Raw genomic sequence first — 288358 nt, forward strand, 5'->3', positions numbered from 1 at the left:
AGGACTGCATGAAGCTGCCATGTTCTCCCTGTAATTATGTGTTCCCAGGGTGCTCTGGCTTTCTCCCACAATCTAGGCATCTGTTTGACAATTTGTTAGACAAAAGTGGCCATTTGTGTGATTGTGAGCGTTATGATGGACTATTGACTATTAAAATTGGTTATATTTTACTGGAGGTCACATAAAGACCTCAACATTACATTGAACCCATTGATACATTTGAATGTTTCTAACTTGAGATCACTTTGTGACATTTCCAGCATCCCTCTTACATTTCAATAACATTTATTCAAAAAGCATGCATTGATTTCTGTGGGTTTGGAAGGAGTGTTAAGAGCTTTGGAAAGGTCCTTTGAATTGTAGATTGATGGATGGATTGCTAGAGAAGAAATCCGGGTGTGAAGTAGTAAAATACAAATACACACTGATTGTACATCTGTGTACTGCTCAAATAAAGTAGTTTTACTCAAACCGAAATTTTTTTTACACTTAGCTATAAACGTCACTACTATCAAAATCATACAAACTGAATAAACTCACATTTTTAATCTTAAATATTTTGGTCTGGATTCTTGAAGCAGGTTTATTCTTTTGATTATTATTACATTGTTTAAAGTATTGATAGTGTTTTTACTCACTTAAGTGAGTACTTGAGTACAAACTAGGATCAGCATTCTCTCCCAACTCTGAAATGAAATGCTTATCAGAATGAAGAAGCTGCTTTGAAAATATGATGTCAAATGTCAGGACCGTGAAGTGCACACATCTGGAAGCTGCAGATACACAAACAAGGCTTCCCTCGTTTGTAGGTTATAGTAAAACAGTGATACTTCCTCCTGTCCAGAACCCACCAGAGCTGTATATCCTGCTGAGTCTCTCAGGTTTGGGTCTGTCCCCTTCTGGACGAAAGACTTGACCCTGTCCAAGTCTCCATCCACTGCAGCAGACCAGATACCTGCACAGAAAGATAAACCGTCATACAACCTTGTGCATGCATCTGGATGACATGGTCAATCCTGTCTGCATACCTCGCTCAAAGTCCATCTCGTCCAGGGTCTGGTGAACACTGGGAGCGGGGGCAGGGTGAGAGCAGCATGCACACTGATGTTTATCTGACATGATGCTTCACCGGCAGGTCGATCAAAAACTAAAATATATTAAAACAAACAAAAATTAATGTCTGAAGTATTAGAGACCATAAGGTTCACATGTCAGACAACTTCTTCTTCTTTGTGGTGCATTCACACCACCATCGGGACGATTTTCAACACATGAGCTCAGAAAGAGAAGCTAAGTTATGTTATATTATAACGATAAAAACGTAAAGAAAACGTGTTTATGTGAGGAAAACGACACAAGTTCCTCGCTGTCGGAAAAAATACGTCAGTCTGCCTGACGCGTCCAACGTGCCTACGTAACACCTTTTCTGGCCAATGAGAGAGGAGAGAGGGGAAAGATGCCTTCATGTACATTGGTATTTTTTTACTGTCATAGTTGCAGATTTGTTTCGACGATTATCTCTATTTAAAACACAACATTTACATGTTTTAAATGTTAAAAAGATGCTAGATTAATTATGTGTGACAAATAATTAAACCAATGGCGCAAGAAAATGATGAGGATGCAAATAAACCTCCTCAGGACAACCATAACAATTAAAGAGAAGCTCACTAGATATTCATAAATCCCACCTTTCTAGGGTGGCAGCGAAGGCATCTTTTGTCTCATGTTGTGATCAGATGCAGCTTTAGCTAACCAGCTTCATTTGTTTCTACGAGCGAGTAGTGAGCTGGGAGGGGGACAAAACTACTTTATTGTTCAAATCACTCTTAAACCAAAGCGCGTAAAGAATGAGAAGAGTTACATTATTTGTTAACGGGACATCTAAAAATGGCAAGGTAGGTGATGAATCGGGGTGATCAGTGTGGAGGTCGGGCCGCAGAATGACTGGATTTTTCCACTCAGCATGACTAAAACACTGCTCAACCTTCAAATACACTATTAAACCTCACAAGCTCTAACACGGCACTGCATCTAAAACGAACCACGATATCACACCACATCAAGCTGATAACCCCGCATCCCCATCACTGTTTCTGCCTGCACATGCAGGTCATTAATCCGGCGTGAAACCCCATTTTCATGTTGGGATTAAATCCTCACTAATCCCATCGTTTTCCTCCCAGGTTGTAGCAGTGTACGGCACCTTGTCCGACTTACTATCAGTAGCCAGCAATAAGTTAGGAATCAAAGCCTCCTGTTTTTACAATGGGAGAGGTGGACTCATAGACGACATCGCCCTCATTAGGTGAGCTCCTTTACAACCACAAGACTCAGTCCCATGTCAACGTTTCACTCATCACATGTTTGATTTGTGTTTGTGACAGAGATGATGATGTGCTGTATGTGTCAGAGGGAGACCCTTTTATTGGTGAGTGGCCCTCAGATATGCCCTTCCAGTGGAAGGTTTGCACACTGCTTTAGGGGTTGTTTGTTTTTTCACAGACCCTCAGGATGAAGCCAAGGTTACATCAGACCTGCAGGGAGCCCACACTGACTGGCTGACCCTGAATATCGGTGGCCGTCTCTTCACCACCACCAGGTATCGACGATCCAAACAGCACATCCAGTGGGAGTTGTGTAAACGCGTGTTTTGACTGCTAATAAAGATGAAGGATAACCTGTTGGATGCCCTCAAGGAGACACTCCCTGGCCTAATGAAGGAAGGGCATATTCAGATTCCTTCAATTAGTCTGGCCGCACACTGTATTTTTATTTTTTATAAGCACATGTCACGTTGAGGTCTGAGCTTCTTGTGTTTGGGTCCCTAAAATTAGTTTACGTCTGACACGTGTCTGGAAGCTAAGTGGATTGTGAACAGTTCCCTCTTATGTGTTTCAAGTTTTCTTTTCAAAGACTGCTGATTGTGACAGATTTACCCTTGGGCATAAACACTGTGGCTGAATCTTGAATAGGTCCTCTCACAAATGCACAAGGAAGTGAAACAATATGACTTTGTTGTTGCGTGACAAACCTGCTTTCAGGTGCCAAACTGATCTCATACAATAAACAAATACATACAATAAGCCTCGCAGTCACTCTTTTCATGAAAATAAGAAAGGCTTGAGCGTGCAGTAATTTCGCCACGCTTTCTTTACAGAAGAACAAAATTCAATTGCGTCATTTGTATGCAGGTAAGCATCAACATTGATTTATAAATTCAAACAAAGGAGCCGTAAAAGTAAGTCGGCTTGCAGTTTTCATGCAAGGTCTCTCATGATGTGATCTGTTTGAAGTGCTTTCATTTAGTGGTGTGCCGCATGGTATCATTCATAAAAGTATCTGTACAGGTGTTCACAGGCTTAATAATTTATTAGATTATGATCTTTTCTGACTTGTCTGTGCAACGATGTCCATGATATTCACCCAGAAGGCAGTCCAAAGTCTGAATTTCAATTTCAATAGATGCGATTTGTGCTTTCATACATTATAAAGTGCCTGTTACCCACTGGAGCAGTGAAATCCATTACGCATAAAGAGTAAGATCAATGGTATATCTTCTGTTGAGCCACCTTCAAAAAGTAAAAGTTCAAATCTTGGAATTTAACCTTATTCAACATGGACTACACCTCTGTTCACAGCGGTCGTTACTCATGCTCTTTCTTCTCTGTTTTCTCTCTGCTCGGTGCGTTCAGGAGCACGTTGGTGAGCAAAGAGCCAGAGAGCATGCTCGCTCATATGTTTCGAGAGAAAGGTACTTTGGCGATTCAATCAATGATAATGTATCATCCGTGCGAGGCTCCTCGCTGACGTGGGCTCGTCGATGTGTTTGCTTCAGACGTCTGGGGGAACAAGCAGGACGAGCACGGGGCTTACCTCATCGACCGCAGCCCTGAATACTTTGAGCCGATCCTTAACTACCTGAGGCACGGCCAGCTCATCATCAATGAAGGCATAAACGTACGAGGTGAGGGGCTGAAAGAGGAGGTCCGCCCAGAGTCGGGTCAGCGGAGAAAAGACCCCCAGTAAGAGCAGCTGTCATTGTCCCCGAATGTCTTCCAGGCGTCCTTGAGGAGGCGCGCTTCTTTGGGATCGAACAGCTGGCTGAGCAGCTGGAGGCCTCAATCAAGGTGTGAAACCTAGAAGGTGAACTCCAAACATAATTTGATCATGTCCTATCCAATCCGCTGTGACTTTTCAATCTGCTCATATTCACAACAGAGCTCGCAGCCTCCGGAGGATCACTCTCCAATTTCGCGCAAGGAGTTTGTGCGTTTTCTTCTGGCGACGCCCACCAAGTCAGAGCTCCGCTGTCAGGTACCTTATCAGGAATAGATGACAGAATCCTCCTCGGAGAGTCTTTGCTCTGGAGCCCAGGGGAAACGACGGTAAAGGCAAGGTTGCGCTGCAGAATTACTCACAGGGAGTCGCAATCAAACATTAATGGCATCGACTACGACGTGAGGAGCTCTCAAGCTTCATCGGCAATTTGGATTTCAGTGCCTTGCTCAAGGACAGTTGGACAGGGCAATTTAACCTTAAACTGCTCCTCCAACTGCGATACTGCTGCCCTGTAATCAGTGTAATTACATAATTCAAAGTATCATAGCTTGTTATCGTGTCAACAAACTTCCTTTTTTATTTTTTTTAAACACAAATTCACTTATTCCAGGTTTCTGTTACTAATTCTCGAGCAGACATGAGGGATTGGAAGGCTACATGTGGCCACAACTGAATTCCCCCAAAAATGAGCAAATGATTGATTTCACAGATCATGGAAGGATCATGAGGATCTTAAACTGATTTGAAGCGGATATCAATTGAAACTACCGTACTTCAAAAATAAATATAAGCATTCATGTTAATTAAAATTGCATTTTGCCTCTATAATTGTCAGAAATGTTCACAGTAGATTTGTTACATCTTTGGCCTCTGGCAGCAAGTTGTCGATCAGGAGTGTCTAAACCGAACCCAGCTGGATCTGTGAGACAACCTCAGTCTGGACAAATTACAATGTACAGTAAAGACACACATTCTGGTGAAATGATCTTATAAGACATTTGCAGGCATGGAAATAACAACGAATGTGACACGAGTGCTCGTACTGCAACGGTGAAAGCTGCATGTGGAAGGATTAATAAGTTGTGCCATGAAGGAAGCAACGGGGTTAATAGAGGCAGAACCGAGCTCAAATGTACAACGTATATAGAGGGAAATTAAGAACGGTGTGTGTTTTCCTCTCGAGCATATTACTTCATCAGATCTAATTAGAGTTATCTTGTCTTACAGTTGAAGCAGGTTTCTGCTAATGTCCGTCTCACCTCGGGAATTTAATCACTACTTGTTATTAGAATGTTTAACAGCAAGGCCAACGTCGATTATATATTATCTTGGCGTGGTCGCCTCACATTGGAAACGTTTTGTTGCCCGTCTTCCTGTATAAATCAACAGGAATCGAGGCTAATATCTGACTCCCATTGGGTCATTCTTTTGTTTTTTTCAGGGGCTTAATTTCAGCGGCGCCGATCTGTCCCGACTGGATCTGCGATATATCAATTTCAAGATGGCCAACCTGAGCCGCTGCAACCTGACGCACGCCAACTTGTGCTGTTCCAATCTGGAGCGGGCGGATCTTTCCGGAGCCAACCTGGATGTAAGTGTGTGTGTGACCTCTTGGTTCTTGTCGCCACTGAATGTTTTATGTTACACATGCTGAACCAGAGGACCTGTGGTGAACGCGCCGAAAATAACCTCACTGCAGGAAAAGTCCAGCTTTTCTTCTTCCCTCCGTGATGCATGTGTAGTTTTTTGTTGTTGTTGTTCTTATCGGTGAATACTGGACTTTCTGGTTGTAATCTCTTCTTTTTACCCTGATTGGATTTTTAATGGAAACAGGCTCATTCACACACACACACACACACACACACACACACACACACACACACACACACACACACACACACACACACACACACACACACACACACACACACACACACACACACACACACACACACACACACACGCAATTGAATTCAAAACAATATACTGTAATTGAAACATTATTTCACATTTTAAATGAATATTTTTAAACCTTTTACTTTTCAATGAATCAATCTGTTAGTATCAGTTGTATCAGTTAGAGAGCTCATGAACTATTTTATTATTTTGAGATGCTCTATTTTTAACCCATAACTTATAAGCTAAAATAAAAGAAATAAAAATCATCAGATTTCAATTTGTGTAATGAATCTAAATTATATAGACGTTTTACCGTTATATAAAAAAAACCCAACCTTTTCCATTGTATTGTAATATTCTGAGATGTGTCTGTACTTCCACATGTAGCTCATTAAACTAAAACGAGAAGCAGACAGTGTTTGTAATCCTCACCAGGAGTTTATCTGACTGTGAGCGAAGTACTGATATAGCTGCCGTCCATCTCTGTGTTTTGAAGGGTGCTAACTTACAAGGGGTAAAGATGCTGTGCTCCAACGCCGAGGGGGCGTCTCTCAAAGGGTGCAACTTTGAGGATCCATCGGGGCTGAAGGCCAACCTGGAAGGTGAGCTGCCACGGCGGCTCCTCGTCAAAGGAGAGGCGGCCCCGCAAGCCGCCCGCTCCTTTTCAAGCGCCTGTGTTTCCCCGTCAGGTGCGAATCTGAAAGGAGTTGACATGGAAGGAAGCCAAATGACCGGCATCAACCTCCGCGTGGCCACTCTGAAAAACGCCAAGCTGAAGAACTGTAACCTGCGGGGAGCCACTTTGGCAGGGACGGATCTCGAGGTACGCGAAAGCTGTCCGACGGGATTATCACCAGAGCGGCTTTACAGGGTCAAGTGTAGTGACTCACCACAATTAAAGCACCGAATACGAGTCTTCTTCTTTTTTTTTTGAAAGCACATTACATGTTTTTCTACGGGCCTCATTGGATTGACTGTGTTTGTCACTGCATGTTATCGTACAGTAGGAGTTTTCAAAACATTATTTTTGGAAAAGGCTCCTCCCTGAACACTTAAGATTTATTCAGCAAAAATTCTCACATCAAGTTTATTCTTTAATTTTAAAGTGCAAACTTTTGTGCAACACTCACTGCCATGTAATAACGCAAATATATTCACCATTCTTAGCATCATCAGACTAATTGTTACAAATAAAAGCCTCCAATTAGAGATTTCAGTTTAATTTTGCTGGGGTTTGAAAGATTAACATGCTTTTGAATCAACTTCTTAAAACTCACCCATGTGACAAAAATTAGTATGTCTGATTTAATAGGTTATTTTTTAATTAAGACAGGATTTCCCCACATCTGCTGAGGTTTTATAAAAAAGCATTGCGAAACGTAATGAGGCTGACCCGCAGCTCTGGAAAACAAACAATGTATTGTTATTCAAATAATTGCCTCCTGCTTTTAAATTGTGCTTATTTGCTGTTTTCCGAGTCTTTTCTGAGCGTTAATGACAGCGTGTTGTCTGGAAGGCTGCAGTAAACAGCCGTCGCTATTTATGTGAACAGAAAGAAAAACTTTGAAAGTCACAGACACGCTCAAGTGATCAAATTAACTGATTAAAAGAATCGACGTCATCTCAAACTGCGCATTTGCCGTTTGCGACGGTCTCTTCTTTCCTTCCATTTACTCTCTCGCCCTCCCTCTTTGTTTCTCGCTCTCTCTTCATGCCTCCCCTCCCTTCTGCCAGAACTGTGACCTGTCCGGCTGCGATCTGCAAGAGGCCAACCTGAGAGGGTCCAACGTTAAAGGAGCCATCTTCGAGGAGATGCTGACCCCTCTGCACATGTCGCAGAGCGTCAGATAACTCCACACACACACACACTCCTGCAGTTCCACCCGGAACCTCCACCCGCGTCTTTTATTGCTCATTTCTCTCCGGCCCGTCATGCAGTGTATTCCTCTTTGTCCGGTCTGTCTGCAGGGCAGATATTTGTCTGCACATCCCTGGCATTCCACCAACGTTTTGTTAGCTTTAAATATCTTGCACTAGACTTTATCCAGGGTTTGTTTGTTTGTTTGTTTGTTTGTTTGTAGGTAGGCTGTTTTCTTCCATGTCCAGCTGTATCCACTATAGCACCAAAACAAAGACGTGTTCCTTGTGTAACTGTATCTGGATGCAGTCCAGTTCCTATACTCCTTCAATGTTTTGCGTAATGCGTGTTTACTTGACGTGTCAATAGGAGTGGGACTCAGATGACGTGTGAGCGGTGAAGTTCAGAGCAGCGAGCTTCACTGGACGCTGCTGTAGCAGAACTAGACGAGTTTATCTACCAACAACTGTGTCACTATATATATATATATATTCCTCTTTAAGTTTGTAACTTAAATTTGCTGGATTTTACCATATTCTAAAGAAAGCAATGCAAGCCAAAGCCATATAATAGCACAGTCTGTGAGGCTGGAAGTGCACCATTAAAGAAACTATGCTAAAGGCGAGTTTTAAACACAGCTTCGGTATGCAATACATGATATAGAGCTGTGAGGTTTCTCCTTTCTTACTTTACACCCCCTAAAAAAAAAAAAAGAAGCTTTCCCTTTTTTGTGCTCTGTGAATCTACCTCTTCTATTAATCTGATGTGTGAGTGATCCACAATTGCATGCATTTGAATGTGGCATGGCTTGTCATAATGTTTTCTGTATGTCAGTCGCGGCTTCCCCACATTCCCGCTCTGAGAGATAATCCAGCAGGAAAAGCCGTTTGTTTGTTTGTTTGTTTGTTTGTTTGATGCTGTCAAAGTGGGTTTGCCTGGAAATGTGTCACGTACCACGTAATCATGCTTTGAACCTATTTGCACAAGTGTATGTTAACTTGTAACATGGTATATTTACTCTTTCGCCAAAAAAGAAAACGACATATTTGGTGCTTGTACTCCTTTGTAAATGAAATCCAGAGCTTCCAAAAACGTCCTGAGTGTAGTCCTTTGCTAGCGTATAGGCGGAGGTCATCAGCTGTTTGGTGAACGAGCTCCCTTCAGTTTTTGTTTTCCGGATTGCGTCTGTCTGCATGTGTGAATTTTGCTCGTCTTTGAGCGGTTGCAGTTTCTCGGACTGAAGCTCAAAGCTGCTCCGATGCAATACTTTTCCCTCAGATAAATGAAAAGGTACCCGGCCTGTGAGAATGAACGATGAAGGCAATCATGTTGTGTATTTCACCTTGAGGGTGGGAGAAAAAAGAAAAAAAAATCAATGGAGGAGTTACGGTTATTTATTTTAATGCGTCTCGCTGAATGCAACCGGGAGCAGAGGTGGACTTTTCTGTTTGAGGTGGGGAGCGCCGCGGTTCTCCCCGTCTATGAATATTGCACTCGACCATGGGAATACGCTTCCATAAAAGACTGTTATGAATAAACTGCTATGAAGAAGAAATTCTGTTTCATCGTTTTTATGTTTTTTTGTTTTTTGTTTGTCTATTGTTTCTCAGTTCTGAATGAATTTCCATTTGAGCTGCTGCAGAAAAATACTGTTTGTGAAGGAACATGTGGCTTATTACTTATTGAGGGAAAAACCCCAAAACAATCGCATCCAGTTTAATCTTTTAAACGACTCTGTGGGTTGCCAGTGTTGCAAAGTGTGGCTTAAATCCCACTTTCTGACCTCCTGTGGTGAAGTAGTGCAGGAGTCGGAGGAGAACAGGCTTATATAAGCCTTTGAAAATGTCGCTGCAGCGGGGCTCACCGGAGACGGCGGAGAAATCAGGCAAGTTCACTGTTTTATTTACAAAAGGTAAGGCGTCGCCTCTTTAAAAATGGAACCCTGACATTCTCAGAATGAATACTGGAACCGTGTTTTTAAAGACGGATGTTCAAGCTTGTGTGTATACGTGCAATATGAGTGTTCTCTTGTCCCAGGATGACTGCGGGGAGCTTGGCATTGTGGCTGCTGCTGCTGGGGGTCGTGTGGCCACAGAGCGGCTGTCAGCACTGGTCGTATGGACTGAGCCCAGGAGGGAGGAGGGAGCTGGACAACTTGGCAGACACTTTAGGGAATGTGAGCTTCCGTCTTAACGTCCCCCCGCTCACCTTTAAAGAGTGTCGGCAGGACAACTTCTCCTTTAATCTCCTCTCCTTTTGACAGACGGTTGAGGGTTTTCCACATGCGGACCCACCGTGCAGTGTTTTGGGCTGTGCAGAGGAGTCGCCCCTCGCCAAGATCTACAGGATGAAGGGACTCCTTGTAAGTTTACAGTATCTATAATGAGAAGTTTTGTTTAACCGATGCCTCCGTTGTTATTGTCAGTGTATCTCAAACTGTTGATAAAATGTGGGGTTTATTCTGAAACATTGAATCTCCTGTTTTCTCTCAGGGGAGTGTGGCCCACAGTGAAAACGAACACAGGTCGTACGGAAAATGATGAACGTCTGATTCCACAATAAACTTTTTTTCTTTCAGCATGTCATAACTGTGGTGGTTATTGTACGACAACGCTTGATAAATGAGAACTGCGGGTTCTTTTACTTCGGTAAATGTCTTTTACAACACGGCTTTTTTGATAACACGGACTACAGCAAAGTGGTGCAAATATTATTGCCAATGAGGTGGAAAAGATCCACATTACCTCTGTGTTTGCTGTGTGATGGGAAACGTGATTATGTAACTGGGTCTGGCGGAAGAACACATCTGTTTCCACACCGTTGTTGGAGACATATTGTTGGCTGACCATGTACGGGATGGAAAATATAAGCATTTACTTCAAATATGTCATTGTCTCATGTAAGAGCAGTGGAGAGGCCTGCTGCAGTGTGGAGACCATCGCATTGTCTAAAAGAGAGAAAGTTGAGCCGGAACTGGCAGAGATAGAGATACTGAAGCTTTCATTGGCCGTGGACTGGATTATAGGTGAACAGATCAGAAAGGGCAGGTTGAGACAAAGAGAAGATATATAGGTGGAAATGGTTAAGTCATGTGCTAAAGATTTAATAGACAAAGGATGTTGGAGATGAAGCGACCGGGCAGGAGGAGAAGGTTCATGGAGATGGTTTGGTGTAACAGTACAGGATTGAGTGCAGCCGAATAATTAAGGTTTTATGTTATTTTAGAAAGCAGGGCCAGCAGTCTTCACTGGGGAGGAGGGAAAATGACTGGACATAAACTACAAGTTACCAATAAAAGTGACCTTTGTATCCAGACGGCGGGGTCACGACGTTGGAGTAAGTTTGAAGGTCATAAACAATACTGAGAAATAGTCTTCAACAGCAGATGGTAACAACGCTCCTATCGGAGAGATCAGGGAAACGGCAGTAAAAGCATTAAACAAAGCAATAGCCTGCCATTATGGGGAGTGAAAACATGCAAGCTCAGAGTAGATTGTACTCATCTTTAAGACATTTCAACTTGTATGTCATAGATTTGTGTATCACAACTACATTTCTGGAGATGTTATCTGGTATCTGTTATACTGTATATATTTTCCTGCTTTTGATTTTTGCCTGAGTGAGGCCAGTTTACCACAATAAGCTACGGCACTACACGTTTAAAGGTATTTGGTTGTTTAATTCCAAAATGATACAGTCAAACACGAGTATTTTAGGAAAAACAGGTCATGGATTTGCTTAAAATCCCACAAACAACATTTGGGGAAAGCCTAATCACCCCGATATTATCTTGTTTTCACTGCTCTTCCGTCAACCTGAGGTCATATCGGTCCAAAGAGACATTAAATACACCAGATGTCGTACTGTATTCAAGCTAAATATTTATGGGATGTCAGGTTTGTGTTCAGCCTTGTCTTCGGCAGCACCCAACGTCTCGGGGTTTTCTGAAGCGTCTGTTTTTATTGAAGTAACAAGGCTTCACTACATATGACAGTGACTTCTGAGATCACATAGCTTCATTCATCTTCTGCCTAAAATTAAAAAAAAGAAATGAAATGTAATGTAAATGAGAGGGTCTAAATACAGAGTGTGAGCAAGGGAAGGTTGTAGACTGTTATAATGAGCTCCCTTGGTGTCTCTGCATTGTACATCCGAGAACTGGCTGCTCCACATTCTGAGATACATGCAGCCTCCTCTCACATCACTCACTGAAACGCAGACGTCGGAGCAGGAAGCGCGTGTCTTCAATGGACATTTGCGACCAACGAACACAGAGGCGATCCACCTTTTCCTCGGTTCTGCTTCGTCCAGGTGACGCTGAACTGAAAGAATGAGATCGTCACAGATACAAGTGGAGGAAATGGGTTTTGTTCTCACTCTTTGTGGGAGGTCGAGGAGCTCAGCCACCAGGGAGGGACTCAGAAGTGAAACCTGCTACCCCTCCACGCTAACAGAAGCAAGTTAAGGTGGTGTGGGAATCTGATTAGGATGCCTGGAGCAGGCATGTCCCTGGGGTCTGCCCAGGATCCACAAGAGAGATTATATATAAGTTCCTTCCGGAAGTCTGGATGCTTCTCTGTGCTCCATATATTTTTATATAAAACATTACGACCCAGCAAGAAATAATATAGACTGGGTCCATTAGCGCTGTCACAGAATAAGAAATATCATTCGATTTTCATATTCTTCCCTAAATTATTTTTATTTCATCATATATTGTTTCCAGTGTGAGTGGATAGAATATATTATATATTTGTCTGGAACAGGCCTGCAGGCCACATGCCTTGTGAATTGTATTAAAAGTGGTGTAAATGATTCATACAATTAAATTGTTTTCCTTCTATATTGAAGGACAACTTTTATTTATTTAGATTAATGGTAATTAAAACCTATAAAAAAAAGCAGCACATCCTCATGTTGTAAAATCGTGACACAAGTATAATGTTAGCAGTATGTAATAGGTATATGTAATAAGTGTGATGACACAGAAAGAGACTAGGTTGGATTGCTGCGAAGAAACAGGCTCACCACAACATGTCTAATGGACATTTGCCAATGTTTGGTTTGAGTTGACGATACAAATGTGGAAATAACAAATTGTTGACTGGAGGGGTTTTAATTTTCCCACAAAAAAAATGTGCCACCATGGGCACACAGGTCAGCCGACTGATATGCATTGACCTGCACACACAGTTTATTATACTGGAGCAACAGCTGGTTAGTGTGAGACAAAGACAAGCCTGAAGGGGAGGGACACACACACACACACACACACACACACACACACACACACACACACACACACACACACACACACACACACACACACACACACACACACACACACACACACACACACACACAGACCTCAGATTGTAGCAAAAATGGCTTTATTCTGAATCCACGCCTCAGATCACTACGGTAACAGGACAGAAGCACACAGATACAGGAATGACTACCGAGAGCTTTACAAATACACTCATGTTGCAGCTAAACACTTTTCTTCTACTTTGGGTTTTTGAAAATCAATCTTGAGTTTTCAATTAACATTTATGTTCCTTACATCTCTAGTTATTTGGTACATCTCTATCTTGTACCAGCAGTGGGGAACCTGACTCACATCCTTCTTGCTTTGTGTCACCATTTATTCTCTCAGAGAGCAGCTGTCCAGGTCTGTGATGGCTTCACTCAGTTTCATTATTTTTAATGCTCTGTGATGTTTGTACTGATTAGCGCCAATTATCCCATGGAGGTTGCAGACAATTCAATCCTGTGAGCAGACATTCCTTCATAATAAATACGTGCATCCATCATGTGGCTTCACATCAGCATAAAGGGAAAATAACACTGCCGGCTAACAGCTGTTTGCCACAGGAAACTAAGCAGGAGCCAAACAGAAAACAGGAATTGGTGAAAATATAATCAACACAAAGAGAAATGTGGAGTATTCTTTTTTTAAATCTCTTTATTCCTTCCCTTATATCCACCTCTCCCTCTCCTTCTCCTTTCAGACCAATCAAACTGTCCTCACTTCATCTCAATGCCTCTCCAAACTGGCTCACTTCATCTACTCCAGCCTTTCAATTTCAGCTTTTCCTCTTCAGACTCTCCGTACTTCCTTCATGCCCGCTGGTTTCTCACATCCATCTTCATTCTTTCTGCACCACTTCACACTTCCTGACTTCTCCTCCATCCTTTTCATGGTTTACTTTTTGTGATTGTCCTCTTCCTCGCCTTCATGCTATCCCTCTCCTGTGTCTCTTCTGAGATTGTAAAAGTAAGGGCTCCTCCATTTTTTCTCTCTCTAAACTTCTGCCCTCATTACTTTGAGATCAATTCCTTTTCTCTCTTCACGTTTCCTGACTCTTGCTCTTTACATCTTAAGCTTTTCTCCCTTTCGCCTCATTTTTTCTTTCCTTCTCATGTTCTCTAAATTTCCATTCATTACTTCTTCTGCCTACCTCACATGTAGCCTTCCCTGACTGAGTCTTTTTCTCATTATTTTCTTTGATCTACCATCTTTTATTCTTGTCCTTTAGTTGTATGATTTCCATAATTTTCATCATTGACTCCCCTTTTATTTTGAAATAATGAATCATCCACTTCTTTCCTAAACTCCAAATGAGAAAGGCCACATTGTTTCTTTTATCCTTTCATTCTATTCTCTGTATTTTTTTATTGATTTCTCTAAAATGTCTCCCCTTTGCTGTGCACCAGCTCCCCTGTCATGCATCTCCAACCACGAGCCTCCATTTTTATTTAATCATGGCCAAGGGCTCGTGGGTAAATACAGTTTTGATACAATTCTTTAACTGGGGGGGGGGGCTATTTTAGGTTTTTTTTGTGTTCTTTTTTATTTTTATGGCACAATGTGACATGTTCAGCCACCAGAGGGAACTAAAAATCAACAGGAAGCACCAGAGTATTTATCCCTCCAGTGTGTTGTTCCTCCAAATCCCTGCTTCTCAGAAGAAGTTGCAAAAATAAGATCCCAGCGTCTGCATCATCTGTATCTGACTGCTAGTATGGCTGAATTATAGTCTGCAAAGCTCTATTAAATCCCAGTTTTAAAATTATTTATTAACATTCATTACGCTTTATTATATTTGCTCACTGAGGACATGTGCCTGGAGCTAATTTATTTTAATAACAGATTGCTTGCCTGGCTTGTTTCACTTACGGCCCCCGCATTTCCCAGGATTATAAAAGGGTTAAGGTTAGCAGCAAGACAATTATTTGACCAGGACACTTGTGTTTGCCAATAAAGTCTGGACTTCAAACGAACTAAATAAGAAATCAAAGTTTATTCATCATGGTGATTTGACGGTGAAACCGCAGTGATATCTGTAATAATGTGGTAACTGTGACAGTACAGGGTGACCATGCTCTTATCTTCAACAGAAAAGGTGTTTTGCACAGTAGGGTTTTTTTTTTGTCACCATGGTGTTACTCAGCAAATACATGATAGAAAATGATTTTTCCAAAGGTCCCATGTGATTGCAGTCATGAATGCTATTCTCTCTGGACATATGGCTGATGGCTTGTTTTCAAATATTGTCTTTTGTTAAGAGTGATCAGTAGGAAAATATACAAAACTCACCACAGCATTTGGAATATTTACTCAGAATCAAGCATCATGGGCATGAACCCTCAGTGATATTCCAGTCACTGGTTTTGAACCAAAGTCTGTCTGTGCAGGACGAACAGGGCAACCTATTAACCTAATCTGGATTTCTGTTGGTTGTGCAAAGAAGGCGGAGTCCCTGGTTAAGGCCAAGCATGTTGAGAGAGAACATGCAAATCCCACAGCCTCCATCACCAAAACCAGTTGGAGGAGCAACAGCCAGATGTTTTACCTCGAGCACCCATGTTGCAGTAGGAAAGGCTGTGATCTCCTTCTTCAGTCTGATTTCCCAGAACAATTCAGTGAACTGAATATACAATATAACTGACCTTTAAAGCTTGACATGAACTTTAAATGGTTTTCACTTATGTAGCGCCCCCAAAGCACTTTGCACTGTTAATCACATTCAACCATTTACACACACATTCACACACCAATGGAGGCACTTTGTCCAAATATGACATACAATTTTCAGAACAAATTTTAAACTAAACTCGCAAAACAACAAATCATGAATTCTTTGAATTAGACCACAAATTCTGGAAGAAGGTATCTATAACTTTTTAAACTGATATGGTATATTGTACTCTTTACTTTAAATAAACCAGAATTGTTTGAACAAGGCCCATTTAAAAAGTAGAAACAGGATGTGTGTAACAAAACATTTGCTTGGCACAAGCTCCAGTGGGTAAAAACACAGTTTTCTTTTCCTTCCAAACTTGTTAAGATGAATGAACAATAGACTTTTGTCACTGCAGACATTTTTATTTGCGATGACATGAAGACAGCAGCTGAAGCAGCGTGCATGACAGTCATTGTTTTGCATTTTGAGAAGCACTTCTTTTATTTGCTTTCTAGTCTTCCTCTGTCTGTTTTAACAAAAAACGGAAAACTTGCTCTGTGCTAATGGAGCATTAAATCTTGAGTCACTCTCAAGGGCAATGCTACGAAGAAGGTAATTGACGATTTCTGTGCTCGCCCTGCCATGAAAAAGTATCAGGATGTATACAATCTTTCTGCCATAGTTATGCAAGTTTCATTAGTCAGTGCAAGTCAAAGGAGAAGACGGTCTGCTGTGCGTCATGGAGTGCCTTCCCACTGACGAAATGTAACATCTCCGGCTGCGTCCTTCTTTTCAAGCGCGATCAGAAACCATCTGGCCGAGGTGGCTCCATGCTTCAGCGTGGCGTGACTCCACTGTCCACGTTTAATAGTGACTTTAATAGTTGGATGCTCTCGGTCAGCTTGAAGGAGACCCACTGAAACCTCGAGGAAGCCGTAACCAGGCAACTGAAGTGAGCTGTCATCTTTTCCTTCATCGAAGAAAATGGAAGGTCAAACGCAGGGACAGGCTCCTAAGAGTCTGTCTATCTATCTATCTATCTGTCCGTCCGTCCGTCCGTCCGTCCATCTATCTATCTATCTATCTATCTATCTATCTGTCTGTCTGTCTGTCTGTCTGTCTGTCTATCTATCTATCTATGGTATATGGTATATCACGCAGAAATGCTTTTGAACAATGACATTTGTGTGGTCGAGGTCCAGCTCATGTTACAACAAAATGTTCCAAATCACAACTCGATGAAACCAGTGGAGCGAGATTGCCTGAAATAAACCCTACCTTTGCGAATCTGATGAGTGAGGAAGTACCTGACACCATGCGGAAACATTAAGGCAATTTGATTGTACGATACGGGAACGGGAAAATATTGACAGAGCTGATCTACCATATTTGACCTGTAAATGAGATACCTGGCCGTTTCAGTGTATCCTAGACGCTCGTATTTAACACAACATGATTATCTCTCCGGAGGAAGTCGGCCCGACTCAATCTGACCTCTTCATCTGCCAAAATAAAAAGATAAGTGTCTCTTCACGGTGGATCAGAGGCGCGCACAGACGCCGATGTTGTTTGGCATCATCGCAGACAAGAGTTTCATTTGAAAAATCATTTTGTAGCAAACCGACATTTATGTTTCTCCAAAGGTCTTTCACCTCGTGAAATCCTTTGATTCATGCTGCACTATAGACTGTGCTGCTAATACTGTAATACTGGAACAGGTGAAAACAGGATGAATTATGCTGTTTCATAAAACAGGCAAATTATGACTGAAGAAGAATTAAAAGTGCTGAAAACAACAGCTTGGGCAAATCTCTGGCCAAGGAGTGCACGTTGTTCCTGTGATCTGGAGAGGTTGCTTTTATGCGAATCGCTCTAAATTAAAATGCAGAGAGCCAAGATGCTAATCTTTCTGGAACTGCTCCACTGAAAAGGAAAGTCTGGCCCTGTGGATTCATTAAGTGTTTGTCTCCAGCTGAGCTTCATTTCATACTGCACTAATTCGCCTCAAGCCTGGCTGCAACGGGTAACAATGCAAAATGGCATGATTCAGGTTGGCACTCATTGTCGAGTCGCTCTGGAGCACGTCGGCACCTCCGGCGGCTCGGGTCCCATGTTCCAGACCAAATGAAAACTGCCACTTAACTCTGTGGCTCCGAAAACAGGCCAGACAGGTGAGAGGAGGGGAAATAATGAATTAAAGTGGGAATTTGTAAAGCGTAAAGGTTGGCCCAGGCCAAAGAAGTGGAAGTGCACAGTCAATTACGCTGACAAAGACCTGAGAGAGCTCTCCTCAGGGCTAAACTGCTTTTTGGAAACAGCTTGGCCGGAGAGCAGGATTTTCTTTCTGTCAGGTGTGATAACATCTTGCGCCTGACCTCCTGACATACCACCGAAGCCACAAGAGAGCTAAGACTTTCACCTTTCCCTTCTCTCCCTGGATTCATCCGTGTTCCTCTTTAATACAAACGAAGACATACATTTCCCTGCCACAGATTCCCATTCATCTCTCCTTTGTGTTCCTCCCTCCTCCCTTTTGACATGTATTGCTCCACACACAACACTAATTTATTTAACACTACATGCATATCTAAAATTTGTTGTAATCTCAGACCACCAGCCCACACCCGCCACAACCCCGTTAAATAATGCACACAAAGGCTGCGCACTGAAGTTGACCTCGGAAAGATTTTGAAATATTTAATATTTTGAAGTAGGGTTTAACTTTGTACACTATACATACATATAAACATATTCATATATGTTGTACAACAACGTAATGTTGAACAAGTGGTCTCTGATACACACCAGCTTCATAATGGAATTGTGCCGTCAATGAGAGACTTATCGATAATCAATAATCTATCTACTGCATATCGGCGTGTCTCTGCCTCGCACCTTTGAGATGTTTCCCTGCTCCCACACATCTGATTCAAATCAATGGATCATCATAAAACTCCACGTCACGCAGGCTATTCATTTGAATCAAGTACATTGGAGGAGGGAAAAGTCTAAAACACGCAGGGCAGCGGTCTTCCAGGACCAAGGTTAGTGACTGCTGATATAGATGATCAAACCTGCAAGAGAACAAGAAATAGAAAAAATATATTCTGTGCTGTAACAAAAAAAGCAAACAAAAAAAACAACAATGTGCAGTATAAATGTATAAGAAGAAAAAAAAAATTCTAATACAGGCATTTTCACAGCAGAGGAAGTAAACATTTCGATGCAATTAAACTCCACAGATGCGATGTTACAAGGTGCCTTTTTTGCAGACCACACCATAAGCTATAACTGTGTCATATGATATATATTTAAATATATATATATATACAGCGGTGGAATCCTGCTGTGACAGTGTGTTACTGACACTTATGTTTTATTGCAGTTGATATATGGTTGTTGTATGGCACATTTTATCAGAATCACCATCCCATACACTGTGTGTGCGTGTGTGTGTGTGTGTGTGTGTGTGTGTGTGTGTGTGTGTGTGTGTGTGTGTGTGTGTGTGTGTGTGTGTGTGTGTGTGTGTGTGTGTGTGTGTGTGACTGTGACTTTGGCGGACAGCATGGGATGATGAGATGTACACAGCTCTTGTCAAGGTACTCTGTAAAACATCATTAAACCAATGGTAGTGATTTTAGGTAATAAGAAAAGCATTAGGACGATGCTAGTAAATCGGCTAAATGAATGCCTAGAGCCACATTTGAAGCACTAATGTTCCCTCCTCCAGTTGGGTAATAAGCCACTCTGTCGATAATCATTAACACATGGCGGTTCACAATCCCTTAATATGTTCATCAATACTACTAACGTGAACGGCAAAATTGAAAACCTCTCTGTCCCTCCAATAGTCTCTGGCTGTTCACCACATTTGCAGACAGTAAAAGTATGAAAGCAAAAACCTAAACAGTTGTTAGTCTTGTAAGATTGACCTCCGAATAGCTCCAACTGCTATAAAGAGAACACATGATACGTGTGCACCGCATTAAATGATCTCTCCTCATTTGTGTGTCTACAGTACAGAGGAAATAAGCTTTCTGGACATTTGCTGCAAATGTACTCATATCATGCAAAGTGTCTTCCGGTGTTTTCAGACACTTAAACATGTCCAACCTTTGCACTATCATATTGTTATCTACTTCCTCTTGCATGTGGACTGACATGGAATCGAGGGCACTGCCGGTTAAGTGTCTCCAGCCTGCTCCCTCTGGACTGCTATTGTGAGGTTTATAACATTGTAAATGTCAGCCTCACTTCAGCATGCAGCAAAGCAAGACGAGCTCTGAAGGATGACGCAATGAAGACTTGAAGAACTGATGCCATTGGATTCTCTGCCTCTTACTCAAAAGAAAAAGGGAAAAAAAACAAAACCAAACAGACAACCTTGACTTTAAGTGTTGTTGCTGATAGATCCGTTGCTCAAGAATGACCCCTTGGTGACCTCCGTGCTCACGGTGGAGAGCGGGACGTTCTCGTACCTCTCCGCCACCCTCCAGCAGCGGCAGCGCAGCAGGGTGGACTTCAGCTGCTTCTGGAAGTTGCTGTTGAGGAAACCGTAGATGATGGGGTTGATGCAGGTGGACATCATGGCGGCGAGGTGGCAGAAGGAGAAGATGACGTCGTGGCCGCAGAACGGGATGGCCTCGTGGTTCCAGTCGAACACGGTGTTGAAGACGTTGAGGGGCAGCCAGGCGAGGGCGAAGGCCACCACTATGGACACCAGCATGACGTTGATCCTCGTGGCGCCCTTGTTCTTCTGCGTGGTGTTCCTGCCGCGCTCCACCATGTCCTTCCTCCTGCGGAGGCGAAGGTAGACGTGCAGGTAGCAGACCATGATGAGGACGAGCGGCAGGAAGTACTGGAAGATGAGCAGGGAGGTGGTGTAAGCCCGCCGGGCGTGAACCGAGGGCCACGCCTCCATACAGACCAGATGGTTGTTGACTGGGAAAGGCATGCTCACGTTGTGGAAAGGCTTGGTGAGCACACTGTACAAGACGAAAGGCACAGAGATCAGGCAGGCCACGATCCAGGTGACGGCCACCGCGAGGTAGGACTGGCCCACCATAGGCTTCCATCCGGTGGGGTGGACGATGAGCTGGTAGCGCTCCATGGCGATGAGGACGAGGGAGAAGATGGAGACGGTGACTGACACGCACTGGACGAAGGGGGTCAGCTTGCACAGGGTGTCTCCCAGGATCCAGCGGTCCATCAGCGTGTAGATAATAGTGACTGGCAGGCATATAATACACATGAGGACGTCCGAGCAAGACAAATTGACGATGAAGATGTTGGTCACGTTCTGCATCTCCTTGTGCCGCGTGATCACGAACACCAGACAAGAGTTCCCGATGAGACCCACCGCCATGACCGTACTGTAGGCAATGATGAGGAAAGTGGTGCCGCTGACAGACAGCGGGCAATCCTCAGTGGCATTCAGCAGCATGTCTCTCCTCAGGGCTTGGTTGTGATTGGTGTTGAGCTGGAGCTCCATGGTGGCTTCTTCTTCTTTTTTTTTTCTGGGCTCACTTCAAAGGCAGATGACTAATTGGACTAATTTGTCTTGTCACACCTACAGTAATTACTTCATGAATAATATTTGCATGTTTTAAAAAGTAGTTTCCTCCTCAATCCTTAATCTCTGGTGGCCTTTACAGCAGTCTTCATTTGTAGTCTGAAAAAGAAAAAAGAAAAATACAAAAATAAAAAAAAATAAATAAATAAAAAACTCCAGAAATGAAATAAATGTGAAGCGTGTTTTGAAAATGATAAAAAAAAAAAAATGTTCCACTTATTAGGGGTTGGGTTATCATTGAAATTGAAATATAGCTTCTATGAAAAGCAAAGGTGGGTAATAGTCAAACATGAAAGTGGAGTTTTACTCAAGAAAAAAAAACAAAAACCCGCATGAAAGCACAGGAGTATAATAGTAGCTCTGGAAAGATCACTTTCATCGGCTGTTTCTGTTCTTTGAGCTCATATTTGTCAGACATTTCTCATAAATAATTAAAACGATAATGGACAGGAGAGTCTTGCTGCTCTGAATCTGCTCCGTCCTCACGGTTAGGTTACTCACTCTCAGCTACTTGGCAACAAGTGCTCCCTCTTACAGACATTAATTACATTCAATAGACATCACCTCTTATTATTCTAGTCCATCACTCTTCTTCTATTAACTTCTTTTTTGAAGTTTGCATCATTTTATGTCTTTTGTCCAACAAATGCACATCATTCACCATCCAAAGTGAACATCTTCTGTGTGTTACTGTCCCTTAGGTTTAGTCTTGAGCTGGAAAATGGCACATTGTGATTTAAAAAAAGGAAATACAATGAAAGGATAATCTACAAATCCTTCAGTGCAGTTGTGAATTCAAACTGAAGCCCAAAAAAATAAGATTTAAAATTGAGTAAGAGCATGAAATTAGAAAAACATACAGAATTGCATTTAAAATAAAGAAACTAAGGAACTTGAACTTCAGTTGCCTTCCTGTGTGAAGTTTGCATGTTCGTTCAGTGGATCTGTGTTTTCATTTAGATACTCCCACGCTTTTCTCCCACAATCACAAAAACATGCATTGGATGTTAATTAGTTACCTTAAGTCCCCTCTCCATGTAAATGTGTGTGTTTGGCCTGTGGTGGACCGGCGACCTGCCCAGGGTGTAACCTGCCTTCGCCCATTGTTAACCACAAGTGGCTCCAGTTCCCAGACACAATACGGTGGTATAGAAGATAGATGGACGACTAAAGAAAGCCAAAGTAAACAAGTGGAGGGGAAACGAATCACCCAGTGCAGGTATCTACCATCACTGATGAATTACAAACAACACTTGACCTTTACTTGTTGACAAAACTGACTTAATCCTCACATAGCAACTTCATAATAAGCGGCTTTTCTCCCTGCGAGAGAAGACTTCAAATTTGCAGCAGTTGCACTTTGCCATTCCACAAGTGTCTTTTTGGTGCTGCGGCTCTCAAATAGTCCAATTTCACCTTTTGCACACGCTGGCAGTGTCTCCTTTGTGACGGAAAAACTGAAACTTATGAAGGGAATAATTACTCGCTCCATGCAGACATCACGAGGCTTGCAGCAGAATGCAGATTTTCAAAGTCTTGGAGAGCGGGCTTCATAAATGATATGCTGATGGCATATCATCAAAAAAGCCGCACAGATACCGACTTTTTTGTGGCGTCGCTATAATGGAGTCCTGATTAAAATTTCCATGACAATAACACTGATAATGGATCCTCCTTCAAAGACAATCACTGCTTCTTTTCCTTTCTTCCCCCCTTGACAGTGACAATTTATTCTGCGTGTCCGTGAAGGAACTGACACCTTTCATTGTCAGTGAACATTCACAGTCTCTTCCTGGCATCTGATGCACATGTGGTGCTTACAGTATCCAACCAATTAAAAAACATCGGACATCCAATCGTATTACACCAAGAGCAGGGCCATCTGACACGTGTGTGCATGTGTGTGTGTGTGTGTGTCTGAATCTGTAAAAGCGTGCACCTAACAGTGAGAACTGTACTGATGAACTGAAATGTTTAGCCTATCGGCTCCATTTGTCAGAAATTACTTTTGGGACACCTCTATGCAAACTCAAATAACACTGCAGGATTTAAAAAGCTTTGTAATTTTCGGTCCAGAGCTCCATAATAATGACGAATGTGAATAGGGAACACCCGAGTGCTCATGGCAATCCCTGGTATGAGCCCCACTGTTGCTGTCAGAATGTGCTGTTTCATCTTTGGTGATAAAGAAAGCCAGGGTATGAATTTGTAACAAAGATTAAAACTTCTCACTTGAGAAATGCGCAGCACTTCCATGTATACCTTTGCTGTTTTGGATAAATAACCCTGTCTTGGATGTCAACATGACTGAATCTGGGTGGGTTTTTAGATATGTGGCCTGCCGCCTGGCAGCCTTGACGCAGATTATTTATGGCAGAATTTTGGACACTTCAAGTGATGCACCGTCTTGTGTTGAGTCTGCTGGCAGAGCAGTCAAAGCAATGTATGAAGGGAAGAAGGGGATCATTTAAGGGCTGACATGAGATTTCCTCTTTAATGTGCAAATTATACTGATTCTCCCCAGATAACACACAGGAATAGCCTGCAGAAAACATTTAGAATGGGAAAACTGTGCAGAAGAAATTGTAGCTGATGGGCGTGTGACTCAAACTGATTTTTTTTTTTTTTTTTTTTTTTTTACCAGTGGATCTGTTCTGTCACCTCGTTAGAGAATAATATTAATGACACAAAACAACACATGCAGCAGTGGATGAAACACACAACGCGATCCAAAAAAGTGTGATTGCATGCGTGTATCTTACGCTCGGTTCGTGCAGCCGTCCTGGACTCGGTGTGCGCCTGCAGCCGTGCGTCCTCTCCCGGCACCGAGGTAGGACTTTCCTCCGCTCCGACGTCCGGACAGGTGAACACTTGGAGGAGGCTTCTCCGTGCGGACGTGCCCGCTGCGCTCCTGTCCGGGGAGACAGCCGTCATTCATTCGCACTTCATTGTGCGATAATGACACTTTTTTTTTTTTTTTGCTTTTTGCATCTAATAGAGAGTGTCATCTGCCAAGCCGCAAATAAATGTCACTGACGTGCGAATATTAACCAGGCAGAATGCAACATTTCTGTGCGTTTAAGCCACTTTTGCGCACAACGAAAGCCTGGGGGAGGAAAAATTATTATTATAAAAAAAAAAAGAAAAAAAAAAGACAGTCATTAAAGGTTTGCCGTTGCATGCCATGAGAAACAAATAGACAAACCTTTAAAAAATACAATCAGCCACTTTCACCCACAGGACACTTTCACGCAAGCACAGAGAGTCGCATTTTAATTAGCCGTCAAATTGTTTCTTACCGAATATTATTTCCTTCTGGCACTTCTGGCGCAGGTTTGCATCAGGTGAGTTGATGTATTTTTGTTTTCTTTTTTTGGTTTTTTTTTTTAATGTTTCCCCCCGTGGTGGTCGAGCCGGTGGTAGGAGTTGTCCTGCCTGGAGCGCTGATAGCAGGAGAGATATCTCTTAAAGCGACCTTATGCCTCAGACTCCGACAGAGACTGACTGGGAACATCTTACATAATAACTTCTTCGCGCCTTGTACGCACGCACGCACGCACAGGACGCACGCGCGCTCAACGCGTTCAGCCTTGCATTGCGCGCGCCCACTCGGGGCCCAAAGGGGAGATGGGAGTTATTTGATATTTGTGACTTTACACACTTAATCTAGTTTGGGTTTTTTTTTTTACGCACCTGAATAAACAGAAATGTATCAGTGCGCGACATGAGATGATTGTTTTGGATGAGTCTCTTGTAAAATGACACGCTGAGCCACTGAGCTTTCACATCACGAGGCAACTTTCGCATATCTCAGATGAGGAATCGCCGTAATAACCCGTAATGTTCCAATCTGAACTGTGCAGTGTTTGGAGATCCTATAGGGCGGCTTGCATTACAGTCACGTAGAGTTATCAATTCTGAGTATTATGACATCACGTTTCTCATTCCACAAATAGCTATGTATGAAAATCACACATTTAGTCATTTGTGTCTTAGGAAACTTATAAGACTGCAGTAGATGGTTTTTTCTGCTTCGTCTTGATCAAACAATAAATATTACACCCAAAAGAAAACATATTTTTAAATGCAGTTGAGGATAAGTATAGGTCAAATTATGTATAGTAAAATAGAACAAGACCTCTCATTGGCTCCTCTTGGACAACATTGTGTGTGTCTTTAACCTAATGGTTAAAATACTTAGAAATTAAAGATGAAATCAAATCATAGAAGTCATACGTACTATAACTCATTGTCGAACACCCACATGTTCACAACCTGTACATTCTGGAACTCACATGTTCACCCACTTTAGAATTCTCACACAGTCTGATGCACTTGTGTATTATAAAATCATCAGCCATTGAAGCTCTATACGTCCTAGATCTCTCAGAAATCCCACAAAAACTCACATTCTTGCACGTTAATATTCACAAAATGATAATCTCACACACTTTAGGACTTTCACACATCCTGAAACGAATTCCACAATCCCATCAAATTACAGAACTCGCCTATTCTAGAACTCTCACTGATCCTAGAACACTCCCTCATTTTGCAACTAACTGATTCTGAACCATTCACAAATTCTAGAACCCTCACATGTTATAGAATTCTTACACAATTGACGTGAGGTGTCGTTGGTGAAGGTATGTAAGACTAAATGATGATGTTCTTTTGGTTCCCATTCTTTTGTGCTACTTGAATGAACGATTAGAGTGAGTTGGCATGTGATTGGCTGAGAGAGGAGAAGGGGGCTGCCGAGATTGTTCTTGCAGACAGCAGAAGGCAGCTGCAGCCCTCCAGTACATCTCCATGGCAACAGACACTGATCTCCTTTGATCGCCTCCATGAGGTGACTCTCGTGGGACTTTGCAAGGGACATTTGTTGTTATTTAATCGGAACTGGTTAACCATTAACCTCCCAAAATCTAATCGATCCGTCCTTGGATGATGATGAATCATGGCTGAAGATTTCATGCAATTGGACTTAATAGTTCTTAAAAGTTGGTCAAATACTGTACATACATACATACATACATACATACATACATCTTCCCCCCCTACCAAATGTGGTCACTTGACAAAGGGTAAAAATAAGTTGTATGTGCACAGTTCTTATGTAAAATGTATAATGTACATTTTTTTCCCCATATTCTTAAGATATATTTGCATCCATGAGAGGCACAGATGCAGAAGCAGACGTTTTATGCAATGCCAACAATTTTGCAAATTTTTAGAAACGCTGCACAAGCAACACTGATCTCGATATGCAGCACAACTGCTCAATCTGTTCTGTGATTGTCATAATATTTCTAGGCTGGAGGAAATGTATAGAAATATGTAATAAACCAAGTAGAGTCACTTTTGGAATGTCGAAGAACAGACATAAAGGGATTCATAAGTGGGACAAAGTCTTTATTCATTTCACTGCTGCAGAACCAGTCTGGAACTGATATAGATTTAATCATTGAAAGTGTATGAAACTTCACCACTTTGGTTGACGCACTCATTTTTCTGCTCTCGAGTTACAGGAGATCTTAATGTTGATCTCTTGATATGCTCATACATTCTGGCAAAGCCATAAACTGACATCCCTATCAGTTATGAAAACCATTAACCCGTGCATGAGATCGCTTTAAAACTGCAGTTGAATATGTACCGGAGCCGTCAGACATAACCCCCGCCCATGTGCGATGTTCCCTTTACATAATTCTCCCCATGCAAACTGGCTGAAATATCATCACGCTCAAAATCCCAATTGAAATCTCTCCGCAGCTAACACCTCGAACTATTTTAAAACCCATTTTTTTTGCACCTCCCTTGCTTGTGCAACAGATTGTTAACGGCTTCATCGCACAGTCCCCACACACTCCTGTTTGAAGTGGAGGCTGTTTGAGAGATCAGTAATAGCTGTTTGTGTGAGAGGCAGAGCGGTGAAATGACTTGCCACCACCAACAACAGCTCCGTGGGTGTTTACTTGACACAGAGACACAAGTGTCAAGTCGTTCAAGACGACAAAAATCTATGCACATATTTTATTGAAGGAGAAGCAGGGAGAAGGCCTGAAAAATGTGCCGGCTGAGAATCATCGCAGGTCTGATTCTTTTATTTGTACGAATGAGAAACTATTCAACAAATTCAGACACAGGATGAATGTAACTCTTCTTCCCAATGCAATCAACACTACTGTCACTCACGATTAGATTTTCTTCTTTCTTTGGTCTGCGGTTGTTTTGAAAGAGAGAGAGGGGCAAAACAAGCAAGTCTTGCACGTCCAGACAGCTGAACTCTATTATGATGTGACGCCGAGCGTCTGACAGTGTGTCCACCCATTTCACATGAGTGATGGGTGACAACTTGAGACAGTGTGAGAATATTTGTGAAAGTTTGGGATATCTGGAATGAAGACGGGCATGTAGGAAAGGACACTTTGTTTGCATGGGTAAAGATTTCAGCCACAAAAGCTCATAAACAGACAAAGAACAGATGAGTTTTGTTTTTATATTACGTGATAAGATCGAAGAAGAACAGATAACAATTTCAAACATTTTCTAAAGTCCAACAGCTGACTGCTCTTTGATCGTATGTTTTGTTTGCTACATGCTATCTAATGTTTAAACCCCCATCCGGTGTCCATTTACGAAACATGACGTGACTTCAGTTCAAATGTGGTTCTGTTCAGATTCAAAGACAAAGGTATGTATTGCATACGATATTTCGGCAAGTGGGTCCTATGGGAAAACTGTTAATGTTTCTAAATGTGAGACTGAAGTTCTGTTTTATTAACAACTGGTCCCCTGCTGGAGCTCCAATATTCGCCTTTAATAGCATCCAGGAAGCCATATGTTTCTGTGCAAAACCTGTTTTGTATGATTTATTTGTGTTGACAGCATCTCTCAGTCTAGTAGACTTTCAATATCCTCTGTTGTGCAGCAGGGCTTCAAAATTCAACAGGGTGTAACAGTAGTGGGCCAAAACAAAGAAATAAAGGCTTTGTTTGCCTCACACTCTGTTCAGTTGAGTTTTGGAGAAGGCAAGGATGGAAGGAAATTTGGTTTCAATGAGCGAGAGGGGGAAACAAAGCAGAAAACCACAGCATGTTGTTAAAGTGCCACTTTGTGAAGATTGAGTCTCTATCCATCATTCACATGGTTCTTTCCAACTTGATATCAGGGTGGGTGCTGGAGCCAGGAGACCATGACACTGTTCACCGGTCCTTCACAGGGCAAACACATTGAGACAAACAACTACACACACTCACATTCACACCTGCACTCAATTTAGGGCCACCATTAAGAGTGAATGCATGACGTGTGTGTGTGTGTGTGTGTGCGTGCGTGCGTTATACAGCAAAACAACACTGATTAATAATGATAAATGATGATAAATAATGTAGGTTAGAGACCTGATATTCATTTAATATGCTTCGTGTGTGAGCAGGGGAAGCTCGGGACCCGGACTGAATGGGAGCACGCACACCGTTTGTTCTGCACAGACAACGACATGTATAGACACTGACAGTGATGTGGAATTTTCACATGAGCTTTTGCCAATTTGGTCAAGGACTGTCTGCTCAGCAATCACTACATTGTTATGTTTACAGCTCAGCTTTGATGTGTGCACACAGAGATGAGAACAAAAAGATTTACACTCACTCACCTGCGCCATGGGAACATCGCTCAGCGACTGCTTTGTTTACTGCTGCATATATTCATTAGCATATCTATAGCCATATGTCAGACGGTAATAAGCCCACTTATGTCTTCGTATGCACGTGTGACATCATTGAATGAAACAATTTGCATGGGCCTCTCAGGCATTTTGATGCATTTTGAGAACGGGAAGGTTTGATGAGCCTTGTTTTTGTTTTATTTGAGAGTTTTGCTTTAAGTGAATTTGCCTATCTAGCTGAAAAATCCCCTCATATTTAAACATGATGCTGAAATGTGTCGGGAGGCTTGTGGTTGTGGGTTTTGGTGTCGTTCCTGCTGCAAGTAACGGAGGTGCAACTGTGGCGCTGGGATGAAGTGGCAACAATAGAGCTCATTGGCATTTTAAGTAATCACAGTTTATGACATTAGTATGCTGCGAGTGCAACTCCCAGCTAATTATGTCTGTGTAGAGGTGTGTGTGTGTGTGTGTGTGTGTGTGTGTGTGTGTGTGTGTGTGTGTGTGTGTGTGTGTGTGTGTGTGTGTGTGTGTGTGTGTGTGTGTGTGTGTGTGTGTGCGTGTGTGTGTGTGCGTGCGTGCGTGCGTGCGTGCGAGAGAGAGATAGAAGACAAACTGTTCCAACATTCATCTGATTGCAAGTTATCCATTTTCAGGGAATCCACAACAGTATCTTTGCTCCCAGCAGCAAACTGTGGTCGTCTGGCAGGTTTAATTTTGTACCGCTGCAGGAGATAGTGACAGTGAGAGTGGTTCTGGGACCACAGCGGGAGGAGAACAAGGCCAGGTTTTTTTTGTTTTTCGTTTCAGCTGACATGTCGTTTTCAGGATATATACAGTACCCAATATGGAGGACAGAGAAGGCAAAGTGTAACTGAAAAAAGGCTGTGAGAGGAAGTGGCCTGTGGGACTGAGCTGCTTTTCATAGCATCATAAGGCAGTCAAAGCATATGACTGCTCTTCAAGTGAACTTTACAGATGGGTGTTGTTGTCGTGTAGCAATAGCCCCCTTTTTAGGGCATGTATATGCGTGTGTGTCACATTTGGGGCCTCATCGAGTTCAGGAAACCAATATCCATGGTTTGCCTTCTTTAAAATATCTTGTCAGTATGAAGGGCTAATGAAAGAAACAGTTTGGTTCTTCAAATGTGTGTGTGTTTGTGTTTGTGTGTGTATGTGTGTGTGTGTGTGTGTGTGTGTATGTGTGTGTGTGTGTGTGTGTGTGTGTGTGTGTGTGTGTGTGTGTGTGTGTGTGTGTGTGTGTGTGTGTGTGTGTGTGCACTCTGATCGATTAGCAAGGCTGAAAGATCCATTTGTGGCTCAGCTTGACTGTTCACACAATCGACCAAACATCTTTGATATGATGCAGAATTCAGAACAGTAAATTGCCCAAGTCCCCGAGGCATGGAGGAAACCCCAAACCATGGCATTTCAGCATGCTTCAAAGCTGGTATGTGGGATTTTTTTTTTCTTCTTCCAATAAATTGGATTTTATCTGCAGACATACTGTCCCTGTTCCAGCGTTTGAGTCTTTTCTTCAGCCCACATTATTCCAAATGGTTTGTTCATTGCCTTGTATTTTCATTCATAAACTCCAGTCTGTCGTAAATTCTCAGAATGAACAATAACATTACACACGCTTGTCTGATTTCTACCATGCAGGTCATATTTGTGAAAACATATGTATAGTCCCAGTAGAATTGCAGAGGATCACAGTGATAATGATGTTTTGGAGACTTCTTTTTCATCAAACACTGATTAGGCTGGATTTTCTGATGTGATTTGGCAAGTATAAAGGGGCATTCATTAAAAATCATGCACACAGCCATTTGCCGTGGATATATTCACCTTTTATCTTTTGAGTGCTTTTAAAAACCCGCAAGGCTCGTGAAAATACTTTTACTTTTGAACATAATAACTTGAAACATCGATAAACAATCATGTCCAATCCAGGTTGTATCAGCCATTATCCTGCATGTGTTAATGTTTCCCTCTTTTAATGAGCATCTCATTGTCAGACCTTCTGAAGAGCTTAATAACGCACTTATCAGCACCGGGCATCACATATACCACTGTGTAATTCATCATCTAAGGTCTCATACAGGTGAACTTTCTGCAGCGGACTCAAAATCAAGGACTGAAGCAGTCAGGTCTTGTGACTCATATATCAACCTTAGGATCCTTGTGCTTTATCTTGGAAAAGAAGCAAACGCAAGGTCATGGTGTTGTTCTCCGTTTTTCCACTTGCTTTGTTCCCTCGCTCTGTTGTAATTCCCCTCCGTAAAACCCCCTGACCTATCACAGCCGACCACCCCGCCTGCCTCCACTCGGTGGTGTACACCTGCAGCAGCTTTGTGTACAGAGCCTCACTTTTCCTATCGTCTTCTTTGCACTTCCTTATGAAACAAGGGACCTCCAGTTAAAAACCACCGGCGGATGTCATCTGCATGTTTCTGTGTTTTGCTTACGAAACCCAGTTTGACCCCTGACGACATCTCCCCTGCCGTATTACGTCGCTTCTCTCACATGCACCAAGTTGAAGTGATCCTTGACACCGTCACTGCAACGCAGTTCTATAAATCCCCGCAGGCTTTAAACAACCCCAGCCAAGAACAAATGCCACAATGCCTCAGGTACCCGGAGATGACAAACAGCCCCCATCAGTCGTAGGTCACGTGTGACACGGAGCTCACCCCGATGCTCTTCTCTTAAAATATGACTTTTGGAACAGCAGACACTGGCGTCCGCTATAAAATGCCAGCGCTCGACGAGTCGGTCATTCATATTCTCACACTGTAATAAATTCAATTCAAATATGTTTGCGTATGAAAAGAGTCAAATATTAGTCAACTAATTACAGTGTCATTCACCTCTATAGTTTTTTTTTCTTTTAAACAACATTCAGCCCATTATTTAGTTTTTCTTTCAGGGCTGCACTGTGATGTAGAGGTTAGCAGTCTTGCTTATTAGCGAGAGGTTCCAGTGTGACGTTCTCGTGTTCTCTCTGGCCTTGCATGGACTTTCTGTGTATAATCTGGTTTCCTAGTCAAATATGTGGTCCACAAAAAAGAGATGAAGTTGATTTAGACCATTTAGGACCTATTAATGTACTTGGTTTTCATCATATCATGTGTTAATTATTCACAAATAATTTGAATTTGCAAGACACACAATCGCTTGACAGGAGGAAATGAAGCCACGCACAAGCAGCAGCAGCTATTTCACTCAATAATTAACCCATAAGATTGTAGAGAGAAATAAAGAGGGAGTCTCCTGGATTCATGGAATGGCCTGGCATAGCAACGACCACCCTGGAATATCATTGGCCGGCCATTTAGCTCCCGGTGGTCATTGTATACCAGTTGTTACAGGCATGATAAGACTGGAGCTGGTAATTTGTGTCTCATAAGTTGTTGATTAATAAAAAACAAAAAACATTTTTAATCACTTCAGTGCTTATTTGAATGTAATAAATCAAATTATATATATAGAGTCCATGTAACCGCAGGTGAAGATTCCTTTTCTATAAGGTTTAATTCCAAAGCTGACATGCTACTTGAAACATTGCCAAACATGCCGTCTGGATTGAGAAACATGCTATGTAGAGTCTGTGCTTTTCAATGTTAAAAGTAGATCCACTTAGATAGTACAGTCGCACATGTCTGGCATTTTTTTTCTTCTACCGCTTATCTCGCTTTTAAGCAGGCAAGGATTTAGCTCCTCTATAGGAGAATGGCTCATACAAAATATGTAGCCTGACATGATCATGAAAAAAAATGTCTGCGTGCCTTTTTGGAACTGTAAGTGGTGGAAGTGAAAAAGTAACACAAGACTGGATGTTGCATAATAGTCCAACTGTTCCATGTTGCATTATCATATTCAGTCTATTGTTGGCGGTCAGCAGGACATTGTTAGGTTAAAATAATATTAATTTAATGTAAAATCAGGACTGTGCTGAATAGAGCTATTAGATTATGGATTCTTACCAGCCTCTATCTTTTATACCTGACATGTTGGCAAGTGGGCCACAAACAGCACCGATTAAAAATATAATTAAACAAATAGTTGTTTTTTTTCCAGATAATGTAAGGATGACAGTCAATTAAAACACATTTGATAAAGGCATCATCAACCAAAGTGAATCTAAATCACTGTGACTGTGGGTTTATTTCAAGGTAAGAATATCAAATGCATGCATGTTGATTCAAAATTTGAGCTCTAAGATTGATCCTTGTTATTAAATTAGCAGATGAAATCATCACAGACCCCTCAGTCATAATTTAGCCTGTTGGTATCAAGAATGAAATCTTAGCATCCAGAACATGATGCATCCTTGTTCTATACTCTCCTCATCGAGTTAAAGGTTATGGGGACTGGAACCATTGGGCAAATCGTATTGAACAGCTGAATCACACCCATTATTAATAGTCTGGCGTTCGGTAAGCCCTTGCAATGCCGTGGCCACTGCCCGCCTGTTCTCTGCAAGATACCCCAATCAAATGAAACTTTTAATTGCCAATGTTTCCTTGAAAACAAAAGGGTATTGATCTTGAAAAGCATCAGAAAGGTCTGTCTTGGTTTGTGCCAGAGAAAAGCCAGCTGTACAGTTTAAATCATGTGAGACTGGGATAACCTTGCCAGGCTAATCGTGTTTATCACACCGTTCCTTTAGACTTTGTCATAACACCGCATTTTGTTTTTCTTCCATATTGCAACTGAAATTGAGGCAATGATGAAAATGGATTCCACTTTCAGTACACTCTACTTACACTTGATACTGTTGAGTGATCTGAAAGGAGAAAGGTCAAATAGAAGCAAAGGTAAAAATGGGAATGGACTGCGAGCCTCAGATTGGAGTTTATTAAAATACAATTGTATTAGGAGGCTGAAATGTACAATCAATTCAGTGTGCATTAGTCCCCCTGACCCTCTTCTTTTGATTGGTATAAATGCTCTGTCTGTCCTTCCTGCTTTCTGAATCCACATAAGTATTCTTCTCAGCTCCAGTCACGCCTGCTCGTGAGCAATACGGACGTTTCATTTTAGTGCTTCAGTTTACGTCTCAAGTGTTCTTCGGTATCGGCAAATGATTCAGAAGTTACACGAGCGTTGTCACTGCAAATGAGACGGTGCATGTCACACCCTAAAATAGCCCTCATGCCACGAGCAAAGGGTGAAAATGGAATTCAGCAACAGCGCTAAATCATAAAGGGACGGCCCTGCCAGTTGTTATTGATCCCCCAAAGCTCTGTTCAATATGAGTCGAGATATCCTGACACATGGACGATGTGACTGTTGTCCCTGCTCCACTGTTCTTGGCCACAATTTAACTTCATCCCAATTAAAATCGGAGCCACCATCAGTCCCATTTCTTCTTGGCCTCGTTACAAGTGTTGGAGTGGATGGCAGTAACCATGGGTTACTGTATGTAGTTGGACGAAAGGCTTGCAAAATATCACAGGAAGTGCACATTGACGAGTGCAAATTAATCATTTCAAGTCTGTTCAAAAGGACAAGCTTATAATCTCGGATGTTTCATTAGCAGTGTGGGCAAACTGTCCAAGACAAAGACCTAGCATGTCTTGCAAGGGGCATCTGCCAAGATGACAGCCCACTCCGTCTATCGGGGGGGGGGCATCAAGTCTCTTCTTGTCGTCTTCTATAACACTGTCCTCTGAGAAATGCAGTTTCCTGTGAAGTGTGTGAAGAAGTGATGAACCTGTCTGTCTGTCTGTCTGTCTCTCTCTCTCTCTCTCTCGCTCTCTCTCTCTCGCTCTCTCTCTCTCTCTCTCTCTCTCTCTCTCTCTCTCTCTCTCTCTCTCTCTCTCTCTCTCTCTCTCTCTCTCTCTCTCTCACCACCTATCTTGCAGAGCCATACATACCATAGGGAGGCTTAAATACTTCACCGACCTTGGTTTGTTTTCCTCAAACTACCCAAGGGAGCAGGGGAATCTCTCAGCCCGAGAGACAGAGCAAAAAGAAGAAGAAGAAAAAACAAACCCCCCAACTGTTTCAGCTGACATTTTGGACAAACAATACATGTCAATATTTCCTCATGTAATTTTAATGATTGTGGGCGCTCACTGACTACAGACTAAAATTAGCATGTTTCCCCTCACCAATAATCACACCATGATGTCCAAATGCAATTTCTCAACTAATGAATCATAATAACGACAAATAGTGCAGTAGATGCCTCCAAATCTCGTGGCAGTGTAATGACCCAACACTGTTCATCATCCTGGGCGAGCTGTGTATCATCAAGTGGCTGCTGCTTTAAAACAGTTGGCAGGCTTCATCAAACAGCAGCACTGGAAGTTGTTTTTGTGTTACAGGATTTTAGTGGAGAGGGAAATTGATTGCTCACTTCACAATCACCAGCCAGCCCCGAGAAAATTGCACCTGCCAGGGTGGCACCTCAGTCACTTTACAACTATCGTTTCAACATATGAATCAGTGGAGAGTGTGTGTGATACACTGGAGTCACTTCATTACACAATTCCCCGAGTTCTTTATGGGCTTCCCAATTTTGAGATTTGACATGGACTCTTTACACTTTGTCAGCAGAGTGTGCCTTCTCCTAACTACATTATAGTCGACACATATTGCACATTAAGAAGCAATCAGCTTTGATGTGTCAGGTGTGTTGATTCAGGTTCATTACATATACAACATTGATGTTTTTGATGCATATTTTGACAGTCGAAACATTCCTGCAACACTGTGGTTGGCATGAAAATGATTTTGGATGGGCTCTAAATGGAATGAATATCCCTACCGGAGCTCTCCTGTTCCAAACTAACCTTTTTTGAAACAGTTGTTACACATTATGCCAATGCAAATGAGAAAGGATGGATTGAAGATGAAGTGCACTGAAGCCACAGGACATATAGAGTATTTCTCATACGGCACATTGATTGAATGGTGGCTGATTGCTCCATGATATGTTCTCCTGCTGAATAAAGGTAAAAGGCTTCAACTGCTGGAGGCGCTCTGTGCAGTATAGGACTCAAGGTCAGGTACAAGACTATTCTGTGTTTTGGTCTGAGTCCAAGCCAGTAACCACATTTCATATCTGCTTGCAGTAATTGACACGTGTTCAGTTATTTGTCTGTTTTGTAGTGTGCCTCCTGCACAGCCTTTCATGATGAAAAGAGGTGCTCTTATGTTGATGCACTGGACTCCAGTACTCTCCGTAATGGCCAAACTAGCCGTGCTACGCCCAACAGACACCATCTGTTTCGACTGCCTGATGTCACATCAGCAGCACAAACTGATGTATACTTCATAGCTTCTGTGATTATGTAAACCGTGCCAGTGAGTGATGTATGGACATTTTACAATTGGTTTTCTGCAAATAATTTCCTTCATTAATTCAATGACAGCAGTGTAAAAACAAGTCTGAAATGTCAAGTTACATAAAAGATGGTGCATGCAAATTACTAATTGCTCATTGCTTTGTTCCTCCAAACCTGAAGACATTACGTCACCAGCTAATAAGACAAATGAGATCTGAGGGTGGCTAATCAAATAATTGCATATTTCAGGTACAAGGCTGAGTCTGGTCAGGATGCCAAATGTATGTAGTGCGACTTGTAAGCATGTTTATCACTTGGGGCGTCTGGATGTGTGTCGGGGTGGTAAAACATTTCTTCACCCAGATGAAATATTTTGGCAAGCAGAAAAAAGGTCTTCATTTGCTATTTATGAGGTCGATCTTTGCACCCAAGACAAAAAGCAAGTCCCACACCTCCATTTTTTCAATTTCCCCTGTGCACTCTGGTGCAATGTATTGGACTGGATAATAGATCATGTGATGGATTATACCAGCAGTGTTTTTGCAAGTGGAAAAAAAATGCCTTGTCTACATGACAGGAAATGATATATGCAAATTGAAATCTCAACCAAAGATGAAGTGAAGTGAGAGACGCAACATAGAAGCCACCATAAATTGATATATTAAAAAAGAAAATAGAAAAACAGCATGACTTGCACCTTGAGGAAATCTATTGGGCTGCTCATACATTTAACGAGCTGTAGAAAATCACTTCCAAGTAGGAGGGAAACACAATAAACAGTTGTCATAAACGATCAAAATAATCATTTACACCTGACAGATCAAACTTTTTGCTTTTATTATTTTTTGATCATATTGTGTTTTACTGCCAGCCCGACCATAACTATTGCTACTGCTGTTTGGTTTTTTTTCCTAGTCGGTGCAATAAGAGGATTTTCAGTCAGCGCAATAACTGGAGCCACCAAAAATGCAATCAAATAAAACATACATCACGAACTGCAGTAGAGGTGGAGGTAAATATAGCTCCAGTTATATGGCCTCTTTCAAAATACAGTTTACAAAGTGCTTTGATAGACAAGGGAAAATACCAAAAGAGCAATCTCAAATTAGAAAGAAATAACACCCTCAAGCCATCAGAGCTCCACACTCCCTACAGATCCTGCCTCCACACAGAGGGACCCATCAATATGCACACAATGCACCAGGGTCTCACACACATTATGTATTTTTACACCAACTCCCTCAACAGATCAATGATTAGTATTCTCTTATGGCATCAATCATCGACGTGTTGAGAGCTTTGTTTTGCTTTGATATACACTGAGGGGTGCTTCAAAAGTTCATAAAGATAAATTCTAATTCTACCAAATGTGGGCTGTCCGTAGGGTAGTCTGAGTTTTGGGCCTTTCTATGTTGCGTGTGTGTGTGTGTGTGTGTGTGTGTGTGTGTGTGTGTGTGTGTGTGTGTGTGTGTGTGTGTGTGTGTGTGTGTGTGTGTGTGTGTGTGTGTGTGTGTGTGTGTGTGTGTGTGTGTGTGTGTGTGTGTGTGTGTGTGTGTGTGTGTGTTACATCTGTAATGGACTGGTGACCTGTCCAGTAGTAACCCAGCCTCCCCTCATCATCATTCCTTGTAATTCAGGGAGTCACAAGGGGGTGGTGTGGAAGATGGATGGATTGGACTGCAAAATACAAGCAGACACTACAATTTAAAATACAAGTAAAGGGTGGATGTGGTATAGAAGTGTACAAAATACAGTGCTTGGAGAAATGAGCTTGTGTTCAAAGGTGTGCAGATTCGAATCTCACTGCTGATCATTTACCACTGAGAGTCCCAGACCAAGGCCCTTGACCCCGGGCTGCTTCTCAGGCATCACTTTGTGGCAGCCCAGTGCTCATAGTATGTGAAGCTCAGGTTACCTATGACCAGAATGGGTTAAATGGGGAAAAAAAATTTACATTTCAAATAGAGGATCAATAATAAATCACACAACCATATGTATCCCAGGGGCCCCATGGTGGCACAGCAGTTAGCCTCACTTTGAAAAGGTCTGGGTTCAAATGCTGGCTGAGCCTTTCTGTGTGGAGTTTAACTGTGTGTGTGTGTGTGTGTGTGTGTGTGTGTGTGTGTGTGTGTGTGTGTGTGTGTGTGTGTGTGTGTGTGTGTGTGTGTGTGTGTGTGTGTGTGTGTGTGTGTGTGTGTGTGTGTGTGTGTGTGTGTGTGTCTAAAAACATGCATGTGAGGTTATTTAGGTTCACTGGGTGTGAATGTGCATGTGTGTGGTTGACTGTGTCGGTGTTTGCCCTGTGACAGCCTGGCCACATATCTCCGTGTACCTTGCTCATTCTCATTGGCTCCAGTGCCCCATGACCCTGCACAGGATGAAGTGGTATAGAAGGTGGATGGATGGATATTTATCCCACAAACAACTACAAGTTACTGTAGATAGAATGTTATCAGTTTAAATATTGAAATAGTATAATCTAAAACTGGAAATGTTACAATAAAAAGAAAACAAATACAACATTGTAAGGAAATAAATAGGCAATGTTTTGAAATTAATTCATATTAATAGTTTAAAATAGTTTTTTTCTGGGTCAACATACCTGATAGTAAAAATAAACGGTAACAAACTAATAAAAAAATTATAAAATCTAAAAGCTGCACTATTTCTTTCTTTAAACAAACCAAAGTGTCGTGTATTTAGAAGATCTGCAGATGAGTATTTCTAGTCTGATGCTTTTCTAGGTGCAGCACAGGAGCGGAGAACAGCCTCCTCTTGTGTCTGGCAAACAGAATCACAATTTCAGATAAAAAATGTTTTTTTTTTTTTTTTACATCTGAAGACTATTTTATCAAACAAGCAAGCGAACTAAACCAATAACAAAATAAAACATAATCAAAATGCATACATATTATAAATTCTAAAAAATACATTCATAATATAAAATGTAAATATTCCAGGAAGTTGAAATCTCCGGTTGGTTAACAAGAACATCTGATTGGCTGAAGTTCTGAAAGTAGGCGGGACAACACGACGATCTAGACCAATCGCGTGTGAGCTCTCCGTCAGACACCGAAAAGTAAACAGACTTGTTTTGATCTGTCACTAAATCAAATGTCGCTCTGCGAGTCATTTCTTGGCGGATTTAATGTCACAGCGACTGACACGACACCGTAAAACGGTTTGTTTATTTTATCCCCGCAGTGAAGTCATTTTTTTTACAGCGCTTTGTTTGTTTGGGTTGTTTTTAGTGTGCAATTCTCTGTATTTATAGTCCGCTAATCAGCTAACAGGCTAACCAGCTGATAGCTCGCTCAGCTCGTGTTTAAAGTCAGTTCGGGGTCGCGGCGGGGTGGCAGCCTGCAGATGATAAATCACACGCAGCGTGTTTTTTTAATACACTATCACACGGCTCTGCATTCGCTCATGGGATCGAGTGAATCCGCTCGGACTGTAAATCTGGCAGCGACGTTTCCAACAGGCGTCACCACCCTCTTTTAGCCGCTAGCTGCTCCCTCCCTTCAGACGCGACTCAAACTTTGTGCTGTTAAAGTATGTGAGCTGCACCGCGAAGCATGTCGGAGCTGGACAGATACAAATAAATACATAAATAAAATCAACAATGAAGCCTGAGTGTGTCGCCATGGCTGACAACGGGGCGCTGAGCCCAATGGGAGGACGCGCCGGCTCTTCAGGCCGCCCGGGCCGACAGACCTACCGGAGCTCAGCCCACTTCCGCAGCCTGCTGGACGGCCTGCTGGCTCTCCGGCAGAGCGGCATCCTCTTCGACGTGGTGCTGGTGGTGGAGGGTCGATCCATCCAAGCACACCGCATACTGCTGGCAGCATCGTGTGATTACTTCAGGTATGGCTCACTGAGGCTGGCCTCGTCGCTATTCTGTCACCACTTCCCTCCTGTTTGTGTGTGTGTGAGAAGATTCAGTATCAACAAGTACATTAACAAGAACATTTACTCTTAAGTAGACATAAATGCACAGAAAATGAAGAATAAAAACAAGAGAGTGAAATAGATGCTTTTTATTTGGGTTGTTTTGTGTCTCAGTATTAACTGCATGTTATCTCTGTTTATTTCTGAGCCCTTTATTTGAAGAAACACAAGTTACCGGTCCAAAACCCTAATGTAATCAAAGCAGTCTGTTTACAGCCAGTAAATGCATAGCATGGAGAAATTCCTATAGGCGCCTCCAGGCTACTATCTCTGTGAGAGGTTTGCATTTTACACACTAAAGCAGACATTTAATGGTATTTACATGGTTGTTCAGGTCCTTCTGAGAAGAAGACGTCGCACAGGCTTGAAGTTTAGTTTTGAACAAAGTTCATTCTGTTGTATCGACAGCTTGTCGTTATTGTCATATGATTATGAAGGATATCATATTTTTTGGTTTCTGTCATGTGAAAACTGAGCTCCAGATGTAGGTTATGAAGTTTACAAAAGGCATTTTTACAAATCCTTGATCTCAAACATGGGGAACCTTGGTTTAAATAGCATCCAGCATGAAAGAAATGGACAGTTGCAATAGCTTGTAAAAAAAAAAAAAAGTAGCAGCCCTTTATAAACTATCACCATCATTTGGGGGCCAAATTAAGCTGTTTAACTGAGGTTAATAATCAATCAGACGTTGGCACGCAGTTAATCTGGCAATCCACAAATGAGGTCCAATAAAGCAGACAAAGGTCAAACTGGGATCGAGAAATAAGTTGAGACTCAATTCTACAAAATCTGAACACACTAACAAAGAAGAAGATGGTGCAAGACATGTAATATAGTGAGATAAAGTAGCACGCCTGAGGATGGCATGATACCACGCATGGGAAGTGGAACCATAACAAACCACACCTAAACACAATCAAGGGCCGGGTTGGATGCATACCGAAAATAGGGGAGAGAAAAAATGACCACACCATCGATGTCCTGGACTAAATCTACATGAATAATTTTAACTGGAGCAGTGTGATTATGTCAAGTTTTTAGAACCATTTCAATTAAAATGAAAAACTTCAACTTCCTCACTGCCACACACAAGATTACGCAATTATGAATAAACAAAAACAAGTGAACGCGCTGCCAAAGAGGCAAAGTCAACAACCGAAGCTTCACACATTGTCAGACCGGTTCAACTCCAATATGCGTTTCCTTTTAAATGATGCGATTGAAATATTTGCAGCAAATTCACCCATTAACTGTGTTGCTCTGTCAACTGTGATTATCAAGCATATCCACCACGTGACTTCTGATGACTTTCTCGCACGTTGCTCGCTCCTTGCAAACAGTGCCACCATTCACTCGAGGTGTTGGGCGCTTATGTAATAACTTTGCAGCGTGAATAACTGTTCTTGGTTGCAGTAACAGTGCGACAACGCTGGTAACACCTCATCCCCATCGCACGCTGTGTAACTATCAGACGCGTTCAATCCCAGTGCCGTGATGTGAGGAGGCGTTCACTGACGCACCTGTGCTCGGCGGCACACACCGGCGCTGTTCCACCTGCAGGAGCTGTGATCAGTGTAGCTTGTCAAGCCGCTTCTATTCATCATTCCATTCTGCTTTGAAAGCCCACAGCCTGCCAAACAAGTCGCATTCTGACGACTCGACAGCGTCACTTTGGCGCAACGTTTTTGGCTCGACGCTGACGTTCTGACTCAAGTAAACCTTTTGCAACCATTAAGTAGGTCACGGATAGATATTCACACTCGGATATCAGTGAGCGTGACCAACTGTGGGGTCAATGCGCGACTTTGCGGTGCGCGTTGGTGGTACGGTCGCCCAACGGCACAGAGGTGGGAAACGATTTTCTGCTCGTCGTCTTTGTGTCTGTAAATGCTTGAGCGCTGCTGTTGCTAAGTTGCCCCATAATCCCCCCTGTAAAACTCAACAAAGTCAACAAACTGCTCTTGAAGCTTATCAGAACTGCAGACGTGCAGAATCATTAAAAAAACAAACAGTGCAGTTGTATTTGGTAAAGAAGAGCACCGTTATTTGGAATCCTGAATCTCATAGCATAAGTGTTTCTCTCTTTATCAAAGGTCAAACCGTGATATATTACAATAAATGATCTTATATCACACATGTTGAACTCATCCTACGAGAGCCGCGGGGTTTGGAGATGCTCTCACCTCGTGGTCACCTGTCACAGTCTGGCTCTTATCAAACACATTCAAATCCTGACACTTGCCTTATTTCCTGCTTTTAACAAATCAAGTTCAAGGACAAAAGTCGTACCAAATGTATCCCACTGAAAGGTGCCATGTTTGTGTTATTCTCTTAATGTCATTGCGTGTTATGGAGTCATGTAGTTGTCTAAATGTTGATCCCCAAACTTCGGTTACCATATAACGGAATGATTAGACATGATTCCAGTATTTGCTATCAATCAAACAGCTGTAATGAAGTATTATCCAGGTTTCCCTTGTTGCTTTTTTGTGCAGGGTTTGCATGGTGCATTAGTATCTTGTTAATGTGTCAAGCCAACAATGACGTGCTCACCGCATCTCATCAGGGGCATGTTTGCTGGAGGCCTTCGGGAGACTCAGCAGAAGGAGATTCCGATTCATGGAGTAACTTACAATGCCATGAAGAAAATCCTGGACTACATCTACACATCGGAGATTGAGCTGGACCTGGACTGTGTGCAGGAAGTCCTGATCGCTGCCACACTGGTACAGGTGAGCCGTCGGTCACTCTTCAGCTCGGAAGTGTAATTTATTGGGCAGTTTGTCTTCAGTCTGGGGTTTTTTTTTTCTCCTTCTTCTTCTTTTTTGCTGTCCAGCTGGAGAAAGTCATCAGCTTTTGCTGCGACTTCCTCTTCTCCTGGCTGGACGAATGCAACATTTTAGAGGTGCACAAGTTGGCCGACCTGTACGGCCTGCAGCAGCTCGACGCCAGGGTGCACTCCTACATGCTCAGGAACATTCAGACTCTGTCTCGGACTGACGTTTACCGGCAGCTCCCCGAAGACGAGGTCTTCAAGGTGCTGAGCAGCAATGAGCTGCAGGTGAGCTGCGAGAACGAGGTGTACGAGGCGGCGCTTCACTATCACTACAGCCCCGAGCAGGTGGAGACTGACCAGGTCTACTTGCAGGTCAGTGCGAAGGTGCGTCTGCGTTTTGTTCTTGTTCTATTAAGCTTCACTATTGGGGTTTTTTTTTCTGCTCAGATCACAGTTAGCTGTCTTTTTTTTTGACCCGAAGGACAATCTCAAGATGCTCGGCGCCGTGCGTTTTTGCCTCATTGAGCGGACGGTGCTGCAGAGACTGTACGGCAGACTGAACCAGTGTCCGCTGAAGGACGCCGTCTCGGCTGCTCTTCGCTACCACGAGCAGGAGGTGTGGCAGCCCGTCCTGCAGAACGCCCTCACCCAGCCGCGCTCCACCTTCAGCTGCATACTGGGCTTCGGGGGGATGTTCTCCACCTCCTTCGCGGACAGCGAGCACCTGTTTCAGGTTTTCCACCCGAGCTGGGGTGAGTGGAGGACACTCAGTGCGGCCAGCACTCCCCGCATGTCCAACCAGGGCGTCGCCGTGCTCAACAACTTTATTTATCTTATCGGCGGGGACAAAAACACCAGCGGATTTCGAGCAGAGACTCGCTGCTGGAGGTAAGATCCCGACGAATAGTTTGCTGTACGTTGCGCGTCGCCTTCCGTCACGTCCCATCGCACTTAATTTGACGTCACCAGTGAGCATCAAACACATTTTTGGAGTTGCATGTTTTCCCCTGTGCGCGTATGGCCTTTCTCCAAATACGCCAATTTCATCACACAGTGCAAAAACATGTGTTTAAATTTAATAGGAGACTTGAGTGCCTGTAAATATGTGTTTTGGCAGTGGAAAGCTTCTACCCTTCTGACATTCATGATGTAATCAGCTTTTCTCTTGGAAAAGACAAAGGTGGCTTGTTTGAATGACTGACTATGTAAACAAGGAGTCCAGAAAGCAGCCTTGCAGCAGTGTCTGGGCAGTCGCTATTCTTGGGCTTTGGACCACATGATCTATATCAGCAGATGGAGTTTGCCTTGTTGTCATGGAAACACTTTTGGAGCAATTAAACAGCTTTGCTTGTGTTGGTTTTATAGCTGAGATGTAGTTATTGTTTTGGTTGGTTTTTGTTTTTTTTTGGGGGGGGGGGGCAGTTTGGGACAGTTTAAGTCAAAAATGCATTTTATCATACCATGGCACCTTAAAGTCTTATTTAAAGGTGAATTAATTATGAATCAGATGGTTTGTGTGCTGTATATTTACCTTCAATCAAACGTCCACAGCTAAAAATTAAAAAGCGCTTATGCACTCAAACAAAATATATATATTTTTAATTATTGCAGTCTATATTCATGCATGAGATCATATTGGAGTTTGGCCTAAAAGTTAGCCAGCCAGCTCCTGAAGGTTTTCTCTGAATAAGATGTGTTAAATGCAGAGAAGGAATTTCCCCCCAAGGGGATTATTAAACTATGCTTTCTTTCTTTTCTGACTGTGGCTCAGGTTCCAGAGCGGGTCGCCTTCCCATCCCAGAGTTGGCGGTCTGATCCCCGCCTTGTCCCAAATACTGAATAAATAATTGTGTCCATTTCTACCCAGTAAATTTCAACATGACCAAAAAAAAAATGGACACACAACCGCACGACACTCATACGCGCGCCGACACACACCTACAGTCAACTGGGAGTCACCATTTTGCACACGTTTTCTTTGGACCGTGAGAGTAACTTATTATTAAGTAAGTAAGTTATTATTGGGGGTAACCTATAGACGTAAACCATTGATACGATACGTGAGAGGTAATAATTACACCATCAGGTCACGAAGGGCTGAACAAAGGCAGTTTGCAGATGTGAATTTCTATACATGTAAAAAGAAGTATAATACCGTGAGAAAGTGTGAGCAGGGGGAGTGGTTGTATGTTGTCGATGGGGTCTTAATGCATTTGCTGAGGTATTGTACATACAGCAGCAGTGTGTGTGTGTGAGTGTGTGTGTGCGTGCGTGCGTGCGCGTGTATGTGTGTATACCAGCAACAGTGGCTGCTTTGTGGCTCAATAGGATTGCAGTTGTACTCCATGTTTAACTGTAAATGGTCCAGGAGCAAAACCTATCAGTGATTCTGGAGGTGTACGCTTTCAGTGATGCTGTCTTAATAGGTAATGTGTTATTTTCTTCCATTTCCCTTCACCGAGCCCCCCCCCCGCGGAGAAGCCCGTCTCCCACCGTTCCAACTGATTGCATTAGTTTCCTTTCAGCTGAGCTGATATTAAATCTGCCCTGTGAGGTTTGATGTTCCTCGTCTTTGCCTGCTCTCTGCAGGTACGATCCCCGCTGCAACAGTTGGTGTTTGATCCAGCCCCTGCAGCAGCAGCACGCTGACCACTGTGTCTGTGTTGTGGGCAACCATATTTACGCCATCGGCGGGCGGGACTACAGCAGTGAGCTGGACACTGTGGAGCGCTACGACCCTCACACCAACACTTGGGAGTTTGTGTCGCCTCTGAAGAGAGAGGTACGAGATAGAAATGAAGGAACCAGCGCATGCGATACAGGCTCTGCCCACACGGTGGTGCTACTGACCCGTGTGTCATTGATGAGTCTTTCTGCCTGGTTTTTGGGGGGTTTTTTCCCCACACTTCTGACCTTTCCTCCAGGTGTATGCCCACGCCGGAGCAGTGGTTGATGGGAAAATGTACATCACGTGCGGGCGCCGAGGAATGGCGTACCTGAAAGAGACCTACTGCTTCGACCCCGCAGCCAATCAGTGGACGGAGTGTGCAGAGGGACCAGTGGGGCGGGCGTGGCATGGCATGGCGGCGGTGAACGGACGCATCTACGTCATAGGGGGGAGTAACGACGAGCGTGGATACCGCCGGGATGTCCTGAAGGTGCGGCGCCACCAGTGAACACTACTGTCCGTCGTTGGACGACGGAGGCCGTGTGGCGGGAGGCAGATAAACCGTTTAAAATGTTTCCTGTTGTTTATCAAAGCTTTCATCACGAGTGGAACTTCTGATGTTTAAAAAAAGCTTGAAGTTGTGGGTTAATTTATCTTCCCACAAAAATGCTTTTTCTCAGTTTCTCTTTTTACCTCCAGTCCAGCAGCTCACTTTAACACTTTAAACTTTAACAAAGTTTTAACTTTGAGTGTGAGGCCTCAGGGTGTTGGTCCCAGCTGCTACAAGAAGGGCTTCTCATATAAAAACTCGCCATGTCACCAGTTCAAGATGCACTGACTTGCTAGTGACATTATTATAACACATTAATTATCACTGGAAAGTTCAGGATGTCTTCTTTAGAGTACAACAGGAATACAAAAACAGAAATGTCTGTAAACAAACTGTCCTCGTATGTCAAAGGACTGAGGCAAAGGAGGAAATACGAAAGCAAAACTTTTAACATTCATTCGATTACCAATCATTCTATGTTGTTTTTTTATTGTTTTATTTGTTATACCTTTTGTAAATGAAATCTTTGGGATGTATTCACCCAGCACATAAGATAAATATATATAGTATTCAGGAAAAAGAGTATGTATGTAAATGTAACAATGTATCATGATGATATTTGAAAATTCTCCCTCCCACGGCTTCTTTGTGTTTTTTTCATGCCGTTTATTTATGTCACCGTACTTTTTTCTATGGTTAAAATCGATTAATATTCCACTGCTTACCGAGTCCAGCCCTGTTTAACTTTTCAGTGAATGCTCGTGTGAGCTGAAAGGGCCTGAGGCCTTGACTGTCTGAGCTAATTAAATCGATTTCTGGGTGCAGCAGACCGTCACCCGCTGACAGAACTTATTACTATTTCGACAGATCTTCCAAAGTGTGGAACGTAATTAATTGACTTCACTTTCATTTATCTTTCCAAACAGGTGGGATGCTTTGACCCTGCAGCCAACTCGTGGTCTTTAGTGACTCCTCTCCCCGCCGGGCACGGCGAGCCCGGCGTGGCCGTGCTCGGCAGTCGTATCTACATCTTAGGAGGACGCTCGCACGACAAAGGCAACAGGATGAAGTACGTCCACGTGTACAACGCCAACGCGGACGAGTGGGAGAACGGGACAGAGTTTAAGGATCGGGTTTCGGGGCTGGCGGCCTGCGTGGTGCTGGTGTCTCCTGCGGTCGTCGCTCAGGCCAGGAGCTGGGAGCAGCGCACCAAGGCTTCCTGGGAAGAAGTGGACATGGACGACTCCGAGGAGTCCAGTGAGGACTGAAGTGGCCGCGATCAAACTGAAGACTGTCATGCACCTTTCCCATTCAGCACGCTGAGTTTTCTGCACTTTCATTTGTGGCATTGTGTCTCATATTTGTTTTGGGTTTGTTTTTTTTTGCATGTCGACCACTTTGAGTGCCTCTGAACCAAACGGTCATTCAAGTTACACTTCCTGCTACTTCTCAGAACTGATCTTTTCGGGTGTGTTCACACTCGTCTGGCTTGATTCTGATCAAACCAACTCTGCGTTGATGTGGTTCAGCCAGGGGACGCGAAACAGGTCAACCGAACCGCCGAAGAAAGTTTGACTTGTCTGGAAAATATGCGCTACTGCACCACGAGCGTGAACAGTTCGTTAAAGTGTTTCTCTAAACAGAAGCTCCCGCCTGTTGAAAAAGCTAACATCACTATCTGAGCTCATCCGTTATCATCTCCTGACACTAGCTGCTTCTGCAGTTTAACAGAACTTTTCTATACGCGAATCTACTGACATAAAGCATTAAAGACGAGCGGCTATGCAATACCCCTGTAGTTTGAAGTGTATTTAGCTGCCTGTGTTTGTTCCTCCGAGACTTTCTCACCACACCAACTTCTACTTTTGACTTATTCTCATGTAGTTGAGCCTCACAGCCTGTCGCTGCTGTTAATTTCCGTCCCCTTGTCAAACTGAGCAGCTTTTGATTTTTACCAGGAGTTACACTGGATTTGATATTGCACTCAAAACTGCTGGAAAAAAACAACAAAAAAACCCATCAAATCAGATTTGAAAAATTGAATCATTGTGCCTTTATTGTGATTACGTTCTGAGCCTGTAGGTTTATGTATTTATGTATGTTTAGACGGAGATGAGTCTCCAGTGCTGTGCCTCTGTTATCATAACTTTGTGAAAAAGACAGAACTGATTCATGTTGGTTCCTGAATAACGAGCTCCGGGTTGTAAACCCGACTCGCCCCCATGTTGCATTGAAGTCCTGATATCTGTGTCCTGAAGTCCAAACCATTACTGTGTCTTTAAGCCCCGTCACTGGTTATGGTTAAACTTATTTAATATCCAAAGCGTTGCTCCATGGCTCTGTTTGGTAACTGTTTTCGCCATGATTTAGATAGGAAATATGTTAAATGACCCCATCGCCACTCTGCTTCTTTAATTGATGTTATTTAATCAAATGATTTTACAGGTACAAGGTCCTTTGGAAGAAAGCAATTTATTGGAAATGTTGTGAAAACCACATATGCAAAATTTATTTATAACTTTCATTAAAAACAAACGCACACGCAGTGTTTGTTGCGTGCATGCTGGGATGTGATTTTGGGTTTTAACAGTATTTATGGCCGTTCACAAGCTCTGAGTTTACCGCTTGTCGGCCAATGCAATAAAGGACTTGGTATTTTTCCACCAGAATTTGGAGCTCGATCTTCCAGTCAGCCTTTATGTTGGATCAAGACATGGCAGCAGTTTGAACATTTCTTGGAAAGATGGCGGCAACACCGCCGGCTTACATGGACAAAGTTTGAAGAGTTCCCGGTTTCCGAGCCAATGCAGTGTTTGCTCTGCAAAGTTAGTTTAATATAAATCTTTGGTTTAATGTCACCAAAAATGTATCTGAACTCATCTTCTTGCAGGTTAATGTTTTTGTTTTTTGTTTTTTTTAAATGGATTGCTCCTTTTTTTTTTTGCCCAAACTGAGCTTTTGTTGTGGTTGCCCTTTTGTTTAATTCAGCTCAGTTTCATAAATATAAAGTCCTCACAGCTGGTTGTCTCCCTGTTTGAACTCCTGAGGCTGGTGGTTTCGCTGCCTCGTGCCTTTTTTTTATTCCACCCAGTCTCCACTAGTTCCTCTCCATTTGGCCGTAGACTCCATCAGCTTTATGAAGGCTGACTGCTGCTTTCCTCTGTGGCTGTTTCATCTGCATCTGTTACCCCCCACCAGCTCTTGAGTGAGTGCACCCCCACCGCCACCCCCCCACCCCCGCCCCTCTGCTTTCACACTATTGTGCCAGCCCCCAGCATCTTGTCTGCTCGGATCTGCTGACACCAGCTCTGGACAGCCAGGATCAACAATGTGTTGTGTTCGTGTTGCAGTCCTTCGATTGTCAGGCTGTAATGCCACCCCGAGGAATACTTAAGACACATGTCATGCACTTAACAAAGACGGCAAGCGTTCACAAAACATCTGAGTGCAGGTCGATCTCGTGCTCTTTGCCAGACCATTATCGGTGCAGTTAAAAGGCCCGTCGTTGCCGTCGTCGTACTGCTAGTGCTGATTAAACCCCGAGGAGTTGGGGACGTGTGAGTAGAGGGGATTCTGCTGAAGGCCAATTCATACTTTACGCATCAAACCACCGTGATTTACTGACCGCATTCTCAATGGTCCCCTGTGCCCGGCAGTGACTATACTTTTACATCTGTTGTTTGATGGTTAGGTCAGGGCCTGTGAAAATAGAAGGAACAGATTTATAAATACTATATATGATAGTGAAAATGACGGTGAACAAAAACAACAATCTATGTGCATACAGGTACAGTAATACATTACCCAGGTCCAAGATGAGCTTTTGTCATTAAAATGCTTATATAATATTAGCAGCCAAAAACAATACATTGCTTTAATGACTGAAATATGTTTCTATTATTTAAGTGTGTCATGTTGGTTTCAAATATAGGGTGCAAAAATGATTTTTGTCCAACATCCAAATAGGTGGTTAATGTTCGCATGTTACCAAGAATAATTACCTCGGTATGAACGCTTTGGATTTTGATGCAGTGGAAACGTAGCGTCTCCCACGAAGACATGAGGGTTCATGACATCCGTGCCTGGGAGGCAAGGTTGTCTGGCACAGATTACTTAAATGTGTCAGAAATGAATTAAAATTGGAAATACAATAAATGTTTCATCAATTCATTAAAATACCAATTTCTTCATAGGGAGTTGGTAATGGTGACAATAATAATAATAATAATAATGCATTTTATTTGTAACACACTTTACAAATAATTCTCAAAGGGCTAAAACTGAAGAAAAAAGAACAAAAAATAAAAACAGGAAAAGAGGCATAGGCCTTTGTAAATATTTATTTATTTTTTAAACTGTCGTAGATGTCTTAAAAAAAAGTCAAAATATTTCACTGCTGCGTTGTTTAGCCAGCAAGCCCGAGTCTTCCCCTTGGTTTTTGTCTGTCGCAAATAAAGTTTAATTAGATAAAGTATATACACCTGTTGGGTGGATCACAAGGCAAGTCTGGAGTTTTACTGTAACGAGCGGACTTTAACATAGAGCGCCACCTATTGACCTATTGTAGTGTGACTGGTTACCCAATCAATCAGGTGAATTAATGACACGTTGAATGACATTTACTTATTTCATTAAAATGTGATTTCATGGTGTGTTTATTTATTGAAGGTTCGCACTTTCAGCCGTCCGTACACGTCCCCGTGCAAAGGGTGGTCTGCGCACGCGCACTGAGGAAAGCTTCTGGAAAACCCTTAAGTGGTCGCTTTGTATTCTCCCTCCTCCAGCTGCGCAGCAGAGGTGGAGGCCAGTTGTGATCGATAAGGGACAAAGAAAGTCACCCGTGGATGGAGAGCTGGACTCCTTCCCTTTGTGTCGTGTGGATATTCTCCTTCTCGCTGGAAACGGTTGGCAGCGGAGCGGTTTCCTCCCCCCACCGGGTGACCGAGACATTAAAGCGGCTCTGCGTTTGAATCACAAGGCCTCGCGTGCATTTCCAGAGCTCCGCACGCAGACAGGCAGTGCAGCGCTTAGCATCACTGTGTTTCTACACAAAACAATGTTTATTCTGCTCGGAATAATTCACCTCAGTCTTTTTTGCAACTCCGGCTCTTTGTTTGACAGAGACACGTTTAAAAGCATTTAAAATGTAAAGACGAGCTTCCGCTTTGGCACAGTTGCAGAATGTTGCTGTTACCTGTGCTCAGTTTTATTGTGTCCAGACAACAAAAACAAACAAAACAACAATAGCTAATAATATTACTGACAACTGCAAGAAACTGCCCTCAATAAAGACAAATTCGACTTAATGTTTTGCAACAATTTCAGAATTTTAGAGGAAGTATATCCTGTACAGTGTTCTTTTATGCCTTTTTTTCTCATTTATATTTTCTATATATTTCATATATCTAGTATATGTCCATATATATTTAGTATAGAATCATTTGGCTTTTGTTTCTCTTGAGAATTGTTAAAATTTAGCTTATCACACTAAAACTAACCTGCCTCTAAGGGAACTGTGTCAGATATACTTTTAAATCCTTCAAATCAATAATGCTGAAAGAATGAGTCATGGACGACAAGTCCAGGGTTTCAGTTTTGTAGATGAGCTGTCCGTGGACCTTTGAAATGGAAACCTCACTTTGGACATTTTTGCAAGTTTTAAAACAAAAAAAAAACAAAAAAACATTTGACTATGTTATTTTAAATCCTATAATAATCTGAAAACAACAAATATTTTACCTAACAAAAAGAGAAAAAGTTTAGTAAGACGTTATATGAAAAAGTACATTTATACTGTTTGTAAATATATGAAGTCATTTGAGAAATATGTTGAAATTCAGTGTAAGTCATTAATTCATTTTTTTCTGAGTCATTTGCTTGTGTGATGAGGGTTTCAGCCCTCATGTTAACACTCTTGATGATTTGGACCATTTCTTCCTTCAAATTCTTCCACTGTTGAGCTGATATTGAAAACCACCAAACTTCCCATTTTACATAGCCATTCCTTATTATTCCTACGTATCATTCATCTATATTTTTACTGGAGGTTGTCGGCGAAGATTGTGTGAATGAACTGATACCCACAGAGAAAATGCACAAAGAGATACAGATATTATGAGATGGGCTCCATTGCCCTTCAGCCCTGCAGTTGTAAAAGATGGACAGATGGCATAAAAAGAAAATCCTCTGAACTGAACTAATAATGACCAATATCCTACAGACTACACACACAAGACCACATGTTTTCATCTTAAAATGAAAGGTCTTACTGGACATAGCATTAATATAAAGGAGGCATTTTAATTCAAATAGTCAATTACTTTATTTTGAGTTCACCGAAATCTTGAAAAATTGTGCTTCAGCAAATATTTTCAACACTTAATTTCTTCTCATGAGAATTAGGTCCATCGGGAGCTTGAAAGCCCAAAGAAAAATCACTCCTCTCACGTCAGGCAGAATGATTTCCTGAGTTTATTCAACTCGTCAGCTCCGGGGAGAGCTATAATTTGAGCCTCGTCTGTATGACCTTCTTACCCAGCAGAGTAGACCCCTTTAAAGAGCTATCATTTCTCATCCTGTTTAAAATGAATTGAAGTCTGGAGTTGAGTAAAGACAGCAAGATAATGAATGGCAATAATATAGTATACCTATCTCACTACATTCAATCTGTTCCTGGGTGATGACTTCCTCTCTTTCCCCCACTTCCACATCCTCCTCCTCCTCCTCCTCCTCCTCCCTGCTGGATTTACAACAGTCATTAGCAGCTCATATCCACTCATGGTGGAGGCGATGAGCCCGGTCTGTGTTTTTCAGCCATGAAAAGGAGCCAACAGCCCCCCATTTTCATGCTTTTTAAGGGTCATTGACGTGAGGAACGAGGGGCTGTGTGATGCTTTATGTGCCGGTGGGTAAACCTCAGCAGGTGAGCCCCGAGTCACAGTAATGCTCGGTCTTTAATGCATGCTGGGCCCGTCGAAACGACGGCGTAGTTCTCATTAGATCAACAAAGAGGAAATACAAACAAACACCTCCAAAGGGGTGTTCTGCTTATCAGGGCCGGCCAGGTGCAAAGCAATGCAGATGTGCTCCCGCTGGCCCAGACAGTTTTACAATACACTTATTCATTCAGTAAACTTGTGGAATGCAGATGAAATTCTCAAACAGAAAACATAAATCTTAAATATATAAAATATCCGTTCATGAGCTGGGCTCAATCAGCAATTCTGCTGCTTTTTATTCGTATGGCAGAAGAGAAAAAAACCCCAATTCAGTTTGACCTTCAGATATATATATATATATATTATATATATATATATATATATATATATATATATATATATATATATATATATATATATATATATATATATATATATATATATATATATATATATATATATATATATATATATAAATATTAAAGTAAATAATTGTTGTGAAAGTTTTCTGGAAAACCAAAATTGCAAATAAGTGAACACTGTGTTACAATCTTAAGTTGGCTAATTTAAATCTGACTGTGAAATTACTGAGAAAGAAAGAAATGGAACAAAATGGGTACCACGATATCAAACCATTCTCCTTTATGGATTTATTCACAGTTCACATCACAGCATGAAAACAGAAATACGGTGCACACTTTACTTGTCTTTTTTTTCTTTTCTTTTCTTTTCTTTTTTACAAAAATAATATATACAACTGGGTGCATGGTGCAGAAAATACAAAATAAATAAACAAGAATAATGACAATCAGTCAGCCTGGAGTTCCACACATCAGCTGCACTCAGCACAATAAATCCCCCTGGTCTGAACAGAAGACAGCAACAGGCAACCCCTTTTACTTTTACTTTTATTCTTCCACTTTCCAATTTTCATTCCTGCTTTTAGCATCTGGCCTTCAGCCTCGTTGGGGCATGCAATCTCACAGCTGTGCGCGCCGGACCAGATGTGTGACCACATGTTTCAGCGGCGGCAGCAGCAGTGACCCTTCCTCTCAGTTCACGCTGCAGATCACCAGCACGAGTAAGAAAACAGTGGATACTGGCTCCACTCGGCCATGTTGCCATGGTGATACCCATGGTGGACGGCCTGCGTGGTGTAGTCGGCGGTGAGGTGGGGAGGAGGGGGGTACTGGGCCGGGCCGGGGCCGCTCCACTGGCCCAGGTGCTGCTCTGAGCCGTAGGGGCCATAGATGTGGTGGCCGATGACCCCGGGCTTCCCACTCTGGCTCATGGACATGTTGAGCACTCCGCTGTATTCCTGCGGCCCGGGGAGGGCCTGGGGGCCACAGTGGGACGGACCGATCTCCTGCGTGCGGAGCTTGGACGACTCATGGTCGGGGACGGTGGCGACGTCCGGAGCCCTCGACTCGAAGCTGCTGCGTCCCGACCCGCTGGCGCTACTGCCGATGCTGGAGGAAGGAGACGGCGACTTCCCGTACTCGTGGAACCTGGCCAGTAAAAAGAGAAGACGGTCATCATTGCCGTCACAGAAACACAGCGGCCGAATCACTGCAGGCAGGATTGTACCAGTACTCACTTGTACGGGTGGTAGGAAGCTGGCGTGGGAACCAGCTGCTCCGTGTTGTAGATTTCTCTGGCGTCCGCAGGAGAGCTGGTCGCCACATTGCTCTCCCGCTCGGCACCCCACGGGGAGTAACGCTCCTCTTTAATGGCACCCGCAGCTTTCTTTTTGGGGAGCTCCACTTCCTCCCTCTCGAAACCATCGTACGACGAGGCGCAGAACTCTGACAGGACGCAAAATCGTCAGATGAGGTTGGGAGCACAAGACCAGCAGGAATGGCTGCAGAGTGACGGGTCTGACAGGAGTACCTGATGGTCTGTCCTCCTCGGAGTCTTTGCCCAGAACGTCTGAAGACTTGCTTCCTTTTTCCAGGCATGCTGGGCTCTTGTTTGCACGCCTACAAAAAGAACACGGAGGTCATTACCACAATTCTACCATCAGTACCTTGATTGCTAAAGACACAGTTCCACAAAAACCAATAAGATTTAGAAAGTAAATCAGTCTCTTCTTTCAGCCTTTACCTTAAATTCCCTCTTCCTCCTGCATTACGAACCTCCTCTTCTCCTTTTGCATGAATTTGACCTTTTACTGTCTGAGTAAATAAAAACTATTCACCTACCTTTTCTTATTAGTTCCCTCGTCCCGGAACCCTTTGGCGAATGGGTTGTGGTCGATCTTCAGCTTGGTAATCTACAGGAGAAGGGAGCTTGATCGTCACTCGTGCGCTGGTTCTTGTGTTAGTTTGAAGTGACAGAAGCAGACCTTGGTGTTCTGGTATGCAGTGACTGCAGTGAAGGACGTCTCAGGAAATGTAAAGGTCTGGAAAACACTCCAGCGGACGCTGAAGAGGTCGTCTGCCTGGACGATGTGGAAGCGCGGGTGGTAGCGATGCATTGAGTGCAAAATGATCTGCAGATTGGAGGGGGGGGGGACAAAACATTGAAGTCTGTACTCAGGTGTCGCCAGGAACATTCAGTGTGTAAATGCAAACTTTCTTTATATCTCCCTTTTTTTAAAAATTGTTCCTACTTACGTGTCCATGCTGGTCGAGCGTATTGTTGGTGAGCTTGAGCTTGAGGAAGGAGACGGATTGCTTCATCCAGTGGCTCCCCGGGGCTGGAGAGTCTGGGTGGAGGTAAGTCCTGCAAGGCGGCTGAGGCTCCGCTTTTCCTGCCACCTCCCACTTCTCTTTATTCCACTGGAGGAAGGAGACACACGGTCAGTCTGTCGCAGAGCAGAGCGATTTACAGACGAATCTTCATGTTCTTCCCTTCCACCTACAGGGGAGAGTGTGATGGCCGGCCACTACCACCCACCGAGACGGGGGGTAGTACAGTGGGTTCCCAGCAGGGGATAGAAAAACAGGAAGAGATAGCGCCCTTTGATGTACACTGTTAGGAGAGGGGGGTGATAAAGAGGGGGTGTTTTGTCTGGGGTACTTGGGAATACCTACATCCATTTTGCTAACTAAGTGACTGAACTAAAAGTAAATGGAAGCTTCTTGATATTCGAGAACAAAAGCAAATATTGTTTCTGTTTGATATCAAGGCTGGGGCTTTACCTTATATCTGAATCCGTCCTCAGGAACCATGTCGACCAATAAGATATATTTGGCACATGGAATAAGGCCGGAAATATTCACTTTACAGTGTGGGAACATTCTCCTGTTGAAATGAGAAAGAAATGACAAAATGCAGCAAAAGTTACCCCAAAACATTGCATACAAGAATACACAAAACCGTTTTAGTCCTTTACCTGCCCGATTTAGTGATAATCATCTCTGTTCCTATTTCATGGAAGGTCTTCCAGAGTTCAGGGTCTTCCAGGTTCATCCTGATGTTGCTCTGCAGATACGCATCAGGGCCGGCAGCCGTGGAGGACGGAGGAGGGCCACTGAAGTTGGACTTCAAGTCTAAAAGAAAAGAAAATGTTACTTTGCTGGAAGTAATAAAGTCCTCAGGATAAAGTGGAATGCAGGGAGAAAAAAAAAACAAAACATGCAAAATTGATTCAAAACATTGAGGGGGAAACTGAATCATAAGTTGTTTGAAATGCGAGTTTAAATCTGGAGAGAGCCCATTTGTGCCCACCTCTGATGGACTGCATTCTTCAGGTCCAGTAGCAGCACAAGTAGAGCTCAAAAGGTCTTTGCATGAAGGGTCGAAATTACAATCCAAGTGTCAGCGAAATCCAAAGTGTGTCTTCAGCTCTGCTTTGCCTCCTCGGCGTCCTGCCTCATGTGTTTTGGGGTAAAATCCCGGGGCTTAGGAAGTCAGATGGTCAGTCGGCCGCGTCGCTGCAGATTGTTGTGGGATGCTTCAGTCCTGCAGCACGAGGTGACCATGACTTTTAAGGAGAGCCCTGCGGTAGGTGGGGCCAAGAGAGCCATTGCCTGGCTTTTGAAGTGGCACAATGATGAGTCGGTGTCCCGCTGTGATTGGAGGGTGCTGGAAATCAAAGAGACTTAACAGAGCCTTGATACCGTCCCCACAGGAAGGGGGATGGAGGAAATGCATCTTTATGAACTGCAAGGAGACTTTAAAACAAACATGGATGAATATGACTGCAGATCAGGTTTTGTGGCGACACCGGTCTGTATAAATGTCCACGAATCTACTCTGTCTCTCACAAACACACACACACACACAAACACACACATGCACACACACACACTTGAGATTGCCATTTAGTGTGTTTGTGCAATGTAGTAAATGCCTGGTAAGATTCATTTAACACTTCTGAGAGAAATGCAGTGGAGGGCCCATTTAGACAGGCTGACGTTCTGTCGTGTGTGCAACCAGCAAATCATCGTTTTCTGTAACCTTTTATCCTCTTCAGAGGAAAGTGAAGACTATAGGTCAACATTTATTTATTTATTCATTTGAATGTGTGTCAAATAAAACTTTATAAACTTTTGGTGTTCTTGACATATAAAGGAAAGTGGGAGGGGAAACTCAGTAAACCTATAATGGTGTGATGATAACATAAATTCCCTTCTGCAGGTAACTTTTACCTGAGGGCATCCCCCCCCCCCCCCCCCCCCAAAGTCTGCATGCTCCACAGGGAGTGGTGTGTGTGTGTGTGTGTTTGTAGGTGGGGGGTTGTGTATTGAGGTGTCTAGACAAGCCCATGCTCCGATAGATAATCTCATTAGGCTGGTTTCCCTTGAAGGAGCTGGTTTCTCCATGTGGAGAAGGACCTGTGTGTAGGCAGACAATTAACAGCCAGTTAGCACCACATGACCAAGTCGGCCCTGAATGGGACAGGAGGAGTCGGAGAATAAAGATCCAGGCAAAATCCATGGGTGTCACCATTCATGAGTCCGTCTCTAACCCTACATTGTACCACGTCACCACGGGGAAAACACATGCTAAATGCTACAGGTATTAGCATGGGGGGGGGGGGGCACGCATCGGAAACAGCGGCCACCTTCCCTCGCTTCCACTGACATGAAAATCTGAATTCCACATCTGTTTTCTAGCACAGACACACCACTTCCACTCTGGTTCCGTATTCTCCCGCCTGCATACAATGGGCTCTGTAGGCGCAGCGCTCTCAGCCTCACACACACAGGAAACTGCAACTGCAACTGTATGGGCAACAAGTTAGAGAGGGACAACGGCGTGCAAATGTTGGACTGGCTTTTAAAAGCAACGTGTGACACAGAGAGAGGGTTTTAGGGTTTATGAGACGACAGGGTGCTCCGTAGAATCAGCTCCTAAGTGAAGACGAGGCGCTGGAAGGCCTTCCCGACAAAATATTGACCGGCTCGTTTCAGGCCCTTGGAGCGGGGGTCGATGTGGAATAAAAAGGAGTCCATTCAGCATGTAATGATGCACTTAAAGATGCAAATATGGCCGTTGGGTCGGCCTCCTCTCCTCCCCTGTGGACCCCAGGAGCACAACGCTGGCCTTGACGCACTGTGCCGTGGGTTTTTACATCCTCTTCATGTGAAGTCACTTGTTGTGGAGGAGTTATTAATCACGGCTTCAGTGTCAGTCTCTCCACTTTGCAACCGGCCGGCTCCTCTGGGCCTGCGTGGGAATCTCCTTAAACTAGTTCACATGGCTGAGAGGTCACACTGCTCTGTCTCTCTCTCTCTCTCTCTCTCAGGGGGGTTGTTTTGGAAGAAGGAGTCACTCCAGTTCAGCAGATCAATTCTCCCTGGATCACTTGTGCTCCAGCAGTGGGGGCGAGCGTGTCGGCGTTGGAGGGAGAGGTGTACGTTTCAGCAGCGGCAGCGTCAATCCCATTACACAGTGAGTGTGGAGGTGACAGGTGTGACTAGTAAAGGCCTCGGTACTCTTCGGCTTTCCACACATATGACACATCAGGGAGAGAAGTCATCTGGCGTCCATTTATGACATAAACGCTCACGTTCGGAGTAACTCATCGATATGTTTCGTGCTCGGCTGCTGACCCTCCACTCCAGCGTCACCGCATTACAGTGACTACTGTCCGATTCCACCGGGCCCCCGCTTCCTCCGTCCACTTTGTACATCACCTCCGGCCGGGACGCTCCACCTCCCAGGTGTAAGTCTTTGGCCATTTGCTTTAACTGCGCAGATCGCTCTTGTGCTCAACAGTTAACAGCTGCCAATATACAGCCAGGGCCAGGGGGATCAGACGGCTCTCTAGCAGCCCAATAAAGAGCCCCCGGAGTGGACTGACGAGAAATCTCACACCTTTCGCTCACATTAGCCATGCAGCATGCCCTTTTGATGCTCAATTGGCCACTTTGAGGGGTTTGTAGAGATAGCAGGCCCACGAGCAGAAACAACACGATGTCACAGGGGAGAGAAACGTCTCCACCCGACAGCAAGTTGATTTATCCTCTCAGCATCTTGGGTTGTGATAAGAGAGAGAAAAATAATCATTTCATCACTTCAGTGAATTCAAACATAAACTGTATTTTCTCCACACGAAGCCGTTTTTCTTCATGGCTGATACCAGTTATTCAAGTGATGGTGAAGAAGCCTTATTACAGTGAAAGCCCACACAAATCCTCCAACGCTCCAGTGCTGAATTCAGAAACGCCTCCATCTAATACGAGTTTGTGTGTCTAGGGGCCGGGCAGGCTCACATTTGGTCCACCACATAAGAAAACAAACCTCAGATCTAGCTTGCCTGGCAAAGGGGGCAAATGACAACTTCACAGCACTTCATAAGAAACTCCTGGAAGTTGCTAATGAAGACTAATGACTTCCCTCGTGTCGGAGACTTCACACCAGCGTGCACAAGCCCTTTGACCAGCTCCAGCCAGTGTGGTCAGCAGGGTGGTCTGCCAGCTGCTGCAGGTCCGGAGCTCCACGGAGGAAGGACGGTTACTTGAGGAAGAGGCCGTTACACATCCTCCAGTCTACACTTTCAATTTTTAAATTGTTGGTTAAGAGGCTCCTTATGAAAGTTAAGAAACTTTCCACATTGTGTTAAAATGTGTGGCTTTAACAGTCGTCTTCTCTTGACCTTTAACACTGAATGAACCTCCTCTCCTTTATGAAACCTGACTGGATCTGCTTGTGGTGTCAAGATTATTAAAATATCTACATTATTGACACCATCAAAAAGACTTGCTGCCATGAACATTTAACTTTCCATGGATTAAATGGCTGACACAACATCAGATGTTAAAATATGAAAAGGTCAATATTCAATATATGGAAATTTAATGGGCTGAATATTTACAATTAGCACAGTTTTTGTTTAAAAAGTACTTTAACTGTTACTGTGATCATGCCATCTTTAATGCAAAATACAGGAATGTTTTAAACTTTCATTTAATGATATTCTATCATAGAATAAGCTCCTACTTTTCCTATACATTCTTCTTGTCATTTATATTATGTAGTAGAAACCATATATTATAGTGTTTCTAATCAATGAAGTTCTGTGTCTTTTATTAAACAATGCACATATATAAGACAAGTCACAAGTTTGGCTGTACATAGTGTATGAATATTATGAATTCACTGGGGAAGAAACTAAAGAGTATTGGCAGCAAAGTGTTTTTACCAGTGAACATTATCTCTGTGATGTTTCTGCACAAAACACGTATACCCATAATCAAAATAGCGAGCACGGTCACGTTTTCTATGCCTCAATTTTCTAAACCACTTTACCGACTTCAGGGTTGCAACATTGATGCCACCATAAGTGTTGTTTCCCATCTTCTACACCCACGTCATCCAAACTGCGGCTGCGCGGAGACGGCGCTCATCAGAAGCTGGTCGTGAACAGGGACACACATTCACACCCAACTGCCAATCCAGGGTCGCCGGTGAAAAGACAAGGTTATCCAGACGGCGACAGGAAGACGGCGTACCTGGAGAAAAACTACGTCCAAACGGGCTCCGGGAGAGATGACGGTGACTCTCAGGCCCAATGGACACAGAATGTCAGAAACAGGGCGGCTCAACGCAGAATGTGACAGGAACCTTAGGCCTTGTCCACACGACAACGCGGTTTCATGCAACGATCATCCACACGGCGTTTTTGGAGCCCGTAATTAAAAAAGGGAAAGAAAGAAAAAAAAAAAAAAAGGGTTCCAGAGTGGAGAAAATTGAAAACGCTGCCTCAGCTTCGTCGTGTGGATGGACAGGACGCACATTTGCTGGAAACGAATGTTTGTGTATTTGATTATTATTTATTCTAAAGGTTTCATTTCGAAAAAAGATTTTTTTGATTTCAAGTTTAGCCTCCACACTGAAATCGTCTTCACAGGCTGTAAATAAAACAAGTTTACCTTGATGGAGGTTGTCTGCTGCCGTCTGCATGTTTAGCAGTGAAACACAGAACTTTTCATAAACGACTGATTCAACTTTAGCTGAAGTTTAGCGAGTGAATCAAACTGACCCAAACCGATTGATCTTATATTTTAAACTACAATAGCATTCATTTGCATCGTGTAGAATATCAGAGGAAAACAGAGGAAAACCAGGTGGCGCTACGACACCAGCCTTCAGGCCTTCCTCTAGGTCATTTCCAATTTTCTAAATTCATATTAAACATATGAACACTACTCAGTGAAAAGCATTGGCTGTTTAACATTAAGCATTCTACATCTGAATTATTGTGTCGATACTAAAATAAATGAATAAAAGAGTTCCTGGCTGCTATTAAGAAACAAACTATAGATATGAATAGGCTAGAGGCAGTTTTTGAAAATGTAATGTGACCAAACCAAGTCTTATGAGATACACAATGAAAAGAGAAGCAGAAACTTGTTTCTCAAATATATTTTTGGTTTGACATCTATAATGCGTTCAGTCCAGACAGAGACGCCGGCCGCGCTAAAGCCTGGAACCAAGTCACCTCGTCAGCTGCGGTACATTCCACAAGCTCAGCAGAACAATAGAAAAGTATCTTACACTGGAACAAAAAGCAAAAAAAAAAAAAAAAGAAAGAAAAGAAAATACAAAACAATTTCTTTTATCAAGGGTGATAGTTTACAATTATTGTGTTGCTTTAAAAAAAAAAAAATAATAATAATTTTTAGACAGGCTTTCAAGAAACAATCTTTCTATTTATAGAAAACAATCTGTAAAAAACATTCGGATGTCTTCCTCTGAGTTCAGCTAAATTTGTCACAATTTCCCCATAATGACTTAAAAGAGAAGGCATCAGTATAAGAGTCTTCATCAGCACACATTTAAAGTGACCATCAACTTAATACTTAAACTGTCGCGCATGCACACAACCTCGCCAGCTCAATTCTCAAACCATCACAAAGATATTTGGATTGTGATATGTACAAAAACTAATTCCCAATAAGTGAAAACCTCCACATCACTCGGATCAGTGCTGGTGACAGAACGTCTCCTGGTAAGAACTGTTCTTCTTTAGCTACAAATGCACATGAAATCTTTTTTTTTTTTTTTTTTTTTTTTTTACAAGAAACACCACGTGTACAAAAATAGCACAAAGCTAAGTGCAAACTGGGAGAAAAAAAAAGAAGAAAAAAAACCCAAAAAACATCCCGAACGTTTAAGTGTAAACATTTCCAATCTGCTACAGGTTTAGAGGCTGAGGCCCATGAAACCCACAAACCTGGGCTGCAGCTGATTGTCCTTGTGAGTCTCCTTTGTGCGCGCTGGAATAGAGAGGAACGTCTCATGCCAAAGTAAACTATTGAAGAGGAGGACAGCATGCTGCTGCGCCGTGGAGACAGACGGTGAGCCACATAGAAAAGATGCATAAACGTGGGCCTGGCCGGCTCCAGCTGGACGCAGGAGGGCACCGCGGGCCGATGGGTGATATGCACGGACGGCACATAGCGGACATGCTGCGAGACTGAAGCCAGGACGGCGCGTCTCACCGGAGCACACCTGGGGAACGACAGCCAATGAAAACACTGCATCTTATCAGCCGGGCAGCGCTCGGTTCTTTTTTTTTTAATGCACGTGAGGAAGCGATCGCATCGACAGAGACGGCTGTGGTGGTGTGAACCATTCCTGTTTAGTTGTTGTTGTTGTTATTGTTAAGACACGGGGGGAGGAGGGGGGGGGGGGGGGGGACACGGGGTTTGGTCTCAGACGCTCAGATGTCCATGTAGTCGTCCTCCTCGTCCGACTCCTCGCTCTCCAGCGACGACTCCTGACTGGACGTCTCCTGCACCTCCAGCGCCGGTTGGCTCAGAGTGTCCTTCTTGACCGTGGCTGCAGACTGGGAGGACAGGATGACGTTCTGTACGGGAGCAGACAGCAGGGGGCACTGTTGAACGTTAGACTGGGACAGGGCTGGAGCGCAGACGTTCAGTTGCAGGGAGCATACCTTAAGTCTTTGCTTGGTTTCCTCTGAGATGCTGCCTTTGGGAGAGAGGAGAGTGGGCGTCGGAGGCGTCACCGTGATTTCTGGCGGGAACTTGGTGACTGTGGACGGGATGAAAAGCTTTGGCATGTTGGGCGGGACGCGGGAGCGGATCCGGCTGGGGTCTTGAAACTTGGACTGCTCGTCGCTGGCATGCTGCTGGTCTGAATAAACGGAAGAAAAACGCAGATTATTAAAGACCAGCGACTGTTCGAGGCGGACGAACGCAATTAAAGACGCAGTGGGACGCATCCGTCCCTAAATTCAGTTCCAGTCGTTTCAGTTTTGACCTTTTTTATCGGCAGCTCTGACCTGGACAAGGCTGAGTGCTGCTACATGTGGCCGTTTCTTCCTGGAACCAGGACGCTGCAGATTCTTGCCCCTGGGAAACGGTGGCCAGTTTCATCTGTTGACAAAGGTGTGACTCTTGCTGTCGGTACAAAAGCCCCTCGGACGGCTCCTCCCGCTCCTCTGTGGACCCGGAAGGAACAGTTTGCTTGATTAGCCAAATGTTCATGATGCTTGTCTTCACAAATCACAGAATTAAATCAGATGTGCTGCCCGAGAAAAAAAAAAAAAAAACCCTGCACAAGTAGAATCTTCTGAATCTGAAATTTGACGCTTGTTCTCTTTGGACATAATTTAGTAGAAAACTTAATATATCTAAGAACTGTTGAACAGAGACGGAGGGACGGACTTCCATCAATGATGGGTTTTTTTTTCTCCTTTCTACAATCAATATGTCCTTATATAATTTTTTTCACATTAACGGGCACAAGTAAAGAAATAAAATAATAAAACAAATAAAAACGTCTTGGAAATGTGACTTCATTGGAGCGTTGTTCATGAGGCAGGTATTTGCAGGGACTGTATGAGTGCAGAGAAAATCCCCCCAGCAGCTTAACACTGGCACAAAATATAAAATCAAAATGATCCAATATGCTTTCAGACTTCTCTCATAGCGTTGCCTAGGAAACCGTTACATAATAGATGTGCAGGGCTGCTTGTGTGTGTGTGTGTGTGTGTGTGTGTGTGTGAGAACATAGTTTTGCATGTTTCCGCACTAAAAGGTGGTCCGACTCCAGGAATCTGTTCAGGGATCAGTACAACCTGAAAAGGAGCAGCAGCTGATGGAAACACCTGCAGAACGACTGGATGCCAGTCGGTGTCTCTTGTTGACGATATAAAGTTGGTCGTAGTTCAAATGAAATTGTTCCAGGTGTTGAAATACAGTAGACTCCTAAACTGGAATACAGCTTGGTGAATATGGATGATTCTGGCTGAAAGAGCCTTTTTCTTTTCCTTTTTAAACGTTTGGGTTCTTGATAAATTCTTTGACAATGTTATTTCACTTATTCTTCCATTAATAATATTGGTATTTATTTAAATCACAGACGCTTGAAACTCGACTCACGGTGGGTTTGATTGGGTTGGAATCCTTACGGAAGCATGAAGAGCATCTAAAGTTTACAAGGTTGCAGCTCAACAGACACTTCTTGCATTCATGAGCCTGTTAACAGCTGATAATACTTCATGTTACTGCTTTTAAGTGAATGAATGTCACTGCTCCCTGGAGAAACGCTGACTTTCACTTGTTTACAAAGTTGCAGTTAAGATTGTTTTCTTTTTTTCCTTTAACACTTTAAAAGTTACAACCGTTTCCAGCAAAGACATAACAAGAGATTAAAACAGCTAAACTAAGGTGAAGTTCTGGAGAAACACTCAAGCCACGTGAATTAAATAGCCCCTCTTAACGAGTCATTATTAGACTGAAGAGAAAGTGACTTCACACACAACAAGAGATGTTTTACTCAAAGACGTTGGCTGCTTAATGAAAATGAGTACAACTAATGAGAAGCAGTTACTATAATTTGAGGAATATGCAACAAGACATGTATGTAAATTGGACATTCACGGCCACTGCCTGAGCCGCCATTTCTTTTTCCTACTTCATTAGATTGAGATCACCAGAACCATCATAGATGGAAACACTCAGCTGCATATTTAGGTAGTAAACATGACATAAACTGAATATTCATGGCGACGTCAGCAATGGTTATGTCAAAAAAACAAACAAAACTGAAGCCCATGGAAGCAGACAAGCAGCCACAATCTGGAGAACACCGTTTTCTAAAACTCTTGTTCAGGGACTGACAAAACCCAAAAGGCAAAACATAACCAGGCCAGCGTGGGCTGTTATGTAACAGACCAGTGGAAGTCCACAGGCGCCCCCTGCTGGGCACATGCATGAGGAGCATCATGAACTCCAACTGGCGACTGTAAAAACTGCCATCGAAGCTGCGAGGGCTTTGTACCGCTGCTCTGGACACACGTGGCGCCCCGGGACCCGTGTGACGAGACGTGTGTGTACCTGTGTGTGGCAGGAAGGCCATGGCCGCGGCCGAGTGGCCGGCCGCTCTCCGCTGCGGCGGCTGATCCTGGAAGCCTGAGGTCGGAGGTCGGGGCAGCTTGCTCAGCGGCTCGTACAGTGCTTTGGCTTGGCCGTCCTGAGCGGGCGGCGGGTGGCAGGTGGAGTGGCTGAGCGGCGCCGGCAGGGCGGCGGGGAAGAAGAGGTCTCGGTGATCCTTGGCGTACTTCGGGGTGGTCGGGGCATCGCCTGCGGACTGTTGTGGGGGAGGGGGGGGAGGGGGCAGAAGAAGAAGAGCGGGCGTCACGAGGAGGAGCGACAGTCGACAGCACTGCACTCTAACAGCCCACATCAAGATTACCAGCCAGTCACGTAAGCAGTAATGATATCCTTCAGAGAGCCGCGATGGCGTCCCCCCCCCCCCCCCCCGGGGGGTCCGGAGGCTCACAATACCCGCCTGCTGGACCGAGTGCTGGGCGCCGGCGAGGCAGCCTGGCTCTCCAGCACACTACATCCCTCTGAGCCCCTCTTCCTGGGTGTCCTTTGGAGGACCACTTAGAAACACAAGAGCTGCACAAACAACCTGTGACAACAGCCGCCCCGCTCCCACAGCCGCTGCCATGGCAACACGGAGGAGCCCAGTTCAAGAAATGAATGCACCGTCTCCAGGTTTCACTTTCATTAGGATGAAAAGTAGGTTGAAAACTACTCTTTGTAAAAAAAAAACATAGATGGTGCTCCAGTCTTTTCTATGAAATGAAACACAAGATAAAGGATAAGTTGTTTTTTTCCCTCTCAAATCACATAAAAAGTTCAATATTTATTTTTAGTCATGTATTCACATTTTACCCTTAAAACAAATCAGATTACCTTTACTGCTCCTTTCATCTTTAATTATATTGAATCTTATTCTTTTTTAATAAACATGTCATTACATTAATGTCAATATTAATTAAATAAAAGATGTTTTTATTGCATTTTTTGACTATTAGTGGCCACATCAACTTGCACCACAGACAAGTTTTCTTTCTTTTTTACAGCGGACACTCCATCTGCAACAACCCAGGTCAGCTTACACTAGAGGTCAAGATGAAACTGTCGTCTTTCCTTTATTTTGCTCATCGCCGTTGTGAATTTCCTTCATTAAAAGTAAAAGTGCTCCACAAACTTCAATTGATTTATTGCATATGAGGCTAAACTGTGGTAGACTGACATCATTATGCAGACCTTGTAGAAGAAAAGGGATTTCTGCTCCTGGTACGTCGACATAATGCGACACACTTTTCAAATCTAAGATTTGAATAAGCCCAAGACAACATAAACGGTCCACAATAGGCTCCGTCATCGCCAGCGCTCTCTAACAGACGCAGTGTGTTAAGTACAAGATAATTTGGCAATAGCGGAGCTCTCGTAGCGTTTTTCTCAGGCTGTCTGCCGGCAGTCAAAGTCAAATTGTGCTCGGAATCACAGCTGCGTGTGACGAGGCCCCCCACGGGATTCGTGCAGCAGAGCACGGGCGAATCAAACAAACCGAGTCGCCTTCCAAAAAAACCTCAGACGGCGACGGATCCCCGAGCCCAACGCAGAGACCAGCTTTGATGAGTCACATCCCATGAATTAAACATCGCCAGCAAAGACGCCAACAAGTCAGCTGGACTGTATGCACTAGATTAAAAAAAAAAAGAAAAAAAAAGCAGTGTACCTGAGGAGATTACAGCACACAGTATTGTGCTGGTGTGTGTGTGTGTGTGTGTGTGTGTGTGTGTGTGTGTGTGTGTGTGTGTGTGTGTGTGTGTGTGTGTGTGTGTGTGTGTGTGTGTGTTTGTGTGTGTGTGTGGTGCATTTTAGGTGTCGACTGAAGAGAAGTCCAACAATACCAAGCAAATGATTGTCTGCCATTCTCCAGATTGATCTTGGAAGCAGATTAGAGGCGCCCTTAATGTTGCCTCGAGGCGTGCAGAGGTGGGTGTAGAGGTTTGGTCATCTTTCAAACGCGGCGGAAAAACAGGATGACTAAACTTAATTAAAACGCCCGCACAAAAGGCGCCGATACTGGAACTGCTGGGGCTCAAATTGCTTGATAATTAAAGCTTAAAGAATCCTCACAGTCCACTGAAAAACCAGCGGTTAAAGCGGAGATTTGGAATTGTAAAGTAGAAACATTGATGATATTCTCAGTGACGGTAAACGTTTCTCATCATGTGGCAACAGACAAAACAAAGGAGCACGACAGGGCGGATTTCCCAGCTCAGCACTACACGGGCACGGCTCTCGTACGGCTTGAAGAGAAACGTGTGGCCAAGTATCATAAGAACAAAGAAATCAATAATGATATATATAGCTGACAAATAAAAACGAAACAATTCTCACTTGTCAAAAAGGGTCCAAGGGGTTGAGTTAAGACTTTATACTAAAATAAATAAATAACAGGAAATATTCAAATTGAAATCAATCGTAATGTAATCAGCCAAACCTTTATGGTCCTTGAGAAATAAAATGAATATTACTAACAGATCTATTTATCCTGGCACCCATTTCTATGTCGGGAAATATTAGTCAGCAAGTAAACATTTGGATCTCAAAGCTGATTGGAAGCGAGACGTAAAGATAAGGGAGTTCGACAATCTCATAACAACTGTAGCTTTTAAGTTGTGTTCCCAGTCTGCAGGGTCTCCATACCAGACTTATACATGCACAATAGCTGTGCTTACATGAAACATAAGCGATCCAATTAAATTGGGATCAGATTAAAATTGTATCATAAGTGACTGGATAGGAGAAAACACAACGATGGGATCAGGTGCTGGAACTCTCTTTAAGATCCAATCAGTCATATAAGCTGTACGTTAGATTGCGTCCCTCCGTTCTTTGGCCTCATAATCATCTCTTCCTGATCAGACTCGACACAAGGAGCCAGTCTCTTTTCCTGCTCTTGCATTTATAAAAGAAAAGCAAACGGAAACTACAAGAGCGATAAGTCGACCTTTACAAATCCACCTTCAATACCGGTGGGGCTCAAGGGTGCATGCAACAAGGCCAGCGTCACAGTGCAAAGCATTGTGGGATTGTCCACCGACCGAATCAGAGGATTGATTGATGCGCATCAAACTACACAGCGATCTCCTCACTGTAATCAAGAAAATGTGATCACTTAATGGGAGAATTCAATCAGAATGAGAAAAAAAAGGTGACTGTAAACACAGCTACTGTTTCAGCTCAATGTTACTCAATGAGATCATAAAGACCTTTTTTTTTTTTTTTTTTTAAACAAATGTGAGAAATGTGGTTTGCAGCCATGTTTCGTCACTGTATTAATGTTTTTTAGTTTACAAACACACGACGATCACAATACGTCCAGTTTGCTTCACAACTTCTCATCCCGAGGTACAGAGAACGTCACCGTGACAACGAGATGTGGGAAGAAAAACCCTTGATGACTGTGTGGGCAGGAGGAGGAGAGAGGGAGAGAGAGAGAGAGAGAGAGAGAGAGACAGAGAGAGACAGAGAGTGTGTGTGTGTGTGTGTGTGTGTTGGAGGATTACAAGTTGTGACAATAAACTCAATTCATGAGTTCCCGTCACTTCATTGTGTGCCGATCGTTTGTGTAAATGAACAAATTGCGACTCTCACTATGACGAGAAGTTTGGCAGCTGCAGATTTGAGGCTGGACGGACGACGGGGAACATCCACACCACGCTATGTTTAGAGCTGGCAGACTGGAGCAGGTTCCACTTCAGGTCGAGGAATTACCAAGTTAGTCACCGTCCGACAAACAACACTTTACTACGGATGCTGAATGTTTATCATGATTTACAACAGAGCTTACGTGATGTGTTTTGGTTATTATGAGCGGAGCAGAATCGGGACTAGTCAGGATGATTTTAGCGGTTAAAGCCCTGTAATTAATCCCAAGCGTGTTGTTTTTTTTGTGTGTGTGTCAAAATGCTTGCGGTTTATCAGAAATGACATGCTTGATTAAATGTGTTCGTACCATAATCAAAAGCATAATGTTAATTTCATGGCAGCATTTTTCCTTTAGAGTCTTGAAAACGGTCTAATTTAAGTCACTAAAATCCCGCCCACATCCTGTTGTCATAAACTGGAGAATAAAGCCTCTAATGATCGGTATTTCACTTTGCAAGCCCAGTCTGATTATACAAGAAAAGGGTGTTTGGAGTCGAGTTGGACTCGGATGGAATGGACAAGCAGTGCAGTGGAGATTTAAATATATTTAAATAAAAATACAGATGTGACTGTGAGCTGCTGTGACAGAAGGGAGATGCTGTCAAAGAGATTGAGGCGAACACGCCCAGTCCCACATCTTTACCTGTCTTTGGGCGGACGTGGCCAACTGGATCTGGCAGAACTTCACAGCTTGGTCCAGAGCAACGTCCTCGTCAACCTGAGGCGGGAGAAAAGGCAGAGCGAGGCGGCGTCAGGGCAGAAACACATGGTGTACTTACTACACATGCTGACGTTGCAGCTTTACCGGCAGAGGAATCCCGTGGCGGACCGTCACAGCAGCCACTTCTATTACTGAGAAGTTCATCCTGCATGTGATGTGACTGGCTTTAATGTTAAAATAAAAAAATCTAGATCAGAAATGTTGTAACTTTAACTATCACGGCTAATTGTATTGCCACAATATAGTCAAATGGATTTTTCTTTAATGAAAAATCACCAGAAAGAGAAAAAGAAGCACTTGTTGCACAATATCCAACAGAAATGAATGTTATTATCTGCACACCTTGTGTATTGTCTACAATAAAAAACAAAAACCCAGATCAATATTTTCTGTTTGAGCCTTCAATATAAGCAGCTGTGATTTATTCCGGCTGCTTAATCTTTCAGTTGCCACAGCCGATCGCGTGATCCGCAAGCTGAATTGGGGCAAAGGCCTCCACACCCGATGCCCTCCCCGACCCTCAGTGGCGACCCGTCGGGATTTCAACCAGCAAACTTGCAAACAGTTTTCTTCATTATAAAAGCGCTGTCTCCATGCACAGGTAAGACGGGAGCAGGTGTGTATGACTGACAAAACGGTAAGATTCCATCGTGCAACCGGTGCAAGAAAAATACAGATGGATTGATCTGCACGTGGACAGACTTCAGTTTGAGCCTGGTGTAATTGGGACATTTCACCACAGGCACGGGGCCTCCATTCACGCCACGTTTCATCTGGATCTGCAGACAGGTAACCCGCTACAATGCCTCGGCACTCATTAAAAAAATAAAAATATGGCCACACGTCAGACTTTGTCCACACAAAGCAATCCTCCGAAAGCTCTGCCTTCTGCTCTCTATTCAACGGCCCAAAACAAGGCCATGTCGCACACTGTGCCTCCATCTGGGAAACTGTTGGTCTCTGGTCGACGCCGAGCAGCACTCATTGGGAGTTATTTTACGACGCGGGGCTCAAACGGTTTTTATATTTAAATGTCGATTTGAGCTACAGCTCATCATTAAATGGGAAGCGATTCACAGCGTTAATTAACTTTTTTTTTTAATTGTGAAATACATTAAGAAATGTGATTCTCTCGCCGAGCGTATGGGATTTCATCTGAGCTTTGGCCTCTGATGCACGGGCTCGGTTCAAATTAAGGCCCGGTTCCACCGCTGCATGTGTGGGAATTGGCGAGCTTTGTGCCGGCACAACACTGCACTCTGAACAGCTGTATGAGCAGGATTAGCGCTCTGTTCCCTCCAGCAGCGTCTTAACGGCGGTTCAGGGACCCCTAAAGGGAGGGATTTTACAGCATCCTCGGCAGAGTTTTTAAATTGGGCCAATTGTTATAGAGACGGAGTCGAGCTTCAGTGCATTATAGAGGACCGCCCTGTGCTTCCCTGTCTTAACTCCCTGCAAGCCTCATTCAACACATACATACCTGCCGGTGCAGACTTCTGACAACTCGTGCCAGGTACACGATCAGAGCAGAGGCAACAATAAAAACAAGAACGTTCTGGACTTCGGTGGTCATTATTCTGTCTCAGATCGGTGCGCTACGAAGGTCGGGAGATAAAACGTGGCTTTCCAGTGACACGGAGGAACTGCGACACTGACATTAACAGAGGGCTTGATAACATCGGAGGAATGTCATTTGAAGACATTCAGAAGCAATAATCTGGGCAGCCAGGTGTGGAAAAACAGCGACGCATGATGTGGAGTTGCGTCTCCTAACTGGGGGGGGGGGGGGGGGGGGGGGGGGGGATTAAACTGCTTTAATGTTTGACTTGTCGCGTCGATGGCGGGTACTGCTCTGTCTGTCAACGGCACATCATTTAGTGGGTTTTTGTTGCGACACCTTTGGAGTGACGCAAAAGAAAAGATTGCATCTGACTGTGATCTGTGAGCAAATATCAAGTCGAACAGGAATGGAAAGGAGGCAAAGTACACATCTAAAGTACGGCTGTGCAAGTGCAGCCGACTATAAAACCACAAAATATCTAGCAGTAAATCATGTGGTGCTTTTGAGAAACCGCCGCATATATTAACTGCATAATGTGTTTGGTGACAGGAAACGTGTTGTGGCTTGTTCGGGCAACTGTGGCATGAGTGGTGCTGACAAAACGTTTTCTCAAATAACACCGGAAAAGACTGTAGCAGCTCAAGAATCCCCAAAAAATAAAAAAACAAATTGTGTTGAGGGGAGCCTCGTGCTTCTAAACTCTTATTTTGTCTTCTCAAACTCTGTAGAGATCCAATAGAGAAGCTAACGCTCCTATACAAGTCTTACTTATTTTGATCTGTCTCTAATGGCACTATTCTACTATATCTTCTTCTTATTGGCCTATTGTGGAGCACAAACTGTAAATTAGACACTAGAAAACTATCCAGTTTATATGTGGCACTTATATGCAGAATTAGAAAACATTTGGTAAATCTAATCAAAATTTATAGCATCGCATTAAAGAAAATATTCAAAACTACCCAGTAAGTCTTCGTTTACAGTAATCACAGAGTTTCTGAAGTAAGAACCGAAAGACCAAAGTCAGAGGTTGAATTTAGGTCAGCAAGAGTGAAACACTGGTGTATTTTGTCTCACCAGATGTGTCATAGTGCTGAAAAACGAAAGGAGGGAAAGTCCCTTTTCTGTGAATGTGTGTGTTACTAATTCAAGACGACAAGGAGTTTTCTCAGGCTCAAATCATGTTCAGAAAACTCTGTGTATGACTGAGCAAAATTGAGAAAATTGCATGTGTGTGTGTGTGTGTGTGTGTGTGTGTGTGTGTGTGTGTGCAAAGGTTTCGGGCAGAGCACATCTGGAACGATGGTTACCTGCTTTATAAGCATGTAAGTCTCAGACATGATCTTCTCAATGCGTCCCAGGTCATAAGTCATGACCTTCTGGCCTTGCTGCCACACTCTGTAGGCATCAAGTAGCAGGGTTTTTCCAGACTCCACGTCCTCCAGAAGTTTCCGTTTCCTGTTTGGTTTTCGTAGCAACGCCTGATCCACCCCGCCGGCCGCCACGGTGACCTTGGGCGCCGAGGCTTGAAGCTGCTGTTGTCTGGAACTGATACTTAGTTCCTCCAGAGACAGCTCTGGTGTCCGGCTGCTCTCGGCCCCTTTGTGCGGGGGCTCGGTGACGCTCAGGGGGGTCTCGGCCTCGGCTTGAGACTCCGTCGCAGTCGAGGGCTTCCTCCAGTTGCCGGTGTCCGTCTCCATGGGCTCCTCTGGCCCTGCTCTGTGGCCCTCGCTCCCAGCGGCCTCCTGAACTTTACTCCCTTTGTCCACCGACAGTGGCGGTGAGGCGAGTTGTGCTTGAGAGGCTTCTCTCGGCCCGGCGTCGGCGGCGCAGGCTCCCTCCGTGAGCCCCGGCTTCTTGGGAAGAGCATGTTTGCCGTCCTCTGGACTGGGCCTGCTGGATGTGTCGGTCGTGGTCATTTCCCCCATGGAGGGTGCAGGCGCTTTGTGCAGCTGCTCAGACACCTGAAAGAGAACAGAACCTGTCAAAACATGAAGTAGGCGCATGCCAAGCATCTGAAAACACCGAGTGGTTCTCTGCCCCAGCAGTGTGTGTGTGCAGTGGGCGGCGCTTGCTTACCCCAGTGAGACTATTCAGATTGTCCTCCAAGACTTTAACAGTTAGGAAAAATGCTCTCTTGGCCAAAACCTGACGATCAACATCCCGTAAATACTTCCTTCATGGAAGAAGAAAGTGAGAAATCAGGGAACACATACATAATATATCATGGAAAGAACAGTGGGATACAAGAGGGCTCCTTACTTTCCCTGATCAGGGGTTCTCTGCAGCATGAATGAGACTTTCAGCAGAGTATCGTGATCCTTAAGCTGAGACAACACCTCAAGCAAGAGGACAATGGATCGGTTCATATGAGATGCAAAACTTCCGGGGCGATCAATCTCATCTACTGGAATACGCCAGATGCCCTGAAAGTGGAGGGGAGAGAAAAAAAAAAGAGACAAGAATCAGACCTTCAATTCTCTTGTTTCAACAAACTCATCGGCCAATTACCATCTTCTAGATTGCTTGATGCAGAGCACGGGTGAACAGGGTACCACCACCACACAAGAGCATTACTGATTAAATAATTAGACATAATATTATTTTACAACTCAGAAATGATAGAAGTAGCTGATGTGGTAAAATTACAGCCCTTGAGTCAATATTGATTAAAGAGGCCAAATGGTTTCTAGCAGCGGGAGCCAAGATGTGGCTGCTAGAACACCTGAACAGTCCTTTTTGCTAATTTATTAAAAGTTTGTGTATATACGACTGTGTTCTGCTGCTGCTCCATTTTTTTTCTCCCCCAAGAGCCTGTGAAGTGTATAACACATGGAAATAACTAACAAATAGAAGGAGGGGAAAAAAAAAAGACTGAAAGAATGGCAAGAGAAATAAGTGTGAGTGAAACACATGGCATTTAAAGAATAAACCCTAATGAGGCGGTGGAAAGGCTGCAGGAGCAGATCTTTGAGGACAAGCTGGCCATGTAAAAGGTGGGAAGGAAGGGGGCTCTCTTTCTGGACACACATGATACGCAGCCTCATTAGTGTTCAGTTCCGTCCAAGTCATGCAACAAAACAACCCGCGAGCTGCCAACAAACACAGCGCTCCTTTGCAGAAAGCACGAGGAGGTGTGTGTGTGTTGTTTTTTTTTTTTGTAAAGTGAGCACATGTCCTCTCTGCAGGTAAACCGAGTGGAGGATCTGCTCACTGAAGCCACCGACGCGAGTGCAGATGGTGGCCTGAGCAGCACACGGGCTACAATCACAAAGCACGTGGCCCGGTGCGCGGGGACAGACCGGAGGAAACGTGTGTGAGGCAAAACAAAGATGACCATATCGGGATGGGAGCAAAAACAAAGGAGACGGCTCCATCGGCTGCTGGAGGCATGAGGAGTGCGGGGAGCTCCTCCGAACAGCCAGCTTCAGACGCTCAGATGGTATCGGGTTTTTTTTTTTTTTCTTTCCCCAAAGCCAATGGAACCAAAGAAGAAAGCTTAAAGAGGCTACATGAAAACAAAGCACATTCCTCAGGATGAAGTGAAAAAAGTGTCAACTCTTTTACTCAAAAGTGAAAAACAAAGTCGAGCCAGAAAATCCAATCTCTTCCAACTCATTTGATATTTTCCGTTACTTAGATCGTCATTACATCAGGAGGGTTTTACTTCTGAATCCATTAAATGAACCTAACAGCAGTGTGAAAACAAGATGCATGTATTTAATATAGATGCATCCATATTATCATATCATGTAATCTGCCCGGGCTCGGGAAGGTTTCAAGCTTTTAATGCACAGATTACAAGGAAGCTTGAAAACAAGTGCGCTGTGATGCTATAGGGGTGGGCTCTGCTCTCTTGGAAAAAGAAAAAAAAAGATATCTCCAATGGAGGAGAGTTGTTCTTCAGAGAACCATCCGACCACGGAAAATCTGTTTAGGGGAAGCAGAGCCATGGCTTTACACAGATTATCATTCAGCACAACAGCTAAAGCAGATTTGTAAGAATTTAACTGCAATAAATTTAAGCATCTTTCCACCCCCCCCCTTTTTTTTTTTTGGTGACAGGAAATATGACCATCGCTATATCTGGAGCGACAGTTTTGGTGCAGCTGTGGCCAATACAACACGCAAGAATCAGGGATTAAGATGCATTCAGAATAGATGGAATAAACATGGGAAAGTAAGACGAGAATCATTTGCTTAAAAGGAACAAACAATAAATAAAACCACCTTTAGTTTGTTTTCATGTTTAAAATACTTGACAGTTGTGGGGGACAGAAGGGAAAACTAAATAAACGAATTGTGTTACTAACGGCAACAATTGTTTTGCATGAAAAAGGGGAAATGAAAAATAACAACAGTGCAATCTTTATATGAATGCCATAACAAAAAGATAGCTGCCCAACATTTTCTGAAACATCTTTGATAGAATCAATACATGACTAAACATGCCGATGACAACAGGAAAGGCACAGGCCCAAAATAGCAACAACAGGAAAGTTGCACAAACCAGTGTTGTTGTGTCTTGCAGCAACCAGCAGTCACTTCCACTTCCCCCCGGAGTTACAACCTCACTGTATTACAACTTTTCAGAGTAAAATTGAAGGGAAAACCCCAACATGGCTGGTTCAGTGCCTTTTCTACCAGCTTCTGGCAGCTGTTTTTTTCTGGACTAATTACAACAGTTTTTGTTTGGATTCTTTACTTTACGATGGTCATAAAAAAAAAAAAAACAGCCAAAGAATTCAGGTTTCTGGACAAGCAGTTGACAAGCACTTTCCGGAGCGGTGATGTGTACCTCCACACAAGTGCCACACATGGAGAGCGTCAACGCTCTCGGTACAGCTGGAACAACGATGAAGCCAGAAGGAAGCGGAGAAAAGGACTCACCATCACCACGCTGCCTGTGCTAGTGTTCTTTTGGACAGTGTCCTGCTGGTGGCGGCGGCAGCAGCAGCCTGGGCAGCGCCTCCACCCTGAAAGAGGCTCACGCTCGGAGAGCACAGGGTGGGCTGCATTTGGGTGCGAGGGCAGCGAGGGCTGCGGGAGCGGAGAAGGGGGAAGCACGGCCGCACATGGCAGAAGGGGAACCGTAGAAGAGAATGGCAGCTGCCTTCGCAGGAGGGGAAGCCGCGCTGGAGTCGAGGCGCACAGACTCAGCGTGCCACTGACAGACAGGCTGACTCGGTCCTCTCCTGATTTCAAACCCTGCCATCTCAAAACAAAAACACCCACGCACTCCCTCTCCCTCTGCTCTCCCCTGACCCCAGCCTGCTGGAGTCCTCCTCCTCCTCCTCCTCCTCTTCTCTCACACTATACACAGTTTCCAGCCAATCCTCGCAGGCCTTTACCAGCCAATCGGGGGCTCCTGGAGAAACTCCCGCCCATTAGTGAACGCTCACACAATACACACACAAACAGTGGAGTGAGTGAGAGAGAGAGAGAGAGAGAGAGAGAGAGCGCGCAAGAGTAATGAGGAAAAAGAACGAGTGCAACAGAGAGAGGAGATGAGTAGAGCAAAAAAACAGCCAGGGGGAGGGGGGAGAGCGTGATTACCCTATCGACAGAGCGACAGGAAAAGCACAAGAGAGAATGAACTGGCTGAAAAATGAATTCACTGTTACCTCGTCACTGCACTGAGATGGCAGGCCAACAACAAAACAAGAGCCACGCAACTAAAGGGAAGATATTTAAGGGGTGTGCGCGTAAAAAGCCCCGTTAGGAACAGAAACCATGGAGCCACATCCTAGAAACATTTTCTCAGTCCATCAACAGCCCTCACCTTCTCGTCAACTCTTGTTGTGTCTCATCAGCTGGCCACCCAAAACATACTAAACACACACACCTTGTTTTTCCTGTTTCTTGTGGTGCTAGTGTGCGTGTGTATGTGTGTGAGAGAGAGAGAGAGAGAGAAAAAAAACCTTCTCAAAATATCAAGCTCAACCAATTACAGAGCAGAGGTAGGCAATGGAAAAAAAGAAAACACACACACACACATACAGGCAGTCTGAGTAAACCCTCCCACACACAAATCCAAATATCAACCTCAAAAAAAAAAATGAATTCATTGGAGCAGTACTGCTCCTCTAAGAAAGAAAAAAACAAGGTTCTCCTTGGTGAGGCTCCACCTACGGCACACTGCCCAGCTGAACACACAAATGTTTGAGTCATACATCAAGCCCAGGGAAGTAATGCGAGTGTAACCCTTCCCCAGAAGACTGTGGTAGCCTAATAGAACAAGACGCCGAGATCTACCTGTGAGCAAAGTCACGTTTTAGGCAGTTGGGCTGGAAATGAATGCTCGCCCACAAACAGGCAGCATCGGAGGGGCACAAGACGGGGAACGGATTGACGTTTGCCTGAAAGGCAGCAACGACGAAAGTATGTTTTCTGTGGAGACTCGTGGAGAGCGATCGTGTGAGTGGGAGGAAGAATATGTAAGCAAGATATGTGCCTGTGCCGGGCGGGGCGGGATCAGGAGGAGGCGACGGCGTGCCTGAGCGAGCACACAGGGACTCCTCACGACAGAAACACGGAGCAGCGCCGGGGCCCCCAGCCAGCAGCAATAGTGTCAGGAGATTCAGCCTTTTCGCTCCGTTACGACGGCTTTAAATAGCCGTGATGAAAATCTATGTTACAGTAACTCGAGGTGATTTCTAGTAATCTGCACAGGTCGGTGATAAAGCATGTAAGAACGAGGGGGGGGGGGGGGAGAAGAAAGCCTCAAATGAAGACAGCTTTCAAAAGGTGCCAGATGGAAGGTTGATTCCATTGACTTTTTTTTTTCTTCTTTCCAGCACGGAAGTGAAGCAGAACAATAATAAGAGAAGCAGAGTGGCCGTGCCTTCAAAATAGTAACACTGGTAAATAATGCATGGAAACTGATGACTTAATCACATTCAATCGATTTAGCAACATGGAGACAAGCCTATCAGACCTGGTTTTGGACTGTGAGAGAAAAGTGGAGTCCTGAGAGAAAACCCATGCACACGTAGAGGCAATAATGCAAACCTACACCAAAAGGCACTACTAGACTTGAAACTGTTATTCTGAGGCAAAGACACAAACCACCAAACCGCCGTTCAGCATTATACAACTAAATTCAGCGAAAGCGAGCAACATCACCTGTCGAGACCAAAGGTTTCTTCACTCCTTGATCTACAGTCATTTCCTCAATTGATGTTTTAGTTGGATGAATGATTGAAAGGAACTTTAGTTTCCTGGTGGTTTCCTCGGTTCAACGCATTGACAAGTACTGTTAACACTGTTGTACATATTTAAACACCACAACAACGTTGCCAGTGACTGTAAACAACACAAGTAGGAACCGGTTTAGTAGTGCGACTATCAGAATACAGATGTCAGTGTATCAATAATGTAACTGAACAACTCTCCAGCGCAGTGCAATATCAATTATTTGTCCAACATCTTTGACTCTAAAAATAACCCGGACTTCATCTCAAACATCATCATCATCATCAATATTTTGATTTGATAACAATCACAAACCTGAAATCACTTTAGTATCGACGTAAAAGCGAGTTGGCGCTCCCTGAAATGACCCGAGCCAATGAATTATGCAACACGACTTCATCTGGATCACTTCTTTACAGCAGTATGTGGGTTATTTGATACGGGCCCCCAGTTCATGTAGCCCAGCCAAAGCAGGGTAGAAAAGTGGGGCATCATAACCTACATTAGGGAACTTGGTATTCACCAACAGGCTCCGTGAGCCGGGAGACGAGTCATCAAGGTGCCACGCTCCAGACATGACGTGATCAACACTGTCGGGTTAGAACTGCTGTCACGGCCTTGTGCCATCAGTCCGTCGCTGCAGATGACTTGAACGGAATATTTTAACGAAGCAGTGGCAGTGGGGGGATTACTTTAGGAACTCTCATCTGCCTGGCTCAAAGGTTAAAGAAGCTTATTTCAAGGATCCTTGGTGAAGTTCAGTCCGACTTGTTGAGAAGGTGTGGTGAAACACGTTCTCATGCTCATCATCTCTGTGGTTAATGCTCTCGGCTCGCAGTGGCAATGTCCCCGGTTCCAGTCCTGGTCTACACTCCTCACTCTTAGACTCAAGCAAATGGATATGTTGGATCAAAATCCAGGGAGGTTTACGTTTTCCTATGGCCTGGCTAGGAGTGAACAGTAAAGCTCCAACAGTTGGTGTGCCAGGTTTGCCTCCAGAAGGGGCTCAATGAGAACTCAGTGGGAACCAGGGCGACGTGGAGCGCTCCTCCAGCTCAGACCGGGCCCACAGCACTTCCACAATCTGCTTCTGAAGTCAGCATATCGCCCCAGAAAGACCACACAATCAGCGACATTCATAAAATATGAGCTGCTATAGTGAGCCTGACAAGTGACTGATGTGAAGCGCTGACTTGAGATGACGTTCTCCATTTATCATGTCTTCTGTGACAACAGCAAGAGCGTTGCGGCTTTGACAAATCACACAAAGGAGGAGTCATAAAGTAAGCCGATTCCTTCACACTTTGAATCCATCATCTGTTCAGCGTGTCAGTTTATTTACTTCTCTCCACTTGAAGCAGCTATTAACTCTTTTCAGACAGTAATCACCTCCAATGGAACTCCAACTGAGGTCTTGTAATTCTGAGGCAGACAGACAATTCAACAAGCCCCCACTGAGCGATTCTAATTATAGTAGCGTATGGATTTGATGATCCAGATACGGGGCAGCTTCTTTTGTGTATTTCAGTGATTCATGCGAAGTCTGCGTGTGAGAACGGTAAACCTGACCCAGGTATGCCAATCACTCACTGCAAACATCCAGATCATGAGTCACAAATGTCAGGATACCCCCCAGTGCCTCACATAGCCTTCCTCTGGGAGGCTGGCTCGCCTCTTGTAAGTTCAGGCTAAACTCTGGTGAGAAGACCAGAAACACCATGTACTTCACAGCTCAGTGAATCACGAGATAAAACACTCTGCTTTTGCAGGTTGGACCGCTCTTGTGTCTCAATTCAATAAGGCACTATTAGGAAGTCGACACCACCACAGCAGAAAAGTGGGTTGGGGCCGAGGACGATACCCTGAAAGATTTCTTTGCCTCCCCTTTTAAACAACTCCCTATATTCATTAACACGTGTTAAGAGCGTGTTCTGGATGCGATTGCTGCCGTACATATCACCGGACCCACCCCTGCATTGTTCTGCTCTTTTAAATTCATATTCAGTTCTGAGGCACACAGGTGGGTGCCTGAAACATCTGCTTTCTGATGTTCCAAGATAAAAGTGACTCAATTATTATGTAATTATAACAGCGGATTGCTTTTTTCCCCCTGTATTTGCCTACACGCCGCAAGACATTCCCTCACATTTTGAGTACTGTTGACAACAGAGTTAATAATGGCAAGATGAAGTACATTAAGCTCTGGAATGCCAAATAAATCAAGAACTCACTGCTCTTGAAAATCCTTTTTTAGAAACAGTAACAATCTGGAATTTTTCACTTCAGCCGACTCACCTTACTTAAAACATTTCAACAGTTTTTACTTGTTGGTACACAATAATGTTGATAAAGCCATAGGTGGTATCTGCTTTCTGTTACATAATATGACGTGACATCTATAGGTGCTCTGTGAACTCTGACTTACGTTGAACAGATTCGTCTTGTTTCTTTCACAGAAAAGTCCTTGTGCTGGCATGTGCTTCAGCTGTTGCCATGGGACACTGCTTCCTAGCAACACATCTCTGGCCCACTGTAGGTTCTGTGTGGGGAAATAAATAAAGAAATAAATGAGGAAACCCACATACATTTCTAAAGTGCATTTTTTGACACACACACACACACACACACACACACACACACACACACACACACACACACACACACACACACACACACACACACACACACACACACACACACACACACACACACACACACACACACACACACACACACACACACACACACACACACACACACACACACAAAGACACACAAACAGGCTTCCTGAAGAGAAAAGAGAAAGGCTCATTTGCGATCAGGAATGTATGGCCACCTCTTCACAGCTCGATGAGTCACAAATCAGCGTCTACGTGAACGCCTCGTTAGATGATAGAGAGTTAATGCCACATCACGCTCTCTTTCTCAGTCCCGCCAAGCTGCAGCATGAAATCTCAGGCAACCCGTTTTCGCTTTGTAAGGGAGAATAAAAATGGCCAGTCAGTACGAGCGGAGAAGTTTCCCTGAGAGCTGAAGGGACACGGAGGCTTTTAACTCTGGATGTGTTGGGTTGTGAAGGCTGCTTAGCAACCTGCGTCGACAGCACGACATGGAGGCAGTGCCACAGTGCCGAGTGAAACCTGGAGGGGAGATCTGAGCTGACCAAACCGGACCATTCATTAGCAATTACATTAAATATACAAATGCAATTAGACGTTATTTTACTTTTGATTAGGCCTGCAAGGCCACCTTATTTTTATCTATTGTCAAAGAGAAACGTGCTCATTTTTTAATATAAATATTATCGGATTAAATTAGATTTCTTTAAAACACAGGTTTTTAAAGACAAAATGTAACTTCACAGAGCCCCTCCACCTCTCACGCAGTACTGACTTTTTCATACCAACAGTAGTTTCTGTTTTGTCGAATGCCTGTTGTTTCACACACGAGATACTATTGTGAACCACCGCTAAAGTCTACGGGGAATAAAAAGCACAACTCTTCATTTCTCTCTAAACTCATTCATTCAAACTCCAGTGGTTTTACAGGCGGAGGCCCTCCAGTAGAACCTATTTGCTGTGGCGCTGGCTCTGGGTGCGCTCTCCCATGACGGGGTCCAGACAGTCCCTGGCAGTGGTCACGCTGGTCTCATCACCCCGTCTAGATCAGGAGGGCGCTTCTTGTTTTTCACCGTACTCATATTTTCCAGTCATGTTGTTGCTCACAGTCCTCCGCGTACCTCTTCTCTTTATGTTATGTTGTTTTGTTGGATGCTTTTTGAAAAACAAGTCTATTGGATGCATATTTCATAAAAAGCCTGACGTGCAGAATTGAAAGTCACTTTAAATCAATGTCAACGGTGAAGAGGGCCTTGTCTGTGGGCGGGGGGGGGGGTCGGTGTGCAGGAGCAGTGAAAGTATGGGTCACGGTGATGCCTTTGCCCACCCACAAAAACTATGGTGCCGGATTTTTAGTCCAGAGTTCAAAGCAGAAAAGGCAGAGGAACTTTATATGCCAAGTGTGAATATGTCTAAAGGCTGTACCGAAGATTTTAACAAAACAGAGACGACAGAAGGTTGCAATCGCAGTAAAGCTTAACGCAACCTTCTTGTGCCAAACTGGCTGAGAGCAGTGCTCTGCCGCCCACACACACCTCTGTCCACAGAGCCTTGTAGCCAACACAGGCTGTTTCAGCAACTCGTGTATCACTGCACAGCTATCTGGTCCAAGAGGACTAATGATGAAATGCTCATCCCTGCATTCATATACTCATCACTGAACAATCAATGCAAAAGGTCCATGTGCCTTTAGTGTAAACTGCAGAAAGTCTTAATAGGAGCCATGCTTTGTAAATGTCACCCTCGGTGGTGGAGGATACTGATTACTGGTATATGGGTTGGGTTTAATGGATGGCTTGGCCTTTGAAATTCAATGAGAATGGACCCATGCCATCAGTTAACAGGGTTGCACTGACCTGATGCGTCTTGCTGTTCGTGTAGAAGAAAGCCAGGCGGTAGAGACTCTTGTAGTGCTGGGGGAAGCGGCCGAGGCAGAGGAAGAGAGCTCGGACGCACATTTCCAGCAGCATTCGCCTCTGATCAACGTGTTCTGCAGGCAGAGCTTTGGGCACTTCGATCTCAGCTGGGGGCTCTGGCTTCTTCTTGTTCTCAGAGGCCGGGGTCTGGGGAGCAGCCTGCTGAGGGGGGGCTGGCTTCGGAGGGGTGACCAGGACAGGCAGGGGATGAGGACCGGGTTCCGAAGACACCTTGGGGACTAAAACCTCCGAGGCGATCACAACCACTGTTTCCACCACCTCTTGGATTATTTTCTCATCTGCTTGAATCCCAGCGTGATCTCCATGGCAAGCTAAAGACAGATTTAAACACATTTCTTGACAACAAACTTTCAAGGCAAAGTCAGACAGTGACTTATATTTAGACTCTGCATCTTGAAAGTGTCTGGAAAACATCTTTTCACAATTAAGATTAAAAACACATCACCAGATATTCAAACTGCTGCGTCACTGCTGAATAAAAACAGTTATCTTGTTTCAGGAAATAGTTGAACTTGATTTAATAAAACGAATTAGATTTGCTGTTGAGGTCTCTCTGTGAGATCAAATAGCCCCGAAAAACCAATCGTAACACCGTCACCAGTTAAAGATGCATTTAAGATGAAACAGACGTCAGGTTTATGGTGAATACCTGTGTCCTCCAGTGCCGTCTGCCCATCCTTCACGGGCGTGGTGCTTTCCGACGAGGACGAACTGACTTTCACACAGACGGGTTTGTGGCTGCTGTCTTGTGAGCTGGCCGGATCGGTGAAGGCATCCTGGGTGGAGTTGGAGTCAGAAAGCAGCACCACCTCGCTGTCCTGACTGCGCTCTGCCAAAACAAAAGGCGAAAAAGAAGAACATCGGTTTAAGCGTCAGCCGGGATGCGCAAAATAAATAACTGCAAACTTTAGGATATCATGAAGAAATACTCATTAATTACTTTTTTTTTTCAGTAAAAACACGACCAGGTAGAAAAGTTTACTTCATTATATACATTTCAAATTAGGATATTGTATATTGAACTGCATACAGTTGCAAAACTTTCCTGTTGCAATGTGAAAAGAAAATGCATACAAGTATGAAACAAACATATGCCACGAATCCTTTCTAGTGCATCGTTACTGACACATTGTTATAAAAAAAAAAAGGAGAGATGCCAGCAATCCTCTTAATTACAAAGTTCTGCAAACTCGACAAAAACTGGCAGGGAATCGTAATTAAGAGTCAGAAGGGCAACAAGCCTTTGCTATTTCAGAAAATAATGCACACAAGGGGCTTTTCAAAGGATTTACAGTCTGAGTCAACAGCAAAGTTGCTATGGTACTGTTAAATTTAATAAACTGGCAGCTGTGTACTCGGTGCTCACTACAACACAGCACTTCATCTCAGAATGAAAGCAGAGCCTCTTAAAAAGGTTTGGGTGGGTTCGTAGAGCAGTACCATTCAGGGAAGCCAGCCATATTGAAGACCTGGGCAGGCAGTAATCATGGTCAAACTCTGATGAGGCTGTTGAAGATACGGGGAGTTGGTTTTAAAATATAATCAAACAAAATTGCACCTCTTAATTTATAGGAAAATAAAAATATATATATAATCAGAATTAGCGAAAGCCTTAAAAAAAAAAAGAAGAAAGAATCAAGCCATTTAAGTTTGTTTATAATCAAGTACAGATTTAGCACCACTCCCCTTTGTCAATGTAGAACCCGATTCAGACACACATAACCTTCTATGAGACCAAAGAAAATCTGCAGAGCAAGTGTTTTGGTATTATCATTATTATCATCATCACACTTCAGCATTTCTGGAGATCAATACTTCTCTCTGAAACCTAAAAATTAAGGCCAGAGTTTACGACGTAAATACATCTAAAAGCTGCCTTTTCAGCAATGTAGCAAAGGCACTTATGGTCGTATACCTCCGAGGGGAACGCGCACAGACTATTGTGAATGGTTCCCATTACTGAGGAGCACCGTGACGGAAGCCGAGCTCCGTCTTTTGCTCTTATGCGTGTAGACTCGGAAATGCATGTCTGAATCCGGCCCTGCAGTCTGATCACCTTGATGCACTTTAAGCAGGACGCAAGCCAGAGAGATTGGACAAGTACAATCAGAATTGTGCATGACGAGTTATTTTCTCCACTCCCGAGTCGTGCGCCAACACGAGAGATGCCGCATTCTTTCTGACTTGGCATTTTCACACTAATTGGCCATAATTAGAAATTAGATCCAATTAGTGGGAAATGGCAAAAATGAATTGCGTAAAAACTCCTCAGGAGACTGACGAACCGTGAGGACCCCCGCCCCCACCCCCACACCACACCACACTCAAATAGGATGTGACCATGTGACAGACCAGACGATCGTGACTGACGTTGTCCAGTTGTGAAGACATTCAGCCCATTAGAACTACATGCACATAAATGGCAAAGCAGGTGGTAAAAGCAAGCAGGCAAAGAGGTAGCAGGCAGGTAGGTAGGTAGGTAGGTAGGAAGGAAGGTAGGTAGGAATCTGGAAAGGGTGACAAAACTGGCAACATGGGCAATATGGCTGCATTATTTGCACATTCAGGCTAAACAGGATACATGGCGGGAGGGAGGGTGGGAGGACGGCACAGCTTTTGTCCAATAAGAAAACAACAACACTGTTGTTCAAACACACCATAGCTCTGGAAATGTCTAGTTAGTGCCAGTATTTTACAGTAAATCTGAAATCTGGGAAAACAGATAAAAAAAAACAAACAAAAAGGAAATGAGTCCATTAAATTTGAAAAGCTTTCATCAAAACGAAAGACGGATGTGACTGGAAGCGGAACAGCTAATACATAAGAAAGGTTAATGTGTTTATTTCATAAAGGGCATATAAACGTTCAGTGCACTTGATGTACAAGATGTACATTAGTAAAAAGCAATACTGTCCATCTCACATAATCACAAGTAGCAGGTCTGTTTTGCCAAGTACATACATTCCCTATTTTTAGATTCGGGTTTCATGAAGAGAGGAAAATTGCATTTTTGCTAAATTTTTGTTTTCTTTTGCCAAGTGCCCCAAAGACCTGAAGATAATAGTAGTTTTAACTTGAACATAATTGATATTTGAAATAGATTTGTTGGGTTTCTCTATGTTAAAAGCACCTAGAAATGACTATGTTTATGTGTTGCGCTATAAATAAAGTTGAATTGAAGTGAAAGGTCACTGGTGTAAAGTGTTTGTAAACCACTTCATACGATCTCTGGAGATCGTATGAAGTGAAACTGCATACGACTGCAGTGAAATACTCAAGTTTCATCGGGTTACTTAATCTTAATATAGTGTGTACAGACTGAAATACAAGTGCTCACAACTTTTACTTTGCAAAAATGGACTTCTTGTTTGGGATTAAATGAAATTAAAATCATCAAATTACTCATTTGTGTGCCAGTTTTTGCATCAGAGAAGTGATAATCAGTGTAAATGTTTTTTGTTTTTGTGGCAAAGCATTTTTGATACAAATGGGAAATCAGTCAAAACATTGTAAATTGTTAATTCATCAATCATTGACAATTCCTCGCTTATCTTTTGGAGTTGTACCAATCAATCCCACGCCAGCAACAACATAAACATGCGCATGATAACGTTGAGAAAGTTACAAAAAAAACCCCCCAAAAAACAATGATAAAATGTCAAAATCAGCACGATGACTGATAAAAGACCAGCGGAAAAATGGCCACAAGATGGGTGTCATCCACCAGCACACATACGCAACAAATATGCAAACAAGGAGGACTTAATGCCCTCTGCAAAACTCGACTTTGGAAGCGGTCGCCGCGCTGCTGCTGCTCTGCCAAGCGGAGTGCGTTAGTCAAATAATCAGTAGCCATATTGCCCATTTCACCACATCCCAATCACCCAGTGCATGAGGATCATTGTGACTGAAACCAAAGCTATTAAGCATGGTGATTAGCAATCTGAGCGCTCCCCAGTGGGCTTCCTGTCCCAGTGCAGAAAGGGCAAAGAGCCCAACCCCAGAGACAGTGTCTAGGACTGGGACTGTACCATCAGCCTGCTGCTCCTCATGCCGCTGCTGCTGCCACTGCTGCCTTCGGAGTGTTTTGCGTTTGGCGTAATCGTGGTCAAACGGCGTGGCCACGTAAGGAGGTGATGTCAGACCTGGGGTGGCAACTGACGGCAGGGAGGAGTTGAGCGCATTCCTTCTGCAGACGGGGGAGCAATTAAAGTCTTCATCCATCATAGAGGGGGGTTTTTCCCTGGGAATGAAAATGTCAAGTAGGAGAATTAATGTTCCACCGTGGGTTTAATCGCTTCCCATAGTTATGGTTTGGATTTATACCGCTTACTTTTCATGGGGCCTTGGCATGCTTGGCATACTCTTTTCTTCCCCCCTTGCAAACGGCCCTGTGGCGGCTTCAACCAGCAATGTAAACAAGAGCTCGTGCTCCAGGTTAGGCTCGTCGGCCTCCAGTAGTTTCAAGATGGTGGCACTCAAGCGGAAATGTAACTACAAGAAGTTAGATGGGAAAGTTCACAGGTTTGGGGACAACGCCTTGAATACCTTGAGACAATGACCTTAGATAATACCACACTGATGCAACAGTGAGCCATTTGAAGTAGCAGTTGCAGATCCCTTACCTCCAGGGCCTCCATGGCCAGGTCAGGAGGATTATGGTAATGGATCTTTCTTGGATACCTGGCAGCTTCTTCATGCAGAAAGTGGGCTGCCTATGAGCCCAAACGAGAAAAGTTAACAACGCACAATGATGCGTCAAGAGAATTAAACCATTAACGTAAAACAGTGCAGAGGTGGAAGCAGAATTATGTGTTCCAAGAATGAGGTCTCACGACTTTCACACTGTCCTTCATGACAGCACTGACCTGCTACTCTGGCTTTTATGGAGGTTCAAGAGCCTCGACAGAGCTAATCAGCACCACCCAGCTATGACTAACGCTATACATTGTTCTCAGAAAAAGAAAAACATCGAATGGGAGAGAAAGGGCAGTGATCTTTATTCCTGTAGGTGGATTATGAAACGATTCCAGCGAGAATATATATCTGGTGTCAACGGGTTGCTTTCATACAGTATAGTACAGTATTTGTTATCAAATATATTGACCCTTTTAATATTTTCCATTCCTACCCTTTTCCCCCCTTCTTCATTCTCATGGACATTTTAATCTGAAGAGTTGAAAATGCTAAACGTATATATTGTGTCTATAGCTTTCTAAAAATATTGATTATTTTGAGAATCCTACGAGCTCAATGCCAGTTTCTATACAATAGGCATTCTGTAACAGAAGGGCTTCGACCAAAACATTCCCTTGCTGATCCCAATGTCTTGTTCAACATCAGTGACTTTACCTTTTTGTATAGTTGCAGATAGTCAACTAGAGGCTGTCTACGTTTCTCAGCTATCTTCCCCAGCATGTAATGAATGAGCCACTCTTCTTCATCGCTGTCACCCTCGCACTTGGAAGCTCCCTGGAAACACTGAAATGCCGTCTCCAACATGGAGTCCCTCCGCTCTTCCATCTGAAACACACACACACACAAGCATATTCAAAGGCACAGGGAAGACTGTGTGAAGACATTAGCTGCAGGTGACAAATCAATTAACTCCGTAAAGACTTCCAATGTGGAACATGGGAAGATGACAGAATGTGACCCTTTAGTTAGCGCATCTGGAACGAAAGTGGACACGACATGAATGTGATGAGGGGTAACATTAACACGTGTCTCACCTGCTTAACCATCTCCGGGGGAAGCTCATTTCGCCACTGCTTGAGCTGCCGTGAAGCGAACGAATGCAGCGCATACGATATGGTGCCATACTCGATCCACAGAGACAGGTTGGAGCTGTCTATCTCCAGGGCTCTCTTGAAGCAATTAAGCACCGCCTGGGAATGCTTCCATATGGGCATGTCGCTTTTCAGCTCGTTGGAGTTCAGCTTGTCCTGAATGCGGCTGGCTCTCGCTAAAGCCATTCCAGCCCAAGAATCAAACCTGAGGAAAAGAGACGGTTTCTGTAACTTTGCAGCTACAATGAAAATACCGGACTCTCTAAATTTGGCACAGATGGAAAAAAAAAAAAAAAGAATTCCACTGGGCAAATATGCAAATACAGTAGGGTTAAAACAGGAAAATATATATTTGAACACATGAAATCAAAATGATCTACCTGTCAGGACACACACATATGTCGTGCATGTAGAACTTGATGGCCTTGGACTGCTCCTTGTTCTTAAAATGATAATCAGCCAGCAGGTAATACATCTCATTGATGATTGGAGGTGCAGGAGCACAGCCCGCTGGAAGGCTCGGTGTCTTTAAAAACAGTTACAAATTATTCCTTTTAGGTCAGTGGTTCCCAATAAAAACTCTGCAAATTAAACTGAGACTAGCAGAAAAAAAATGTAGGGTCATCCCTGTAAACATCAAGATAATATTCATGTCCTATGACTTATTCATGTTCCCAACACCCAGTGTGGCAGCACACACTGACCTTTTCAGTCATGTCCTCAATGTAGGCTCCCACTTCATCCATTGTGAGGATGGGAGTGTCACTTGTGGGGGCGATGCCTGAGAACCTCCGCAGCAAATTGGCCAGTTCCGCAGACACCGTGCTCGTCTTATAGCTGTCAAACTCTGGAAGCGACTTGGGCTTAAAGTACTTGAACATGAAGAGAGCGTCACTCCACAGAAGCTCAACCTGCGAAGCACCAAATAATTCCACGAGAAACAATGGCATTAGTGTGTCACACGCAGAGCCACGGCAAATTAGCGGTAACAAGGTGTCACGAGGACACTTCTCCAGCACAGTGGTATTCCATAATTGTACCCTGAATACCGCTCATCGAAATGAACCGGTAGGACTGAGAGCCACCTGGTGGCCAAACGGTGGCATTACAAAAACACAAGCGCTCATGCTACTATGAGTCACTCCAGTTCTTACAATTATGCAATTGTTTCATTATTCAATGTTAAATTTAGTTCAATCCCAGTCATTCCCAAAGAGTCCCTTTTGGGTAAGTGGTCCCTATTTTTACATGCATGATTAAGTCAAGTTATTAATGTGCTCTGGAGCTCAATAAATAGCAAGTTAAAGCAAGTGCAAAAGGAAAAAAGTCGGAATCATGACGTGCGCGTTCATGTGCATGAATCATAACATTCAGGTAAACTTCTGAAAAGTAAAGCCCCTTGTGAGTCATGCAACATTTGAACATTTTCAAAAACAAAGGCACATTTCGGTAACCATGTGAGTGTGTAACCTGTGGAGACGAGTGGTCCTCAAGGTAGCGGGCTTTGCTCTTCTTACTGGGATAGGCGTACAGACAGAAGAAGCTCTGCTCCAAGGCCATCTCCAGCTCCTCTTTGTAAGGACGGGACTCATTGTTGGCTGAAGCAGCAAACTCTTTTTCTAAAACTTGAACCTATGGACAACAGACAGGATAATTAAAGAAATCAATGATCAAAGACATTTAGTAAAGCGGCGCACAGAAGGATTCCCTCGGGATACATTTTTGCGATGCGTTTATAAACCTACAAAGAACTTGAGGAGTGCACCATCGGAGTAGCAGCACAAAGAGCGGCGGCCTAGATACTCGTGTGCCGTGTTCAGGAGCATCAGGGAGGAGGGCAGCATGGGATTGTCTGAGTCATCTGAAGATGAGAGGGGGGGGGGGTCACTCACTTTGCAATAACTGGTGTGACATAAACACCACGGAAAACCTGAAGTCATCAAAACATCAAGTCAACAAACCTTCGTCGTCCCCGACAGACATGCGCTGGCGGAGCATGCAGTCAAAAGCAGTCTCTTCGTGTTTGATGATGCGATATAAAATTATCCAGGGCAGAACCGAGAAGAAGAAAGGCTCCTTCGGATCATCGGAAATGGCCATGCTCAGGTCAATGAGCTGAAAACACAACAACGTGATCAAATATTCCATATTTTGGATTTTCTTGTAAAAACATTTTTTTTTATATAAATCTGCGTTTTAGTGAAATTTGCTCTGACCTGAATTAAGTTGTTAGCCAGTCGAGCCATACTGGAGAAGTGGGGGACGTTCTTTAGAAGCTCGGGCTCTTTGGTGAAGCAGATTTCAATACCATCCAGCAACTTTCCGATGGTGCTGACCCACTCCTCCTTGCTGGGGGGAGAGTTGTCTGTAGCAGAGTTGAGCTGCTGCAGGGCTTCGTTCAGCGCCAGCTCGCTGCACTCCAAACACTGCTGGTAGTCCTGCAGCTTCAGCAGTGAATTCTTCAGCGGAGTTTAGAAAGAAACGGGCGACATCGAAAAAAGAAGCGTCAAACATCACACAGTTCAAGTGGCCCAGATATTTGATTGACAATGTTGAGCCCCCCCGTCGGACCTGCAGGAGCATCAGCTGCGCCGGGCGCTCCGGTGCCGAGCTCACAAACTCCAGGGGTTTGCTCCTGCTTCCGTAATTAAGAGTGGGCTGCAGCAGGCGCACAACGGACTCAAAGTCTGCAGATTCAAAGAGACGCTGGATCTCCTCCAAAGACTGACAGCGCTCCAGGGACTTCAGCCTCTTGTCAATCTGTCCAAGGGAACAAAAGAAAATCCCCAAACTTCACACTGCAAGCAGCTATTTTCACTTTCGGCAACATGACCGGATTTTAAGCAATACTTAACGTTGCCCATGGAAATGTGTACCGCATGATTTACTTCAAACAGTGAAATAAAAAAAAAAAACACACTCACCTCTTCAACAGAGATGGCTGCATCTACGCGCAGGTTAGGCAAGTTTATTGTGTAATGTTTTCCATCTGGGGTCTTTGGTTTACTCTGCAGAAGCCCTATACAGACATCATAGCTCTCCAAGGCCAATTCCATGTCCCCCTGTCAAAAGACGCACAAAAAAAAAAAAAAATGATGAAGAGATCAAACCTGGCTGAGGCAAGTGAAAGAGACCAATCTCAAACGAAACGAAAACAAAAGAAATACAGACTTTACCTGCAAAGCCAGGGATCGCGCCTTAAGCCAGTAGACACGCACCATGATGTCCAACCAGTCGTCCTCAAACAGGTCTCTTTGGGACGACCCCAAAGCCAACAGTAATAAATCACCCTGAAAGTGCTGCCCGGGTAATTCGGAGTCATTTGCATCGCTGCTGGAACCACCGCCGCCTCTTCTTGGAGTAACTACACAAAGCAGGACGGGCCGCCACTTCAGAATATTCAACAAGGACGTTCAGCAAGGACAAGAACTGCAGTGACCTTCAGATCCAATTCTTCTCAACATACATTTACATTGGTCTACATTATCCAAGAAGACCAAGTTACAGACAGAGACTTTTTTTCCTTAAAATATCTTGTACAGCATTCATATAGCGTTGTCAAAAAGAAAAACATACAATGGAACTCACCAGTCATCCCTTTGCTGTGCAACCACTGCTCCAACTGCAACTCCATACACGCCAAGCTCATCGCCAACATTTCCTGTGGACGTCACACATGAGGAACCCATTTCAGAAAACAAACTCTCCTCTGTCCTTGATTCTACTAAAAGAGAAAAGTAATGCGTGAAGTTCTGCAGAACTTTAAAAAGACAATGTTGGGAGTTTGGAAACAAAGAAATAATGTTAAAGCTGGAACTGCAACTAAGATTTGACATTTTCCACCACGTCTAACTTAAGAGGCTGAAATGATGAGAGGCAGACCATCATTAGATCGTTTGGAAAATGTGAAATATAATATTGTGAGTCATCTGATATTTCAAGATTTAATTTGTCTTCTTTTTCCAAACATTTTACATTCAGAAAAAATGTAAATATATTTAATCATTTGGAAAATAACAGTTTAAAACGGACCAAACAATTTTTTTTTTTCCATTTATGATTTAAGCTGTATTGATTTATGATTAATCTTTTCTGGATTTGTCAAAAGGATTCACAATCTTCTCACAACATCTTATATAGGCAACGTCCTGGTAATGTCCTCCAATATAAAGTGTTTCAATACAAAATCAGATAACTGTACATTTAAATATCAAATACAGTCACTTACACGAGTTTCATCTATTACACAAGTTCGACAAGGGCGTCACTCTATATTTTTTAACTACGTACATATTTTTAAATGAAAAACATCCTTAAGATGACAAAACGTTCTATGTTCTGGGATCATTTTCACACGTTTCTAAATCCCACGCAAGTAGCAACTTTGTTAATAATTATCTTAAACCATTAAACATGTGCCGTGTCACTTTTATTAACTGAACATCATTGGTTGTGCAGAAATGTGCAAGCTACTAAACGTCTCCTGCTTGATAAAAGTCTCACGAGTGATTTCATCCATCTGTGTATCTAAAATTGTGAAAATCTTCTCTTTAGTTGAGGTAAAAACTATTTTAGTCACTTGCTCGGATATGCTGATTGCTGCAGTCCCGCAGAAGAGGGTTAGGAAGGCCGCTGCTGTGCATCCTCCAGGTCTGGTGGACGTCCAGCACCACGGCGGTCAGCCCTCTGGGCCACTCCTCCATGAACTTCTGACCCACCGCTTTCAGGTATCTCAACATCAAATCCAGTATGCCGCCATTGCTCATGTTATTCAGCAGGAAGGTGTGGACATCTTGTTGTTCTACCAAAGAGAGCACCCATTGAGTTAATATGACACCAAAAATATATATATTAAAAAAAAGCCTATCTAGGATGAAATACATACCAGAATCCATGTATTCCACCGACTCAACAGGAACGCAGCTCCCATGTAAAGGCTGCAAGTCCTCCTTTCCTTCACACGGCGCCTCAAGGTTGCTCAAGCTCTCGTCATCGTCAGGATCAAACTTTCTTAGCCTGAAGCGAAACAGCAAGAGTCAATAATCAATAACGCTACGATGAACTGTGTGTTTATGCAACAACTGAAGTTTCCAGTAAAACACCTGGACGGCAGGTATTTGAAGAGCAGCTCCTGAAAGTCAATCTTCTCTTCCTTCTTGCATTTTGTGTTTCGAACTCGTGCCGAGCGTCTTTTAGCCGTTTCCCCACTGTCCTCAATGCCACGTTTCCTTTTCGGAGCTTTCTTCACTTTATCCGTCAGGGACACTTCCATTGCCGTGGCTGTAACGACGAATGCCGAGTCAACGCTGGGTAACACGAAGCTAGAAAAGAGCCACTTGTCTCCTTCTAAACAACTCACCAACAGCAGGGGGAGCCAGGGGAGCAGAAGTGGTGACCTCCACCGTGGCCGTGCTGGTCGTAATTTGAAGCTGAGCGCCGGACTGAGGCAGCACCACCGCCTCGGTGAAGGTCACCGGTGGCAGGGAGGAGCTGGGGCTGCTGCTCAGCACTGTGCTCTGGACCACGCCGACGGGACTGGTCGGCTGGGGGAGGTTCTGGAGGAAGTTCCGGTCTCTGTACTCCGACAGGTCGATTCTTCGGCCAAGACTCGGACGTGGCGGCTCGCATGTGGTCTGATGTCGGTACATTGCAAGAAGGCTTTCGCCCACATGTTTCCATCTGACATAAAACGGAGGAAACAGCTTAGGGGGTCACACAGAATTCCTTTTGTTGGAGGTACATGTTAACACAAGGTTCAGATGACTTTTGGCTCAGATGGGCTTGAAGAAAAATCCCAACTTCTTATGAATCAACGTTGCTACCTTTGCAATAAGGCTATGTGAGGATTATATGTAGAATTTTTTTTTTTTTTTTACTGAAAAACAAAAAAAGAATAAACAAATAAAAAGACTCACGAGAGGCAGCGGATGGGCTGAACCAGGACATGATCAGGTTGTGGTTCACACTTGGAAAGAGCCTGCCTGCGCCTTCGTATCTCCAGTGCCTCTTCGACAATCGATTTGCGCTCTTCATCCTCCACTTCCACATAGTGGATGGACATATCACTGGAAAAACAACCACGCCACAGCACGTTGGTTTGCGGGTGAAGTGAATGATAGCGGGCGTCAGACATGTGGCCAAATCCGGCTTCCGTTCAACACCTCGTGACTTGTGCAAAAACAAATTAAACAGTCTTTGTAATTTTCATGACGAAAGTAGTAATGACACACAACACTACAATGTTATGTAGAGAAAGTCACATCGCATCAATGCTGTACTATGAGCTTAAATTTCTGAAAACACAACCGATGCCCTGAGAAGTGGCAGGTTTTTGTGACCCTTAGTCCAAAGAGCAACACTGCGAGAGACTCATTTTTAGACATTTCACCAGACTTAAAATAGCCAAATAAAAGTTTTACTGGCCATTTTATTGCATTTTGTGCTGGGAGGCATCATTAGAAATGTCAGACTGTACAAGTTGTTTTGTATGGCAATAATAAATCAAACCTACACTATTCAAATTGCAGTTATACTCGGTTACACTAAAACAAAAGTGAAATTTGCAGTTGTCCTTAAAGTATATTATGCTACCAATGTACTGGGGTGAGACACTGGAAATCCAATTAGGTCATGTGTTTTCCCTATTATGACAACTCTGATCAAAACTCATAAAAACAAGTGAGTTTTACCATTTCTTGAACATCTGCATGGTATCCCTCTTTAGACATGGCTGCTCCTCGAAGATTTTCTCCTTCAACACCAAGCCTTTAGTGTAACAATGATCCTTTTCCAAGGCTTTTGCAATGAAGTACAAACAACCTAAATTAAAAAAAAAAAAAAAATCATATCGATGAGTTACTTTTCTTTACCATCCATATTAATGTTGAGCACAAAGCCGATAACGATACATAACATACAGGTGTAGTCACTGAGCGTGTAGAGGATAGTGATGAGGTTGTCCAGACAGGGCCAGTGGTCCGAGTTACAGTGTAATCCCTCTTCAAATGCATGACGAGCTAAAGGAATACGAACCAGTCGCACAGCCACAAGACCGATTTTGTACCACATGTTCACATCAGTGGAGTCCAGCATAACAGCCTAGAAAAACAACAATAATAGAATATTCAGTGCACATAGCACAAAGCATTTTTTCATAAACATTTGAAGGACCCATTTGGTACAATTTACCTCTAAATAAAACTCCATGGCGGTCTCCAGGTCATCTCGTGACGCAGACATACTCGCCAGGTTTTTAAAAGTTGAATATTTCAGCATCAGCCCGGGATGCTTGAGACCCACTCTCTGATCATCCGAGGGCATGGCCTGAAATATTAACAGGACACATTAAAATTGGCAGGAAACACAGTCCAGTGCAGAACCATCTGAGAGCCATTATTCAAGGTTCTGTGCGTTTTGTGCAACTGTCCTAAAAAGTATTTTTAGGCAGCCCTTGCAGGACTTCAGTATATAATCTGTTATTTTCTTACCTCTTTGAGCAGTGGAGTTTTGAGAAGCTCATGATATGCCTTGGCAGATTCTTCGAACTTGTCATGTTTTTGCAGATCCAACGCCTTGTGATATAAAGCAAATGCCTCAGCTTCCTGCAGAGAACAGCAAAGGGGAAAAAACGAGTTGCATTTTGATCCACAGAGGAAAATAACTGCATTAATAGGCAGACTGATGAGTCATTTGAATGTTGTCAGTACTTGAGCCTCCTTTGTCTGGCTCTTGTGGCTTCTCAAGGGGTCTTGAGATTCATCTGCAGCTGTAGAAGCAGCATTTAGTGCCGCAATGCGAATCTGTAGAGAAACGAGGATTTAAAAAAAGATGGCAGACAGAAACTACATAGCAGGCAGTGATCCATTGCAAAATTAGCTCTTTTTTTTTTTTCAAAACACAGTGAAGAAGAGGATGTTTACCACTTAACAGTAAAAGACAAAGTAAGTAACAAGAGTACAGCTAAACAATCATTGCAGTCATACTTTGAAAAGACAATGTCTGTGATCAATTGAGAGGTTTTAAAGTATCCACAGGACTAGTGGACTCTGATAATCCACCTCAAGATGTATACAAAAGCTTTACCATTCAGACCCGAAATTATTAGCTCCTTCAGCATTGATTTTGAGACTACGTAATCAAAACAAAAATATAATATTTGACACTCTCAATAAAAGACTTACCATTATAATGCGTGGACTGCAGACCTTCTGCCTCACAGTTTACGGTTTTTCATCAGATCTGTGGAAACACATAGAGGACTGCCTGTTATCCAGTGTAGGAGCCGACGGTGACGTACGAGTTTTCTCTGGATAAACACATTATTAAATGAACAGAATAACAAGACACGGCGCAGCGGCGGCTAACCAAAATGCTCTCACCCGAGTCCGAATTGCACTTTAAACTTAGCCTGGTAAGCCGGAGCCTGGAGTGCACAACATCTGCACAGGGTGACAGACATGAACACGTTTTCACCGGACGGGCTGGCGACTTCGACTGACACTTTATTCCCCCGGCGAAATGGAATTAGCAAGTCACATTATTATGAGCTAACGCTACTAGCTCGCGGGACGCCGGGGCGACCCGCCGCCTCGCAAAGTCAACGACTCACTGCTCATTCCCAATCCCGCTCCAGTCGCTCCGGCTAAGGTCGAGACGCCCGAACAGGACCGCAAACTCCGACGACACCGAGTCCACGAAGCACAAAGCAACTCACAAAGTTCGGGTATCCATCATCCCTTTGTTGTTGTTGAACATGGACGAGCGTTTGCGTCACTGTTACAGCGTTTGTTACCCGCCAAAGAGTAAACTCGTCGCTCATTGGTGGAGCCGCTGTGGGTGTAGCCGTGTGGCCAATCATAGGCGAGGATGTTGGATGGAGCGGTACACGCTTGACACGCTTATGCGTTTATGAGCATGAACCTTATTTCACATATATCGGGAAGAAACGATAAAATGTATTTGATTCTTTATTTTTATGTTTTAGTAATTCTGACAAGTTTTCAAAACCACCATTTCACTCATAAAATAGTTCATGTTTAGAAATCTAACTTGCCCAACTGTGGGAGTAAAATATGAATAGTGAGGACTTAAAGTCATCCTGAATAAAACCATAGTTTAAACAGTCAGTTTGTATTATGCTGATGATGACCTTACCCATCCTATTCATTGAGAATACTGTTGTAAATCACATGTGCAGGGGATTTGAATATAATGGGGATGGGGGGAAAGTTCAGGTAATATGAATTCATAAAATAGGTGATAGAACATTACACTCATAATTTGCCAATTGAGCACGAACTGCTAATACTCCATCATTTTTGAAAAATTGTCTGTATGCTAAAGTATGTTGCAGATGGTGGCGCAGTGGTTAGTAGTCTCACTCACGCTGAGTGAGGAGTCACGTGTTCAAATACTACCCGGGCCCTTGTGTGTGGAGTTTGCATGTTCGCCTTGGGTGTATGGCATTCCTCCTGTGGTCTAAAAACTTACCCGTGAGATCAATAGATGACCCTAAATTACCTCTAGGTGTGAGTGGTTCTCTGTCGCTCTGTGTTTGTGGTGTGATGGACTGGTGACCTGTCCAGGTGTCCCTGATGGATGGATGAAGATATAGCCACTTCGATGTGATATAGTCTTAGTTTGTAGTGTAATGATTTATAAACACTCTCTCCAAAAACTTTTTGAGACCAAGCTGTGTCCTGTAAGGTCAACCAGGGTGTCTTGATTTATTTTTTTTCATAGCCAAAACACAGTGGGCTCATTTTACCCTCCGGCTGTGCTCAGCCTTATCCCCTCGAGATTCAACCATGAAGCAATAAATTAAAGAGATCACATCACTCCAATACTAACCTCTCTTCATTGGCTCCCTGTTAAATCTAGAATAGATTTTAAAATCCCCCTTCTAACCTATAAAGCTCTTAACGACCAGGCTCCATCATATCTTAAAGAACTGTTAGTCCCATATCTCCCAAGAAGAACACTTGGTTCTCAGACTGCTGCTTACTGGAGGTTCCTAGGTTTTGTACAAGTACAATGGGAGGCAGAGCCTTCAGCTCTCAGGCTCCCTTCTTGTGGAACCAGATCCCAGTTTCCATTAGGGAGGCTGAAACAGTCTCTACTTTAAAGGTGAGACTCAAGACTTTTCTATTTAATAAATCTTATAGTTAGGACTGTTTCTTTCCTCTCCTCTCACCCCAACTGGTCAGCAGAAGCACGCCACCTCTTAGTCTGGTTGCTGCAAAGGTTTCTTCCTGTTAGAGGGAGTTTTTCTTTTCCACAGTCGCAAATAAACCTGCTTGCTCGTGTGGATCCGTTGGTTTTTTTTCTTTTCTCTGTTAAAAGCATCGAGAAATGACCGTGTTGTATTTGGTGCTGTATAAATAAAGTTGAATTGAATCGAATTAAACTTTGTCTGTCTTAACTTTCAAGATATTACGATTAAGTTGCAGAATGAAGTGCTGTATGAGCAAACATGTTGGTTTAAGATCTTCATCTGATTCAAATCAGCACGTAATCATTTCTCTTCAGCAAAATGGGCAGACAGCCACTAGAGGGCAAACTTTTGTCTATAATCATGTTCAACATTTTCTCAGAGATGGAGACCATTTGTCTTATCACTTATCACCCTTTTCCTGATTGTTTCATCCCCAGATAACGCTCTTGCTTTTCTGCAATATATAATTGTGATGATTTGACCAGACTTATACCTTTGTAGCTGAAGTACTTAGCAGGGTAAACATTTTCTATAAATGGCATGTTTTCTTTCTACACTCTTTGCAGTTTGTACAGGTTTGTGTGTCTTTGGGAGGAAAACTGTAGCAACTTCTGCAGTTTTTAGGAGTAATAGGATACTGTTTTTGTCCTCAGTGACCCTGCGTGTTGCAGTCCCTTGTTGCTTCATCGTTGCTTATCCCCGCCTCCTCCACCCACCCATATCATCCTCACCCCACCCTTCCCCTGGCTGAGACTGGCTGGCTGGCACCATTATCAATTCATTCTGTCAGCATCCCTGCAAAAAAAAAAAAAAAAAAAAAAGCTGACGTCACTGTCATTACAGGCCCTATAAAAGCCAGAGTAATGCAGATTCACTGTGCAGTGAACCCAGCTACATTTTCAGATACCGAGCACCCCGTCTCTCAAGCCATGACTTCCTCCGGCTTTGACACTTACTTCCCTTCTACTTACAAGAGGAGGGTGGTTGTGCGCAGCACAGGATATGGAGCAGGTGGAGGAATAGGATCGCGGTCTGCTTACTCCACCCAGTCTGCTCCATTAACTTCTTATGCATCTTCACGCAGAAACTACCCAACCTACACCCGGGCTTCCTCCAGCTACTCCTCCGTCCTCTCGGCCCCAGTGTCTGCAGTGGCCACAGAGCTTCGCCTTGACCAAGCAGCTCAAGTTAGTTCTGAGTTTAAAGCAATCAGGACCCAGGAGAAGGCTGAGCTGCAGGACCTGAACGACCGCTTCGTGAGCTTTATTGAGAGGGTCCATGAGCTGGAGCAGCAGAACAAGTTGCTGGAGACCGAACTCCTGCTCCTCAGACAGAGGCAGACGCAGCCGTCCAACCTCCGGGCCTTGTACGAGCACGAGATCCGCCAGCTCCAAGCTGCTGTAGACGAGGCCCGCCATGAAAAGCAAGCAGCCCAGGACCACCATGATGAAATGGAGGACGTGCTGAAGAATCTGCAAAAGCGCTATGAAGATGAAATACTCGGCAGGGAGGAAGCAGAGGGCAGGCTCATGGATGCCAGAAAGGGAGCAGATGAAGCGGCACTGGAGCAGGCTGAGCTCGAGAAGAGAGTCGGGACCCTGCTGGATGAGCTGGCCTTCCTGAAGCGCCTCTGCGAGAGTGAGATTGCTGAGCTTCAAGCCCAAATACAATACAGCGCAGAAGTGTCTGTGGGGATGGAGGTCACCAAGCCGGACCTCTCCGCTGCCCTTCGCGACATCCGAGCTCAGTATGAGAAACTGGCACATCGCAATCTTCAGTCGGCTGAAGACTGGTTCTGCGACAAGATGAATGTGGTGACGGTGGCCAGCGCTCGCAACACAGAGAGCGCACGCAATGCCAAAGATGAGGCCGGAGAATATCGCCGGCTGCTCAAAACTCGGACCCTGGAGATTGAATCCTGCCGTGAGATGAACCAAGCTCTGGAAAACCAGCTGCAGGACGTGGAGGAGAAACAGAGTGCAGAGATAAATGCACTACAGGTGAGAAACAGAAAGATCCAATTATTTATATGTCCTTTCAATGAAATAATGGTTTGAAGTGACTTCATTCAATTGTTGGTGATTGAGAATTGTCTGACAGAGAAGAGAATTTGTATTGGGCTTTTAATACAGCAACAATTGAAGTGAATTATATTGTTTGTCTCGTTCATAATGTATCACTAACATTCCCCTTCTCATAGGATGCGATAAACCAACTGGAGGACGAGTTGAGGGCGAACAAAAACGATATGGCTCGATACTTGAAAGACTATCAAGACCTCTTGAATGTGAAGATGGCGCTGGACATTGAAATTGCAGCATACAGGTAAGAAAAATAAATAAAGCTCACTGCCCGGTCAGTGTTTTTCATACTCGGTTGTAAGAGTTGTAAGATTTATTCGGTTGCGCATCAGCATGTGAAAATTCACCATGTCGTTTACTTCTTGTTGTTTCAGGAAGCTTCTTGAAGGAGAGGAGAGTCGTTTGAGTGCCACAGGGCCGGGCTCCGTCTCTATGTTCTCCCAGTCCATGTACGCCGCTCCGTCGTACGGAAGAACTCAGGCGATGTTCTCCCAGTCCATGTACGCCGCTCCGTCGTACGGAAGAACTCAGGCGTCCACACACTCTCTGCTGAGCTCTGCCGTTCCGTATCTGCTGAGCTCCCGTCTGTACACGTCATCGCTCGCCACAGAGGAGACCATATCCGCAAGCCAAGCCCAGCATGCAGAGGCCTGCCCGGAAGAGGAAGAGGAGGGAGAGGAGGAGGAGGAAGAGGAAGAGAAGGCAGAAGAAGACGAGGCAGAGGGAGATGAGAAGGAGGATGAGGAGGGAGAGGAAGAGCAGGGAGAAGATGGGGAGGAGGAGGGAGAGGAAGAAGGAGAGGTAGGAAAGGAGGAAGACAAAGAGGGAGAAGAAGAAGAAGCTGACGAAGAAGGTTGGTGCATTACGTTTGTTTAACTCTTGAGTGAAAATGTTGATCCTCGAACTAATTCTAACTTTTATCCCTCCTCCCATGATGTTGATGATGAAGAGGGTGAGGCACAAGATGGAGAAAAAGAAGATGAGGGGGAGGAAGGAGAAGAGAGCCAAACTCAAGATGAGGAAGATGCTGGGGAGCAGAAAGAAGAAGGAGAAGATGATGATAAAGATGATGATGATGAGGAGGATGGTGAGAAGAAGGAGGATGCCACTGAAAAAGAGGAGGAGGTGCAACCCGAGGAGAAGAACGGGAAAACTACGGATAAAAAAGTGTAAAATGTCGACGTTCTGAAATATACCTGCCAGCCTAGATAGTGTTGGAAACCCTCTGGTGCTCTAAGCTGAGACGTCTCATTCAAACCAAAGGGAGAATTGTTGAATTCCAAAGTGTTTTTGAAACTAGCCTCTGTATGATCACCTTGAGTGACTCAAAGCATGAATACACACTGTAACAGCAAAGAAATCAAAATGTAAAGATGAAGACAAGAACGTGTCAGGAGTCGAAATTCTGCTTGGTGAAGACTTCGTATTCCGGTGCTTTACTGTCACAAAACTCTGCTTATACAACTATGTGTGCAACACCCAGATTGAAATGCCTTACTTCAAGATCTCACTGAGTGCTTTAAGTCCATGATGTGCTGCATAGAACTCCAATAAAGCCTTGAAGCCTTGTCAACCTAGAGCTCGCTCCAGGCTTTTTCATTTCATCTCGTAAAAACAAGCAGCTGCAATGAAATGCCAAATAAAATATCATTCAGCACAAAGGGATGCAGGGAAACAAAATCATATTCAATGTCCAAGTGCTGTGACTCACGCTCACAAACAAGAAAAGAGGTTTTTTTTAGTTTTTTTTTTAACTTGCTAATTACCCAGGAGCTTCTTTTTAATTCGGGGGTTTAAAGGGGAATGCTAATTTCTGAGTAGAATGTTAATGGAGGTTAATGGAAAGAGTACATAAACAGGAGCCAAATGGCCCTCGGTCCATTCCACTCTGATAAATCAGTCCAATCCAGACAGGGAGACGAGGCAGTCAAACAGCAGAGTCAGCGGGTTTCTGCTGTCTTGGGTCTTTTTCAGCAACCGAAACTATGTCAATTAAAAATATGGAAAAACAACTCGTTACGAGACAAATCCCAGTTCTTCAGTGCTTCACAGGCTTTACATATTGAACTGGACACGACTTATAAAGGATCACCAGAATCTTACTGACTCGATAAAAACCAAAGTGTAGCGCACAAGTTGCTTTCCGGTTCTTTCACTTTATTATTACTATTTTTCTGAAAGTCAGCAGGTCATTTCTATCCTGATATGTCTCCGTATGATCAGCGAGCTGACACCGGTGGTTTTTCCTGCAGCCTCACCCTCATCCACATCACTGTCCATAAATCTGGGCAGACTGAAACCTTTATGACTCAGCTCGACTGCTGCACCAAAGAATCTGGCCAAGTGTCAACTCACGCAGAACAAGGGGGAGAAGAGATGAGAGAGCAATTTCATTATTTCATTAGGGAGAGAAAGAGAAAAAGAGAGCGAGAGAGAGAGATGGGGGTGGGACTGGAGGAACGGAGAAGAGACGAGAAGCGGACAAATATCTCACCGCACTAAACCTTGACAGAGGACAGACTGTTTTTATCCTGCAACGAGGTGGAGGAACCAGGGGCTTCCTTTAGGCATCTGCACAGATGCAATCCCTATCACTTAAGTGCACCTCAAACACAACACAACACACACACACACACACACACACACACACACACACACACACACACACACACACACACACACACACACACACACACACACACACACACACACACACACACACACACACACCATTTTCACTCTGATTTAAAAGCAGAGAGAGAGAGAGCGAGAGAGAGAGAGAGAGAGAGAGAGAGAGAGAGAGAGAGAGAGAGAGAGAGAGAGGAGGAAAGTTTGTATTTGATGCACCTGAAGAACGCTTTGAAATTGCTGAATCATCTTATAATTTTAACATGAGCACATAATTGTACTTTTACAACACGTGGCAAATCTTCTACTGGCTCTTGCATGTATAAAGGCAAGGCGATGCCCCAAACTATATGCACTCTTTTTCTTCCCTGCTCCCTCTCCATCCTCTTTGTCCTCGGCTCACCCCACCCTGAGTGAGACCACATTATCTCCTCCTATTTCGCTCAGCTGCTACAGTAGACCCAGTCCAAAGGAGCACTCAATTTAATTGTCAGAGATTCTACTTTGCAAAGAAATTGGCTTTGCCGTACTCACACCTTTCAACGTGCAGAAGAGATAGCGACGCATTTAACGTTCTCATTTCGGATAAAAAGAGCAGTGCTGGCAGGATTTTTAAAACAGACCCCATCCTGCAGACAGAATGCTGAAGCTGATATAAAGCACCTCGCGAGACGGTAAAACCACCAGTGGGCCGCTCAGGCGCTTTTCCACTTATTCCGTGCACGACAAGGGAGATCTGCATGGCTCTGCGTCTGAGTATTTGTGTGTCTCAGAATCCCAGTAGGATATCAAAGATTGACTGTGCTATTTTATAGCATTTCATCTTTCAGATATTGAGTTCAAGGCTGTGTCACATTTGGACTATGAACTGACCGGTATATATATATATCTTATGACTCCATCTTTCTTCTGGGCATATATCAGAGCAGAGGGAGGCCCTTCAGTGGTACTTACTGAGAACTCCAAGACTTGAAACTCCTGCATGAAAAATAAAGGTGCGAATGTACAGCTGGAGACACCGAAAACAACCAGTTTACTTAGAATATACGGGTTAAAACGATAAATGGCTTGGCATTGTGAAGCTACTGCTGAATGGATATTCCAGAAATGTGTTTAACTGTTACATTTTTCATGATCATACCAAATTCAGTACTTTTCAACCTACCGTGAGACGTTTGAGAGTGTTTCCAGATGTAATAAAACACTCTCTACAGTTAAAGAACATGAGCTCTGCATTACAACAAATGCATATTGAATTATAAGTGTAATACATTCATCTGGACTGTTCTGACTGTGCATGTCTATAAAACAAGACTGGATTATTAGTGCAGCCTAAAGCACATATGTTTTTTGTATTTTGTATGTTTATGTATTTTACTATTTACATTTTTTTTATAAATGTGACACTTTAAGGTTTCAAACTTAAAGCACATGCAAAAGGAAAATATGGTTCTTTTCAGAAGTAGTCCACGAATGGGATCAAAAAGAAGTTTCTGCTTTCCATGTCTTTTCAAAGAATATTATTTCACCTTGAATAGAGCACTTGTGAGTCTGATTATGGATTTTAAATGGTGGGCGGGTGTATGCAGTCCTCCCGGGCTCACGGCCAGACAGTGGCTGTGGTCACACTGCAGTCTGCCTTTTAGAAGTCGCACAGCTACGCTTTGTCTCCGCAAAGAAAAGGAGATCTTGATAAGAGCTGTAGCTCCCTCTGCTGATCCGAGCGAACTGCCTAATTAAAAGCCTCGGTCGAAAAAACCTTCACACTGGTCTGGAAGGCACCAGACAGAGACTATTTCATTTAAAGAAGTTAGACTCGTGTTCTTAAAATAGACACTCGCTTCTCCTGGAGTGCATACAGCCTGTGTTCAGTTTTGAGATGGCCTCATGTACCCACTATGGTGATACAGAGACTGCTTCACTGAGTCAGATGGAGACAAATGGAGGGGCCTCAAGGCACACAACCTGGAAATTAGATATTAGAAGTGTGGATAAAAATGTACTCGAGCCGGCGGTACCTGCAAACTGAGATTCTGCGATCACATCTATGAAGCCTATTTATTGATTTCAGTGACGTCTGTGTTTCTCCTGATTAGCCTGCAGTTAAGAGCCTCCGATATTGTTCACGAGCCTGCTTATTGACAAAGTAATGACACAATGCAGCAAAGGCAGGAAACAAAGAAGCTAATGTGCTGCAAAAGTGTAGGGGTTTGAAGATGTCTGCCCGCAACTGAAGTCAACTGCAAATCACCTCTGCTACACAACATGGAGACCTTGTGCACGTACGGTGAATTGACCTCCCCTGGAAGCGCTGCTGTTGCTGATGCTGCTGCTGATGCTGCAGCCAGGCAGCCAGGTGGCTGCTCAGGCCCAGTTCGCCTCTAGCATGATGCAGTTCTGGCACCAGATCTGTAAATCCATTAGGACTTTGGCCTGCTCACGTCTCAGGCAGTAGGAACTACACAAATATGTGTTTAGATGTCTGCAACACCCATCCACTCTGAAGTCTCTCAAACAGTGTCATCCCTCATGGCGTCCTCACAGTTCACTGAGTTCTGTAATGCCAGCCGCTGAGTGGGAGTCAAGTCAGGTCAAGCTTTATTTATATGGTGCATTTCATACATATGGATGCTCAATGTGCTTCATCTTTGTGCGTCCCATGATAATAAAACATGCCACACACACACACACACACACACACACACACACACACACACACACACACACACACACACACACACACACACACACACACACACACACACACACACACACACACACACACACACACACACACACTCAAGGGCATTCATTCAAGCATGTATGCCTACAAGAACTAATCAAATTCAGTCGAAGGTGGACAGCACAGAGGGAGCATATTTATTATTATTTCAACTGTCTGCCATTCTCGATGTTCATTCATCTGTTTGGCGACACACTGAGCAGGCCTGAGGCAAAGTAAACAGACAGTATATCCCCGTATTAGGAGGAAAACAGTACCTCCATGTCTTCTTTTTGAAAAAAAAAAAAAAAAAAAAAAAAATCCACAGTAACTGCAGCCCACTCACGCCAGGACTACTTTGTCACTTTCATGCGGAAAGTGAGAGCAAAACCCTCTTTAATGCCCCAGCTGTCGTAGCTGTGTGTCCATATGTGCACCTGTTTCTATTTACCCCACACATCTGCACCCCGTTGGAATAATAGATGCTTTTTCTTTTCCTTTTATGGACCCTCATTATTAAAATGTTACACACAGTCGGGGACTTTAACTCGGAGGTTTGCGGAGACCTAAAACAACCTGATCTAAATTAGCGGCAAAGAGCTGAGGGGATTTCTTGTGAAGGCTCATGTCTGTCTGGTCCAATTGCTTATAGAGCTATTCAACTCCAGGTGAACTCCCAAGTTCAACTCCACCTGTCAAGCTGTCACACACATTAATGTAAAGGTGCATGCACGCACGCACACACACACACACACACACACACACACACACACACACACACACACACACACACACACACACACACACACACACACACACACACACACACACACACACACACACACACACACACACACCGCTCTCCACATTAAACAATTTTGGTTCCAAACATTTACATAGTTACATAAAAGTGACACATATAACGATGTTTAGGAAACCAGAGCACAATAGAATGTGACTCAGTGTTGAGGTTCTGTCACGAGCTGTCTGCCTATTGTATGCAATAGCACAAATCAGTCAGGTGGTGGCAATGTTGCATTCCTTTTTGCAGGTTTAATTGTATTCTTTTTTTAACTGCAGAAAGACCAAAAGAACTCTTTATCTTGAATAACAGAGATTTTTTTTTCTTTTTTTTTGCACAGATGCAGAGGTAAATGTGAAGTGAAAATGGCATGAACACATATGCAAGACTCTTACAATAAATTAAAAGACTTGGCAAACAGCTGCAGCTCAGCCACAAATAGGTCAAAATAATCATGTGTAACAGCTCAAGCCACAACCTTGGAAATCCCACATATAGCTGCAAAAATGGGCCTCTGCGACTCGACATCCGGGATGGCTCAGTAAGTGTATCTAAGGTCTTTAGCTGTGTAAGATTTGTCAAACTTTCAGCCAAAAGGAAACGCATATCTCCCACTGAAAACTCCCCCCCAAAATATACAGGCTCGTGCTTCTATGTGACTGCTGCAGGACCATGTGACAAATCAAAATATAACCCTTAAAACTAAAGCAAGGATTCTTTCTGGTGTACGTGATGACTGTTTTCTGCCAGCGTCAAATCAACAACAATTTGTAAGCATTCAATAATCATTATTTATTAAATTCCAATTTGTTCAATAGCTCTGTGCTTTGCAGAAATAATAAAATTCCAATAACAACATCCAATCAGACTGCGCGGTGTTCGTACTAATCCACCACAAGCTGTGTTTAAACGCATCTGCATCAGAATACAGAGGGAGGTTGGCTTTCAGAGAGGAGCCCCAAAAGCATCTGACTGCTGAATGTTATTGACAGCACCATTTGGCTGGTAGGGAGAGAGAGAGAGAGAGAGAGAGAAACAACACAAACACACATGATGGTCAAAAGAACAAAAGGCTAAGTGGGCCACCAGATCTGAGAGCCAACAGCTGTAAATTACTTCACTGGGCCGGGGAGGCCAGGGAGGGAACCGGAGCATCTGTGAGCTTCATCTCTATCCTGTACAGACGTGTGTATGTTTGTACTGTAAGCAATCTCCTCTGTGTGCATCCATTCAATATTTATTCGACTGCATTAAGGTATCGCTTACAAGACACCGCTTTACTTCTAAATAAACTTTATTACATTTTATTTATGTTGCTCTCAGTTTTGTCTTGGTACATAAATAATTTATAGGCATGTTCACTTCAATAGGCAAACTTTTACGTCCCTATATGATCCAGTGACACAATCCTACCCTTTCTTTTAGTTTTGCTTGTGATTGTTTGAATCTCAGTGAATATACATTTTCATGTTTGAATTTAGAGTGCTCACGAGGTGGACTGAAAGCTACGGCTACATTTATAATCTGAGGAGTTTCTGGTATTCTGATATCCTCTCTCATGAGTACTGATTATATTTGATAGGGTTGGCCGAAATACTACAAACTCTTCTCAAAATAATGCTGCCTGTAATCCACACCACGATTAACTGCTCTTACAAGGATTAGCATAAAATTAACAAAAATAATAATATTTTGGAATAAAACTAAACTAAATTAATGTTTCTGCAAAGACAGAGCTGTTTTCACATCATATTATAATGATGCTAATGATGATATAATGATGCATATTTTGACAATATGTATAAATATGCTCAATGTATTCATTTTCAATTGTTATTTTTACAAATATCACAGTGTATCATTACACAATGAAGTATAGGATGTGGCATAAATAATTTTCATGGTTTCATGGAAATCCAGTAAGAAATACTATCTTCTATATTGCCAAATTCAAGCCTCAGGGTGCTGGAGCCAATCCCAGCTGACTGTTGGCAAAGTCAGGGTGCATCCTGGTCAGGGCGCCAGTCCCTCACCGGCCAAACACACATCACATACACTCACATTCACATCTTCGGGCAGTTAGAGTCGCCAGTGAACCCGGAGTGCATGTTTTGTTGGACTGTGGAAAGTCACAGGAGACTAAATAAAATCCACACGAACACAATGAGACTGAGAACATGCAAACTCCACACAGAAACACCCTCAGAATCCAGACCGGTGACATTCTTGCTCTAGAGAGAGCGAATCAGTACACCAGTGTAATAGACACACAACTTAAAGTCATTCTCAAGCAGTTATTTGTGATTACATGACAGTGTATGTTAGTATAGTTTTAGCTTCTCAGTAAGATCATCCAGGTTCAAATCCAGGCTGGGGATTATTACACTTGGTTAGTCGTATTTTTCATTGTTGTGTGTGTGCTTCTATTAAGAAAAAAGGCAATAGGTGTGGATATGTGTGGGCCTCTTTGCCCTGTGATGGACTGGTGACCAGGTGTAACCTGCCTTTGACTACACTCACCTGAGATCAGCCCCAGAAACCTTATGAATACAACGGTATAGAAGACCGATGACACGATTAATTAAAAAACAAAGAGTAAATGGGCAGAAAAGTATTTCAGTGTTTGCTCTGTTATGGGTTAACTCAGTCAGCACGTGCAGCAGCACGGCAGCTCGCAATCCAATCTCATTCTGAATTAAAAACAATAATCTGGCAATAATTTATTTATGACTCATCCCTGATTTATAGCTGTGGCTTCAATTAATTATTGTCCTCTGGACTGTCAAACTGTCCTCAACCCGAGACACTGTCTGGGAGTCCTTGACGCAAAATGAGAGATTGTTCAGTCCCGCTATAATTTCCCCTCAATTCAATTCTCAGCTCATTTGTGGATTTATGGGAAGGTGTTACAGTTATCGACTGGCTGAGGACAGGAAATGTTCTCGGACCTTTGCTGGAGACAAAAAACAAAAATAAAAAAAACTCTTGAAGAAGCGGCGGCGCGCGGCGGGGAGCGTCTGTGGTGCGTTCAGGGACTGGTTTGGAAAGTCCGTGTGTCACACGCCTCTCTCTCTCTCTCTCTCTCTCTCTCTCTCTCTCTCTCTCTCTCTCTCTCTCTCTCTCTCTCTCTCTCTCTCTCTCCCTCTCTCTCTCCCAGGCGTGTTTCTTTCCCCTCCCCTCCCAGTTTACAAGGCATGATGGCGGAACTGTAGACTTTGGGACGAGCAGGAGTTGCGCCGTCCGCCCGCCTTTTAGCAAGTGTATATATTATTATTATTATTTATTTATCCGGACCACTTTCACCCCCCCTCCCTCCCTCCCTCCCCTCCTCCCACTATGACCCGCTGGATTCCCACTAAGAAAGAGAAGTACGGAGTTGGTAAGTGTTCAGTTTTAACTACGCGTGTTGTTTTCTTTTTTCTTTCTGGTTGGAAAAGTGTCGGAGTGAACTCCCAGCAACTACTAACAGAAAGGAAGGACTCCCTCAAGTTTGGCACCACACATTCTATTGATGTTGTTGCTCCACGCCTGGTATTAATATTGTTCCCCACCTTGTTTTCAAGTGCATTTTCCTCTCCTCCCCTCATCCTTCTACAGTGAAACACTTTTAGTTTTCCTCATTTGGTTTTGATAAGAAAGGACTTGAGAGGGGGAGAGAGAGAGAGAGAGAGAGAGAAAAGAAAAAAGAAAGTTGAATGGACATACCAGTCATTCCTGTGCTTAATCTCTCTGAGCGGGATTGTGGAAGTTACAGTGAAGTTAAATGAATCGTCATTTGGCTGAGAGGTACTTTGCACCCCCCCCCCCCCTCAAGGACTCCTGCAGCCACACAAGGGGAGTCACCTCAGTGTGGCTGGACTGTCAGTGAGATAAGAGCCTGCGACTGCTATAAACACAGGAAAAGGCTGGAGAGACTATTTATACTAAGAGGCATTCACTATCAGTCCAATTAACCACGGATGACCATGTTATGTAGGATACACTGCTCACAAGTCTATATGGCATCTGCAGTAAGGTGTGGCTCTTCAGCCTGTGTGTGTGTGTGTGTGTGTGTCGATTTACCTTGAGGGTGTGGAGGGTTATCTGATAGCATGAGCATAAAAGAACAGTAGACTGCATTGGGTCTGTGCACGAACACACACGCACGGAATTAAAAAAAAATCCCAGTCAGGTTCACAGTAATTACTTTACAGCCAGCACAGTTTGGCTGGTCATTGCTGATCTGACTTACTGCTGAAACTCTGCTTAAAGCTGCAGACACCTTCCCCAACATTGTTTCCTGGTTTACAGCAGAGGTCATAAATGCATCTCGCTTGCAGTTTTCCTGAATCAGAGCACGGGACTGAAATACCTCAGCTCCAACCTGGATTCTTTCGTCGACGTTATCTTGGGTTTTTAAATAAACTGTTGTGTTTGGCTGCTGTTGTGCCTGAAAACATTGTTAAGTCCTCGATTTCAGGTGAGAATGTAGGCCTCAGCAGCACAATCCTGCCCTCTCCTTGCTTTATTTTAAATATATATATATATATATATATATTCTGACCTTGTTCTTTCTGCTGATCTTGACACATTCTCTATGTTAATCCTTTCAGATCCCAGTGTGGCTCTCAAAACTGTTGCTCTGCCTGATTGTGTAGACAGCCATTCTCCTGGCATTTGCCTCAAAAACAGAGCAGGAGTCAGTAACACTATACTTAATCCTTAAAATGCCATCGGACCTTGTACACGGGCTTACATTTTTAATCCGATTAGTTAACCCTGACTGCGCTGTAATACAGGCAACTACATTTTTGGATAACAGAAGAGATTGAAGGTTTTTTTTTTTTTTTTTTGTGATAATATCAGTTTCATTATGTAAGCTAAGAAGAATATTCAAATTATATGCAGTTTGAGATGCCACACACTTGAATGGTGATTGAGTGAAACCATGGCGATGAAGTAATACAGCAGCTTTTCATTTAGCATCTTTAAGAGAAGTACTGTACGAGAGGCTCCACTGGAGCGTTGAATTGGCGACAGATAAGGTGTGTGCTGCTCTGCAGGTCTTACAGATAACCTCAGGTGAGGTCACAGGTCGGAGGAGACCGGTAGCTCTACTCTGCAGAATAAAAAAATTAAAAAAGAGTCTTTGGAGTGAAGTTTGGGAGATAAAAGAATGTAGCTGCTCTTCAACTCTGCTTGACACATGTTGCTTGAGGCTACATAAGCTGCAGCTAACATAACACACCCAATCTAAGCAAATCTACCGTGAATGACGCACATTGTAATTGGCTGTGTGTTGGAAACGCAGTGTGATTGGCTGTCATGAGGCTTAAATGCTTGTGACGCCTCTCAGCTTTTCTTTATTTCGGAAGCAAGTTCTAATGCATGTTATGGCTGCATATCTGAAGGAGTGTGATGATGCTTGCTATATGACAGGATGGAGTTTGAATTTGTTGTGATACCGAAAGCTGCGAAACATCTTTTTCAAATCCACTTGTATAAAGAAAAATACCATCTTGTTTTTTTTTTACATTTTTTTTTTATTTGAGATTCTCTCTCAAGCATATTCCATTCACATCATGTCATGCTTCGTGCCACTCAAACCTCGGAATCCAGCTTCATTTACCAAAGAAATGAATGAGTAGTAGTAGCCTACGAATTGCTATTTCTCCTAGAGAAGAAGTCGGCCTGACCTGGGCTCTGACGCTTCATTTATGCTCTTCGTACACACAAATGAGATATGAGCGCTTCAAATAGTGGAAATGTCACTGCTTAGATTGAGTGTAATTAATAATCATTCAGTATTTCAGGCCCCATTTACACGTTTCAAGTGAAAGCGCTTCATTTCTGTGTTTTTGTTTCAGAAAAGTTATGCAACGGCAGAAACGCTGAAAACAATGTCGTTAGCATGCCAGGCTACCAGTCGGTGCATGTTGTTGGTTGTTCTAATGAAAACACACACACGTGCAGAGAACAATATGCTATAAGCATTAATAATGGCAAAGACACGGACATTTGTATGCGCAGACAACCAAGTTGGATTCTTATTCCAGGCTATACTCTAAACCTACCAAGTCCCAGGAGAATATGGACTGGAGGTCATGGCACTCTGGAGGCCGCCATTGTTGTTATTGTCCATCTATTTGTCTACTTGTGTATGTGCATAAGAACTATTTACTATTGCCGTGATTCGCATTCACAATAGCAGCATTTCACAAAGGTTTTCTTCCCCACACACCCACCAACGTTCTCAGAGAGAAGAAAGAAGGCGACGATACCTGCGATGGCAGAAGGTAGAACTGATGTTGCTATTGAGAAGGAGACACAATCAGAGGCTGCGTTGTGTTTGCTCCGTGGGAAACGTCTTGAGGCGTCACAGGGAAAATGTCTATACTCTTCCACGGTTATTAATTTCTAATCTCAACATGGCCCCCGGGGCGACTGGTAGTACTTCTTGGTCCCTGTCCGTACGCTGCCGTGAGACGGATCGACGTGCAGAAGAATGGAATGCAGATGAACGGCTTTGTTCTTATTCCGAAGCGTTTCTCATCAGAAAACATTTACCTCGCTGAACCTGGACGTCGATTACTTGATTGAGTCAGTGTTTCTGCGAATCCAAAAGGTAGCCGTTTTCCAACAGTGGTGCGTCACTGCACTGTCCTGATGGGATGCTCATAAACCAGGAGAATTTCTAAAGTAGAAACAAAAGATGGGTAACGGACCAAAAAAACAAGGATTACACATATTGTAAATGTCTTTTGTCGGGAAAAGAAAACAAAAAAACGTCAAATGCGATGCCCGTGGGCACCTGCTGGCAAAATAATGATCCGTACAAACAATGTGATGTAAAACTTTAATTATTCAGGAAAATTGTAGCAGGGATTCTCTACCCTTGAAGTGGTTCTCTTAGTTTCAGAAAGTCAATAACCCTGCCCCAAACACTACTAAATTAAATTTTTTTAAATGTCCTTACAACACTTACATTTTTTTAGTGATACTTTCTGATTTATCGCCAAAATATGTCAATAAAACCACTCAGAACTTCAGTGGAATCTGAAACTGTGCGAAGCGGCAAACATCCGATCCACTGCGAATCCAAAAGAAATAAAAAAAAAAAACCAAAAGTTTTACGTGAGTCTTGTTAATTGAAATCATTATGAGATCACCAGTAAGCACATCTGGTACCTACTCTGGGCTACAAGATGACACTTTATTCATCTGAATGGAAGCTGCTCGCTGGCGTCCGACCAGGAAAATGTTCCCCAGTGTTCTCTGGTGTGATGCACCGCTCTTTTTGACTCATGGGGGGAAAAAGTGAGATTTCTGTGCACATGAATGTCAGTTATCTGGGTCTTTCAGGGACTTTATTTGAAAGAAAATTGCGATTGTAAAGAGAGTCCGTGTATTTTCTATAGAAGAAATATTCAACATTTTAAAGCTGCTTGATTTCTTTCATATTTCACAAGATTTGTGTCTTCTTTTCTTGTCCTTTGTGATTTACTCAGCAGAGATCCCAGTTGTACTGATGCTGTGTGGCTTTTATATTAAAAGTCTTTGGACCTTCAAACACAATCCTGGCGACCGTGTTGCCTTGGGTTGTGTTTTCAAAAACAGTGTCGGTGTGTGAAGACAGAAAATAAAATCTTTAGACTGTGCTGCATCGGTTAACGTATTTTTCAGGGGCTTCCTGTATTAATCCGATGGTGGCCTATGAAAACTGAGCTAAATCAGCGGTGGATTTAAAATAAAGCCAATTGTAACCTTTGAGGGATGAAAACAAACACTGTTTTTCACTGCATTTTACTCCTAATTAAAAGATATTCCACATACAGCTCTGTGAATGCACATTCACTTGACATTTTTTTTTTCAATTAAAGTAGTCTTTATTTAGCAAATTAACCATCTTAATGAGCTCCCTAACTGAGCTAAAGTGTAAGCATGACAATTCGAAGGTTCAGCAATAACTCTAATGCAGTAATTTTCATTAAGGTAGTTATAATTAGAGCATTTGTTCCGTCACAATAAACCTTTTAAAGCTTACACGCTGTACCCTCACGACTTAGCGGTGGTATTACTTCACAGTTGCTCACGAGCAACAATACCTCCTCCTGTTATTACCTTGAGTTTTCTTCAGGGAGCTGCCTTCAAGTCATTCCAGTCATAAAGACTGACTTATGGCCGTGCCCACTGCGGCCAGATGGGAAGGTTTTCAAGTGCTGCAGCCACTTCTGCTACTTGTTGGTATTATACAATAAACAGGAAGTTCAGTGATGAACTATATATAGCTATTTTCACTGCGGGTGTTACTTACCGTTATCACCGGAATAGATCATTATTATTGCTTCCCTGTTTGCTCATCTTGCAATTTTAAACGTGTCTGCAGCTGCAGACTTGGACATAAGTGTCGACCTTGTTCCCAGTTTTGATGAACTGACCAGATGGTTGGTCAGTTTTGACTTTTAAAGCTTCATATAGGATTATTTACTTCAGTTCTTTAATAACCTGGAGAAAAGTATATGTGCCCCCTGCGTTTGATAAGACAGATGTAATTTCCTCGCTGCTAAATGTTGTACCAAGTTTTTTTCTCCAGAATTTAAAGATCAAACCACGTATGTCTAATTTGATCCTTTTTTTTTTTTTTTTTTTAGATGATTAGCTTTGAACTTGAGAATTAGCTTCCTGATTTACGGATAACCCATAAGGACGCATTAACTGGAGCACAGTTTTAAGAGGTACAGATCATTTCAGGCTGTCTAGACAGTAGAGGGGAGGCAGAAGGGTTTTTCCTTTGAGGCTTTCGGGGTTTTGAAGCCTGCTGCCTGCAGAGAATTGGCTCCAAAACAAACTTTGATATGCTCACTTTTACCAAATGAGTTTACGGAGAGATATTGAGTTTACCTGTCCCTGGTCTATGTCATACATCATTGAATTGTTGCTTCCTGAGGAAAACAATGTTCCCTATATTAGTTGTTGTCCTTTCAATTTGAATTGAAATGCCACCGTTTCTCAGTGTGATTCATTTTATTTTGGCGTGGTTACATCTGAAACTGGATTTTGCTTTGCTCAAGTGCAAATGATGGTTGTTATCTTTGATGCATCACACTTTGTACCATGACTTGCTTTATCATTTTATTTCTTTCATGTGTTAGATTGAAGATCTGTCATGCTGTTTGTCAGACTAAAATGTGTCCGGTCCGTTGTATCTTCGTCCTTTGAATACTAAAGATTTTGTGTCTCACACAACTTTATGGTTTTTACTTTTTCCCTCCTGCACACTCGCCCGGTTTGTTTGTGTTTTCTCATGGCGACAACATAGAATACTTTCTTTATGTCTTGCCTTCACGCCCAGTCAGCGATGCGGACAATAGATTCTTGTTGTATTGTGTTAACTTTGATGAGCTGCCAGCCGTCGCTCAGACTGTTCAGCCGTAGTCTCCTCTAATTGTCGGCTAATCCACTTCCATGGTAAATCATTTAAAGTGAATCGGGATTGCCCTGATTCAACATTATTATGCACATTAGCTTGAACTCCTGTCAATGAAGCCTTATTGGACTTTACGAGAGTCGCTGCAGGCTCAGTATTTGGAGTTAAACAGGAATCTAGCGAGTCTCAGGGTTGCATTCATGAGCTGCGCTGCCACAACTCAGACTGATGCTTTCAGTTTAGACAGTCTGGTATCGCAACACGCTCAAATGAGTTGCGACCACTGGCTCGGTGCCATGCTGTTGCCAGGCCCCAACACTGTGTCGAGTTGTTGAATGGACTATTGTCACTCTCGCCATGACTCGACGGAGTTTTTATTTCTTTAGGTATTGTTCTGACTACATAAGTAATCGGTGGGGATTTGTAGTCTGTGTGGAACTTCCTTTGAAATATATATATAAAAAAAAGCCTGACATTTGTGTGTTTTGATGTGTTTTCAGGGAATGAGACAGAAAGCAAACGTCAATAATGCTGCGGCGTTTCTGCAAATCCCTGATAGACTCCGGTATTTGTTTTTCTTTTGATGACCCGTTGAGGGATCTCACACCGAGGCGTCCTTCACATTAGCCTCTGTCGGTGTCCCCGGACTACTCAGCTGGCAAGGATCTTACCTGATACTATGTGAGCTCATAGGCTTTGCAAAAAAAACCAAAACATCTCTTGACAGGAAACCGCTTCCCCCGTGGACGTGTTTGTCTGCGCAAATTCATGTTATAGAACGCTTGAAATATCTGTCGCTGAAGGAAGAAGCCATGGACAAGGAACGGTAGTCACATTCAGCGATTTGTCAAGTTTTGGTATTCAGACTGAGGTGCGATAAGCCGAGCCAGTTGAAGCGTGCTGTGAAATCTGGCCTCCAGCAACAAGCATTATCACCATGCAAGTCAGGGCAGAGCTCTGCTCATAGCTCCTCTATCTGACTGCGAGAGTGAGCGGCGGCGCACTATTGCAGCTCCCTCAAGTCATGACAAAGACCTTTGCTACGGCGCTGTTTGCCAAGGTTTCTCTTTTGCAATCTCTCTCCGGTAAAGGGGCGTGTTGATGTATGTTTTGTGTGCAGGGGTGTGCTTTTGTACGTCCTCGGCAGCGAGCTTAGAGCGGAAAAAGAATCACTTCCAGGAACGTTGTTAAAATAGCGCCGGTGTCAGGACAGTACCTGCAGTTGAGCTTCAACTGAAAAAACCCAAAATGATCTCAGAGGATTTGATGCCATTGCATTTGAGCTTTGCCTCATAACCAGACGTTGACTGGTTTGAATCCCACTGCTATCGTGTCGACACTGTGTACCTCTGAGAAAGGCCCTCAACCCGCGGCTGCTGAAAAAAGGGCTTCCAGGTTAAACTACATACCAAATCAAACATGTGGGGACCCTGTAAAGGAGGACCTGAAACTTGCTCTATTTCTCTCTCATCATTTTTTGACAGTGACGAGACCGTCTCCAGAAAAGTCCCATTTACTGGAACGATCAACATGGAAGTAGTCAAAAATGCTTACGCAGCTTGAGTCACACAGTTGCACAGTTTGCTTTTTATAAATGGCAGTCAGATGAGAAATAAATGAAAAAGATCAAAATTCTCTTTGCCCAAGTGTCCCGGCTTCCTGTAACAAGGAGGGCGAATTGGGTTTCCTCTTTCAGCGGGAAATTGTGAAGCCGTGATCCATAACTTTTTTTTAAACAGACTTGCTCTCTCTGTGCAATGAGTGATTGAAAAGGGATTTGGGGTTTTTCTTAATCCACTGGACCTTGAGAAGGAACAAAACTCGTCAGTCAAGCTGTCAGCTGAAACTTTTTTCCCCCTCTTTATTTCTGCGAGCATTAACTGTTTTTTCTGAACGTTGCCCGTGTGTAACGAGACACCTCCGTTTCTGTTCTCCAGCCATCTACAACTATGACCCCAGCGGTGAGCAGGAGCTGTGTCTTCAGGTGGGCGACACGGTGCACATACTTGAGAAATTGGAAGGTGAGTGAGTCTGAGCGCACGACAGGCCCCGACAGATCCCTTCTCTCCCTTCTCTGAAGCGAGCTGACGCAGGAGCTGTAAATGAGTTGTTGAACTGACTTGTGCAGTGCATAATGATGTAAATGACATTGTCCTCCCAACACCACCCCTATCTTGTCTACCACCCCTCCCGCGGGCATAACATTTTTCCCGGGTAATTTATATCTCCCCAGGCTGGTATAGGGGCTACACTCTACGCAAGAAATCACAGAAGGTAAGGGGAAATGGGTGTGCTTTATCATCCTGTAACTCATCCTACACACTGATGTTATCGAAATGTTGTTGTTGTTTTTTTAGGGGATTTTCCCAGTTTCCTACATCCACTTGAAGGAGGCTGCCGTAGAGGGAACAGGGTGAGATTATATATCAGTAAACATATCATTTTGATGATAAACCGCTTTGCTTTTAGTTTGTTTTTGGTTTTTTTAACTCCGCCTTGTCATTTGCCAATAACATAGAGGTGCAATTATCATAAGTGAGACTCCGGTAATGCTCTTCTTGGCCGAGAAGTAGAGGCCTCACGCTGTTTATCATGTATTGAAATGACCAAGTGATATGACGTGATGAGACGCCGTTTCATTGTCTTTGTTGTTCTCTTCTTGCGGCTGGTAGCCAGCAGGAAATAATTATTCCTGCAGATTTGCCCCTGGTGCAGGAGCTCGGGGCAACGCTGAGAGAATGGGCACAGATATGGCAGAAGCTCTACGTGGTACGTGTCGAATTCCCCTCACGTGATCCGTCACTCTGTTCTGAGTAGAGTCAGCTCTGTGTGTTTCTCTCTGTTTGTCACTGCTTTGACACTTTTTTCGGTTGAAAAGTTGCACTGCTGTTCATTCCTCTGATAGAACTATTTATAACAAGGTCTGAACGTGTTTGTCTGACAGGCCAACAAAGCCACTCTGTTCAGGAGTGTGCAGCAAATGGCCTACAGCCTCATCGAATATCGATCTCAGATAGTGTCGGGAACGCTGCCCAAGGATGACCTTGTGGAGCTCAAAAAGAAAGTCACAGCAAAGGTTGACTACGGAAACCGGTATGCATCCTTTTTCATTTTTCTTTTTTCTTTTTTCTCATTGCACTGCACTGACTTTCTGTCTGTGATAAGCACCATTGTATAGTTTTATCTGGGTATGTGAACTCACGTGCTGTGCAGGATTCTGGGATTGGACTTGGTGGTGCGAGATGAAGCTGGAAACACTCTCAACCCAGACCAGACCAGTACGGTCAGTCTGTTCCGGGCTCACGAAACCGCCTCCCGCAGCGTCGATGACAGGATACAAGAAGAGAAGGCACGGCTGAATGATACGATACGATACCAACGCACACTTCTTCATCCTCGCAGTTCGTCTATTTTAAATGAACTTCGTTTTTCAATTTTCCGCAGACGCGGCAACAAAACATGGAGATGAGATGTCAGACCCTCTTTAGCACAGTGCACACCTACAGTCTTCTTATGAACCTGAAAAACTTTGTGTGTAACATCGGAGAAGATGCTGAGCTGCTCATGTCCCTCTATGACCCCGACCAGTCCGAATTCATCAGGTTGGTTCATCTTATTCCTGCTAATCAAACAAGGAAATCTAAGAGCTTTAAATCTCTGTCTGTGTAGACTTTGCTGCATTGGTTTGTAGGTCTGTATCCTACTGTCTTTGTTTGCTCATAGGTGCCGCTTGTCAAATATTTCCTTGGCAGAAATTGCGAAGGGAAAAATTTGAAATCACAATTTGCCACGAAGAGTAGTAATAATAGTAATAATATTAATGGATGGGGGTTGAGTGTTATTGTCACATAACTCTGCACAGCCCTGATGCAGAAGCTTCACCGCTGTTTTAGATTAATTCTTAATGCTGGAAGGCTACTCGTTTCAGGCGTTGCTCAGCTGCTGCTTCCTCTGCTTGCTGGTCTAGAAAACAAACAAACCTATTCTCTGGTTAAAACAAAAAAGCCCCCCAAAAAACAAAAATGAAACGTGCCGACATAAATAATAGAAGTGATTAAAACAACCTTTACAATCGAAATGGTGAGCTGACTACATTTTTATGAGTGTTGAAGGTACAAAAACTGAAAACAGTCAATAAGCCGCAGCTCTTAAAGTGCTGTTCTGCTGCTGAACCAGTTATCTGACCCCCCCAGATGCAGCAGGAGTTAAAAACAACAGACCTTTTTTTTTGTTTGTTTCCCAGCACACAGTGAGACTTAATAGCAGGGACATTTCTGGTGTAACTAAACCCATTAATGATGGCTTGTCCTTGCTTTTAGAGGACCAGTTAGGCCAGATATATAGAGAGTACCTGTTTTTGCCAAGTCCAAATGTATTCTGTGACACAAATCTGTTGAAGGAAAGGGCTTTATTTTTCACATATATGGGAAATGTACAGAAAGAAAGAAAAAAAATCAGCATTTTGAGCAATTGGCAGCCACAGTGCAGTGCCTGGGGAGCATTTAGTGGTGAAGGGAATGTCCTCAGTTAGCCACAGTAGTAACTTGTGGGCAGGGGGATTCATATTGGTGAACCTCTGAACACAAGCTCGCTTCTTTAACCACGAGATAACAGATCCCACTCCTGCTCAGGGGGCAGTGGTCGGATTCTATTGACTCCTGTATTATTATTGTCCAAAATACAGAGTTGGGGAAAAAAAAGTACTTGCATTATTTACAGGAGCAGAAGTACAGATACTCGTTTGAAAAGAGTTAAAAATAAAGGTCCTGGATTCTCAACTACAAAAGTTGAAGTGAAGAACACAATAATAGTTTTTTTTTATTGTGTCGTATTCACACTTGTAGGCTCATGTCCACATGTTACAGCTTAGTAATGATCATCATTCAGCTTATCATCATACTCAAGGAAAGTACAGCTACATGAAAAATCTATTTACCGTAATACATTAACAAAGTGTGTGACTCTACACATCTGACAAAACAGACAAGAAATGTCTTTTTTTTTTTTTTATTTTTTAAATCAGTTGCATTTATTTGTCAATTCTTCTAACTGTGACTCCTATTTAAATTCATGCAGTGAGAACTTCCTGGTGCGCTGGGACAGTATGGGGATGCCTAAAGAAATTGAAAAACTCAACAACCTGCCAGCACTGTTCACGGTAACCGAATCCCAACCCGCCGGTCGTAGTCCCTCTGCCGCGGATTCCCACAATCCCAAGACACCGCCTGAACTGTGTGACAAAGAAGACAATTCGCTTGTGGATCGCTCCTAATTTTCCGAGAGTCGCACCGAATGGCTGGCATCCACGGCACATCCTCGGAAATTTGAATGCATTTGCATCGCCATTATGTTGCCGCTGTTTATGTTAACGATGCAGTCAGCAGTTCTGTGCAAACACGTCTCCGTGTCAAACCTGCATGTGTGCCACCGGGAATTAGTGATTGTGGGTGTAATGACACTGCACTGAGCAACACGGACCAAAAAAAAAAATAATAAGTGGTTTGTGAATCATATCTTCTTTCCTCAAGTACACAAGTCAAAACTCTGTTGACTTGACAGAGAATCAGAGACATGAGAAGCAGTTTTTTTTGGGTTTTTTTTTGAAAGAGGGATATTTTGTTGAAGCTTTTTGCTACCTGCTTTTATCTTGTAATGCTTCGCATCTGGCGTGCAGCTTTAGCCATGTGAATGCGCGTAATGACGGGGTAGGGAGAGGGGCTGCGACCTGCTTTTTGTGTCTGCTGCACCTCACCACGAGAAACACTTTGAAAAACCATGTTTTTGTTTTTGCTCAGGACCTGAGCAGCAGTGACTTGATGAGGCAGCGGCTCTTCCTGGTGTGCCAAATCATCAGAGTGGGCAGCATGGAGCTCAAAGAGGGCAAGAAACAAACTGGTGGACTGAGGAGACCTTTCGGTGTGGCTGGTGAGCAGCTTGTTTTTCTCTTTTTCTCTCTCTCTCGCTTTATTTGTTTTTTTTTTTACAAATCTACTGATATTTCTTGAAACAATAAAAAAGTAAATTCGCCCCCAAAAAAAAGAAGAAGCCATTCCTTCTCTGAAGGTACAGCCCCATGAATGGCTGTACTGGGGTGTAGAAATGAGGGATCCATGTGTCGAGCGAAATGGGAACACCTGCTTCCTGACCTAGAAAATGCTTTCGCTCTACCTTGGCGAGAGAGCCGGTGGAAATTGGTTTAGCAACCGTCTTTTTGTTTTTGGCCAGATGATTAGTGGATTTGATGAGAAATGGGTTCCAGCAAATGGACTGAAACCAGAGTCGGAGAGAGAGAGAGAGTGGGAGAGAGAGAGAGAGAACACTGAACTCAGAAGTCGCATTATTTTCAGTCAGGGAAACACTTGAGGTAAAAGAGGCGAGCGGAGCGAGTCGCAGGTATTTTCCTCAATCCGCTTACCGTGCTGGCTTGTCTGCTGTGTCAGGCAACAGGTGAGTGAGCTCCAACACCTGGCTCAGCGTCAGCCGTATAAGAAGGAAACACAGTTTTATAGATAGAGTTGGAAACACAAGTCTTACAGCCATTTGAATATGCACCAAGTAAAGTTTATTTCTGAGTCGACTGCCAGTGTGTTTGTCATTGCAGTGATGGACATAACAGATATCGCCCATGGCAAAACCGACGATGAGGACAAACAGCATTTCATCCCTTTTCAGCAGTGAGTCTTTTGATGCTGTCACACTCCCACCGTTAACCGGCTCAACCTTGTTTTGTAACGGCGCACAACTGTGCTCGAAAAATGGATGAGTAATGGAGCAGGACTCGAGTTATGCATGCGGTTTACGTTTTTTCTTTTCTTTCTTTTTTTCCATGCGCATCTCTTTCAAGGGTGAAAATCGGCTTTCTCCTACAATGTATTTCAAGGACAAATATAAAAAAAATAAACTTTTTGCAGTCCTGACTGTTGCCTCTTCTAAAAGCCTGGCTTCAAGGCCGTGTTCTCATGGCACCGGCACAGTTGGGGGGGATGAGGATGAGGATGAGGATGCGTTCACACAAATCCTAGACGGAAGAACCCCAAAATATCTCCATTGATTCTTGACATCTAAACCCAAATTTCCAACATTCTGCCTCTTTCTTTCTTCTCACTGTGAAACAAATGACTGTGACTTATTGAACAGCGTTCGATTTAAGAATAATGGTTTAACAAGATACAAGATTTTTGCTATTTTTGCTTTGCAATATTGCTTGTCAAATATCAAATATGACTTTCCTTGAAATACTGAAAATATTTGCACTTTTTTTTTTAATCTAACATGATGTTTGCAAATCTGTCCTGAAGCGTAATTCTCGTTTCTCAATACAAAAAAGACTAAGTGTTATCCTGAAAAAGAAAAGATGAAGCTTTCTAACCTTGACAAATGAATTTATATTTCATTAGCTGAGTAACTTCGGCTTCGGTACTCATGAATCAACTAATTGCAAATTAGAAGTGAAAAGGTCATGCATGACAAATTTTCAAACCAACAAAAGATTAAAATAACACCAGGGCTTTTGATAATATTTTTCTTTCAGCTGCTTAAGTGCATCTGAAATGTTGTTGAAGCTTCCACAGCAGTGAAAAAAGTAAAAGGCAAATCATTTAACCAGCCCCTTAATATAGCTGAACCAGGCTGTCAGATGTCTAAAGGAATGTGTCACAGCAGTCCACCGACGATTATTTTGATTTCTGACGAGGAAGCCAGTCCTTAAAACTGACATTTGCTGCAGCCAGATGAGCAGTAAAATCAGAACAAGAGTGCTGACGGAAAGCCAGTTATCTCCACGTGTTTAGAGTAACACAAAACATGTGAGGTGAAATCTCACGTCACATACAATTAACAGGGCAACTAATAACATATAAACTAATATCAGGGCAAAGCAGTCAAACTATTGCATTTCTTGTGCCACTCTTGAGTTATGCAGACGTGACGAAACCTTTCTCCAGAATGTTTCTACCGTCCTCTCCGCCTTTGACCAACCCTCCTCTGTTTACTTTGGCATATTCCCCTCTGTGTGAGTGATTTGTTCCACTGAGATGTCTGCGTGATTCACATTCAGTAACAATGGTCCAAAGAGCCCAGGATTAACCCCATCTGCTTTGAATTAGACTGAATTCAAATAACCTGAGACTAGATAGAAAGTTTCAGGCTATATATTTGATGGTGGAGGGTTTTATTTTATTTTTTTTTCACTCCGGTGTAGTAAATATAAGCATTAATATTGAATCAACCTCCTATCTATAGAGAAGACTAGATAAATCTAAAAGTAATGACTTTCCCCCTCAGCACAGGCAATGGGAGATGTGCATTTTTAGCATACACGTGAGAAAGAACCATCGTAAACATCCATTACTATGATCGTCGACTGTTTTTGTTCAGTCAACACATAAAACATTCAGTGTGATCGTCGCAGTGAGCTAAAAAATGTTTTGCATATGTTGTGCATATATCAGAAAGTAAGTCTGCCTCGTAGCATTCCCAGAAATTATACTGTTTTTTGGTGTTTTTGCTGTGTATGTTGGTCACCGGGATGGAAATAAATTCATTTGTGCTCAAAATTTGCATTTGTGAGACCCTTTTGCTATTCATCAGCAACATTCACAGGACTTTAGAATTTCTATTGAGAAAAAAACCCACCCAGAAGTACAGGTTAAAGTAGACACAAAACTAGTTTGGGGTTTGGTGAAACTCGGCAGCTCAGTACGAGTTTTATTGTGTTGTGTTGCAGTCACTTGAGGTAAGTGGCATGTTGGGAGGAATAATGGCGCATCCCGTCAAGAAAAAAAAAAATCCAGAGCGCTTCACGTTGCCTTTGCAGCTCCTTTTGTCCATTTGTTTGTCACCTGTCAGAGATACTGGCAGCTGACGCTTTTTTGACTCTCTCCCAAATATTCTCCTCCTAGGATAGCTATGGAAACCTACATCCGTCAGAGGCAGCTCATCATGTCACCGCTCATTCCTTCCCGAGTCATCGGAGAGAACGAGCCACTCACGGCCGTCTTCAACAAAGTCATCGCCACGCGGGAGGTCAACCACAAAGGCCAGGGTAAAATCAAGTGCTCGCAGATGGCGTCCTCCCCTGCGACTCCGTAGGGTCGCTCCGAATTGGCCCCTTTGTTTTGAGAAAAAAAAAACCGAGGTGTGAGAGGCCTGCGAGGTGTAGCCTTTGGCGTCTGCCTCATTGGATTTCTTTGCTGGCAGGGCTGTTTGTGACCCTGAAGCTCCTCCCCGGGGATCTCACACAAGTCAGGAAGGACTACTCCCACTTTGTGGACCGCAGCACGGCAATCGTGAGGAAAATGGGCTTTCCAGAAATCATCCTCCCAGGTGGATTAAGGTCTTTGTTGTTGGCCACTGCTCCACATATGCCACGGCCATGCCCATTCTAATTGCTCAGAGAGCCGTGTGAAGGCCCGATAAATTCTCTGCACATCCAGCTGATCATCTGCTGTCCTTCCTCCAGGAAACGTGAGGAATGATATTTATGTAACCTTGCTACAGGGAGAGTTTGATCGTGGTAAAAAGAAGACCCCCAAAAATGTGGAGGTCATACTGAGTGTGCACGACGACGAAGGCAATCCCATGGAGGTAAAATAGAGCCAGTGATTATAGCAAATGTCCTTTAACCTGCTTTTGTAATTAAGATTCATGCACCTACCTTGGTAAGCATCTATTTACTGAGTTTCTCTCATTCTGCTGTAAGTGCCGAACTTTTATGGAAAGCAATATTAACATTTCATGTCAGACCTTTAACCAATATTCTAATTGAACATTTTCATCACACGTACCTTACTGTCCTTTTGCAAATATTTTCATGCTGCTCTGCGATGCAGTCAGGTAAATATTGCAGCGACAAAATCCATAGAGAGTCGGGATGTTGTGCAAAATGTAGATGAAAACAGAAAAAAAATGGATTGATGTGCAATTCATTTTGAACCCATGATTTAATTGGAAAAAAGCTCAAAGTCAACATATCAAGTCCAGTAAATGAGTAATTTCATTGTACGTGGTGATAACGCAGCCAGTTTGAATTTGAATCAAGCAATACATTTGATGTCAGAACAGAAGCATGTTGATTATTCCTGCGACGCATCACCTGAACTGAAGGGGATTGATTTATCTATGTTTGCTTGCTGCATTTAGGATTTCCACAACCTATGTTGTTTTCACGTAATTGCATCCTGTTTGCATCATTCACATTTCGCACATTATCCCGACCTTTCTTTTTTTTCTTCCCACCTGGCCTTGTAAATGTGGTGAAACATCAGCATGTTATCGTTTATTTGTGCGCATGTTTTGCACAGCGGCGTTTGTATTGCGTTTAGTTCAGGGCCACCTCAAAGGATCGACTCCCAGCCTTCTTTTTGTATTGCTAATTATTTTTGACAGTTAAATGACTGACTGTGTTGGTGCTGTCTCATGTTGCTGTTGTAAATATTATACTTTGTTGTCAAAGTTTGTTTGGAAAAAAAGACAAAACATATGCATAGCGACGAGAAAATTGATATTGTTCCTGCCACGCAAACTAATCTTCTTCCTTCAACTCCTGCAGAAAGCCGTATTTCCCGGGGCCGGCTATGATGGCATAACAGAGTACAAGTCTGTTATTTACTACCAGGTGAAGCAGCCTTGTTGGAATGAAACAGTGAAGGTAAGCACATATCAAGGGTTGAGCTTTGTGTGACAAATACGGTATCTCGTGTTCTCTAATTGCTTTTATTTGACTGGATTTGCCTCCACCTAATACAATGAAGTGATCTTTTAGGGAGGGTAAGGGCAGTATGTGTCTTACATACAAATCTCCCAGCAGATAGCATTTTTTTTCCCTTTTCTCAGATGTCTAATCCTGTATTAACACACTCCTTAATTCCCCCAACTTTCATCTGGTCCCTCCAAGGTGACGATTCCCATTGAGGACGTGTGCCGCTGCCACCTGAGGGTGATGTTTCGACACAGATCCTCGCAGGACTGTGAGTGCCCGCGCCGCATTTCTGTGACAAACACCCGCATGTAATCCCTTCCGCCATGCTCCGTACAGTTGGGGTGAGTGAATTTGTTCCTGACTTATGCTCCGGTGCATCTCTCAGCCAGGGACAAATCAGAGAAACCCTTTGGTATGGCCTTCGTCCGGCTCATGAGAGGAGATGGCACCACACTAAGAGATGGCAGACATGAACTTATCGTCTACAAGGTAGCAATGCTCGATGTGGTAGCGATGTTTTCGTATTTTTGTCCTATGTTGACGTCAATTTACTGAGCTTCAAAATCAGCAGGAGAATGTTTATTGCCATAATCTAATTAGACAAAAAAAAAAAAAATTCTCCCCTGAATAGCTGACAGTGGGCGGATGGATTATACATGAATCTTGCCTCAATCAATAAAAATGAAATTAGATCTCTATCGATCAATATGCTTCAGGATTCATTCTCCATTTCATGATTTTCATAGGTTGATGTGAAAAAAGCTGAGGACGCAAAGGTTTATCTCACCTTGCCAGCAACCTGGTCTGAAGTGGAGGAGAAGGAGAAGCAAACTGGGAAGCAGTTTCATCATTCCGGAGTGATTCCTGTGACTAAAGACAGCTTCCAAATCGCCACGCTCACCTGCTCCACCAAACTCACCCAGAATGGTACCCGGGAGCTCATTTCCTTCTCTTTTCCTCTTCTCGCTGTTTCAGGCTGTCTGATAATTAAAAAAAAAAAAAAAAAAAAAAAAGTCCCGTCACAAGTCATCTTTAAGAATTAAAACCGATTCTGTGATTGATAGCATAGCAGTGCCGTCATCGCCGCCTCCCCGACCGATTGCTTTGAAATTAATTAGGCTGATCTGTGTTGCTAATATTTTTTGCTGATGTGTTGATGTGGCCCGGTGCACATCTAATTCAGTTTATATTGAAATTTCAGGCTTTTAATGCAGTTATGTTAACTGATGCCGGAACGCCGCAGGAGCTGTTCCTCCTCGTTTCCATCACGATGTGTTGATCTGGTCTTTTCCCTCAGTGGATCTACTTGGCTTGTTAAACTGGAGGTCAAACCCTGAAGACCTGGACCAGATTTTGCAGAGGCTCATGGAGGTGGAAGGGGGCGAGATTGTCAAAGTAAGGCCACTCACATTCATAGAATTAATTTTTTTTATCGGCCTCACCTATTTCTCAATAATAGGTGCATTATGACTCTCAAGGTTATGCACTCTCCCCCTCCTTTTTTAAAGATTTGAAAAATACCCGGAGTTGCACAGCAACAACATGTGCAAAGCGTATATCGAGGTCACGATCACAAAGCTCAAGAGGCTTTCCAAACAACTCTCATTTCTCCTTGAATTAGTACAAATACTTGTTTGGGAGTTTCAAAGTTAAACATGGAGATTAGCTGTCTGTAAAAAGTGCAAAAGCGAAATGCATAAAGGGAATTTCAACGAGGACAATTAGAATCTGACATATGCCATGCACGTGTTGTTGTGTAACTTTGTTTCTCTGAGTCAACATTGAAATGCAGAGATAGCGTGACCTTTACAGCCCCTTGAGCCACAATATACACGTTAATGATGCATCAGGCTCAAGTAAACTGTACGCGTTCTATTAAAATGCTGTGTTCGGCCTCAGATGTAGATGCCGTGTGATGGTTTCTTGAATGAAACGTCGTTAATGGATCTCCGTTTCATTCGCAGTTCCTCCAGGACACTCTCGACGCTCTGTTCAGCATCATGATGGAGACCTCAGAGAAGGACACTTATGACACGCTGGTGTTCAACGCCCTGGTTAGTTTCGAATGATTTCTGAAGAGTTTTTCATGTCAGTGGAAGCATGGTATCACCGCAGCCAATGGCTGGAAATGAGATAAAATCCAAACATACTTCATAAAACAACTTCAACTTTTCCAACTTTCTCACTGGATTCTTTAAAATGTCAAAGAAAATTACCAGCACTGGTTTTGTAAACACATTTTGGGGAAATGATGCTGTCGGTGCTCGCCTTGGTGATAAACGCATCGCATTTCCTGTGACTGCTTCTTAAAAGCACCTCTGTGTTTTGCCTGTTGAACGTCAAGTGACCAAACAGCTTCAGTGCTTTCACAGTGGTCAGATTTGGAGATGGTCGCTGCCATCTTGTTTGACTTATGATGTGAGAAATCGAACATTCAAGCCCAGGTGTTCGGCTGGGGAAAATGTATCCGTAGTTAAACTCTTTGCTCCATTTCGACGGTTTTCATGTGAACGACCAATCTCACATGCTGTAAATAGTTTTCAAAGATTTCCTGACAAAGTGTCCACACATCTAGATATTGCTCTGTCTCCTTCTGGCAGTTCGTCGGAGGCTCAAAGTCAGTTTTTTTTTTTCCCTAATAGGGGGGCCTTTCTTTGTGGAGTTTGAACGTTATCCCTACGTGTGCAGGTTTTCTCTGAAAAGCCCACAAAATGTGTTTGAAGCCATAATGACTGGAGGCGTGAATATGGGTGCATCCGTCTCTCTCTGCGTTTGCCCTCTGATGCACTGGCAACCCTGTCGTCACTCATAGTCAGCTTGAGTCTGCTTTAGCCCCCCTGAGTTCGATAAAGCAGTATAGAAGACGGATGGATGCAGTCGTCCTTCCCCATAGTGGTTGGCTTCTCATTCTGCCTTCAAATGGGATAATTGAAAACTACCATCAGCACATTTGCTTCTTGCTGCTCTTACACAATGGATTATATGTAATGGCACTTATTAGAACTTGCCCTTTGATATGCAGCCACTTTTTGACTCCATTAACAGAAACTTCAACTCGCGTGTTATCTCGGGCTGATGTATCCTGCTTGTGAAAACATTCTGTGTCTTGTGTATGTGAGCATTATATCAAGATTCGTGATACTGTTGACCTTGTTTTGGAAGCTTACCTGCACAGCCGGGTATTCGGACAAAAGCAGAACGCATGCCGCGGCAGCAATAAAAGCCTCTTCTGCAGGAGGGTTTTCGACCAAGACCACTGCCCAGTTTGTACAATGCCGTGGCCGCTTTATCCACTTGGCTGGCCGCCTTCATCCTTTGCTCTCACACTGTGGAGCTAGCCGCAGTCGGCCATCAGTCACAGTGGTGCGCATACGTTGTATTTCCTGCCACTTTCTTTTTGAATAGCTGAAAACATAAAAAGGGCCAAACGAGAAATCTGTAACATTGGTGTTGTATTGAATAGTACTATGAATGTAGTAGCAGTGGCGTTCATTCAGGCATTGCCACAGGTTGTTCTCGCCTGCAGCGTAGATTTTTACTCCCCATGCCTTTGCTGTTGCGTCTGGGACTGAAATCTCACACACTCAAGGTCAAGATAACCCAGAACACGAGTGTTATCCTTGTAATGAGCACAAAAGTATCACAATTATACTAATTCTAAAATTACCATCACTGTTCAGTGCCTGAGATTCTTTTACATAATGCAAGTGTACAAGTATTCAGGTTAATCTGCATTTGAACGTCTCGTTCCAAATATAATCACGATATGAAATATAACTAGAATGTAAACACACTGAGTGCCACTCTCAAAGAGTGCGCGGGGAAATTAATTCAACAACCACAGGGCTCTAATTACTTTCCTTCGTGTTTCTTTTTTTTTGTTGCATTAGGTATTTATAATCACGCTAATCGGCGACATCAAATTCCAGCACTTCAATCCAGTCCTGGAAACATACATCACCAAGCACTTCAGTGCCACTTTGGCTTACATGTGAGTCCCATCTCCGTCGTTCCCACCTTCCAAGGCTTATGCTGTTTATTTTTAGGTTTTCCTCTCCTCCCACATGCAAATTACCAGCAGACCTTGATGTCTGACTCATTCACTTTGTCAGGAAGCTAACCAGGGTGCTGAACTACTATGTGGGCCACGCCGAGGAGCCCGTCCTGACGGAGAGGCTCTACACGGCACTCAAGGCGCTCAAGTACCTGTTCAGGTTTATTGTGCAGTCTCGAGTTCTCTATCTCAGGTATCGGAGACGCGTCCACACGAGCACCTCGCTCACGCTCTGTTATTCTGAGGATGACTTCTTGTAAATGCACTTCATGGTTTTCGATATCAGATTCTATGGGAACAGTGAAGATGGAGATGCTTTCTTCAATTCCATTCGCACCCTTTTCCTCTCTTTCAACACTCTCATGGACAGACCACTGGATGAGGGAGTGAAGATAAAGGTAACCTGGACATCAAGTTCTTTACCACTCAATCCTTCAGCGCAGTTCTTCTCAGTAAAGACAGACAGACAGACAGACTTTACTGTCTGCCCCAAACAGTGACAGAAATGTATCTTTGACTTGGCCCTAACCAGTAAAATACAACATATTTAAAATGCAACTAAGACAAAAGTGCGAACATAAAGAAAATGTTAAACGGAAACGGGAAACAGTCGCCGATTTAAAAAAGAATATATTTACAGTCCAGTTTCTTATATTCTTATTATTTCATCTTATTTTATTCACAGTAAAGAGTGAAATGCAGTGAGTGAGTCTCTGTGACGATGTTTCATTTCCCCACGCTTGTGTGTAGATAGCTGCAGGGAACCAGCTGTGAAAATGTGTCACACTGTTATTGACTCGAGATTGAAAAGTTGTCCAAATTGACTGTTGATAAGAGCGTGTTTCCTGTTGGCAGTCTCAGCGAGGTGAAGAACAACTTGTCTTACGAGAAAATAAAAGGAAACATCCCGGTGCTTTGGCCTGATGAGACCCGATTCTTTTGCTTTTTCAGGGGGCAATATTGAAGTACCTCCCCAGCATCATTAATGACATCCAGACTGTCTTTGATCCTGTGGAGCTCAGGTAACTCTCCAGAGAGTTTGCACAGCAGGAAATGATAATTGCCTTTCTCAGTGCAAATTATCATATTTACTTCTGTGCGTCGGAGGCGTCGCACTCAATTCTTTCCTCTGTAAAACCAGTCCGTCATGTGTGTTGCTCATTAATTCTCTGTGACTATAATTACTAGATGTGAACTTTGAATGGTGTTAAAATTGTCACAGCTGCTCCTTTGACTCTTCCCTTTGATTCTCGTTTCAGCGTTCTCTTAGCCAAGTTCATTGAGAGCATTCCCGACTCTCAGCTCGTGCGTCAGAAGCTGAGCTGCATGTGTAAAATGGTGGAGAGTGACCTTTTCCGGCAGCCAGGTAGAAGTCCTTAAGGCTCAAAACCACATAATGACATTTCTGGAGAGAAATGTAAAAAGAAAAGAGAGAGAAAAAAAATCTGCATTACACTTGCATGCAAGGCTGTCAGACTGGCTTCGTTAATTTGCTGTGTGATCCAGTGAGGTTTTTTTTTTCCTTTTTTTTCTTTTTTTCTCTCCTTTCTCTGTTGCTACAGATTGTAGAGACGTGCTCCTGCCACTCGTCACGGACCAGCTGAGTGGCCAGCTCGACGACCACTCCAGTAAGCCAGACTATGAGGCCTGCGTTCAACTTCTCAGCACGGTGTTGGATAACCTGGACCGAAAAGACGTGGTGAGGGGGGTGAGGGGGGTGTCAAACAAGGATGGAGATTAGAAGTCTATATGTTCAACACACCCAAATTACACACAGAGTTGTCTGGTGAGAATGAGGTGGTGGGCATAAGCGGCTGAAATGAGTTTTGACCTCGGGGTGGCTGCTAGCTTGCTCAACATTTGACACGGAGTAAAGGAGCTCAAACATTCAGAGTGCTGCCCAGCTAGGAGAACCCCCCCCCCCCCGGTGAGCTTTGGGGACAAGCTGGAGGGATTACAAAGCTCATCTGGCCTGGTTGAACCTTTGAGGTTCCCCCTGGAACAGCTGCAGGATGTTATTAAATCAAACACCGTCTCATATGCTGTGCTGAGCCCACTGCCACACTGACCCACACACAGATAAGCGGTTTAAAATGGACGGATGGGCCACTGGAACATCTAGTCATCCAGTCTGTTTGGACTTTATTCACCCAGCTTTACAAGTGTTTCTCTGGAGGTTTTTTTTTTTTTTTTTTTTTCCTCCACCCTAGTACAGAGCAGATAAATAAAGTTTTTCTTTTGATTATCAGTGCTGCAAAACTACTGTTCTCACAAAGGATGTCAGGATGGATGTTACAGCCGTGATAATCTACAAACCTCATAGGTTTCCTTTGTCAAACATAAAAAAAATGATCACTTCTGTTTCCGTTTGAGGTTCATCCTCACCTTTGTGTGAATATAAAGACCAACGTGCACAGGTGTTATGATGATTTAAGACAAAGGAAAGCACTGAATCCTTATAATTCTGTTTGGCATTTCTGGTTAAAAAATGACTCCAAGAAGAGATAATTTGTCAAGATGATGCTTAAATTTACCGTGAAGTGCGTGATTAATGGTCCATCTGGTATTGTTTTCCATGAAAAGTACTCTCACAATGAAAACGAGGTTTATCCATATCGACTGGAATAGAGAGACCCGCCGCTGCTGGGAGATATAGCTTATATAGAGATTATTTCCATCCACCTATCCATCATTACCACTTTATCCCACTCAGGGTCATGGGGTCTGGAGCCGATCTCAGCTGAGTGGAAAGGCTGAGTTCTTCAGTACACACCTTGGAGTGGATGAATATTTACATTATTTTATCATCGGTTTCTTATTTTCATGGTCATTTTCATTAATACTCTGGGCATTGCTGAAGGGACTGATGGTTTTATAGTGGAGATTAAAATCTTGAAGCGTCTCAACTATGGGTAAATAAATCCGGAGGTGATTTAATTTGGGTGAATCAGTGCTTTGATGCATACAGCAGTCTGTACAATGTGTGTGTAAGTGCATTACGCTGGTCGCTGTGTCTCAGGCTTCTGTTTGTCCAGGGACCAACCAGAGGCCACGTTCAGCTGATAATGGAGCGGCTCCTTCGCAGGGTTAATCGCACTGTCATCAGCATGGAGAGATCCTCTCCCCTCATTGTAAGAGACACGGCAATGTTACAGCTCTAATGCGCCCTTGATAATTCCGTCCTCTGAATTCGTTTGATTATTAATATGACTGACAACCACAGAAGCTAAATTTAGTTAAGTGTTTGAATTATGCGCTGTGAATGCAGTTTTTGTTGTTGAGGGAAATGTTGCTGTGAATAATGGTGGTCCTCTTTGTGGTAGGGCCACTATCTTGCCTGCATGACGGCCATCCTGAAGCAAATGGATGACATGCATTACGCCCACTACATCGGCACCTTCAAGACGAGACAGGATATCATTGTAAGTGTCGCGGTTCCTCCCCTGGTGGCTACATCTTGTCCTGAAACATCTCATCAATCACAGACATTAAACCACCACAGCCACTTACTGCTCCTTAAGGGAATATTGATTATAGACATTTTATGCAATGGATGGGACAGACATGATGGCCCTCCATTAAACTGTGGGAACATTCTGTATGACTGACACGCTCTGGATCGTTTGGGTTTTAATCTTTAAGATGTTATAGATTTTTTTTTTTTTAAATGATCTTCTTCTATGGATTTTAATTGTATTTGTAGGAGAGTCAATGTTACTTGTAAGAATCAGCCAAATGAGACAAAACATCCATCCTGACTGTCTCAGCCAAGTGGTTCATTAAGGGCAGGGGGGTTCAAGGGGAAACCTTTTCCCAACTTTTTGTTCTTCATTTCCTTTTTTTGCTATAAGAACTGATAAGTGGAGCTTTAAAGTAATTAGCAATTATTGTAACCTAAAAGCATACATGGAGGACTCAGTTTATGTAAGCAGATTAGAAATTAAAGTATCACTGTCAAAGCACGAGTATAACAACAGCCACAGACAACATATAAAGACCTACCAGATTTATATACCACCAAGATAGTTGGGATTTTTTTTTTTACTGCTTATTGGTCTTGACGGCAGTTGAGACTTGGCGGGTAAAATGTAATCTAATGTCTGTGATGGAGGCTCATCCTCCTGTGAGAAACTCTTGTCCTGGCCCTTTAAGTACTGCAGTATAGGATTGTCCCACCAGATGGTGCATTGATTCCCTCAAAGAAGCAACAAGAGCATCGGATAATAAAACCGTGGTTGAAATATTACTTCACAGTAGTGTCTTTTACACAATGTAGCCAGTGGATCAAATCTGTATGAAGATACTCGACATCACCACCAAATGTACAACAGAAGCATGTCTTCGATTTTACAGAGTGCCCCTTTAAAGATTAAATCATTAATTCTGATTTAAGGATTTCCTCATGGAGACATTCATCATGTTTAAAGACCTCATGGGGAACGTCTTCCCGGCTGACTGGATGATCATGAACCTGGTGCAGATGCAGGTCTTCCTGAGGGCCATCAACCAATATTCGGACGTACTCAACATGTACTTTCTGGACCAAGCACATTTTGAACTCCAGGTGCGTTATCATCCTCCGCCGTCTCGGTAGAGGTCGCATTTTTGTATTTTTTTTTATTAAACATGAACTCAAAATTAAGTGTTTTGAAAAGATAATTACTGTATTAATATTTGAAAACCCTGCTTCGCTCGCAGCTGTGGAATAACTACTTTCATTTGACCGTGGCGTTCCTCACTCACAAGACACTACAGCTGGAGTCCTTCTCTCAGGAGAAACGGAATAAGATCCTGAACAAGTGAGGTTATTCACAAGTCATCAAAAAGAATTTTAATGGGAGGAAAACCTAATGTAGCGTTTCTTTGATTTAAATCTGCTACAGATACGGAGACATGAGGAAGAATGTCGGCTTTAAGATGAGGGACATGTGGTACAATCTTGGTGAGTATTTTGAGCCTCTTGATAATGTTGCTATTACCATCGAGTTTGTAGAATTGTTTATTCGAGTGCCTGCCAGTCATGCACGGGGAATTACAAGACAATATTTTTTTATTGTCCAGTTTCACAGTGTCTTGTTTTGTTTACCACGTTATTGGATTTGTCCTTTGTTTGTTGAGGAATGAAGATTGCGGCTTATTGCCTTCTCAAATCGTACCGTGATATTCGTGCCTGATAATGTTTGCCGTCCCTCAGGCCCCCACAAAATGAAGTTCATCCCCGCCATGGTCGGACCCATACTGGAGGTCACACTGGTACCCGAGCCTGAACTCCGGAAAGCCACAATCCCCATCTTCTTTGATATGATGCAGTGTGAGCACAACTTCAGCCCCGGACGCACGTTTGAAATGGTGAATAGTTACCTCAGACCCCCCCCCCCCCATCCCCCCCATCCCGAACGGCACAGTCGACTTCAGAGCAACTTCCACTGAAGATGCTCACAGTTAACACGCTATTGCAATATGTGTGATGTGGACATGATGATCTGCTTCTTGAATTCCCTTCTCATCTTTGCAGTTTGAAAACGAATTGATAACAAAATTGGATCAAGAGGTAGAAGGAGGCCAAGGGGATGAGCAGTACAAAGTCCTGCTGGAGAAAACGTAAGGCTCGCTTAACAGATCAAACGGGGGGGAAAAAAAGTTGTTTAAGTTACAAGACACCGATCAAAGAGCTCTTTCTGTTTAAAGTGGAGTTCACTCTGCATTGCCTTCGATATGCAACAAAAACATTTCTAATTGTGTTTCGATGAAATCCCTGAGAAGCCAGAAGGACACGGCAGTCTGTAAAATTGTAAGCAACCTTAAATCAACAGAAACAACTGTCGCACTGCGTTCAGCGCCAAACAATCGGCAAGGCAAATGTCTTGTCAGGAGGAGTGGCAGGTTTGGCAAACAGATAAACTCGACACTGTTCTTTACAGTTAAGAAGAACGTGTGTTTACGTGTGCAGATTGCTGGAGCACTGCAGGCGCCACAGATACCTGTCGCAGTCGGGAGAGGAGCTGGCCCTGCTGCTGAGCAGCCTGCTGGAGAATCTGCTGGCGTATCGAACCATCACACATGACGAAAGTCCCGAGCATCGCATGAGCTGCACCGTCAATGTGCTGGTATGTGTCCAGCCTCTGTATTTACCCAGGATTCAACACTGTTTGTACATCCACATAAAGCAATTACTTGTGCAAACTATTGGAGGGGAAATCTTCTCTGTATGCAAAAATTAAGACAATTTTATCTGCAGAATTTCTACAAAGAGAAAAAGCGGGAGGACATTTATATCCGGTCAGTGAGAAGAAGACATTTAATATCTTTTTTTTTGGGGGGGGGGACTATTGACCCAGCGGTGTGTCACCTGCTGTGCTCTTGTAACCGCAGGTACCTCTACAAGCTGCGCGATTTGCACCTGGACTGTGAAAACTACACAGAGGCAGCCTACACGCTGCTGCTCCACGCTGAATTACTGGAGGTGTCTTGACTTTTATCTTTGCAAGAGTCAGAAAGAGAGAGCGAGAGATGGTTTAAGCAGTTTAACCTCTTGGCTAATATAAGATGGGACTTCTTAAGCCTCATCTAAACTTGATTTATACATTTTTCTGCGCTTCCACAGTGGTCTGACAAACAGTGCGCGTCTCATCTGATACCTCGCGATGGGGAACATGTGTGGACCCAACAGGAGCTGAAAGAGCGGCTCTTCCAGGAGATCATATGCTACCTGGACAAGGGAAAGGTGACTGTTTTTGTTGTTTTAAAATGTGGTCTGTAAACCTGTAAATTATTATTATTATTATTATTATTATTATTATTATTATTATTATCATCATCTCTGATGTGAGCTGTCGTCCTAACATGAGCCATTCATTCCTCCACATTCTCCATAAGTTCATCCAACTCAGGATCCCAACTAAGTGAAAGCATTATACACCCCTGGCCAGCCCATCACAAGGCAAACACATGGAGGCAAACCGTCACACACACTCAGTCCTACATTCACTCATGAGGGCCGTTCAAAGCCACCGATCAACCTCAAATGCTTGTGTTTGGACTGCAGCAGTAACCACTACACCACCATGCAGCCCTTCACTCAAGAAATAATCTGACCTCAGCTCACCGAGGTAGCATTAGGACTCATCGGGGAGTTATCTAGAAGTTTTTGTTTCTCTGTGTTTAGCTCACTCACTTGTTACTACGCAGCAGCAGCGAAGCTGTGAAGTACGAGTTTCTGCCCGAGCAGCAGCAGAAAGCAGATGGCAAAGTCGAGCTACTGTTTCCATGTTTTATGTTCCCCTTTTAACTGAGTGATGCGCATGTCCTCTTAGATGTGGGAGAAAGCCATAGAGTTGGGCAAGCAGCTGGCCAAGATGCACGAGAGCCACATGTTCGACTTTATGGAGCTGAGCCAGCTGCTGGTGAGAGAACACACGCATCACAATCCTGTGGCACAAACCAAACATTGTCACAAGCTCAAAAACAGTCCGCTTCATTTGCTGATATGAAACCGAATGAAATAAAATGCAAATGATTTCATTGTTGCCGCTTCATCACTGCTAATTTTAATGAGTCGGAGGACAAAAGTTCTGCGCCGGCATGTTGAGCGACTCAGAGCAACTCAAAGAACTGGAGAAGAGATTATTTTCGTATTTACCCAACTCATTTCCACCCTGATCGTGTCTGCTGATACTGTGAAGAATCCATTTATAAAGTCTGTCAGCGTTAGGTATTTAATACAATTGTGCTCCAAACAGCTTTCTCGGAATCACTTAAAGGATTTTTCTCTTTGTTTACTGTTATGAATAATTTCTTCTTCTTCTTTTTTTTAACCTGCAACAGACTAATTACAACATATTGTGTTTTCTACCGCTGTCTTATCATCTTGCTTTGTCCTCTGCTACAGAAAAAACAAGCCAAGTTCTATGAAAATATTATGCATGCGATGCGACCACAGCCAGAGTACTTTGCTGTTGGATATTATGGCCTTGGATTTCCTTCGTTCCTCAGGGTAAGAAAATCATTACCTATTTGAGCGAATTGAGACTTAGTGCAGCCCTCATGCGCCTGATCTTATGCAATGAGCGGGTGTTCAGGAAATTTCTGGAGGCAATGTACAATAACACAGAGAAAGCTTGCTGGCATTTTGATGATGACACAAGGTAATGTCAGAATGAATACGGTTTTGTTAAAGCATTGCTTAAGTACTCTTCTCTTATATAATGGTAAATGGACTCGATCACAATTCAGAATGATCACCGACTCTCCACAATTGTTCTGCCGCAGAACAAGATGTTCATCTACCGCGGCAAAGAGTACGAGTGGCTGGAAGACTTCAGCTTGAAGCTTCTCTCACAGTTCCCCAACGCTGTCCGCATGACCAGCACAGCGCCACCTGGAGACAACATCAGTAACTCCGCCGGACAGCGTATCCTTAAAAATCACAGTGCTGCATTCATAGGATTATTTGATGGTGCCATTTTACAACTTATTCTTCCAGCTTTTTTATGTTCATGTATTTCTAAATGAGCTTCACTGAGTCGCTACTAAAAATTTGTTTTCAAACCAATCACAGTATATTCAGACATTAAGTTGGATAATACAATGCAATGCAATACAGTTTAGTAACACAATATTATGAATGAGTTGTTTCAAAATTATTTGAACTGCCAACTAAAATTTTACCTTTATCCACATTGTGAAGCAACTGTGTTAACTGAAGCTTGTGTAGCAAGTCGTTTTATTTTAATGGCTCTTATGGTCTTCACGAAGGTGTAGTGGTTCGCTCTCTCACCTCATGATGGGAAGATCTGGGTTTGAATACCGGTTGGGCTTTTTTGAGTGGCGTTTGTGCCTGGATGCACATTTCCTCCCACAATCCAAAAACCTGCATGTAGCGTTAATTTATGACCTTAAATTGTGTGCAGTTCTCTGTCTCTGTGTGTTTTTGATGGACTGGTGAATCTGTTCAGGATGGATGGATGGATGGATGGATGGCTCATGTAGATGTATGTGTGCATGTGTTTTCCAAGTATTTCATACCACATGATGCATGGCATATTGGTTTAGTCTTGACAAGCTTAAAAAAAAAAAGAAGATGAAACTTTAATTTTAAGGTGTGTGTCAGACACAATTTAGAATAAAAGAAGACTAATATTCTCCAGCAGGCCTTCCTCCTTGAAATTTTTGAGTAGATATTATGGTGAATAATTGATAGGTGGTAGAACTAATATAACTTCAATAAAATGCCCTGATTTGGAACTGAATGTCTTGAGCCGAAGCAATGATACAAGGAAAGCGATGCTGAATGATGCACACATCACATGTAGGAGCACGGCTGTTTGAACAATCATATCACAAAAAAAAAAAAAAGAGGGCGATATGCCTGCACACAAGTGTAACTCACAGAAATGAATTATTAACATTTCAATCCTCGGCGGATCTTCGCCAAGAAAAGTTGACCTGACAAAGATCTGCCGAGGAGCCAAACATTATTGAGAAAAAGTAATAAAATAAATGCAGCCAGGACAGATTAAAAATTCAAAGGCATAGCTTTTGATATGAAACCGTGAGTGAGATTGGGAGGTCAGTCGTACGTGATAATAAGTCACTTTCATACAAGCTTTCATGACACACTGCCGCTTTGGCCTCCATATTGTATTAGTAGCTATAATGTGTTTATTGGGAGAGACGGGAGGTTCCCCAGTATCCAGATAATAGCTGCAGCTTATTGTTAGAAAAGGCATGCATGATGAGGGAGCCTGGCTCCAGGCCAAATTCTGGAGTCTCCAGCTCAATGTGTGAGAGTTGGCAGCAACGTGAACGCACTTTAACCCGATTTAGTTAAGGCCACGTTGGCACGCACTGCTGTAAAGAAGAAGAAAAAAAAAGTGGTGGGTTACTGCGTAATTCAGAATTGATCACCAGAATCTGCTTAATTTTTATTTGATATCAATATTTTAGTGTTAGCCTCATTCCCTGGGTGCTGTGATGTGTGTAATTAACCAATGCTGCCAACTGTTGTGCATTGAGCGTGAGAACAGGACCTGTAACACCCCGTAATGTAATAATGGCCAATTACATAACGATGTTGGCCATTTTAAATGTAATAAAGCCAATAATGTAATTTTTTAAAGATAGAACATATGAAAGATTTGTAACTTTGATCCATTCTTTTCACTACATTTTTAACTACATTCTAAAGACATATGATTATCTCGGTTTTTCCTATTGATAAGAATCCGTCAAAGTAATAATGATTTAGAAATAATCAATCAAAAAGTTAAAATTTACAAGAATTTCAATGAGTTACCTACAAAGGCTTGAAGTTAAATCTGCCTGTAATATGAATGAATAGACAAACCTGGCAACCCAGAATTAAACCTGTTCGCGCGCCAAATCGATAGAAACAAAACGGTTCTTGTGGGTCAAGTGGCTCACTTCTTCTGCTTCACATATGGTGCATGACATATTAATGCACCTGCTTGCAGAGTGCACACATTAGTTCTGTCTCAAACGGCTCATTGCCGTTCAGAACTCACCACAAGCGACAACCTCATCACCTGCTAAAATATTGCCCGGCCTTTGTTTGCTCAGTTTAATAACTAGATTAGTTCTCCAATTTCTCATCTGACCTGGAAATTCATTTGTATTTGCCGACATTTGCTTCTCCGCCTGCCTCACAGTCAGGAATGGAGTGTCCAACGTTTTGAGCAGGGTTTTTTTTTTAGCTCAGCATCTGTGTGCCCACAGTGCACTGCCCGGCAGCTTGCTTGACAGTGTAATGCACTTATCTACTCAAAGAGTAAAGTGTGGAAGTACATGATTCGAGACACGGCACAAGATGGCAAGCATGCTCAACATTAGCAAGCCAGCGCTGCCATTATGAGCTTGTCCTTGTGAGCATTTAGCTCAAAACGCCGCTGTGCAGAAGCGCAGCCTCACAAAGTGGGAAGCCTATAATTACCTGTTTTAGCCACATACAGATTTTAAACAGTTTAATCCGCCACGCTTGTTTTGTCTTTAATTCCACTTTCTCCCTGGTCGTGTCCTCAACTGAACCTCACAGACATCCAGAGCTTTACTGTCAAGCCTGTTCTCAGTGTGCCGCAGCAGTTTAAAGACAAGGGGGTTCCAGAGCAGATATTAAAGTGGGTAACGGAACACTTAAAGGCTGATTTATGCTCTCGTGAATATCTGGGGATTTATAGTTCTCTGGGCAAACTGCTAAGTCAACGCTGTCCTTTCCGGTTCTTCTCCCGCAGCTATTACAGAACCAATGAAGTGGACCAGTTCCAGTATTCCAGGCCCTTTAGGAAAGGTGAAAAGGACCCAGACAATGAATTTGCAGTGAGCACTTTTTAAATACTTTTTACAGCACTCATATGTGTAAGCACACTGACAAAAAAAACCCCCAACTGTGTGTACCTCATGCAAAAGATTCATAAAAATGCCAGGTTTTAATGTTCTATTGTTATCTACCAATCTATCTTCTCCCCCGCAGACCATGTGGATCGAGAGAACAACCTACATTACTGCCTATCGCTTCCCAGGGATTCTCAAATGGTTTGAAGTCAAATCAGTTTCAGTGGTAAGAAGCACTGAAGCTGCAGCTGTAATTTGTTGTTTACAGATGGCTTTTGTCCCTCCCTCACCCTCAGATGTGCATTATCCTCATGTTATCCTCGTCCGGTGTGCAGGAGGAGATCAGCCCTTTAGAAAACGCCGTAGAAACCATGGAGATGGCCAATGAAAAGCTGAGCAACCTTGTGCAGCAGCAAGCCTGCGATCGCTCGCTGTCCATCAACCCCCTGTCCATGATGCTCAGTGGTATCGTTGACCCCGCCGTCATGGGTGGCTTCTCCAACTACGAGAAGGTCTGTCTTTTTAATTTGGAGTAATTTATGATGTACAGTTAATCTGGCCGAGTGCTCGTTTCTAAACCGGCAAAGAAATAAATGTCATCATTAAAATCGGGTCATCTTATTCGGAAGCAATTGCTAAATTAGCCTTGAAACTAAAACAAGTAAAATGAAAAGAGGGAAAAAAAAAACTGCTTTTTCGTTAAATAATTCATCACATTAGTATTGTACAAACGAGTGAATATATTATGTGAGAGTACAGAACTTCACTCAAGTCTCAGGTTGTGTCTCCTTGCACACAGCTCAGGGTTTGGGAATGTTTTCCTGTTTGGTTGCATGCACAGGTAGCTTTAGAGTCGTTGTTTTGGGAAATTAACATAATGCGATCAAACTCTGCTAATAAAGTAGAAATGATAATTAATACTTTTGGAAAAAAAAAACCTCTTTGTTTGCTGACATGACTTCTGGCTGGCCTCTAGCGTGTTATGCGTTACAAAGCTTTATTCATTAGGGAGCCGCCGCGGCCCGCTTGGCACGATGCAGAAACTTTTCCTCTTTGCTTGTAGCTATATTTTAAGTGAGCGCGCTTAAAAAGCTCACAAACCATTAATCTTGCTGTCGTCTCTCGATAGGCCTTCTTCACAGACACATACATTCAGGAGCACCCGGCTGATCACGAACGCATCGAGGTCCTTAAACACCTCATCGCCCTGCAGGTAAATCCTTCCACCATCGTTGTCATTGACGTCGGCCTCGAGCAGAACTCTGTAATACTGAAGTGCTCCCCCCCCCCCCTCCCACAGATCCCTCTCCTGGCAGATGGAATTCGCATCCATGGGGAGAAGACGACGGAGCAGCTGAAGCCCTTACACAATCGTCTGGTTACTTGCTTCCAAGACCTTCGGGAGAAAGTGGAAAAGCATTATGGCGTCATAACCTTGGTGCGTTGCCAGTCGGAAACTCAATTTAATGTAACACGGTGCCAACCGAAGCTGTCGGCGCCGGCGCCGTCTAATCAAACACTTCTCATTCAAAGCGGGGCGCGCGGTATATTAGCGCCAGACTATAAATCTTCCCCCAGCCGTTGTATTGCGACCTGCGTTCTGCCGGTCACTGTGCCCCGCCCCTGCCAAGATTCCCACGTGATGCTCAATCCCGTTTGTGTGTCCCAGCCCTGCTCGCTCACCGAGAGGAAGAAGAGCCGCGTGGGCTCGGTGGTCATGCCCTACATCATGTCCTCCACCCTCCGCCGCATGTCCACCGTCTCAATCCTCTCCAACGCCTCCTCGGGCCTCTCCAGCGGCTCTGCATCCTCAGACGGTCCCTCCTGCATCTCCTCCCATGAGTCAGTTCCCGCATCCCTTCTTTTGCCTGCCTTCTCACCCTGTCTGGGGGTCAGCTCTCTGCAGACGCCGACTCTTTTTGAACATTGGTTTGTTTTCTCCGCTCCAAAAGAGAACACGTTTGTCTACCCGATCCCAGCATGTCTTTCTTGTCTGCCTCCTTCCACTTGTCAACAGCTCCTTGCTGTCCCGTCCCGGCGACCGCAGGACCTCGGTCCTGTCCCGCTCGGAGGAGGACAACAGGATCGCTCGAAAGAACAGGAAGGAGTGGAGCGTCAGCAAATCCCAGGTTCTGCTGGAAAGGCCGTCGCATGCGGACGAGGTATGGCCTCGTGTGCATCTCCTGTTATCTGTGTTCTCGTTTCTCTTTCTTTGAACTGTAATACGCTTTTGTGAAGGCAGCGGTTTTCAACCCAGACGGCTTTCTTTAGTGTTGTTGACCTCCGTGCTCCAGGGCCATAGTGCTCCCTTACCTCACTCATCCCAGTGTTCAGTGTGTGTGTGTGTGTGTGTGTGTGTGTGTGTGTGTGTGTGTGTGTGTGTGTGTGTGTGTGTGTGTGTGTGTGTGTGTGTGTGTGTGTGTGTGTGTGTGTGTGTGTGTGTGTGTGTGTGTGTGTGTGTGTGTGTGTGTGTGTGTGTGTGTGTGTGTGTGTGTCTAGACAGACTCTCATGGAGAAAGAATCCAACTCACCCAAACTCAATCTTTTGTGAATCATAATAAAAAAAACCAACAAAAACATCTGGTGAACTCCCAAAATAACCGTTGGAGAATGGCTGCCTGAAGCTGATGATACAGTCAGACTCAACTGATGTACTAAAGTATATGATGTTGAAAAATCGATGAATATGTGCAATTGAGGTATTTTTATGCACAAAATGAATTAAAAACATAAACAAATTGAACTGTAAATACGTATATAAAGAGTGAGTGAGGGTGGGTTATACCCACCAAAACATTTTTAAATCCACGTTTTTACATCCTATAAAAAAAATGTCAAGACGATTCACATACCTGCTGCTACACGGAAACTCAATGAGAGAATTGTGCAGCACAAGACATCTGAAGACTCTCAGGCTGATCGAGAGCGATGTCGGCAGCATGTACCATGCACCGCACACGTAACTGTAACTGCAGCGCTTCACAAGACCATGGAGGACATCATTATTTGAAAAGGAGACGGGAGAGGGAAGCCTGGTGTTTTGCAAAAAAAAAAAACGTACACAGAAAGCCACAATCCTTCCGGTAAGATGCTGTATGAACCGATGGAATCAAAGTGGAGCCGCGCAGGAACGCGCCAATGATGAAATGAAGCCCACCAAGGCGAGAGCATCCCACTCCCAGTAAGAACCGGGTGGAGGGTCTTTCATGCTGTGTGGCTGCTTTGCTGCCTCTGGTATCGGAGACACCGAATGTATCAAAGGAATGATGAAATGTGAAGATTAACGAGACGTTCGAGAGAGAAATGTGTTGCCCAGTGTCATAAAGCCAGGTGAGAGGGCCTTTCAGCAGGCCGACAGCCTGAAGCACACGTCCAGTGGGTGAAAGGGAAAAGATTGAGGGTTAACCAGGAGTGCGACCTCATCGAAACCTTCAGAAAAAAAATATCTTAAATCTCCAACTTCATGAAGGGTGGCTGCAAACTTTAAAGAGTGTCAACCCACTGCGCTGGAAAGGTGGCAGGACGCAACAACAAACCGCTGCAAGAAGGAAATTAATGTGCAGTAGATCTTGGTGGAACAATTCTTCTTGCTAATATGTCGCAAGAACTTGCCTGTTTGTTTGTTTTTTTACTTTAGTAATTAAAATGAATTTATAAGGAATACATATTTATGAAATGAGCAGCAGCTCTGGGAACGATCATTGCTCAAATGAGAAATTTGCCAAATCTTCTGCCAAACACGTTTTTGTTTTTTTTGTTTTTTTTTCCCTGGTCTTGAATCTTCCTTTCACCCCCTTGTGCTGCCTAACAGCTGCGCTCCCACTCAGTTGCCATGTTGGGACGGTATATCAGCACGGCCATGTTTGCTGACTGGACAAATGCTGGTACTGAATATGGATCAGTCCTCCAGCAGTGTGTGAGCAGGCTGATGAGGCTCCCGTTTGTTAAATGATTATTAAATTCCCAATATATCCAATATAACAGCCAACAGGTGTCCATCCGTCTATTTAGCTTCCTGCTTTATCCAAGTGAAGGGTCATAAGTCGGGCTGGAGCTGATCCAAGTGGACAGAGAGACGGAGGGAACATGCAAATACAGACTGAAAGGCCAAGTGGTAGCCACAATGAGGAAACAGTGCTAAGCACTAAACCACCTCAAACACAAGCCCATCCTGGAAAGGTCACCAGTATATCACAGGGAAAACATTAGGATTCAATATAGAGTAAAAAAAGAAAAAAGAAAAAGTTTTGCAATCTCAACACAGAAAGGTCTTAGAATAGAAGAATACACAACCTACTGCTCAGTATTTCTTTATATCTCATGCTGTGTTTTTACAGATACAAGAACTGTTAGAGGGTTCTTCTAGAGGAAATCACCAATACTTGTGTCTGAGATCCTTTTTGTACCTGTAATAGTTCACAATTGTTTTACAAGTGTTTTGTCTCTCAAGAACTGTTTGATCGAAATGTTCTTGTTTGGAAAATTGTTGTAATTGTGTTTTTCAGTTGTGAGTTATAATTCTTCATCGTATTTCTGTTTTCTGGTCCTTTTTTTTTTTTTTTTTTTCTTCAGATTCCTCCAGAGAAGCAGCAGAGACCCAAGAGTTTACAGTTCGGAGATCGACGGCTCACCCTCTCGCTGTTCCAGGGCGTTCCATCCCAACTGAGCCTGTCGAACCCTCTCAGCCCGCTGCCTGCGCCTCCGCACACGCCGCGCACGCCGCGCAGCTCCAGTACGTAACAAAAAGCTGCCACTCCGAGAAAAGACCGCGCCACATGTCATCTTTGTATTTCTCTCTTAAACATACGCCTCGCGCTCAGACAATAGAAGAAATAATCAGGTCACACACACCAGCACTCACGTTTGTGCAGAGATTCACACATGTGGTCTGAAAAGCTTTTTTATTTCCTCCTTCCTGCGGTTAGGCTATTCATCGCTTCTCAGTGACAATGATGCCAATACCGTTGACACCCCAGGGACTCCCCCACCCATGCCTCCGAAGAAACACCCACACGAGATTGACAACCCGGGGTTCTCTTCAGAGGTACGTCTGCTCCAAGAAAATGGCACCCTCTCCCGCTAATGCATATTTAATGGCGTGTAAACGCTAAAATATTCTGTTTTTATTTTTATTTGAAGTCCTAACACGAAGCCTCGTCTCTCTTTCCCCACAGTTCACTCCTCCACTGCCAATGAAAGTTGAGAGCAAACCTCCTCCACCCCCTCCCAAGGCTCGGAAGTCAATGTTCCCCTCGTACGAGCACCCCCCCCAGTAAGGCTACACCGACGCACAGGCCCTCCAACTTTCACCAATTCTCAGATTTTGGCTGTGATGAAATCGCAGTTCCATTTGTGGCATTGCGGACACGCCACAGGTAGGCGCCGGGCTGCAGGACCGTCGACGTGGGAAGTCTGCAAGAGAACAACAACAAAAAAGTCTTTCTGATGCAAAAGTCTCTTATAATTCCAAGCAGTCCTTTGTTCTCGAGTTCAACTGTTGTTTTGTTATGAAGCCGTGAGGAAGGTGTGTGTGTGTGTGTGTGTGTGTGTGTGTGTGTGTGTGTGTGTGTGTGTGTGTGTGTGTGTGTGTGTGTGTGTGTGTGTGTGTGTGTGTGTGTACGTGCAGTGACTATAAGAAGATGGTACTACTGTGTAATACTGGACGCAAGCTTTTGGGCACAGATTCAAAAAGGTAACGAACCAGTTTTTCTTGAAAAGAAGTTACTGCAGTGTTTAGTTTAGGGTTTTTTTTTTTTTTTTTGGTGTTTTTTTTTAATCACTCACAGGAAAAAAGGAAATGACCAATGTTGTAATATTTTATTTTTATGTGTTTGGAGTGACACTGGATGACTCATTCTGCCCCTTTGAGCTGTTTACCGGCATTCAAACAGGACTAAGCTGCATTAGATAAGTGCTGAGCTTGATGGATAGCAGGGAAAACACTGTACAGAATGTAACTGCCGTAGTCTGATGTGTACTTTCATGTCCATTGATGGGGTTTAGTAGTGAAATGATCAATTTGTCCTCAACCACAAGGTTCTTTTAGACACTGGATGGCATTATTGAATGTGGTGCAGATTGTTATTATGTTGTTTTGATGTATATCATGAGCTGAATACTGTAACTGATGCTTCCGGGCTGCCATTCATCATGTTGATGGTGGTGTGTAGAGGAAGCACTTTCTTTTTTGTTTTGTTTTCCTTTAAGGAATTAGTTCAACATTTTGGGAAATGAGCTTATTTGCATCCCGGTTGAGAAATGAGATCATTGCTGTCAAACTGCTCTGTTCAGCTGGAGCCAACAGTGAAAGGTGAAGGTGGTAAAATCCGCCTACGAGCACAGTTAAAGCTACGAGTTAATCTTAGCAAAATGCGTCATTTTGCAAACAACAATTTGTGGTTCCACAAAAGGTTATGTGTGTTTGCCAGGCAGCTTTCAAAGGCTTTAAGAGCCGAGCGCTTGTAAGGAAACAAATATTCCCATCACTCCTGTAAAACCACAAATTGTTTTTCTTTCTCTTTTTCATTTAGGTAAGCAAATAAGACGTGACTTTTAATTACGGAGCTTTGCCAGTGTTGTTGAACATATTCAGATCAAAGTAAATAAGTATTTTCCAAAATGTCAAACTTCTCCTTAGAAGAACCCCAAACGCTGTATGGTACAAGCAGTAGAGGCCTCAGAAATTTCAGGTTTTTACTCGGTTTACTTTTATTTTATCCATTTCTTACTGAAGTTTAAATTATTGCTTTTACTGCATGGATTTTAAAAACACATTTTCATTGTTGCTCATAGACATGGTTTATTTTTTAATGCTGTAATTTTTTTGTTGTTGTTCTTGAAAATATGCAATAAATCTCTGCTTGTAAGCTGTTTTTTTTTTTTTTTTTTAGAAAGAGATCAAATCGCTAATCAAGTTGTCAGTATTGTGCTTTTAATTTCTTTCTCAAGGGATCAACTTCTTTGTATAGTATACAGTTTCCAATAAGCATCAAAGAAATTTTTTACGAGCGTCGAGAAATATTTGGTGATCTTTTTTTATGAACTAGTTTCTGTTGACTGAACGAAAATAAAGACCATCAAAACCCCCATTTTTTTGTTGACATTGATTATTCGAGAAAGGCATCGTCTCCGTCTCGTCACTGCAGCGCTGTCATCACGGAGAATACAGATGACTCTCGGTGGCAGCGCTCACACACACACACACACACACACTTGACACTTCTTTGGAAGCTCACCATGCTGTGAAAAATTGCCCATTTGTGCTCGAAATATCGAACCAAACTGGTACGAAAGTGGTGATTTGTGCATCTCAAATACAATCCCAATTGGTGCAGGTAAATGATGCTGCATTCGCTCACGCAGACGGATGAGCTGCAGCGGCATTATCCGGAGAGGCCTTCTCCTGGGAGGACATCCGGAGGTGTTTATAGGAGTTGCGTTGAAAGCTGCAGCTCTCGCTAATCTGGACTGTTAATGGCCTGTTCCTTCCTGTCAGACGGTGACGTACAGGACATCGCTCTCTCGCTGCACGACTCGGGAGCAGTGAGCGTTTGGAGTGACGTTCACGAGATGAGAGGCGCTTGAGTGCCAGCTTCAGCTGGATGCGCTCTTATATCGCCATGGTAACTGTGTTTACGTCTTCATACTGTACAGATTCACCAAAAGTCTTATTTACATGGCAAACGTCTCGCCCAGCTCCCGTAGGCCGGAGACGCATCTGTGTTTGACTTTGAGCCGATCTCCAGTCGGAGGTCAGTTTGCATCTACAGTGGAGTTCTTTGTATTTCTATTTTGGCTTGTTTGAAGTGCGGGGGCATGACCGAGTACGTTCAATCATTTAGTGTACGTTTGCTTTTGATATGTTTTTCATGAGACTATTTTGAAGATGCTTTTCTTTTTTTTTTTTCCCTCCAAGAAAATGAAGTCAATGAATGATAACAGGCAAAAAAAATTAAAGCACTAACAAAAGTCAACAGGGTACATGAGAACATCATGAGACAGGTACTGATGAATTGCACACACTTTGAATTATTTGTATGCATAAGTTAAGATGTACTATGGCATAGTGGTCAGCACTTCAGCCTCACAGTGAAAAATTCTTCAATTCTGCGCTTGTGTTTATATTTTCTCGGTGTGTGCTTGGCTTTTCTCCAGCTTCCTCCCACAGGCTGGAAACATGCGGATGAAGTTAACTGGGCAATAAATTGCCCGTAGTTGTGAGGCTGTGTGTGTTTGTTCTGTGTTGGACCGCCAACCTGTACCGGTGCACACCCTGTCCTGTCCTGTCCTGTCCTGCATGTACTCTACCTTTATCTAGACCCCCTCCCCCAGCACCACGTTATGTTGCATAAAGCTGTGGAGACGGTGGAGGGACTGATGGGCGTCTGTACGAGATGCCCTTTGCAAGAAAAACATTAAGAGTGTAATAATAGTTGTATTAAAAACAATACAATTGTAGACAATATCAACACTTAGAAGTGTTGCTCATTTTATATCTTTTTAAATGTAAAATAAGAGTGAGAGGTGTGTTTGACTTATACAAGAGAATTACAAAGTACAAAGTAAAAAAACATACATCCTGACAAAAGAAAGAAATATGGTTCTTTCACTAGGTTCGAATGCCACAGATGACAAGTCCCCACTGTGACCTTGGCCGGGCGGGAGCTCGCCACTCTCGGAAAATAGGGAAGGTTAAATGTGGACAACATTCATGTTCTGGACTGAAAAGACAAACAAACAAAGATTTGTTTCTCAGAATCACTTAAATGTCCCTCACTGTAGCTCTGTGTGTCTCTCCAGGACATCATCAACAAACAGAGACATTTACACTGACAGGCCGGCTATGGCCGGAGACACAAACTCTTTAAAAAAAATCAGTTAGGGAATATGTGTGGGTTTTGTCTTAGAACCCAGTTTTCTCCCAGAGTCCAGAAACATACATGTTGTTGAATCTGAATAGACGTAAATGTGAATGTGTGACTGTCTGTCTCTGTGATTTTGCCCTGTGATGGACTGCTGACCTTCCCACTGTGGACTTTGCCTTCCTATACAGTCGTCTGTCATCTTATTGAACCGTCCACTTGAGCTCCTAAGTCTTTCCTGTTTTCTTAAAAAAAAAAAAAAATAAATACAATCAATGTTATTATGACTCTGTGAGAGAGACATTTAGAGTCTGATCTACTCAGCTTGTTCTTCAGGCTGGATTGTGAGGTGATCCTTGGTTGAGGTGACGACCTTGATGCACCACAAAGAGCTTTGAACGTCACTCATAACATCCCAACTGTTAGTCCTATAATTCACTGGTAGCAATTGAAGAGGAGCACAACTATTACTAATATGTTAATGGGATCATCTTTCCTCTTTGTTCTATTGCATTTTATACATGCTGTAATTACTGAATGTTTTGACGATTCCAATAAAAGATTATTCAACAGTGATCAAAGCATGAATACGTTTTTATGATTTTTTTTTTAAATCAGACACATAACTTGAAAACACATGCACTTCAACCAAGAACGGCTACATTTGTGCCAGTTTGACTGACATTATGTGATGATGGGCCCCGGCGCTGCGTAACGGCAGCGTTCAATGAGTCGGGACTAAAGACCATTAAGTTGATCAGCAGAAAGTTCTGGGCCATACAGTTTTAAATGCCACTGATGCAGTCATTCATCAGGGTGAAAGGATGTTCGTCCGAACGGTTGGACAACAGATCCAACTAAGTGTAAACTCACATTATGTCCAAGGATGAGATGCCTCACGGCGAACAGAACAAGGTTATACATAGTAAAGCATCAGTTGCCGTTGAGTGAACACCAGTTTTTAATTACACACGATGCACTGTTTGTAAGTTGATGCAAATTGTACTTTTACAATTAGCTTTAAATGTCATTCAAGGAGTGTTTCCTAAAAAATGAAGTGTACATAATCAAATTACAGTTGGTTTGTAGTGATTTAAACCATATTTGCCTTGTATTTAGTTTTTTTATTTGTTTTTTTAAGCCGTCACTGTCATGATGAATCTCACCCATCCATAGAGACAGGAAGACCGTTGAGATGGAAGCCAGGGCCTTGGTAGGACTTAACTCCCTGCATCAAAGAAAAATATGCCTCTTTCTTCACTTTGTCCATTTAGCTGCTGGAGGGATCCCACGTCTGTGTGGAGTGGGATTAGCTGCACCATTGTATCTCTGCTTTGAACCTCACTAGGTGGTGCCAGAGGGTGTGAACTAATGTAGCATCGCAAAGAGGTCTGCTGCATTTTTTTTTTTGTAAAGGCTCTATTTACTCTGAGTTGGTTTACTGGGCATGAGTGCACTTTTCAGGAACGCCCAGCATCACATTCTCATGCACGCACAGTCACAGCTACGCTGAGGCACACCTGGGAGCTGTCAAAAGCGAGCAAACACACACACACACACACACACACACACACACACACACACACACACACACACACACACACACACACACACACACACACACACACACACACACACACACACACACACACACACACACACACACACACACACACACACACACACACACCCTCCTTTTGTGGACTGGCAAACAGATACACCAGAGAAGAAGAGATTATAAGTGCTTTTCCTCATCAAGTTTATGTTTTCTCCCTCGAACGGTGCAGGAGCTGGCCTGGCCGCTTTCCAGATACAAGCAGCTTCTGTAGTCCCCACGAGCAGCTTAAACTATCTGCAACCTGACTGGGAAGACACTTAAAGCCTTTGTGATGGCAAAGAAAAAAACCCAAAACAGGTTGAGGATGCATTCTTGTTTTATTAATATGCTCTGTACTCTCACAACAGTCACATGTATTTTTTAGCATTTTTAGATGGGCACAGAGTTACATCATGTCCAGCCAGCCATGCTCGGGGATCCATCCAAAAGGCCTGAATATAATTTGTTCTACTAAAATATTAATATTCAATAGTGCAATCTGATGAGGCTGTGATTCACCTGCAACACTTGAACAGTTCCCCCTTTTCCACACAGTCAGAACACCGTATTGACGGGAGACATATGCAATTAAAGGCGCCACAGCAGGACAGTAGTCATGACTGAAAGTGCAGGCACAAAAGATAAAAGAATACGTTTTTAATAAGTTCAAACAATGACCAATTGATTTCAGCACAAGAAAAAGGCTGCAGCGCAGAACAAATTGGTTTTTCAGTTTTTAACTTTCGCAGGACTGCCGGGTTTGGTCTTTTGTTCGGGCACTTTCAGACAAGACAAACACGGATATCCATCCAGAAAGACATTGAATTCGTGAGTCAGGCGCTTCCAAAGAGTCTTTTTACCATAGATGAGCACGGTGGCGGCGACAGTCGTGTAGACTGACGTGAAGAAGAACGTGAGCACGATGACGTTCTCGTGGTTCACCACTATCTCATAATTCACATACAGGTCGACCACCAGGAAGATGACGAAGATGGCCACGAGGCACAGCGACATCTGGATCACCCTCATCTGAGAGCCCAGCTTGGGGGCGTGGGCCCCGTTGCTGCTGGCCTTCATGTTGCGGAGGTGGACCGCCAGGTGGACGGAGATGGAGATGCAGCACTTCATCATGAGGAGCCCCGGCAGAACGTCGGAGAGAAGCAAGTAAAGAACCTCGTATGCCTGGCCGGACACGGTGTCGGGGAATAACACCCCGCAGTCTCTGTTGGTTCCGGTGTAGTTGTCCGAGTGAAACACGACGAGCATCGGGACGCAGGTTCCCAGGCCGCACAGCGGGATGAGGATCACCGCGAGGGTCACGTGCTTGAGGATGACAGCCTGGATGTGCGTGTAGCAGCGGTTGGGTGTGTTGACCAGCTTGGTGCTGTAGTAGAAAGTGAGGAAACCGGTGTCCCACATGATGGTGAACTTGGAGCTGAATATGAGCACGAGGATGACGGCGTAGGTCATCTGTGCGATGTTGCAGCTCGTGTCCACCTCGTCCATGGTCATCCAGAAGTAGCAGATAACCTGATGGGCCACGTTGGCGACAGACAGAGCCACGATGATAGTTTCACTGGGGCTCCATTTCTTTTGCTGCTTGTAGTTCCACAGGCTCATCACAAAAATATAGCTATTAAAGAAGACAGTCAGGATAGCCTGCAGACCGGTCATTACCCAGACTGCCATTTTATTCAGCCCCAACATAATGACGATCTTTTGCCAAAGTGCATGCAGAGTGAACCTTTATGGGAATAACTTTATGCCTCCGTGTCCTACTCGGCAGTCTGTGTGGGGTTCTGAAGAGCTTTGTTTTCCACTGCGTTCAAAGAGACAGATGACAAGAAGGCAAAAAAATAAATAAATAAAAAATTATGCACACACACTCCAAACCAGACGATTCTTCATTTCTGTGACAGAACAGAATCAGTCACTGTTTGTCAGTTTGGGGGCCTGGGGAAAAACATTCACACTGTCAGATTTTGAAAAACATAAAACAGATACAAATAGGCTCAATTAAAAACCTCGCAGTATATTTAAAAAATAATATATGTGAAATGTGAATTTTAAATGGACGTATGTACGGCGATCCAAAAGTAAAAAAAAAGGATTATGGCAAAACATGTCTTCCATTTTTACCTCAAACGAAGCTCCTTCGGGTCAGGAGAGGCTTTCTATCACTCTGATTCCAACTGAAGCTCTCTGCTCACACGTTGTTTGCCTGCTCGTCATCACAATACCTTTGTCTGACTCAATAACTTTGGCTGTCGTTGAAGAATCCTTTTGTTTTGTTTCCTTTATCTGAGTATTAATCCTCGCCTTGAGTCGTCTGCAGGATGCACACGGCAAGGTGAAACCCTCAGATTTAAGCGTTCCTTCAGAGGGATTTATACGTAAGCATTAGGTCTGATTTGCATCGGTTCTGACCACAGGTTGCGGTGACGGTCTTATTTGCATTGACAGAGGAAGGGCAGGATACGTGCTCATCATGGATATCCTGTGACTTTACTGTACGTCTCTCACTGCAGCATGACAGCTCAACCAATCCGCAGACCGCCATCCACCACAGTCCGCATGCAAATCGCTTTTCCTGCAGCACTGCCACATATTTACAAACACTGAACCACCTACACACCCTTTTAGCCGATAAGCAAAGTCAATCACCTTTAAATCACCTTCAGGAGCCTTGCTCACGCGCCCCTTATCACTGTGGTTTGTGCCGCGGAGGACAGGAAGTTTGTGAGCCCATTTTTAACAAGACGCTGCCTCAAATTGAATCATTGCTCAATTTAGATTCCTTATTTATTTGTTATTTTGCTTTACTTGTGCAAGCAAAGTCTTAATTTTACAAGCAGCAAACAGGGCTTCCCAGGGTCTCCAACTAGTGCTCTTTATGAATATCATCCGAACTTAGTCTAATTCATTACTTTATTTAATAAATAATTTCAGATTCAAAGGACAGATTCAGCCTTTTTCCACAACTGCATGAAAGAGCTCTTTGAATCTAGATGTGAAGGGAGACTGCAGCAGACTGAGCCTTCACCTATTTTGTGTGGGCTAATTACCACGACAACTCTGTTCGCAGCTCTTGCCTTCTAAGAAACGTAATATTAAAACACAGATTATGTGGTGTCCCGATGATGTTGCCAGAAAAGTGTTTGTAATCATTAATTATCGTATCTATTTCCTCCACTTCATGTCTGGATCAAAGGACCGGCTAATGTATGAACATGAAGGAGCCTGGATGGATGTGCACTTGTTTAAAATGGCAGTTTGGGTAAACAGAAAGATACAGAAATTAACATGAACCCAGGAATGGTGAGTTTTAAATGTGTCCTCATGTAAAACAAACAAGTGAAAGTCAAACACAGGAGAGGCGCTCTTTATGACATGAGAGCATACATGTGTGTGTGTGTGTGTGTGTGTGTGTGTGTGTGTGTGTGTGTGTGTGTGTGTGTGTGTGTGTGTGTGTGTGTGTGTGTGTGTGTGTGTGTGTGTGTGTGTGCGTGTGTGTGTGTGTGTGACAAACACTGGAGACCACCTAAATCTATTTACACTGCCATATTACAGTGATAAAAGGTGAACTCCCATCCATCCGTGTTTGTAATGATGTATCTAACCTGGAGTGCTGCAGCTGATCGAGGCCGGCTGTGGGTGAAAGCAGGTCCATTGTGGACCGGTCAGCAGGGCAAACACACGTCTCACACACACATTCACCTCGACAGGCAATCTTGAGTTACCAATTAAACTCAAATGTGTGTTTTGGAAGAAAGTATCCAGAGAAAACATGCAAACTTCACACACAACCATATAAGAGTTTGATCATTTCATCAAAGTCTCATGGAGGCTTTAAAAAAAGGATGTAATAAAATCACTGGCGTATATTTGTCTGTTAGTAAGATCATGTCAAAAATACTGCACAGATTTTGCCGAAATTTCCACCTCAGACAAGGCCGTGGAAAATGTTTTCTAAGTTCAGGTTAATCTTTGGCAGATGTCAGAAATCTCTGATTGCTCTTGTTTGTCATGATTTTCCATTAAAGTCTCAGTCTTAGAGGTCATTGCCAGATGTTTTATTATAGGATCCTCTGAAATGCACTGCAGTTTGGAACAAAGTAGCTTGAAAACACTCATTAACAAGATATTTCAAAAACTAAAGAGCCGATCTTCATGAAGATTTGTACGCAGCATTTTGATCGAAGGAAGAATCCATAAAATGTGGGTGGTAATTATTAAAAATTTTCATTTCGCTATATATTGTTACCTGCTTAACCTGTCACTGTAAACGGCGACTAGTTTGTTGTCCTGTTGAGCTCTGGCGCCATACTACAGGTGTTAGTCCAGTTTGTGCTAAAAGAGGAATAAATGGCCACGTTGAAGAAAGCAACAATTTTGTCTTGTCTTGTGTTCTTTCAAAGTATGAACTAAAATCATGGGAAAACCAAACTAAATAAATTAATAAAGGCAGTTGATCTGGATGTAGAAAATGTGTCATTTTGCGAGTATGTCTACCCAGATTGTTTTTTTTCTCTTTTTGACTGTTTATAGCTGGTGAAACCCTCACATGTGCAGGGAAAACATGCAACCTCAACACAGAAAGGCAACTTAAACACAAGCACAGACGAGAGCATAGAACACAGTACGGCTGTAAAACCCTCAGGATGACTGATAAAAGGTACAATTTAATCTTAACACACATTTAAAGTGAATTTAAGGTGGTGTTAATCTTTAAAATCACTTTATACAGGGCCACAGCCTGCTGCAGTAAGTCCTGGCTGAGGCTGGGCTCATCCTGGAAAAAAAATGTAAACTCTACACAGAAAGGCAGAGTTTGCAATGAAGTGAGACCACATACTACAAAAAGATGAGAAATAATTGTAACCTAAGGTAAACATAGGGTGATGTTATGGTCCATGCGAGTAGAAGTTATAATTAAGCAGAAAGCATACAGCTGCAAGAAAAAGTATGTGAATCCTTTGGCATTACTTGGATTTCTGCATAAATTGGTCATAAAATCTGTTCTGATCTTCATTGAAGTCACAATAATAGACAAACACAATCCGCTTAAACTAATACTGCACAAAAAAATGATAGGTTTTCATCATTTTATTGAACACAACATGTAAACATTCACAGTGCACGGTGGAAAACGTATGTGAACCCCTCGGCTAATGACTTCTCCAAGAGCTAATTGGAGCCAGGACTCAGACAACCTGGAGTCCAGTCAATGTGAGGAGATTTGATGTGTTGATTAAAGCTGCCCTGCCCTATAAAAACACACACACACACACCTGTTCTGAGTGCGTTGTTCTCGAGAAGCATTGCCTGATGTGAACCATGCCTCTCACTGAAGATCTACCATCAAGAATTGTTAACTTGCATGGAGCTGGAAAGGCTTACAAAAGTGTCTCTCAAAGCCTTGATGTCCATGTGTCCACGGTAAGACAGACTGTCTACAAATGGAGAAAGTTCAGCACTGTTGCTACTCTCCCTCGGCGTGGTCGTCCTGTAGAGATGACCGAGAGAGCACAGTGCAGAATGCTCAGTGAGGTGAAGAAGAATCCTGGAGTGTCGGCTAAAGACTTACAGAAATCTCTGGCACATGCTGACATTATTGTTGACAAATCTAAAATCCGTAAAACATTAAACACGAATGGAGTTCATGGGAGGACACCACGGAGGAAGCCGCTGCTGTCCAAAAAAAGCGACATTGCTGCATGTTTGAAGTTTGCAAAAGAGCACCTGGATGTTCCACAGCACTACTGGCAAAATATTCTGTGGACAGATGAAACCAAAATTGAGTTATTTAGAAGGAACACACAACACTATGTGTGGAGAAGAAGAGGCACAGCAGCACCAACATCAAAACCTCATCCCAACTGTGAAATATGGTGGAGGTGGCATCATGGTTTGGGGCTGCTCTGCTGCCTCAGGGCCTGGACGGATTGCTGTCATCAATGGAAAAATTAATTCCCAAGTTTATCAAGACATTTTGCGGAAAAACTTAAGAGCAATACGCCTTCTGGAGTGGCCCAGTCAGAGTCCTGACCTCAAGCCCATTGAGATGCTGTGGCAGGACCTCAAGAGAGCGATTCACACCAGACATCCCAAGAATGCACTGAAACAGTTTTGTAAAGAGGAATGGTCCAAAATTCCTCCTGACTGTTGTGCAGGTCTGATCTGTACAACAGTTTGGTTGAGGCTATTGCTGCCAAAAGAGGGTCAACCTGTTATTAAATCCAAAGGTTCACATACGTTTTCCACCCTGCACTGTGAATGTTTACATGTTGTGTTCAATAAAAAGATGAAAACCTATTATTGTTTGTGCGGTATTAGTTTACGCAGACTGTGTTTGTCTCTTGTTTTGACTTTGATGAAGATCAGAACACATTTTATGACCAATTTATGCAGAAATCCAAGTAATCCCAACTGGGTTTACATACTATTTCTCGCAACTCTTATTTTCAGAAAATTGAAATAATTGGATGTGATGTTTCCTGAAGATGTGGTGTTATTATCGTGTGTTTGTCGCCGTGTTGTTTGGTGAGAAGGGAGTGACAAAAGCGTCTCCCCACACCACTTCCAGCAGCACTGATTAATTCAACGTGGACTTTCTGAAGCTGGGATCAGGCCAATACAGGCTGTTTTGAAAAGAGGTGAGGCCGCAGGCACAGCGCTGACTCTGCCGACTGGAGGTGTCAGGTGCAGGTTACCGCCTCAGCTGCTACAGCTTAGAGTAGACTCATAACTAGTTTAGTGGCTGCCTCGCGACACATTGCAGATATAAAAACAAAACAAACAAACAAAAAAAACTAAACACATCTGCAGGAAACAAGGCAATTTTGTGCCTCTTTGTTCTACAAATGATTTTCTTGGTTGGAGACGTGCACAAAGAGGAAGACAGGCAGAACTAACATGACTGACACTCGATATTCTGCCTCATTAGGTGCAAAGTTTGAATTTACATCAATTCTCTGGGAATAGCCTCTCTCCTGACACAAATTGTTTACTCCATGTTTATGCACCAGGATCTTTTTTGTGTGCTCCTTGTTCATTGTAATGAGTTCTGCAATTACTAATGTCTCCAATTAAGCAATTAAGATGCCTTCCAACCTCTAACGAGGCAGAAATACTGATTGTTTTTACAGTAGCACAATTTTCCCTTATTTCAGCACCATGCAAAAGCCATTCAATTTGGTTTTATCTTTTCTTTCTCATTTTTAAAAGATAACTGTTGTTAAATTATGCATCCTTTGGAAAGGAAACGTGCAAATATTATTCCATTATGTTTTGTCAGCCCCGATATCATCAAGTACTGGAAAATGGAGCCATAAAATCTGATGTGCAGTGTGCTCAAAGCAGGACGTAGACAGTATTCATTTGCTTGAGCTTTTATTGTACACATTAAAAAACAATAAAAGTAAACTCAAATGTACATCACAGAAAAAAAACCTTAATAAAAATACAGTTTTTGCTATGTACATTTTACACAGTTTTAAAGCAAAATCCCCGTAATCAGGCTTGTATTATGAGACCTTGCCTTTAAAAAAAAAAAAAAGATTTATTTACAATAGCCGTGGTCTGCTATGTAGTGCATCATGAGAGTCAGCAGTTGTATATTTATGTTCATCCTCGATACTTTTTGAGGTCACATTGACAAGCACTTGTACCAATACCAGTGGTCCCATTGTTCTGATATATTAGAATATTGCACCTCTTGTCACGCAAATACTTCACATAAAATACAATAATGTAGAAGACGTTTAGCTTTCTATCCATCACACAGGGTATCCGTATTGCTGGTCGTACTTCAGGCTTGTGGGTCTGCCCCCGGCAACGGTTGTGCCGTTGTTCCCAGCTGGGAAGTTCTGATCCGACTCGGTGACACTGGGCAGCTGTTTCCTCACGGAGCTGTAGAGCACCCCGTGGTGAGTGCGGTACCCCATCACTGAGCGGAGGCTGGAGTGTCTGCTGGAGGGCCTGCTCTCCGGGGCCGGGGCATCCACCCTGGAGGGGGAAAAAAAAGAGGAGGCGGCGTCGGCGTCAGCGAGGGGGATCCTTTGATCTGAGATCAATTTCATGGATACATGAAATCGTCTCCGGATTTGATTCAATACCTTATTTCATTTGCGACCTCCTTCTCGTAGCGGCGCTTGTGGCAGCAGCAGATCAGAAGCCAGATGAGAAGCAGGAGGAGCAGCAGCAGCAAGAGAGCGCCGATCACCGCGCCGGCGATGACTCCCGCTCGGTTGGTGGCTGGAAGGGACGACCCAATGGTGCGACATCAAACGAGTGCAATTCCCCTCATCCCCACATAGTCATTAAATCAAGCCTCCACAAGAAGTGTGGTTTGGCATTAAAGACTCCGGCAAGTTACAAACACTGAAGGAAACAGGAAACAAGGTGTTCTGGGTAAAGAATTAATTTAGCTGATGAGGACATGGACTCACGGTTGTATGCGTGCAGCGAATATTCACACTGTCCGTTGCCGACAGGATTTTTGGCCTCGCAGATGTAATGCCCAACATTGCTTTCTGTGTGGTTTCTTATCAGCAGCTCCCCAGTCTGTGGGTCTTCACGAAAGAAACGCACAGTCAGCACATGGAGGTTCATATAATATATAAATATAGCTATTTAAATGTACAGGCCTGCACTTTCATTATTGCTCACCTTGCTTAGCGGTGGCTGGTAGCGCGCCTCCGTCCCCTCTTTTCCACATATAATTGATAGGAATGGATCCCTTCATAGATTCGCAGCGGAGGGAGACGGAGCTGCCTTTCTCCTCACCACCGTCAACCCAACACTTTGGCGTTGATGGGGGGACTGGGAAAAGAAAGGAGAAAACACAAGGATCAGTTAGCGCAATGTTGTACGACAGAGGTGAACATCTGGGAATGGCTGCAGAGAAATCTTGAGCTCCACGGGTTGAGACGAGAGCTTGACATAAAGAGCAGCGTTGAAAAGGAGAACGGGAACCTGGAGGAAACGAAACGGGTAAAACCGGTAAAAAGGAATTTCCTCTCCTCACCCATCACCACCAGAGTGACTTTTCGAGTATCGACACCCGGTAACTTCTTGACTTTGCACATGTAGGTGGCTGTGTCTGTCGTCTTCAGGTTGGAGATCATGATGGACGCGTCGCCCCGACTGGGGTCCGCCTTGAACGTGGCCCGGTTGGTGAGGCTCAAGTCGTGCCTGTGTATCTGCCCGCCTGAATAGGACAGGAGCTGAGACGCGTGGGAGAGCGAAGTCATCATTTTTGAAATCAGGTGTGTTTTTCTTGAGCATACCCCAACAGTGAAACCCCCACTGACGTGTGCTTCCTGCACGCCTGAGTCTCACAAACCCCCCAGACAGGTTTTTCAAACGTACACAAACGCACCAGTCTGTCCTTTTGTGTCATGTCTGGCATGACGTTGAACCACTCGATGTCCAGCTCTCCTGTGTCCTGGGCGTCAGGCGTGTAGGTGCATCCGAGGAGCACCGAGGAGCCCTCGGCGGTTTGAATCGTCTGCGGCCCGGCGGAGGTCACCTGCATCGCGTCTGTCAAAGAAAATGCATTAAAAAACAAAGAAATTCTAATCGGGCTTCTTTAACGACCTATGATTTTAATAATCATCCACCAGTGATGATAATAATTATAACAATAATAATCAACACAGGACAGAAGAAACACTAATTTCATTAGCAAATGTATGAATATTGTCAGGCTTTAATGACATTCCAGCTCTGGGCTTGTCTGTGCCTGTAAGCAGTCTCAGGGTGGAGAAGGAGTGCTGATGTGAGAATAATTGGCCTCTCAAGTCAAAAGCAAAGATTCGAGGGTTTAGAAAATTTGCAATTGTAGTATTCGAGCACAAATGAGTTACATGTTAATTCAATACTCTGTCGGCTCCTTACCTGCCAGAGAAGTATTAGCGCATAATGATAAAAACGGAGTAAATGAACCAAAAGAAAAATGCAGCTCATGAGTGACAGTTGAGAGTTTTCCCCGTGCTGACACACACCCTGCTGAGTCACTGTTTACAGCCAGATTTAATTATTGCTGATAGCCTGACGTGAACAAATAATACTCTCTGCTCATTAGCATAACATCTGAAGATTTTTCCCACACATCCAGGTCATTCGTCTTGATATCATCTTTGCTATATAGATATATTTTCTTTTCCTCACTTGGATGTTTAACCTTCACAAAATATCTAAATGAAGCTTAAATCAAATCAGCCTCTCTTTTGAAACCATTTGTCGTTAAAGCCACTATAGCCCTCTGAAAGCAATTCAATGCCCCCACAAACAAAACAAAGTGTGTCAGATGTAGTTATGAAAGCATGTAAATGGTAGATGCGATGCGGGGAGGCTGAAAAGAAAAAAGAAGCTCAAATTAGTCAGTCAAATGTTTACACTGTGTAAGACCCCTTGGGCAAAACACTGATCTATGGAAGATGTGCTTTCTATGTGAAGCTGAACCACATTGGTGGTGAACTCAGACGCCATGCTTCAGTACAGAGAGATGTCTGTATTTTATTCCTGTGCACCTCGTCATTGGCTCAGACAAAAGGCTTGAATGTCTCTTGCTGAATGGCAGGATCTTATAAAAAAAAAAAAAAAAAAAAAGTCAATCAATCCTCTCAACACCCACTGATCTAATGAAGTGGTGTAATGTGAAGGCTTTGTGGCTCCAGTGTGGTGGAATGTCACAGTGACGAGTTCGTCGCTCAGTCTCTGTACACTCTTGATTTAATTTTACCTCTGTTTTTATAATGTTTTCATATTAAATGGGCGGCTTGGACAATGGCCCAGGACTAATTTCTCCCTGAGGTACAATAAAGTCTGTCAGTGTTCTGCTTTGGAAATGCACACAGCGGCTTGACCCATAGCAATGGCAGTCGAGGAATGAATGGAATGCAAGGTGCCTGTCATCCTGACCAAGTTATATGCTCACGGTCACTGAATGTCTGTAGTGCACTTCATCGGGTCATATCATCAGCCAGGAGTACGTAAAGGGCGGACAGTTGTGACAATGACACACCAGGCCAGGCCCATTCACTCCTCATAAAAAACACCTGCTCTGATTTATTTAGGTCTGAATATTCATGAAAGAATCTGTCGGCAGGTGGGAAAAAAAAGTCAATCAAAGGCAGTTCAAACCAGACATTTGCTTTATTAAGAACCTGAAACACACCGGTTAGATATGAAGTCAGACTCACCTGTCTTCAGCTGGATTGTTATCAGAATCAGCACTGTCAACTGAAGCGCCGCACTTGAGAAAGCAGGCTCCATTCTATCCCTGAAAGCAAGTGGAAACACTAAGTCAAGGAAAGAAGTGTGATTTCAACCAGCGCCTGCCGTCTTTGAACGCTTACGTCTATTTGACGCTTTTTGTGTCTAATTTAATTAATCTGAAGTGAAAACATTTTTTCCTTTAGGGCTACCGTCCACCTTTCTAATGGAGTTGTTTATCTCACCTCAGAAGAGAGGAACTGCTGCTGTATTTCCTCTTTTCACTGAGCAGACGACATATTTCATCGTTTTTATTTAGCAGAAGGCCGACAAACTGTCAGTACACACGGGCAATAACATAAAGGTTAGAAGGTGAAACACATAAGGGTAGATACATACCTTAAAGTGAAGTTACAATCCAAAGTCAACGTGACAGCCCGAGTGTCACAGGCTGTGTGTGGCTTGGTTACTTTGTTCTCAGGTGAAACTCAGCAGCAGTAACTAAGGCCACACCCTTTCTGTCCATAGTACATCTGCTGGCCACTCCTTGAGTAGGAAACAAGTCAGACCTCCTTCTTACCAGTTTATTTTTCATACACGCATTAGTTCTGGGTTTTTTTTAAATAAATGTGCTTATTCTTTTAAAATAATAAAATAACTCCCCCCCTCTCAAAGTAACCCAGGGAAAATAGCAATAATAATTGATCGTTCGGCCACTAGAATTTGCTGTATAATTACAGACTGCGTATGTGTGGAAGTTGACGTGAGAGGTTAATGTTTACCTTTTGGTGTTGAGTAGTTCAACAACTATGTTACTGTGCAGCTTTTGAGTGCAGGTTTTATCTGTTTTATGTCATTTCATAAGGAAGCACAACCCCCTGTGTGCAGTGGTATGGACATCCTGCCTACTGAACGTATTCTGCTGAAGTGTTTTCCCAGAGTTTATTTTGTCTTATTTAAATTTTGACTTTGAGTCAATGTATTGAGTTTTTTTTTCCCACTGGCATTGTCTCAACACACCCTCCTGACACACCCAAGACAACAGTTTCACTGTAATTGTTGTTGCTCCCAGGCAGCCAGTTTAAAAATAGATGATATGTTGATTTCACCTGCTTGTCAACATAGTGACGGACCTGCAAACTGCCAAGTAAATGCTGCTACTATAGTCCGGATGATTCAGCATGTAATCACAAATAATTTCAACTTCTTATCAGCCATGAATGATTTAACCAACTGAGGCGTCGTTGATCTGGAGGTCATTGTGATTTATGTGGTTGTCTTAATGTGCAGATCTTCACTGTGCTTGATGATGTGAAAATGAAAAGAAAGGCATTTTTTATTGACGTTAGATGGGCTGGAGAAATTATTCAGTATTGATTGTATGAAAGTGTACAGTATGAGCACGGAGCGTGACGTTGGCCATTAGGGAAGTTAAGTGCTGGGTTAATGCCATCCTGCCAATAATGTTCATTAAAGAGATGGACAAGTTAGTAACGCTCAGTATGAAACATGATTCGAAAGCAAATTCTCCCTCCTCCTTCTTTTGAGGCCTACTGAGCATCTGCAAGCTTAACACCTGTGCTTCATGCAGCACGTGTGAGTGACATTACACCAGTAAATCCATCTTGGTGAGCGATTCTGAGAGTGTGACAGTTTGTGCAAGCTATATGCGGTATGGCTGCTTTACCAGCAGGTGGTTAATTGCCCCGCCTCCTCCCCCCACTCCCGGTGTAAGAGGAAGCTCTGGCACTGAGCTGAACAGACTGTGTGACAGGACGAGGCGGGACCAAACGGACAGTATTGGGACACTGCACAAGATCACCATTAACACTGCGGGAGCGTGTGTGGACAAGCGTGGTGAATACATTTGAGACCGCTGACCTGAATGCTCTGAACTTGTTGCAACTCTTTCACAGCCACCTCTTTTTTTTTGTTGTTATTGCTGCTGCCCAGTGCTTTTCTTAATTATTCCACTAAAGTTGGTCGATGCAAAGCAGTCAAGCTCCACGCTTTCATGCTTCGTCTTTATAGCCCACACAAAATATATCTTCCCAGATTTGGCAAAAGGTAGCCTAATCACACCACGGGGTAGCAAACAAAGCACCTTGACAGATGTCCAAATTACAAGTAAACAGCACAGCAGGGGGAGGGCAAACAAATGACCAAAACAGGGATGGGAGAGTGCGAGAGAAATCCCGGGCTTGCCAGCAGCCATACTGAAATAGCACAGCAGCATGACTCACGGTGTGTCAATGTCAGGGAGCCAGTTAGGCACATATATTCGTCTTTTTAAGGTGGAACGCCACTGGGACAAGGATGGCGCTTCTGGCAGAGGGAGGCAGTCGCTCAGACCCTCAAAGAGCTACGTGAGTGGAATGAAGTCGGCACACTTTGGACCACACACCATATTCATGACCCCCTGAATCTCTGCAATTAAATGTCCACACTGACAGGGAAATTGATTTTTTTTCTCTTTTTCTCTCCTTTACAAAGATCAGTCTTTATTTGTAGCTCGTCATGAAGATGGAGGCTGCACTCTTCCTCTGCAATACTGTGTATAGACGTAGCTTCGGTTTAAGTGTTTCTAGTCATATTCCAGTTCTATCTGTTGTCTTGATACAGCGTGAGACTGGCATGATTGCTCCCTCTCTCCTGCTCCTGCCCTGCATGCTTTCCATGAGCCAGACTGCAGAATAAATAATAAAGAGGGAAATGCAAAAATCCTTCCCAGCCTCTGTGATTCTTTATCTCAGTAAGTAACCCACTAAGGAAAGGGCATATCTACCATCAAAGCATGCCTGGATGATGCTGGACACAGCAGGACAAAGTCCCATTGGTTGCTATGCTCTCATTCTCCTGTATTAATGATATTGAAACTAGCGCAGCCAGAAACAGTGCCCCCATGGTTTTGTTTTTTACATCTCTACTAGTGAAAGAGGGTAGAAGATAGGAAAGGAGAAGACAGGAAGCGAGAAATAGAAGGAAGAAAAGATTAACCTGAAAACTACGGCATCCCACACATACCTCAGCTGGAATCTGAAAGGTGAGCGGGGTTACTACACTGAATAGAAATCAAGGACATAGAGAGGGTGCCAGTGAATCACTTCCATGGTGAATCTCTGGCTGCATGTGCACAATTATGCAGTGTTATATCATCATGTATGAATGTGTGCCAAAAGCTTATCCCATGCATGCAGATGTAACACTTCCTGCGGACTGAAATCAGACAGGTGTTGTTAAACCTTTGTGAAGCCACAAAAAGTCTTGACGGTCCTGCTTGGAGGACGCCTCTCCTTGGGCCTGCTTCAACTTCTGACCTCCGAAATTCACAAGGCAGGACTTGTCGGCCAGCGACCTTCATGGTGGTGGTAAGAAGCACACGGTACGGTCCTTGCCATGGTTTGGTTCTGGTTTTTGATATTATTACTTGTGGTGCTCCGATCGATCGGCCGCCGATAATTATCGGCCAATCTCCGTGGGAAATATGTGATCGGCGTTTGTCGATCAATGCCTTTCATTGCCGATCACAAAAACCGCGCCCCCTTTCCTTCACACTGCGCAGGCGCACGGCTGCAAACATCAACAACAAACAAGTCGGCCGTGTGGAACTTTAAGATCTGTGAGAGTGATGTCAAGTTTGTATCCTGCAATGAAAAACTATGGGGGGCATGTTAAAAAGCTTCAACACAACAAACTTGATCCGACATTTGAAGAACAAACACTTGACGGAGTACGGTGAGTTCACGCTTGGCAACACTCGTCCTCATGAGCGTGACGGTCAGAAGGCTCATCGAATCACCAGGAACATCATTGAATTCATGGGACAAGATGACCAGCGGTGGTGGAAGACATCAGGTTCCGCCGACTCTCTCTCACGTGGAGCCCTGCTACGTGCTACCGGGACGTAAACATTACACTGACGTAGCCCTGCCACAGCGCCACATAGTGGACTGACGTAGCCTTGCCAGAGTGTTTTATTTAGAGCAAGATCTGCAAAAACCAAAGAATATTGTCATTAAATGCACTGTATTTGAACGGCTGCTGAGGGCATTTGGTCGGAACGCAGATTTTGGGGTGATGTGGATTGGTGTGCAATTCTTCCACATCATATCTGTGTGATGCCCAAAGAGAATCCGGGAGGCTCAGAACAGATCGTCATGTGAGGAGCCACAAACGGTAGGAGAGATTTGTAATCGGCGGTTGTGATGCAAGATTTGTATTTTGTGACAAACGGGAAGCGAGCGGTGCATCGTGGTACGGAACGGCACGAGCAACGGGGAGTAGAACATGGAATCACACCCGAATTCAAGGAGCGGCGATTTGTTCCGAACACACAAAGTGCGTCACAAGCAGATGTGCAGCAGGAACAGAAGACCTCAAGGTTTCATATGCTGTGTCAGCGCCTCGCGAGACGTGCTATGTACAGGGAACTGTGGATTCAATCATGTGCCTGTCGGCCGGCGAGAGTGCTCTGGCTGTCTGTAGGAAGCAGTCATTCTGAGAAGAGTCTGTGGACAGCTATTCATCAACAAGCAGGTCAGAAGGGTTGTGGAGTAGGGCGTAGTCAGAATGGTTGAGCGTCTCAATCGCGGTACCAGGTGGTTTACAAATCAAGGGAGTGCGAACATGAGCTCTGTGGCCAGTAGGTTATGTTAACAATGTCTTGAAAATAAAAACTGTGTGTCAACTAGCTGGCACTGAATTGATTTGGTGAATGTTTCTGTGACGAATGAACCATTTGCAACTGTAATTTTCAAATATGTGTATGTATGTAATTTTGGTGAAGTGAGTGGTGGCTTGATTGGTGTGATGGTTGATGAGACAGACTTGGTCGCTCCAGAGTCTATCACAAACCTAACTCGCTATCCTAACCTTGTGAGTGTGGAGGTGGGAAGAGATTGAAATCCCACTGTGTCGTATCTTGCATATGTTAGATCAGTGTCAGTATAAGTGCATCCAATGACAGAGGCCATAAGCCAATTCCTCGTATAAAGTAGATGAGTAAATGTGAATTTATCGTGTATTTACTGCTTCTTCCCTCCCTCAGTTCACAAGCTGCCCACCCACATATACACCCCCCCCCCCCCCCCCCCCCCACACACACACACACACACACACACACACACACACACACACACAGCCTCCAGCAATATGAGCATAGACGGTGGACTTCATAATCCAATAAGTTGTGCTTCTTGTGCTAAACCCAGTGAAGTCTGGCACACACAGAGAGTCCATGGAGACTACCGTCCCCTAAGCCTCGCTTGCAGGAGAAGGATGGCAACTGTATTCTCTGATAAAGAACTTCAGATCTCTCTCTCCCCCTCTCTCCCACGACCATCGCTTATATTTTCCCCACACACACAATGAAGAGTTATGATATAATGATGTAAGGTAATGCTGACTTTTCTCTTTAGGAAAATCTCAATTAGGCAAAATGTTCCTGGAAAAGCTTCACACCACCAGCTGTGCTGTTGGGGGAGGAAAAAATTAATGAGTAAAGAAATAAATCGTGATTCTATGCTTTATTATCTGTTGTCTTCTCAGTCAACACTACTCACTCAGGGAGGGAATTATTTCTGCAAAATTGAGGCTCGGTTGAACGGATCTGCATGCAGAACATGCGATGGGATTCTGGGAAGCAGTTTTCACGCACATGCTAGCAGTTCGTGGAAGTAACATTAATTTGCGTCTCGTCGTTTCAACTTTTCCCCCGTCCTCTCACCGCGCCACAGATTAGTGAACTTGACTTTGTTTGGTGTTGGGCAGCCATAAAAGCACGTTGCACTTGGAATCACAAGACACTCTCACCCGGCAATTACACAAGCACTCAGGCTTGAATTATACAATTTGGGATGACACTCCGACCGCTTTGCCTTTTGCACACTGCTGCTCTCCAGCTTAACTCAACCATCTTTAATGCATGTCTAATTTTATTCCTGACCAAAAACCATTAAAATAAACCCACACCTTAAAGGATGAGTTCAACAGTATTCTCTGTTTGTAGTGCTTTTATGCAAAGTCTTTAGCAATTTGCCTTCCATTGAACAGCTACTCTGCATCGACGCTAACAAACCAAGACGTGACCATCAGGAGTAATTCCCAGCGCAGAGTCTTACCCTAAGACACTTTGACATGTGGAAAGGAGATGAAATAAACCGGCAACCCTTCTATTACCGGATAACTTGCTCTTGAATGTGCCTGCTTTCTAAATATGAATCTTAATTCTCTGAAGCTGCCACCATCACTTAACTTCTGACACAAACCGGGTGGATAATAAGTGTGAGTTGGTCAACTCCAGTATAGCAATATTATTTCCATCTATTGTGTATGTGTATATTATTGGCACAAATGTTTTATATCATTGGCACAAGTGATTTAAAGTGTCCCTGAAATGTTTTTCAGATTTCATCTTTAGAAAGAAGAATAAATATGCTTTCGAAAGGTATATAACATTCCCAGATAAAAGTCCGAATTCCGACCCTTTTAATTGACTTTACATGATGCAGCAGACGACGGTATATTTGCGGGCCATAAATGTGAGCCGCCTGAGCTAGACCGGATATGACGTACGAGGGGTTATATGTCCCAGCCAAAACAACATCAGCTGATTGAAGAATGGAGGGGTTTGGCGATACAGAAGCACCTAGGAGCGATGTTAGCGAAGATTTAAGTGACGTATCGTTGGTTTTGGACGAAGATGAAGGAGAGGAATCATCGGAGGAAGAATTAGAAAAAAATCAAGGCGTTCAACCATACATGTTTGAGCCGTGAGTACATATTGTGTGTGACCGGGTATTTACCCGTGAGTACATATTGTGGGTGACCGGGTATTTACCCGTGTGCACATATTGTGCGTGACCGGGTATTTACCCGTGTGCACATATTGTGCGTGACCGGGTATTAACCCGTGTGCACATATTGTGCGTGACCGGGTATTAACCCGTGTGCACATATTGTGCGTGACCGGGTATTTACCCGTGTGCACATATTGTGCGTGACCGGGTATTTACCCGTGTGCACATATTGTGCGTGACCGGGTATTTACCCGTGTGCACATATTGTGCGTGACCGGGTATTTACCCGTGTGCACATATTGTGTGTGACCGGGTATTTACCCTTGTGTCAGAGTGGGTGTTTTGCAAAGTTTATTGGTCTATTTGTCTTAAGTTTTAGCAGGTTTTAAAAAGACTTACTGAAGGTTGGGTTTAAAAATCCGTTAAAAAGCCGTTTAAAAATGGTGGGGACAGAACCAGGTTTCAGGATACGTTTCCTCTTCACATCAAAACCAAGTGACTCTCGGATTGCGGGTGCTGTTTCGTAACAGTCATCTGTGAAATGTTGACTGCAGAGATAGGAGGCCTCTGTTGGTGTCCAGTTGGAGCGAGTGCGCTGCACTTGTTTTGTCCATAATCTCCTCAAAGTTTGATCTTTTGGGAATTTATGGACACTTACAGACGGACTGGGCATTTGGGAACACCCAGCCGCAACACAACGCTTAGGCATGACTCTAAAAAACTGCTAAATAACGCGATAATGCAGAGCACATGTAAACAAGACGCTACGATCAGCTGTTGTGGGCGGAAGTAAATAACCCCTCATACGTCACAGCGCAAAACTACGGCAAGTTGGGAAAACTAGGTCAGATTCACAGGGCGGGAGATTTAAAGGCATATTTAGACGTTCGGCGCTCAAGAGCAAGATAGTGGTGTGATTGTCATTGGTGTGTCATATATCATTCGAAAGGGGGAAAATAATGCTAAATACTGGTGTATTTTAATAGAATTATTTCAGGGACACTTTAATCTATTATTATTGTATAGTTAAGAAAAAAATCCATACAGGATCCTGTATGGTGTGTGTGAATGATTGAATGTTATTATTAACATTGTAAAGCTCTTTGGGGCTGCTCAAGAAGTTAAAAAATGCCATATAAGCAATATCCATTTATCATTTTCAGTTGCGTCGTGACAAGAGAACCAAGATGTGATTCAAGGCCGCAGCATAGTTTTCTTTATAGTTTGCATGCTGTATCTTCAGCTGTGTGTGTGTTTCCTCCTAAGGTTTTCCTGCAATGCAAAGATGTGCCTGCTGGGTAATGGATGTCCGATGGTGCAGCAGTTCTACACCCTTGTTTGGAGTTTTGATTTGATTTCTCTTGATACTCCAAAGACATGTATGTGAGGTGAACTGATCCATCTAAATTGCAGATTGGCGTCAACGCAGTTCATGTTGCGTCTTCTTCAGCCATAATCAGCTCGATTGAATAAAGCAACTTAGAAGACGGATGAATGTTAACGATGACATTTAATGTTATTCTAAGTACATTAGTGTATTTTCCGTCTCTCTGTGTTGAACCGATGACCTGTCCCGGTCGCATCATGGACTTTCTCTGATGTTAGCTGTGTTTGTCTCCAGCTCCCGAGAGCTGATATCAAAGACAAATGCAGGCAGAGATAGACAAATCTGACATGAACAAAGGACCATCAGCTGGGAATTGAACCATGGTTGTTTCAGTTCTGTGGTGTGCACCTCAGCCATATGTCCAACCAATACCTACAATAAATCTCTCAAAGCAACTGCTGGGGAGGATACGTGATTTGTCTCAGAATATGAAGAAAAAACGTCGCTGAGCAACAGATGCTGGTATAACAGAGACGTGACGGGTGCACCTGGACCTACACAGTGAATCTAAATGTCTCTAACCTCTCCTACTTGCCCAGGCAGCAGTTTTTTTCCTCTTCCCACTGGAAGCAGCTGCTACAGAAGGGACTCAGGCTGGTGAGTGTGAAGAGAATGGACCAAAACGGTGAAACTCCACTTCATAAAATACAAACAATGAGCTTAAAGATGTATACAGCGCTCTGTGATGTGTCAGGAACTGCAGAGTCGGGTGATAAATCTGTGGGAGTTTGTTACACAGAAAGTGACCTTTCACATCACACAGTCATTTGATCCATTGCTGTTATAAAACACTGATTAGCTTTAATTTACCGTCGACCCCAGTCTTAAATCTTTATGTGAACTGAACCTGACTCTAACTTGTAGAAGAAAGAGGAGGGCAGGAGGGGGGGAAAGCATTCACATTACACTTGAATGTAGAGTTCGCGATGTATTGTAATGAGACTTTCTTACACTCATTTCCTTTTCAATTAAAATACAATTTCTAAGACGAGTCTTAGAAAAAAAAGGAAAACACCCAGAAACAGTCAAAGTTCAAAGATATATAGGATGTAAAGAAAAACATTTTAAACGGAATATGCAATATTGAAATTATTGCATATTCCGAGCTATTTGAAGGCTACAATCTTCACCAGCTGTACCTTTAAAGGCCACAGAAGTTCAAGGTGATTTGCTTTGTGCTGTTCTTTGGAGGTTATCATCATTTTCTGTCTTTGTATTCAGGCTCAAATAATTCATTCAACTCCCTGATGCCTTCAACTATAAATGATGAGAGGACACACACACGCACACACACACACACACACACACACACACACACACACACACACAATTCCGCGTTCTTTCAGTGGAGTGAAGTTATTATTGGCCACGTTTCTCGTACGACCTTGTTTTCATTTGTGTGTCAGAACACGATGCTGCTGCTTCACTGTAGGACTGAATGTGGGAGGAGCGCTATAACGACTCACTGCACCATCGTGTGGTATACAATGGTATTACAAGACAGTTTGGTCTACGGCAAGCTGGTTGGCTTAACTTCAGTGGATTTCTTTGGTTTCCTTTCGGTGTTTTTAAAAAAATATATTTTTACTAAAACATTACATTTAATACTTTTAAGGTATCTGATGGTAAATGGCAATCAAGCAATTAATATTAAAAAAAACTGTTAGAATGTAACCTCAACATGATTCTATATGACTTTCCTAAAATATAGTGTTTTTCTACTAACAATTTGTGGATAAACCTCGATTTGCTTCTTGCCTCTCTGTAAAAAGCTCCAAGTTAAAATGCATGGCAGCATAATGTAGTTCTTCTTCACACTGTTTTATCTTGAAAATTGCTCCAGTAGTATCATATCCCTCATGCAAATACACACATTGCCTGTACCGAACTATGCTGGCCTGGTTTTGGCATCAGCTTTACTTTTCCCCAGTTGTCCAACATCACACAGCTCGATAAGGATTAGGTGGACTGGACCAACCAGTCTGAGCAGCTTCTCTCTTCTGTTCAGGTGAATTCCAAACAACAATGCAGCTTAAATGTTGTTTATAGCACGGCGATAAACAAAACAATAATTTAGTGAGCTCCCTGCTCAAAAGAAATACTTTTTTCTGTGCAAATCTCTATTTTGTAGGTTATTTATGGGGTTATCCTCACTAGAATTCATTCATTCTTTTATTTACTTGATATATAGGCAAGGTAGTTTAATTTACATGTGGAAGAAACACAAAGTCTCTCTGTGGCCTGGATTTGATTCAGAGTGAGAATAAGTGAGTCACACTCTGGTGAGAACACACGGTGTCATTTGTTATGTTGCTTTTGAATCATTGTTGCTGCAAAGTTCAATATTCTCTCTGTGGACGTGCGTATGCTCGAGCTGTTGCATGGGTCAGTCCTCATCAAGATGTTTAATGAGTATTTTAATGATTCACTGCGCGAATGAGCGGAGAAGATTTGATAAGGTTCTTGATGTATAGAGACGTCGTGCTGTTTCACTCCCTGGTGCTACACAAGCTCTGCTTCAGTTCAGTGCCTTATTCTCAAACTTTCACTGACGTAGACTTTATAACTTATGAGATATTAGATATTAATATAGGCAAGAACTTATATTAACTGCCCTGAGCATGGTAATATCATTCAATGAAGACATATTTTGTTGATAATTAGAATGAGTGGTTGCTTGCTGAATATAAATACTTTTTTTCCCCTTCCAATGACAATATAATGGTTTATTAAACTAAATTGTGAGTGCGTTGTCAGAGTCACGTACGTGATCAGATTTTTGTAAATATAAGTATGCTTCATGTAGATGAAATATATGTAGATGTCCACCTAAAAGCAAGGTTTGAAGGAAAAGTGGTGATTTTTCTGTACGAGCTTTCAATAGGAATTAAACATTAAATGGCTAAAAATGAATATAGAGAGTCTTCTGGCATGCGGCCGTGTGGCAGAAACTTTCATAAAGGTTAATTCTCTGAACACATCAGTGAGTCACACTGTTGTGCTGGCTGACATGTTCCTTCATTATGATAAACACGGGGACGCGTGGTTTATTTTGAGTCAGTCCTGCAGTCTGACCGGGTGCAGAGCTTCATATCTGCAGCACAAAGGAGCTCGCAACAAATATTAAAGGATATTTGAAAATGTTCGCTGCACAGCAGTGTCTCTTTTTTTTAAATAATTAACAAGTGTTCTCCGGCATGCTCGTGGCGTCGCTGCAGGGTTGGCGTTGTCTGTTGGTTGGTTTGTCTGAGTGCTACCGACTGATTTGTGGTTACTTTAATAGACACAGCTTTGAGTGAAATGTCTCAGCATTGGCTGTCGTAAAATTGGTCACACACAGTTGAGTTGCCTTCAGGATGAATTATAACAATTTTTCATTGCGCACCATCATCTGGTCCAAATTAAATTTCCCTCAATGCTTTTCTTTCTTTTTTTTTTTTTTACGGCTAAATTCCTGCAAAATCAAACTTTTATATTAATTGCGAGTACAAAAATACTGACGATCAACCAGTCTCATTTTTAACTGTTTATGAAAACAAATTTACACTGTCGTAAATGTGTGGATTACTGAACTGCTAAAGGTTGAATTTATTAGACGTGCATGTTTTATTTAATAACATGCTGGTTTTTGCAATTCAAATGCATATTCCAGAAGACATGCATTTGTCTCTCCTACTCCTGTCACCTCCCAGAGTCTGCAGTTGTCCTTTGGAGGGTTAGTGTCAGACCTGTCAAGTGGACTCATTTTAACACAGACCCAAAAAAAAAAAAAAAAAAAAAAAAACTCACTTCTGAGTCTCACACGGCACCTCACTTGCTATTCGTGCAGCTATACATGCAGGGACTAAAACAAATAAACACAATTTGATTAAAATATTAACATGTCTTTCTAGTCTAACCGGGCCGGGCAATTTGCAAAGACAACACTCGCTGCACACGGCTACTCTAATTATCATAACATTATCGAGACGGCTACTTTGAGAGCAGGGTGCATGAATATTACAAGGATCTATTCTAATGAAAACTATTTCCATATTGCATAAGGTACTAAAATGGAATCATGTTAATTGTGGAAAAGAAAATGATTCGATAAATACCAGCAATGATGAATGGTGCCATTTTGTGAGCAATCAGGGCTCTGAAGCCACCAAAAAGAAGTTCTCATCAGCTCGCTACTAATGAATCGAATCTCTGTGAGAAGCTGGACTAATCACTACGTTTTAGGAGGTTTGCGGATGCCCTTTCGTGTCTGTGAGAGATGCTCACATGTATTTTATATTCACATCCCCATTCATAAATGCCGTGACATTGATTAGACTGTGGAAATATAAAGCAATCGTTACTTGAGGTGATTAGTGTGTTATTGAACCTGGACGCCTTTGGATCGTGTGGAAGCCACTGTATTCTACAGTGAGAGCGCCGTGCCTCAGCCCGCTGTGGGGAACAAAACCCCTCTATATCTATACTAAACACCAAATCAATGACCGACACCGTTAACAAAAGACACATCTTCATACATGCCTATCAGACACAGATCAGCATTTGAAACATGTCGCGGTTTCACACAGCTTTCCAAAAAAACTCTACGGAAGCGGGTGATTTAAATCAGGAGCTGGGTCTGTGGCAACAAACGCTGTGATGAATAATGACTGGAAACCTTTGATTGGACTTTGAAACTCCTCGGACTTCAATCATATCAAAACAAGATTGCAGTGTTTGTCAGGTGGAATTATTTGTCAACAAGTGGGAGTTTTACTGCACCGGGTGCACAAAATCAGCCACACATTGTTGATGGACTCACGTTGATGGAACTGAGGCCGGGATATTTGATTGTCAGACTAAAAACACATAACACAGGGGGGTTATGAAGATGCCTCTTTAGATTATAATACACACTACTGCTGAAGGATCTCCTCGTCAATTAACAAACAGGCTCTGCTGCACATGTGGCTTGGTTATTAATGCCACGTTGATGCCGCTGACCACTTTGTGGTTTCCAATGAAGGCCGAGAGATGCTTCACTCGATAGACATTCATATTCATAAACAAGAGAGAAGAATGTGCTGCAGTGGAATCAAAGAGAAGTTGTTCTTAATGAAGCTTGATAAAGTACCCACAATGCCACAAGCTTTGGCACTAACTGATTGATTTCGTGAAACTACTGTCACACTGGAGAAACGTCACATTTCTCAAGGAAACTCAGTCTGAAAGTGACTTTCTTCACACATCTTTCCACTGCACCCATAATTCATTAGCGGACCTAAATAACTGGTAGTTTGCCTTTACAGGTACGGCCTGCTGCTGTTTGCACGCTGGCACTTCATCTGAGCTGTTTTTGCGCTGCGTTCTTTCACTGCCTTTAATTAAAAACAAATCTTTCAAAAACACGTAAGTTCAGCACGGCCTCTTAAAACAAGCTCGGACTTTGTCATGGATTTTGATAACGACAGAATAACACAAACCGATCAAAATAAAGTGGTTTACCACCGGTCGACCTCCAAATATGTTCAGCCGACATTGATGGGCGAATCAATTATTAAACCGACTGCAGTGCTACAATGATAAAATGTGCACATCATCATCCACTCATCTTCTTAAACCACTTTATCCAACTCCCAGCTGATCCCCGATGACAATGGATGAAGGCAGGCCACACCCACAATGACACAGACAACCACACACACATTCACACCGACACACTGTAGAGATTAACCTCAAATGCATGTTTTTTTGAAGTGTTTCCTTGTAGAAAGCAGCACATGCACAGTATGAACATGTAAACTCTGCACAGAAATGCCCGATAGCCTGCAAGTGATCCAGCCTTGGGGTATTTCTGTGTGAGTTTCCACATTCTCCGTGTGTGTAGGTTCTCCCAGGCACACTGGTTTCCTCCCATAGTCTGAAAACAGGCTTTTGAACAGGGATGAACTCCCAAATGCAGACTGAGGCACTGAGGCATTGAGGCAACGTCCAAAGTTCACAGGCCTTTAATTCAAACAGGGTCAGTTCCCAAAAGCAAATCAAATCAGGCAGAGATAACAGGCGTAAAGCCACAGGTCTGAAAAAGGTCTGAAAAAACAAAAAAGGTGAAAATAATGAGGTAAATATGTGACAAAAACCTCCGGAAAGCTCACATGAATGTAAGACATTCTAGTACTGAGCACCACACACACACACACACGCACGCACACACACACACGCACGCATGCGCACGTGCACACACACACGCACACACAGAGTTACTAATTAAACACAGGTGAAAGAGATCAGACAATAAAAACAGAGGGAACTTCACAGGATATCAGGAAATAGCAGACAGAAAACAATCAAACGCTGACATATTGGAGGTTAATTGGTGACACAATATTTCCTGCAATTTCCTGCCTGTGAATGTGGATGTGTGAGAGTCACCGTGTGTTGTTTTGTTTTTCTTCCTATGATCAACCGGCAGCCTGTCCATAGTGGACCCTGTCTTCACCCATAGTTACCGAGGATTAGCCCTGAAATCAATAAAGCACCATAAAAGACGAAGGATTGGATGATATTTATAATCAAGTAACATTCTCTCAGTGAATTCCACCAACTCTCGAGCCGACCCTGCCAGAGGTATCCCATCTGCTTCGAGGTTGAACTTGTTAAAACCGGTCAAACCTCGCTGGTTACACCACCCTTTTGTAACCGGGTTTTCTCTTCTCCTTTTTTTTCCACCCCCTCCCTTGCCCTTTAACAACCTTCACTGTGGAGCCTCAGTGGAAATAAAGATGAGTTTTGTACTTTTTATCTTTATTAGGACGTTTCAGAGTGCAGTGGCAACGTATGCGTCTGCTCCACTAATGCTGCCATCATTCACGCGGCAGCGGAGAAGCCCACAGCATCGAGCCTGAGGGACCTCTGTCAAAAAGACTCCCTACGTCGAGAAAAATTAACAAGAGCAATATTTTTCCGCCTTTTATAATGGCAGTGTTTGTGCTTCTGCTGTACTAAGCTGAAGGTCTGAATAAGATGTTACACGAGTGTATATAGGGAATTTTACCATCTTGTAAATGTGTTCTTCAAGTCAAACTGTAAGGTAAAACAAAAAAAACAAAAAAGACAATTGAAAGAATCTGGACAGGCAGTGTACGTATTTCATATATTTTATTTATCGCTGCCATTTTTCTTTTCTCGGTCTGCCAAGTCAGCTTCTCTGTCAGTCACATAAGCAGCTGTCAAATCACAACGGTCTTGAAAAGGACGGCTTGAAATTGTGGGCATTGTGTGTCCATGTGTGTACGCCGCCAAAATGTGCTTTCACAGATCTGAATGACTTTTCTCCCTGCACAGTGGATCCTGTGTGCACGCCGCCACAGCGTCTTTATTATAGGCACCATAGTGATGCTTTATTACTCAAGATACAACAACATGACTCGGTCCACTGCTTATAACTCTTATACATTTAATTGGTGTTGGCTTTTGGTAGATTTCCCCAGGTGTGGGAAGCCGACCTATCACAGAACCAGGGGAAATAAATCAGAAAAACAAGGAGATGACGCTTCAAAATAAGGCACAATATATTACTGTTGCATCACACACAGTCCACATGTACAGCGTGGGGTTGATTCAAGATAATTCAATTTACACTCTGAAAATGTGCCCCCTAAGTAAATGTGGCAGACACTCTGTCCAAAGGAAGTTTCAAAGGTCACACAGTTGAATGTGATTCTGCCTGAAATGATTTCCTGATGTTAAATAAACTAAAGCTGCTCTGGGAATCCTTTTTATAGACGCTAGCTTGTTAAATGTTCTTTATTATCTCCACTGTTCAAAATAGCCTCTTTAGATACTGTCTCTTATAATGTAATGAAACAATGTAATGACGGGACTTCATTGAAATGGGAAATAATCTTGTGAAAAATCACCTGGATGCTGAATTGTCAGTGAACCACATGGTGGTGCAGTGTTGTTGTTCCCAGCCTGGGCTTCGGGACCCCCTGGGGAGGGGTGCCAGAGATCGCAGTGGGGATCCGCGTATTTGCCTCTTTGAAATATTATGTTCACGATGCGTCAAAGGAAAATATAATGGAACTAAAAGAATATTGAAAAATGTTCCCTTGCTTTCATCTGGAAGGTTCCTGCTTTTCTATATTTGTGTTTGGTTAAAGGCGACAGACAAGATCCACGTTCTTTATCAGGGGTAATCTAAGCAAAGATCTGAAACCGGGTTTACACTCCTCACATGATAATGACCCAGCTTGGTTCTGGACTTGGGTCTTCTGTATGCAGTTTGCATGTTTTTACCTGTTATTGCGTGTCTCTTCTTTCCGCACGCAGTCCAAAGATATGCCGTTAGAGTGATTGATGACTATGTGTGAGGGAGTGTGTGATGTTCTGTGTGAGTGTGTTCACGCCATGATGAGCTGGAGACTTGCCCGGGATGTACCCTGCCTTTTGCCCCCATAACATCTGCGAGCGGCCGCAGCAAGTTTGGATAAAGGATAAAGCAAATATAGAAGATGGATAGCAGGATTAAGAGCACAAAGGAATGCAAGGGAGAGGATGAATTTATCTGATGAGAAAAGTTTTTGCCTCACACTGCTTCAGGACAAAATGCAAAGGACTTTTTCATTAAGCCTCCAGTTTGCTCAAGTTTCTAGAAAGCAATGAGTCTGAAAGATGAAAGTGAGAGAATATTATTGTACAAAATAATATTTTTGTAATTTGTCCTTGCTTTAATCTTCTTTGCAGCTCTCACCAATGTCTTCTTGTTGGAAAAAAATAAAAAGGAGCTTGCTTTCTGGTCTTCCTGACCAGCATCCGCCGTCACTTTCACATGTAGAGGAAAAGCAGCCAGAAGATTTTCTGTCCTGGTCTTGGTCCTGCTGGGACATGATGTGACAAAAGCTGTGAAGGATTAGTATTCAAAGGAATTTTTTTACAGGTGACATACAGTGGACAAAGGACGGAGTTACAAAAGAGAGCCTGTTGTGGCGCACGAGAGACAGGACAACTTTCTTCCCCCTCAAACTGTGACAACTACCTTTGAATACTTTCATACTTCACTGCCTCTATTTTCAGCTGCCGTTAATCGTTTGAATTTAGCAGCCTGGAACTCATTATTCTGACTTGCTGAGCTTAAAGGTGCTACGTGTTGGACCCCTAAATTAATTTGTGTAAAGATGTGACACTACTGGCTGTCATGGAGAGAGAGAGAGAGCAAGAAAGAAAGAAAGAAAGAAAGAAAGAAGACTCTTCTTGCAGGTCATTCAGGCCAATTTGAAACCTCTGTGGCTCATTCATCCTTGAGAATGCCTTCCAGTGAACGGTGGTCTGGTGCAAATGCAATTGAAAACTAAATAATGAAAGAACAGCTACCCTACTGTGTGGCCCAGTCTCACGTCTGTGAGTGGAAAATAAAGCTCCATCCACTTAGTGTGGAATAAAAACCATGAAATCGGAATAAGAGTCCTCTTAAAAGGATATAAATATATGATACTTCATTGGTGGCTCATTATTAGGCTTTCAACAGAGCTTCCTGGTGACACAGTCCTTAGATTAAAGTATTTTGGAGCACAAATGCATTGAAAACCTGCAAAACTGTGGCCTCCAGCCTTGCATGTCTTTGTTCCTGGAGGTTTTGTTTTTTTGTTACATATGAAAATTTCTTTTGCCAGGGGAGGTGCGTGTGTGTGTGTGAAACCAAGAGATAATCATGCACATGTCACTCCTGAGCCGCTTTAGGAAAACCAAGTGTCTTTTACCATCACTTTATAGGGGCGCGGTGGCTCAGAGAGGATTGTATTGGAGTGTCATGTTGGTGGTTTTATTTCTCATCTCACCGAATCCATGCGTGAACCCCGAAACTCCTCGGAGTTGAGGTTAATCAACTTGCGTGAGATCCATCACCACTGGCGTGTGTGTGTGTGTGTGTGTGTTAATGTCGCAGATTAAAATGTGATGAAAATACTTTCAGAATCAACACAACTGCCACCTTGTCAAAGTTTAGAAGTCACTTCCGAGAAGAATTCCTTCTATTATTATAATCCTATGCATCAGAAGCAAGTATGAGATGAATAAATTGACTGATTTAGTGAAAATTACTAGTTACTCTTGCCTCTGCAGCAATCACTTTACACAGAGTAATTGTCAAAACGACAGAAACATGCTGTTTCCGCTATACGGGACTGTGGCGTTTGTCATTCTTCACCCGCTCACCCTCCAAACATCTGCCATCAAATTATTGCCAGTGCATAAGTTATAATTATCGTTCCTAATGCAGTTTGCTATTCCACTATCTCAGCTGGGGGCTGTTGGCATTTGAGTTGCTGCACCCGGATTTCGAGATGTAACAACAGTTTCAATCAGATTTAAAATCACACAAAAACCAGAGTCTATGTGCAGTTGTTTGATAACCATCTGGGGCTTATCACAGGTCCTGCTGTAAAAGAGCAGCATAGCACTTTAAGGATTTATAGACCATTCTTGTTTTGCCACCATCATCTGCAAAAAAAAAAAAAATAATTGTTTCGGACTGTAAAAATTCATATAAACTTCCAGCAAAGACAAATAACCCAGAAACATGTAAAATATGTATAACCTACTTGTTAACACCGTATCTTAAAATTTATTTGGGATACAGAGCAGAAACCTTTTATAATGTTGCAAAATTATTATTTGTGTTAGTTTTAAAGACGGCTCATGTCCACTGAGTATTTAGAGAGGGTGTTTCACATAAACACCCTGCTCCAGACGCTTATATCCAGTAAACAGTATGATAATACACACACAACTCAGCCTCATTCAGTAAATGGCCCATGACTTGTAGATAAACGGTGCGCACGTGAACACTCCAGTGTACCATGAGAATGTCAGATTAGCTGAATCTGACTGAGATAGTTTGTGACCTAAATATTTTTTCCAAATCATGACTTAGAAGCGTTTCAAAACATGTAAAGCCGGAAGAATTACTTCACAACTTGGGACCGTGCGAGAAGCACATAAATGCCGCATCAATAAATAAAACATGGCATGCTAATTGAAGAGCTTCAAGGGTATGGGTAGGTACATTTTTATTACCTTTGGGCAAAGTCAGGCTTGAAATGCAACGTTAGGATAACCTGCTGCTGACTGAAGCCTTATTTCCACCAGGCAGAGATCAGACCGGTGTCAGTATCCCCTAACTATTGGGTGAATGCAAATGAGCTTCTGTGCTCAAAGTTGAACTATTGCTTTATATGACTTACCTCATAAATGGAAATCTGGCCATCACATAAAAACGAAACATGTTTTTGATCTTGATGAAACCTCATCGCGGACGTTTTCAGATTATTGTCCTTCCCATTGAAAAAGAAAGAAGCCGAGTGCCACACACGTTGCTTTGGAAAAGATGCCTGGAAATAGACGCAAGCGATCAAAATGTCCCGCCTGTCGATGAGAGCTGAGCGAGTTCTACCCTTCACAGTGAACGTTAACAAGAAGCGGAAGGCAAACATACTGTATTTCTGGATTTCTACACGTGATCTCTCTGGTTCTGTTTTTGGATTCATACGCTGGGAGAAAGTAAATATATATAAGGTGCCTTAAACAAAGACGCATTTCTCTATTCTTGGAAAACGTATAGTGTGCTTTTTCACATTCTGGTTGTGGAGTGTGGCTGTGTTTGTTCCTTCCTGCGTTGAGTCAATACCGTGCATTCGCACAATCCTTCATTCGAATATCCTTGGTAATGATCTGCGGGATGCAGACCACGGCTCTCTAATCAGCATTCTTTTACCCAACGCCAAAAGATTTCAAAAACACAGGGACTTGCTTTTCATCAGTCACAATATGACAAATCAAACACTAATTACAATATCTGCCGAAATTAGACCAACAAATCATTTGTCCTGCTTTTATTACATTTCTTCACACAGCCTCACAGGTTTTCCCATTGGCCAACAAAACAAATTCATCATATATGCAAGAGCCCGGAACTAAATATATGGACATAAATTCAGTTGGCAGCAGGCCTCCATGCTTGCCTGCAGGACAAAAGAAACACTGAGTCATGTTTAAAGAGTGGCTTGTGAGAGATCATAAATCTTTATCCGAACCACCTTCGACCAGTCAGAAAGTTTATATGTGCTCCACACAAGATGTGGGAACACAGTAATGGCTGATAACGAGGAGAGAGGAGTGAAGCGTGATTGAACAACGGCGAGGAACAATGTGACTGACAGCAGCAAAGAAAAAGGGTTGGAGTAAGTGCTGGATGGCTGTTTCCAACCGAATCACAACATCTTATTTTTAACGTTCACATTCCAGCCCCGACGCGGACGAGTTGTTAATGGTTTAACAGGGGTAGGCTTTGCATGTGTCCTGCTGCAACTTTGTTTTTTTCTCTCCTCGCAGTCATCAAGCCAAAAAAAAAAAAAAAAAGGTAATAGGAGAGAAGAAATCGAGGAGGTCAGACTTAAGGTGGGTAATATCTTCATAACAGCCTTGACCTATTGCACCGGCCGTCTCTCAGTGGACTATCTCTACTCTCTCCTCTCTTTCACTGCACAGGAGCAATATTCTTTTACTGACATGGTAAAAAAAAGAAAAAAAAAAAAGACCTGGTTACATAAAGCCAAGATTTTAATCTGTTTTTTGGTTTCAGGGACTGGAATTTGTTTTTGTGTCTTGGACATGCAAAGAATGCCTTCGCCTCCTTTGGATCCGCTAAAAGCAAACCTGTTTACTGGAGGAAAAAGTGGAAGAATAAAGCAGCTCATTTCTGCACAGGCTCAGCTATGTCCCAGGGACTGACACGAGACCCCTGCTTTCAGTTTGAGGTGTGCAACCCAGATACAATCAATACTGTTGTTGATCCTGTGGAGCAGGCGAGGGAAGGGGGGGAAAAAAAAAAGAAAGAAAGAAAAAAAGAATCCAAAAAGCGAGGCACGTGACAATATGCCAGCTCTGCTCACATGCAGCGGCAGCAAATCCAATGAAATGTGTCACGTCTGCAGCACAATGCATGGATTTAAAGAGATTTCTCCACGTACTGAAGCAGGCTCCAGTGTTTTCAACACACACACACATACACACACGTGTTTTCTTTATTATCTGTCAAGGTTTCTTTTAATTATGTTGTCTTTATCACATAGAATGCCTAGTACCCATATCGTAATGCCTTTACACAAACAATCCATAAATATATCGACAAGAATAATAAATACAAAATTTGTTATGAAAATCAACATCGTTACTTTTGAATTTGCACACAGAGGCCTTCAGTGGACCGGACAGGTTAGTGAACCTCTGAAGATATCAGTCCTGAGATTAGGCTCATGGGTTTTTAATGATTCTTAGTCTGTCTTTCTTCTTCATTTACAAACCAAACGGCACATTTATTTTTTCTTTTGTCTGCTCGAACTGATGATTTTGTGTGAGAGAGAAGCATCTTGAGTGAGGAGAACGTATTCATGCAAATGATCTCGGGACAAAGATGCTCTCTCTCCTTCTGTCTTTCTCTCTCTCTCTGCAATTGTTCCCCCACTTTCTTGTGGTAGTGCTCCTGCCAGTAGCTGCGCTTGAATGCCAAATGCGAAGTAATTGGAGTGGACAAGAATTATCTGTGAGAATAAGGTGAGACACTGTAACTCTTCCAGCCAGATGTCGGTAAACCGGGGGATTAGCAGCTCATCCCCGTTACACACTCAGTCACACACACACACACACACACACACACACACACACACACACACACACACACACACACACACACACACACACACACACACACACACACACACACACACACACACACACACAGACACATCACAACCTACATTTAAAAAAAAACCCCAAAGAAAACAAAGAAATATGGCGTATGTAAAAAAAGTGGCATTGTCTGCTCCAGTGTTCTATGGCGATGTACTCTGCCTCAGGAATACGGTCAGTCTCTAAACAGAAGCTGACTTCTATTGTAGCAGAGGTCCAGTTGTTACGTTGGACCAAACCCAGCGGGCTGACCCCGCCACTGTTCTCCTGTCAGTCAGAGTGATAATTACTGTACCTCTCTCCAAATTCATCTTCCCATCCTAATCTCCTTCTCTCTGCACATAATTATATTGTACTATGCCCCCCCCCCCCAGTAATTTTTTTTCCCCAGTGCTGCAGAATCTATCACCTCATATTAGTAATACAAACCAGTTCATCTCGAGGAAAACCCATTTACCTCTGCCTTACAAATTGCACTTGATGTCTCTTAAGGTGGCGTGGGCAGTTCAGACCTCACATTCTATGGATCCTGATATCGTGCACGTGCACGGCCGCGTCTCGTTCACCAAGGAGTCCATCGCCTCCGAGTTCGAATGGTAGCTCAGATAGTACTCTTGCAACTGTGAGTTAAGATCCTGCTCCTGCTTGCGGGCCTTTTTCCTTCGCTTGTGGTTGACGGAGTGCTGCTGCAGCTGCCTCATGGTGTTGGGGTAGCGCCTCCACGAGACATAAATAACCAGCAGGATCAATGCCACGGACAAGAACAGGGCTACGCTGCCTGCAATGATTTTATGGAAAGCCATATGTTCAAATTGTTGCTCTGGAATAAATGAGGTGGGGGTTTCTGGGGGGGTGTGGGACGTGGGGCTCGCTGGCGGGGACTCCGCTGTCGTTGAAGTGGTCACCTTCTCTTCAGGCCACTCAGTTGGAGTCAGGTCTGTGAAATCAGTGGGGAACGGGTACGATGTGTCGCTCGCACTTTGGAATGAATTCGAAATGATGAACGCTGTAGTGGAGAAGGCGTTTGACATGTCCGCACATGTCGAGTGGTTCCTGACCACGTCCACCACTCTTTCGCCCTGCACGGACTTCGGACTGCTGCATATCATGCTGATGTCTTTGGGGTCCCTGACGGTTCGGAGCCACCCCATCAGGGGGCAGATGCTGGGGCTGCAGTCCCAGGCGTTACCCGCCAGGCTGATGGTGGTCAGGGATGTCCACGCCGCCACCGCTTCCACCGGCACGCTGCTCAGCTTGTTTGACTCCAGGTTCAGTGTTTGTAAATTTGGCATACACTGAAAAACAGCTGGATCCAGGATTTGGATTTCATTCCCCGAAAGGTCCAGTCTCTGAAGTTTCTGCCAGGTCCACGGCACACCTTGGTTGATGGACCGTATGCGGTTCCACTGCAAATAAAGAGCCTGCAGGTTCGTTAGACGTGGGAAAATGAAAAAATTAATCCTGGAGAATTGATTGTGCTCTAAGTGAAGCTCTTTCAACTTGAACAGCCCCAAGAACGTTGTGCGGGTGAGACTCCGCAGGCGATTATAACCCAAATCTAGAAACTCCAGACTGCGGCATTCCAGAAACGTGCGAATGAGGATCTGTTTCAGTCCGTTGGAGCGAAGGTGGAGATTCTGCAACTTGCGCAGGCCATAGAAATGACCCGGCTGCAGCGACTGCAGCTGATTGTAGGATAGGTCCAGACTTCTCAGGTTCGGGATGGCGCTGAACGTCTTATTGTGCAGAAAGGCTATTTTGTTGGAGCTGAGTATCAGCTCCTTGAGTCTGCGCACGCCATGGAAAGCCAGGGCATCGATAGAGTTGATGGAGTTGTGGTCCAAGTAAAGCCAGATGAGTTGATTGAGGTGAGCAAACTGGTACGGCAACAGAACCAGCAGGTTGTTGTACCGCAGAGACAGACCCTGGCATCCCGTGGTGATATTTTCTGGAATGTCTTGAAAGATACCAGATTCACAGTAAACAATCTTTCCTTCACAGCGACAACTGGCGGGGCACATCCTCTCCCCCTTGCTGAGCAGCAGCAAAACAGCTGCCTGCAGAAGAAGACAGGATAACCTCCAGTCCAACATCACAGAACCTGTTGGGGGTAGAGTAGGGCACAAGTAATCAAAGGGGTGACTTGGGCTGAGGAAAATTTGTGCTCCAACATGGCTAATTAGAAGTCAGAAATGAATTCTTTAAGCTGGAGACCATGTAGAGAGGAGCAGCTTGAGGTCTCATGTCTGAGACACCAGACCTGCCTCATGAAGAATAGATGACAGTCTGACGTTACCCACTTTTAAGGTATGACAGTGAATATATTCAGAAAGAGTCAGTATATATATTTTTAATGAGTACATACAGAAAAATAAATAACAGATGTATTTATCTTTATCAGAGAAAAATTAACTATTGAGGAATTACAAAAAAAAAAGCTAATCTGATATGATCTGATCTATCCTCTCGGGCACAAAAAGCCCCAACTGTGTCACTAAGATGATAAGCATATGACTTACCCATCCTTACGAAGAGAAAGATTAATCCTCTGGAGGGGTGATGGATAAAGGACGCGTTTTAAACTGTTACAGTTCACGAAGCTCCGGAGTCGGTCCGCATTTTTTTTTTTTTTTTTTTTTTTGAGCTTCACTTGTACATCAAAACGCAAGTTTTCTGCAGCGGTCCAAACATCCCGATGTCTGACTGACGCTCAGAAATAGGACGCGTTCACACTTGGGTCGTATAGTTGGAGACGCGGCTGTACTTCAGCCCGCTGTGTGCGCAATTACCCATTTGAGCGCCAATAGACTGACGCTCTCTCTCTCTCTCTCTCTCTGTCTCTCATCCCCCCTTCTCTCTCTCCCCCCCCCCTTCTCTCTCTCTCTCCCCATCTCTCTCTCTCTCTCTCTCTCTCTCTCTCTCTCTCTCTCTCTCTCTCTCTCTCTCTCTCTCTCTCTCTCTCTCTCTCGCTCTCATCTCCCAGAAGCGTAGGCGTCTGCATGCTCTCAGTAAATAAGCTTACATATATGTAAACCAGCCCTGTCCGTTCAGCCAGTGGCTAATTAAATAATTCAATTTGTTTTTTGCTGCCATTCTGATAGCTGCTCCTGTAAATGACTCAAATGGTCATTTTTAATGTCATATAGCTCAACTGGGTCGGAGCTGCATTGTTAAACAGTTTAAATATAAGTACTGCTGCCTGTGATCATCATGGTGATGCTGATGAGACAGAGAGAGAGAGACAGAGAGAGAGAGAGGGGGGGGAGTGTGTGTGTGTGTGTGTGTGTGTGTGTGTGTGTGTGTGTGTGTGTGTGTGTGTGTGTGTGTGTGTGTGTGTGTGTGTGTGTGTGTGTGTGTGTGTGTGTGAGAGAGAGAGAGAGAGAGAGTGTGAGAGAGAGAGAGAGCGAGAGCGAGAGAGAGAGTGTGTGTGTGTGTGTGTGTGTGTGTGTGTGTGTGTGTGTGTGTGTGTGTGTGTGTGTGTGTGCGTGTGTGTGTGTGAGAGAGAGAGAGAGAGTGTGTGTGTGTGTGTGTGTCTGTATGTGTGTGTGAGAGAGAGAGAGTGTGTGTGTGTGTGTGTGTGAGTGAGAGAGAGAGAGAGAGAATGAGAGAGAGAGAGAGAGAGAGCGAGAGCATGACTCAAAATCCGTCCATGAAAATAAAGTAAATAAGGTCGTTTCATCCGGGGGTGTAGTGGTTAGCACCATCACCTGAAAGCAACCTGACTCTGCTGTTAAGTGTGGAGTTTGCACGTTCTCCCTGTGTATTCACAGGGTTTCTCTCCCATCCAAACAAAAAACAAAAACAACATGCATTCGAGGGGTGGTGATTCTAAATTGATGTGAGTGTGTGTGTGAGATTATCTACCTCTTTGTGTTGACCTGTCCAGTCAGTGTGATAAACTACTGTTATAGATAGATGTTTTATCCGGTCTGGCTCAGTCACAGCAATCACACTATAATAACAGATTAAATGAGACGTACATAAACAATTAAAAGCTCCTGGTGCTGCTGCTGAAGTAACAGTGACAGTGGGATTATTAGTAATTGAATGACTTCAATGAAAAGAGGCAGGCAGCACCCATCTGAGGAAGGAAGGCAAAACAAAAGCAGAGTCAGAAGTGCTTCTTTCATGCCCATTTTTTCATACTTTCCTCTCACTGCTTTAAACAGGTGTTCACCGGGCAACCGTCTGGTGATATTTCCGCTGCACAGCGTTTAAATTTAACATGTGGTAACAGCAGCCCCTTGTGCACGCAGGGAGGAATGGTTTGTTTGAAGAGCTGGTGACGCTGATCCACCAATGCATGACTCCAGTGCAAAGACAGCAGAGGAGTCAGCATCCACATCACTCAGGAAACCAGCTAATACATTCATGTCGATATTTGGCTGGGAGTGTGCTAATACTCTTGGTCAAACACAATTTCCTCTGACACCCACGGATTGCATTAAAGGGGGGGGGGGGGTGAAAAGCTGTGTTTATGAAGTCATCCCTATGAACACTTCAGTAGCAGGGGAGGATCTATCAGGTGTGAAGACGACCCTTTCTGTTAAGATAATTCCTCTCAGACACATGACAGCACACTCTAAAATTGAATATCAAACAAAATCTGCTCTTCAAAGTAGGAGCTGCCTCACACGTGTCTGAGGAGATCACATGCCATGTCATTCAAGTACGTAATGTGCACCTGAAAAAATGTGCTGCTTGACAATAACGCGCTATAAAAAGGAGCCTTTGCAAAAATATTTAGGCAGGAGGCGGCTGTTTTTGAAGGTTTTCGAACAGGACATAAAACATGTTTCCAGTGAAGGGGGATGTGCTGCACCGGCTGCCATTGATCGGAGGCTATTTTCACATAGTATCAAGATGCATTTCACCTTGTATATGAACTACTAGAAATGTCGACTTCAGATTGGTTAGAAAAGCAATACTACATCTGTATGCAAACAGTGGATTACCGCTCAGGTTTACATGTCATAAAAAGTATTTTGGGATATTTGGAATACCTAAGTTGAAAGATAATCTCTTCATGATATTCAGGAGAGTTTACCTTGAGATAGATTGATAGGACTAATCCAGTAAAAACGATTTTTATTGTAATTCCTTGTGGAACATGCATCAATTTAAATCCACACAACCTGTAATCTTTGTGGGGGAAATAAAATACCTGTATAACCTACTGTGTTGTCGATGTTGAAAACCAAAAGGAGGGAAACAAATGCAAATCCACAACTAATGCAGAGAGACGCTGAGCCTCTGCTGCTCTGCTCTGCCAGCTTTGCTTATTTGCATGGAATTCTTTGGGTGTTTGACAACTTTTTACTTCTATAAGAAGAGATGCACTGAATTGAATCAGAGCCCTTCAGTATCCTGCCTGTGACTTGCAGGTTGAGGAGGGCTTTCAGTGCGTCTCATCTCTCACGCAAACACATGACTCTCAGTCTGTTAAACTCTGGGGTTTCATTAAAATTTTATTTGCTCGTAAAAGAAAAACACAAACAAGGTGGGAACAAAAGTAAAGCACTTTGATTTTCATCGGCATTAACATGAGAGGGCAAGCAGTAACGAATGGGGGAAAAACAAGTATGACATGCCTCACGGATCAAACCTAATATTGTTTTTTAGAATTACAGATATTACAACATGGCACAACTCACTAAAATGCCATTTGTTTGTGTGTTTATCTATAAATATAGATTAAGACAGAGAGTTCGTGCAAACACTCATTCAATTTACATATTAACCCTCCACTGGTCATAGTTGATAATTTCATCTTTTTTTTTTTCCCCAGCCAATTGTCACTTTATAAAAATCATAGAATAGATCATTTAAAATAAAACACTGAGATGTGTGGAGCATCTCTTCAGCCCGGAGAGTATAGTTGATATATTTAATTTAAAAACATATAATACAATTTTACTATTGTAAGTACCCATTTTAAAATATACACTAGAGCGGTTTATTTATTCATTCATTCAGTCATTCAGTCATTTCAAATAATGCATTATGGAACATATTTAAAGCGGTGGTACTCAATGCTTACTTGTCAATCGTTAATGCGTCTTTCTACAAACCATTTTGATATTTCCTAGGTTGTAAATGGTGCAGTGTGGGTGATTTTGCTCAGTTTAATGCATCTAAACAAATTTCACATCACAGACATGCAACCCATATATGTCTCGGCATATCCCTTTCTCACCCACGAGGGTTGAAATGGTCAATTTCCAAGTATTTTCATTTGTGCTTTATAAAGTCTCAATTCTGCAAAGCTATGTGTACAGGTAAACTATGCAAACTTAGAAACTGAAACCCAGGTCAAACTAATCACTGTATCATTGACTATATTGGAACTGTTGGGTGAAATTCTGAATGTCTTCAGCTAATATATGACGCAAATAAAAGGCATGTAGTTTTGGTCGCTGCTGCTTCATCCGGCTCAGGGTTCAGGGGTTAATCAGAGATAATCCCAGTTCACTGTGAACAAGGGCCGAATTCATTCGCCCCTGGACAAACACAGAGAGACAGACGATCACACACGCTCACATTTACACTTCGAGGGTTTTTAGAATAACCAATTAACCTCAATTACATATGTATACACTATGGGAGCCCCCCCCCCCCCCCCCACAGCGAGCTGCCCTCCTGATTAGATTTTTTTTTAAACCAAATTTAATGTCTAATTTAAGTTTTAATGGGACAACTAGACTCGGTTAAAGTTGAAAAAATGTTTCACTTCTCTCTAGAAAAACTTTGTCCTGATCAAGATTCTCAACACGCCACTTAAGTTGACCTCAAAAGTTAAAGCGGGTCCAGCCGTGACCCCCCGATGACCTGAATGACAAGAAACTTACGCAGAGTCATGTTGCCTTCTCCAAAATCCTTTTTTTTTCTTTCTGTTGTCATTTTCGTTTCTCGTTTTTGCTTCCAGCCAGATGGATGTTTAAATAGCACGATGCAGGATTAATACTTCTCTGAGGCTGTAAATGCACTTAAGTACTAAAATCTGTGTGCGTTATGGGAAAACGTCTGTCATCTCCCTGATTACTAACAAGATGATTTACTGAACAGGGTGGCGCCTTGTGCCTCGGGTTTCTTCTAATTAACTGGCTTTGCTTTCATGATCGTACAGGACCCAAATTAGCAACTTTTCTTCTTGTTGCTGTCAAACTGTTTTTCTGCATTGATAAACATTAAGCAATTTCTTGATGAAGAAGCCATTTTACGCAGGAATGTGCAATGTATTGTGATTTATATTGGATTATATATGAGGAAATGTACAACTTGAAAGTGTTGCAAAAGAAGCAATTTATGTTTGCTCCTCATTCAGGAGGAAACTATCCGATATTCAGGTTGTTTGACTCAGGATTTAAATGCAGAAGCCCATTATCGTCATCTCCATAATGCATCACCAACTGATCCTCAAAGGCTTCCCCGCAGAAACGTGCCTGCTTGTGCATGACAGTTATATTTGAAAAGGCAGCAACACTCGAGCATCACGATATCATCTTCTAGTGCCAAAAGTTCCTGAGAAAAACATGGCGAGATACAAGTTTAACCTTTAGAGCAATTTGGGGGGAGAGAATGGCGGATTACGGCTCCTGAGTGTCTTCAGTGTTGAAGCACCTCGACTGCTGCTGGTGTTTCAGTGTGCCGGCTGGCCTGAAGAGACAAGATGTGTATTGCACGTCTTAAGAAAAGGGTGAATTAAAATAGAATATGAATCCAGGTCAGATGAACAGTTTTTCACAGAGAGAACTTCCACTGCAACAAGAGCCGCATCCTGTCTCAGTCACTGAACTGTCAGTTTTTAAAGAAAATGTGCTTTATGCAGCGATTAAAGCAGAGATCTTCATTGTGTGGAAAAGATGATACACTATTTAAGACAAAGCAACAGCAGGGGATAAAGTGCCAGATGTTGGGAGACCATCCCTCTCAGAAATATTTACCTGCCGCTGGGATATTTTGTACACTCACGAGGTAATTAACGCTACAGATTTAAGTGTGAAGGTCAGTGTAAATTAAATCTTATTTAAAGCCAGCACGCATCTGTCTCTGTACTTAATTATTTCACTATTTATTTATTTCTGAACTCACTTTCAGTGGGATTCATTATACTGCAAAAAAAGCAGGTCCTTTCCTTGCTCTATTATTCAGGACCCAGTCAGTCACAGACAGTCATTAAAGTTTCATAGTAAGCAATTTGGTGGCTGGGTTATTTGCAAAGTGAGGTGAGTGCACGGTGGTACTATACCTTTGTTGTTTATTGCCTGAGTTTCCAGGCCTTTCACTTGGAGGGAAAGCCGTCGGGCCTCTCTCCCGGGGTTGTTCCTGATGACACCTGAGGGGGACATTAGTGAGCGGCACAGCCTCAAAGAGCCACTGGGTCACAAAATCTAACACACGAGTCATTTCATTTGTCTGACAAGCAAAGCAGGTTCCAACACTAAGTAAGATAAAATGTCACAAAAAGAGCACTCAGGTCAGCCTAGCTGAAAGAAATTCCGGCCCAAGTTAAAAGTTGACAACGAATATTCTGCAATTTATTGCATTCCTGCTTTGTTTATCGCAAAAAAAAAAAAAAAATAGAATCCGAATGTGTAATTGGGTCATGTCAGATTTGTTCAACAACACGAATAAGATTTGATGCACAGACTACAGGGAATTTAAAGGAACTAAGCTTGGGATGATTGCGCTGCAGCGACGTGTTGAGCTTTTAAAGTGTGGTAATACAGTACAACAGAAGATAAGTAGGTTTTTACCTCCATGAGACAGACTGACAACTTGTTTTACATACATGCTTACATCAAAATGAGCAGGATGCATTGACCAAACTAAGATGCAAAGAAAGAAAGGACCGAGTGGAATTGCATATTCTGATTTTAAAGACATGGAAATCATTAACGACTTCATTACACTCTAACGCATTAATATTTTCTATTCAACTGTGACGACAGTTCGCCACAACATTGGTTAGACAAACTGTGGCGTCCCCAGTGGGCTGCCAGCAGCACCAGAGAAGGATCTTCAGGGATTATGTGTCTCTGCTGGATTAAGAAAGAGTTACATGTGATGACATTATCCTTGCAGCTGTATGCAAAATTGATTTAAAACTCTTTTGATTTCATTTCTGCAACAGGCACTCAGTAGATGACAGGGATTCATTGTCATAATACAGTTTTTTTTATACTATCTTTTTCCCTCATAACAGAAATGATCTTCATAGTTAATCTGAAACGTTTTATTATCACATCTGTAACCTGTTGACCTTCAGGATGAACATTCAATTCCAGGTTTTAGATATTCGGACGCTCCAACTGTATGCTTGAAACATGCAAAAAGTCAACTCTGCTGTTTATAAACTCGATGCATGTCCTCTTCAGCGAGGTCAAAGGTCACAGGCTGACTGAGGGCAACAATGAGGGCGCATCCTGGTCATAGGCTCAACAGAGCAGTGGGCAGTCACTCACTCTGACAGACGATCTGGAGTCATGAATTAACCTGACGACAGGTCTTCAGTAGGAGGAGGTCAGACACATCCACAGGGACACCATACAAACTTCACACAAAGGCCCCAAGCAGAGACATAGAACTGGACTGTGGTCTTCTCTCTGTGAGACGCGAGTGGCAACCCATACAAATGAATATGTTTTCCATATTTATTGAAGAAAAAGAAAAAAAAAACTCAACTTGCATTATTCAAAGGCTGCTGATGCTTTAGGTTAGGAAGTTTGGAGAAAGAAGTTTAATGAAACCAAACCAATAACAAAGGAAACGTAAAACTTTGTCGGGGAGATTGAAACTCAGTGACTGAAGTGCAATTTGTTTATTTACTGTATATTGCATTAAAATTACAGTAACTTTGGTTCATTATTAAAAGAAACTTTGCACATATTCTGCCACAAGTGACAGAAGCCAAGTAAAGTATTTCATGTATGGACGTTACATTGTTTCGTACGTATTGCGTTTGGTTGTGTATTTTTGTCAACTTTCAGTATTTCAGTTCAACATGCTGAACCTTTGGATGGGGGAGGTGGACGTGAGGCTCACTGAAGGAGAGGCGACAGTCAAAGCTGTGTAATTGTCTTTGTCTTGTGTGCAGTCACCTTGAAGTGTCTGGTGTGTGTGTGTGTGTGTGTGTGTGTGTGTGTGTGTGTGTGTGTGTGTGTGTGTGTGTGTGTGTGTGTGTGTGTGTGTGTGTGTGTGTGTGTGTGTGTGTGTGTGTGTGTGTGTGTGTGTGTGTGTGTGTGTGTGTCCAGACTTTCATTCTGCCCTTCAACTCCAGTTAGCTGATTGATCAAACAATGTAAATTAAATCAGTGAATGTCGCTGAAGTGCTGGTTGCATTGTACTTCTTGTTTCTTTTGCCAAAACCATCTCTGATTTGAGTGGAAATGTTTATTAATGCCGTTAACCGTGATTATGCTTCTCATCAGGTACAGGGGCCGAGGGACCCATTAGAAAGGATAACATTGACCCTGACTCAAAGTCCCATTATGAGGCAGTGAGAGGACCCTCTGTTTTTGCTGGATGCACATCAGTGACAATACGCAACAAAGACTAATAAAAAAAACAAAAACACCTGATGAGCCTTTTTTTCTTCCCTTTTTATTTCATCTATTCAAAAGCAAACACAATACACACACAGTATGCACAATCACGGCTCATTACAAGCCTCTCCATCACACCGGGTAAATGTTATTCAATATCCTCATTTTACAACAGATCAAGAAATGTAATTAAACCATATGTAGATCAAGAAATCTCTCTTCAGTTGAAAAGACTCCAATCATTTTCCCGCAGTCATCTATAGAAGCAAGTACACTGTTAGTTTTACTGCAACACAGCTGTTCAGCTACCTTTCCTTTCAGACATCATCGCACTGGCGTTCATGTTCATACTTCATAATCCTCCCTTATTTCACATTTCACTCTCAGCGTGAAGCACAAGTCACTCCTCTGTACTCTACATTTCTATTTTGCATCCTTGTGGGCCCTTCTATCTATCTATCTATCTATCTATCTATCTATCTATCTATCTATTATTCCTCATTATCTAAATACAAGGTCAGATCCAGAGTATTTTCCACACACTTGCGCCTAATAAACAGCAAAGGGGAATGATTGTATTTATTTCACCAGTAAAATTAACTTAGAGATACTTTTAAAGTGGCAAACTGTGATGATTTTACAACAATTCTTTGGTTCAATTGCATTTCAGATTTTTTTTTTTTTTAATAAATGTTAGTTTACTTATTAAAATGTAATGACAGAGTTGTGGCCTTGGTCAGATCAACATCTGCTGCACAACAACAAATGTTGGAGAATATAACAAAACATGTTCAATCTGCACAGATTTCTTATATAACGCCTTAAATGTTGCTAACGTAATTTTTTCGTGCCCTTCCATCTTTGTTCTATACTATTTTATTCCATTTAAAGAGCCAAAGTGCTGACAGGGTGGAGGCGGGGCACACCTTGGGCCGGTCAACAGTCCATCACAAAGAGACAATCACAGTCACATTTACAACTTCAGGTCACTTTAGAACACGAGTGGGACAAAAACACCCTGCCACTGGGTCCAATGGATGACTTTGTAAAGTGGAAAAATTACAAAGAACAGAATACCAATGTAGTTTATGTACTGGGGACTTCAGTGTTTTAGTAAGAGTAGTGGACACCGAGGGATCGTTGCAGCAGCAGTGAAAGTCCGCTGGTAGAAAGGTACAATTAGACATGCTGTGAGGGTGAGTTTGTACAAACATACATGCTGAAAGTCAAGGACATGCTGTTTGTGACATTTTACTGTTTTGTGCAAAAGAAGAACTCAGTAGCGATGGCATAATGCTGAAATGACTTGGTTAACATCGATATGTTCAGGTTTTGTAGAATGATATCATATTAAATGTATTTATATTACATTTACATTTGAATGCTTTCAAAACCAAAGAGGAGTTAACCAAAACATTGTATTCAGAAATGATAAAGCTGTAATTTTTGAGCCCTATAAAAGATTAAATGGTGCTCATGATATGAATTCATGACAATCACTACTTTGACATGTGTCATGTACCTTTTTTTTAATCACAAATTGGGGCAAACAACTTACATAACTCCTGATGTATAATGTTATGGTGTTTGAATCGACAAGCGGTTTAAGCTCTATCGAAAGACGCTAAATGGGTGGCTGTGGAGAGGCGTTTGACTGGCAGAACATCTTCACAAATATGTAAATGCAGAAGCAAACAGTGTTCCCATTCCCTGGCCAGAATTGATATGCAGGCTGTGTTCATGGGAACAATGAAGTCTACTCTGGTGTGGGCTGAGGAGTGCCACTGAGTGGCCAGGAGAGGGCATCTTAAGTCCTGAAACCGAGCACCAGCGAGCTCAGTGTAATCCTCCACCAACATCATTCCTGTTGCTATACAACTGATTTATTCTTGATGCCACGGTCAACGGGTCTAATCCACGACAGACTGCGCCTTTTCTCTCCGCTGTCCGCGCCTGGAGCAGGATACAGCCAACTTGTCGGGGCTGGATGACAGTTTATTCCTCTCTAATTTCTTCACTTGGTCGGCTTCCAGTGTCTTTTCAGCCACTTAACCCAGATTCAACAATTGGCGAGTGTGTTGAGACTGTATTTTTCTTACCCTCTCCAAAAAAAAAAGAAAAATAGAAAGAAAAAGACGCGCCGGTCAGTGTCGTGCTCATGAGGTTGCAGGCTTGACTGTATCCATCTAAAGAGGGGGGGCTTTTGTAAAAGGTGGCAGGGACCAATATGCATCACCAAGCTGCTGTGCGGTGAAACTACAGACAGAGGTGGATGCTCACCTTCTGAAGCCACTCTCATCCTCCGACAGGTGTGCGGCTGTGCGCAGAGCGGATCGGGCTCCGGCGCAAAGCGCGTCGATCTCCCGTGCAGACGGGCGTCCGGCTGGAGTGTCCCAACTATTTGGGCAAAACGCCGAGTGCGTCTAACATGTGGACCCGCGACTCATGCAGCCGAGAGACCTGAACATGAGGAAGAGCCGCCACCGCGCAAATATGGGTACGTACACCCGCACTGCAAGGCACAGGGAGCCTCGATCCCTGCGCAAAGTGTTTAGTCTTGTGCTTAATTACAATTCACTTAAAGCTGCTGCTGCTGCTGCTGCTGCTGGTGTATTTGCCCCCTGGGGTGTGTGAATGATGACTGCAGGCTGGGGGGGATCTGAAAGAGGCTTTTCTCTCAACAACTGTTTGACAAATTATGCCTGATGCACGAGACTATCAATCGCCTTTCCTGTGTCTCAAGAGCACGACTTTGACTCTGTTAATGAGTAAGTGGATGCGTGGTGATTTGGCATGAATGCAGGGTGGTGAATTAAATGGACTGTAAATAACCTCCTCTGTTAACTAATGATTATTTTTTGTTTTTAATTCAATTGGTGCAAATTCACATTCTGGCCATTTTATTCTAACATGATCTGTGCATGCTGGTTTTTGCTTGGGGACATGTTTATGCTTTTAAATCTGTCACTTTTCTGTGTGTCTGCAGGACTTTCTGTGCTTTTCACATGGCTTGTATTCACAGTGGCGGTGCCCGCCTGGCTGCTTGCCGCTGCTCCAAGCAGCATCCGCGAGCGTCCCTGCCCCCAGAGCTGTAGATGTGATGGGAAAATAATATACTGCGAATCCAATGCCTTCCGTGACGTGCCAAACAATGTCTCTGTGGGCACACAAGGCCTGTCTCTGCGTTACAACAGCCTGGCCAACCTCAGAGCTCACCAGTTCGCAGGCCTGAGTCAACTCGTCTGGCTCTACCTTGACCATAATTACATCAATGCCGTTGATGGACAGGCTCTCCACGGGATACGAAGGCTGAAAGAACTGATCCTCAGCTCCAACAAGATCACACTGCTGAAAAACAACACTTTTCACGACGTCCCAAATTTACGCAATCTTGATCTTTCCTACAATAAGCTGCAGGTTCTCCAGCCTAATCAGTTTGTGGGTCTACGGAAATTACTCAGTTTACACCTGAGGTCAAACTCCTTGAAAACAGTCCCAATGCGAGTTTTCCTCGACTGTCGCAACCTGGAGTTTCTTGACATTGGCTACAACAGGCTGAGGAGCCTCACACGTAACGCCTTCGCCGGACTCCTGAAGCTCATTGAGCTTCATTTGGAGCACAATCAGTTTTCAAAGATAAATTTTGGTCATTTCCCGCGCCTGACGAACTTGAGGGCGCTCTATCTCCAGTGGAACCGTATCAAAGTGCTCACCCAGGGCCTGCCGTGGATGTGGACTTCTTTACAAAAGCTGGACCTTTCGGGGAATGAGCTCCAGGTGTTGGATCCCGACACATTTCAATGCCTGCCCAATCTTCAGACTCTCAACCTGGACTCCAATAAACTCAGCAATGTCTCTCAGCAGACAGTGGAGACTTGGATCTCGCTCACCACCATCAGCCTGGCTGGTAATTTGTGGTACTGTAACCTAAATATATGTCCCCTGGTGGCCTGGCTCAAAGCCTTCAAGGGTAACAAGGAGACGACAATGATCTGTGCCAGTCCGAAGGAGGCTCAAGGTGAGAAAGTAACTGATGTGTTGGACACTTACAATATCTGTACAGCAACGCCGGCCCCCATCCCCTCCACCACGTCGCCCCTCACGTCCACTGTCCAGCCTGAGCTGGTCCGTCTGCCCACGCAGCCCACAGTGGATAAAACGCAGACCTGGAACAGGACAGCCTCCCCGACTCCTTCCGAGGCCTCCCCTACCATCCCCCTGCCAGACACTGAGTATGTGTCCTTCCACAAGATCATAGCTGGCAGTGTGGCCCTCTTCTTATCAGTGGCTATAATTCTGCTGGTTATCTATGTCTCGTGGAAGCGCTATCCCAGCAGCATCAAGCAGCTCCAGCAGCGCTCAGCCGTTAAAAAGCGCCAGAAAAAAGCACGGGAGACTGAGCGCTCCCTTAATTCACCACTGCAAGAGTACTATGTGGACTACAAGCCTTCACACTCAGAGACTATGGATGTGCTGGTTAATGGGACAGGACCTTACACATACACCATCTCAGGCTCCAGGGAATGCGAGGTATGACTGTTGCCCTCCAAAAATCCATTTCCACTGCGAGGCATGAGAGGTAAATTTTCTAACAATCTGTGGGGAAAATACTTGTTTTCTCCTCTTGTCTGTGGTGGGATAAGGAAGTAAAGGTCAGTGTGTGGTGACTTGTTTTGTAATGTACTGGGTTTATTCGGTTCCATACCATTACCCGGCTGCTGTTTCGAATCACGCAATTTGGCTGCTAACGGATGATTTCTATTTGACGAAACTGCCGTGCCAGCTCCTCTTTCTGACTAACTTGCATACACTAAGATGCATTATACACAAAGTGAGGTTCATCTTTCATGCCTGACATAAAAGAGCTCATTGATGAATCAGGGTAATATCAAGCAGCCTGTTATTTATTCACAAACGGCTTGCTTTCCTGAATCGAATGATAAAATAGTTTGGAAACAAGTCACCGTGCAGGTGGTCCTCTCCTATCCTGTGTGTTTGCTACGACAGCTGTAGTAGCAAACACGGAAGTCGTGTGAGTCTTGATATTTGTTTTGGGTTTTTTTTAACTGTGTTTATTATGTAGATATTTACATTCATAGCAGCTTATCATGTATCTCATTCTCCTTTTCTGCCTACAGGTATTGTATACTTAAGATTTTCCTCATTAGTTTAATTTGCAGAGTTCAAACATTCACCGCAGGCTGGAGAACACCATAAAGGCCTGCAGCCAAATAAAAGATAAATTATGCATTTCGGCTTCATTTCTGTTTGGCATTTGTGTTCTACTGCAGTGAGAAACTGCATTATGCTACTTCTGTCTTTATTCTAAATGTATCAAGAAACAATTTGGCTGTACAAGTGAAACTTTTGCCTAAAAAATTAAAAATGAATCCGATCCTAATCATAAATGCGACTGACTGAAGCAGAAGAAGGGATTGAGGCCAGAAAGCAATGACAGAAAGACTAATCCATTTGCTCATGCTTAATTAGGTACTTTTTTTGTGCCTGTACTTTTCCCCCCCTAATGCTCTGCATCTGTCTTCTTTGTCCAGCTGCTTTTTTTTTTTTTTTTTAATTCCATTTGGCGGTTGTGGTTAAGTGTGATTAACAAGATGCGTTGTGCTGGGTGAGATGTAGAGATGTAGGGTCACAGGAATCTTCTTTGCACCTTTTGTCAGTGGGACCAGACGTGCTGTAGAATGCAGGGAGACGTCTTCCTCCTCCATTGTATCTGTCAGCGCCGCTCAAAGTTTTATCTCGCACCGTCGCGCAGCTCATTTCCTACATTCTACATGGAGCCTATAAATCATTTTGTAATATGTTTTAGGGTGAGTGGACTGCACTGTAGGAACATGGACACTCTCGCGGCGTCCTTCACTGAAGTCACTGGAGAGGCCGGCACGAACCCGTTTCATTGTTTTCCGTGATGTCGTATACGAGAAGGAAGCTAAATCAGCCCTTTGTCAGATTATCTGTCGCTGAGCATTTCTCAAACACGAGGGAAGCTGGAGGTGAGACAGTGGGCTTATCAATCTTGCGGCTTTCATGTGAGAATGTGGCGTGGGAGCATTAAATGGCAGACCTAATGGGGCTTCTGCTAGCTAGAATAACTAATAGCCCATCAGAGGTAAGGAGCCGAGACTTCCCTCAGCTTTGTTATTCCTTGCCCTCTACAGCTCAGGGGAGCAGCTTGAGTAGTTAAAAATGTTATGGGCTTTTTTTTCCCTTTCCTCTTTTTTGCTGTGTATGTGTTGAATTTCATGCCAAACATTGCAATGCAGAGTAAAAACACATTTACCACTGGGGGAACTTATTAAAAAAAAACCTGGAGGACTTTAGGTAAGTTTTGGATTAGAATGATAATATAGCCATGCTTCTGTCAATCGCAAGCAGCAGCTATGTCATTTCCACTATCGCAACATATGTTTCAAATAGGTTGTGGGACAGTGGGATATTTTTTGGCATACTTGGAGGACGCGGAGCCCGTGATGTGCAAAGATAGCGTCTCGGCCCATTTGCATCACAATACGGGCAATGCAGCACAATCTCCTCTGTCATATGAGAGAGCTTCACACTTTATGTTGAGCGGCACACAGTGCAGAGTGTCAAGAAAGATGAAAGTGGTAGAGATGTTGTATCTGAGAAGGCTGCTCAAGGGCTCAAACCCACACTTAGAAGCCTAGTGTAAATGCCAGAACTCAATGCAACTCCCCCTGCACATTATTTTAGCTACCCCGAGATAGTAAGCACTTAAGCTATTAGCTGCATTTTCAATTAGGAGAAAGAGGTTTGTAATTGAAGCCCGTTATCTTCTGGACATGCCCAGACCAACAGACGTGGAGTTAATTTGTTTCTATGGATTTCCTCCAGCACAGCTCAGCAGGTTACTTTCGACACTACAAACTGAACTCGCACAGTGTGAATTTTGATGAACACTTTGAACTGTTCGATTCTTTGGTCTTCTTGGGGCACATTTGAAAGCTCTCTCCCTCCCTTGTATGTCATCTGCTCCTGTGCTCCGGAGCAGCTGCAGTTGGTTGTCGTCCACCCACAGATCATCCTCTGTAAAGTTAGTTCAAAAAATGTTAAGGTGAAAATCCCTCCATCTCAGCCAAAGGCAATTCTTGTACTTGGGCAGAATCTGCAAGCATTAATGGGGTGAAGAGATCCTGCTCAGAGATAATTAAAGTGGGCTGTGTGAAAGCACATGAAGAGAGATGAGGGGAAGGTGTGCCACCGCATTGAACTGACTAACACCAATGCCATCCACAGGAAAAGACTGAAATAATTCTAGTGTAAAACCCAACAGATTTCCTAAACTGGCAGGGTGAAAGGCATTGTAATGTCAACACACTGATGAGTTTAGGCCAGCAGAAGCCTTATTCATGCATGAAGTTGTTTTAATTTTCCCTGCTTTTGCACTCCGAGCGCGGCAGCTTGCGTTCTCCCTCCTGGTGGTATTAAAACTAATGGCTCCTATGGATCTAATCAATGTCTGTCTCGGTCAAACCCTGTGAGAATTTCATTCAACAAGCATTTGTCTAATTCTTTAATACCACTGCTGCTTTCAAAATGTCAGGAATGAGAATCAACGATGATCAAAAAAAAACAAAAAAAACCCCAAGTCTAAACTTGCCAGGATGGCAGCTTGCTCGTCATCTGTGCTTAAAGGCACAGAAGGCAGGCCTCTATCAAGTGAAGCCAGGTTTGACAGTTTTAGATATTTGTTGCCAAATAAAGGCGAGCTGCATAAGTAGAATAGCCTTCAGAATGCATGGCATTTTTAAACATTTCCCTTTGCACATATGCTGTGGGCGAGCATATATTCAACTAACTTTTTGACGCATTGATGACAATACAACACAACATGCTGCGATGAAAAACGTATACAGTGCAGGAACTCCATTCATTTATCTTCTGTCCTGCTTTACAGAACTCAGGGTATTAGAGGGCCCAATCAGGCTCTTTGGACCAGTAAATCACAGGGCAGGTGAGACTGGATTTCATACAATCATATGGATAATGTCACAAACTAGCCTCAAATGCATATTTTGAAAAGAAACTGGAGTACCTTGTAAATACACACGTGTTCATGGAGAACATGTAAACTCTGTATAGGGAGGCTCGTGAGTTCAACCTGGACTTGAACCAGTAATATTCTCACTTTGACATGAAAGTTCTAACCACTACACCACTGTGTGCAACATCTTTTTTTTTTTATTATTATATTTGTGGTTGTTTCCTGAAAAAGCTGTGCTTGTTGCTATTAATTCTCATTTTGCTCGGTTGTCTTGTTGTTTGGTAGAATTGAAAATTACTGTAAATGCAAGACTGGGTGGCAATGATCCGTGGATCCACAGAAGTAGACTACTTAGCTTTTATCATACCTGATGATTTTGTGAATAATGGGCTCTGGTCAGCTCCATTGAAACACACTTCTGCGGCAAAATGCAGGACAAAACAGCCTATTACGCGAATGGGCTCTAATGGCTGTTACACAACATCATTTTTTAGTGCCATGTATCACATGGTGCTCTGTAAGTGGTGACATATAAAAAAAGAATGAATAGATTGGAGTTATCAGATACATCCAGCGAAATAGAGGTGCTTTGTTACACCAGGGATATATAATTATAAAAATGTGTGGTTTTTTTTCCAAATCATATTTTTATAGCAAAAAAAAAAAAAAGACTGAATTGCTCTTAAAAGCTACAGCCTGTTGTGCAATTCATATTTTTCCTTTTTATTTTGACATTGACGGGCCTTATATGCCAAATGAGAAGATTGATACTGCACTTCTGTCGTCTCTCTAAACTTTACACTGGTCACTAGTCACCCAACACAGCCGAGATGAAAGAAGAAGAAACGTTGACACAAGTCATGCTCGTTTTTTTTTCACTGTGCTAAAAAGTTAAATCACAGATGAGGATTTATTTTCTTTGTAGTGTGTCTTGCCGTTGAGGCCACAAACAAGCGGCTCTGACTAATTGCTGAAGGTGTATTTAAGAGTGTGGACGCAGACTGAAAGAAGCTGTGAGATTTATCATTTTGATTGATTGAATCAAAACAAACAAGAGCATATATCTCTCTGCAGCACTGGACTGGTTCATTAGAGGGAATCAAGTGATTAGAAGGAGATATAGACAATGCTTCGCTTTCCATATCATTTCTTGACCTCTTTGGATAGACTGAGGTTGCCTAGCAACCATGCAGCCATAACAAATGTCCAGGAAGGATGCATTTCCTCCTGCCAACCCGACAGTGATTACAACAAGCTGACTCATCATATAGCTCCTGGTGAGAAAGCAGACTCGTGGCTACCTGTGATATTGAAGTGTTTCTTAAATGAAGCAATTCATACTCCGCTATCAGCTGTATCATTAAGTCATTTAACATTTACTTAGGCGCTCCATAATAGGCTATACCTGCCTGCGAATGAGCCGGCAAAGGTATAAAGCAAAACAGCCAGGCATGTATGTGAGCTTGTACAGCTGATCTGATCTTGTTCCAGTCAAGCTGGAGATTTCGAGGCGAGTTAAAACGTTGCAGTGGGATTCATTAGCACAAACGCACATAATCAGACCTCAGACCTATCTTTGGTTAAGCACCACTCTGGCTGCTGTGTGCGTGGGGTGAGATCTCCTCCAAATAAGCATACTCTGTGATGTGCATGATTCAGACTTTTGACAGATGTTCCTCTTGGAGGTGTGATGTCTGTGCTGGTAAAAAGACGTGATGCATTTTTTTAAAACTTCACAGCAGGGAACATGTGATTCCTGCAATAATTACTTGTAATCTAACACGGTCTGTTAATATGAATGTGGCAAGGCTGTTCTTTCATAATAATTAATCTTAGCATCTCCTCTTTTATCCAACTGATGTTTTCATGATTTTATTATTCCCATTATGATGCGCTAATAGCACATGTCGCAGCCGGTTAATAGCCTAATCTGGCACAGGCAGAAAATATGATGTTCCCCCTCCACGCTCCAACACAGACAATATTGAACATCAACTTGGGGTTAGATGTGTTTATTTACAGAACACACATGATGAACTGCCGTTTGCATGTCAGACTGATCATTACAGACTCCTGCAGAAGCCAGAGGTGTGCTGAATCGCTGATAAAAGTGTTGTGCTGTTGAGGAGGAAGAAATGAAAGTCATGGATTTGTTGACCCCCAAACCTCTGTTTTAAATTGAGGTCAGCATTGATTGACAGCATCATTAACTCCATCACGCTCTTAATATTACACAATAACCTAATGCCCCACTTAAGCCTGGCATCCAATGGACTCGTCTCTTATAAGCAGAGCAGGTGTGTCTGTGCATGATAGGACGAGAGTGTTCACATAGCAGGAACCTGGAGATTTTGAAATTGAAATAGAAAGTCCCATGTTTACCCAAACTAATTTGTGAGAAGATGAAATGACCACAGGGATCAGACAAATTTGTTCTTTCCCATCAGAAAGTCTACAGTGCACCCCCCCCCCCCCCCCCCCCCCCCCGCACAGACGAGCACAAACCATCATGAATATTCAATGAGCTGTTAAACTTAGTTTCTGTTTGATGTGAGTTTTTTCATTCTGTGGCGAATCAGATGAAAGTAATTTCCTGTCTGTATCACATATGTTTTGTTTTTGATCCTTTCTGGTTGTGAAAATCTTCAATGTCAGTAGTAGGAAGGAGCCGATACCAAGCGATAGCTGCAGGAATCGCTGTGAACCAGAGCTGAGCAACAACAGCAAAACAAACTAGAGTCCTGGATTTTCTCCCTGGTGGATGCTTACATGGACAACTGTGGGAGCCAAGGATGTGTGGTACTTATGTGGTGTTTGCTCTCTGGGGTCTTTCCTGGAGGACATCCTCCGCACATGCGCTGCAGCGTCAGTCAGCAGACATCTTCCCTCAAACTCACGGCGATTCACCACCACAAATTTTGACTGCCTTTTTATTATTTTAAGGACAAACTCCAGATATGCAGGTCGCTGCAGACCGCTTCAACACAGACTCTTTTGGAATTGAGTTCTCATTGTTAACTTCCACAATTATGTCAGACGACTGTTCTGGACGGGGGTTTTAATTATGCCTCAGTCTTGTCACTGCCGCAGGCCAGAGGCGTCACGTTTTTCAATTTTTGTGCGTCATTCTTGTTAACGAGATATTTCCTGAAAACCTGAAGGGAATTTCTCAATTATGGCACAAACAGGCTCTCCGAAAGTTGATAGTTTTTGGTGGCCATCGGTCAAGGTCACTCTAATAATAACCTCGTACTTGTTCTGATTTTTAAAAAAGAGGGTATTTTTATTCCTTCTTGAACTCTTACACGATAACCCTGTCTATTTCATAAATAGGTGGAGGGTGAAACTAAGAGTGTGAGTCCAGGCCATGTCTTGTGGTGTAGATTTGGCTCCTCATGTATGGAATTATCTGTATTTATCCTGTAATGAGCTGCTGACCTGTCAAGGTTGTATCCTGCCTTTTTGCAGAGAGTTAGCCTCGATTGTCTCCGTCTCTCTGTGACCCTGAACTGGATAAAGCAATGTGGAAGATGGATGGAGACGCATTTTTATTACTAAATTCAATTGATTCATGGAATTCATCATAAAATAATGTATGTAGTACAAAGGTGCAACAGTTTCAGGGTGTAATTAAAGATTTACCATGACCTTGTGAAACGTATTTAGCTTTCGCAGGTTATTAAATTCAATATCTTAACTATGTATCCCTATTACCATGACTAATAACATTTAACATGTAAAATAAAAACACTAGGAAGTTCAACATTGAACCAATAATGGCTACTGTATATATATAATGTGCTCCTCGAAAATACTCCCAAAATATGTTTCTATTTTGATAATAAGTAAAGTTGGCCTGGCCTTCCCCAAGTCCTTGTCCAAGATACTAAACCTCAAGTTTCCCTTTATAGTGTGCAAGCACTTTTATTGTTGTGTGTTTTTAGTGAAAGTGAAAGTGAAACACACAAGTAAAGCACATTTCCGCTGCTCAAACAATAAATTGTACCGGTACTACATAAATACAGTAATATCGATCTTCTCATCTGTTGTTAAATGTTTCAAAAACCATCAATCTTCAGCTACTTGGGCCTGATTTACTACAATCCTGTATAAAGCACGCTAAATTGGATGCTCATGTAAATAGATTGTGATCTTAGTACGAAGAACTAAACATGTTGAAACATGAGTATTCACATGAGGATTTGCTTGCAGACCTAGTTTACACAAGAACATTGGAAACAATCTCGTTTCTGTTTGTTTGTCGACATTGGCCATAGAGTGACTGGATGGAGAGCTGAGTCTCCACAAGCACAAAAAGAAATGTAATATCATAGAGGTGGACACGTTAATGGAGGAAATTATCTAACATCTTGGAGTGTTATAGAAAATATATCAGAACTCTTTGGAAAAGGAAAAGGCAGTCGGTATTGTGGGAAAAACAGAAGAAAAAAAAACGAAACAGCAAAAAAATATCTTCTAATAAAGTCGACAAATAAAAGTCATGAGGAGCCGGCTGAAGAAATTCACCTCGGCTCAATGAGAGCAGCATCTCTACAAAGAACTGAGTCAGGTTCCACAAACACATTAATCAAACAATACAAATGTTTGCAAATGTTGTAAATCATATCACTTGTACAATAAGCAATTTATTAGACTGATGCACAATAGGATGAGTTTACAGGATCGACTGCAGGATTCTGGAGCCACGCCTGATATTCCACATTCATTATAGGCAAACGTGCTAAATTGATAGTGTGTGTTGTGTTGCACATTTGTCATAATCCTGTGTGTGTCTCGTTAATAGAGCAGCTTCCGCGTGTGTGTGTGTAGATGTCCGGCTTGTGCCTATTTATATTTGTGCAAACTAGTAGATTTAGGCCCATTGTACTCGATATAAATGGAATGAATCATTTGTTAATTGAAAAACATATCCAGGCAATGTATGGCCGCTGGGCTGCATTGTGGCCCTTTGGCTCTCTTTAACTGGCCCTCAAGAGCTCAGTGAAAATATAATCAAACAGATATTAGTGTACGTGGTGCTGTATTTTCATTTTTAAGGGAACAGCTCTGTGTTTCCAATCGACTGTACGTAGTCTATGCCTGAGTGTGACATTTACCCGTCTTTGCTGCATTGAAATATTACAATTTGAATCACCGTTATCGGAGGAATCATGCAAAGAACTTGAGTGATGCAGGGCAGAGGAACAGAAGCGTATTATATCCATGTAACACACTGCTGATGAAGTGAAAGATGAATTCATACTGAGTCAAACTCAGCAGTAGTTCTTCATGTGGCCTCCCTCGGAAAACAACAATTGTTTACCATATACATTCCCCATGTCAGGATGACAGGAGTTACTCAATAGCTGCGAATACAAAGCACAGCTGATCTGAGATTCATGGTTATGAGAAGTATTAATGTATTCCCGGGTTATAAGGATTCATGGTTTAGAGGCCACGCGTGTCTATAACGGTTTGATCCAGCAGCTGGTAACATATTTCAGTCTGAACCAGAACGGCAGTCTCTCCTGCCCCCTAAGTTTTTATTGACCCTGAGAAGTCTCCACCACGCCCTTCCTAATGTCACACTGTTTACACACTTGCTCTCAGTGTACAAGCGTCATAATTCTCATGGCCATTAACGGGCTTCATCATGAGGATGCTGTCGTTTCAGGGCATTTGTAGAAATAACTCAATGCTGTTGCTTTTCATCAGGGGCTAATCATCGGTTTTCTTGTGAGGACAGTGTAAAAGGCTGAAGTCTCAATCAAGTCCCAGTGTTATCTGGCTGAAAAGGAATTACTTCCTCAAGCAGTCTTAATGCTCTGTTAGTGAAGGATGTATTTTGCTGCTTTGGACTGATTCTTGTTGTTTGAAGATGTAATGTGTCATGTGCCGCAACATTTCCACTTTGCCATAACTCCAGGGGTGAACATCTAGTTTCGTTGTCAGACGCTTTGAAAGATTGGCCCACAATTTTGCAGCGGCATTCAACAATCCATCATAAAAAGAGAAATGCATTTTCAGAAGAGGCAGAGAAACCAATTTCTTTGTTGGCGGCAGCCTCAATAGACCACAATGCAATGCAGCCCTGTGATCTGCTGTGGTTTGAGTGAGGGGGTGTGACTTTTTTTTGACTTTCACACTTTCCACATTACTGTTGCTAAACAGCTGCCAAATCGAACAAGTTCACTCTGGCGGCTTTGAAACGGCACTGAGGGAGTCGGAGCAGATATACCAAGCGCCGAAATCTTGGCTACCTGAGAAATAATTGATGTCAGATCATTGTTGAATCACTCCTGGCATGCACTGAACATCATTGATTGATGATACATAATGGTATAAGTGTAAGGGTGGATTTTTCATTAAGTCTTCAGGCTGAGTTAAGAGCCGAGGAACAAAAGAACAATTTTAATTATCGGAGAGTCTAGACTAATGCCCCCCCCCCCCCAAAAAAAAATAAAGAAATGATTGCACGTATCTGTAAATTACTAATAACTTCTCCAAAAATCTGAATCGCTTATCAAGTGTCCTATTATCACGGCGTATCTATCCGTCAGTAATCACAGGCCCCGGATTCTCTCAGTTTAAGCTTCTGTTCACTCAACTCAGCCACACTTGTGCTTTAATGGGATTTGACAGCTTATCTTGCACTTTATGAAAAGTCTGGCACTGCAGACAGAGTGAATAATATAACATGAACATATTAGACATAACATTTTGTGTGGCTTCATGGTCACAGCGGCCATGTTAATTCTTCAACTAGTTTAGTCCTTCACTTTACTGTGATTAATTCAATTAGAGCTATTCAGGGAGTTTGACTGTGATACCGCCGTTCTACCTACTGGGTCACTTTGATTCACTGCATAAGAACTTGAAAGTGGCACTTAAAATAGAATGAAATGTTGACGAGGCACGTAGTAAATCCATGGACAGCAATTTGTATCTCCACCCTCCTCTGTATAAAGACAGGACGGTTTCTTTAATCTTTTCTTCTGCGGGGAAGGGTTTTGATGTAATCTGCACATATACTTCAAGAATAGTACTTCCCCGGAAACCAAAACCCTTCATCACACAGCCACGGCGTCTCAGCCAGTCTGATGGGACAAAATGGCGAATCAGGAAGCAGAAACTGAGAGTGAGGCTGCATCTCTCCCATCTTCTCCTCAGGTTATTGTGAAATATGAATATCAATGCTCCTGCAATGCTCAGACTTTCTCCGGGTTGATATTCCAGTCTGGGCTCATGGTTTACATAAATAAACAATATGTGGGAAACCGAGCTGACCTGTTGGTATGTGTCGTCTAGTGTGACACAAGTTGTGAAAATATAAAAAAAAAGAATAAATAAATACTGACCACCACAGTGAGCAGCAGAAATATGCCCGGCACTGAGTGCCAGCATCACCTCTGTGCGACAGCTGCACGGCGCCACGCATTACTCGCATGTGCGTCCATGCCAACACCCTTATCATTTCACACCGTGTTTGCATCTAATGTCAAACATCAATACGAGCACGTTCAATTCATATTCATTATGGCGGTGGCGAGGAGGGCGGCAAACGCATTTAGTACTGAAAAAAGAGAAGCAGCGCAAATAATGCTAATTTTTATAGTTATTCATCCATTAACTATAGACAGCAAAGGACACACTAATTCAGTTGTTGACAAATGCAGCCTTTAAGGTTCACCCATTCACTCAAACTGTGAATGAATGAGGCAAACGGATGTCAGATGGCTGCTCGCTCCAGAAACCCCTATAGTTTCTGAGTTAAAGATACTGGCCTGAAGTGCAAATGAGTGACACTTGAGGGACTGGGTGAGACGAATGGTCCACCGACAGTGGTGATTTGAGACAAAGCCAGTCGCTCTTCATCAGTCTGTTTCTGCAGGAAGTGAGATTTTGCAGTGCAACACGTTTACCTGCTCCTGGCTAAAGCCACTGTATCAGCAGCCAGCTAAACTACAGATAGTTTAAAGACCACGTGAAACAACGTCTGAGTGATTATTGACTTCCATGTACTGTATTTCCAGTCAAGAAAAAAAAGTTCAAACTGGAAGGTGTGTATTGCATAGCTGATTGACGTTTTTAGCAGCCAAGCACGCTCCAATTTTGGTTCACGCCCACGTCTGTTACAGACGATATCCAAAGCCGGTGCTGCTGTTGGTGCAGAGGAGATGCCGTGAAGCTGTAATTGCACACCCGCGAGTTCAGGATGAGTCATCAGGCATTTCATAGTGTTTCAACGGAAGGGGGAAAAAAAGGAATTAAATGTAAAAAAAAAAATAAAAATACTAAAAGATACTAAAATAACAACAAGCCCACAGACACAAGCTGAAAACTGTGAAAATATATGTCTCATTTCATGCTGTCTTGAAAGAAGAAAAAGAAATGAGTGAAAAATGTTACATTTTCTCCCGTATGTTGGATATTTTGTACGTCACCCTCCCGCTGAGCTTCTGTCTCAACTTTGCTTCCTTTGAGGTGTTGAATCATCACTGTTCAATTTGAGTCATTGTGTTTTAGCAAAGTTTTGTGGATTTTTTAACAAGAGATTTAACAGAGCACATTAACTTGATTTACTTAATAGGAACTGTTTCAAGTTTTAAGTCGTCCTGTTTGCTTTACCTTTTTCCATCCATCTTCTATAACCTCTTTATACAGTTTTCTGCATATGAGTGAATTGTGAATTTGATTGTGGGGATTCTGGGCATAACTTTCTATGCGCAGCCCTTGTAACAACCAGATGGATTTTATATTTAAAAGTTTAAGGATCAGTATAACAATACAAATCTAGTATTGTGAGCACACATATGTAGAAGCTGATTTGGATGCAAAATAATATGCACTGTCCAATTATTACATTTGACTTCATGAATATGGAATATTAGACGGAATCCCTGATAATCCTCGACTTACTGTTGTTGTGATGAGAGGGAGATATTTTCTGTTGAAACTCCTACGTTTTGACCGATCATCTCCAATATATTGCTTTCTTCTCTTTTTCATTTGCCAAATTCAGATTTATTTGCTGTAACTCTCCAATATGTTTGATAGTTTTCTCTGGAAAGGCGTCCAAGTCCGTGTTATTACATCTTTCGATAGGCACTCCAGTCATTTGAAGGTGAACCCAAGCAAACAGACATAGAAGTTAGAACGTTTCCAGGAGATCGTTCCCATCGATTAAAGAGGGTTTAATGAACGCGGGAACCCTCATTTGAATTCTTCTGTTTGTGAGTAATGTCCCTCATGGTGTTTGCCGAAGGCTCTGTTCACACTGCAGGGAAATGTGACCCAATTCTGATTCTCTGCTCACAAGTGCCCCAGAACCGATTGGTTTTGTGACCATGTGAACCTTGCAATTCCGCTTTTTGCACACCAGACCCAGGCCCTGATCAGATGTGCTACCAAATCAGATATGTATCTGAAGTTTTTCAATGCAACCGCTGTCTGAACGATCAAGTCACATGCACGCGACTTCTCCATCATTGACGTGAGACTGACTCATGAATCTGCGCCGGAGCAAACAGCATTGCCAAAATGTTAAAAGCTGTGCTCTCTTTTTTTCTCAGTCTCTTTCTTCTTTCCCTCAGCAGTTTGTCTAGAATTTGTCGGCTCCTAATGCACAACCACATACGACCAGCGTTGCCAGATTGGGCTGGTCTCCCCTAATTGCCAAATGCTCTTAACCTTTGTCTTTGTTTATTTCGTGCAGGTGTGTGGTTATGACATGTTTTATACAAATAATATTGAGGTGTGTGGGTTTTACATTGTTTGGGCTGGAAACAGTGCGGGGCCGTCCACTGATACTGGCAGGAGGAGCAGAGACCTATATAACTCGACGCTCTATAGAAGCATTTAGAAGTCTCTGAGCAGGACTCTACTTTTACAAGTCTATGTGCACCGTGTCTTCTTCTGCGTTTTTGGTGTATTTGGTGAGTGACAGTGCCCCTAAAGGCTTGACTTATGTACTACATGCTCTTAGGCCTCATAGAGATGTTGGCAAACTTTTGTGTTTTGAGAACGCCCGGGAGAAATAGACACTTTTGGCTCGTGTGGAAAGGGCCTGAGTCAGATCTGGCAACGCTGGCGAGGCACCCATATTAATTTCCGTAAACGGCGCGTGCTCGGCGTGACATCACTCCTTGAGATCGTATTTAAAATTTTGTGTGAACGATCACAAAAGAATTATATCGAAGCAAGAAATTTAAATTGAGCATCAAGACCTGTATAGTGTGAACGTAGCCCTGCAAAACTAAAAATGGCACAATCGTTTGTGTCAGCATGCAGTTGTAAATCAGCCCCAAAGTGTTTTTGTATCAACATGCTGCTGCTGCACTGCTTTTCACTGGCGTTGAGACGTATCGTGAATACGAACAGTAAATATTCCTTAACCTTGATTTTTTTATTTCCTCTTTAGCTACTAGACACTAGTCGGCTTGTGTTTGAGTGAAAGTGAACTTATCTCTGCAACATCTAATGAAATTCCTGCAAAGTTTATGTGAGATAATGCATTCAAGGCAATGTGACGGGCTGACAGGATACAGTGGTGCCACCAGCCCAAAGCTGGAGCTGACATGAAGGCATAGAAATGGTCAAATCTGTATGTGCAGCTGAGGCTGACGTCCTTCCTCTTTCATCAGTTTTGCAGCTAATTGCTCATAAACTAAATAATTGGATACGTTCAGAGCAGACGATGGTGCTAGATTAGAAGTGAAGGGCTCATCGCTTATTATAATCTGCCATGAGGGGGTATTAAAATAAATCTTTCGTAAAATTTGAGATATTTCATTTAAAAATTAAAACATCGACAGATGAAAATAGGTAGTCTGAAGGATTCATTCTGGGGAGACTGTTAATATGCAAACTGAGTGGGCCGGCTCTCCCTGCAGTTGTTGGGATATTTCAGACTGACAGACTGGCATCGCCACCCCGTAAGCCACGGCGGTTTTAGTGTGGCTCTGAAGAGCAGAGGTGGAAGAAGCAGCCTTACTCCCTCAGATCTTTAGAACTTTTAATCAAAATCTTATTACCAAATTTGGAGTAATCCCACAGCTGCAGGATTGCAAATTGACTGAAGGGATGAAATTTTGCCAGTGTCACATGTCACTCCTGCGCCATAAGGAAGACGAACGCTATAGAGATGTTTAAATATTTGCTGGCGTATAATTCGTGGTGACATGCATTGTGCACAGGTGGAGGGCGGAGGAGGGATTCATCTCCCGCTTTCTCTCTCAGTGCCAAAGCGTCTTTTCAAATCAAACAAATGGGTCAGCCCTTTGTTCCGGCAGAATATTTCTTCTTGCACTATCTAACAGCCATATAATAATGCTGATGATCAGCAGGGTGTTTCAGCTCCTCCAATTTAAAAATGCTTTTTTGGAATGGAGAAAGTGGACAGGATATAAATATTAACCATAGATTTTACGCCACGCTGAGCAAAATTACAGTTAATTTGGTCATTCACAATACACAATACAGTATGTGGGGCAGAGCACCCTGTCAGGGATTACATGTATTCTGGCTGAGGAGAATTTTAACAGACCTCAGCTGATTCCAGTCTTTCTCTCCCTGTAATTTTCTAGTCCTCAGATGCCAAACTCTATGTTTTGGTGCCATTTCTTTTTCAACAGCATCTTCAACAAGCTATGCTTTCTCAACTCTGTAAAGAAATAGAAAAAAAGAAGCCCCACAACACACCAGGTAAATTGCAGTAGGAAGGCAGGCAGGCAGAAATGTGTTACATGCAGAATTTTGTATTTATAACATCACCTCAAAGAAATGTTGTTGGTCTTGCTTTGGTCAAAAACATTTCTGGAACAGTAAGGGCAGCAAATATTTCCCCCCCAAAAAATGACAAATAGCAGAAGAGAAAATAGCAGGAGTTTGACATTTTTTTCTTGAAGTAAGGTAATTTTTATTGGCATGTTTGCACAGTGATTACAATTCCATTTCACTGTTGGTGGATGGTGAAGCTTAAGGAGTGAAAGCCAGTGGATCTCAGTTCTGAGGGGAAGTCATCATTAATGCAAGTCCTCCAACAAGCTGACGCAACGGACAGAACAAATTCTGTGTTGCCAGAGGAGCCTTGCTTCAAACACGAGAGGCAGATTGTTGTTAATGTGTCAGAAATATAAAAAATAAATAAATAAATAAAAAAAACATCACATCTATTAAAATGAACCTTCAAATTTGACGCCGTATCACAAGTTAGGAGGCAGAAGGTGTTTTCACATGCAACTTGTTTGCTTCTCTTTCTCTTGAAGGCTGGTGAATTTTCCTGTCATGTTAGCACAGCGGGTTGGTGTGTGTCTGTGGGTGTGAGTGTGTGTGAGAATTGATCGCTGATGAAATGACTGAAGAAAAAAAAAAATGTTGTTGAAGAGGGCGGGTCTGTGTCAGCACTCAGGACTCTGCGGGTTTGTTGGGGGTTTTTTTGTTTTTAATTTCTGTCTGACATCAAATAAACGTAACTCACGCTTTTCTGATCGAGAACATGAAACCTGACGGTGAATTCGAAAGCTAAAATTATCTGCTCATTATGAACTGTTCAGGAAACAATCCTAACCACTCTGTGTAAGTGGCACATACTTTATGTTTATGCAAATCATCTGGTAACCATGGCAACCCATGATGTGAGCTTGGGGGCTTTTCCCTCATCAATCAGGCAGTCAAAAGCAGTTAAAATTGTTGAGCGTGTGTGCCGCTCTGTAAACTGTACTGGAAGCCCCTCACATTTACCTTCAGTAATACGACTGTTTGTAAACATTAAATGCAAACTGGGATCATTTCTACATTATGCTGAAAAAGGAAAGAAGCTCTGTGCATATCTTACACCATTCAGGAATTTCCGGATGAATGCTGGACTTCCTGAATATTTTTGCATTATAGGATGAGCAAATGTTGGAATTTGTCGAATAAAATGTGTAACGCTTCCAATGCTACTGAAACAAATTGCAAATCTTCATATATAGGCTGCAACTGTCATAACTGATGTGGTTATGCACTGGATTTGTTTCAATGCACTTACAAGAATTTCTACTTTTAAACGTACTTTGATATAAGCAATTATAGTATTAAGTTGTCTTAACCTATATATTTGTTTGATCATGATTTATTCTAGAAAATTGAAAAGGTGAAAATCTCTACAGTGTGGAATTAATTGGTGAACTTACATGACTTGTAGGTGCGAATGTGAGAATGTCTGTTTGTTATTGTCCTGTGATGGACTGTTGATCTGCTCAGAGTGTAACCTTTGACCTTTAGCTGGGTTCAGCTCCAGCGCCCTGCAACCCTGAGCTGGATAAAGCTTTGTAGAACACGGATGGATGGATATCCTGGATACCGTGTCCTGATTAGATGACGTAGAATTGTTGAAGCAAAATATAGAAACAAGCATAATTAACATGGACGAGCAAGAAGATTATTTCATGCTCAGAACAGTGTATAGCAGACCACGGACCAATGGTGAAAGTAAATCATGTAAACATATTTAAAAGACCATTATTGATGTGAAAAATCCTATTAATTTGCCTTTCCGCCATACTGCATTACTCTCCGGTATTAAAGAAAATAAAACCATCCCGATGCGAACCACTGGTTGGTTGCTAAGGATAACTGGTGGAAACCACAAGAAGATGAAAAAGGACCAAGCTATCATGTAAAAGGTTTTTAAAAAAACAAACAAAAAAAAAACATTGGATCTCAATTCCATTTGCTGAAGAGCAGCTTTCTGCAGTTATAGCCCTAAATTTTCCCATAATCCTTTGCTATTAACTGGAATATTCTGTATTTGCTACAATAAAGCAGAACTATTCCAATAATACTTTGCTGTTTGCAGAGACTTTATGTACATATTTTAGAGGATTTTACTGTGCATATTATGAAAATGACCAAAAAAGCGCATGCATTTAATAAGGATGACCCCTCCCTCACCCGTTGCCTCCCAGCCGAGCTCTGCCCAGAGCAGAGTCAGTTCAGGACCCACTGGATAGAGGATATCTTTTCAGTTGGTTCGGGAGCAGCTCGGGGTCCATTCAGAAGAGCTGGGGAAGTTGCAGAGGTCTGAGTATCTTTGCCCTCAATACTGCCACTTTAAGCTCATGTGGAATGAGCCAGACCGATGATGAGTGGATGAACAGACACTGTCTACACAACAGTGTTGTGGTTGCCTACTGTAGCTGTTTACACTAATGTCTATTATGACTATGTGGCAGTATGTCCCTATGCAAACTGCAATTAAATATTCAAATGACAGAAATGACATACATCGTATTATGAGTTTACAAACCTTTTGCACCACCAAAGAAGATAAAAATACACATTAAAAGCTTTAAAGTGCTGCGTGACCTGCCATCGTCATTGGGCATTCATCAGTTGTCAGAACCTCCCAAAACCATTACTGGTCACAGTCACTCTTAAAATGTTATGATGCGTATAAACCAAATTTTAACTGTGGCTGCACGGAGCAAATTAAAATCTTTTAGTCCCGCTGGCCTCAGCGTTCATTGTTCTGCAGAGCTGGAAGCCCCCGTGACCAGCAGGTGGTTGAAGTTGTGAACACAAACCCAGTGTGTTTAACTTAACATGCTCTCTTTCGCCGTCATCCAGAAGCAAAGTGTTGGAAGCTCTGGCTCCTGTCCAGCTTTGTAAACATCCTCCAGTTAGAGGGGGAGGAATAGATGTTGAGGTTACAACTCAAAGGTTATACAATCTTTACTGTTTGTTGAGTCAAAAAATGCCAACTGAAAATAATAACCACTCAGATTAATTGCAGTCACGACTTAAAAAAAAAAAAAAAGAAGCATCATCAACAAGGTGATTATTTTAACAATTAATGGGTGCAGTCATTATTGTAGATGGGTTGTAATTCTTTTCTTTTTTTTTCCAATTTGAGCTTATTCTGACAAATCAAATAGATTTTAAACATGAGCTTAAATGAAAGGGTGTCAGAACAAAGTGCGTGGATCCTGCATGTTCTGCACAGCCTCCCTGCCACAGATAAATCAGTGGGTGAGATTACCCCTGGAGCCGGGGGCAGAGGCATTTCATCAATTGGAGATCAAGACTTTGTATTGATCTCATGTCCTATACATGTCTGACATTACTGAAACCTCAGTTTTTTTTGGCGAGTCTTGGATTTCAGTCAATCCCCATTTCCATAGAGCACAAGAAGTGTGCGCTCACTGCAGTGGCAGAACTGAGAGGTCTTCTTTTGCTCGAGAGGTTGGATTTTTTTTTCCTTCTTTTTTTTCCCCTCCACCTACCAGCCAAGTCATTTTTCTTTTGTGTTATAGTCAAACTGTGATGCAGAGACACTGTCCTCAAAAAACACTTGTTTTTCCTTTTTTTTTTTCTTACTAAAAGAGGAACAAATGGCCTACTGTCAAATCTAATCCTCCTAAATTGACCATCTTTAAATGGCAAATGCAGTCTTCAACATAAGAGCAGCTAAATTCCAGCAATGTCCTATGTCTTGCAATAATGGAAACTATCTTTTTCCCCTGGAATGTTTTATTGCCCTCGGTGCATTTTATGGCAATGTTTTTCCAACCAAGCTTAGTCTGCTGCAAAGATACAGCATTATATTTACGAAAATATCTCTTTATGGTCTGTCTCAACGTTTTAGTGCCACAACAAGTCTGAAGTAGTGGAGGAAGCGTCTTTGTGCATTTAGAGATCTCAAGTGAGCAGAAAACAAGGCTGCTGATGTTCAGTTCATTTTGCATCACGTCAAACGCGAGAGTCAAACACTCGACAGTTCACACGTGCCGCAGGAGTCATGCTTGGCCTCACTTTTTCTGCGGAGCGCCGTCATACGCACACCCACAGCCACCCCCCCGCACACACACACACACACACACACACACACATCACACACTCACATCACACACTCACAGCAACACTACAGCATTCTTCACCAGAGAGTTGTGGACAAGGAGGCAGTTACATTTCACTGCAGAATGAGGAAATCAAGTAGTTAGGTTTTTGTTTTTTTTAATTCTCTCTCGTTGTGGAAATTATGAATAAACCCTTCCAACATGTAGTGTTTGTCAGCACTTTCCCAATCGGGCAGCCGGTGGAGGTTTTCTTCTAACTCATTCACTGACAATTACTGTAACAGATACTGAGGCCAATGACAAGGACCCTAAATGCTTGTGCATTGGTGACAGAATGAGCTGAAACCTCATCATATTTCTGGTAATGCTCTTGAAAGATGCTGAATGGAGAAAATTTACATTTCTGTCTTGATTAAAAATGTATTTGGTTACACAGGCAATAGCCCTTTCCTGGCCTGTTATGGTCTCCAGTAGGTGTCAGGGTGTAGGGTGAGGTCCCCTTTAAGAGTGGGCGGGCCATAGGTCTGGGCTGTCAGCACCTCACCTGTGGCCACTTCTTGTAATCACCCTGCCCTATATATGTCCTGTCTGTGTGTGTGTTCAGTGTTGGTTTGTTTGTTATCCATGTCCTGTCCGTCCGGTCCAGTGTTAGTCGTCCATGTCTCGTCCGGTCTGTCCAGGGCGTTGGAGTCAAGTCTGCTGTGCTCCTCACGTCAAGGAGCAACCTGTGAATCATCGGTCTGTGCTGTCATTATAATAAAAGACTTGATTGAACCCAGCCTGCCTCCAGAGTCCTGCACTTGGGTCCTGTCCGTATCCGTGACAGAACAAACCAACCATCATGGACCCAGCGGACTCTGGTCACCAGCTGCTAGGAGCAGTTGGTCAGCAGGAGGACCGGCTCACTCAACACGACGAGCAGTTGGCTGGTTTAATGGTGGGTCTCCACGACCTTTCACATCGACACACGTCAGTGGAGAGTCAACTGAACCAACTCACCGGTCACCTCCAGCAGCTCATCACGCGCCTCTCGGTCCCAGAGGTTCGGGCTGCCGCTGCCGCCGCAGGGCCGCCAGCTACCGCCGCAGTGCCGCCAGCTGCCGCTGCCGCCGCAGTGCCGCCAGCTGCCGCCGCTGCCGCCCTCGTGATGTCGCCGTCACCGCTCTCAAGCCCAGCACGCTTCTCGGGGGACTCCGGGGATTCGCGACCCTTCCTGGTCCAGTGTGGTCTCCACTTCGAGATGCAGCCGGGTGCGTTTCCAACAGAGAGGTCCAGGGTCGCGTACATCATCTCCCACCTGTCCGGCAGAGCGGAGGCTTGGGCCACCGCTGAGTGGAACCGCCAATCCCGGCTGTGTGACTCGGTGGACGAGTTCGCAGCCGCGCTGTCGAAGATCTTTGATCGGCGTCCCGGCGGACAGGAGGCGGCTCGAGCGCTGGCAGCGCTGCGTCAAGGAAGGAGGTCGGTGATCGATTACGCAATTGAGTTTCGCACCCTCTCCGCAGACTGCGCCTGGAACGATGCGTCACTGCGGGACACCTTCCTCTACGGGCTGGCCAGCCCGGTTCGCGACCAGCTCTTCCTGGTGGATCTCCCCGACGACTTGGACTCCCTCATTGCCCTGGCGGTCAAGATGGAGAATCGTCTGACGGTCCGTGATCGCCTGAGGCAGACTGACCCGCAGGGAGGAGAATCCAGGAGCGCGCGGGAGGAGCACGCCCCTCTCCGTCCCGCCTCCCAGCAGGAGCAGGTCCCGAGTGCTCCACAGCTTCCGGAGGAGCCGATGCAGCTTGGCCGCACCAGCATCTCCAAGCAGGAGCGGCATCGGCGCCTGACCAGCGGCCTGTGTTTGTACTGTGGTCAGCACGGGCACAGAGCTGCAGCGTGTCCTCTTAAAGGGACAGGCTCACCTGGGTTAAGGAGGGCTCCGGTGAGTCTTAAGAACTCCTCCACTGCGCCTTTAAGAAGACTCACACCGGCTCAACTGAGGTATGCCAACACCACCTTGGACATTGATGTTTTCATTGACTCTGGGGCAGATGAGAACTTTATGGACCTTAAGTGGGCTGAGAGACACAAGATCCCCACTGAACTGTTATCAGTGCCTTTAAAGGCTTTTGCTTTAGATGGACGCAAAATATTTTCTATCGATAAAAAGACACTTTCTGTTAAGTTATGGTTCGGTCCCTCCCATGTTGAGGATATTTCTTTTCATTTAGGTTTAAGTCCGTCCTACCCAGTTATCCTGGGCCTCCCTTGGTTACGTTTGCACAAGCCCCATATTGACTGGGAGTCGGGGGTTATTTTGAGTTGGGGAGGGGATTGTTCCGAGCACGGTCGGTCAGTGTCTGGGGTTAAGGTAGCAGCTGTGGAGGTTCCTGTGTATCCGGACCTCGAGCGAGTTCCCAGCTGCTACCACGATCTAAAGGAGGTGTTCAACAAAGGGAAGGCGACATCCCTGCCACCGCATTGTCCTTATGACTGTGCCATTGAGTTATTGCCGGGTACCACTCCTCCCAAGGGTCGCATTTACTCTCTCTCACAACCCGAGAATCAGGCCATGAAAGAGTACATTGAGTCTGGCTTAGAGGCTGGGATAATCAGACCCTCGTCCTCCCCTGCAGGGGCGGGATTTTTCTTTGTAGCAAAGAAGGACAAGACTCTTCGGCCGTGCATTGACTACAGGGGCCTCAACGAGATAACCATTAAAAACCGCTACCCACTACCCCTCATGACTTCGGCCTTTGAACGCCTGCAGGGAGCCAAGGTCTTTACTAAGTTGGATTTGCGCAATGCTTACCACCTGGTCCGGATTAGGCAAGGGGACGAGTGGAAAACGGCATTTAACACACCTTCTGGCCACTACGAGTATTTGGTGATGCCCTTCGGTTTATGCAATGCTCCCGCAGTGTTCCAGAATCTCGTCAATGATGTGCTGAGAGACGCATTGAATAAGTTTCTGTTCGTTTACCTCGACGACATTTTGATTTTTTCTTCGGATCTAGCCAGTCATGTCAAGCATGTTCGTTTTGTTTTGGAGCGTCTTCTCAGCAACAACTTATTTGTCAAGGCCGAGAAATGTGTTTTTCATGCTCCCACCGTTTCTTTTCTTGGGCACGTCATCTCAGAGGGGAGGGTGGAGATGGACAGGGAGAAGGTCAGGGCTGTAGCGGATTGGCCGACCCTGGGTAGCCGCAAGCAATTATTACGATTTTTGGGGTTTGCTAACTTCTACCGGCGGTTTATCAGGGGATTCAGCTCCATCGCGGCGCCACTACATGCCTTAACTTCTCCCAAGGTCCCGTTTTCTTGGGGTCCCTTGGCTGAACAGGCGTTTTCTGAGCTCAGGGCCAGGTTCACCTCAGCTCCCGTGCTTAGTGTGGCGGATCCGGGACGGCAGTTTGTGGTGGAGGTGGACGCGTCAGATGTCGGTGTCGGGGCAGTGCTCTCTCAGCGCAGCAGTAAGGATGGGAAGCTGCACCCATGTGCCTTTTTCTCCAGGCGGCTGACCCCGGCTGAGCAGAACTACGACATCGGCAATCGAGAGCTCCTGGCCATCAAGGCTGCGTTGGAGGAGTGGAGGCACTATCTGGAGGGCGCAGAGCACCCGTTTGTGGTATGGACCGACCATAGAAACCTTGAATACATCAAATCTGCCAAACGATTAAATTCGCGGCAGGCTCGGTGGGCGCTGTTCTTCACCCGGTTCGACTTTGTGGTGTCGTATCGGCCTGGTTCTAAGAACGTGAAGCCTGACGCCCTTTCCCGGGTCTTTGAGCCGGATCCTGCTCCTCGTTCCCCCACGCCAATTTTACCTCCGACCTGTGTGGTGGGGGCGGTGACGTGGGAGATTGAGGAGCAGGTTCGGCGGGCTCTGGAGGGGGTGACGGTGCCGCCAGGTTGTCCTCCCAACCGCCTGTTTGTGTGTCCCCCGGTACGGTCTAGTGTCATTCAATGGGCCCACACTAACCTGCTGTCGTGTCACCCAGGAACTCAGCGCACCCTGTTTGTGGTGAGACAGCGTTTCTGGTGGCCAGAGATGAGCAGGGAAGTCCGTGAGTATGTCCGGGCTTGCCCTGTCTGCGCGCGTAACAAGACCTCGCGGTCTCGCCCCTCTGGTCTGTTGCAGCCGCTCCCAGTACCCACCCGACCATGGGCAGACCTGTCCATTGATTTCGTCACTGGTCTCCCAGACGCAGAAGGGTTTACCACCATCCTCACCGTAGTGGACCGATTTTCCAAGATGGCCCACTTTGTGCCCTTGGCAAAACTCCCATCAGCCAAGGAGCTGGCAGAGGTCATGCTGAGACACGTGTTCCGCCTTCATGGGTTCCCGCGGGACATTGTCTCGGACAGGGGTCCTCAGTTCGTGTCTCGGTTTTGGAGGGAGTTTTGCAGGCTGTTGGGAACTACGGTGAGCCTTTCGTCCGGGTACCACCCAGAGTCTAACGGCCAGACAGAGCGGGTGAACCAGGAGCTGGAGTCCATCCTTCGGTGTCTAGTCTCTGACACTCCGGCGGCTTGGTACAGGCAGTTAGTCTGGGTGGAATACGCACACAATTCCCTTCCCTGTTCGTCCACTGGGCTGTCTCCCTTTGAGTGTGTGTATGGGTACCAACCTCCTCTGTTCCCTGCCCTGGAGTCGGAGGTTAGTGTCCCGACAGCTCTGGCGATGGTGCGGCGATGCAAGCGCGCTTGGCTTAAGGCCAGAAGCAAGCTCTTGCAATGCTCTGCAGAGCGCAAGCGGCTTGCAGACCGGCGCCGGGTTCCCGCACCAACGTACGATGTTGGTCAGCGTGTGTGGCTCTCCACCCGGGACCTGCCAATCCGCTCGGACGCGAAGAAGCTAGCGTCAAGGTTTATTGGACCTTATCCAATAATTAAGCTGGTTGGTCCCTCTGCAGTCCGCCTTCGTTTGCCCCGCTCGCTTCGCGTCCACCCCACCTTTCATGTATCGAAGGTTAAACCTGCCCGAGAAAGCCCCCTGGTTCCCTCTTCAAAAGCCCCTCCTCCTCCCCGTATTGTAGAGGGTGAGGAGGTTTTTTCAGTCAGGCGGCTCCTGGCAGCTCGCCGGCGTGGGCGGGGGTTTCAATACCTGGTTGACTGGGAGGGGTATGGGCCTGAGGAACGTGCCTGGGTACCTGCTAGGGACATCTTGGACCCAGGCATGATCAGAGACTTCCACAGGCAGCATCCTGAGATGCCTGGGCCGTCTGGAGCCGGTCGTGGAGGGGGGGGTACTGTCAGGGTGTAGGGTGAGGTCCCCTTTAAGAGTGGGCGGGCCATAGGTCTGGGCTGTCAGCACCTCACCTGTGGCCACTTCTTGTAATCACCCTGCCCTATATATGTCCTGTCTGTGTGTGTGTTCAGTGTTGGTTTGTTTGTTATCCATGTCCTGTCCGTCCGGTCCAGTGTTAGTCGTCCATGTCTCGTCCGGTCTGTCCAGGGCGTTGGAGTCAAGTCTGCTGTGCTCCTCACGTCAAGGAGCAACCTGTGAATCATCGGTCTGTGCTGTCATTATAATAAAAGACTTGATTGAACCCAGCCTGCCTCCAGAGTCCTGCACTTGGGTCCTGTCCGTATCCGTGACAGTAGGATTATAAGTACAGCAAGGTCCAGTTCTCTATGAATATGAATACAAAGTCCTTTCGGACCCGTGACCATTTTTTCTCTATTAGAAAGAGATTTACACATATTTCATGATAATAATTCTTAAGAGCAGTTTGTTCACAGAGGCCAGAAAACCTCATAGTGAAACCAGTGTGGCTAAGGAACTTGAGGAAAGAAAATCCTAAAGTTGAACCTCCTGACATCTCAAAATTACTTCCATTAATCATCAGCCAACGACCATGAGCTCTATTTACAAGAATCAATGGTGCAGTTTATCAGGTCCCTAAAATATCTCCGCTGGCCCTCTCGACATAGCAGCAGGACACTGAGCTCTGCTCAGATCATTGAACTTCTCACCCTATTATGCAAAGTGAGTCCAGCCGCTCTGCAAAGGGATGCTATTTGACTGCTTGTGGCAGTACTGATGAGGTTTAGGTCCTTCACAGCTGAAGGCTGAAATAAAGAGTGTGCAGCTCAGCTATTTCCAGTTACAAATGACTCACCGTTGTGACTCCAGTCATTAACTTTACCAGGTGCCTAACGCAAGTGATGTTAACTTACATCTTTGCTATTGTTATTTTTAGGTTAACATAGACAAAGGCTCCTGCATATTTCAGTCTTTCAGCAGGAAATGAATGAATGAAGCCGACGGTGAATATGAACAGTGGTTGTTCTTGTACCCACCAACACACACAAGCTTCTACATATGAAATCATTTGCTTGCTTTCTCATTCGTATATCTCATAGTTCACAAAACAAGGCACTATTCGTGACCCCGTGCAGTGTCGGGATTCAGGCAGAGGTCACATGACTGCTGCTCTAGTTATACATGTGCAATCTGATTAGAGCTGCACGCAGACCCTCACTGGGGGGGCCCACATCGCTCTCTCCATAACCACATCCACTTCTCAAACCAGACTCCACACAGCAGGTCTCATTTGTTGCATGCTTTATTTACTGCTTCATATCAATTTGAATAATGTTACTACATTGTAAATCAGCTGCCTGCGCACACATTTCGCTGCCTGAGCAACAGACAGGATCCCCCGTCCCAACCCCACCACCACCACCCCCAACCCCCGCCCCCGTTTTTCCTCACCACTTAGGATTACTGTCATTATCAATTAATAAACTCCTGCATGTTTTCAATTAATTGATTAGTCATTTAGAGTCTGACATATTGGGTCAATAGTGACAAGCTCCCGGAGACCCTAGAGGCACCTCAAATTACTTGCTTTATTCAACTGACACTCCAAACTGAAATTACACAATCTATTTTATTAAATGAATAGATAATAATTAAAAAATAAAAAATCCCTGTCATTCAATCTGGAGGCAGACATTATGTGGTAATTTTCGACATATAATTAGCAATTAAACCAGGATGAACATAGTCACTGATTACTTTTTTCTCTGTCGATTTATGAATGAATCAGTGGATGCACACAGGTCTACAGCAGAAGTGAATCCACCAGTCAGGATCATAGCAGTCAATCCCAGATTACAGGTGGTAGGCAGGGAATACACCGTGGACCCTCCATCACAGTGCAAACCCAGGGAGACAGACAGTCACACACACATGGGCAATTTAGAGAAACCAATTACCTTCAAACCCATGATTTGGGACAGTGGGATAAAATATTCAAAGAAAATCCTGCACAAGGGGAACATGCACATGTCATACAAAAGGTGTGTGTGTGTGTGTGTGTGTGTGTGTGTGTGTGTGTGTGTGTGTGTGTGTGTGTGTGTGTGTGTGTGTGTGTGTGTGTGTGTGTGTGTGTGTCCAACCAGGACTCAACCCAGGAGCTTTTAGCTATGAGGCAACAGTGACCATGCCATGATGTACTCATATTTATCATATATATTAACACTATGTATTCATAACTTTAAATAGATTGCAACACAGAGAGTTTGTTTAAATGTTAACATTTGAGCAGAACACAGAGGAGCTGGGATGGCTGTTCTCATCAAGCTCAGGTTTTAACAGGGATTGTGAGGCTATAATACAGCCGCAGCTGTGTTTGAGGCAGTGTCTGATGTGTCCAGATAAGATTCGAATAAACAAGAAATCTGTTTCAACATTGCTGGTGCTTTGTTTTCTGTTCTCTTTAACCTTTAACATTCACTGATTTAAAAGTGGTACAAATAATGTACCTCATTATGCAAATAGCTGCCATCATGACAAATTATGTCTCTTGTTTCCATTTTTTTTTTTTTAAACAGTGAACACGCACCTACACACCAAACACGTAAATGCTTTGCTGATGATATAGGCACTACCTACACAGCACACATGGAGCTCATCAGAGATGCACATGCAGACAGCGAGACCACGCCAGATGCATTAGCCACTCATGGCGGTCATACTGTAGGTGTGAGCGTGAAGAGCGTCACTGTGTGTGTTGGTGGTGTGTGTGTGTGTGTGTGTGTGTGTGTGTGTGTGTGTGTGTGTGTGTGTGTGTGTGTGTGTGTGTGTGTGTGTGTGTGTGTGTGTGTGTTTGTCTGCAGTGGATGTGGGGGGGGTTTCTTTCTGAAGTGTACTGGGACAAGCTCCAGCCATTGGACATGGGTGAGACTTAGAAAGCAGTACAATGAAAACAGATGTCTACTGTCACCGTGGAAAGGTAGCGCTGTCCAAGCCAAGTGAAGCACCGACGGATGAGAATGATATTGTATGAAGGGATATTTTGATGATTAAAACACATAAGGGTTGACTGATTGGTGTCCGAATGCTGCCTTGATCGGCGCATTATGATTTGCATACAAGTAGTGATGAAAGTGCATTCAATATTTTCTTTAAAATGTAAAATACTAAGAATCATTCTCAGCGTATGTCGTGTTCATCACACTGGGTGAGCCATAACCCACATAAAACTGGCTTCATACCGTTGGTGACTGTGACAGTGGTAGTGAAGTGATGAACAGAAATGAAAACAGAAAGCTGAATGTCTCCCCTCTCAAACAAAGCTAAGATGAAAACATTTGTGTTCGGTGTCCATCATCTCCTGTTGTGCCCACACGATGCAGCACAGCTCAGTCGTAAAAGTCACCCACGTATAAAGGGCAGTATTTAAAAAAAGAAAAAGAAAAACAGGAATAAAAAAATGAAAAAAAGCACTGCGCTCCTTCATTAACAGAATTCTCTTTTAAACACGGCTGGCCAAGGTTTGTGCGTTTTAAGCAAGTGTGAGATCGCGTCCTTGTCAGCGTCGACACTCCTACAGGTTCGCGCTGTGCAGAACGAGGGGATCTGAGGATAACGCTCCGGCTCCCATTACTACCCATTACTAATTAGCGCAAAGTACATCTTAAGCTGACGGCAGACTCGGGAAGAAACCGGGTCCTGCTTTCTGCACTGCTGTCGGAGAAATATGTCGTACAGCGAGCCGTTCGTCATCAACCCATTGATGGATAATTAAGTGCGATTGACAAATGGGGAAACAAATAGACATTGCTTGATGTCTCCACGGGCCGTCGATGATGAAGACTCAGACCTGGAACGTATACGCTGTGACTGCAGAGACGATGAGTCAGTTCAAATCTTTTGTACATTTTCGCCTTTGTTGATTACACTGTAGCTCGTGAAGAGCCAAGACCACAGGACTAATTAGTCGTCGTGAAATGATTGATATCCAGGATGTGGACACGATGCCAGATGAGCAAAGATTGTCGATGACTCACGAGCCAGGATTGTGCCTTGAAGTTCTCAGCATTGTTTGTGCAGCACAAAGACATCAGAAAAATGTGGGGTTTTTTTGTTCATTTCATAGAATCCTTGATAACACAATACTTTTTTCTATTATGATGGCACATGATGAGAATAAGGCCACATGCTGATATTTAGCAATTTAGTTCTTTTTCTTTTTCGCCAACAACAGCATCTGAAGCTTTCCATCCTGCTGATTAGAAACTGAGTTGAATTGAATTAATTACAAAGAGAAGAAGCAACAAAGCACGTGCAGACAGGTCTTATGAGAGGTATGCAAACACTCATTTAAGGCTGCTGATGCACCCCAGGTACTGTTGAGAGTTTACAGTCTGACATCCCTCATGCAGGAGACGTTCCTCCCCCAGTAAACAGGAGTTCAGTGAAATAGTTGCAAAGCAGGTCTTCCGTGGAAGCCACATGTCAGGGGTTTAGTTAAGGCTAATAGTTTACTCCGTACGCAGGAGAAAGATGATGATATAAACACGATCTATTTAGCAGGTTTGCCTTCAATGAAAAAGAAATATCAGATGTGTCTCTCAGATCACACAATATTCTTAAATGTTGACTCCGTTTCTCCCCCATACCAGCAAACCACAGGTGAAGGCAGAGTACACCTTGGACAGGTCGCCAGTCCATCACAGGTTAAACACAAGGACAGAGAGACAACCCCACACTTACGTTCACACATATTCCGGGTCACCATTTAATCTCAGCTTTCTTTTGTTTTCTTTCTAGATTCAGATGCACATGTTATAAAACTCCAGTGTGTCTGGCAACTTCCTTCACATGTACATCCAACTCCATTCAACTCCCAGCCAATCAGTTTCCAGCAGATCGTCCAGTATAAAAACAGTCTGAAGCACACAAACCCTCATTTAAATGCATTTGTTCAGGGTGTCACTCATAATGTTACTGTTGGTAAATCTCAGGGAGAACTAAATGTGTCAAAGCACAATTTGGCATGCATTCTACAGGATCATATACAATCAGGCCCTAAGTTGCTGATTTTACATTTACACCTTTGAGTTATTCCAAATGATTTCATATGAAATACGCTCATATCTATAACATCCGACTGGTTCAGAGACCGTTGTAGATTGGAAGTTGGGGAAGCAAGTCCGTAACTAAACATAACCTGATTCAGGTCTTTTAGGCCTTTAAACCCTCCGTGTTGAATCAGGAAGGACATCCGTTTCTCAAATATGTGCTGGATCTCACATGTGGACACAATCTGCTGTGGCGACCCGGGAAGAGAGCAGCCGAAACACTCGCTGGGAGGATGTGCAATCGCTAATATTTTTTAATAGCACTTGAAATGAGTTCTTCCTGAAGCCACAACATCTCAAACTTTGACTTAGAAAGAAAAGGAAAAAAAAAGTGAAACTCTGTCAAACTTTATTGCTTTACCACTTTTTAATGCTGTGTTGTATTTACAATAGACTTAAAGTTAACTGGGGAGACCAGCGGCCTGTGTCAGATATCTTAAGGATTACTTGCTGGCTTAAAGGTTGGATGCATCTCATCACTGTTGATGCATCCGAAAGCTTTTTTTTTTTCTACTTCTCCAGCATGTGTTAATAGTCCACTGATTCGGGCCCTGGAGAGATTATTCCTCTCTCCATTGCGTTCTGGCATTTATAATAGCTGCTCAAATGGGGATGATATGAAATTGTAACACTACAATTTGGTGGAAGAAATAGCACGGAACCTGCACCGTAGCCGTGAGATATGTTCTGGAGTATATTCTCCTCCCTGTAAGGATACTGTAGCCTGCCACCTGGACAAGCTCCAATGTGTATTTTTACATGCAGTATTTCCCCGTTAGTGAGGTGGTTTGACACCCCAGCCAGCTCAAATTGAACAATTCATGTGCAAGTAAAGGCCAAGTTAGGTGATGGCGTGTTGTTATTGTGCCGGGAATTCTCTGGAGGTAAACATATCTCCTTCACCTGTCATTGCTATATTTAGTCACTGCAGTGTGGATTTTGAATGGAGCCCATTATAAGCTTTACTACCTCCGTGTGATGAGTTTGATACCACACTTAGTTTTGTCCATTTTTCACTTCCAGCTTTTCTGATAAAGTGTGCACAGCGCTGCGCCCCTCGTGTTGTTTTTCTGTTCCCCAGATTCATTTATATGCTAACATTTTAACCCCTTATAGAGCGTTGATTTAAATACTTGACAGATATTTTACATTTTATTTATTTTGTCACTGCATCAGGTGTATTGAAATAAATGCAATAAATAGCATCAAATGGACCATAACAGGACATAGTTCACATATTATAGCTTTAAAATGTCTAATGTAAAATTGTATATGTTACAAAATCCTGTGTTCACACCCACAAGCTACTGAGTTGTTGTTTTACATAGTGTGTTATTTCATATGCTAATTTGGCTGACTAGACAGATTGAGAGCATATTTTAAATGGGAACACTCTCACTTGCACATCAACAGAAATGGTACACAATATTTGGTCAACATGTAAAACTTTGCATCTAAGGCAAGTAATCGCGTGTACAATGTTAACGTCTCTGGACTTAACAGTGCTCTTTCTCTTGGCCGGGTCATGTTTTCTCTGCAGTTTGTTGAATTTCGACTTCTGCCCTGCGGCTCCCGGGTGAAGTGAAGTGAAATATGAAGTGAAATATGACCCTTTTTCAACACCCTTTTTCAAAATGACTGGATTCAGGAGGCCTTTTGCGTGGCAGCTTCTCGCTTGGCTCGATCTTTGTGTCATTTGACATCACTTCTGTGAATAATAAGCATATTGTCTGTCAAGAAGACTTGTTAGCCACAAGTTCTTCTATCTGTGGCCCACCCAGCATGAAAACCCTAATTGAAACATGAGACTCAGATGGATTCCATAGAAAAAGTCTATAAATGTCTCATTCATACAATTCTTTTTAAGCAACACATGCAAGACATTATATGCATACAGTTCAACACTGATTAGGAAACAGTTATCATGGGCATACAATTTTACAGTATTCACTACAGTCATCAAGGAAATGAATATGATTAGAGACCCTTGTAACAACCACTAACATAATAACTGCCAGTCACATAATGAATTTGATCATTTTGAATGTAATAAAGCCAATAATGTAATGACTTGCCAATAACATAATGCAATAGTAAAATATATTTTTTCACTGCTGCAGAGTTTGTCTCCTCAATGAATGAATAAGACAACTATTCCATCCATTATACCCATAACTGCAAAAAAAAATAAACTTTTATAGCCAAGAAATGCAGCTTTATACATGTGTTGTTATAGCATTATTGGCTAAATGTAATTTCAATGCAATAGACTTTATTGCATTGAAAAAGGACAACATTGTTAGAATACTGGTTGTTAGGTCCTTCATTTAGCCTTGAAAACTAAGTTCCAGTGTCGTGTTGAAGCCTATTTCCCACTGTGTAATTTAAGGTCAGAGGTTACCACACTATCCAATGGAAAACCAACTTCAAGACCAACCTGAGTTACTGTAATATATCATCCATCCATCTTCTGTGCTGTTTAATCCTGTTCAGGGTCGCAGGGCACTGGAGCCCATCCCAGTTAACTATGTGCAAGGACAGGATGCAGTCTGGACGAGTCGTCAGTCCATCACAGGACAGAGACACAGAGACGGACAACCACACACACATTCACACCCAGAGGTGATTTAGGGTCAGCAGTTAACCTGAGATGCATGATTTTCCACTATGGGATGAACCCGGAGTATCTGGAGGAAACACACACACACACACACACACACACACACACACACACACACACACACACACACACAAATTTGATCACTTTTCCGTCTCTATATATTTTTCGGTAGTGATTAAAAAATCTATTACAAAACTGTTGACTTAAAAAGTTTTACAAACTTTGTGCAAATTACCCCACAAATATGTACATTGACATGCAGAGCATGAAAGCACAGTGCATGGAAACATCATTTATGATCATTTATAGTCAAGTCTTTTCATGTGTTATTGTCGATAAACTTGCAACCTGTTGTGCAGCCTGAGTCATAATCATTATATTGTTTGTAATTTGAGGTTAAAAGCAAAAATCAGGTGCACCGACTAGGAATAATAGATGCTTCACCAAAACAAAGGGGCTTAAACATTATCGGAAGCGTTGTACTTTTTACAACTTGTGCAGAAGCAACACTTATCTCAGTGTTTTGCCCAACTATTTATTACAAAGTATTTAATCACGTATTCTCAACAATACATCAAACTAAAACCTAGTAATAGTAATTAAAAGGGGCTCCCGGCACTGACAGATACTTATTTTAGATTTAAAACCCATTTGTCTTTTCATTGATTGTTTTAGCTTTACAGCTCCCAAATTTAATATTCTGGTTCACTCTCCCTCTTAACACCATTTCCTGTCACAGCACTCAACTGTTTTAGTGGAAAGACCAGCAATAAACACACTGTGCACTTCTAGCATCAAATGAAGTCACCTCAGCAGCAGCCTCTTCTAAATGGAGGCTCCTCTCAAGGAAAATATGAAACAGTCTTTTACACCGTACAATGCACTAATATTTCAAGCTGGACCTTTTAAAAATGGAGCTTTGAGCATAACAAAATGCACAGGAGGATGTTTTGATTGTCATGTCCAGCCTGTTCTTCAAAGCACTTCATGCACTAATCCTTTCCTAATGCCTGTCGAGTGTTTTTGTGTGCTTTGTTCAGCGTTGATCACCATCCAGATATGATTTGATTGCAGCGCTAACGCGACAATATAAATTGAGTCAATATTACTCTTGTTTGATAGCGGAACAAGTGTCGATAAATCCCACTTTCACAGTGACGAATAGACAGAATAAGACAGAACAAACCGTTTATCGACCGACAATAATTCTAACAATAAGTTAGAAGACAGTTGAACAATACATGATTAAATAGTTGTGCTGAGCACAGACAGAGGTGTTACTTTCCTGAGATTTGTAGATTATAAAATGCTTCGGTTTGCAATTTATGCTATCAATTGGAAAATATGGACAAATATAATGGTAATGCCACTTTACATATGTTGATGTGCATAGTTTAGTATAATAAGCTCCATTTCAAGAGCCTCTAACTACCACAAGAAGAGATCGATGGGAGGCACAATATGATTTCAAATCCATTTGGGCTGAGCCGTTTAGTGTTTTTTGTAATTAACATACTATATTTTGGGACGATACTCATCAGTAGCTTTTAGGATGCGACAATTTTATTTTAAATGTTTTAAAGGTAATGCGTGAGAATTTAATCCTATTTCCTGAGATTTTAAAGCTTTAAAATATGAAATATGTGTTCTTTTGTAATTTCACATGTTTTAATGACTCGAGATCACAAAGCTAAAAACCAAAATGTTATGTAAATTGTATTTAGATACCAATAATGTGTTTTACTAATTCATCTCAATGTATATACTGCTTTATGAGAAGTGAATATTTAAACTGGGAACTCTTGTGATGCCATGTTGGTCAGCCGTTTCTTTCTGGTGCCTTTGTGAATATTCACAGCAGGGATGATGGTGGTCATTCCTGCTCAGTAATTTGTAAAGTAGATCAAACATTTACCTCTGATTCATATAATTTTCCTATTATAATGTATTAAACCAACAAAAGAGTCCCAGTTTGTAGCCCGGCAATAAGCCTGCATGCCACCTGTTACGCGATTTCCTGAAAATACTACTTTCAAGAAACCTTTTGTTTCTAAAAAAAACACAAAACACAACTTTAATTCACAGTGTCAGTGCTCATTTTTATAGCTTTTTTTAATCATCACCAATTTCCTTTTTTTTCCCCCCTCGACAAAGTCGAGTTAGCTTTTTGGAGGCATGCAGCAAACATTTCAGAGCCCCCTGCGGCCTGAGTACATACTAACCATCTCATCACCCCATAAAATGAGATCTGTGCCCTTATTTTGCACCAAGGTCCTGCAGCTCCGTCTCTGCCACAATGAGAGAAAATGGCCACAAGGCTGGCAGATCGCATCCATGGGCAAGAGGTTCAATTACTTCAGTTGTCATGGAGCAATAAATGACAAATTAAGTGGCTGGCACTGAACACTGCTTGAAGGAGGCTGTATCAGAATACTAATGTCAGCTGTGTCTGACAGTGGGTGAGGAGATAGACAGCGAAAGCCTGAAGTTTGGCAGAGGAAAAGCAGCCAACTTTCTCCAGCGGCATAAACTCGCTACTCCTTGACCTCCTTTCAGAATTATTCGGCACGCTGGCTCCTTTGCTGCCTGAAAAATAGCAAGCTGATGTTGTAATTGCCATTTTAAAAGTACTCCCTCTTGTTATATATAGAGATAATAAACAGCAGTTTGTATTGTTCCGCTGCATCCATTTAAACTAACACCTTTGTCTTGTTATATTCTCTCAGCCGTCCGAGATCTTTTCTTCCAACAGACTAGAACAGACATTGGTGTCCTGTAATTAATAGACTGCGCGCACAGAATTTAAACACTGGCTAATGAAAGTGCTCAGTTGTGCCAGTTTTCATCACAGTAAAAATCACTATAGAAGTCTATAGCGGGAATAGCTGCTCCGCAAGGCACATTACGCTCCCGGGAACGAATTCTGTGAATGTAAATGGAGACATTTTGCAGCCCTCCGTGTCTTACAACAAGCACATTAAGTGTTTCCTGATGGTGGCGCTACAATTAATATCATGTTCCCACCCAGGGCGTCTCGGGCTTCGTTCTGCGAGACGCGAAGCCTCTCTAAATTACAAGAGGGTTCAGTTAATGGATGAGTAGTTGTGTTGAGATATGAAGCAGTCGAGGATTGTTAGCCTCCACCCACACATCCCTCACCTGCTTTATTAGCTGGGGAAGAGGAAAATGACAACAAAATAAATAAATTATGCCGCAGTCGTGGAGCTGAGGAATTCAACTTTTGGCAAGCGAGATACAAATACACCGCTGCAGCTATGCCGCTTCTTTCCAAGGACGTTTCAATCGTCCTGGATAATTGTGTGGGCATTTTCCCAAATTACCTTCAAATGATTAGTCGTATATGTATTGAAAACCCCCAGAGCACAAGATGACTCACACGCCTGAAAACGTTGAGGAGTGCATACTTTCAGGATTTTTGCAAAAAAAATTATTTTGTCCATAACATTCATTCATTCATTCATTCATTCATTCATTCATTATGGTATAAGTATATCATTGTAGAGCCACACAATGACAAATATTTCAGTATAAAACCTACCGTGACGCGTGACTGTTAATGATAATTAACTGAATGGCTGCAAATAAACAAGGCACTTAAATGCAGTTGAAATTTAAATATTACTTTAAGTAGTTTTTGAGAAGAATAACATGTATAGAAATGTTCTTTTACTTGTGGTTGAGTTTGGACACAATCTAGTAGTTATACTTGAGAACAAGCCTTTTTTTTATATATATATATTCTGCTGGATATTGCATTCCATTGTTTATCTAAACCTGTGAAATGTTTTCATTTGTTTTATAGTTATAGTGGGCAGAAAGTATGAAAACTCTGGGGATCTGAAATGTGAGTGGGATGAAGAAATGATGATACATGGATGTTTTTGTTTGGTCGGTTTTGTTTGGAGCATGTAAACATGACTGCTGTGTTGTTGTAGCTGAAGTTTTGATGTTTGGTAGTTGTTGGTTTTTTTTTTTCGGTGGCAGATCTCCCTCTAACCCTGTAAATTAAGAAAGACCTTCATTGTATTTTGACAGCTAATGAAGCCAATGATTCAAATTAAGGTCAGAGGCTGATGACAGTGAGCCAAAACAACGAGCAGAGAGAAAGTGAGAAGATCTCGGGTCATATTTCTGTGTTCACCTCATCAGCATCAGTGAGTTTTTACCATTTACACACTCTGTTGATTCACTGATAATAAGAATAGTATTGATCTTTGCAGTGAGTTCACATGAGTTTTGAATGGAAGGCCCCAGCAGACTGAAAGCTGGACCGATCGGCCGGCCATCTGTACAGTCACCCCGCTAACATGACTAAAAATAAGGATTTCCAAGCAGAGCAGCGCTGGAAGTTTCCGAGGTAATGTGATTGCTGGGTACAGTAGATTAATAGCCAACCCTTAATCTGCTTGTTGTTTATTCCCCATTGTGAGCCCTGCTAAATAATCAAACTGAGACCAAACTGAACCACGAGATCTTGTAATCAATTACGATTACTATTTGCAATCCAGCGGAGCTTGAAGAACAAATTCTGAAAAAACGAAAAAACAAAACAAAAAGAAAAAAAATCTATAAAATCCTCACATAAAACTGAAGGATGCACGCAGACCTCAGTGACATCCTCCCCGTACTTCATCCTAACAGTGCATTTAAATGTAAGCTGTTGAGAAAACATTGCGGTTGCTGACCTCCACCTCCCTGTTCCCTTCATTCGCTCCCCTTTGCTTTTCTGAAGGTGATTTATTACTGTACAATCCGCCGGGTACATTGCACCCTGTTCGGCAGACAGACGGCGTAACTGAGTCATGCTGCAGCAGTTTTGTCAGGGTAACAAAACGTTTGCACCGGGACTGTGAACTTGCCTCCCCCAAGGTGACCTCCAGGGAGGCGCTGTCAGGCGACCCAAGGTGACGGCTGAGCCGCGCACCTCAAGTGCGCCGCGCGCGCCAGGAAACGCTCTGCGGGAAAATGAAGGAGGGCATCACATGGATGGGATTCATTCATCTTAATAAAGTGGACCATCAGAGTGATGTGGCTGCGGAGCTGCTAGTTAGACAGAGAAATAAATGCGGGGAGACAGAGAGGGGAGGGAAGGGAAGCAGACGGGGCAACGGGAAGGAGGCTCCTCAGCTGTAAACACAATGTCCTCTCTCCCCAGCATCAGTCCCCATGAATAGAACAGGGCCTGTCTACCTGTTGGCAACATAGAGGCAAAAGAAAAAAAAAAGAAATAAAAAGAAGAAGAAATGCTGCAAAGCATAGTTTAATTTGACACCCCAAAATGCTTGGCAGCACAATTATTCTTTTAAGAGGAAATCTGTCATACTTTCATATAAATAAACGCGGTTTGCTACTCCACATCACTGGCTGACATACTGTAGCACAGCAGTGTTTCAAAGAATAGTCACATCACGGAGGCTGTTGCATTCCTGTTTTAAACACCCACGTCTGTGAGGTCTTTCCCATAAGATATCTTCTGGCATACAGGGAACTGTGCATTTTATGTTGCCAGCAGTTAGTCTGTAATAAATACTTGGTAGTTAGCTCAAGCTGGGAACAAACACAAGCGGGGGGGAAAAAAACAACATAATCCACAGATGCTACTATTTATTAAACTTTATCAGAAAACACAAGGCAGAGGTGTCATTTTCATCATCTCAAAAAAATTAAAAAATTGTGTCTTTGCTCAAATGAGAGCTAGCGTGCATTGTAAAAGAGCACTGCTCCAACTTTCACCTCCTGAAACAACCTGAAATTAGATATTTAATTCAGTTTCCCTATTCAATACTGAAGATCCTTGATTGAATTTGTGACAACACAGTTATATCAAGAAGAGGAACATTGACGCCATCAAGGTAAACTGAAAAAAAGGCATTCAAATCTTTGTATTTCATTGGAAATGCTGACGCAACCACTAACCTGCTGCATCTAAAACTTTAACGGTGACGGGGTCGGAGCTCCAACATAGCGAGACGACACACTCTGGCTTCTCCTTTTGTAGATCGGGTGATGGGCAGATAGAGGTACGGACTAGTTTGTCTGTGTTTAAACTTTAATTTGGTCCTTCATCCCTGTGGAGGATCGTGGATTATATTCCAGCCAGCCTTGTGTGTCTCCGTGACCAATGAGGAGTCAAATTAATTTGGATTAGTAACCAACTTTGTCATTTCTTTTAACACTGGGGAGAACCCTCCAATCCACCCAGACCGTTGATCTCAAGTTTATTACCCATGAATGATGATTGTCTTTTAGTATGAAACATAATGTTTTTTAACAGTATATTGTAGTGTGTTTGTTCGTTTCCTGCGGTGTCCTTGTGCCTGAGAAATGCAATTGTAAAAGACGGATCTATAAAATGTAAATTCTCTCTAATATTGTGTGAGTGTGTGCGTGCATGTCTCACTGTGCATCTGTCAAGGTGAGAATTGCCTGTAAAAAAAAAAAAAAGCCTCTCTCACTGGGGCCTGTCATTGCCATCTGACGCAACAGAGTTTATGACATTTTCTATGGCGCAGATAAAGGTGAACAATGAGGCCATGAGCTTTACAAGACGACTTCACCCATTAAGAGTCGTACAACTTTGTCAGACTCACCTACACAGCCAAGGAATAAAAGAAGATATCTGCGTTTCTGTGCAATCTTCCCCTGTAAAACCTTCCTTGCCTGTATTACTCATTGCAGCAGGAGCGCTGACAGTTTGCGAAGAGATTCAGGCACCTCGTGTTGGAAGCAGTTAATGTGGCCTCAAGCCTTCTGCTGCAAGCTTCCAGGCAGAGATCGGGACACGGAGGTCTTGCGGATATTATCTTTTATTATTTCCCACCATCTCCGGTCCCACCTGACACTGACGCCGACTCGTGCGATATGCGCTGGGATGTTTTCCTTTCACTCCAGCGCACAATCGCACACGTTGAGCAGGTGAAGACAAGTCTAATGACACCACACTGATCTGCCGCTCCAGGGCTGGTGCAGCAGCGACACGGGGACATTACGGTTAAACTCTTCTCCGGTACAAGTTGCCCACGGGGAAGCGGCGTGTGCAGCACCAGTGACACCGAATTAAAACAAAAACCATTCATCTTGCAGCTCACTTTCATGGAAATGACAGTTTGAGACTACTCGAAGTGGGGCAATGCAGTGTCTTTTCCTGACAGGGAGAAGAATGACTGAATAATGTGATTACATGCGGCAACTATAGTATCACAGGACTGGCCTCACGCCATATCGTTGGAGTTTTATAATATCGTTATGCAATTTTCACATCTCATCACTGCAGATGGATCTTTGCCTTCCTTGGCTGTTCATATCAAGCCCATCTTCCTTGTGCAGATTGTTCCTCTGTGGGAATATCACGGGAGGCCAAACAGCTGGCTGCAGTTCATGTCTTGTCGCCTTGCATTCTCAACCGCATCAATATTGGACAAGTCTGTTCAAGTTCAGAGGCGAATTCAAACTGTAGCACTTAAACAGATGGCCATGCTCAAGGCCTCTTCTGAAGAAAGCAGACCAACAACAACACTAATAAACCCAATCTGATGTCTTCCTTTCTTATGAATCATCGTTTCGAACATGCTGTGCGATCACTCCCCGCCAAGTGGACGCGTTTCTGTTTTTCCCGTTGCTCAGAACTTTCCAGTGTGCCTTTGCTCGCGGACGTTTGTCCATAAAGATTCATCGTAAGAATAAGAAACGAAAGAGGATGTTCACATAATGACACAGCACGCAACCTATTATGTGGCGCACACAGACTCACATACAAGTGCAGTGGCACTCTCACGCAGTCTTCCAGAGCATTAAGAGTTAGACATACAGCCTATTCTGTAGAGTTATCACCATGGAAACTGGACAGGAGTGAGAAGCACTACGGTGGATGGAGCTATGGCATGACAGCATCCCAGGCCCTACGCAGTGACATTTATATGAGATGGTTTTGAACAGTGCATAAACTTTATCTGACTATAAAGATAAAGTTTCTCTGAAATGCAAAATAGGGATTTTATTTTATTTTTTCTCCCCCTGAATTAATGTGGTTTAACACGATTTCCAAGGAAGCGATCCACAGACCTAAAACAAATATGACAGTGGTGAGAGTAAATTCAATAAATATCTTCAGTGATAACAGAAGCCTAATTGGTTCTCCTGTTGCTTTGGCTTCATTTGGCTTCATGCTACAAAAATTCTGTATTTTCAGTGTATTCTTAAATTACCGGCTTTTCTCTTTGAGTCATGACTGTTTGCTTTAAGTCCTGCTTCTGTCCAAAGAATGAAGCCCAGCTCAACTTTTTATACATTCATATTCGGATGACCTTGCACGCTGTAGCCTATTCACACTTCCAAGAAATAGATATTTTTAGAGGGAATACATTCATGCAAAGTAAAAGGGGTCCTTTACGGTGATTAACAGACACCTCCGCAGTTCTGTGAAAGCCTTTTATCTCATTGTTTTCACTTCACTCAACTTTGCTTGTTCGTCACTGTTTGCACCGCATTGAAGGTGTGTTTCAATACCAACGTCGATTCCACCTTTCTCGCAGAGAGAAGACATAAAGGTGGGAGAAGGTTGACAAACACAGTAGAGCATTTAAAAAGTAAATCGGCGCATACTTCCCTCAGGATTTAGGTTTAAGAACAGAGTCAATAGGATTTAACAAAGTTAAACACCAAAGAAAACTTTTTATGTAAATGTTTTATTTACGGATTGTTTTCACAGCTCCCGAGTGGCCAAAAACAATCTGTTAATTATGTCTGAGAGCTGCTTTTGTGATTGACAGGAGTCTCAGCTTCACTCTAATGGCTGCTGCTGCTTTGTTGTCGCTCTCCTCAGTCCAACTGCTATTTTCACCATTTTTTTTTTTTGTAATCCCAGCGACACGCTCGGAAAAAAAAGATCTCACACATGCTGATGTGCGGCATATAAATATGTGTGTTAAACGATATAAAAGTCCCCAAACAATCAAGAGTCGTCTGATGCAGAAGTTTTTCTTTTATTTATTAATTTTTTTTGCACAGTGCTCGTTCTATAAAAATAGCACAGGAGGCGGAATGTAGCAGGAGCAGTTTGCACAAGACTAATTACCTGCCTTATGCACAATTTGTCAGTGTTTTCCATAATTAGCAGATAGCTTGTTAGCTCGACTGCCTCATGTTGTTGTGTTTCACTGACGATTCCAGCAGGGACTGCACTGAGTGGAGGGAAAGAGGGATGTTATGGAGAAAGAAAAACCCACCGGGAGGATTAAAGCAGTGGTGTCTTTTTACTCAGCCTGTTGTAGGCCCCAAAGCAGAGTTTAGGTTTATCCCAACCCCAATTCTTAATCCCAAACTCCAGCCTCTATCCTCACCCTATTTATAAATGTAACTTTAATCCTCAAATTAACCCTTACCCCCAAACCTTCACTTATCCTCTTCACATAATGTTTAGTTATAGCCGAACTCCGTAGACTTGTTACTAACGACTACAGCCATCTAATTGGACCTGCGATGTAAGCTGGGAGCAAATTAACATTTCTCTGATGTCCTGGAGTACCTGCACATCAGCAGATTCCCACACAGTTAAAAAGTTTTAAATAAGAGCGGAGCAGACCCTGACTCCAGACACCGTATCAGTAAAATCTTCCCATCAGGCCAAACTTTGCCCAACTTGTTTGAAGCAGTCATCCGTTCAATATGTGAGCATTCAGACTGAGCCGAGGCGATGGCGTTTTCACCGTATCCATTAAATACACGCCTGTCAGTCTCTTCTCTCACATCTTTTTTGAACTTACTAAATTATCGGTGATTTGCAACATTAGTTCGGGATCTCATCTGCACAAAGGAGGGCTGATAAAATCCGAGGGCCCATTAGACGATGAAATAACTCGGCCAAGCTGCACTGAACTCTCTGCTGAAGTCTCTCGGGTAGTCTTCCTGACCCTGTACTTCTCGACAAGCCTCATCTCATGATAGACATGTAATTCTATTGTGTGGGACCATACAATTGCAATATAAATGAAGGCATTCGATTCACATTGTTTTCGCTTGTAGGAATCCGTTTTGCTTTAAAATTGCAAAAAAGAAAGAAATATTCTGATTTGGATGAGCAGCTTACCTGTCGTTCAGTAAATGTAATGATCGACATCCCTCCAAGCAGTCAAATAACTCCTCCTAATGAATCTACGGTCGCTGATTTTTCAGCAAATTGGGAGAAACAGGATGTGAACACAAAACTGACACAAAATCTCCTGGCGTCAAATGTACTGGAAGTTGATTCTAGATCGTCTTCATTTGGAGAATATGAGCCTGGAAACTGTTCTTCTTTCTCCTCTATTGTCTATCAGGACACAAAACATCCACATCTGTGCAGATTTAGATCAATGAGAGAGCTGTTACAGACCCCCCCCCCCCCCCCCCCCCACACACACACACACACACACACTGAATCGATATGAACTTGGCCAACAGTTCCCATAACCTTTGCTGTGTTAACCAGTTAAACACATGTTTCTTTTAAATGTCATTTCATGCTGGGAAAAACCAGGAAGGATTTCTAGAAACGACTGATATTTAAAGAGATAGTGAGACGCCCTGGTGCTGTGGTCAGCACAATCACACGCAGCAAGAATATCTCCAGTTAGACTCCAGGCCTACATGCGGAGCGTTTGCATGTTCTCCCTGAATGAACACTTCAGACTGAAAACACTGATGAGGCCTAATAGCTCAATGAGCAAAGTACTTTATATATATGTCAATTCACCTTTTCTCCATACAAGTTGTCACAATGTGTTTAAACTAGTGATCACAGAGGTTTATTTTAAGGCTGGTGGAGTGGGTCTTGCATTACAATGAAAATGTTTCTTTGTCTCTGTGTGGTTTGCGTGTTTTTCTTATGCATGCATGAGTTTAATTCCCTAACCCAGCTCAAAAGTGTGTTTGAGAACTGGTAACCAAAACAACCTGTAGTTGTTTCTCTCTGTCTTCCTTGTGATGGACTGGTGACCCATCCAGTGTGTATCCTGCCCTCACCCACAGTCAACTGGGATCGACTCCATCACCCCAAGTTTATAGAGAAAGGATGTATTGAAGAAAGACAGTGGGGAGTGAATGGAAGAAGCCAGAAAACACAGAAAACACAAAAATGCCTAAAAGCTTAATAATGCTGAAATGGAAAAATAGAGTGGCTTGGTAATGATCAAAATGTTCCTTGACCTCTTTCACATACAAATGAACACTGATAATAGAAGCTATTAGTTTGTCTTAACAGCCTGTGGATTAAGTTCATTGCTTTGTATTATGCAAGTGTGGGTTGCATGAGAAATATAAGACTATGTATTTGCTTTTTGGTCCTGTGGATCCTCGTTTTAGAGGAAAAGTGTGTTCATTTTCTTGGATAATCAAACACCATAAAGGGAAATGAATATATCTGATTTCATATATCCACAGCAAATCAAAGCTGGTCTATTTCAAATGACTTAACGCCAGCATTTGCTCGTGTTCATAGATACTAAAAACAAACCTGTTTAAATTCCACGTTATATATCACAACCACTGCGAACCACGTCAGTACAGCATCTGGCACACTAACAAATTGGATTACTGTAGGCCTTCGTCCGAATGATGAGGGGGGAAAAAAGAAAATAAAAGCCTATGCTGTTGAATTCTTTTTCCGCTCGTTGTTGCATCAAGGACAGCAATATTTAGTCCTCTGCACAATGCATGTTACCAAATGAAAAGGAGCGTTTAGCTTTGCCTTACATGCGACAACTGTTACGTAAATTAACTGTGAATCTTTAAATAAATATGAAAGAATATTATTCCGTGATGCCACCTTAGCTCCAAGTAAACAACTGTGACCCACAGAGCGACACATCTTTTTTCATTTTTTTTTTCATTTTCATTAGAGCTGAGGTTTTTAAGGGCTATTTTGACAAGCAGCATCAGCACATACTGCGTGTGTGTGTGTGTGTGTGTGTGTGTGTGTGTGTGTGTGTGTGTGTGTGTGTGTGTGTGTGTGTGTGTGTGTGTGTGTGTGTGTGTGTGTGTGTGTGTGTGCGTGTGTGTGCGTGTGTGCGTGTGTGTGTGTGTGTGTGTGTGTGCTCATGCACTTGGGAATGTGAGTGGGAGTGCAAAGAGAGAGAAAAACAGTCAGCGAGGGAGAATGAAACAAACAGTGTTGCACACATCTCAGAGTGCCTCTCGTTGAATATGGATTAATCTTTGCATCTATATTTTGGCTTTCAAATACAGGTTGCTTATATCTACATATATATATAAAAAAAAAAAAAAAAGACTGTAGTGACTCATAAATTGTCCATCCAGTAAATAACAGTAAATCTGAGCATGCATTGCCAACATTGATGAGCAGAAAATGGGATGAGCAGCATTAGGAAGAGATAAATCCCCACATCTGAAGGATTATGGTTATTTTGACAAATGCGAAACGCTTTTCAAATAGAAATGTAATTACATGGTGAATATTAAAGTCAGCAAAAGATGATCTTTCTGCAATTCAAGCACAAGCAGTATTAAATTGCAACTTTTCGGTTTGCCTTTCAGATCGATGTCAGTTTTGCACATTTTCCACATTGCGACTAAAATCTTACTTGTGATGACGCTAATAAGTCTGCTTTCGAGTGTAATGCTTGTTGTCAGATTTATTAAATACCGTGTTGTACAATAGCAAACGTTCCATAATTTCTTCATGTACATTTCTCACGCCCACAAAAGCGTGCATTTCCTCTACTGTAGAGGACGGCCCCGCTTAATTAAGCCTGCTGACCATTCCTTATCAGCCTTGCTTCCACATCACCCACCATGAAATCATTTTTCAATTTATCCATGCTAAGCAACAATCAGTGAAGGGGGTCTTGCAGCCATTAGTATGCAATTCAGCATCCATGGGTGTGTAGCCTAATAGACAGCAATGATAATAGAGGCTTGTCTGTGCTCTCTCGCCGCGGCGTTGACCACTGAGTGAATTATCCAGCTGACAGAGAGCAGCAGCACAGCTCGGGCGGAGGATGTTGTTAATATGCCAATGAGAGCTCATGCCTCCCATGCCAGTCTGAGGCATGCTGGCATGGTGCAGCTGCCTATCACCTAATTGGGAATCATTTAGCTGCAACTTGACCTACATTCCGAGCGGTGCAAAGGGGGACCACCTATGCGAATGTTTTCATTAGCATGCCGAAGCTAATAGCCCGGGTATTAGGATTAATTGCCGCTTGCTGTCAGGAGAGTTTACGTCACTGTTCTCTTCCACATGTGTCTCAGAGGGGACCGGAGGAGGGCTTTTGTTGGAGAGCCGTGATTTAGGCCCCGGTGTACCGTCGGCGTGTGCATGTAAAAACCGGTGTCAAGTTGGCGGCGCACACAAACACATGTGAGAGCTGAGTCTGACTCGCTGGCACAGTATTGTGTCTGACAGACGCATCAATAATGAAGCACATTTGCCTTCATGAATATTTAAGATGGGGCAACTGTACCCGACAACACAAAATACCGGGAGGCGTTTAAGCCAATAGACATTTGAAATCATTTGCATTTAAAAAAAAAAAAATTATGATTTCAACTCATTCGAAATGAAGATGCAAATAATCGGCTCAGGTTTTATCAGAGATTCTGTTGGTGTTATGCTGGGATGCGTTTTCTCAGCTGGGCCAGAATATAGTATGAGATCATTTATCTATTTTTTTTTCTTCCAAAATCAGATTTATTTGTTTTAACAGCCTGATATGGTTTGTTTTTGTTTTTTTTAAATAACTTCCTCCGCTAACATGCTCAACTCCATGGCAGCATATTTAATTTTGTGCTTGTGGGGGCTCAGCGCTTTATCCAATCAGTGAAGCAATGGCGCATGCAAAGACCTGATTTGAATGTTTGCATATTGCCGTTCGAGTTATTGTTCTCAGCTGATCACCTGCAAAATGCACATAAACCAAATTACAATACCTTCTTTAGACATTATCAGAGTAAATCAGGTCCTTGAAGTTTTATCTAACTGCAAATGTTTCTGATATTTGGTCTCAGCCTGAAGGAAAGTTAGATTTTTCCAGGACTAGTTAGAGATCTTTGGAAATATAATTAATCTATGTGACGACAACGAGAACAAACTGTCCGTCTGCAAATATGAATCTCCAGCCTGTGAGCTTAGCTCAGTATAAAGATTGAAATGAAGATGGAGAGGCAGATAAACCTCAAAAGCTGACTAATTATTGTATTACCTTTTCTTGTAATGTACATTTAATTTGCCAAAAATCAAACTGTAGAATTTTCAGAGTTAAAATGTCAGCCCTCGTTCCGTCTCCGTGCTGTAAACCTGTGTGACCTGTAGTCTGTTACTCAATTCAAACAGTGTTTTAGAGACGTTCATCCCCGGTATTTGTTTTCTAACAGCTTTGTAGTTCACCTTGTATATTTTCAGTCAAATACCTTCACTTTTTCACTCCTTTGTTGCTTTAGTTTGCATCATTTTTTTACGCTCTCCCAACACTGAGACACAATTCAATCTGAATGGATGGAAAAATGCCACGAAGAAGACAATCCCTTTGTAAGTCCATCAGTGATTTTCACTCACGAATTACCTAAATCTATACGTTTTATCAAGTTCCGCATGGACACCAGCTACATGCTCAGCTGTGCTTCTCATCTCATAACTTCACGTTCCCTTCAAATGTGGCTACATAAGAAAGCTAAATAAACAGGCTTTGCAAACGTGTGAGCTGTGATGCCAGGAAGGATTATCACAGGAAAGCAATAGTTTACCGAATGCACATAAACTTGACGACTGGGGGGGAGTTTAGATTGTGATATCTGCGCTGGGGAGACGGTGCAGCCACATGGCTGAAAGTGAATCAGACAACCGAGGCAGTGGAAGAAACTCGCAGCAGAGACACTTTCCCAACTTGTGGCCTTATATGAGAGAAGTTGTCCAATTTTTAGAAATCTTTGAACCCAATAGCGATTTAACTCACTATATGTGCTGGTACTATTTCTTTTTTGCTAAATATCTGTTAAATTAAGATTTGTTTAAACACCTTGATCGTATTGACTCGTATGTTGTTGTCTGACAGCAACAAAGCAACTTAAATATATAAAATTCTTTAACATCAGTGTGCTACTTTTTACTATCTATCTTTATATAAGTCAATTCATTCATTGTGCCATTTACACATTTTGCCATCGCTTGTATGATAGTGAAATAAATCCGTGTAAAACTCCACTTCCTCCCTTTTATCGTAATAATTTTTCAAAAATGAGAAATGAAACGCATGCAGGGAAATCGTCTCCTCTGCCCATAAACCAGACACTTGGTGGGACGCAGACAAGAAGCAGCGGCGTCTCGGACAGAAGCAACCACCAACCAGGTTGCACATTATCTGTCATGTAGCCTGAGGTGAAGGTTTTAGTGCCAATGCTTTGCTGGGGGATGAGTAGAAAGTATGAAATCCAAAAGCTCACGCCTCCTCTCGTTTCTGCCTTCCCATTAGACCTTCTTTTTTATGTTTTTCTCAACTTTTCCTTCATGCAATGTTCAGCCATTGTATTATGCTTTAATAATTTATATTTCATCACTTTTGTTTCATTTTCTCTGCTCTGTTCAACACGCAACACCACACATCCGAGCTGAAATAAAATAACTTAAGAGGAAAGTGTTATTGTTTATACTAACAGCTGTCACCACTTGAAGCCCACAACAATTCCCAGACCAGTTGAGAAGATAATTTCTTAACACTTTAAACTCCAGAGATTTTATGAGATAAACAATGAATCACTCTCGCTGAGAGGAAGACGCGCAAAAATAAGTAAAAAATAAACAGCGATGCAATAACCTGAGGTATAAATGTGCTGTCTTACAACACAAACAAGTATGGAGTGTTTGAAAAGAAGGTGTATTTTTCACATCTTTACCCCGGGCTCCCAGTGTATTCTCTTCCCTGAAATTTACTTGAGGGTAAACAGGATGTGCTGTACTTTAAACAGTTGACATAAAGTGAAGACAAGACCAGGCCGATGCCAGATGCCTGCTCTATTACCTTGGCCCTTGGCCACTGAGTCACTGAATAATAACTTGCGTTCGTCGAAGGGATGCAGAGCTATTCTTAGACAACCCCTGTAATCAAGAGTTTTGATTTTCCTTTTATATTTATTTGCTTGCGTAGCGGAGAACTAGACTGGTAAGGACCTCCTGAGCTATTAAAGTCGGGGAAAGGTGGTGCTCATGCTCCCGGCTAAATCTGCCGCTATGCTGCGTTCAGCCCTTTAAGCAGCTCCGCTGGCACGTTTCCAACTTATCCTGGCCAGTGAGTCACCTCTCTAAGAGCTCCAACCATAACAGCCTGCAGTTCCCCAATATTCCTGATTAAACCTGAACGCTCACTCAGCTCGGTTGGCCAAAAAGGCTTTTATTCCTCTATGCAAAGACGTAAAACTGATCCTTTTTTTTTTCATTGAGTTTATTGTGTCCATAATGCATATATTTAAATATGATCTTCCTCATGAAGGCGTCTGTCACATCCCTGCTGTTTAGTCTTGTGCTGTTGCCTTGTTTTATTGTGTTTGATTTGATTTCTTGGTGTTTTTCACAGTGTGATTCCCACATTGCCCCCATTGTTCCCTGTTCACTGACTTTTTTGTGTTGTTTTCCCAAGTTTTAGCACTGATGCACTTGTCATGTTTCTCTCAGCGTTGCTTTCCCTGGTCTTAGTAATTCTCCCATCAGTCTCTGTCCGTGTCTCGTACTCCTTCCTTCCAACCGTGAGCGTTTATGCTTCTGCCTGTCTGAGTAATCCCACCCCATCTCTGTGTGTAGATGTAATGGCCCGTCCAAACACAAGAAGAACTATTGCTTTGACGAAAACTTTCACGTTGGGATTGTTCACATGACAGGACATTTTCAGTGATTCAGCTTATAAGCAAAGATATAGATGCTTGTCATGCTTGATTATATTCACGGGCTTCTTCCTACTAAAGTAGAATTACTGTTGGTATTTCTTTGTGAGGGGTACACACATTTTCCAGATTTAGATGTTTGAATAGATCAGGAGAAACTATTTACCCGCACACAAACTGAAACACACTCACTCATTTTTACATTCACACTTCTTTTTACTAAATGTTTGATGCAAACGGCAAATTTAATATTTAAACAATGGTTTCAGTTAAATTAAAAAACTAAATCACAGCAACAGTTAAATGAATAAAAATACATCATGTGGTGCAATTTTTGCCGAAGTGTAGGTGTGAACCGTCGCCTTAAAGAGCGCCACAAACATGAATCGGACAGGTTACGTTGTATTTAATGATTTGTTAACGTAACTCTATACCTTCACTCAAACAGACTTCATTAAAGTCTGAATAAAGGATCTACACGTTTCCTTTCAGTTTTCTCATCTGCTGTAATGATCAGCGACCACCGAACATGTTTGAATGGGGTCACCAGTTACCATGGTCACCTGTCGATCCGGAACACCGACTCTGTTACACCTTCTCCGCACATCTTACTGTTTACAAACGATGTCACATAGGACACAAGCCTCTGAAATACAACAAACAACAAATCTATTAATACATTTGTCATTAACATTTTTAAGGATTAAAATTTTTTTTGGGGGGCGGGGTTTCTGACAGACTTTTTTTTTTTGCTTAGATCAAGATTAACCTCATTCTAGGCTGTTTTACCTTTCCGGTTTATTTCAGTGTGCATCCTTTAAAATAATTGATTATTATTGATATTATATACTAATAATTGATTATTGATTATACACATTGATTGTCACTTTCTGCTGTATTGAAAGACGTCACTTTGGCTCGTTTGAGCTTTTTTCAAACTTTGACACCATTCAGATGTAAATATGTTAGCAGTGACTGACCCACCTCTCATTTACACAGTGTTTATGTCCATCCTTGTGTCTTTGTCTGTTACCTGTCCAGATACCTGTTTACCCTCATTGCAGGTCCTATTTTCTAATAATTACTCCTTTTTTTTTCCTATTTGGATTGTAGGTTTCTTTTGCTTTTTCAGAGACTATTATCTGGATTGTTATCATCTACTTAAGTTTGTTCAGCCCACATTTGCGTTTGGATCCTCCTTCGCTGACAGGGACGTGTTTTAATTGCAAATACAGTGCCGTGTTGACTTGGGAGATGTAGTGTGAAACCACAAAACAGCATTTAGCCCAGTTTAATGACTATCAGCTGCACAGAGACTTCATCACACTTGCGAGGAGAGATGACATTAAGTTAATTGACTTTATTTTGACATTTTGTATTTCAGTCATTAGTGGATGCTCTTATCCGGAGAGACTGTGAGTGAGTGAGAAAAGCTGTCGGTATCCTTGACAGCAACAGTGGAGGAAAAAACATAATTATCATCCTGGTAATTGAAAGACATTAGGACATGGAAGAAAGTCCAAAGGTGACCTATGAGCCGGAGTAAAGATGTTCTTCCAATAAGTGGACCAGCTTCTAGTGAATCTTACATTTGTCATTGTATTGGTCAGTCGTACACTGACCTTTTCTTTGTCATCATTCCACCATGTTGTGGCTTCAAGGGTTTGTTCAACACTTTGATTCAAACTGAAACATTTCATCAGACCTCTGGTTTTGACAAAAATACTCCAAGAGCCTTTGGCTGGAGGGTGAATTTCACTTCGGTAATGCCTCTATTGTTAATAGACACTCTGGCTGAAAAAAATCATTGCTTGATCTTTTTGTGGTATTCTTTTAAGCTGAATGCTTTTTTTTTTTATTTAATTTGATGAAATCACGACTTCCAGCGGTTAATGCCACTGCTATTGCACATTCAAACTTGTGATAGAAAAGAAAAAGAACAGTGAATTTAACTATCACCGAAATAATTCATCATTAATGTGTCAACCTACTGAGGTGGTACATTAATGATGCAAACAACTCTGGAACTAAGACAAACTGAGTGCAGCAAGTCGTTCTTTTTCTTTCTGTTTCAGACATATGCATACACAAGTGACTCCACCAAGTTGGAAAACAGGGACCGGGTGAGGAGCTTATGTGTGTGAAACAGCAAAAAAAAAAAGTTTATCTGATGTGTTTTTGTCATGTCGGACTCCAATTCATTCTACCTTTATCTATTAAAATATTCCTGTTAAAGTAAAATCAGTTTTTGGTTTAAAAAAAAAAAAGTGTGAACTTTGATCCAGAAAAGGTACAAAATTCCAAACGACGCATTCTGAATAAAAAAATACAAAGACTGCTACTTTCCACCCTTGGCCATGCAGGAGTGATAGAATCGTCGTCCCGTCGCAGCACTGAATAACAGATGGTTGGCTGAGCTTCAGCGGTTCAGTCCTTTTATCAAGTCCAGTGATTATTGTGGCTCTTATATCTTTATTTTATACTTTTGCATGATCACAAACCGTCTTCCTGGCTCGGCACAGGAAAAGATTGACAAGGTAGAAATGCCACAGTGCTGCAGGTTCTTCCTGCGGTGAAGCTCGATGCTCCTGGCTCTTAGAAATTGATCAATATTTCAGAATAATTCTAACGCATTTGTTCTAACGCATCATGATCATTGCTCCCAGTGATTATTTCTTATTAGAGACAGTGTTTTAAGTCTTTGAAGGAAAGGATCCTAAAGTGTTGGCTTCCTTCTGTCAGACAAACAAATACAACTTTACAACTGTTTCCTGCATTCCACTTCAGTAGCATGAGTCAGAAATAGCACATTTTCTGTGCATCGAATTGGCGATTTGGTGTGTTAATTACACGTCCATAAATTATGCAATTAATCTTGATTAATTAGAGACACATTTGTATTTAATCACTTTTCTTTTTTTTCCAATCAATTTGCACCCCGAGTCTAAACATGTGCAGTCATAATGACATCCACCTCAGCAAACATTTATTTCTGCACACGGGGTAAAGTAATCATGCAAAATTAAAATCATAAACAATAAAAGCATTAGCATGTTATTATAGCGTTGTCATTGTGAGCAGACTGCCGTGCGGTCATTTACCTTCACTGCCTGACACTGAGGCCAGCGTTAAACGTGCACGGGGGGAAGCGAGACCTTTCATTCATTTGATTGAAGACAAACAGTTGATCTATTGGGAACCATTGTGAAGGATTCTGGCAACAAAACAAGTCTATATCCAGCTCAGTTTTTGCTGTGATTGCAATGAAAGTTCTCCAAGGATCACACAAAAATGCTGTTATGTGCAGACAAGTATATATCACTTTATAGGCTAAACATTGTATATTCATTGTTTACATAATGAGCTTGGAAGAAAACAAGATCATAACAACACGGCCATCTAACCAGCCCTCGGTTTTACAGTGTGTCTTGAATTGAACTTTGCTGGTTGCTTGTTTTATCGTCATTCAGGTGCTGGGAGGAACGTTTGTGCAATATTTTAGCTGGAGGTCGATTTGAGTTTAGGTTCAATAGTTTCACACGAGAAGCTGCCGACTTGCTTACTTGATAATCAGTAAAGGTCATTCAAACAATTCCTAGTGTAAGTGTGAAATCAGTGTCCTCTCCACTTTGTCGTGTCACTTCTCTATTTCACTCAGAGCTGATGAGTGTTGGAAAGTTAGAAAAGGTTCTGCTACCCTTCAACTCTGCTATGTCCACACAACACCCACAATAATGACTTATTAGAAGAAATTGGAGAGTATTTGCTTCGTGTCGCTTCAGAGGGCAGATACTGGATGGAGCAAGACTGTCTGCCTCAAATGTTTCTGTTTCATTCCTGCTTTTGCAACATTTTGGAGAGAGAAGCTGCAGATTCGACCCCCTGCTGTCAACAGCACAGAGGGTCTTACTTAAAATTAAAGACTCCATGAAGGGGGACCACGGAGCCGGAATTATAGTTTATTTCATGGATAGCGGCTCCGTGTGAATAGAAAATGTGAGTGTAACTTGGTGAACTGCAAGCTGGGAGTGCACTTTATGCAAGCTACAGAAAGTGACAGTTCAAGTGAAGTGCTGGAAAAGGCAGAAACTGACTAAAGTCTTCAAGGAGGAAGAAAACTTTTTAAAAAGGAGGATATGATACAGCCTGGTTGTTTTTTAGTTAAAATATAAAAAAAAATAGATTACACTACCAAAAAGTGCTGGGGGCATTCTGCATTTCTATACATTCATTTCCAGAGAATGTGCTTATGATTGGTTGCATACGCAATCCATCTATGCATTTTCTGTAGCGCTTTAGAGCCGCTCCAGTGCCCAGGCTCAGGGCTTAAAGCCGACTGTGGATGAAGGCAGGATACATCCTGGTCAGCTCACTCGTCTGTTGAAGGGCAAAATGGGAAATTTAGAGTTATCAGTTAGCCTCTAATGTAGTTTTTGTACCAGAGAAAACCCTTTCAAGTACATGGAGAACATGGAAACTTCACACAGAAGGTTCCCCAGCCCAGTTTAGTTTTATTTAGTTTAGTTTAGTTTAGTTTAATATTACTCGACTGTGTAGCAACACATACAGGTATATTAATAAATACAAATTGACATCATTTAAGTATCAGGTTGTCATTGATGCATCTAAAAAGGTCATAAAAAAGGGTCGTAACGCCGCCACCTGATTCCGATTCAAATATCCTCAAATAAAGGCTCAGATTCTGCCCTTAAAGCACATCTTGAACAGACACGTCTTGAATACATGGACTCAAATCCTTTGTGGTGGCATGCAGAGTTGGAAATGCAGAAAATTGTGTCAATGTCCAACTATTTATGGGCCCGACTGTAATTTTGTGCTGGACACACCAAATAGGCTTTCAGTCGGTGCACTTCTTGCTGAGAGGTGTCAAAATGTTACAGCACCACATCCAAGCTGTGGTATTACCTCACAGGTTGCATCACACTTTACCTCCTCTGCAGGCTGAGAAATGATTTGGACTCTAACCACATGTGAAACATCAGCCCGGTCATTGCAAACATTTTTCTGGTTAATGGGTGTCATACACGTAAAGGTGCACAGACTTTTTTATTTTTATTTTTTGCTACTTACTCGAGTCTTGAAAAGTCCATTTCAAAACACCACATTGCAAAAACAGACAAAAACCTTGACGCACTCACCCGAGACTGAACATAATGATAAAAAATGAGAAGCTACTTGTGTCGGTGTTTCTTCAAACAGCTTTAAATCAATCTGCAGTGACGGTAAGCGAGATACACGTGAAATAAACTGACACAACAAACAAGCTGTCACTCTAAAAGCTTAGCGTTAGTCTTTTTAAAAAAAAAACTTAAATAAAAAACACTTTCCATTCGTTTTTGAGTGACACAAATCCCTCACAAACCCCAAAGAGGTCATAAGGACTCTTCTTTTGATTCTGTCTGGACTATTCATAGTGTTTACACTATATAATAATAGCACTGCACCTTTCAAGAGGTGTATTTGTTATTTAGCTTTTTTTTGTATTTACAGATGTGTAGGGATCTCTGGAGCTTAGTGGTGATGAGCAAAAAAAAAAAAAAAAAGAAAAGCTTTTTATTGTCTCAGTAACTGCAGCTCAGTGTATTTTATAGCACCTTTGGATTTCATGGGATTAACTGGCAATGTTAAACGGAGGAGGCAGGACAGTCTGGAGGAAGCAAAGGTTGTGAGAGCGTTGCCAAACGGCGCGGCGCAGAGAGAGTGAGGGGTTATTAGTTCAACCAACTAAACCCGCCCAATTTACATTAACCTGCACGCTCAGGGGATTGACTTCTTCAATTGGTGGTAATTGGTGAAACAAGCCCAGGGTGTAGCATTTACCCTCGTCAGTGTGCACAGAGGACTCCTAGATGCCCCCCCCCCCCCCCCCCCCCACACCCCACCTCAACCACCTCAACCACCTCATTTCGCATTCAGAGTGTTGTTGTTCATGAATGTTTTATTAAGTGCTCCGGAGCCGCGTGCAAAGTTCAGATGCTGAATTAGACAATAGCGTGTTTTCAACTAATCTCCCTATTAAAGTGGAGAACAAACGGAGTCGTATGCTTCTTGAAAGGAAAACATAACCTTTTGAGAGCCGGAATTTGATATTCATGGGTCTGAACGGTGACAGTGTTGTGAATCTTGACCTAACCAGATAAAGGGAAAAAAAAAAAAAAAAAAAATCTAAAACCCTTTCCTGCATCAAATCTGCTTTGCGCAAATCCTTTTGTGATCCAATAAAATAATCCAAGACAACATATTTCACAATAGATATTCAGGCTGCAATTCATATTACAGCGATCTGAGAATTTTCTCACAGGCTTTGTTGAATGTCTTGTCTTTATCCTACACGCAATGGGAGATTAACATGTAATGGCTGATAACTGGAATTCATTTCTTAGAGGATTGAATGAATGAAAAACGCAGTTTTTAGATGTTTACACGAAGGCCAATATTAGAGCTTTGGTGCGTTCAACAGCTGCATGTGTTCTGTGTTGTGATGTGTGCATCATGTTACTGTGAACGTTTCAAGGCTCACGCGTGCATGCATGTTTTGTTTGAGAGCATTAATAGACATTAGGATATTAATATCAATATTACATCGGCTTGGGATGCAGCTTCATCCTGTTTAATTGACATAATTCAGACCACAGTAAAACGTAAAACCAAGAGGAGTCTTTGAATCAGCAAAGTGCTTGTAATGTAATAAGCACTCTCTTCTAAATGGAGCCTTGACTCCATTTAAAAGAGGGCAGAAAATATGTGTGCACTCTTGCTTAAGGCTTTCATCTTGCATATAAATCACTCCAGCTGAAAGTGGGTGTTTGAGCACCACAGATTTCAGGTCTTGGGGCGCACGCTGTATCACCGGCCAAGGCTGCATTAATGACAGAGCCGTGCCATGACAGCATGAAGTATATTAAGCCAATTCCCAAATATTCAGAGAAAAGATAAAATGTGCAAATTATGGCTTTTTTTGGGGGGGGGGGGTTCTTTTTCATTATAAAAAACCTTCTTCTCTGCTTCTGTCTTCGCCTCCATTTTTCTGCCTTCTGTTTGTGTCCAGATACCGCGGCAGCTGAGCGCTCTGGCACTGTACAGGTGTGAGCAGTCGGTTCTGGATTACTGCCATGCCCACCTGTCGCTGCACCTCAACGTGGGCATGGAGCCCTCCACTCAGGCACTGGGAGGTCCCGGGCAAGCCTTGTACCACCCGGGCCTAATGGCTGCCGTCCCCTCTGAGCCTGTGCTGCCTTGCCCCCAGACCCACTCCCACCACCCGTGAGGCGAGCCCGCCCCTCCCCGCCCCGCCCCGCCCCAGCCCAGCCCAGCCCAGCCCAGCCCAGCCCAGTCCAGCCCAGCCCAGTCCAGCCCTGCCCTGCCGCGAGGCTCCGTCTCCAAACTGCTGCACAGATCCGATGGACTGCTGAAAGGATATAAAAAAAAAAAAAAAAAAAGAGGCTGTGTGGGAGGGAACTGGGACTGTTGAAGAAGCAAAGGAGACAATTAATCTACTGCAGAGCATCCTGGAAACCAGGGTAATGAAAATGAAAATTTTTCTCAGTGGAAATAAGGGGGTGCAGCGGTATTGATTAGTGAGCTTCTGACCTGCCTGACCCTCGATGTCCTCAATTAGCAAAGGAGGCTGAACAGCAGCATGACTCTCCACGTTCTGCTTTGCCTCTTGAGGAGTATTAAGGATAATAATTTAATGATTTGTTAATCTTATTAAACATATTTCCTCACTTTTCATAATCCGGGCGCCTCTCCGCTGTGCAGGTAAAGTAATCAAATGAAAAATGCTCTAAACAGAGCCGGGAAACAGCATGATAAGCAATTTAGGAGCAGAACAAATGAAAGATCAGCCAAGCTAAAAGGTTTTGTCTGCTGCTTTTTCTGATCACGCTGTCAGTCAGAGGTCGCTCTCTCACTCAAGTCCCCGGAGCGTTTTTCATTTCAAGAAATGAGCCCCTCACATGAAATTACCCAGGACAAGAAAAACAAGTCGGAACATATAAAGACAGTAATTGTCCTATAAAATGTACAGCCTACACATTTCGCCGGCGGTTAGTATAATTTACATGGTGACTTTTGAGTTCCTTAATGGTTTGCGTTGTTGCTCACTTTCTAATTAATTTAATTGAGCTGAGAAATAAACAGATGACGAATAACCACCGAGCGCAGGCGGCGGTGCACCGGGACGTTCAAATATTTGCTTTTCATCATTCATTTAAATCACTTTTGTGATTAATGGTTTTTGTTTCCATGATGTGTTATTCAACCAATTATCTGATTGTGCACTCATATATCTACATGTGTGTACTTTTTACAAGATGTAACATTATAATATATGGTGAATAAACTGTTGTAAATGACCAGTAGCGGTGTCATTCATGGAGATCGGTGGTATCAACTCAAACAAGCGCCTTGCTGTATGTAGACATCTGCGTAGGTGGCTGAGAACAGTGCTGGAGGCAGGACTGTGTAATAATGATATGTGTCTGGGGTTTGTGGTTTGTTTGTTTTTTTGCGTTGGAAATCTTGACCCTAATGTTGATCTCCATTGTCATTTTTCTTCCTCTCCTGTAACTGTATGTGACTGTTATCTGATGTAATACACTGAACTCTGAACTCACTGGTTTTCATCTCACTTCCAAAGGAAGGAATTGCTCGTGTTGAAAACAACAACGAACCAAGGTGGTGAATTGCAATACGCACTGGCCTCATTTCCCTGAAAATAATGAAAAGAGTAAAAACTAAATGCGATATAATGGGGGAAGTTATCAGCTGGGAATTGTTTACTGAACCAGTCGAGGAAACAGTTATTGCTTTTAGCCGCTATGAATATCTAGTTTTTACAACAATGAATAAAAGTCCCCGTCCTGTCAAGTATGAGATTTCTGCACACGTTGAAACAATTCAATTTATAGAGGGTCATGTCTTTTTATTGGGTCATTTCAAAGCCTCGCACAGACGGAAAGTTTGAAAACAGATAAAACAATGTTGTAAAATGTAAACATCATCATGTTGAGCTGTCTGGTTTGTTATACTGACGTTCAATGTGATAGAATTGTTGTTGTATTGTCAAAGTTCAAACCCAAATGACATTGGGTTTGTGAGGCCAATAAGCATGTCAGATTAACTGTGTGGGATTACAGTTTACTACATACAAAAACTCTCCTTCACATTCATTACCAATGTCTCCACTTCATGCAGGCTGGTCCTGTGTAATAGAATAGACGTCAGCATGTAGTCGCTCGAATTTACACTAAAAACAAACGAGGTCTTTTTACTGGAGTCCTTTTCTTCACTCCATCAACCAATCCCTGCAAAGCACAGCTGGCAGCCTCTCAGCCATAGTTAAGATCGTACTGATGGTGAAGCTTCTCTATGTCCAATTGGGAGATAGATAATCTTTATGCCAGATTTAATATCTCGATGAAACACAAAGTATAATACTGCGATGAAAAAAAGATTTGAATGCTGGGAAAAAAAACAAAACTGATCCGTTGGCCTGAAGTTGTCGCCAGTGGATGGTGACCTACTGAACTGAAGGTTTAGAGGAGCTTTGTTCAACTTACACCCCGGCAGCCGCCGGCAAACTCCAAGGTCAGAAAGTGTAAATGGACTTTACTTATACGGTACAATTTATCGCTTGAGCGGCCTCAGCATGCTTTACATGATCTGTCTGTCTGTCTGTCTCTCTCTCTCTCTCTCGCTCACACACACACACACACACACACACACACACACACACACACACACACACACACACACACACACTCACACGCATGCATGCACACAAACACACACACACACGCATGCATGCACGCAAACAAACACACACACACACACATACACACACACACACACACCATGAGCAGGGCAGGATGGAAATCAAAAACCTTGAGATTGGAAAAGGTGTTGAGCAAAAAGCTAACACACACAAATATGCATCCATATGGAAAGTCAAAGATATTGTTTGAAAATGTATACCTAAGATGATAGATAACACCCACAGCATCTCCACTTTACCTATTTCTATGTCTTCCACTTTATTTACTACTATTTTATGTACTGACGTTTAATTTGTAGTTTTTAGTCAACAAAATTGTGCCGATCGATTTTGAAGCCCTGAAATTGAGATTTTGTAATGCTTTATTTTCAACCAACCCAACCACATAATGGATTGAACATGATTTGTTTGTTCTTGTTCCTGGTCGATGGATAGTAACTGATTAAATTCACCAGCTGCAGCTGTTGTTTCGTTAAAAGTAAATCCCCACTAGAAAAACAGTGCTTCTTTTGTGTATGACAGTTTTAAATCAAGAGCACATACGTTCAGATTTAATATTGGTTTTTGAGTGGCGAGTCTGTTAAATGTACATGACGGGGTAATGCTTTACCAGAACTGTGAGTTTCACGCAAAGAACACCATTAAATAGTGATGATGTTGCAGAGGGACGGGACAATGCAAGGTTTAATAATCAAAGAAGAAATCTACGTATGAGATATGAGACAACTTGTCATGACAAGCAAACTAGAGCTTTGTGATGTTGGATTTTTCTATTTTTGTGTCGATTTTTCTCCATTTCTTTCTTAAGGAGACACTTCTACAAAGATTTACCGTTCCGTTCAAGGATCATTATCAATGTCCACCTGCAGTCGCGTGCTCTCTGCAATCTAAACATCATAGTGACAGACTCATTGTGGAGCACAGCTGCACACCTGCATGTCAGGGTTTCAATGATCCCTCAACAGCAGACATATTGGGAATGCTCTGCCTGCTGAAGCACCGCAGGAGGGCGAGAGAAGAGGAGATATGACAACATGTTCTGACATATGACAGATTCACAGTGCAGCAGGATTTACAGCTCTGCAGCTACACACACGGAGCAGTTTAACGGCACTGATAGATTGCGTATCCTGCACTCACTTCAAGTGTTCAGGGGAGCGTTCAGAGAATCGGGACAGGAAGGAGATTCAACAGAAATTCAGGCTTGTTCGCATTGGATTTACACTAAGTGATGAGTCATGATACTTCCAAGTCATAACCGCTTCTGGAGCAGCTCTGTCTCCACAACTTTGCCCACAAAGTGGGAGGATAATTATCACCCACATCACGTCTTAAATCAACTGTGTGACTCAGGAAACCACAAGAGGAGAACATGATCTTTGTGTCTAAAAGTTTGGAGTAAACCAGAAAAGGTTGATGGACGATTTCACAGGTCAGGGAGATTTTTGGGGGAGGAAGAAAAACTTTTTTAATCCAAAGATGCTGTCATCTGAAGCCTTGAAATGATTCAACCTGTAATAAAGTATTGACTGGAATAGGCTGGAAAAACAAAAACATTGAACTATTCATAATTTTCTGCATGCACACTGAGGCCAGACGGCCACAAGAGGAAATCGCTCTTCTTCTCTTTTCTTTTTTTTAAATAAAAAATGTCCCTGCGCTGCGCCGCAACAACAAGCTGTACACTCCTCACGGAGGCTGACTGACTGTTATTTATATCCAATTCTATTACAGGCTTAATTTTCAAAAATGAAAAGTGTCAAGGTAATGGCAACGGATGTTTTTTTGGTTTGTTATTCACTTGACATTTTATATATTTGGACAACATATTGGTCCTTCCGACAATCTGCTGGCACTTTCTTGGAAAGCAGACACCAGTTATTTTACCTCTCCCCGCGGAGCTGTCAGACGAAGCAAGACAATGTAACCACTTTATAGTATGTGGGCTTCAAATCCTCTCATCCCTCATCCTGTTCCATTGATTTCAGCCACTGATCTTATTTCAGTGGGATTCGGGACGTCACTGAGAGAGCGTTCTACATTTACAAGACTCATAAAAGCACAATAAACTAAAGGGTAGAGGAAGTGTAAAAAGTTACAACGGCTTCTTCGTTCTATATACTTTTCATGCTTCTTTCCAAACGCCTACAAATAACTCTGTACACTTGTTTACTCAAATTATCTCAAATCCAATAAAATTGTGCCAGATGTTTTTGCCCTTGGCATTGTCTAACCTATATTCCTCTCACGGATGCCGAGCTACTGGCATCGCACAAAACGAGTGGGAATATTTACCTTTTAAAAGACTAACAGATGTACGGTTCATCTCAAACTGGTGGGGTTGAAAGGTATACAGTACATGCTTTCATGTTTGGCTGCACTCCAGGCAGCCGTGTACTTATCTGGAAACACGCGGCTTTGTTTCATCCGCTCGTTTTTGGTGCATTTGAAGTATTTCGATTTAAGGTCAAACCAAAGTTTCGGCCCGTCTCCGGCCACTTGCAGGTTGCCCTGTCATTTTAGAGTTGTGTGGCGAGTGCTGGAGGGCAGGGCGGCTGTGAAAGCCCATGATTTCCCCAGAGAGTTACAGTGCTGCTATGCCCACACTTTGAGATTACCTTTACCTTCCACCACGTCCAATATGACACTGGTGCAGCTGGTTTATGTTCAAACTGCCCCTCAAATCACAAGGCAATCTACTACTTTCCTGAACCGTTGCAGTGTCAAAGGTGGGGTCAGTTTTTAATTCTCTCAAGTAAATATTAACTTCTTTTATTCATCACTCACACCTCACTATACAATCCTCCTTAAACACAACATCCTCCTACTGCAAGTTTTAATCTAGAAATTAAAACATGTTTACAGTATCAGAATCAGCTCAACTTCAAGTCTGGATCTTATATTTTAGCATGTATCTCATTTAAAGATCCCATGAAATGTGCACTACATTTCCACATCTGTGGAAGATGTTTGGAATATTTTCTCGTGTTGTCATGCTTAAGACCGCTGTACCCGAGGGTGTTTACTCATTCTGCATCCAATAGAAATGCATTCGCATCTTTGCAGTCGTCCACAGTTAATGCGACGGTCTCACACGTAAATTCAATGTGAAGAGGGTGTGTAATGCACATTCAGAGCAATTGTCTGTTGAAAACCTCAATCCAGTCCATCTATTTTGAAACTTTTTTTTGCTGGAAATTCATAAACACACTGATATCAAATATCACTTCAACACCGTACTCCATGGTTTTCTGCTATATCAGATCAGTCGGTGTTTGTTAGCTGTTAAACACTGAAGCAACAGTAACGACTGAGCATCCTCTAAAGAATCTGGAGCTGCTGGTATTTCTGTAGTCCAAAACAAAAGAAAACAGAATAAACAGCCTTTCAGTGAAAATCACCTCCATTTAAACACGTGTCATACTTTGGTGAAGGATGAAATCTGAATCAAGTGGCAGTAAGAAAACCAGAGGAGGAATGGAATGATGAAGCCTGAAACTCTCAGGAAAGCCTGCAGGGGTGAAGAGGCAGGTGTTGGAATGGAAATGCAACATAAACTAGACCTGAAGAGCAGATATGTGACCTGTGAGAGTGATAACTGCTAAACTTTAAACTCGCCTGTAAAGGCAAGATTTTACAAAGACAGTGCCATAAAACAAAGTTTTATTAATATTGTTTTGCAGATTATTATAGCAGCACATTATTTGTTCTGTTGTTTTAAGACCGGCACAAACCTCTAAAACCTCGATGTCTTGCATTTATAACATCACCGGTGTAAAATAGATGCTGCATATGCAAATTAAGTAAATACTGATATTCAGCAACTCCATTTTGTTCTCTTAAAAAAGGAAAGACCAATCATATTTTACATCTCAAATGATTGTACACGTTGTTTATTTTTTTTGTTTACCTACAATTCAGTTTAAAATAGAAAAATGCGAGGCCTTTTTTAGATTCTGTTCGTGACGCCTTGCACCTCATGAAATTAAAAAATCTAGCAACTGACCAACCAAAAAGGAGAATATTAACAGAGAAAACTCAATCTTCTTGGATGTATGTGCAAATACGCCCTTGATATTTGCTCGGGCCTAATTTTACATGCTGCGTGGTGTGGAGGTGATGAGCCTGTGTCACTGCGGAGGTGTCACTGCAGCCCAGATGGCTCCGACAGTGGCCTTCAGCTAATCTGTATTGGTGCTCGAGTGTCTCTCGCCTCCCTCTTGACAACGGAGCATAGATCCTCTACAGAGTTCAGGTCAGGGGAGTTAGCGAGTCAATCAAGCTCAGTAATACCGTCGTCAGCAGCGTACTTCTTAAGAGTTTTGGCACCGCAAGCAGGTGCAAAGTCTTGCTGGAAAAAAAGGAACTCAGCATCTCCATAAAGCTTGTCGGCAGACAGGAGGAGGAATTGCTCTGAAATCTCCCGGTACATGCTCTATTGACTTTAGTCTTGATAAAACACAGTAAGCCAACAGCGGTGGATGACGTGACACCCCAAATCACTTCACTCTGGACTTGAGGTAGTTTGGATTTGGAGCCTCTTCACTCTCCACCCCACCCACACTCACACTCCGGGACACTAATTTCCAAATGAAATGCAACACTGACTTTCATCTATAAAAAAAGGGGGATTTGGGACCCCTGAGCAATGGTGCAGAGCTTCCTCTACTAAGCACAGGTACGACTCAGTTAGTGTCTTCTTACTGTGAATGTGACACTTGAAGTCCATTTCTCAGATACGACCCTGTGTGGAGGCTCTTGATGCTCCAAATCCAGCCTGAGTGCTTTTCTTTGTGCAGCTCCACCAAATCCCTGAATTAGCTTTCCCTGACAATCTCCTGGAGGCTGTGGTCTTCCCTCCTGCTTGTGAACATCTTCCAGTGCAGTTTTCCAGGGACAATTGAAATGTAGAACTATAGGTTTGGGCTTGAGGATGTTTCTGTTGCACGTTGGTGTGAGTGTGTGTGACTGTCGCCCTGCATCGTCCCTGATGATTTTATGGATGACCCTGAATTAGATGAGTTGAAGATGGACTAGAAGTCTTGGCGTGAACTCTCCCGGCGCTCTGTAAACCCATTAAACAATGGCACCCGGTGCCTCCGAGACGTTACGGAGGTTGCCAATGAGTGTGTCCAGTCAGCAGTCTTCCTGTGATTGCAGACGTGTATACCGAACCCGTGAAACTGTGACACCCTGAAGAACCGAAGTGTGGCGACTGTGTGTTTGCTGTGTGGGTTGCTGCTGCGGCGCTCAGAAGCTGATCTGTCTGTTTGATCTGTCTGTTTGACGGGGAGTCTGGATGTTTGATTGATCGTGGTTGTTCTGTTCTTGTTCTTACATGACTGGCACGCTGAGAAGAATTGTCCTTTGGAGATTAATTAAATAGTCAAAAAATGTATTTGAAGATTGAGATTTTAATATTTTGAGATTTTGTTTATTATTTTTTATTGTTCATTCACTAGCAGTAAATATTATTGAAACGAGCAGATGTCTGAAACATTTTAGTTTATGTGTAATAAGGATGTTTTTTGAGGCATCGATCATACATAGAGAAACCTAATAATAATGGTAACAATAATGATCATAATAATAAATATTATTATCACTATTGTCATTATTCTTATTCTTATTATTTTTAATTTATATTTTTTAATTATTTAAAAAACTTTTTTTTTAAAGATTTCCTGAGGATTAAGGCTGTCTGCCTTGGACTTATCACTTGTGAGCCAGTGTGTTGGGCAAGCAGAATATTGTTTGTTTGTGGAACTTAAAACATTTGGCATCACGAGGATGTTTGATTGTTTGCTGTTGAGAAAAAGCCAGAAGCTGTTCTTTTAATAAAAAAAGAAATGGGATAAGAGCTTCCAGATTTGTGTGATTGTGTGGGGAAAACAGGCTGCAAACTCTGAAATATGAAGAAAACAACTGATTGAATAACAACACTTTCAATAAACATGTATTCAACCTCTAATTTGCCTGACCAACGTAAACATTAAAACCCCGATACAGAGACAGAGCTGTTTTTGTCTGCATAACACAAATTGACCTTTATTAATCATGGCGCAAGCGACAGTTATTGATTCACAATAATTATTTAGCTTTGATCTAAATTGCAGAAGGAGGAAGGAGAGGCTCTCTGCTCACACCCAAAAACCTTTAAACCGCCCCTCTTTTTCATCCATCTTCTCTCCCCAGCCCAACGCGTCCACCCAGCTAAATCTTTTTATTACTGTTCTTTACCTATTCTGACCTTGTTCTGGGGAAAATAAAGGAAGAAAAATGTTTTGGTTTTTTTTTTCCACTTGAAATAGAAATAAGCAATCCACATGGGGATGTCAGCATTACTGGATGAAGGTTTTAATATCTAAATCCAATAAACAACATAGGCTTTTCCTTGATTCCACAGATTTCCTGTGCGGAAGAGGGTTTCAGCGAAGCCCAATCCAGAGAAGACTTGTCAGCGCTCTAAACTCAGGGTTAATGCTGGATGAAGCCCGAGCAGAAGCGCATTTGGTAGTGATTGAAATACAAGGCTCTTTTAAAAAATGTCAGTAAACAAAGAAATTAAGTTCAAAGACCTCAAGCTGGAGGCACAGCTGTCTCAGCCACTGACAGCCAGGATTATACAGTCAACTGCTGCTATTCAAATAGGCTGAAAATCAATCTCCCTCAATGCCACGTTCAACCATGAGGATACGCATCAATTATGGTAAAGGGAGCCATAGTTAAGCAGGTATTGTGCTGCGCTTTATGTTCAGGTCTGAATACTACTCAATTTACAAGACAGATGTTCACAATCATGGTTGAACAATTGAGGGAAATAATGCAGCAATTCTAGTTTCCTATTTAACTGCCTCAGAGATGAAGGATCAAGGATTTCTACTGAATACCTCTCCGAGCCGTGACGTCAATGCCATCTCACACAATGAGTCGAAATAGGGCCTGAGCTGTTGAGTGACATTTCAAAGTGGTAAATTCAATACATTTGCATATGGAAAATGGCAGAAAATATCTATTTACACAATGACAGAACATAACAACATATGGGTATTTTCAAGGCTCCCTAATGGACAAACATGTGATTCATGTTTAATGAGCATCAACAACAGAAATACCAGCTCTTCCCCATCGTGACAATATTTGATGATTGATGCAGTGAACGTTGGTTTAACTCGTTTATATCATTCATACATGCAAAACTCCAGTGTGCATTTGGAACATACTTCCAACAGCATTAATAGTGTAGATTTTTTCAAAAGGTTTTTTTTTTTTGGTTTGTTTTTTAAACGCAGTCCACAATATATACAGGAAACAAGAGGTTAATGATACAACCAGCTGGAATTGGGTTTAGGCATCAAAAGTAATTAGTTGACTTCTGGTTAGTCTATTGGTTATGCTACATAATTATGCACTTTCAATTATTATGGAAAGGTTTAAAAAGAGGTTTTTTTTCTCTTTCCCCACAGGAAATTAGTAAACACTGACCTTTTGAGCGAGAAAATTCATGCAGATGTTGTGGAGAATAATAAACAGATATACATGGAATCCTTAATAGAATAAATATGTGTGTATTGTATGTATGTATGCATGGATAAATGTGTTTTCTAAATAATAGGGGCAAAACTTAATTGTCTGTACCTGTGTATCTTTTGTATGCCATTTTATCTAACTTCAGGTTGTTGAAGGCAACAATGAGTGAAGGTACTTCATGGAAATAAATGACCTTTTCTCTGACACACTTCCACAGATCCATGGGGGAAAATAACCAAAACATAGGAAGCAAGGTAAGGAGGAGAAGCACATACAGTAGAATTATTGCTTATAAATTAATTATGGTGTGTACTGTATATAAGTGACATGTGTGGCTTTTTTAAAATCATACTATAGAATAGAAATGGACACTACTTAAATATTATGGTGAACCTTTTTATTATTTGAATTCCTTTGCTCTAGTCATAATTATCAGCCACTATTGGTTGAAATACTTGTAAATGCCTTTGACATCTGTGTTTCAATGACAAACATTCTGGTTATTCATACTTTATAAACGTTTCATCTCTTTTCTGGAACTGAATTTTCGAGAATTTTCAAGTTAGTGAAAGTGTGCCTCCATCTTTTCTTTGTCTAATGAAGTAATGCATCCTGTCTTTCTTCAATTAGGGAAGAAAATTGTCACACTGGTCCTGATTTCACCTCCAGGTGAAGCAGCCTTGGCTATTGAACGCTGCCGCTGCATGGTTACAAGTACTCCTACTTTACTCTCATCAAACACACTTTATTTGTATTACAAAAGCCTTGATGTGCATTACCATTGCTGCACCCACAAAAGGAGGCATTTGTCATTACACCACCTGCTGTTTTCAATTGCTGAAAGCTCGTTTGTTGCTGCTCTCTAGTCTTGATGCAGTCGTGTGAAGTTTAAAGTGACGATGTATGGTGGTTTTTACATTGTCAAAAGTTTACCAAACATTCTGAAAATATCAATTTTAAAAAGTTTTGCACTTTTGAAAAGATTTTAATGTATAGAAATAATATTTTTTGGTCTATATTCCAATTGACTTTTTGCAAATTGCCCCCAAGCATTAATTGTTAGGATATGATAGGTTGTGTGAAAGAAAAAAAAGTATACATCTATTTTTGTCATTTTGTTTTTTTCAAATCCAGAAGTTGCTCATATAAGGATGGTTTCATCTTGAGGAGATAACCACCTCTCAAAACAGGAAACAGACCTGTAACCAACTATTTCTTCTTCTAATTGGTCAGCCAGTGCATAATATATCTCGTCCAATACCAGTATTGTTTGGTAATGTTTCACATTAGCGGTGATCCTTTCTTGCATAATCATTACACTGGTCACCATGCTCTGCTCAGAGCACAGATTGGTATTTGTACAGAGGAAAAAGGTTGCTAGGCAATCCACTGAGATCTAAGAAAAGGTCTGTATGAGATGTGGTGAAGACAGAGAGCTGGCAGTTGCTGGGTAAATTGCGAGTAGACAATCAAAGTCATATCACACTGAGCAGGGGAATAGAGGAGAGGGGCCGAGCTGCTGGATGAAACTGTTTACCTCCTGTCCTCACACACACCAGCCAGTGTCTGATATCATCAGGCAACATGAACAATTAAGTTCACTGTGACTTAGTCAGTGATTGAATTCTTTTTTTTTTTTTTTTTTTTAAAGCTCAACATTCATCACATCTCAGTCATGATATGACTCGTCTGCTTCCACGACTGACGGAGCCGTGGAAAAACAGTTTGGGAAGCGTGGAAGAGTGGGACGAGTGGAGGAGGCGACTTGATTGATAATCCGGGTGAAACAAAGCAAAAGTCTTACACTCGACCGAGTTCACCTCCTGACACGACACGGCGGGACTGATTGAATTTAGTCGTCTTTCAGCTTAATACACAGGTGTGGACGCGAGCCCCGCGGAGTGTGGGGGGGGATTTATGGCCGGGAAGGCTGTAGCTGTCATGTCCCTGCGGCAGCACCACCGCCACTGTTCAGCATCTCTGCCAAGACGCAGTTTACTCTGCCAGCACTGGCCTTGCATCCCAATGAGCCGCATGCAGGAAATGGCTAATGTTACAGCCTCTCATCATGTATCCTGGGATATGAGCTCAATTAACTCGACATGAGCGCTGTCAATGGGGATCAAAACAGATACAGGACTCATATTCAGCCGCGTCCATAATTACAGTTGGCTTGACATTCCAGGAAATGCAGAAAGGCCATACAGGATCAATGTGATTGATAGCTTCGATTGCAAATTTCGTCTGTTTACACACCTCTCTTTTTTTGCTGGTAATCCATCTTTTATTGTCTATATGCACCAGCTGGGGCATTCAGGGTGATCTCAGGAGCCGGGAGTAAAACTGGAGGACGCTTTATCAATTTTAACTTGCTACTGTGATTTACAGTGCACTGGCAGAAGGCGATTCATGACTTGTGGGAATCCAGCATTCTCTCCCGGCGTCACCACATGACTGCTAACCCGTCAAAGTAAATCCATGTTTAATCAGCCAGACTGTAAATTTAATTATGAATTAATACTAACCTGATCTTCGCTTAATAAAGAGAGAGGAGGGGTGGAAAAAAGTGTGGCTGCTTGAATTTGTATGGATGATTTGAAGTCAGATGAGCTTCAGCTCCAAAAGCCCTTTTGTAACTGGCAGGATTTCACTCAGGAGTTATCTCTTCGGGCTCCACACAAACACCTGGCAGCGGGAAAATCCATTAAAGAGTCTCTGTGATCGGCATCATTTTAAGCTGGTCCGTGTCACACTTTAGTCCCTTTGAAAGCGGGTCCATTTCTAACTTCTTTGTGTATTCATAACAGGTCGATGACACCTTTGGTAACGACAGAATAGATTACCATAGTGGATGTTTGTCTGATATTTGCTTACTTTTGTGGATGTATTCTTTCAGTGCTTCATGTTAACATTATCTGACCAGTTCCCTGGCACACTTCAGCATAAAAGCATTTGGAATAGAGCAATTATAAATGTACAGTGCTGATATAATGCATTACATTGCAATGCATGGTAGAGTGAAGCTCATAACAATTGTTGTTTCATAAATGCACCATTACTCTGAAATGAATATGAGCGTGTTGTTGGAATATGGACTCAACTATTCATTAGATTTATATTTCAATGAGACTCATTCTCCCCGTTCACTTGTTCAGACCAAATGTACCCATTAAATTAATCTACTGCTTATCACTTGTTTCTCTATTATGTTGACAAGAGTTGCAGAATTAATTTAAAAATCTCTTGGATTTTTTTTTTTTTTTTTTTTTTTAAGAAGCATTTTTAACTTGCAAATGCAGCTAAAAGTGATGGTCTTAATTGCTGTTAAGTCTGATTATTGTTTGTTCGTATTTCCACAGCACAGCATCGCAGGAATACAAATCTGACCGTGCGCTGTGGAGCAGAAATTAACTTCCCTTAAAGAGTTTAATACTTGTTGTCTCATCTGTCTTTCTTGAGTCAAGCTGAAGCATGTTGCTTGCTTGTAAAGCCCGCGGGCATCGTGTGCACTGCAATGAACTGATTTATTAAATTGTTTTCCTCACAGCAGTCACAAATATCCCCCCGTATTACAGGGGAGCTGGAGACTGTTGACTGGTGCATCGGTGCCACGAAATGATAAATTGCATCAAGGGCAGCCAAGTAAGATCCTTCACACACACACACACTCCTTCGACACGGGAACCCAGACTCTTGTAGCCATACATAAAGGGTTTAAAGAGTCTCTTGTCACCTGAAAGGAAATTAAATGATAAAAGGACAAAAGTTTTGTGTGTGCGGGTAATTCCTCTCATTTAACGTCTTTGGTGTCAGATGTGCTTATTGTAAAATGTAAATCTCTTCCATACGTGTGAGTTCTCCTGCTGCACAATGACACCCTGCAGGTGTCTGGGAAAGCTGCGTTTTCACACAATGACGATGATTATGATGAGGCATTGATGACAACAGACGGATCTACCGGTGCACATACAAGTACACTGATCACGTCACTGCTGAATCACGACCTCTCGACTTGTGCTTTTGTCAGATTTCCTTCTCCTTATTGACACAAAATATGAGACTGAACTTCAAATTCTGAAGTGTGGCTGTTCTGTCTGTGCTCATGCAGGTTTTCTTCAGGCACTGCAGTGTAAATGTAATCCACTTCAATACAGAAGTATAGAAGAGAGTCAAGTTTCCATGTCAAATGTTATAAATGTGCATGAGGGACAGAGATGGACCTGGAGCACATGGAGGCATATCACCGGCTGCCCACCAAGAGTGGGAGACCACCAGCTGTCATGGTGAGGTTCACAAATTGAAAAAAGAAAATGTCTCTTGTGAAACAAGGATGCAAACTGAAATGTTTGCATTAATGAACATTTGACAAGAACAAATGTTGACATTGCAAGGAAAGCAAGACAACTCACAAAACAAGGCAACAGTTCAACAAACGTGGGTAAGAAGCTAGAAGATCTTCATCAAACTGACCGGAAGTTCGGAGGAAGCTAAAGTTTTGGTGGTGAAAAAGATGGAGGATCTTGATAATTACTGACACCAAATGGTATTGAGGTAACATGTGATGACTCTCGTCATCACATTGCCAAACACACTGAGAATACATCAAGTAATGATAAGTTACAGAGAATCCTTCAACATAAACAAATGGAACTTTGTGGAAACATTGAGCGCAACACAACAGAGATGGACACTGACATAGACCCTGATAATAATTTCCTCTCATCTATTGTTAAATACTGATATGATTATACCAACGAACTGTATGAAAACAGTGTGAAATCAGAAGGCAAACTGTCAATAATACACTTTAACAGTTGCAGTATGTATCATTGTTTTTACAGAAACTTGGTTAAACACTGACAAAGGTATGCATTTTTTTTTCAGGATGGTTACGAATTAAGATATAAAAAAGCAGGGGGTGGGGTTGCTTTTATACATTCACAAATCACTACATTTCAAAGTCATACCAAAATGTGACCTTCGCACTTGATGGAGTAATGCAACTTTTACCAGTGGAGATTCAAAATGAAAAAAAAAAAAAGAAGAAGAAGAATGTTATTATGAGTTGTATATCAGACACCCGGTTCTAATATAGTAAGTTTCAATAAATGGATGAACAAATTGTGGTGAACGGTGAACCTAAAAACATTATTTATCTGTGGTGATTTTAACATTGACTTGTTAAATCCGACTAAACTAGAAACTGTTAATGATTTTAGCAACATAATGTACAGTGTGTCTCTATATGCAGCCATTACTAAACCAAGCAGAAAAACATCTCATAGAGCCACAATCATTGACAACATCTTTACTAATATCATGGGAAATGAAATCACCAGTTGCCTATTGCTATGTGACATTACTGACCACTAACCTGTTTTTACTCTGTATGACTGTAATTTCAAGAAAATAAAAGATAGTATGCCATTTTTTCTAAACGAACATTAACTGAAGGCGGCATCATTGCCCTGAACAACAGCTTAGCGCTTCAGGATTGGACATTACTTAACAGAGAACAAACTGTGCACAGTGATTACAGTAAATTTATAGATATACTTACTTTTCTGCATAATAATCACTGTCCAGAGAGGGAATATTGCAGAAAAGAAAAAACACATAAAAAGCCTTTGGCTGACAAAAGGAATAATTTATGCTTGTAAAAAAAAAAATCCATAAATTGTTCATCAAAGAAAAAAACAAAAGAAGTAGAACAAATATATTATAAGAACCAGCAAACAGTTATATCTTAAGAAAAAAAAAATGTATACAACATAAAGGGAATTTAGGAAACACTGAATAGCCTGATCAAACAAGAACACCTAAAGTCAACATACCCTGAATACTTTACTGATGAAAATGGTGAAAATCATAGTATGGACAATATAGCAAATGATTTCAATAAATCTTTTGTAAACGTTGGCCCTGAGTTGGCTGCTGAAATTCCAGACTGTAGAGTTGATGAATAAAAAACTATCAAACAAAATCCCTTGTTCCTTTTCCTCTTTCCCACCAATGAGCAGGAAGTGATTAACATTGTTCTCAAGTGCAAAAGTCAACAGTTTTTGCAAAAAGTTGGTAACGTACATATATTATAACTATATTATATATATATAAAACAATAACGATCTACTTTTGCTTTGTTTTAATACATTTTACCGGTAACATTTTCACAGTCAAGTAACATTTAACTCCTAATAAAGTATATTTATGTCTGTTGGTTAAACAATGACACTGAATGTCAAAAGAAAATCACATTATATACGTATGAGAGGAAAAACATATCTAGTGGCTTTTAAGGTTTCTCCAGGTTGTAGATTAAATTAACCTACGGCAAAATGAACTGGTCTTCTACATTTAACTGAGCATCGCCGTCACTAAACTAACACTCAGCTTTATATAACTGTGGGCAGTAAAGTCGTGACAGAGCCATATGTTGTTTTTCTATTGTTAAAAGGAACATCACATCTGTTTACACTGAACTTCGAATGTGTAAAGAGGCACTGTTCTGCACTAAAGCTACATGTATGCAGAACAAATAACACACAATCATCATCTGAGCAAATTGTTTTTCTAGTGATCAGAAGAAAGCAACATGGTCATTGCGAACATGAAAGTCAACGTCAAACACCACCCCGAGTTTCATGGCAAATGAAAATAGCCAAATGTTTTGTCAAGATTGAATAGTTATTCTTTGTTTTTGTTTTTTTTTTAGGATGTTTTCAAAGCTGTCTCAACAGCACACATAATTAGTTTTAAAAAAAATTTTCCAGATGTGTGTCGGCGCACGCTCATTGCCTTTTCCTCATCAGCATTTTTTGGGGGACAAGGTTCCATCAGTTCACTGAGAGAAATCAACACTATTTATCTTATTTTCTTTGTTTTTAATGCACCCTGACTATTTTGAGTAAATTCTATTTTCTCAATTTTCTTAAACACACTCCTCAGATCATGATTAGACTTTGTATGGGAAGGGGGGCAGGATTTGGCAAACAGCTTTATACTGGGATGTAGTTTTTGGCATCATCATCATCTTCATCGCACTTTCAAATTCACTAATTCACAGCCGCATTGAATTAAATTAATTTTATACAGTCAATGCGTCAGGTGCAACATGAATCTGCAACTGCCTGATTTTGTAATGCTTCACTTAAGACATTACAACATGACTGAGCCTTCCCACTTTTAATGTGGGATCAACGAACCATGATCACGGCTGGCATTTGGTGACCAGCAGGCTTCAACCTGGACATGTGGATTTATTTGGACGGGACAGTGCATATTAATGTACATGCGGCCTCATGAGTTTTCACAAGGTGGCTGTAAATAAGCCGCATTTAGCACAGAGGCTAATTCCCATCCCTTGTCCAACACATATAAAAAAGTTGTGCGTCTATTGCACAGCTACTGTAGACAAAAAGCTTTAACTGTCACGCAGCCGCCCACCACTAGTCGAGGCTGCACAGTCCTCAGACAGCACTTCCTCTTCCCACTGTACTGTTCAACTAAATTACAGTTTGGGGAGTTGAGAGAGAGATTTCCTCTCACAAAGCCAACATGGCTCATCAGTGTTTTTATTACTTTTATCTAGAAAATTAAAACAATGTAGAATGAAGGAACCCAGTAAATGACACCGGACCCTAGAGGTGAGCAAACGTCCAACTTTTTCTGAGGCACCCGGGATTCATAAAGCCAAGAAAATAACCAGTTTTCATTGGTTTCAATGTTAATTCATTGATGCTTGTTAGGTGTGACATGCAACCAACCAGGCTCCTAATCTGTCCACAAAATACCAAAACAACAAGTGCTGCTTTTCAGGCATGCTGAAGAAAAAATATTCTCTATTTACTCAGTTGGGACAAATACGAGGCGTAGTGCACTGCGCATAAAACTGGCACATATGAATCTGTATCTAATAAAGGTGTCGGAAACCTCAGAGCTCACATGGACCAAAAACAAAATCATAAAACAAAAAAAGGCTTTGCAAGGGGACTTTTCCTCTGCACCGTCGAGTTCTTTGTTGAAAGTGTGAAAGTAGAGGACAATGTAAATACAGCAGAGGGTGTGTCTGCACGTCATACTGTGAGACACGGCGACAGGCATCTGGACGTCGTGGTTCATGCTCGTCTCTGGCGGGGTTTTTTGTGACATCCTAACATTGTCTCTGGTTTCGGGCACCTTGGCTTCCCCCCCCCCCCCCCCCTCGTGTTTTATTGCTGTTCTCCACCCTGACGTCTTTCAACTCTGCCTGAGTGTGTGATTGTCTTCACCTGGTGGCTGCAGTATATAATAGGCTGTGTTCTGGTTGTCGGTCTGTGTCTCTGCTCTCCTGTGCTTTGCTGCTTCGCTGTCTTCCTTTCAACTGGTGGACTTTTGTTGTTTTGGGTTTTTTTTATTTTCGAGTTCCCTTTTTGGGCATCTTGAGTCCACAACTGCCGACCCAAGCCTGACACTGGATTGCTCTTGTACCTGCCTCTCTATCATTATTTCATTCCAGAGATTTTTTTTTTTAGTTCTTGTAACATCGGGTGTCAAAGATCATTCTTGGCACAATAAAACATTGGAAGTAACCTTTGCAAAATGTGTATCTTTGGTTAGAAAGATATTATTCTGTTATGTAACTGAGTTTTCTATCCTTACAGGATGCTTACTATATCATGTGCATATAAAGTATATAGGTATATTGAGTTTTATTGAAGTACCTTGAGCCATTTATAATTTTTTGGTAATCACTCTATAAGAACTCCACTGCAGCAAAGTGGAACCACATGAAAGTTAACCTGCATTGATCAATGGCTCATATTTATGCTGTATCTGATTTTGTTTTGCTAAATTCTGTTACCTGAGCACATTCCAGGTTTAGATTGGATTCAATTTCTCTGTTAAAGACAGAGAAATTAGTCACCACAAATAACCTTACTAAGCATTGAAGAACAGGAGACTATTTGTGAAGATGGGAGACTGTATGTCTGGATATCGTGTGTGGCGTCCCACAGGGCTCAGTGTTGGGACCAAAACTATTTATAGTGTGCATCAATGATATATGTGAAGTAAGCAAACTCATGAAATTTGTATTATTTGTAGATGACACAAAGATCTTATGTACTGGGGGGATTCACATCAACTTTTGGAGTTAATCACTTCAGAACTAAATTAAATTAAATTATAGTTTGACAAAAAAAATATAAAATTAGTGTAAAACAAAAATCATGATCTTTGGTAAATGTATAATAAATCTGGTAAATGTAATAATAGAGAGTGTAGATATACAGAGGGTAGATCATAAATTTTTTTAAGTGTAATTAATGATGACAAGATTTGTTGGAAGCCTCAAATAAAACATGTCCAAAACAAACTATCCAGAAGTATTGCAGTCATGGCGAAAGCTGAAGATCTACGAGACCACACATCACTGCTCAGTCTTTATAATTCACTGGTGTTGCCTTATTTACTTACTGTGTGGAGGTCTTGGGAAACACATATGCTTCTTCATTACAAAAAAAATCTGTATTTTACAGAAAAGAGCAATAAGAATTGTCTATAAGGTCGACTTCCAGGAACCCACTAACTCATTGTTTCTACAATCAAGAACGTTAAAATTCATGGATCTGGTATAGTTCAAAACTATTCACATTTTGTACAAAGCAAAGAATAACTTATTACCAGGTAACGTCCAGAAAATGTTCAGTGATACAGTGAGTGGGTACGAGTACAGAAGAAAGCTACATATCAAGACGCCTAAAGTGCGAACGACTCTACAAAGCTTCTGTGCCACAATCTGTGGTGTAAAGAAGTGGAACAGATTAAGGATTCAGATAAAACAATCATCAAATATAAATCAATTTAACAAAAGATGTAAGGAACTGATACTTGACGAGTACAGCAGTTCACCTTGGTGATGGTCTACTTGTTTGTTTAATAGAGAAAACTGCATTAAAGGTACCACAGTTTATCATGATGGTCTGTACAATCGTGGTGTTAAATTAAATTACAAGGAACTTTTGTCACCAAGTGTTTGCGGGGTAGGAGTTAATACGTTTTTTTCCCTTCTTCCTACTCCTTTTCAACATTCAAATGTGGATCAAGTGGGATGTGTTGCTTCACTGTTGTTTATTTTCTTTTTTTTACCAATTTAAATTTTAATGTTTCTCTTTTCCTTTCCTTCTTTTTCTTTACATGTGTATGTTCAAAATAAAAGTGTTATTCATTCATTCACTCATTCATTCATTCATTCATTCAACACCATGTTAAAAAAACAAATTTTTGGTGCATGAAATTGTAAAAACATGAATATCTTGTGTGTATTGTTCACTTGAGCAGCAACAGTGGCAGAACAGACAGGAGGTCTGTGGTTGTGCAGTTCATAAACGCCACAGGAACCCGCATCAAAGATGTTGCTGAATCTCAGGGATTACCACTGTGTGTCTCCACCAAACCCAATAACTGTGAAAAGCTTTGATGTTTGCCCAGGTGGCTATTAAAACCATGTGCCTCGCTCACACTGGTTGTTTTTCCTTACTAGTATGTAGCCAAGAAGTTGCCTGTTTACTTTTGCACTGAACTTCTGAAAGATTTCTGGGGAATGTGAAATCAAATAGCTTTTTAAAGTACATTCTCCATTGAAATATCAAGTGGAAGGGGTTCTTTTTTACAAAGATGAATTTAATAATGCAAGACCTTGAATGGAAAAAAAGAAGCCACACACCCTCTTAAGACACATTACATCAGTAGATTGCAGGAACGGCATCCTGCTCCACAATGTAATACATTTTTACAGTTGTTGAGTGCATGTCTGAACAGGTCACACTAAAAAAACCAACAAAAAAAAACAGCATTCCCTCCTGTTAGAGGGAAATCTAAATTGTCAGCCTTTCTTGAGTGCAGTTACATTGTGTAATCTATAAAAAATGTTTCTCCACAGGAAGCGCAGTGCCTCTCACACCTGTCAGCTCCACAGATCTCCCACACAATCTCTGCATTTGTCTGTGTGCCCTGAGAAACAGCTCATCAGCTGCCGGGCGCCACGGACAACTACTACACCTCAAACATGCAGAGATTCACCGCCTCCACTGCCACCCGGACCTATGCTCATCCATCATAATTATGCACAGCAGGAATTCAAATAGCTCTTCTTACTTCAGAGCAGAGGCACATAGCACCGGATTTTCCTCCACATGATACGGCACAAACAAAACAAGGAACATTAAAAGGAAAAAAAATCTGTTTTGGTTGTTTCTGCTTAGTGACTATGACATTGGAAATGCTTCAGTTAATTGAACACAAAGCTGGGGGAAAATGCTGTTTGCGGCCTCCTGTGGTTCCTTCATCCACCTCATGAGCATCAAATGAAAAAGTTGCTCCACGTAAAATTCTGAATCCCCACAGGCTAAATTGAGCAAACCCTTCTCCGCCATAGTTCTATCATAACCTGTGTGGGAAAAGTCACCTTTTTGGTGACATTTTTCATTCATTGAAACAACGGCTGCTCCTTCCCGCCAACGTTGTATCCGCTCTCTCAATTGCATCCTAGACGGAGTTGACCTATGGGCCGCATAAATAAATCTCAACTGGTGCCACATGGGATTGTGTGGCCTCACACTGGGTGCATGTTATAGGGGTTAAAGTTTAAGACAAAGGAAAGACGGATCAAGAAAAATAAAAACAGTGGTACCCGAGGAAAATGTGGACAAGCATTGCTATGCAGAAAATAGGTTGTGCTCTGTGCCCTATAGCCAGCAAGTCTGTTTTTGTTGAACAATTTAATTTCTTTTAGAATCCATTTATTTAATTATACCCCCTTGGAATATCATTTGGATTGAAAATGAACAGATGATTTGATTTACAAGCTTCACAGACCACAATCTCCGTTGTTTAAGGACCCCTAAGGTTTCTCGGGTTAGTTGTGTGCGTGAGTGCACGTGTACATGTGTTTTTAGTTTCCGCCGGTTGTACATGGCCTTGAATATATGGCACTGTTTAGTGGACGGGATAACAGGATCAGTCTGGTGTGGACTAAATGCAGCTCAGTGAAATTAAATCAGCCTGGATTGTCCTGTTTATGTGCAGAGTTTGAACACTGTGACTACAGTTCTGTCTTCAAGTCTTAGAGTGACATACTTGGTCACAGGAAATCACACAAAAACACCCAATGATGGGGAAAAAAAATAGGCTTTTTTTTTTCTTCTTGAAAATGGAATTATACTCAATCTAATTTACTGGTAATCCATTTTTATGTTTCTCTTGGCGACAGCACAACTGTTGCCAAAACACTATAATCGTAAACATATTTGTTTCCATCAAGATTAGGTCAATTACGCAATTTCATGCTGCGGCAATTCAATATATTATGAATGAGAACAGACCTGACTTCAGGGACACTTGAGGATTGAATAAGGAAGTAAAGATGAGAATCGTAAAGGCAAATCGCAAATCATAAAGTTTTTTACTCCCTGAAAGTGGAAGGTTGGATGAAACTCGGGGGAGATTAAGTGAGATTAAAAATGCTTAATACCTGGCAGCTCATCATTGGGCAGCTTTCCATGAAGCTGTGACATGAAAGGTGACTTTGACACAAAGAGCGGAGCGGTGGATGACACTCCGTCATGTGGAAGCCGGACTTTTTCCCTCCCTCCTTATTTCTGGCGCAACCGTAATAAGCTGCAAACGTTATTACCACTGGTTGTTCTTTGTTATGTAAACACAGACCCTAAAATCTGTGTTGACGTCGTGTTTGATTGATGTAAACTTGTACGTCTGCGGCCAGCGGTATATTGTTTCACTTGGAGGATTCTATATAGCCGGTTCATCATTCATTGCTTTGACATTTCCAATGTAAACACATCCAGAGTTTCCACGCTTGAAATTCTGTTTGTAAAAGCAGCAATCATCCTTTATTTTGACTTTTTTATTTATATAAATGTCCACTGAAACCAATATTACTAGCAATGCTTTAAAGGCACCACTGATCTCAGCGGGTTGCACAGTAGCTTCTCACAGGCTGTAAATGTTGCCTCTATATCTTAAGGTTTCATTGACTCAGCCAGCCCATGTTCAATTTCCCCCACAGTAATGTTCCCTTGAATTAAATGGGTCTGTGGAATTGCGAATATAGGAAACCATTTTGGCGAGATAAAATTATTTTGGTACAGTGAGAGCAAAGTGTATATCCTCTTCTAAGTGATTTCAGGGGTGCAAAAAATCAATAGCTCTCTAGTTGCATTTCTGCCAAGTTGATGGAGGTGGGTGAGTACAGGTGCAAAGATAGATCAAGTTGGGAATCAATCAAATCCGAAACATTCCATTTGAAAGGCGAGAAATGTAGGGCACTGAAGTGAGCAGGAGTCAATTTTGGGGCTCTGAAGGCTCAGTCATGTTGGAAAAGCACCCGCCGCCTTGTCTGCCAGGGTGGGGAGGTTACTTTAAAAGTCTTACAGGTTAAATTGCTTATCAGTCATGTTACACAGTCCATTTCCTAAAGAAAACAACCCGTTTTGTAATTTAAGCCTCTTAAACATGTGACTTCAGTCAGAACTGATGAGGACATAAACTCGTCGGCATCGAAACTGTCTGGTCTCAAACAGAACCGTTTTTTTTTTTTTTTTACTTTTGTGAGCGTGAAGTGACAAGACAGATGGCTTCTCTCCTCGCTTTTTTTCTCCCTCACTTTGTTTTGATGCAGTTCAGACAAGAAGAATGCCTTACGCTGTGCTGATTTCTTTTATCACTCGACGTGACCTTTTGGTGGGTTGAGAAAAACACCAACACTTACCTGTGAAATGTCACAGTACTATCCTGAAAGTCTCTGTAATTGTATTTTGGGAAAGATAAAAACAATGAAGGGTGGATGCCTGTTAAATTTCAGGTGACGAGGAGTTTTTATTTCGAATGGATTCACGTGTGAATACTGACCAAAAGCAGTGTGATTATTCCCTTAAAGACAAAAACCATGACAGGGTTTGTATTTTATCCACAAATCAAAAATCACTAGTAATTCTCATTAAAACAAAAAGACACCGTAAAAAGAACGTTTACACTGTTTAAAAAAACAATACTGTGATTATTACAAGCTGCTTGAAAATAATTTCAAAAACAATACACCTGCAGGATCTACATACGTTAGTATAACATTTAAAGAACAAGCAAGTCAATAAGCACAAGGACAATCAGATCAATGTGTCACGAGGCTTGTATTTAACATATCTGATAATGTTTTGCGACAAAGGCCTCAGGTCATATGCAAGGCACCGCCACTCTGTTCTGGAGGTCAAACAAATCAAGCAGGTATGTACATGACAAGTACAAATAGCTGTTTGTGAGAGGAGCTATAATTGTGCCGATAGGAGCCATTACCTGTCCATCCCAGGTGAGATTATCAAGTCAATGGTCTTGAACTAATGACCGGAACATTGAGCCCAGACCTCAGCGAGCTGCTCGGTGCCCAAGTGACAGAGAGGAAATATCCGTCTGAGATGGAGCACCAATGAGGCTTTTCCGCAGCTTCTGGTCGGAAACGTATGGACAAATTAATGGCATAAAAGCATTAATCCCAGGCTGGAGGAAGAACGGTTCACCATTCGACTTTGAATCATTTGATTAAATACTGCTGGCACAAGCATCTCTTTTAAAAATTATCCGATGTGTTGAGTGATAGAGACTGGGATGTCTGCTCCATGAGAGTTTATGCATATTTAAGAAATATAATGACAGTTTGACAGAAAGAAAAGGAGTTATCTCTGTGCAGACCGGCTCAGCCCTACAAAAACATTGTGAGCTGATGATGATTTACAGAACCTTTACTGTTTGAATGGGACAGCGGCTAAGCGCTACCTGTCCAATATATTAAAAGACAAAGTCAAGACAGGTGCTTTTAAATGTAATTAAGTCTTTGGTCCAAAGAAACTCATGATAGTACATTAATGACGTTACATCCCTGCATCATTCAAAACCCCACCTACACTTTACCGCACTCTCTGTAGTGGGACCCCGCAACACAGTTGTCTGGGTGCGCTTTGCCTTACCGTACCGTCCCGGCCCGCCCTGCTCTGGGGGACGGCGTCTCCAGAAGCCACAGCAGAGGGACGAAAGAGCCACATGCAGCTCTGGAGCCGCAGGTTGCCAAACCCTGCTCTTGATAGTCAAGTTTGATAGTTCTCTCGGTGCTCTGCTGGGACCGGGACCGACCCCTGCGAGGCCGATCTGAGGACCTCACTAAACCATCCAATTGGTAGTAGCGACGAGCAGTGTGTGCAAAAGGCAAGGACTTAATCAATGCAAGCTTATGACCTGCCCTTACTAAGACTTCCTCGTTCATGGGAAATAATTGCAATCCCCAATTCCTATCACAATTGGAGTTTAGTGGGTTACCCACTTCTCTCGATTGAGTGTGGACACACGCTGATCCACTCAGTGTGGTGCGCATGCAGCCCCGGGCATCTAAGGGCATCACAGATCTGTGGGCTCCCACCTCTCACCCAGCACCTCTCACCCTCGCTGGGCCCATCATTTGACATGGACACCACCTGCTTCCTGGAGCTCAACCAAGCTCTCCATGCGAACTTGTGTACCCACACTTCAGCACACCTCCTCAGACTAAGCCCCCTTTTGCCACACCCCAGGAGCTTCATGCACCCCGGTACTGCAAATGGGCCCCTGTGCCCCTGGTACTCTGGGCCCCTGGTACTCTGCTTCACATTTCCATGTGTCATATTTTCAGATTGGTCACATTTATACATTTATTCTTTCTGCTCCACTCCACTCCCGGGTCACTGGTACTCCACAGGGCTCCCAGGCCCCCGTTACGTCACGCCACACAGTCATATTTTCAGACTGGCCAAACTAAAGACATTTCACTCAAGTCCCGGGCCTCTGGTACTCCACGAGGATGGGCCCCTGCCACTCCGGGGGCCCATCCTACACTCTGACACCATTTTCAATCCGCCCAGGGACCGGATACTGGAGACCAACCGAAGTTCCTCCTCATTGGCCTATTGATTCATGCCAGTGATAATTCACAATTTCAAAAAGTACAATTGTTGAAACTCAGGCAATGTGCGTCAAACATAAACATCACAGCATACCTTCTTCAAAATCCTTTTTGAAGCAGATGAAAACACTTATTCTTTGGTATAGCTTGCCAGCTGTTGTGCTTTTCTATTAACGAAATCAGCATGGTTTGCAAATGACAGGCTGGTGTCAGTCTAGGCTTGTACCAGGGTGTTGACCGTCTGCTGGTGGCGGGTCAGTGCTGTGCTGTCCGGCAGGTGAGCCACCAGAGCCATGTCGTCTACACATTTAAAAAGTGTCATACCTTCACTGGTATAAGAGTTACACTGTTGTTAGTGTACACAGAGAAGAGAATGGGAGAAAAAATACAACCTTGAGGGATGCCTGAGTTTAAAGTCGCTTTGCTGGCTTTAAACCATTTAAAAACACCTGCAGTGGCCTGTCATGTAAAAAATTCTGAATCCATAAAATCAGGGTGAACCTGAAGGTGTGAGAGGTGGTGCAGTAAAGTGTCTGTGTGCACAGTATTAAAAGCAGAAGACAAGTCCATGAATAAAATCCTGGTGTGGGAGTGTGCATAGTCCAGTTGTTTTGTGACAGTGTCCAAAAGTGTGAAACATGCCTCCTCTACTCCCCGTTTTGCCTTATAGGCAAACTGAAAGAGGTCTAGTTTGTGTGAGAGCACATCTGACAGCCAGTCCTCCGACCACTCGCTCCATGCATTTCTACAACACAGAGGTCAAGGATACTGCTCTGTAGTCCTTCAGCACTTTAGGATGGGTTTTTTGGGAAATGGGATGATGGAGGATTCCTTCCACAGATTAGGGACACACCTGGAGTCCAGAAAGAGCCCTCAAAATTCTTGTGAGGACTCCACCTCGCTGAGCACCGTGTCTTTGAGCTGGTCAGAGCCAGAGGCCTTGTGTGGGTTGAGTCTGCACAGGATAGAGGTCACCAGCTGCTGGTTGATGGTGAAGACTTCTTGGGGTGAGACGGAGAGGGGGCAGGTCCATAAACTTGTATTCCTTGTTTTCATTAGCTGCTTATTCTTACCTGAACTTTCCTTTCTTTCTGTAGAATGTTTGCCTCTCCTCATTTTTCTTTTGTTGATACTCCTGAAAGGTGTATCTGCAGCATGAAAGGGAGACAAAGGATACATATATTACAATGCCACACATCACAGATACATACAGAAGACATGTCTTACTTCATACAATATGCAAATCAGGACAACAAAGAATCGTTTCCCCTTACCATAGCTCCCAAGAATGCTACTCAGCTGCAAATAACAATTATTTTAATAATTAATTAATCTGTCGATAATTTTTTCGATTAATCAATGAATTGGATAACAAACAACGCATTTTTACTTTCATCCTCTTTATACAGAAATAGAAGATTTGGACTGACACTGCAAATAAGTGCACAAACAGGTTGCTGCGTGCACATTCTGTTGAAATAATGTTCAATAACAAAAATCTAAATGATTGTGAAATAGCCTTGGTAAAACAAGAATTGTACACAAATATACATACACCTATGCTATACACCTGCAAATAGGGCTACTTACCTTAATAAAGTGCAAAAGGAAGCATTTTTGTTGTTCAGGGGACCTGAGCTGTTGGACCAGTGAATAAATGATAAATTAATCAATGCAAATCAGAAAACCCAATGAATTGTGTTTCAGCATACATAGTTGTGTCTTAGTCTAAATGTCCAAGGGTACCTACCTCTTCAGGTAAGTTAATGTTGTCGTGCTTTTTAATTTGTTGTTGTGTTTCATGATTTGTTGTTGTGGTTTGCACTTCGGGGCCACCAGAGTTCTTTCATGCCAATGGTTCACCTTTAAGAATCTAGGAATTGTTTCTTTTTGGTCTCTTTTTTAATATCACTATAATCTAAAAAGGCTTTTAGCAGGTAAAGTCTTGACTTGCAGTCTCCTTGTTATGGATCACCTGTGCTAACCACTGAACCACCGAACCTCCAACAACTAATTTAATGCTTTTAAGACATTAAATCTTCAGTAACCTGCACGACGCTGGTGACCTGAATTCTGTGTTCATAATAAAAATAATAACTTAAGGAAGTGTAAAGCAAAGGTAAATCAATATTTAATTGACTTAACTTAACACGCACGCACACGCACACGCACACGCACACACACACACACACACACACACACGCGCGCGCGCGCGCACACCAGTGCTTCCACTCAAGGTTCTCAGATAATCTTACACAAGGGGCAGATCAAGATGGCCGATCAAAACTTGAGATTAGAAGATGACTGACTACCGCCCACAACAGGACAAAAGTAACAAAAACCACTGCAGTCAATTCTTTTTTTTTAAATCTCATAACACGTAATGTCTTCATATGATGATTCCAACATGAGTAAGCTTGAGTGACAGTGGACAGGAACGCTTCCTTCTTGAACTTTTTTAATGTATATAGAGCATTTTACTGCTCAGGCAGTCTCAACATGCTTCATATGATCTGTTACCTTCACCCATCCACACACACCAATGGTGACAGCTGCCATGCAAGGTGTTCACACTCTATTCGGAGTTCAGCGTTTTGCTCAAGGACAGGTCGAGACGGGGGATCAAACCTGTTTCATATTTTGGAAACCATCCCATTCTACCAACTGAGTCATAACCACCCCCTTAATATCACCGTGCTGAGTGTTCACAAATTATGGAATGGATAAGATATTTATACTGAACATTATGTCACTAAAATAAATGGAAGAGTCAGAGGAAGAAAAGGGCAATGTGAACTGGTTACGCAAACAAACTCCAAAAAGTAGACAAGCCAGACTTGAAGAGAAAGTAATGATCTGTCACATATTCATCCACTCACAGACTTAGACACCAGTGATGACAGCACCACGTACGGTGTTTACACACCATCAGTGTCAGGTTGGGGTTCAACGTCCTGTCCAAGGACACTTTGAGACATGGTCAGAGTGAGATGGGGAATCGAACCATCAACTTGGGTTTTGTAAGACAACCCACTGTACCAATGAATCCCCAGCCAGCCTATCCGAAGCACAAATTCAATTAATTATCTCTTACTTGCAGCTTGCCTGACTGCTAACAGATAGGTTCACAGATAAATTGCGGTTTTCACGTTAGAGGAAAGAAAATTAATAATGCAGCTTTTAAGGATTTGATAAAATTGGTTTATTATTAAAATATGCCTTTCATTACAGTGTCATATGAAAAGTTATCTCATAAAGTTCACAGTGAAAGTTTGCTACCATTTAAACATCAGCTATCAACTAAATCCCCCAGAAAAGGCTGAAAACTTTCTCTTTCAAAACTTCTATATGTATTTGTAAAGTTCATTTTGTGCATTGTTTTGGTTTTTTTTCTAAGGTTTCAACATTCACATGTTGTCCCGCAGCAACTTTACGCCCTTAAAAGACATCTGCAGCTTTTCACAGGTACACATATGACTACTTAGCATCGGGGCTGCTAATGGACCGTTAGTCAAGCCACAGACAGCGTTTCCCTTCAGCGATGCCTTCAACACCTTTTGTAAGAATTTCCTTAAATATCTTATTACTTGCAAGGCGTAACTTTTTAAGATCCATCTCGGCGAAGCCGTCGTCCCATCTGGTCGGCTTGACGACGGAGTCCTCTACGTGATTAGACGGATGAGAAGAGTGATACAAAGGAGCAGCTTTTGTGCTCGCTAAGGCTTTAATAGCGCCACATCTGCTCACCTCAAAAATAAGAGTGAACCATAATCTCA

The 288358-nt window shown here is 42.8% G+C and overlaps 12 protein-coding genes across 15 annotated transcripts in view; 6 read left to right on the forward strand and 6 right to left on the reverse strand.

Moving 5' to 3' along the window:
• The window catches only part of ankrd39 (ankyrin repeat domain 39), a 3353-nt gene extending 2189 nt beyond the window's left edge, over nucleotides 1-1164 (reverse strand). Inside the window, exons 1-2 of the mRNA XM_080498954.1 lie at nucleotides 1029-1164; nucleotides 852-955 (exon numbers count right to left, since the gene is read on the reverse strand). Of these exons, the coding sequence (XP_080355080.1) occupies nucleotides 852-955; nucleotides 1029-1119 (195 nt within the window). The 5' untranslated portion in view covers nucleotides 1120-1164. The remainder of the gene's footprint in view (nucleotides 1-851; nucleotides 956-1028) is intronic.
• A 613-nt stretch (nucleotides 1165-1777) lies between these two features.
• On the forward strand, nucleotides 1778-9364 carry kctd9a (potassium channel tetramerization domain containing 9a). Its single transcript, XM_080499729.1, has 12 exons — nucleotides 1778-1898; nucleotides 2187-2308; nucleotides 2388-2431; nucleotides 2506-2602; nucleotides 3696-3754; nucleotides 3839-3967; nucleotides 4063-4130; nucleotides 4222-4317; nucleotides 5504-5653; nucleotides 6458-6563; nucleotides 6651-6784; nucleotides 7696-9364. Exons 1-12 carry the CDS (start codon nucleotides 1851-1853, stop codon nucleotides 7810-7812), a joined length of 1170 nt encoding a protein of 389 aa, XP_080355855.1. The 5' UTR covers nucleotides 1778-1850; the 3' UTR covers nucleotides 7813-9364.
• Nucleotides 9365-9857: 493 nt separating this feature from the next.
• On the forward strand, nucleotides 9858-10401 carry LOC308132566 (progonadoliberin-1-like; the record flags this gene model as incomplete). The annotated part of the gene is made up of 3 exons (XM_080499710.1): nucleotides 9858-9995; nucleotides 10083-10181; nucleotides 10312-10401. The coding sequence occupies 3 exons, from the start codon at nucleotides 9858-9860 to the stop codon at nucleotides 10357-10359; spliced, it is 285 nt and encodes a 94-aa protein (XP_080355836.1). The 3' UTR covers nucleotides 10360-10401.
• A 9775-nt stretch (nucleotides 10402-20176) lies between these two features.
• Nucleotides 20177-21277, reverse strand: npy8br (neuropeptide Y receptor Y8b; the record flags this gene model as incomplete). Its single annotated transcript, XM_080499743.1, has 1 exon — nucleotides 20177-21277. One exon carries the CDS (start codon nucleotides 21275-21277, stop codon nucleotides 20177-20179), a length of 1101 nt encoding a protein of 366 aa, XP_080355869.1.
• An 18142-nt stretch (nucleotides 21278-39419) lies between these two features.
• Nucleotides 39420-49287, forward strand: klhl22 (kelch-like family member 22). 2 transcript variants are annotated; one of them, XM_080498968.1, is made up of 7 exons: nucleotides 39420-40189; nucleotides 42843-43008; nucleotides 43113-43436; nucleotides 43534-43940; nucleotides 45642-45834; nucleotides 45977-46210; nucleotides 47197-49287. In XM_080498968.1, the coding sequence occupies exons 1-7, from the start codon at nucleotides 39948-39950 to the stop codon at nucleotides 47536-47538; spliced, it is 1908 nt and encodes a 635-aa protein (XP_080355094.1). In that variant the 5' UTR covers nucleotides 39420-39947; the 3' UTR covers nucleotides 47539-49287. The 2 variants fall into 2 exon arrangements, with proteins under 2 accessions (XP_080355094.1, XP_080355095.1); XM_080498969.1 differs by having other exon boundaries at nucleotides 43113-43424.
• A 4990-nt stretch (nucleotides 49288-54277) lies between these two features.
• Nucleotides 54278-59339, reverse strand: tbx16 (T-box transcription factor 16; the record flags this gene model as incomplete). The annotated part of the gene is made up of 9 exons (XM_080499210.1): nucleotides 54278-54716; nucleotides 54806-55013; nucleotides 55099-55187; nucleotides 55410-55480; nucleotides 55553-55699; nucleotides 55824-55988; nucleotides 56352-56454; nucleotides 56546-56702; nucleotides 59168-59339. 9 exons carry the CDS (start codon nucleotides 59337-59339, stop codon nucleotides 54278-54280), a joined length of 1551 nt encoding a protein of 516 aa, XP_080355336.1.
• A 2677-nt stretch (nucleotides 59340-62016) lies between these two features.
• cabin1 (calcineurin binding protein 1) lies at nucleotides 62017-98202 on the reverse strand. 3 transcript variants are annotated; one of them, XM_080499842.1, is made up of 39 exons: nucleotides 98076-98202; nucleotides 97648-97705; nucleotides 97174-97266; nucleotides 96955-97068; nucleotides 96656-96790; nucleotides 96385-96565; nucleotides 96157-96286; nucleotides 95383-95532; nucleotides 94827-95146; nucleotides 94570-94747; nucleotides 94353-94483; nucleotides 94051-94268; nucleotides 93056-93128; nucleotides 92644-92831; nucleotides 92392-92529; nucleotides 92039-92227; nucleotides 91684-91926; nucleotides 91429-91582; nucleotides 91213-91328; nucleotides 90938-91099; nucleotides 90172-90378; nucleotides 89848-89993; nucleotides 89411-89672; nucleotides 89031-89201; nucleotides 88304-88393; nucleotides 88012-88172; nucleotides 87710-87921; nucleotides 85119-85184; nucleotides 84328-84507; nucleotides 83598-83989; nucleotides 81549-81662; nucleotides 74192-74355; nucleotides 74009-74105; nucleotides 73240-73893; nucleotides 70291-70365; nucleotides 65967-66219; nucleotides 63908-64066; nucleotides 63560-63759; nucleotides 62017-63472 (listed from the first exon to the last, which is right to left on the reverse strand). In XM_080499842.1, the coding sequence occupies exons 2-39, from the start codon at nucleotides 97648-97650 to the stop codon at nucleotides 63326-63328; spliced, it is 6666 nt and encodes a 2221-aa protein (XP_080355968.1). In that variant the 5' UTR covers nucleotides 97651-97705; nucleotides 98076-98202; the 3' UTR covers nucleotides 62017-63325. The 3 variants fall into 3 exon arrangements, with proteins under 3 accessions (XP_080355968.1, XP_080355967.1, XP_080355966.1); XM_080499841.1 differs by having other exon boundaries at nucleotides 62017-63499; XM_080499840.1 differs by lacking the exon at nucleotides 85119-85184.
• Nucleotides 98203-100543: 2341 nt separating this feature from the next.
• LOC308132173 (neurofilament light polypeptide-like) lies at nucleotides 100544-103294 on the forward strand (the record flags this gene model as incomplete). Its single annotated transcript, XM_080499171.1, has 4 exons — nucleotides 100544-101680; nucleotides 101881-102005; nucleotides 102136-102614; nucleotides 102711-103294. 4 exons carry the CDS (start codon nucleotides 100544-100546, stop codon nucleotides 102932-102934), a joined length of 1965 nt encoding a protein of 654 aa, XP_080355297.1. The 3' UTR covers nucleotides 102935-103294.
• Nucleotides 103295-111239: 7945 nt separating this feature from the next.
• dock5 (dedicator of cytokinesis 5) lies at nucleotides 111240-150506 on the forward strand. The gene is made up of 51 exons (XM_080498852.1): nucleotides 111240-111292; nucleotides 119257-119340; nucleotides 119553-119593; nucleotides 119677-119732; nucleotides 119992-120088; nucleotides 120264-120412; nucleotides 120533-120668; nucleotides 120764-120921; nucleotides 122396-122477; nucleotides 123115-123244; nucleotides 123921-123993; nucleotides 126220-126362; nucleotides 126518-126643; nucleotides 126780-126904; nucleotides 127869-127967; nucleotides 128214-128286; nucleotides 128404-128507; nucleotides 128765-128945; nucleotides 129316-129413; nucleotides 129983-130072; nucleotides 131909-132009; nucleotides 132131-132265; nucleotides 132359-132470; nucleotides 133024-133094; nucleotides 133332-133438; nucleotides 133635-133771; nucleotides 135108-135203; nucleotides 135396-135494; nucleotides 136466-136636; nucleotides 136771-136871; nucleotides 136956-137014; nucleotides 137267-137421; nucleotides 137588-137673; nucleotides 138023-138179; nucleotides 138311-138351; nucleotides 138445-138535; nucleotides 138677-138796; nucleotides 139386-139475; nucleotides 139961-140065; nucleotides 140341-140482; nucleotides 143123-143204; nucleotides 143319-143403; nucleotides 143558-143644; nucleotides 143754-143930; nucleotides 144548-144631; nucleotides 144719-144856; nucleotides 145088-145260; nucleotides 145436-145580; nucleotides 147991-148150; nucleotides 148344-148462; nucleotides 148593-150506. The coding sequence occupies exons 1-51, from the start codon at nucleotides 111250-111252 to the stop codon at nucleotides 148692-148694; spliced, it is 5616 nt and encodes a 1871-aa protein (XP_080354978.1). The 5' UTR covers nucleotides 111240-111249; the 3' UTR covers nucleotides 148695-150506.
• A 10765-nt stretch (nucleotides 150507-161271) lies between these two features.
• On the reverse strand, nucleotides 161272-165563 carry vsig8b (V-set and immunoglobulin domain containing 8b). The gene is made up of 8 exons (XM_080499882.1): nucleotides 165496-165563; nucleotides 165084-165163; nucleotides 163259-163419; nucleotides 162905-163103; nucleotides 162547-162699; nucleotides 162327-162449; nucleotides 161994-162132; nucleotides 161272-161883 (listed from the first exon to the last, which is right to left on the reverse strand). The coding sequence occupies exons 2-8, from the start codon at nucleotides 165154-165156 to the stop codon at nucleotides 161655-161657; spliced, it is 1077 nt and encodes a 358-aa protein (XP_080356008.1). The 5' UTR covers nucleotides 165157-165163; nucleotides 165496-165563; the 3' UTR covers nucleotides 161272-161654.
• Nucleotides 165564-187508: 21945 nt separating this feature from the next.
• On the reverse strand, nucleotides 187509-189095 carry LOC308132062 (leucine-rich repeat transmembrane neuronal protein 4-like; the record flags this gene model as incomplete). Its single annotated transcript, XM_080499007.1, has 1 exon — nucleotides 187509-189095. One exon carries the CDS (start codon nucleotides 189093-189095, stop codon nucleotides 187509-187511), a length of 1587 nt encoding a protein of 528 aa, XP_080355133.1.
• Nucleotides 189096-199991: 10896 nt separating this feature from the next.
• Nucleotides 199992-202082, forward strand: LOC308132063 (leucine-rich repeat transmembrane neuronal protein 4; the record flags this gene model as incomplete). Its single annotated transcript, XM_080499008.1, has 2 exons — nucleotides 199992-200043; nucleotides 200533-202082. 2 exons carry the CDS (start codon nucleotides 199992-199994, stop codon nucleotides 202080-202082), a joined length of 1602 nt encoding a protein of 533 aa, XP_080355134.1.
• Between the last annotated feature and the right edge of the window lie 86276 nt (nucleotides 202083-288358).

This window comes from Blennius ocellaris, assembly GCF_963422515.1.
Source record: "Blennius ocellaris genome assembly, chromosome: 7".
Classification (NCBI taxonomy): domain Eukaryota; kingdom Metazoa; phylum Chordata; class Actinopteri; order Blenniiformes; family Blenniidae; genus Blennius; species Blennius ocellaris.

Coding starts and splice junctions, on each gene's coding strand:
- kctd9a (XM_080499729.1), top strand. CDS start 1,851: ATGAGAAGAGTTACATTATTTGTTAACGGGACATCTAAAAATGGCAAG. Junction 2,309..2,387: donor GACGACATCGCCCTCATTAG/GTGAGCTCCTTT, acceptor TGTTTGTGACAG/AGATGATGATGTGCTGTATG. Junction 2,603..3,695: donor CGTCTCTTCACCACCACCAG/GTATCGACGATC, acceptor CGGTGCGTTCAG/GAGCACGTTGGTGAGCAAAG.
- klhl22 (XM_080498968.1), top strand. CDS start 39,948: ATGAAGCCTGAGTGTGTCGCCATGGCTGACAACGGGGCGCTGAGCCCA. Junction 45,835..45,976: donor TGTCGCCTCTGAAGAGAGAG/GTACGAGATAGA, acceptor CCTTTCCTCCAG/GTGTATGCCCACGCCGGAGC. Junction 46,211..47,196: donor ACCGCCGGGATGTCCTGAAG/GTGCGGCGCCAC, acceptor CTTTCCAAACAG/GTGGGATGCTTTGACCCTGC.
- cabin1 (XM_080499841.1), bottom strand. Junction 97,069..97,173: donor GCCAGACAAAGGAGGCTCAA/GTACTGACAACA, acceptor TGTTCTCTGCAG/GAAGCTGAGGCATTTGCTTT. Junction 89,994..90,171: donor TTGAGGACATGACTGAAAAG/GTCAGTGTGTGC, acceptor CTGTTTTTAAAG/ACACCGAGCCTTCCAGCGGG.
- dock5 (XM_080498852.1), top strand. CDS start 111,250: ATGACCCGCTGGATTCCCACTAAGAAAGAGAAGTACGGAGTTG. Junction 120,669..120,763: donor ACAGGATACAAGAAGAGAAG/GCACGGCTGAAT, acceptor AATTTTCCGCAG/ACGCGGCAACAAAACATGGA. Junction 123,245..123,920: donor GAGACCTTTCGGTGTGGCTG/GTGAGCAGCTTG, acceptor TTGTCATTGCAG/TGATGGACATAACAGATATC.
- vsig8b (XM_080499882.1), bottom strand. CDS start 165,156: ATGGAGCCTGCTTTCTCAAGTGCGGCGCTTCAGTTGACAGTGCTGATT. Junction 163,420..165,083: donor AACAATCCAGCTGAAGACAG/GTGAGTCTGACT, acceptor TTTCTTTGACAG/ACGCGATGCAGGTGACCTCC. Junction 162,450..162,546: donor ACCAGCCACCGCTAAGCAAG/GTGAGCAATAAT, acceptor TCTTTCGTGAAG/ACCCACAGACTGGGGAGCTG.